Source organism: Lontra canadensis, unplaced genomic scaffold (genome assembly GCF_010015895.1).
Source record: "Lontra canadensis isolate GAN:19392208 unplaced genomic scaffold, GSC_riverotter_1.0 scaffold1, whole genome shotgun sequence".
Lineage (NCBI taxonomy): Eukaryota > Metazoa > Chordata > Mammalia > Carnivora > Mustelidae > Lontra > Lontra canadensis.
Window position 1 is genome coordinate 124,073,823 of NW_022630995.1, and position 288,168 is coordinate 124,361,990.

The 288,168-nt window shown below is 36.9% G+C and overlaps 1 protein-coding gene across 3 annotated transcripts; it reads right to left on the minus strand.

Moving 5' to 3' along the window:
- Positions 1-9,953: 9,953 nt before the first annotated feature.
- PDGFC (platelet derived growth factor C) lies at positions 9,954-206,769 on the minus strand. Of its 3 annotated transcripts, XM_032862988.1 has the most exons (7): positions 206,154-206,246; positions 106,953-107,013; positions 96,614-96,809; positions 62,396-62,576; positions 23,462-23,669; positions 18,303-18,520; positions 9,954-11,848 (listed from the first exon to the last, which is right to left on the minus strand). In XM_032862988.1, exons 3-7 carry the CDS (start codon positions 96,715-96,717, stop codon positions 11,732-11,734), a joined length of 828 nt encoding a protein of 275 aa, XP_032718879.1. In that variant the 5' UTR covers positions 96,718-96,809; positions 106,953-107,013; positions 206,154-206,246; the 3' UTR covers positions 9,954-11,731. The 3 variants fall into 3 exon arrangements, with proteins under 3 accessions (XP_032718879.1, XP_032718869.1, XP_032718888.1); XM_032862978.1 differs by lacking the exon at positions 106,953-107,013 and having other exon boundaries at positions 206,154-206,769; XM_032862997.1 differs by lacking the exons at positions 106,953-107,013; positions 206,154-206,246 and adding an exon at positions 205,681-205,718.
- Positions 206,770-288,168: the final 81,399 nt, after the last annotated feature.

Below are 288,168 nucleotides of genomic sequence, written 5' to 3' on the forward strand. Positions count from 1 at the left end.
AACGAAGCATGAGTAGACAAAAAATCAGCACGGGAGATGCAAAAATGCAATGCCCAGATCATGGACAAGAACAAAGATGTCCTGGGAAATAAGAAAAGGAAGTGTTTCAAGAAAGAGGGTGGCTGGTACCATCAATACATTCACTAGCAGCGATACAGTATAAAACACCTTTCTTTTTCAGAAGTCAGCCACATCAGCCCAGCGTTTCAGAGTCCTGGCTTGTAAAATAGCTTGTGGTTTGTAGTTGACAATGAGCTCAATGTGCACCAACACTTAGATAACTACCATGTCAGTGCTCCTCTGACATAAAGGTGGGTATGAATCCTTGTGAGGCTTGCTGAAATACACATTCTCAGTCAGGAGGTGGGTTGTAGGGCCAGAGATTAATTCTGCATCTCTAACAAGTTCCAGGCGATGCTGATCCTACCAGTCCAGGAACTCCATTTTATTGCAAAGGGCTAGACGGGCTAATGCAAGCATAGGCTGCTTTCCTAGGAGCACCACGTCCAGACCAAAGGAGCTTCTCCTCTCAGTTCTTTTCGTGATTTGTGATGCCATTTGAAGACAAGTAGTGAACACAATAATCATGCCATGTCATATGAAGTTCGGTAAGCGCACTGGTTAGCTTTACTTGCAGAAGGTGACACATAAGGGAAATCAGTAAGTTGTTTTCCAATACTTAAAGGTGATCCTTTTAGTTGCTTCACAGGTCAGAACATGGACTGATGCACGGGAGTTCTAGGGAGGCAGATTTGCTGTTTGAACTGCTTAGCAAACAAAAAGGAAATTTAGTACCTTTTTTTTTTTTTCTTGGAGGTGGGGGTTTCTGAAACATCTGAAGAGTTTACATCTACAATATTGGAGCACTGTCCATATACCTAACCATAGGTTATACATGGTTCAACAGCTGCAAATCATCTCATTGACAAAATGAAGACTTGAAAGATCTTAGAAAAGTAATTTGAATATTCACTTCTCCATCTATTTATTTGAAATTCATTGAGAAATTACTAGATATGAGTTAGGCTGGTCATTGGGGTCATCAATGGATTTATTTCTATGAGATGAGCGTGAGACGATTGATGGCTGCCTAGTGAAGTTTGAGGACTGGACTAAAAGGTTCAAGCCATCCCTTGTCAAAAGTATTTAAGTATCTTTGGACTAACAGTTGATCAGCTCTAACTACGGGGTGACAAGTTGGCATATTCGTGACTTTATGCACCCATCATCGTACCTGATGGAAGTAGCAAAAGAGTCTGGGGATCAAGGATAGAAGGCTTCGTGACTTGCTTTGATTCCAGGATTTTGCTGGGCACCTATGGTTTAGGTTTTTTGAATAGATATTGGGCAACACCTTTGATATAGTCCCAGAAGAAAAATGGAGCTTGCTTTATAGAAAGAACATTGGCTTTGTTTATTCATAGGCTAATTTTAAAAGCAGATGCATGTGCATGCAGAACAGTTTGTCTTTCTCATGAATGGAAACCAAATATGAACCTCTGGATTTTCTTCAAACATTTTTACATGTCCGTGTGTGACGCCCAGCAATTACTCAAACATGTCACATTCTCACTTCCTGACTCCATCTCCAGCTGCAAAAATTAAGATGAAAACTTTCCACAAAAGTGATCACTGCAAAGTATTTAAGTATCTTTGGGTAAAAAATAGTTTAAAAACAAATCGGTATGATTTATTGCTGAACCAGTCAAGACTACAAGACTCATGTCTTTTTAATGATTTGTACGCTTTTATTTCAAAACACTGATACAATGTATTGTCAAACTAGATAAGCCTTATGTAATACAGTAAGATTTTGACTGAGCAAGCCACTCACAATCCACTATCAAAATGTATGATGGCAATCAAAATTCTTTGATTAAATGATTGTGTCTTCCAGAAGAGTTCTAAGGACAGTCCACATAGAATTGATGTAAGCCTTTCACTTTCTACTTTTTGCTTAAAGTCAGTTCTTCTCACAGGGGCAAAGTACAGTAGCCCCTCAGGACAAGGGAACTGATAGACTGGAAGAAGAACACTCAGCTTCTTCCTTGATACTTCTGCTCAAATGCTGGCAAATCAAGTTTTCAGATCACAGCTTTAGGACTGAAAACAAAGCAAATCAAACTCTAGCCAATGAATTAGTCATGTAATTCTTACTCTTCTTATAATAGATCTCCTTCCTGATATATGTGACGGGTAGCTGTTGATCTATAAGTACTTATCTAAAATTAAGAATGCCATTCTGGAAATTTGGAAGATAGCCACTGCCATAGGTACCATCTTTAAAAAATTAGCATCTGGATTAGGAGATAGTAATGTTAGTCCCTGTTGGAGCTCAATAGGGAACAACAGGAATACATCTTATTTTCCAGATTTTGGAGAAAATTTCTCAAAATGTATCCATTGTTTATTATTGTTATTAAATATATAGACACTTTAGCTCTGTAAGAAACTAAGTTATATTGTACAAAAGAGATTTTATATGTATCTTTCTATCTGGGGATGTCGCTGGAGCTTGTTGTATATCATTAAGGAGAGCAGAAACTTAAATAACTGTATTAAAACTGATAAATTTTTTTTTTGGTAGGATCTCTTGGTTAAAAGATACTCACATAGCATTTAGTGAGCTGTCGTATACTTGATTTATATCAGAGGTGTCAATTAAGGGCTTAATACTAAGCTCTTTTAAAAGAACTAAATTTTGTACTTCTTAGTAAAAATACTTATTAATGGAGTTAAGACCATCATAAGATTTATAATAATTTGATTTTTTCCCTAAATGGGAGATTAAAAAGTACTCATCAAAACTGTTTTAAATTCAGCTTGGAAAATTATCCTACTTTTCCCCTGAGTTTTGTGGAAGAACTTAGCACATGACAAAAGAAAACAGGGTGAAATCTCAGTTTTCTCTACAATGGGCAGACTATCCTATACCACCTAGTACTGAATATCATTAATACATTTATAAATGAAATCTGAAGAAGATTTAAGTGCAAAATACAAAAGCTTTCATGGGGTCATACAATATTTAGTTATTAAGTAGAAAAATGGAAATAGCTTATTTCAGTAACAAAGAACAAAGATTTAAGGAGAAATTAAATTATTGCTGGAATTGTAACAAATTTGCCATATTGAAATACTATCTAACATCAGGATAGTAATGTTGAAAGAGACTCGAATTGCAGACCAAAGTCCAGCAAAAAGTTCATTTGCTTAACAGCATCTAGTGAGAGACATACTTCATGCTATAAACTTCAGAGGATGAGAGTTTAAAAATAAAAGAGCAGCTTTATGGTGAGGCTTAGGGTAATTCCCATTCTAATGCCTATTTCTGAAATCCCGATCTGAGCATTGTCAGCAATACGGCTAACTTTGAAGAGTAGTGGTCAGAAGAGGTAGTGTTCTCTTTTCTCTGCTGTAAGTAGAAGGGCAAGGAATTGTTTCTGGGGAGATTCAGATGAAATATGGAAACTGAAAAGTAGAGACTGATGCCCTTAGATGAAAGTATAGCCTCAAGGTCTTCACACTGAGTAATGAATAAGATCTGAAACCTATTTTGTCTGTCCCCTTGTCCCACTCCAAGAAGAATGGATACAGGCTGTTGCCAGAATGAATCTCAGCAAAAGACACTCTAGGAGAGAGCTGAGCAGAATTCTTTCTTCAAAGGTCCACATTCCGAGTGCTCACAACCTCCTTTCTCCAAAAGAAACAAAACTAAATAGAATATAACATTTAATCCTCAAACTGTGGTCCTGTTTGGGAAATGAGTTTTAGAAAAGTAAAAATGGAATCAAGAATCCACTCTATCACATCAGAGTAAACAGTAGTCTGGACACAATCTATGCATTATGTAAATGATCAGAAAAAAAGTTAAAAGCATGGAAATTATTCATATAAACTTATGTTTAAAAAGTAGAGCAAGGAGGGAAGGAAGGAAACGAGAAGAGAATATAGGGAAGGAAGAAGGAGAGGAAGGAAGGGGCAGAGAAGGAGGGGGAAAGAGAAAGAAGGAACAAATTTTGGAAAGAACAATAACCTAAAAAACGGATGAAAATTTCCCAAAGTACTTCATGATATAAAAGAGTTTATTAAAATATAAATATAAAACATTTTTATTAAATGTTTTATTAAAATATAAATATAAAACATTTTTATTAAATGTTTTATTAAATAAAAACATTTTTATTAAATGTTTTATATTAATTAAACATTTGTTAAAAATAAAGCAAATAATATAATTAACACAAATGAGTATGTTTTTTCCATTTAAAATTTAATATTTTTATTTCTTTTTTTAGATTTAACTTAATTTAATTTTTGTGTGTGTTCTAAAATTCATTGTTTATGAAGAGTTAGGATAAACTGTCAGCTTATTTCTTTCTCATAATAGTGTATTAGCAGATAATGATTGAAATAAAAACAATGCTTAGCAAATGGTCTTGTGGTTTTAGTATTTTCAATCACATTTTTCCCCCTACAGCTTTAGCAAGACTGTTTAGAAGAATTTTGTGTTGGGCACATGGGTGGTTCAGTGGTTAAGCATCTGCCTTTGGCTCAAGGCATGATCCCAGGGTCCTGGGATCAAGTCCTGCTTCAGGCGTCCTGATCAGCAGGGAGTCTGCTTCTCCTTCTTACCCTCCCCCTGACTTGAGCTCTCTTTCTCTCTCAAATAAATAAATAAAACCTTTAAAACAAGAAACATTTTATGTTGATGGAACATTTTCCAAAGTGTATATTTTTTGTTCTCTTTCCATTTTTTTGGAAAATGTCCATAGTTTCAAGTGAAGATATATATGATAGTTCTACTAAAACATAGCATGTATGACCTCTTTAAATGAAATAATATGTATCTAGTATTGCCAAATAACGTTGCATACCAAACACTCTCAAAATCACAGTGACTTATGACAAGAATCATTCATGTCTCACGCAGGCATTTGGGGGGTTGGCTGGACTCAGTAGGACTTGACTCCGTGACACCGATTGGGTTTAAATCTGTACCAGGCACCCTTGCACCAGTGAACTTTCTGGAACATAGTCTTCTTGTGGTGATGGCAGGAGTCAAAGAGAAGCAAACCCAGCCATGCCAGCACATTTGAAGCCTTAGCATGTGTCACAGGCACTTTTATCCTGTTGGTTAGAGCAAGACACATGGCAAAGACCAAATTCAAATGGGAAAATATACTCCTACCACCATTAAGCCAAAGTGAAGGTGTCAATATTGAATGAGACTGCAAGGGATGGAACTGAGTCCATGTGTATCACACCGCCATTCATTTATCTGCAAACCTATATACTTAGTTAGAAATGGCTTGCACTAGGGTGATAGAATTGTAGATAACTGTTTTTTTAAATTTTTCTGTTTGTTTGTTTGCTTTTTAATTATTCCTTGTTTGCTTTCTTTTGGGAGGTTATTTCCAAAATGCTGCAGTAAATGCATCTGAACTTTTTAAAGATTTATTTGAGAGAGGGAGAGAGAGCCTGGAAGGAGCAGAGGCAGAGGGAGAGGGAGAGAAAGAATTCTGAGCAGACTCCCCACCTGAGTGCAGAGCCTGACCTGGGGGCTTCATCTTATGACCCTGAGATCACGACCTGAGCAGAAATGAAGAGTCAACACAGAACCAACTGAGCCACCGAGGTGTCCCAGCATCTATAATTAAAATAAAACAAAACAAAACAAGCTTTATTGAGATGTAATTCAGAAGACAAAAAAAAAACAAAAAACTACTCTTCAAAATGTATAATTCAGTGATTTTTAGATAATCCCACAACTATCACCACTGTCTAATTTCAGAATCTTTTTATCACTCCAAGAAGAAACCCGGAGTCCATCTGTAGTCACTGCCAATTTATCCCCTTCTTCCAGACCCTGACAAATACAAATACACTATCCTTCTCTAAGGATTTTCTATCCTGAATGTTTCATATAAATGGAATTATATACTATGTAGCCTTTTGTGAACCGCTTCCTTTACTTACCATTGTTTTCCAGGGTTCACCCATATTATAGCAAGTGTCAGTACTTTATTCCATTTTATTGCCTAATACTATTCAATTGTATGAATATACCACACATCTTAGTTGGTGATTTCTACTTTTTGACTTTTATGAAAAATACTCTTATGTCCTTTTGTGTGCAGGATTTTCAGTTTTCTTGAGTATATGCCTAGGAGTGAAATACTGATTCCTGTGTTAATTCTATGTTTACCCCTTTAAAGACCTGTATAGCTGTTTTCCTGCATGGCCACAATTTATAAAGTTTCTAATTTTTCTACATCCTCACCAACATTATTGGTATCTTTTTCATTCTAGATGTCCTGGTAGTTGTATTTCATTGTGATTTTGATTTGCATTTCCCTAATGACTAATGACCTTGACTATCTTCTTATGTGCTTATTGGCAATTTGTATGCTTTTCTTTTCTTTCTTTCTTTTTTTTTTTTTTTTAGGAATGTGTATTCAAGTCCTTTGCTCATCTTTCCATTGAATTTTCTTTTTATTGTTGTTGTAAGAGTTTGTTTGCATGTTCTAGAGAAAGACCCTAGCCAAATATATGAATTGCAAACATTTTCTCTTAATATATAGGTAATCTTTTATTTTTATTGTGTCCTTTGAAGCACAAAAGTTTTAATTTTGATGATGTTCACTTCATTTTTTTCTTTTTTGGCTTGTGCTTTTGGTGTCATATTTGAGAAAAGACTGCCTAATCTAAAGCTATCACAATTTTTTTCTGTATATCTGAGTTTCATAGTTTTGTCTCTGACATTTAGATCTTTGATTCATTGAGCTAACTTTTTGTATATGGTGTGAGGTAAAGTCCAAATTCATTATTTTACATGTGGATCTCCAGTTCTCCTGGCACATTTGTTGAAAATACTCTTTCACCATTGCATTCTCTTGACATCCTTGTCAAAATCAATTAACCACATATGTGAAGGTTTGTTTCTCGATTCTCAATTCCATTCCATTGCTCCGTAAATCTAAACTTACTACATTTGCCACAGCATTCCTATAGCTTTGCAGTAAATTTTGAAATCAGGAAGTGTGAGTCCTCCAACTATGAGGTTGTTTTTCAAGATTTTTTCACTATTTTGAGTGCCTTGAGCTTCCAAGTGAATTTTAGGATCAGATTTCCAATTTCTGTAAAAAAGGTGGTTGGGATTGCATATGTAAATTTTTAAAAATGATAGTTATTAATCTTAAAATAAACTTCCTGCCAAAGTACTAGATCTCTTCCTTAAACTAACCTAGATGTATACTGAGTAAGACTCACTGTAAGGGACTTGGCAGTTTTGAAAGAAATTGGATTTGGGGTAGGTGGCTGTGCCAATTGCTTTCTGAGGTAGAGTACAAAAGCATGTAATTAATATTTTGACAGAGAGGAGAGGAAGTTATTGAAATAGGTAAGTGCAGGAATAGTGCTTCAAAAAGAGAACACAGCCTATGCTAGCAAATGCAGAGATATTGGCGTTTACAGGAAACTGAGTATTCGCTAGAATTGTACATGGGGTTTGATGATGCAAAATGAGTCAAAGGAGGTAAATTAGGTAGACTATGAATCATCAATTGCTGATGTCTGTATTTCACATCCTAAAGACTTTTAAATTCTGACTCACAAAAATTAATCATACTATAGGATGTCTCCAAAATATGAATAATACATAAACGAATTATTAAATGTCCTTAACTTGAATAAAAGTGATAACTGAGATACGGTTGGTAGAAAACTCATTAACTGGAAAACCAAACATATAGTTTCAAGGAAAATCATTATGTCACTTCAAGAGATAAAGGATGTTCTTGTCTGCGCGCTGTAATCATGGGGACAGGTGCCCCAACAAAACCAGTAGACTGGATTGATTACAATAAAATATACCCAACTCCTATGTACTAATTCTTTCATCTGTAAGCGATATTTAGAATCTTGAGGGTCTTGATGTCATATTCACTGATGTATCTAAAAAAAAAAAAATCATTTGTTCATTAGACCAGGAGTCTGAGAAACCAAGAGGGGGGCAGGTAATTATAGTCAATAGGATAATATGTATAATTGTAATATTCCTGGAGCATAGGGGAAATGGCTTAATTCTAGTGGGAGTCAAGGAAAAAAAGCTTCGCTGAGGAGTGGCATTTGAGCTGAGATTTGAGAAGAAGCTAATGAGATAGGCAAGTACAGGAACAATGAGAAAGCACAGTGTGAGCCAGCACTGAGATACGGGCAAGTATTGATACTGTCATGAAACTGTTAGGTGTATTCATTGACTGGAGCTGTATGTTAGGCTTGATGGTGCAAAATGAGCAGAAACAATGAGATTATAATAAACTCTGAGTGCCATGCAAAGAATTACAATTTAATCTCACAGACTTCAATTGTAAATTTCCACCCTAGTGATATAATCAGATTTGCTGGAAAGTGCCCCCCACTCCCCCCTGCCCATTCGTGGTGTGAAGGGTGGATCAGAAGGGAGTGAGACCAGGGGCCAGAAAACTGGGGAAAGCAGAGTGAGCAGCAGAATGGCACTGAGCCATGCAGCTCTAGATCAGGGCAGACGCAGCAGAAATGGAAACAGAGATGTGGAGACACAAACAAAGCAGATTTTTGGAAAGGTAAAGCCAATGGGACTTGATTGATTACGTATGAAGAATGAAGGAAAAATAAGATGTAAAGCAAGAGATTGATTATATTTTCAGGTTTTTACTTCTTATGAATGTAAAGGATAGTGATTATTTATAACTTTAAATGCATTTATAATATATAATTAAAATAGATTAAAATGTCAGAATCTTCTTGGAAATAAGGATATTTCATTATATTGAATACATGATGTTAAGTGCAACTTGTATTTTTTGCCTTTCCTTAGACGAAATCACAAGCTTAAGTAAATGCCCTGGAGAGAGGGAGGCACTGAGAATAAGAAAATCAAGCCAGGGTATTTTCCCAGTGTAAATTCTCATTACTTTGCCATTTGCACCTTTCCAAAGTGCATACTCCTACTGCTTGATGAGAAAGGGAATGAGACATAGAAAATGAAAACTGTAGACATGAAAGCCTACCTTGTGCCAATTCAGGTTTGGTCTTTATTTCAAAAACCACAGGGTGGCAAAACAGTCCATCACAAGGGACAAAGGGCACAAATCAAAGATATCACATAGAACACAGTGGTGGTCAATATGGACAATATTTTTTTGGGATTCTGAAAAACTATGGTCACCTGTGCCATTAAAACCTGGGCTGACTTTTTTTTTTTTTAAGTCAAATATACAACAAGGTCTATGTGTGAATAAGCATAAAGCTGTGAGCCCTCACGCTCTTCCTGCTCACGGGCGCCAGCATGTGGGGCTACCTTCACAGAGCAATTTGTTTTGGCTTTTAACATTTTAAGTAAGCAACAAATAAATACTCAAAAAGAAGAGGGAAAGGGGTTCCGTTCCATGGCTGGAGGCGCCGCATCACGCAGTTACACGGGTCATTTACGGCCAGATTTAGTAGAGTCTCTGCTATGCTAATGCGAGTTGTAAACCACCAAGACGGAGACACACTGCGCTGGGTTTTCAGCGGAGCTCAGTGGAGCTACGTCCAGTATGCCTCTCCAGGGCTGGGACAGGACCATGAAAAGGTGAGTCAGTAAGACGGCATGTGTATACTTATTCATTTGTTCCCTAAGTGGCTGGGCGCAGGGTAGGACGGCTGGGTGGGAAAATGCCCAGAAAGGGAACTGCCCAGACCTAGAGGAGGAGTCTGAAGGCAGCAGGGCCCTGGGCCCCAGCCTTCGGAGCCAGGCAGAAAGGCAGAGGTTAACACACAAGCCTTGAATGGAAATCTGCCCTGAAGGTGAGCAGCCACACCCTTGAAGCGGGCTGTGGAAGGTACTTTTAGTCTGTGTGCCCAATCAATTCATGCTCATCCCACTTAATGTCGACCACTGAAAATGAAGATGGGGGGAAGTTACAAGATTTTTTTTTTCGGTTTCATACTGCCGTATAATCGATCGCTAAGCATTTCATAGAATCACATGAAACTTGCAAGTCAGGTGCAATTTAATTTACCAGATACCAGTGAGAAAAAGAAAACCCGCTCCAAAACACCGGAGAAAAGAGACAGGGAAACCTGGGCGCTTTTCTACCTTCTTTTGAACTGACACAGACTCTTGCATGATGTAAATCACGGTTAACACGAAACTCGAGCTCTTTCACGGTCTTGGAGCTCAAGAGACAAATCTTGGGGGCTCATGCCTGCGCATGCGCACACATAAACACATGCTCTGTTTCTCCCCAAAATAGCCACATTTTTTTTATTTGGTGATTCAATACATTTTTAATTCCAAATAGTCACTGCATAACCTAGGCACAATATTAAGCATTGTACAAGCGAAGTATTTTACTGATTTTCATTTCAATTGCCAGAGAGTACAATAAGTGAATGGGTTAAAGGATATACTTCTGTACATAAAAATATCCATGTATTTATACAAGGGTATGGAACAGAGTTTAAAGATAATAAAACCAGACCATCACAATAAATAGGATGTGTTCCTACAGGACAGCAGGGTATGCTTTATCAGTGAGCTGTCCAGTCTCTTTTCAAGGTGCTTTTTTTCTTCTGAGCTAGGCTCACACTTCCCAAAGGAAGGGCTAGGGTTTAGTCACGACTGGATCTGAATGCCTATGTTTGTATGTTGATTTTTATTTGCATTTCCAATAACAGGGGTAGAAGATATGATCATTTATTTTCAAAAAGTCTTTGTGACTTATCGAATTCTATTGATTTCCCACTTCAGTATTTTAAAATGCAGATTAATCTAAGCTCTAGCACCGTATGAGAATGAAATACATGTATTTTTGTCAGAGCAACAATATTTTATATCATCTTTGCTCCTCTGGCTATAACAATTCTGTTTAGAAAAATTTACCAAGCTAAAAATAGTTGATCTAGGTTGTCATAAAAAAAGAATATTAAATACCTTTGGTAAAAATAGATATATTTAACAAGATTAGAAAAGCAAACAGTTATAATGTCAAAAGGAGAATATAAAAATGTACACAATAAAACAAATAAACCGACTTATAGATAAAGTGAAGATAAGGCCACTCTTCTTTAAAGGTTTGTCTCTTCCAAACCATGAATGTAGTTCTCTTCTTCTAAATGGTAGCAATTTTAGTAAGAAATATGGAAAATCCAGTCTTTCCTATCAGCATGACGCAAGTTTGATTCATAGCAACAGAGTTCTTTTTTAAGAACCAAGTTTGTAGAACATAGAACACTCTTGTTTATATATGTGGATCTAAGGAAACAATTCCAGGTTTCTGCGATTTGAGGCCCAGAACATGGAGCTTGAGAGTTAAGCAAGGCAACAGAATCAGCCACTCCCGTGTGCACAGTTCTTTCCTGTACTGACATTAGCCTAAGCCGTGGGGAGACAGCTGATAAACAACACAGCTAGCTGAGTAAGGACATGGCAACTTTGTAACTAGCTAGTGATGGACAACATTTCATTTTGTTTCTGCGACCAAAGACCTTTTCTCTTGTCTTTCGGGCCTCCTCTCAACAGAGCTGTTGCACAACTTCCAATTCCGTTTGGTGTCTCCTCTTTCGGAACACTCCATAAATCCTGAAGATGAAAGGTCCCTGAAGCAAACAACTGAGATTATGGATGGGAGATAATGCACAAGTTCTAGAACAGATGAGCCACGGAGCCGCACTGCTCTGGGAGAGGCTGCGCTGGCGGACACGGTTATCCTCCTGTGTGCCCTCTGCACACACAGTCACACTCCTCGTGGTGCTCCAGGGCCACGTCTGTGAGAGATTTATGCAATCCCCGCACACCGCTCTTTGGTCGCAACTGAAGGACCTGAAAAGGAACAACGGAGAAGTCATCCATAAAATCAGCCAATGTCTGTGACTTCGGATTTCATGGGCAAGTAACATTTCAGGAAAGCATCTTGGGGCCCAACGAAGACTTGAACAAAATTTTGACTTCTTCCTAGTGAAGGAATCACGAACACGCTCTCCTACCCCTCAGAGAAATCCTAAATGATCAGCATGCTTTCACAAAAGAAAGGCCCTTTTAATACCAGCCACTCGGAAGGACGCTGCCTCCACACAGAGAACAGTCCTTAGGTTGAAAGTCTCACTGTGTGCTCTTTAGTTTACTCCCCTGACAATACTGCAGAGAATGTCTCCTTGATTAAGTATTCGGAAACCACGACTGCCCAGTTTTTTTTCTGCTTGTTGGTTTCTTTCACTCATTCCTTTTTTCACACATGTAACAAATATTTATATTCCAAGCGATACAAATACTACCATACCGCGGAAGGAAACACGATCAGCTACAGCTGAGTTTGCTCCATTATGCCACTCATTAATTTTCTTGGCTACACTTCAAGTCCTCTATAAACTTGATGCGACGGATTAGATGTACTTCATAGACATCAGCCTCCATCCCAGCTAACTTTGGGCAGCTGGATCCTACTGCCTAGTGTAGGGAAGGCTGAGCTTTAATAATAATGATGCCTCTATTAAATGAAGTTAATGTGCAGTCTGGCTTTTTAATAAAAACATAAAGTTGACTCCGATACTAAAGATATTTCTTTTTAACACTGTGGCAGGAGGTCACAGCTACGGATTCTATAAAAGATTATATGAAGTATTTGGTAAGAACTACCTATTCAATATGTGTTTGTGCTTCTTAGAATAGAAACAATAACATTTCGGGAATTGTGTTTGTTCAGAATATGAACGAAGACCAGAGCACATAATAGTACGAGGTGGTCTAATTTCTCTGCTCTCTGGGTGGGACAAAGATAACTTCACAGAACACCTTCTAAAGGATACCCTTCTCGGAAATATTCGTTAATCCACAAGTCAAGTCTTATGATTGTTCCATTTGAAGATTTAAAAGAGAAAAGTAGAGAATGTATACAGCATTTAGAGTATGTGGTCATATCAAAGGTTAATCAGCTAACATTTTTTGAATGCTTACTGTGTGCCAGGCACTGTAATAATGTTTTTACATACTTTAACTCACAAGAATTCTATGAAGTAATTTAGAATTATTACTCCTATTTTACACATGAGTGAACAGAAGCTTTAGAGAGAATAGGGACATAACCAGTATTTGCACTTGGGCCAAAGATGAATTATTGAAGTTACAGTGATAGATAATAACTTTATAAAAACTCAGACTATATTATTAGCCATATATTCTACTTCTTTAGTAACTTTCTTCCTAGAGACCTAAACTGCAAAGTCTTGGACTAACCGTGAGAAACAGGAAACTTTTAAAGCAGATTTTCTATTACACTCACAATTCTAGAACAAAAATTACTAAGACTGTATTATCTTAGCATGAAACTATGAATCCTATCTTAGGTGTCAGTACCTGACTTACTGTTTTGAACAACTTGAGGTGGCATCAAAACTAACTAGTCTTTAGATACTGGTGCTATCCCTTATCAAACTTCTGTTAGAAATTGTTTCTGGAATGAGGCTGAGTGCAGATAAGCTGCAATATTGGCCTAGCCAACGTCTTTAATTCCTATCCCCACTTGTATACATTTTCCTAGTTAGTAGGGGAGAAAATGACTATAAAAGGTAAGGGTTAGAGAAGCTACCATATACAGTCCTAACAGGCAGCCATGCCAGGCTACGATTCTATAATCGTCCTCTCCTCTAGAAATGCTTAAGTCAGGATGCAATCACCCAATAAAAGCACCCCACCCCAGCCTTCATCCACTGATCATTGTGGAATTTACAAATAGCAGAAGAATCTCATAATGTTCTAGTGATACTAAATCTTAGATGAGACATTCTAATACATGGGAGGGGGCTTAATTAGGGCTTTCCTTCTTAATTTCTTTCCAAAAATTGTTTTAATTTGGGAAGAGAAAGACAGACTTGGAAAATGACCAACAGGTCCCAGATCATGTGAAAGTAGACAGTTTTCAGGATATAGTTTATGATTCCATAAAACAAAGAAGCCAGAAGCACATTTCACCCAACTTTGAAAGAGAGGTTCAAACTAAAATTACAAACCCATGAAAAAAATAATCCAGGGAAAAACTAAAATCAGGGATGGAAGAGATTAGATCAGGTATAGAAAGAACCATCAAGAAATAAGATCAATAAATGATCTATTATTTCTATTTCTGCCTACACTGCACAAAGTGTCATTAAATTTGGGGTGTGACAGAACTTTGGGAGATGGGCCTCACTACTAGAGAAAGGTCACTGAGATATATATTTTTTAACCAAAACAAATCCATGCAAGAAAACTAAGACCATATGGGGAAGGAAGATGAACGAGAGAACAGCTAACATGTATCAACAGCTTGAAATGTACCAGACCTGGTTCTAAGTGTTTTGTCAGCTCTCTGAACCCTCACAATAGGATATGAGGGTTAGGTGTTCACTTTAAACACAAAGGTATGGGAGGCACAGGAGATAAAGTCATTTGCCCAAAGTTAAACAGCTGGATGTCTGGCTTTGGAGTCTGTTTTCTTAAGCACTAAACCGTAATGTGATCTTTGCTTCTTAGTTCTCAATTTGGTAAAAAATAAAAATAAATAATAATTATGAAGTAACAACAATTGTCTCATGGAGAGATCTCTCAAGTTCTACACAGGCACAGAAGGTAGACTGGAAGGAAAGTAGGAAATGTTTCAAGGAAGAGGTAACACCTAAGTTCATTTATATGTAAAGTCTTGCTTTCTGAAATATCCTATTTGGGAGACAGAAAAATCATTAAGGAAATCGGGGTGGGGGGGATGGTTTTCAATAAACAGTGTCTAGTAATCAATACAAAAGCAATAAGAATCTTGTCAACAGTTAGATTATGCGATAATATCAAAACATGTAACAAGAATATCATCCTATATATTATGAACCTTTTAATTTGCTAGACTCATTTTTGGTACAGTGGTCGAACCCACTGAAAATGGTAAAGGAACCAAAACAATAACTGTAATATCTGTAGTAACACAGGGAATCCAGTTCAGCTTAATAATTAGGGAAGCTGGTATAATAGAGATAGATGAAGTAGAGAAAAATTAGAACGTCTAAACTCTGTCTTTGTTTCTGTGTTCTCCCTAAGGTAGAATAATCTTTAAAATGAAAACTGGAACAACAGTCATTGAAAAGATCGAAAAGAACTAGGGCCCCAAATAGGCTTCACTTTAAATGAGTTTAGTCTTTAGATCCACATTAATGGTACTCAGTGACTTAATGATTTTAGAACTATTTGAAATTATGTTTTTAAAAAAATTTCATTTATTTTTTAAGAGTTTATTTATTTATTTGACAGAGAGAGAGCGAGCGAGAGAAAGCCCACCAGAAAGCACAGGTTGAGCGACAGGAGAGGCAGAAGAAGAAGCACATTCCCCACTGAGGAGTAGGGAGACTGACAAGGGACTTGATCTCTGAAATCACGACCTGAACCTAAGGCAGACACTTAACTGCCTGAGCTACTCAGGTGCCCCAAAATAATTTCATTTATTTAGAAGCAGTAGTACTAAACTCAGAACTTACCTCCAAAACATCAGACTGAGAAAAATCTAGGCTTCAGAAATGATCAATTACACCAAATAGATAAAAGTCCTTTTTTTTTCATAAGGTAATTTGTTAATAAAAACCTATCACAGAAAAATTAATGATTCCTACAAAGCATTTTTTAAAAAATTAAGACATGATTGTTACCGGAGGTATTTGTGAGAAATGTGGAGTATTGTATTTCCCCACACACATGCATTAGAGATATCTGTGGGAAACTTGTCTTAGGTGGTCACACCATTAGATAACCATCCATACTTGTCTGTGTGTACGTACAGATAATGCATACATAACCGTCCCACCCAAAGACTACAGAATAAGGAATGATGTCATTCTGGAAGAGGGCCAGTGAGTTTCACAAGCACTGCCCACAGTCTTTCCTCACACAAGAGTTTTATCTGAGCCGCTAAACAGATGCCACACACTTTGTGGCAACTTTCTTAACAACCCTAAAACCAATGTTATTTGAAATGAAATCTGTAAGTAGAGGACAGATGACGATCCACTCGACTTGAGGACTGAGTGAGCTGACCAAAAACATGATGCAGGCTCAGCATCTGATAAGCTGGTTTAAAAAAGCTACTCTGACTAGTCTGGGTTTTATAGCTCGAAGATAGTGACTATAAATCAAGCATTGTTGGCTACTTCCGGGTCCCGGGATACACTGTATTTAATGGGGATATGTTTCAGAAAGTCCACAATTAGACGATTTCAGGTGAGGAAAGTTCACTCTCGTTTAATTTCTGTTCTCACCGCAGCCTTTCTAAGTCACCAATCAGTTCTAATGCCTGCATCGATTTTAAGGCATTTTACTGAGTTTGTTTGGAACTGCCATATTAGGGGTTTTTCCTTGACTCTCAGATTCCTGGTTCATAGAGTAGCAGCAAGGCGGGCTTCTGAGCACAGCCTGGCTGAAGCAACCTGAGCCACCAAGCTGATGATCATCTCCTTCCTGAAAGGGGAGCAGAGACTGTTCCCAGGACAGGATCTTTAGAAGAACGGAGCGCAGGGGCACCTGGGTGGCTCAGTGGGTTAAGCCTCTGCCTTTGGCTCAGGTCATGATCTCGGGGTCCTGGGATAGAGTCCCACATCGGACTCTGCTCGGCAGGGAGCCTGCTTCCTCCTCTCTCTCTCTCTCTCTCTCTGCTTGCCTCTCTGCCTACTTGTGATCCCTCTCTGTCAAATAAATAAAATCTTAAAAAAAAAAAAAAAAGAAGAAGAACGGAATGCAGAAATGAAAGTAGGACATGAGTACTGGTGGTAAACAGTTCTTTTTTTTTTTTTTTTTTTAAATCAGACTGCCAGTTTGGGATGTGACTTTCCAAAAATGGCAATTGACTGATTGTCAGGGAATAACACAGCTGGGAAAAACCTAAGAGGTTATCGTATCTTACATTTATTTGAACAGAGGTTAAGTATCCTGCTGATGGTTACAAGTTAATGGTAGATCTAGGATGGAAACAGGGTTCCTTGCCAATTGGGATCCAGTGCTTCTGTCCCTCTTTTATCAGCTGCCAGCGCAATACTGGTGAAAGGTGGGGGTTGAGGGGGTTCCAGCTGTGCTATGTAAAGTGCACTTTTCATTTTATAGTCAACAAAGGTTCATTATGTCGTACTGTCCATTAAAGAGGTGCCATTGTGCAGCTGCCTGGGCAGCTTTAGTTTAGCTAACAGGTAAGGGTTTTATTGATATCCTTATGCACATGAAAAATTATTTTATTAAGCAGATATTTATGTTGTATTACTCTTTGGGTTAGTGGAAAAAAATACAAAGTAATGAGATAAAGTTATACCGAAATGAAGTCAGAAGGGCCGATTTCGCTGTGGTATAATGTAAACGTTTTGTGCAAATTAAGGTTACCTCTATAATCCCAGTGTTTTGGGATCAAGACCCACATCGGGCTCCCTGCTCAGAGGGGAGTCTGCTTCCCCCCTCTCCCTCTGCCTGCTGCTCTGTCTACTTGTACTCTTTCTCTCTGTCAACTAAATAAACAAAATATTTAAAACAAACAAACAAAAAACTAAGGTTGCTTCATCAAGAATGTTTTGCTTCCTGATGTACAACGCTACACAATGTTGCTGGAGAAAGGGTGGGCATAACTGGTATATTCTAGCACTAACAAAAATTTGGAGTAAGTTCTAAGGTTCCCGAGGCTCTGAAAAACAATCATTACTAACATTTAGTATTTATATTTTCCTTAATTCCACAGAATAGAGATGAAAGGAATCCATAAAAGGCTTAACATGTTATTTGGGGCAACACGAATAATAGGAAGATTGGTATAACTGTGAATATGTCTTCTTGGGATTTGTGTTCCCGTATTGCCCCAAGTGGAAAAATAAGTATCAAAGATCTCCTTTCTCCAACAGAGACAAATCTGTCTTTTAAAATATTTTCCCTTCATATTTTGAAATGTGTAAAGCTAAAAATTTCACCCATTTTCCGCCCCCTGCAGAACACATTTACTTTTTTTGTATGACAGATGAAAACGTCACTGACCACCCGTGTCATACAATCAGAGGACAAGCCTGCTAAATCCTCAATGCCCGGGTTTTTGAGTTCAAGGTCCTGATTTAAAAAAACAAAAAACAGAAAACAAAAAAACTATTTTGCCAACTTTATTTGTTCTTTTTCCATGAAGGCTACGCCTCTCTTCTAAACAAAAATTCATTTCAGATACACGACTTTGTCATCTTTTTTTTTTTTTTTTTTTTTTTTTAAGGTGCAAAGGAACCCAAGAAGAAAAGGGTACACCTACCTCGTGATATTTTTTCGTGACTTTGCTTGGGACACATTGACACTCCTTGCAATTGTGGGGACAGCAGGCACAGTTCCCACCACAGCGTTTAACCAGGAGACAACCTGGCCAGAAAATGCTGTCCGTTCTCTTTAGCTCTTCCCTTATGGACACTGAGAAGTTACGCGGTGTGCAGCTGTAGAGTCGTACCTCCTCCTTTAGAAGGTTCAGGTCCACCACTACATGGCATAAAAGAAAGCAAAGAAAAATAACATAGTTATGCCCTGAGCCTGAATCTGCTTCATCAAGATCTTTCCATAGAGAAATCTGTTTCACCGACACTATGCCCAACAAGGCCTCTTCTTACTTTGATGAGGTTTTGGGGCTCTGCCGCTTGCAACTTGGACTTTTCATTTTATAGTCAACAAAGGTTCATTATGTTGTACTGTCCATTAAAGAGGTGCCATTGTGCAGTGTTAAGAACAGAGCCAACAGAACAGTTGAGAGCTATAAATAGGAAACTTTACACAGAGAAAGAGTGCTACACCTTTTAACCCTCATAAAAAAGTAAACAAGGAGATCATTGGAAGGGAAGAGTAGAATGTATAATGATGAATGCTTGGATTAGAAAACAAATGCAATTTTTAAAAAGGATTAGAAGCTCAGGCAATTAATGAAGAACAACTTACAGAAAATTACTGCCAGGACTTTATATAATTTTTCTGGCAATGAGACTCAGAAAATGCAAAAAGGGCATGAAGGAAATGAATTTTTGAGGACAGCTGAGTAGACCATGAATAAAAAAAATGACACACTTTAAAAGGGCTGAGGTTGCTGAAGACCCCTGCTTCCGGTGCCCTGAGTAATTCATAACATTTGAAATTCAGTTTAACTAAGCGCCTTCAGATTTCTATTCTTCTCCTTCTAAAGGATGGAAAAGATGTCTAGTTTATAATGATTGTCTCTATTTTTTTTTTAGCAAGTTGGTTAACTATGTAGTGTTTTATTCTTGAAAAGTATACCTACTTGTGAAGACCAAACAAAAATATTCTTTCATCAGATTGTTGTAGTGAATTCTTAATCATTGTTTTTAACTACAAAATGATACTTTCCTCAGTTAATTTATATCAAAATAGCATTTCATATTTAATATGAGTTTATATAAAACACGAATAGTACTTAATTACCATATCCTCTAATTTTAATTTCTGCTTTATAACTTTGCCCTTTTTTCCCTAGATATATTCACATATTAGCAATTCCAATAAAACTGAAGAGTTTTGGATAACATACAATTCATCGAAACTTTTTCTTCAAAAAAGAAATTTTATTTATTTATTTGACAGAGAGAGAGCAAAAGGAGGCAGAGAGGCAGAGCGGGGGACGGTAGGGAAGCAGGTTCCCCGCTGAGCAGAGAGCCTGGTGTGGGGCTTGATCCCAGGACCCTGAGATCACGACCCAAGCCGAAGGCAGAGGCGTAACCCACTGAGCCACCCAGGTGCCACCCCAAAAGGAAGATTTTTATTAAAATTTGAAATATTATCTAATAGAATAAATCTAGTTAAATACCTTTTCACTAATATTGGAAGCATTATAAATAAGAACTGAAAAAAAAGAAGCATTTTCTGGCTAAGGATGGCTTCAAGTAATAATAAGCACTACGTACTCCAGTTTTAAAATTCAAGTGTTAATATTTGAAAATAATTTTAAAATGAGAACGTGATTAAGAATCAAATGCTTGTTTTCTTATTGCTTGTTTTACAATTCTACATTTACTTATACGTGTGATCAAGTTTTTCTAAAATATCAAAGGAAGCCACTGAATTTTCAAGAAATGTATGGTAAATCATACATATGCAATTGTAAATTATAAGCACAAGTCAACTATAGGGTTAACTAAAACCTTGGTCAAGTGTAGGGAAATGCTAAAGAAATGCTCATTCCATGGGTTCATTTCAACAACTTATTTAGCTAAAAAATTGTTTCCCAACTCAATAGAAAATCACTGTTTTGAGTATTTAAAGATTTCCCTTTCATCTGAAAATGATCCTGTGAAAGGAAAGCTTTTAAATATTTAAGAGGAAATGAGTTCATTCTTTTGTGTGCCATAAAAGACCAACTTATCTCTAAAAAAGTAATGAGATAATTGAGTTAAATGATGTCACATATTTCACCTGATTTCATTTGGCTGAACTAATAGTATATGTACATACTGCTCTTTCATTGTTAAAGCTATTTGTGAGTTTATCTGAATCTTTTCTCTAGAAGTTACTATCTGGGCAAGAAGGGTTTAGAAAGTCAAAAACACACATACAATACAAAAAGCCAGTTGCCAAAATTTTCAATGCTTATTTAAGATTTATTCCTCTTTAGAATGTGAATGAAGCTCTCAGCTTTCAAAGGATATTCATCTACCTCAGTTTTAAACACACTATTTCATGAACTAGAAAATGAGACTGTATATGTTCACTTTAAAATGTTTACTTAACCACAATAAAAGGTTAGACAGATTTCCCCAGTGAACTGAGTTATGATACCTGCTACAATGTGAAAATTTAAACACACTTGCAACTTAGCTTCCACTCATTTATCATGTTTGACACAACAGTCAAAAGCCCTTTTTAAGTACTGTGTAAGCCTGACTTAGAAAATAAGGTCTTTTCTTTTTCTGCAGTAGCAAGGTATGAATGCAAACCCTAAGTCAGAGGAAGAAAAGGAAAGAAACAAAACAAAACAAAATAAAAACACTGAAAAACCCAAACGCAGTGCACACCGCAATTAGGGATTTTCAGTTTGGGATATCTTATTTGAAATATAAGCTTCCTACTCCTAAGGCTTCAAGCTCATCTAAGCCTCATTAAAATAAGTCATCTGACTATAATTTGATGTCACAAATTCTCCAAAAATTGTACAGAACTTCTGCATAAGAAAAATGGAAAAAAAAAAAGATAAAAAAAGAGAAAGATCATGTCCAACATATATTTTTTTCATAACCTAATTATAGTCTTATGGTGGTTTCCCTGTGTAAAATATCTGAAAATAAAAATCAGTGTTTGGGTTCTTTATTTCTTTTCTGTAACTATTTCCTAAGACAACACATGTATTAGTTTGTCTCTCTAAAGAATGAAGATTTTGAGTAAGGCACCCATTAAAGTCGGTTTCCTAATGCAGATTTTCTTGTTCAGATTCACCAATATTGCAAGTTCTACTAAAAAAGCTAATGCAGACTGAAAAAAAAAAATAATGGGTACATTTTCCTTCTTTAGTTGCTTACTCTTTTAAGATATTCAGCTCAAGGATATTCTATTACTGTAATGCAATCTGAGGGTGGTCTCTGTAAGATGAATGTCGTAACACTGTGATATGTTTATTCTGTGGAAAATCAATTTTGATGTCTAATTAGGAGCTTTTAAACGTTTTACTCCTTGTTCCTTTGTAGAAAGACTCTCGGGAGGGGAGTTGGTTTTGTCTATAGAGATGTTATCCCACACCTGCATTTTAGTTTATGTAGAGTTCCAAAAATATACACTGCTTTTCTCACACTTACTGTATGCTTAAAAAGTTAATAGTTTTGGCAAACTGCAAAGGGCTTCAATTTGGAAAGTGCTAAATGAATATTTGAAAGATCTGGTTCGGTGCTGGATGCTTTTAAATATATGCTAGCCTCTGGCCATATCGTCACTGAGCACCAGGTGGAGAGGTGCGGGGCCTAAAGGCATGGCTGGGAGGGAGATTTTTAGACTTGAATCCTGAGATCAGCTGTCAAAAACAAGATCTGAGCTTAGAACCTGGTTTACTCCCTTGGCCTCTTCCAGATCAACATGATTATCTACCTCAAATCTAACAAAGGCTCCATTCACAAGTGTTTCAGCTAGCCTTGCAGATCTTCATTTTCCTGTTCCTAAGTGGGAGGGAAGGGAAGTGTTCCTAAGTTATTCATCAAGTTATTCATCAAGATCAAATCTTATAAATATGTAACAGCCTTCAGCATCTGGACAGGATTCGGCTGCCCATGTACTTGAACACCAATTTCAAATATTGCTGAAAGGAAACCACGTCTGTTGGCATAGCAAAATACCGTGGTTGGGCAAGTCTGGACATGACCTGCTGAGATTAAAGCTCTTGATCCAGAAGGGCTGCAGCTCTAGCAGGAAAGGGCAGGAATCGGGTTTCTTTCTGACAGGATTTAGAAGAACGAGTCTGGTGCAATCTGCCCTTGTGAATTGCTCAATCTACCTAAACATTGTTCCTTCAATATAAATTCTCCAGACTATCATTCCATTCTCTAGAGTGACCCTGAGTAGACTGCAATGTTTCTGAGAGCCTGAAATGGACTTTTGGAGGGCATTATAATTAGCCAGTTATTTCTATTACTGTTTCATTTGTGCCTGATATGGATACTTTCTAAACTTAATGTTACTGGAAAAATTAGCTAACCTTAGGAAAGACTCAGTTAACGTTATTTCCAATCTCTTGATCATATGGAATTAAGTTTAATTATCAACACTTTTACTCACTTTTACTCTTGGAGGGAGATAGGCTCATAGGGTCAAGTGATCATTTCAGAGGCAAATTTATAGAGAGAACAATTATCATGGTATGGGTACCTTTTGGTCATTCTTTTCTTGTTCTGGATCCTGTCCTGGAAACTCCTAGTTATATATTATGATGAGCCACTGTTATTTTCCATATTATTTATAGAAGTCTGTAGGCTTAAGAGATGGAAATTGATATAACCCTGACCATCGGGGACATGGTAGGTGACGATTTTTATTTCTCTTCCTTTTCTAAGGCCCAAATCTGGTTAGCAGCTAAGGTAATCTCTCTTGAATCTCTAAATCAATATACCCCAAATATTAAATGTGAATAAGCAATGATTCTCACGAAACATAACAAGGGACTTCATCAAAATGGTATTTTTGAATTAAAGAAATAGCAAGAATTTTCAGCAAAAGTATTCCTTTTAATCTTCTAAACCCCCTGAATTATAATTGCTTCTTTTTGTCTGCATCCTTATTTAGTGTGTAAATATGTCCAAATGTTACAACAATGGGCTATTTACACATATCATGGAAGAATTTTAAACTCTACTCCTTCGAAGCTGTGGTAGAAGGATCCGAAACACTAAAATTGCTAAGAAAATTAATCGGGGTTGGTTCTAATCTGAAGAGAAAACTTACCTCTGGATTTTCTTCCAAAAACAAATGCCTTGCCAAGAAGTTGCCAGGTTGGCCTATATAGATCTTCCAAGTCCAACTGCCACCTGTCTGGTTCAAGATACCGAATGAGATCTTCCAAGGTACTGAAGGCAGTGACAGCATTATTAAGCAGATCCAGTGGCAAAGCTGAAGGCGGTAACACAGAAGGGCTCACAGCTTCTGTGAATTGCTGAAAGTAAAATGAATCTTATGTTAACTGTTTTAAAAATGACAGTGTATGGGGTGCCTGGGTGGCTCAGTGGGGTAAAGCCTCTGCCTTCGGCTCAGGTCATGATCCCGGGGTCCTGGGATCAAGCCCCGCATTGGGCTCTCTGCTCAGCAGAGAGCCTGCTTCCCCCTCCCTCTCTCTGCCTGCCTCTCTGCCTATTTGTGATCTCTGTCTGTCAAATAAATAAATGAAATCTTTAAAAAAAAAATGACTGTATTTCTTCTGGACTTAGGCATGAAGTAAAGTAAACTGAGGCTAAAAATGCAAAGAAACTGAAATTGTATTCAACCCAAATCAGAACTAATTTCTTTGCAAGTTCATGTAGATGAATTCCAATAGATCTTTGTGCAGTCAGTGAGAAAGACATTAACCTTCATTATCACAAACCATGGTAGATGTGGATATCTGATGCTTAAATAAAAAGGAAAATGTCTCTATGGTTCAATTAGGGACTTACAGTGGAAATTATAACACATTTACCCAATTTTTCTTTTGTTTTTCACTTTTTATTTTCCTCCATCTGGAAAATCACCAGGTAGTTATGCAGATGAGTGTCAGACAAATTAAAAATTTAATATAAAATAATTAACCCATGAAGAATTAGAACAAAATATAGGCAATAAGCCTTTCTCATTGGAGAAGAACTTGTTAGTCAAGACGGAGAACACCCAAACCATAACAAATAACTTTGATACATTTGCCCATACTTTTTTTAATAAACAGGATTAAAAGACAGACACTGGGAGAATGCCTGAGGAACGACATGACTGTCACGGGACGAGTGTCCAGCATATACAAAAACACCCAACAACTCAGTAGAGAATGGGCAAATTCCAGACAAGAGGCTTAAGTGGCCAGTCGACATATAAAAGCATGCTAAAATCCATTAGTTATCAGAGAAATGCAAAACAAAGTGAGGTCTTATTTCATATACAAAAAAGGAGATGTTACTATCTCACGTATGTGATATTGGCAAGGATTTCAAAGAAAAGGACTGCCAAGGATGTGGGTAAATTGGAATTTCTCTATTCTGCCTGCAGAAGTGAGCATAAATTGGTACAACCACTTCAGTTGATTTAATGGATGTACACAGGATATATAGATAAAAGATTTATATGACCCCTGTCTCTGCAATTCACTTTTGAGGTTCACATACTTTTATTTGTGCACATGGAAATATGTGCAATGATATTCATTACAGTGTTGTTTGAAATAGAGAGAAATTCAAAATAATCTAAATGCCAAGGTATAGAGCAAGAAATTAAAATACATAATTTTAAATGGTTAGCCACAAATGGGCAATAATTTCAATGAAAGTTCAATGGCAAACCTGCCCCCACAACCATCAACTTTTAACAAACAGACTAAAGGTAGGGAGTGGTAGATCAGAACTGAAATCAAAATAGGCAGAACAAATACATGAACAGATGCTCAACTTATTTTTTTATTACTTATTACTTTTATTTATTATTACTAGCTTTGCAGAGGAGGGGAGAGGACGAGCGTGGAATAGGAAATTTATGTCATGTTCATTACAGTAGTATTTACGATAACAGAAAGTTGGTAACAAATCTAAACTTACAATATTGGAACAGTTACTTGCACTGTACTCAAACTGAAATGGTGTACAGTCATGAAAAATGAGGTCCTTCAAGAAGTTTTATTCAACAAAAGAAATGCCTACAATGTAGAAAGTGACAAAAACATCCCCAAGCTATATAAATATGCCCCGATTCAATGTACATAAATACAAGACATACATGTCCTATTTTTAACATTTTTATAATAAATAGATTCCTTTTAGAGAGCCAATAAAAGTTATAACATTTGTTATAATAATTTAAATAACTATCATGTAAGCTCTTCCTTTCATCCTGATTACTTGGATCCTGGGCCAGATACTGGAAACAATGTACTATTTATAGCAGCAGCTAACTCTGTTGATCTGCTTTTAGTCTTTCCTTGTTCCTTTTATTCTCTGCTGCATAACACTGGGTTAATCTACCTAAAATAAGTTATCACTGATCATGTGATGAATCTGGACAAATGCCTAGAGTGATTTCTCATCTGGAGGATAAAATCCAAATTCTTTACCCTGCACTCAGGATCCTCACCATCTGACCTCTGCTCAACTTTCCCATCTAATCCTCTTCTCATCAAAGACATGCACATTTTGTTCCAATCAATCCAGTCTCTTCACTAACTACTGCACATGTCATACTCATCGCAGACCTTATTCCGCTACCCATGTTAAATACAGCTCCCTTACCCCCATATGCAAAAACCTCCCTCCTGTGATCCAGACAGTAAATCTTTGCCATTTATAACAGTCTTTCTCGAAACATGATTCATCCATGAAAATTTCATTAATAACAGGGCCATCGTTGGCCATATATCTCAATTGCGTCAATTTGAAAAAGATCTCCTTTCTGGGCTATCCCGTGGGCACATGGTTTGAAAAGCAGAAGCTGCCCTGTCAATTAGAAAGTGGGCCAAAAAAAAAAAAAAAAAAGGGACCACTATTCTGTGGGGCAGGCATAACCCCTGCTGGGCCTCATAGCTTTAGGGGTGCAGAGTCCTCTCTGCCCACAGGAAGGGAAGCATTTTTATACAACATAATGAGCAGAAATCAATGTGGCAGTCTTGGGTCAAAGCGGATTTCATTCTTAGTGTAAAGATCTAATATCAAGAGTCTGGCTAAAATATTATTAGCACTAAGATGTTTTTAATTATTCTATCCAACTTTTTAGAGTAGAAACCAAATGTAATACATTTCTATTTACTCCCAGTATTTTTTTAATTGTCCCAGAAATACAAAATTGCTTTGATAGAGAGCACTATTACAGTTGATAACTATATTATGGATATAAATAAACAATTATCTAATAAAAGCTTTCACTGTTAATTCAACCAATTTGATAATACTGATTAAATTTATAATGTGAAAAGGTTAATGCAAATGTTTTGCAAATTTTCAAAAGACAGGCCAAAATGTATGTTTATATAAAGTGAAAATGAAGGGTCGGTAATACTCAAAGAATAACTGAGTTATTACTCATGACTATGACGATATAAAACAAATCAAATGTCTCATGATCTGCACACCAAGAGTAAACGCAGAAAGCTAAAACAAAAATATATTCTTCATTAAAATGTCAGAGTGCAGATGTATATTTTAGGTATGATATTAAATTGTTATTTAAGTTATTTTCAATTAGACTATGATCCAAGTAGGGGCTGGCTTATTTTGTTTCCACATTTTTTTGAGAGTCTCTGCATAGAGCATTACTTTTGAAGCAATGAAAAGTTCCAACTGAAACCAACACTGCTGAGCTAAAAGTTCGAAGTATTTATACAAAAGAAAGCGAAACAAAATAAGCCTGTAATAGCGAACAAATAAAATACGCACACCTTGGATTCAATGAAATATTAGAATATCAATCTCCTGAAAGGACAAAGATTGGAAGAACACAATTTAGCATACATTACTGCACGCATATATTGGTCAATTTTCAACTTACTATTTTCAATTTACTATTTCAACTTACAAGTTTCTAAATATTTAAATTGAAATAGGATGTTTTTAAAAAAGGTAACAATACACACATACATGCATACACACACGCGCGCACACACACACACACACACACATACACACACAGCAGTCCCCACCCCAAAACTGGAGGGGATAATCAGCTTGCTTCCCCTGGATTCTAAGAATCAATCTTTCTAAGAGAAAGCAGTGCTTTCATTTAAGAGCTTTCTCATGACTCTTAACCACACCCACTGGTTCAAGGAACCACCAAGCTGTTAACGTTTGTAGTTCTGCTTTTCTAAGGCCTCTAAAGGGATTCTCAGAGAAAAGGGGGAGCAATGGAAAAAAGAAGTCAGAGGGGGAAAAAATGCCCTCTGATATTTTTAAGTTTTAATTTTTCCTCTAACCAAAAACTTTTAGTCGAAGTCATAGCTCTTTCTCTGAAATTGAGTGTCTAAAGAATTCCAACAATATCTTTTGTATTTAAAAATACTTAACGCTGGGCTAAGTGCCGTGGGTTGAATTGGATCTGCACATTCTCCACTTCCTCTCTCTTCTATTCACCAATGCATAACTTACTACTAAGTTATGGGTTGCCCTAAGGCTATTTGGTGGATGACAATGTTCAGTAATGGAAGGCACAGTTTCCTGGTGTTCTGTCACGTAAACTAAATCAGCACCCTTAGTGGGCTAGGAAAAAAAACTTTTCTGCCGTTACGTGCAGGGTAGCAGTGACAACCTGGTGGCTGTCTAGTTCCAGCCTAGATGTTCAGATATGTCACTTGGAGGGACAGAGGGTGAAAGGGCAGGAGGAGATCTGAAATCTCTATGCAGTGAAGTGACCTGTCAGATAATGCATTTTAAAAATATCAAGGTCGTGTACTAAGAAGGGTCCTAGACATAAATGAGGTCTTCTAAATTTCTTGGCGAAAATCATTCTGAATGACAGTATGACATGGGGGAAGAGCCCTCATCAAGGGTGAGTGTCTAGACTCTAATCCTGGAGCTGCTCAGATTTAGGGAAGAGCATTGAGGCAGATATGATAACCCCTCTGAGCCTCAGTTTCCTTCTCTGTAAAGCAACAGCTGCTAAACTCAGTTAACTTTAAGTTTCTTTCCAGGTTTCAAATTTAAGAATTCTATATAATTGTCAGATACGAGAGGGTTCATTTTCTCCACATCCTTGCCAACACTCATCCCCTGTCCTCCTGACAGCCATCTTAACAAGTGTGATATCTTATCATGGTTTTGATTTCTGTTTCCCTGATTATGAGTTATGTTGGGCATCTTTTCATGTACTGTTAGTCATTTGGATGTCTGCTTTGAAAAAAACCATGTCTATTGAGATCCTCTGCCCATTTTTAAAAAAAAATCAGTTTGTTTGTTTGGTTTTGGTTATTGAACTGTATGAGTTCTTGCTGTATTTTGGATATGAACCCTTTATCTTATATATGGTTTGCAAATGTTCTGTTCCATTACACAGGTTGCCTTTTCATTTGGTTGACTGGTTCTTTGATGTGCAAAAGCTTTTTGTTTTGATATGGCCCCACTGGAAGATTTTTGCTTTTGTCACTTGTGCTTTTGGTATTATTTCCAAAAAATCCTTAGGCACTGTTCTGGGAATGTAAATATGCTCAGCTATGATGGAAAACAAAATGGAGGTTCTGTACAAAATTAAAAAGAGTACTATCATATCATCTGCAATCCCATTTCTGGATTTATATACAAAGGAATGAAAACAGGATATAAAAAAATATTTATCCTATGTTTACTGCAGCATTATTCACAATAGCCAAGATATGGAAACAATCATCTATCACTGGATGAATGGGTAATGAAGATGTGGTGTATATTTACAATGGAATATTATTCAGTCATGAGAAAGAAGAAAATTATGACATTTGTGACAACATGGATGGAACTTGAGGGCATCGTACTATGTGAAGTAAGTCAGAGAGAGAAAGACAAGTACTGTATGATTTTACTTCCAAAATCTCAAAAAGCTGAACTTGTAGAAACAGAATAGAATGGCAGTTAGCACAGGTGGTAGGGAGGGGTGCGGTTTGGGAGAGCTGGGGAGATGTTGGTGAAAAGGTACAAACTTGCAGTTAAAAATTAATAAGTGTTGGAGAATACATAACATTGTGATTATAGTCAACAATACTGTACAATATACTTCAAAGATGTTAAGAGATCTTAAATGTTCTCACTACAAAAACAGAATCATCACGTGATGTGATAGAGGTATTAGCTAATGGTATGGTGGTAATCATGCTGCAGTATATAAATGTATGAAATTGACACACTGTACAACTTATATTCACACAACGTTATATGCCAATTATATCTTGATTTAAAAAAAGGAAGAGGAAAAAATTTAAAAAAAAAAAAAGAGTCCAATACTGCTTCAGCAAAATTTTGGAAAGCTGCAAAAACAAAACATACTCCTTAGTAAATATGTGATGGGGCGGAACTCTACTTTTTCTAAACAAATTTTCCTTGTTGTTTTAGATTATCAGTAAATTTTGGGAGATACTGCCCTATTCTATAGCTAACGTAATTTGACTTTTTTTTTTTTTTTTTTTGCTATCCTGAGAGTGCATACAAGTTTACCCTGCTTTTTAAGAATCCAAATGTCCCTATAAAGGCATATGTATCTAGCTTGTGAATGGAAGCTGTGTGGCTCTAAAAATCAGAAGGAAACAGGTTCACGTTTAGAGAACTGACATCAGCATGTTTTCAAATACATATAGATACGTGCCGTGTTGTGAGCTGAATTGTGTCCCTTTAAAATCTATATGTTGAAGTCGTAACCTTCAGTACCTCAGAACAAGACGGAGTTCAGAGGCAGGGCCTTTAAAGAGGTAATTGAGTTAAAATGAGATCATTTGAGAGGAGCCTAATCCAGTATGGCCGGTGCTTAGAAGAAGAGGAAATTGCTTATAGACACACATAGAAGGAAGACCACAGGGGGAAGGAAGATGGCTAGCTATATGCCAAAGAGAAAGACCTCAGAGGAAAGGAATCCCGTTGATACCTTGATCTGGAACTTCTAGCCTCAAGAACGGGGAGAAAATAAGTTCTGTTGTGTAAGCCACCATTCTGTGGTATTTTGTAAGAGCAGCCCTGGCGAAGGAGAGCATGGTATCATCATCGCCTTCTCACCATCTATCGGAGCTGCCAACGAAGATGAATTTTATACTATATCCATTAAATCATTTCACGTTTATTCAAAAGCTTATGAGGTGGGCACTGGAAACAAAGCAGACCAAAATGCTTTCCCTGGTGAAGTTTAACCTTTATAAGCCAAGTATTCCCTATTCTAGGAGAGCTTTTTCCCTCCTTATTCTAAGAGTGATTTTTCCCTTGACAAAGCAAAGCCACACGGAGAAGTTGCTCCTGTGAATCACATAAGTAACTCAATGGTATCACACAAATCCTGGTGAGTGTGGACCATGAAAAGTGAATTTAATGTAAAGGAGTCACTGAAAAATAAATATATTTCTACTTGGTTGTTGAAAAATAAGTGGTAGTCCCTGTGTTCAGACCAAGTAATGGCTATCTGAGAATCAGCGTTACCAGCTCAACACAGCAAGTTTGGCTGCAAGAATGAGTTCCCTCTTGACTTCTCCAGTGTTAACTTTAGAAAAAAATCAACATTTTGGTATCTTTGTATTTTATTACGGCCACTTTACATATTTTATGCATCTATTTATCATCTTTTCCTTTTTTAGAAAAAGAAAAGCTGACTTCCTGTTTCTAATAGTACCATCTGAGTTGCTTATAATTCACAACAAATAGTTACATATCTCTAAAAAACCAGAGCTTGTCTTTTTATTAGGATTTTTGTGGCAAGTGCAATTTTAAAAATACAACATTTACCATGAATCTTCCCTGGACGAATACACACATACAAATGTTTACTCTGAGTAGCGTAGCAACCACTGCAAAACTTTTAGGGCCTACAAAGATTTCTGTTGCAGCTTTTAGTCAACTGCATACAGTACATTTCAAACTGATAAGGAGCCTTTCACTTCATTCATACCTAACAGAAGGGTTAGGAAAGCTGATTAGGTTTTATGACTGCTGCAGTCATGAAAAACAAACAACAAAATAATAACCCAGGTGTTGAAAGAGAAGAAAAAAAACCTGGCTCAGTCTTGTTACATCACTTCCTCAGGGTGCGCTCGATCTCATTTATAGAATGTCAAGCTGATACAATGTATATAGATCTGACTTTTAAAGAGCTTAGGAAGCAGACAGGGCATGCAGACAAAAAAATGCCTGCCAGGAACCACTAAACGGGAGGTTCTCTAAAGACACAAGAATGCCCTGGAACAATTCACTTAAACATGCTTCTTGGTCCTTCCCCTAGTTGTTATCTGAATTCATCCAAAAAGCTATCTTCGTTATGTTTTTAAATTATTTTTAAGCCAGCAAAGAAAAGCAAATGCTTGCATTCCTCCTCGAGAACAGATGTTTTAATACTCTGTGGGTAATGCAGATTATATATTTAAGTGAGAAATCCTAGGGAAGGTGGCCAATTGTATGTCATATCAAGTCTTAATATTGAGAGGTTCTTACTGAAAGACCACAGTAATTGAATAAAACTTGACATATCTATAGAAGCAATGGTAGCGATGGGCCAATATGAAAAGCGAGAAATGTTTATCATCCAGAACTTAAAAGCAGTGATTTCAAGGCTCAAACCTGAAACTGACCTGCAAATGCCAAGGGCTTTCTGGTTGCAGGCAAACCCTGAGCAGGAGCATGGCTTGGACATGGAAAAAGAGAGGACTAGCTTTGCTGAAATTGTTGCCTTAAAGAAAGTAATGTTTATGTTCATAAGCACGGCTTCTTACTAAATAAGTGGATGAAATAATTGCTATTGGCCTGATTCCTATCAGCACGAAACTTGAGAATTACCACCATCTGACTAAATTGACGAATTATGACACCGTTACCCTCAAATCCTCCTCACCTAATGCGTTTGTGGCCCGCAGGCACCCCAATTAAAGAATTTCACCCTGATGCTAATGTCTTCGATGGGGTGGTCTCCCAGGACCCAGTCCTTTACCAGGGGGCAGGCTGATTGCCAGCTGGTGAGTCAGAGTCAACACGCAGTTCTCCACTTCCTTAGGTAAAACTGTGGATTAGAAGTAATAATCTATATTGGAAAACTAGAATCCCATGGGGCAACTAAATAACATATTCCCAAGCACATTTTTCTCAGTGGCATCTGTGGAAAGCCAAAATTATGGTGGTGGTTTTTTTTTTTTTTGTTTCTGCTAAGAGTTTAAAAATGATTCCTCTGAATCAAAAAACTGCGATGGCCCATAAGAAGCTGAAACAACATTGAGCAGCTGCAAGTGTTTGACAACGAAGCCTCATATGACTTTTTTTCTAATCTTATTACATTGGGTGCTTGTAAATTTGCCTTGTTACAATAGGCGAGAAATGATCAACAGTAAGGAACTCCAAAGGAAAGAGAACGTAAACTAAGACCCGTTAGAAGAAAAACACACCTTCGCTGAAATACTTGAATTAATGTCCACCTCAACCCCAAATCCCTAAGACTCTTTCTTACAGAAGTTTCTCTTATAGTTCAATATTCAATGTATTGTTCAACAGCCAATAAAGGAAATTTTCAGGATGCTTTGTGAAGATCTGAGAAATGATATTTTATGTTGGTAGATATTTTCAAATCTGTGTTCGGTAAGTTTAATAGTCAGATAAGACCCTTAACTTCATTTGAATTTTGTATGAGTGGGAGACCTTTCTTGAGTGAGAAACAATGGCACGGAGTTATGCATTTTAAAAATCTCTTGACAGGGGTGCCTGGGGGCCTAGTGGGTTAAGCGTCCGCCTTCAGCTCAGGTCAGGATCTCAGGGTCCTGGGATTGAGTTCCTCGTTGGGCTCCCTGCTCCCTGTGTGGCTCCCCACCTCTACCCCTCCACCTCGTGTTCTCTCTCTAATAAATAAAATCTTTAAAAAACCCAAAATCTCCTGACAAGGTAAGAAGAGTGGAGCAACTAGCTGAAACTGGAGACAGTGATTTAAAAAAAAAAAAAAAAAAAAAAAGGCTGTGGGGGGACAATTAGATAACCTAAAGGAAGTAGTTCACAGGTATGTAAAGTTGAAGGGTCATCAATGACCTCCCCCCAACCCCGCCCACTCCACACACCAGCTTGAATCCAATGGTCCATTTTCTCAGTCTTCATCCTAATTTACAAGTAGCTTTGCAAGTTTTCTTCCTACCCCAACAGATGCTTCTCCTTAGCTCTGTTTTCTGGCTCCCCTCAATCACCCAGCCTCCACATGCTGGAGTGTTCTAAGGCTCATTGCTCAGACCATTTCTATTTTGTGTATGTTCTTTCCTGCAGTGATCTCACATGATTTCAAAGCATTATGTGTGATTTACATGCTGACTACCATCAAATCCCTATTTCTAACCTGCACCACCTTTTGCTATCACAGCAAACAACAACTCCATCATCGGGAGTCATCCTTCGAGCCCCTCCTTTGCTTACACCCCACATCCCACATCAATTATCTTGGTTCTGCCTTCTGACTAAGTGTAGAATCTGACCAATTTTTGCCACCTCCACAGCTACAATTTTATAATCCAAGCTACCATCTGTAATAATTTAACTGGCCTTCCTTTTCTGCTTTGTTACCTGAATTACATAACAGAGCTTTACATGTTTGACCACAAATGGGAGACATTACATTATTATTCATTTTTCTAGAAATAAATATCTGCTTTTCAACTTCACACTTTTCAATTACGGCTTTTATTTTAAACATTCTATTGCTTATGCAACAGTAAAACCTGATGGAAGTCTGTATGGATTTTACAAACCTCTCTTAACCTGTTATGCCTTCTGAAAGTTGCCATTCATCCTGCCTTGGAGAACATTCTATCTGGTCAGCAGGCACTCAGGAATTGTCCTACAGAATGCAGATGATGCAGATTATGTTCTCTTTAGAGAAGGACAGCCAGGCCTACCAGCCAAATAAAACTGGGTGTTTCCGTAATTTACATGCTGAACATTTTAGCTATGTGCTGTGTGTCTGTAGGGAATAATGTTCAAAGCAGAGACACTATCACCTCCCTTAGAAAATTGTTTTAAGGATTAAGTAAACAGTACAATTTAAAATTTTCATAAAAATTGAGCATTATACATAGTAGGTAATACACATAGTAGGTATTCCCATACACATTTTTATTGTATAGTCCGTTAATTAACATCATATCAACTTTAGTCGAGATAAACAATTTAAAAAATTTAGTTCATAAGTTATGCTGGTTTGTGCTGTATGGAGTGACATTACCTATTTAGTCAACGTTCAGTGATATCCCCACCCAACATTCTTAAAACACTGACACGGCAAATCAGAGCTTGTCCTGCCCCAGAGGGGAAATCCTTGTTCAAACTTCTTTCTCTGTTAAAGCAGATTTATATTCAGTTGCTCTTCTCAGGGGAGAAACAGGCATTTCACAACAGCAAATTCAGGAAATACAAGTCTAGGTATGTTTAGGGCCATGAACAGCTCTACGCTGAGGAACTTAACAAAGATACATATAATAATATCCTCAGCTCACATCTCTAATTTCAGTTTTCCGAATCCTTCTTCCTTGCCTGTAAAGTCTTTAGGTGAAATTAAGCAAATAAAACCCCAACAAAAATACAGGATTTCACTAGTCAGGCCTACTGTGTGACTGTTAACGACAGTGTGTGAGACTGCATGAAAACAAACTCTTTCAAAGTGACTATTCGATAGTGAGTACTCACTTCCATGACGGAGGAAAATATGGATTCTAATTATCTCATCAAGTGCCTGGTCATTTGCTTTTACATTTTTAGTCACTCTGTGATATTCCTATCATGCCATAAAGTCTTCAATACTCATCCCCAAATCTGAACGTCTCCAAAAAAGGAAAGTGTAAATAATTTTATGTTCTTTCCTGATGTCCTTTCACATTGGTCACTACAGTTAAGATGAAATTGTGTCACGAGGTCAGAATTCTGAGCACGTGAAAAGAAATTGCCCAAGGCCAAAAAGATTGTAGAATGCACTTGTGAAGAATTGCTGCCATCATCCCCAAACACACCAGAAAAGTTAATATATTTGTTGGTATAAGCAAGACAGGACTTCAGAATCGGCGGCAGATACAAGTGAAATCATCTCACAGACTAATCTGTGCGGGCACTGAGGTGATGAAGATAAACTGCCATCGTGCTATTCTTACCCCTGATGGCTATACCGGTGTCCCTTGTATAAAGACTACCATGGGGGTCAAAGACTAAGTGCCAGGAGGGCACTTCATTCCACCTGGAAAAATTAAAGGGAGGCTACAAAGAAGAGGTTAAAGTTAAATCAGAGCTCGGAGAATAAGAAAGGACTTCTACAGATGAGAAGGAAGCACTTCTGGTATTTACAATGAGCCTGAGCTGGGAGAAAGAATGTTGCTGGGTGAAAAGGCAGAAGAAGAACAGGGCTGAAGCACTGTCCCTTGTGGGGTGAGGAGAGGATGCCGGGGTGGGAGGCTGTGGAGGCAAGCAAGGATCTATGATTGATTAGGAGGCTTTTGTGTACGGCAAGCTATGGAATGTCAATCTACTCACCAAGCAGCGGGAGAATCCGAAGCGATCTGAAGAAAGGTGGGATACAAAAAAGTTTATATTTTTGGCTTTCTACTTCTCTTCTCTGTCAAGAGTGGGGGAAAAGGGTGTGAAGACGCTACTGGAAGCCATAAGCAAGGCTCAGGAATGGGAATCTCTGCCCATGCTTTTTCCCTGTGTTAGGAATTACCTACCTCCCTTCATTTGGCTAATGGTGATGGGCCAGTAAAGATTCAACTCCTCCAGGAGGCTCTCACTAGCCGCACTTTTCTCTCCGTATCACCGCTGCTAAACTGGTTGCCTTTTTCCTCATCCTCTTTCACATCTCCCAGACACTGAGCTGAAATTACACATCTCTCTCCTGCTTGCCCAGAATGGATTTCAGAGCAGAAGATAAGTCTTACATCTCTTGGATAACTTTGATCCCTAGTAGCTTTTAAAATCTGACAGAAAAAAAAATGTGAATGAAAAAACAATTTTTAAAGGATGGCTTATAATCTGATGAGCAACACTGAGGAAAAAAAAAATGAAGGAAACGAAGTCAAAGTCTGTGACTGGTAGAATCAACAGAAACTGTTAGCTGATGACATAGGGAGTGAGGAAAAGAAGAATCCAGTTAGATATTATCTATTGCTAGCTTGAGACAGCGAGCTGAGTGGCATAATCATCCAGCATAGATAAAATAGGGAAGTGTAAAAGAAGGAAAAGGTTCAGGTCGGGTCATTTTAGGTAGAGGAGCTGTGGAGTACTGGCATGGGGACATCCAATGGACAGCAACAATTCCATGGCATTAAATACTAAGGACTGGCTAGGGATAGAGATCTACAGTCACTGACACATTTAATGTTAGTCTGAGCCACGGGATAAGAGACAAACAAAATGAGAAGAGAAGATAATCAGAGAGAAGAAACTGGGATTCTCACTATTCCGATGGTAGGCTAAGGCTCAGGGGCTGACCCCCGTGTCTGAAATAGAGCAGCCGAAGGAGCTAGGAGAGACCCTGCAGGCCCAGGAGGCATTAGCCATCCTGCAGCCAAAGGGGAGGGCAGTTTTGAGAAGTGGGGATGGATAGCAACATCAAAGTGATGGAAAGGTCAAGAAGGAAGAGGGATACAAATAAGCCAAGGTGGTTATTAAATGGGTGGTCTTCTATACCCTCAGGTAGAGAGAAGTTTTACTGAAGTAGGTAAGGAAGAAAGACAGTCGTTCAGAAAAAGGAGCCATATAAATGGAGAAAGTGAATAGAACATTAACTATTAAGCTTGGCGATGAGAAAAAAAGCAGACAGATTCAAGGGTTTAGGGGAAGGAAGATTCCAAAAAGGCTTAATATAATAAAGGGAGAAATCTGTGTACATTTGCAATCAGTAAAGAAGAGGTCTAATGAAGAGAACGAGAAAAGAAATTTGAAGACAGAGGAGGGTTAATATCCACTGCAGGTAAAGAGAGGGCGAGAACGTTGTCTTCATAAACTGCATGGGAGAGTAAAATGTCACAGCATTTCTGAAAAAGAATCTGACAATATTTTCCACAAGCCTTAAAAATGCCCTTTTCCTAAGATTTTGTAATTTTCTGTTTAGAATTTTACCCTAAGAATATAATCAGAGGTACAATCTAGGGATATTCACGGGAGCATTACTAATAGAGGAGAGTAAAAATAAAATAAAGAACTTAAATGTCCATCAAAGAAAGATGGTTAAATAAGTGATTTTCATGTATGTATGTATATACAATGGCCATTACATTGTCAATAATTTTAGTGTACATTGGAACAAGGCAGAAATGAGCCTTAACAGCTTAGTGATATAAATACCTCTGAGCTAAACCATAATGCAACATTCTGCATTTGAATTACGCAAAGAGACTAAAGAACAAGTAGCTTAACATCTAGTTCATTGTTCCCTAATTTAAGGTTAACAAACATCTAAAAATAGACTCTTCCGATGTCATTCTGATATGCAGGGCACCTACTGGCTGGCTATGTCTGAAAGGGAGCGGCCAGCATTAGGAAAGAAAGCCGGACAGCTTTGTCAGTACAAGTGAGATCGAGCTTTGATTCTAAAAACTATAACATTCCCATATTTAAAGACCGTAAAATACCAACAATCAGAATCAACTAAACGGATTGTTAAAATAACTGTTTTCTGTAGGAGGAATGTAATGTATGGATCAGACGGGCTAGAATGCAAAGCCAAGGTCAGTTTTTGGGAATCTTTCCATATTTTTTTCTTTGTTTTGCTTTTTTACCCTACCCCTGTACTCTGTCGCCCTTTGCCCTAAATTGCCTGATGCTCTGGGGTCATCCTTATTCTCCTCACCCCTAACTTGCTTTCTAAAAATCCTCATTGCTTCAGCTGGTTTACATAGGATATTAAGGGGATGAAACATGTGAAACTCTGTTACCCTATAGACACACAGGTACATCCACACTAGTAGGTTCTTAATTATCCAAGGGTCATTCACGTGATCTCTAAGTTCATTCAATTATTGGACCTACTGAGCACCTAATATGGATCAGACACTATGCCAGATGCTGAGGATATAGCAACGAACAAAATCAATAAATATATCTGCCTTTAGGAAGCAGATATTCTACTGGAGAGAAACAGACCATAAATACAATAAATGAAACAACACCGGATGGTGCGGTGTACTATAGAAAAAAAGGAAAGCTGGAAGGGAATAAGAGAGGCAGAGATGGTTCCAGTAAGAAGGTGACATTGAAGCAAAACTTACAGGAGGCTAGAGGTAAGTCACGAGGATAGAGTTTAAGTTACTAGGAAGATCATCCTAGTATATGGAGTGGCAGGGCAAATAATCGGAGGTAGGAAGCATGTCTGGTCTATTCGAGGTTCAGCAGGGAAGGGACACTGTGGCTAGATTAGAGGTCAGAGATAGCAGGGGGCCCGATAATAAAGGACCTTGTAGGTCACTGTAAGGATTTAGAATTTTCTCTGGGAAAGCTGGAGGTAGAGTTGCCAGATAAAATACAGGATGCCCAGTTACAGCTGAGTTTCAGATAAACAACAAATGGTTTTTTTGGTATAAATGTGACTCAAAAGTTACACATTCATTGTTACGCATTGAAATGAAAACTTAACTGGGCATCCTATATTTTTATTTGCTAATTTTGGTAACCCTAGAACAGACCCATGGGAGAGTTTCAGGCAAAGAAGCGACATTATCTGACTTATGTTTGTAGTGGATTGCACTGCTGTGCTTAAAAGAGACTATAGGAAGGCAAAAGTGGAAATAGCGAGGCACTCAGGAGGTAGTTTTAATAATTCAAATGGAATGGTTGAGGAGGCAGCCAGATATACAAGAGATTTTAGGTTAGATGTTGGGGCCGGCCACATAAATTTGGGAACCAGTGGCTTACAGACAGCACAAAAGCCATGACATTGGATGAGATCGCCAATGAGTGGGTGTTGATGAGGAAGATGTGAGCACCATGGTTTCTCAGTCTAAATGAAGTGGTCTTGATTCAAAAAGGGAGTGACCCTCTGGACGCTCCCATAAACCCAGATCAGAAGGAGCAGCAGGAACCAGTAAAGGGGACTGAGAAGAAGTCAGTGAGGCAGGAGGAAAATGGAGAGTGTGATGAGCTGAGAAACAGGTGAAAAAGTGTTCAGCAGAAGGAAATGAGAATCAGCTGGGTCACTCGCTGATGACAGCTCTGAGAAGAGGCGGACGGAGAACTTTCCACTGGACTTGGCAATATGCATTCCTAGGAGATGAAATGAGAGAGTGAGTAGCATGTTTGTATGCTGAGGGGAATGAACCAATAGGAAGTTAAAAAAAAAAAAAAAAAAGTGCGCATGTGCATGTGCAAGGAAAAGAAAGGGGAAGGGAGAGAGCCTGAGAAGGAGAGAGAGAGAGAGAGAGAGAGAGAGGGAGAGAGAAGCATGCAGGTGCACTTCTTAAGGAGAAGGACATGAGAAGATATGGAAGGGATGCAATTGGGCCGACACCCCAATTCCCCAAGGTTCACCCAGGTCACAGAAAGGCCAGGTGTCAAGGCAGAGATGAGATAGATGGGTAAAGAGCATGGGGAGAGCTGTTGAAAGTCCTCTTCTGATTGCCTGTGTTTTTATGAAACAGGAAGCAAAATTATCATCTGAGAGTGAGGACTGGAGAGATGGTGCTAGAGGCCTGAAGAGAGAATAAACTCTAAAATGGCAGTTGTGGAGAATGGGAGAGAGCATGGGCAGAGAAACCGTAGGATGATTGTCCATCAGCACTACTGAACATTTGAATATAAAATAAAAGTGATTTCAGTTCAAAGGACAACAGAATTTTATTCGTGGACACCGTTCACGGTGTGGGGGTATAACTTTGTGGTTCGGGGTTTCCAGAAGTTTCTTAAATCAGGTGTGCTTGTCAGAAATCTCAGGTGAGGAGACCCACAAAGAAGGAGTCACAGTAGGCAAATGCTATGGTAATGGGGGCAGAGAACAGCCCAGAGCAAACACTGAACACAAAGGAAGAAAAAGACATGGTGAGCTCAGGGAAGCATGTCCACAGACAATCGCTAGAATGTCGGATGTGTCCTGAGATTAGTGAGGACTTCCAGAATGCTATATCTGAGGACCTGTAAGAACCTGACTACGGGAGATTCAACCAAAGTCTATACTCGTCTACTTTTAGAGATTTTTAAAGACAGAGTGATATAAAAAATCTGTTATAAAAAAGGGTAAATTTAAATATCAGAAACCCACCCAGTCCCCAAATCTCTACTTGAATGAAGCACTTGGGTAATTTAGTCATCTCAGTGAATTCAATATGTTACTTCTTACTCAATGTGAAAAAAAAATGCTACAATTAAAATTCTAATTTTAATCATCTTTCTAACTAATTAGCCTAAAAGAAGACCATTTGGTTAAAAGTATTAACTGCACAAGGAACTTGCAACGTTCAGCTTAAGCCATGTAGCTTCAGACAAATCAGCTTTAATGCCACTTATTTAAGTCTGAGTATGAATATTCATGCAGCAAGTCTGATACCAGTTTTATTTTCTGTTTCTCACACATGGGTACTTTAAACTAATTCATCTTTCTAAATACCCTTTCTAGTCACTGATGTGGAAACAGTTTCTGGCTTCTGATGATTTTATGCAGAATGTATGGAAATAATTATATACTAGTACCAGTGAAACTGTAGTTTTTAGATGCTTGGATCAACTGTGGTTTCAGCCTGTGCTACTGCTGTTCACAACCTAGGAAGTGGTTAGTTTTGTTTGGGGGTTTAAAGTATAGAATTATATAATTGTTGACACCGAGCTAACTAACCTCTTCCTTTGATAGAGCATGGTATAATCCTGTACCAACTGTGTAAGGCAGCTTCTCAATGAACTTTGGAAATACGCGTGTTTTTCTGAATCCACTGCTCCAACCTGAAAGCATTTATTCCTGTGCTAGCCAAAGTGAATGAAGCTGGTAAGATGTGAGATTTTCCCTTTAACCGAACACAGAGTGCAGACAGGAAAACTTATGAATCGTTAACAGCTACCCAGAGAATCGTTTTTCTCTCTTTGTTTCTTTTTTTTTTTTTTTTAAGATTTTATTTATTTATTTGACAGAGAAAGACAGAGAGAGAGCAAGCTGGGGAGAAGGTGCGGTGAAGAGGCAGAGGGAGAAGCAGGCTCCCCTCTGAGCAGGGAGCCCAATTCAGGACTTGATCCCAGGACCTCAGGATCATGACCTGAGTCGGAGGAAGCCGCTTAACCGACTGAGCCCCCCACAGGCCCGAGAATCACTTTTCTGATTTCAGTAAACAGCCATGTACAAAATGAGGATGAGGCCCATAATTCTTGAGTTGACCACTATTCACTCCGAAGTTAAATAATGTACACATTTGGTTTTAAAAATATTTTCATAACATTTTACATAAGACAAGAGACTCAGAAAAACCAAACGTATCTACGTGGAATGGGGGAGCAATGACTGGCTATAATTGAAAAAATACTCAATGTATATAACCAGCAGAAGGCTATGAATGTTGTCCGAGCCCCACCTGGGCATCTATGTACATGTGCACGGGCACACGCCTGGTTAAGAACTACTAATGTTGTTCTTACTGAAAATTAGGCCACTTGCAGAATGGCTGACAAAGCTAAGAAACTGAAGAAACTGAGGAGTATAGTCTGAGGTAGTAAAAAAATTACGGGACATCACTTAAAACTGGAAGGGATATACTGAGACAGTACTGTATCATGGAAAAAACATGCAATTTTGAATCAGAAGATCTGGGCATGGTCCTGGATCCATTATTTATTATTTGTGGCTGTGATCACTAGCAAATCAATTATTTTCTCTCTGTTTCAGAATATTTATAAGACAAAGATAATAATAAATAAGCTACCTAATTTACCGGGTTGTTCTGAAGTTCTAATAAGATGATGTGTATAAACATATTTTTACAAGGTAATAAGTGGTCACATATTACCAGTGATGGAAAAAGTCATTAAAATCACTGCATGCAGTTTCAAAGGAAAGATTAGGACCAATAAGAGGGAGTTAAGAGTAGAAAGATTTTTGCTTAATACAAGAAAGAAATTTCTAAAAAACAATATTGGTTAAAAATGGTCTCAACAGCTGAAAGATAATGAATTCATGAGTTTTGGGCCAAAGTCACAAAGTCATTTTGTTTGGGAAGCAAAGGGATTGTGAATCAGATGGAAGATATGCAAAACTAATTTAGAAGTTTCTTCCAATCTTGAAACTCTGTGAATTTAGTAGGATAGAGTCCAAATAGTCAAATGTTAATAATACAAAGAGAATTTTTACCCTACACTGGCCACCAAGATCTGCTGCTTTGTGCTTTGCCAATCCTACCCACCCCGAATTTTCTAAATAAAAATATTAACTTCAAGAAGTAAATACAGGAATTTGCACTAATTGTTAATTGAGATTTTTAAAAATCACAATTACCTATTAAAATAAACATGTTAGTGCATATGAAAGTACTACGTAATTTGAAAGACATGATAAAAATTTAGGTATAGACATCATGATGCTACACTAAGAAATGGGTAATGCAATTAATTAACAGTGTTAATGGTGGGAACCGGGACTTTTTTTTATTACTTTATACAAGCTGAATCTTTTTTTCGTCTCACTTTTACATTTTAGTTCCCACATAAGCATCAATTTCCCATCTTGATGGTAGCAATGATTTCTCAGGCAAACCACTACGGGTTTTCCCAGGATTAACATCCATATTGGGCACGGGGCTGCTGCTCCCCAGCTTCAGGACTCTGGTTTCACCACAAAAGAATCCAGAGGCAGGCATTTTTCCAGCTAGTGCTACTTATGGCTGCGCTGTTGGCTATCACAGAAACATCTGCCACCAGAGCTCTTGTGAAAGATATTATTTATCACTCACTCATTCACTTTAAATTCACGGGAAGTTTGGAGTGCTTACTATGTGCCAGGTGCTCTGCTAAGAAGAGAGAAAACAAAAGTCAACAAAAGCCTGGCATGGCAAGTAGGGCATGAACGGCAGACATCCCTGTAAAAAAAAAGTGTAATTATTAATGTTAATGTTCAATTTGTGACAGATTTTTTTGGAACCTAAACATTTTAAAATGGTCACATTAAGTGTGACATGCCTTTAAATACATACAAGCTAAGAGGCCTCAAACATAAATTTTCTTTTTTAAGTCATCTCTCCCTCCAATGTGGGGCTCAAACTCACGAGCCCGAGATCAAGAGTTACCTGCTCCACTAACCAAGTCAGCAAGGGCCCTCTATGAATTTTCTTTTCTTTTTTTTCTTCTCTTCTTTTTTCCTTTCCTTTTTTCTTCCTTTCCTTTCCTTTTTTTTTTTCTTTCTTCCTTTCTTTCATCATTCATTCATTCCTTCATTCTACTTATTTATTTGACACAGAGAGAGAGAGAGGGAGCGAGCACAAGCACGGGGAACAGTACGCAGAGGGAGAGGAAGAAGCAGGCTCCCCATTCATCAAGGATCCAGATGCGGGGCTTGATCTCAGGACCCTGGGATCATGACCTGAGCTGAAGGCAGATGCTCAACCAACTGAGCCACCCAAGTGCCCCAAATTTTCTTTTTTTATCAAAGCGTATAATAACAACAGCCTTATGAAATCAAGAAGTAAAAGTGAGAAAATACTGTGAAAACTGTACCAACATGAATAAAAAGAGTCATTTAAAATAAGGCATGAATTCTAAAGAATTGATTGACATGTTAACTGAAGAAAAATCTGATAAACATAAAGTAGTGCAAACAAAGTTTTTATAGCAGTTGAATAAGTCCTAAAGACAAAGTTCTACTTAGCTTTATTTAGCATTATGTATATCGCAACAAAACTATTCTAAAAGTAATAAAATGTTAGTAGCGGTGACCTAATAAAAATGCGATACAAAGGCAAGTCTCAAAATAAATTAAAAACACGGACTCACCGTCTAATACATGTAGGTATGGTAGCAGCAATGTAACACCCTGTCTATGACGGGCTTAAAAACCTAATCTCCATTTGGCCATCAACTTTCAAATCTATTCTAGGAAGGCCTGGAAACTTTGATATGGCTAATGAAACCTTCCCGTTTATTATTCATAGAGATCAAAAGGGATATATGAAAAGTAATTTCACCATGGTTAACATCTGTAAATATTTTCTCTCAATCCCTAGGGTCTTTGTCTAGCGTCTTTGTCTCCGCTTAAACAAATGTTAACAACAGACTGCAATTCTAAATGTTCTCAAAAGTATAGTACTGGGGATGGGCGGGGGGTGGGGTGGGTATTGAGTAGGAAAATGATTAAACAGGTTATTAATAACTGTATGATTTACAAATGGATAAACAATTTTAAAAATGTAGATTTTATTGGAGCCACAATCTGAAGATCTGATTCAGGGTCTCCTGAATCAAATTAAGTTTGTTTATAATACGGATATATTTATAATATGAATAAAATGATATTTGTGGAATACTTGAGCCAATTAGGAATTCAATTAAAACCTCAAAGTCACACTCCATTTTGCTTCAATTATTTAGCATTACAAATACCCCTAAGAAATTGTTCTTAAAGTAGTAAAACATGTTAGTAGTGGTAATTTTACACAGATGCAACACAAAGGTAGAAATCACAGAGCAGATTTTTAAAAACAAAAGCAAACGTGTCAAGATCAGAAAGCTTAAGAAGAGCAGGGAAACAGGGGAGCATGCATGAGCAGAGAAGTGTTTCGAAACTACGTTATCTCCCAAGCAAAACGTCTCAATTTGAGTGACAGGTTATTTTTACCAAAAATGCTTTATCTTCAGGCAGAAATGCCATTCATACATAAAGAGTAAATACCACTAAAGGCCCCATTTCATGTAGTGTGCATAGTTCAGGAAGCCTACAGACCTGTCTAAACAATGAAAAACTGTGCTTTCCAAAACCTTTAATCTGTGTTTCCAATTATACCATGGAGAGCACAGAGACGAATTTCACACTCCCACATTTCATAAGTATTACCACAGGACAGCTACCCATACATAGTAGCTCCAGACTCTTCTTTGGTTTCAGTGAAAACAGAAAGATAGTAGGAGGGCATGGAGCAAGCAATCCCTTTTGTCTGTGCTCACGGTAAATGGTGTATGGTTCCTGGGGACAAGTAGACTCCAGACTGTTGGTTCAAAAAACCATGAGCTGATTCTCACACTAACGACTAAAGAGTATTTCAAAACTAAGTGTGAAAACAAATTAAACCAACAGTGTATTATTGTAAACATAGTTTTCCATTTAGTCCCAGAGAATGACAGCCGGTCTTCAATAAATAGTTCCTATCATGATTAAAGTATCAGTCCCATTCTGAAAAGTGATCATCAAGGACAAGTTCCTAAAAGGGAGTAAGTTTTGAATAGCTCAACATAGATGAGAGACCCTGAATCTCAATTTTCTAAAATTTATTTTAGGTTTTACAGGTTCTACTGGAAAATGTTTTTTGGTATCAATCTTGGGAACTGTAAGAATGAATTCTTACATGTTATAGAATATGTTATTTTTCCAAAAAGGCAAGTAAAATGCCCAAAAGGGGGGCACCTGGGTGGCTCAGTGGGTTAAAGCCTCTGCCTCTGGCTCAGGCAGGGTGCTGGGATTGAGCCCCGCATTGGGCTCTCTGCTCAGCAGAGAGCCTGCTTCCCTTCCTCTCTCTGCCTGCCTCTCTGCCTACTTGTTATCTCTGTCTGTCAAATAAATAAATAAAAAATTTTTAAAAATGCCCCAAAGGTGTATTCTTTTATTTATATATGATACATCTTTTACAACCTAGATCAGATTTTTCAAATTTAAGCTGTAATATATTCAGTGAATTGTGAAATCAATTTAGTACATGGTGACTGGGATTCTTAAAAAATAAAAAAGAGGAAAGAAAAGAAAACACTAATTTCATGTATTAAAGTTAAGGTTTTCATAATATGATTTAGGGAGATAGTGCCTTACAGTCATAATAAATGACCTTTAAAATAAAGGTAACACACATTTATTGACTACCGCATGGCAAACACTGAGCTAATAATCCTCACAAACAATGCTATATAAGGAAACTTTTGTCATTCACATTCTGTGGGTAGGAAAACTTTCCCAAGATAATGAAGGTAGATGAGTGGAAGAGTGAGAATTCGAGCCAGATCTGTGGCACTCAAGGTCACAGGGACATGACTCCTCTGCAGTGAGGCCTCAGTTAAGAATTTGGTCAAGGTCAGTAACCAAGGTTCTAAGCAATGCCCCAGAACTTAGAGGAGTAAACACTACCGCTGATATAGACGATATAATTCGCATCACAAAACATTGTTCTATCCAAGCATTCCTGTCTATGTGTTCATGATGGCTCGTAAGGAAAATAAACCAGAGCTCACTTTAAACTCTGTTTGTTCAGCTTGATCTGTTGACAGTCACGGGGAGGCTGACCTGCTGGAGAAACTGGCGGCATAGCTGCTTGGAGCTCAGATTCCACCAGCCCTTTTCCTTAGGACAAGGAGATGGTCAAAGCCACGCATACCCAACATTAGAAACACATGCCATCTATTAGAAAGTAGAACACCTGATCTGAACTGAGAAATCAATTTAACTTAGAGAAAAATTAAAAAAAAAAACAAAGATGCATCTTCCTAAGTCAACACAGGGTGGTAGAGACAAAAATCTGGAAAAATGACTTTGAAAACAACAGAAGTCACGAAGTAGATTAGGATAGTGGAGCACTTAGGCTAAAAGAAAGAGGGGAGAGAGGAAATGAAGGAAGGAAGGAAGGAAGGAGGGAGAAAAGGCAGAAAAAGAGAACCCTGCCACTCCATTACTTTGCTGATTCTCTAATATTTTCTGTAGGCCATTTTGCTTTTTCAATACGATAAAATTATCTCTTCATACGTCTTCGTCTGGATTCCATGTAAAGGATATCTCACTCCTAGAGAACACTCCTTCAAATAAGTGACTTTTCCAGGTTGCCACACTGTTCTCTACGGCTTGAAAAGTAAAGAAGCTAAATCTCCTCAGCAAGAATTACAGACGAGGATAAAAATGCATTGAGTGTCTTCACTTACTACCCATCTAGATACCCACACCAAAGCACAGTTACCCATTACCAAATAGGGCCACACATATTCTAAATTGTATTACATATACAAATACATATTATTTATATACTTAACATATTTTTTATTTACAATATTCCAGCGATATACTATCAGGCAGTAACCACAGTGAAACGGAGCAAAGGGTAACAGTCATTATCTTAACTGAGTGTCACTGACTCGACCTGGTTTAGCTAACTTTCCCATGCACGCAAAACACGTGGATCAGTGATACATATATAGGTTACGGAATGCTATCAGCCACCTTTCTGCTTCCCCCAGTTTAATTTTACACTTCTCAAGAGACAGCTGTATTTGTTCCCGGAGCCATTTATATCAGTGAACTTATCTTTGTAATTATCCCTATTTAAATATTAGGAATCCAATCAACTATGACTTGTTGCCTCATTGAAGACTTAGATGAATGCTATGGAAGGACTGCATATAAAATGAATTACTATTAAAATAAATGCTTCCGTTCAAGGAGGTATGAGGGAGACAAATATAAAATATAGGAGAAGAAAACTTCATAAAATCCTAAAGGAACTCTGCACTTAGATTGCTTTAAATGGTATCTTTGAGTTCTCATTGTTACTTACAGAAACCCAAACCAAAAGTCATGATTAAGGCATGATGGCCATGATTTGGGGAAGAAATACAACAGGACTCCAATCAGCATACTCCTACTTAAAGCGAAGGTTTTGGCCCTAAAGGAAGAGTAGTGAAGTTGAAATTAAATGCTTACAGAATATATGTGCCATTTTCATGATTCTCCCTCTGAACCATTCTAGTCACCTAACAGGCTGGCTATCAGCTCTCATGGGTCCATGAGCTGGCTTCCACTGAATTTCGAAGTTTAAAAAATATCTTGAAAATATCATACACGTTACTATCTTTTGATTTTGGAATAGTTTAACTTTTACATCTTATATAATTACATTAAATATGTAAATCCCCCCTACACACACATACCATACCTGTTGAAACCAAATTATATAAATTTTGCATGAGAGCAGATTTAGTAGCACTAAAGTCATCAATCTATTCTGGAGAAATGAAGGGCTTTTAAGCAATCAATTCTCATTCTTGACATCAGTTTAAAGCTATAGATTATATCTTGAGCTCTTAGCATCCTAAAACTTCATTAATCTCTGTCTCAGAGGCAGGAAAGCCTTATTCATGGATTTATTTATAGTCACTATTTATGTTTCACACATTCACTTTGAATCCCACATCAAGAAGAGTGATTTGTGGAATTATTTTTGATTTTGTAATCTTTAATCTATGATAGATGTTCTACCCTAAGCTGCAAAAATGGCTCTGCACCACACAGAATTTTAGATGAAGATTATGAGATTATCCAGTTTAGAATAAAAATTTCCCTCCTGACCTAAATTGGAATGCAGAAGCCATTGTGTGATACCAGAATGTAGGTTCTTAGTATTCTTGATTAAGCCATTTAAAAAAAAAACTATGTACTAATCAAATATTCCTCCAACTTTTGTTTACGAAAGTCTTTTCATATAACACTTTCATTGAACATGTCCTAGGGCGTTGTGTATTTTTATTTATTCAAAAATTTCTTTTTGAGATTGGTGGATTGTATCAGTGTCACTTTCTAGATTGTGATATTGTACTGCATATAGTTATGCAAGATGTTATTACCCTTGAGGAAAATGAGGCAAAGGTATATATGGTCTTTCTTACAAATGAACATCAATTTACAATGATCTCAAAATTAAAGTGCTAAAAAAGTTCTTACCCTACAAAAGTTGACTAGGAGATATTCTAGGCTATAGTTGAAATTCTTGATTTGACTATAATTATTTGTACAATTGTTTGTTCTGAACCAGAGGCAAGTTGCTTTCCTTCTCTGAGCATACCTCCTTTAGGTAAGATGCAAATAATTTCTCAGTTATCGTACTGAATAAATGAGATGACATATATTAAGAACCCAGCAGATGTTCAAGAAATGGCGTGCACTGTTATTATTTATTTAGGTAAGCTGCTTTTTATTTTCCAGCTTAATACAAACTTCCAGTTAAAATACAAGATTAGCTGTATTGCCAAGTCAAATGACTAAATCCTTACGTAAGCTAAATTGCATCTTGCCCCAAACTTGTAATACAAAGTTGTGAAAACCAAATGCAAAGGCACCACAGCAGGAAGTCCAGGATCTTATCAAAAGACTATATGTCCTTTTAAAGAGTCAAGATCCTTAAATTGCTCCATGACATGGAATTATGCCCTGCCTTCATGCCAAAGAAAGACTGTGGCAAACCACAGGAAACAGTGAAGCCCTTTTATGTAATCAGAAATCCTACTGGAAGAGAAAACATAAACTGTGGATAAATGAAAAGCATCATCCCCACATTTGGGAAAGTCAATTAAATATGCAGGAGGAATAAACACCTTCCCATTCAGTGTTATTATAACGACCAACTTCAGTCCAATGTGCCCCTCTCACCATGTAGTCATAAAATATTAAACCTTTTGGGAGTTCCAAAGGATGATGAAGCAGACTGTCAACATGAAATTTGGAGAGAACTCAGGACCCTGCAAAAGACCAAGTGTGAAAGGGATCCCCTGTCTTTAAAACAAAACATTGTATGCCTGGGTGGATTCGTGAGTTCCTTTTTATCGTTTTTATCAGTAATGGGACAAGAATGCCACAAAGCATCACTCATCATATTCCAAAAAGAAAGGAAAATATTTGTGTCAGAATATTGAGACAGCTTCTGAAGCATCTGACCCAAAGGATGTGTCATATATGTTAATACCACTTCTCTCAGGTAAGGGAAGTCAAGTTTTGGCATGCAGTGTCTCTTGAACAATTCACTGTCTTTCACATGTCTTTTCCTAAAACAACTAATTACAGTTAATGCTATTTCATTAACTTACACCCGGCAGGAAAGTGCCTTTTTTTTTTTTTTAAACCCTATCAGAATGTTATTTCTCTAGAAGAAAAGGTATCTCCTCTCTAGCAGTGCTATGGAATTTAAAAGCACATTTTCAGAGGAAGCATTAGACATTGCCTACGCTGACTGAGAGCTATCCACACCTATTTGCAATTCCTTTCTCAGATTTTTATTTTAGAGTCTTAGATAATTGTCACATCTTGCCTTTTCCTGTTATTCCTCCAAAGGTGGTGGTGGGGGCTGGGGGTGGGAAGGGGGTTTCACATAAACCTTGGCTTTCTGAAGTAAACCTGCTTTGGAAGTACTTAAGATAATTCATAGAGTCCTTCAAGGCAACAGATGACAGCTTTAATCCTTCTCCTGAGTAACTACTTGCCGTGGAGAAACACAAGGAAAGGTACCAGGCAGGTATTTCTACACTAGCTCTTATTCACCTAAACAAAAGCTGGTTTGATTTAACTGGACTGGAAACACCTAGGCATAGACAAGACCTCTGCCCTGGGGCACTGACACAAAGACATCCTGATTCTGGAATTTCCTCCCTCAGTTCACTGGGGCCTTCAGCAGCCTACAGGCATCACCCTGCCAACAGCTGTGACGGAGCATTCCCCTTGTATGTTAGCCCTCAAGATGTGTGTTTCCTTTTCCATTCATTTTAAGGACTATCGAATGCTTACTATATTTCAGTCACTATGCACAAACCGCCTAAATTCAAGCTCAAAATGCCAAGGGTCGTCTATACTTCACTGCACTAATGTTAAGGACATGCTTGATAGAAGACGTCCAATTAAGTCTTGTTTTCCTCATTAGGCTTTTTTTCCAATTTTACTTTCTTATTTCTCTGTGTACACTTTAGCCCTCAAAGTTTCCTTAATAACACTGAATTCTGAATTCTGAAAATTTCTTTGGAGCCAAAAAGACTGCAAGGATACTCACAAGTAATTGTGTCATTTTTCAAGAGTGATGAGCTCTGACGGAGAAGTGAAATATAATCAGCAAAATACTGACTCCATGTGCACTTTTACCTTTTTTAAAAAAATGTGTTTGCTTTGAAAATAACTTTTAAAGGAACTACATCTTGTTTGCATTTTAAAGGTAACTGTGGGCAGAAAGTAAAATAAAATCCTCAATATTCATGACTACTATCATTTATTTAAAAAAAAAAGATAAATTCTAATTTAGTTCACCAACTTCTCAAGGTGTTAAAGTATCCAAGACATCATAATCCAACAGAAATAATACTTGTGTTTTGTTTTATTTTTTCAAAATTTATTTATTTTTGAGAGAGAGAGAGTACGTGCGAGCGCACAAAAGGCGGCGCATACCAGAGCAAGTTGAGGGAGGGGCACATGGAGAGAGAGAATCTTAAGCAGGCTCCATGCCCAAAGCGAAGCCTAACACAGGGCTCAATCTCATGACACGGAGATCATGACCTGAGACAAAACTAAGAGTTGGATGCTTAACCAACTGAGCCACCCAGGTGCCCCTACTTAGGTGTTTAAATAAAAAAATAAAGATGGTGAGAGAAAATCCTACATTTGCTTTCCCTTCATCAGTGATCTTCCTACTGTATTTCCTAAATCAGTCCAGCGGCAGCCTGGCTTTACACAGAATTGGGAAAGCCCTACTTAATATCCTCACTTCTACATATGTGATAGTCTCTGAGTTTTAATCTTAAAATGGTGATAACATTGCATTATGGGGATTAGAGGGTATAAAAGCGCCCATCAAGCCTAGTACTTCTTTCAATATATGTTCATCATTCTCTTCTGCTTAATTCAACTATTTCCAAGTTGGTATCGAAGTACTCCCTTTCCAAAAAAATGTTTACAATACACTTCAGTTTCAAAAATTAACCTCTTCAAAACTATACTCATTTATATTTCAGTTTTGTCCTAAGAGGATGTAAAAATCGATGCTTATATTGTATATAAAATCAGGTTCCTGTGATTTCAAAGTAATCTTAAATAAATAACAATTATGTCATCTTAAAGAGAGGAGCAAAATTTTTAAAGTTCCAGTTTTAATGTTCAAAGCATTCAAATACATTAATAGCATTACTCAAATGGATAAATATATGAAGCCTATTTACGAGGATAGCATTTTCTTAAAGGTAAGAATCATATGATTGGTTTCTTTATAACTAACATGTAAAATGTATGAACCAGGACTGGTATGTTAGTGCATACTCTTGGACATAATATTAATATTAAAACAGAGTTCAGGATATGTTAAATAGCTAATCAATATCAAGGCTTATCTAGGCCTCCCTAACATTAAAAAAGGAAATGTGGACATCTAGGCGCTTTCTATAGTTTGGCTATTGTGAACATTGTTGTTATACACATTCAGGGGCACGTGCCCCTTTGGATCACTACATTTGCTGGAGGGGAGGGGAGTGGTAAGGACGGGGTGGCTGGGTGATGGATACTGGGGAGGGTATGTGCTATGGTGAGTGCTGTGAATTGTGTAAGACATGAATCACAGACCCCTGAAACAGATAATACAGTATATGTTAATAAAAAAAATTTTTAAAGGAAATATGATAGCATAATCATGTAAAGCAACTGCTACGAGAGTATATTTTATCTGGCATGGAAAAATAATGGTGTTGTTCCTTCAAGTCAATGACAGAGCATGGCACGTGGCATATACTATGCCTACAATATATTGTAAAGAGTTTCCGAGTGTTTTGTTGATCAAATATAAACTTAGTGTTTGATAAGAACACTGCTATACGAACAGAGGGAAAAAAAGGTGGTGATTTTAGCTCTGTTCTCTCCTAAAATGATTGATTCTGAAGGTATTTCTTTAAATGCATAATTCTTTCAAGTCAAAGAAAATCAGAAAAGAGTCAACAGTGATAAAATTTAAGAAACTGAAAGGTAGGTAGAGGTGCAGTCATTGAATCAGTGGGCCAAAATTTACCGGGGGAGAGAATCAGGAAATGACCTGACTTTCATGAAAGAGCAACAAAAAAGCTCTGGGATCTGGTGGCAACAGGTACGTGTGGAAGTGGGAAGGACGGTGGAACTAAAAACAGGAACACCGGTTGAAAATGATGACACTGTTTGACACTCCAAATCTGTTTCCCTGTAGTGGCAGAAGATGGATTTATTCCCTGCTCAAATTTGTTGCCTGAACAGAATAAAATTGAGGATTTATGGACTGGGGAACCGAATCAGAGTTGGGAACAGTGATATTATTCTGAATACGGGAGTATGGAGGGGGTTGAGGAAATGTCTGAGACTCTCAGTCTTAATCCACTGAGCTCTCATTTCAGAGAACTGGCAGCCAGGATTAGACCCTTAGAAAAGAGATTTGGGGAATCAGGAGGCTTTCAAGGAACTGACCCTGCCGTCTCAAAATACAGCGAAGACTGTAGTCAACAAACTCATCCACAGGCACAGAATGTCCAGTTAGTTTTTAAGTGGCCACCTAGAATTCTAGTCTTAGCCAAGTATTCATCTAGGGTTGAGGGTTAAATAAAGGAATTTTCAGTTATTTGAGCCCACAAAATTTTATATCTGATGCTCCTTTTTCTCGGGAAATTCATGGGGGTTTTGCATTCTTCCCAAACAGGAAGTGAACAAGAGAGAAGACAAGAGATACTGAAAACAAGGGATCTAATCCTAGAAAATGGCAAAGGGAATACTCAGGATAATGATGGGGTGGGGATGGGCATGGGGGAGACCCCCCACCCAGGATGACAGCTGTGTGGCAGGTCTAAATGGTAATCAGTCTAAATTGAAGTAGACCAGATTGTTTGAGCAGAGATTTCTTTTGGTTGATAAAATTATAAGAAAACACAAATGGCTGTATCTGAGGGAGATTTACACAATTAGAGGCACAGTTTGGGGTTGAATGAGTGATAAATACATAGAAAGCTAAGCAAACCAAGAAATAACACAACTCTAGGGAAAACGAAGTAGAATAAGGCAGGAAAGGAAACACAGTCCTATTATATTTCATGGCTCAGTTGTGAACCATGATCCCATGCACAATGGATTTGGATCTTGATAGAATCAGGATATACTAGAGGAGGCAGTGATGGGATGTGTCTGCACATGTGGTAAAAGCAGGAGGGTGGAAGAAAGTGAACACCTCACCCTCCAGAGAATGAAGTCAATGACGATCATAGATCATTCTTAAAGCCAAAAATTCAAGAAGCGGCAACAAAAGCATGTTACAGGAAGGTAGAAAGCTCAATTCTAAAGGAATTGGTTAAAAGAACTGGAAGCACTTGCCTCCAAGGTACAGGAAAATAGTTTGCAGAGGAAAGTGGGGGCAACTGCTATTTTTGTAACAAGCCTCAGAGAAATATTTGTGTCTTAAAACTATGTGTAGCTGTAACTCAGACAAAAATTAAAATGACATGTGAAAAATGTATATGAGGAGATTGAAAGATTTCTTGATGATTGGGACAATCTTATTTTACTAATAATAGTGCCTTACACTGCAGAACAAATGAAGATCTAGTCTAGAACTGTGTCTCAGTGCTGGAGCTATGCCATATGTGAATTATCAGACAAGCCTGGTGTTGAACTAGAAAACAAGGCAGAGTGTCATTTGTTCTGGTTGCATGAGTAAGAGATACTGGCAGTTGACAGAACAGATAAGCTTCAATACATAGCTTAGAAAACTCAGTACAATAAATGCAAGTATTACCAAATTGAAATCTAGCCATCTAATTCTATGAGAAAGGCCCACTTTTTTTTTTGCAATCCTGTTAAAAAAAAACAACAAAAACAAACAAACAAACAAACAAACAAAAACAAAAACAAACAAAAAAACCACCAAAAAACCCCCAGAGAACACATGGGTATATTAGCAAGAAAATATTCATGCAGAATTTCCAATCTGCTCCCTCCAAATATTCATGTTTGTTTGAAAATGAAAAGTACCTCCTCAACACCTTGTAATAAAACCTTTGCATCTGCTTAGTTTATAGTCTACAGCAATTTCTCACCACAAATTCAATGTGAGAACATCTTGTATCAGAATCTCCAAGCATGTTTGATGAAAATGCAGATAACAGGGCACTATTCCAGATAAGGAGAATCATAATCTCTGACATCTGATAATATTGTTTTTAATAAACTCTTCAGGGATTTTTAATAATATATTTGATATCAAACCTATACTAAGCCTCTCCCAGGGTTTTTGTTTGTTTGACCGTTTGTTTTTTCTTTTAATCTGAGAGTTATAATATCTCTCTGCTTCCACCAATTGCCTCTTTCTTCAAATCATTCCAAACCACTTATATTACACTTACTCATGTAGTGTATTTATATAGGTATATAGGTGTGTGTGTGTGTGTGTGTGTGTGTTACATTTTTCCCCCTCAAAACAAGGTAAGTTCTCAGAGACCTAGGGCAATGCCATATACATTTTTTAATTTTCTCACAACAAAATATCTCCTCAAATAATTCTTCAATGCCTTTGAAAGACTTAACAGGAAAATAAAAGAGGATACTGAGGACAAAGCATTTATTCTATCATTTTCAGTTGCAACAAACTTCTAGAGAATAATTCCACAGGTTTGGGGCTATATTAACTCTAAGCTTTTAAGTCTTTGTGGCTTTAGATATAAAACATGAGTCAATCAAACTTCAAGCTTTCCTAAATTCTTATTTATAACCCTTTGTATTTCAACTCAGTCGTCTGTCGTCTACCATTCCTGCAGGAGCACCAACTGCCTTTTTCTTTCTAACTACAAATCATACCATCTGTGAAATTCTTTCTAAGGTAGCTAGGAATTAACTGGAACAAAAAGAGTCAGTAGAAATGGAAGAGAGACCATGATCTTCACATGAAAGAGAGCACTGTGTCAATGGGGTAGAAATTGTTAGAAAAATACATTAAACAGCTCTTAGCCAAGGAAAAGCTTAGTCTCTGTAGCAATTGTGTAATTTCTTTGATGTAATAAAATACTGTCATCTCTAGACTCCTTGCATAAATATACAGTTACATTGTATATTTTAATAAAAACCTAATCACTCAAAAAGTGTTTCAGACGTCGGTATAGACATGAAGTACTTGAAATAACTTCTTTCATTCTCTAAATACTACAAAAAATTCAAAGAACAATTTTTTTCCTCTTAATTCTCTGTTAAGGTAAATAAAAATTTATTTTAAAGGTTTACAACCTAAATTTTTCACTCATTAAAACTGGTTTAATACAATATAGGAATGCAGTGTAATTTGTTATGAAGATCTGCAATTTTTAAAAAATCTTGACATTCTAACACTGAATTTGTTTCCTACGGAGCTATGGAGTTGGGGTTACGATACTGCTCTAAGGATTTTTATTCCAGGTATGCTGCTTTATTTTTCCTCTAAGAAAATGAATTTGATACCTTGTTTGAGAGTTACTTAGAATTTTTCTTAACCTGAACATAAAAGCAAATTAGGCCTTCAGTTAAGACTTTTCCTTACATGATATTAACAGTGAAATAACCTATTGGCACATGCCAGAATGGACTGAAAAAATAGCCCCCTCCTCCTTTCTCCCTCCAACTTCAATATTCACTGAGCTGCTTTGTTCTCTGTATCCCGCATAATTAATAACTACTTTGGCAATCAGTCATGCATTCCTTAATGGCACCTCAGGCATCAAGTGTCCTTCTAAGCCTTCCCCACAGAAACCATACACCCTTCTATAGTGCATACTGACCAGGCACTGACTTAACTCTGGACAAGTCATTTACAAAATCACTATTAAGGAAAACCCATAGTTGGGATTATAAAGTGGCTACAATACTTGCATGCCATTCTCTAGCATTATTTAATCTCTGGGTATAAGTTTACAAAAAGGAATTTAAAAAAATGTGAGTCAAACAACTGTTGCTAACCAGTGAAAAAAAGAAAAAAGCAAAGAACAGGAAAAATTGAGAAGCAACCTAAAAGATGAGTTTCACGGGTTGCTGTGAGTTAAAAGAGCCTTCAGTTCATTCATCACCCCACACTCTCCTCTTTTCAGACAATAAAGGCAAGAAGATAAAAATATATGGAGTCAATTAGTATGGTAGCTTTAACATGTACTTCTCTTAATCTAAACCGATCCATTTATTAAAAGAAAAATGCGAATAAATGAATTGCTGAAAATATCATGTTATTACTTCTGGTCCAAAGCTTAGATTAAAACTCCTGAAAAAACATTATATTCAACAACAGTGTTTTAAAAGAATTCAATGGTGTTTTAATCATTCTTCAAAATTTTAACCAGATTGGAGAGAGAGAAAAAAATCCCCAAATCTCATAACCATTTTAAAACATATATATTACAAACAATATATACTCAAGAGGAAATAGTTCTATATGCAAAGAATAAAACCACTAAAAATATTCAGATTTGGATTTGTATCTTTTATTTAAAAATAAGCAATTTTTGAAGTAATTTTTGAAGTAATTGATTTAAATATGCAATATTTTTATATTAAGGTTTATTATTATTATTTTTTTAAATAAATAAACTTTTAATAAGGTATTTTGATGCTAGGAGAAAAGATGCTATTTTTCAACTCTGTAGATTTTTTAACATTTTAAAATAATGGTGCTTACACTATAGTACACAGAGTAAAACATACATAATCTATTATAAATTACTCTAAAATTAAACAAGAAATTTTCTTTGTAAGAGATCTGCAATGTGTGCTGGGCTCTCAATGTGTGTGGCCTCCAAACAGAAACAAGCTTGCACTGTTTTATTTCAGTTTTGCTTCATTTCTTCCCAAACAATCTCTCACTGCTAATCTACCAGCCCCCCCTTTTTTTAAGCATGAAGGAAAAAAGAATCAAAGACATTATTAACCCCTTATGAACAATCACGAAAGCTGCATATATATTGTTTGACATCAATTTGCATGGACTTATTTTTCTTTCTTTATTAATGGGGCATAATTGGGGAGTCTACTATTTCCATAAATGATTCTTGAAAATAACATTGAAATGCTACATTTTAAATTTATACAGTGAATCCAGTATTTTTTTTTTAAGCTATAAACAACTAGCTACTATTTCAGGTAAACATCTCATGTTAAAGATTTTTCTAAAGTAAAACTCAGCCTATAATATCAACTTAAAATAGTAAAGTGCAAAAATAAATTTTATTTATGTTTTACTCTAAGGTATCTAGGAATCAAGAAAATGACACTGAAATCTTAATACAAAAAAACAGTGTAACTACATCTAAAAGAATACATAAAATCTTTATTAAATCAACATCGCTTTATTCAAAGTAATAAATAATCTCTTGTTTTACCTATATGTGCTCTCATTCATTCGTCTGGGGAAAAGAGTGAGTAAATCATCTGACAATGGTGAACTTGGTTTTTAATGACAACATGTGTATGGCAACACCGTTTCTGAAAAATTTAAAACTACTACTGCTAAGATACATACTGTCTAAGATTGGTATAGAATCAACCAACCTTAAAGGTTGACTAGAATCAGACATATCCATCATGTTTCCAAAGAAGGCTGCCCAGTGATCTCCCTTACTTGTAAACTATAAAAAATATTAAAATAGAATTTCTCCATAATTGTCCCAGAAAAAAAATGGATTAAACTCAAAGTTTCTGTTGGTTTTTGAATAGCTGCAAACAATAAAGTTAATTATAAAAAGCAGGTAAGTATGATTATACACAGTAATGGTTATAATGTCGCTAAGTATGCACCAACGTCTTGACTCCAAATGTTCCGCTCCCCACCACAAAGCGAGAGAGACAGAGAGATAGAGAGGGAGAGACCAGTTTTACCATATCATGACTGGGAGAATACCTGGTGTCATTACTGCAGTTCACCAGTGCTCTAGTTTATGAATCCGCAACGTTACACAACAGTAACAAGGGTAACAGAGTACATGAAAGTCAGTGCAGCTCCACATTTAGACAACTCTGAGGGGAACTGGCTGAACGTCCATAAGGCACTAGTGAGCAGCTGCAATGTGTCTGGCATTGTGCTAGGCACTCAGCAGCAAACCTCAATTCGGTAAGTTAATAGTCCATTAAGGACTTGGGATTCGCATCATTGCATCATTTGTATCATGACAAAATTAAGAAACCAATGTGGCCAGTGGTCCCTAAAGGTCCTATTTTGCTGTGGCGGGTTGCATTCAATTAGACCAATGCCTCTGGGAAGCTGGGTGTGCTAATTATGAAGTTAATCCTGGGGTGGGGGGAATCAGAGATGATCCAGGGGTTGGAGAGCACGTGCCCTTAAGCAAATGCCAAAAGAACTTTTAAGTCTCTTCTTGAAAAGGCAAACTTTCTTCCCTTAGGCTTTCATTCATTGATACACAGATAAGGTTGATGGATTGTTGCCCTGTTAGTAATAATGTTGTGGGGAGGAGAGGCATGGAGAGAGGGATGTCATTTAGCAATACACAATAATAATTCAAAACATTCTGGAAGGCTTAACAGCAAAACCACTTGTCAAATTTTCAGTAACCAAATCTCAGTTTTCTACAGGAATGGTGGACAGCAGGAGGGTGGCTGTGTGGGAGAGAGGGAAACATGGAACCCAGACAAAGAGTAGGTGAAGAAAAGGCAGATAAATTGCCAAAATAAATTTAACAGAACCGAAGCTCGTGAGATTACAAAAATCATGTTATCAATAATCACCCCAGAGAACATTCTGACAAAATTAAGATCACCAAATCACACCTTATTAGGCAATGCAGGACTATGCTGTCACATTATCTTGTTTCTTGCAGTCCAATGGCTGCTGTTTTTTCCTAAGCATGAAGCATATTAAAAAAAATATTTCCTATGTCGTATTTCTACATATCTCCATTTTCTGCAGCCCATCACGGGTCAACTTGGGTACCACGCAAAACGTGGCTCCGTAGATGCCGGGAGAATGTCAATTCGCAGACTACCAAAACCCACATTTGCAATTTTATCAAAGGATTACAGCAACTATTGAAAAATGCACTGAATTAAATCTTAATGATGTAAACGGCGATACAGCTTTCTTCTAAAGTCTCTTAGAAGCAGTTTCTGATCTTAATCACAATAAATCTCCAGAAGCAGGTCAAACCACGTGGCAGAGCCCTTTTGAATCAAGAGGATGGGTAATACTTACTGCAGATCCTTATGATGCTTTATCTCATTTCAAGGCTCAGGAACCTGCTTCACGCTCAGCGATAAAAATACAGGTGTCAGTGAATCATCTGTTAGTTAAGCTGGAGTGAGTGAGCGGTGTATTCAACTCAGCATTCAAGTACTTATTAAGAGCCTGTAATGTACCCAGAACTGAGTACAACACTATAAAATTTCCTTTACATTTATCTTTACATAAGATATGGATTTATTTAATCCACATAACTCCTGGGTTATCCAACTAACTAACCCACCCAGTCATAAAATTAGGAAAAGACAACCCTTGGTGTTGACATATGTACATATATTTTAGCTTAATATATGTATTAATCTGTAGCATGAGAGCGAATTGCTAGCTATAAACATCTAAATTAATACAATATGAAAAGAACAGCTTAACATATAAATATCTTCTCAGCTTCAAATTTATTTTTGTCACACGTTTGGGATAAATACCCTTTATTTTATGTGTTATTTTAAACATTTGTATCTATTTATTGCATCATACCCAGAATATTGAAAACCCATTTACTATTTTTCTCAAATTGCTTACAGTAATTCTGAAGTATTCATACAAATACAAAGATGCCACCTAGTATGCTTTTTAAATATGACTAATAATATCACCACTTAAAATAACATAGAAAATAAGATCTTCAATGATTTTTACAGAAGGTTTAGCAAACCAGCAGGCACACTGGCAACACAACAGGGTGTGGGGTACATGCATTAAAACCTGTGCTTTTTCTGGGTATAAGAACAATGTACACAGCAAGCTAGCAATTCGTGAAGCCAATTAGGAAATATGGAATCAATATTAAAATTTGTATATTATATTCATATTGTAATGTTAAGGTGAAGTTTCCTTTTTTGGTTGCTCAGTATGCCCTGGGCATGAAATAAAGGGTACAAGCAATCAGGATATAACTAAAATTATAGTAGTAATTATAATTAGGCAAAGTAGATTTCTTAAATTCCCGTGAGAATTTCAAAACATCTTTTTTGAAACAAAAGAGCCAGAAATATTATTTAAGCAGGGTAAGTAGGAAAATGGAGATAACTACTTTTTAAGATGTATTTTACTATAACATTGATAACATTAAAAATAATAGTATATTTATCTTTCTCAATAAAAAGAAAAAGGTTATTCATGTATTCATAAACAACACATTTAAAAAATACTTTTCAGAAGGTTCAGGTAAGGAATGATGCCACCTTAACTGGAGGGGAACAGTAAGACAGCAAATTAAGAACATGAACTTCTAGCGCAATTACAGACATGAATCTAGCTAAAATGGCATTAATGTCAAATCGTGCTGGCTTTCTAGTTCTCCAATGTATTTATTCCAAATATACAGGTGAATTTGAAAATTAGAACCATTACAATCCCTTGTTAAGCTTCAAAGTTTCCATCTTTAAAGTGAGAGTAACAGGTAGCAAAATGCAAAGGGGTATCATATAAGAAAGGTCTCCAGAAAAGCTAGAAAACTAAAATCGTATTTTATCATTTAATATGATTCAAACTTGAAATTCAGGAAGACATTATACGGTCCAAATTTTGATGGTGATCCAAATGCTATGAGTAATAAATACACAGATTTTCCTTTTTTTTTTTTTTCCAGGAGAAAATGTTACCCACATATGTGATTTCCCATAAATACTGAAATATCAGTGAGTTGCGGGGGAATGGATATGATGCAATCTCCTAAATGTTGTAAAAAACAAGTTATCTCATTGCACTGAAAAAGGTATTTCACCGGGCTAATGATCTATAGTAAGGAATTCAAGTTATTTGTGATACCACAGTGATGTTTATGGATAAGAAAAAATCAAGCAAAGGAAAGGTCTTTGTTTTTTGTTTTTCCTGATCCTTTTTAAAATAAGTACACAGGACAGTAACTCAATTAAATAAGGAAATCTCTAAGTGATACTTACTGGCACGACAATGTTGTAGTGGATGCAGAACCCGGGTTCAGAAGGAAAATATTCATCAGATACAAATCTTATCCTGATTTGATTTCCTTTAGAAATCTGTTTTCCTGGCACAGTTCCAGAACCACACCAGCGCCCTAATATAGTTCCATCACTGGGTTCTTCAACTTCTACAAAGTCATACCTACAAGACACAAAGACAAAAGAGACATAAAGTCCTATGATCTGCTATTGTAGCAATTCAAAGTCCACGATCATGGATCCAATGAATCTATCTATGGACCAGAGCCAGGAGTCCATTCCAAATTTAACTGGGTAAATATAATAAAATAGTCCAAAGAAGAGATACAACTGAAAATGCATTCTCTGTTAAAGGAAAATGAGTCTTCTACTCTAGGCCTTCCATAAAACTGTTAATGAACTTCAAATTCACTGAACAGCCATCTAAACACTTAAATATTTTGTATGCAGCAACCATAGCTGCCAGTTTGTGAATTATTCCATTTAATTTCCATATGGACATGACAGTTGTACTCTAATCTTAATTGTTATTATCACTGCCCATTACTTTCTGACAGTAACACTTTCACCCTAGGCAGACTCCCTGGCTCCCTTTCCTGATCCAATGCAAGCTTTTCTAGAGCCACATCCTTACACATACATCCTTCAAATCTTGCTTTGTACCAGTCTGCTTCTGTGAGACCTTTCTGGTATTCTCAGCTCACCGCCATCTTTCTGTTTGTGATAAACACTTATTTTCAATATTCACTATATATGAAAGTGATCCATTTTCTATTCTTTTTTTTTAAAGATTTTATTTATTTGAGAGAAAGAAGGAGAGTGAGCAAGAGAGAAAGAAAGGGAGCAAGAGAGAGCACATTAGAGTGGGAGGAGAGGCAAAGGGAAAGGAAGAAATAGATGCTCCACTGAGCAGAGAGTGGGACATGGGACTAGATCTCAGGACCATGAGACTACGACCTGAGCCGAAAGCAGACACTTAACCAACTGAGCAGCTCAGGCACCCCCAACACGTGATCCATTTTCTTAGTCTCTTAAATCCTTGAAGAAAGGAATTGATTTTTATATTCTTTGAGTTCACACTGCACTATACACAGTATCTTAAACATAAGGAATAAATATTTTGCCAACAAATGTTAATTTTGGTTCGGAAGGCTTCAATCAGTGGTACTCATGAAGAGCAGTATTGTCTCTTAAGAAAACGTTTCAGAAGTGACCTGTAGAGGCATTCTCGGCTATACTGAGGTTAGGAGTGAAGTGGGCACTATGACATGTAATAGGCAAGGTCCAGGGATTTCAACGATGGGAAGTCCAACAACAATGGGAAGTCCAAGAAGTCTGTCTCTGCCCCATGTTCTCTGAGCCTTCCAAATAGTTCACTAGACATTCATTTGGCAAAATTTCTGATATAGCTCATTGAGTTTGGAAACTAGTAATTACCTCACATACAAACACAAATGTGTTTTGCAGTTTTAGTTAAAACCAAATTTTCCAGAAATTAAGCTACTGAGTAAGTCGAAGAAAGTTTCCATGTTTTGGAACTTTGCCAAGAATTACTATTTGGAAAAACATATCATGAACAGGAACACTGCTTATACTACCTGTACAATTAAAACAATTAAACATACACATATTCATTTGTACCTATAACGGTCATATTCACAATGAGTCTACTTAAAAGATGCAAGCATCTGACCACTTTTATTTTCCTAGTGTAACTGTGCATGTGTCCTTATGTATTTAAATCCACTATTTTCATAGAACTTACTTTGCTATTTCTGTAGCACACATGCCATTGTATTTATATTTTAAACAACTGTGCACATAAATAGATGATTGCTTCCATAAACTCATTTCAGAATACTAAAGAGGATACTGTAAAACTTTTCTTAAAAGGTAGGTAGGTCTGACATGGTTGAAAATCGCCGGTGGATTCTTCCAAAAATCTAAATTTAGCAGATGTTATACAACTAAAAATAATGTATTTTATGCAGTATTGAATTTACAGAAAAAAATTGGTGAAAATTATATACAAAGTATCTAAAACAGGCCAATTCTACTTATTCATCTTCATCCTGAAGAAGTATCCAGAACTGTCATATGACATGTAACTTAACCTGTTTCAGCCTCATTTTCCTTGGTCTTACATTGACGACAACACTACTTAGCTCACAGGGATGTCTTAAGACAGCACACCTGTGTAGTACCTAAAACAGGGCTGGCACACAGCTGCTGTTGAATAAAACTGTCCTTCATCTCCACCCGTCATCCCTTGTCCCCACCTTCACATGAACTTTTAATATAACCTTTGGAGTTTGAAAACAATAAATAAAACTCAAATACAAAGGACAGACTATCTGCTCTACCACATGATGAGTCTGGGGTCATCAATGACTAATGTGTAAGTCAATCAGTATCACCATATTAGGAGTTTGGTGTATGGGTGTGGTGGGACCGAAAAGGGGCGTGCTCAGAGGTCAGAAGAGTTGGGTAGAACAGACCTAAGTAGTTATTTCAGATATACTTGGTACAGAAGTGGACAGCTACCACGTGATATGAAAGGATAATTTTTACATCAAGACTGTTTATATGTAAAACAAAGCTTTTATTCAGAGAGTATCTCTTTGTGCTTGGGGTTTTTTTGCCTAAACCTCTATAATGTAGGTTACCACCATTGTGAGCTCGAAGAAAGCCAGATTTCAGACCTGCTCAATCATTCTGTAAGCATTTATGAAGCGCTGACTTGGTGCAAAGCTAGATTCTTAGGATACAAAGATGAAACTATAGCTTCTTTGGGCTCAGGGCCCATAAAACACTTTGGTAAGTGCTTCAATGAGAGTGCGTAGGAAATACTGTGGAATACTGGCAGAGTAGGAGTAATTCTATACAGTGAGATTAGGGTCAGCTTACAAAGGAACATTTGGGCTGTCAGTGGGTACTGAATGACCAGGGGTGAAAAGAGGGGAAATGGAAATGCACTGTAGTGAGAAGTATAATACGTAAGATGCAGAAAGAGGGGGCCAGGCATGGTGGGCGGTGAGTGGAGGGCAGGAAACAAAGAAGCAGATGAAGATCAAGCCGGAAAAATAGGTGTAGGTGGAAAGGCCTGGGTACTTCAGAGTCAGATGTTGGAGTATTTTGTAGGCCAATGTTGTAAACAGGTCAGCACAGTTTTAATAAACTCTATGTTTCTTTCCAAAATTTATATCAACATTCCAAAAAGTGGAATTTCACAGGAAAGTCTGAATTTGTTTTTTTTTTTAATTAAATTTAAAGATCTGGTACTACTAAATATCATTAGCCCTGGTATGACTCCTCAGATCTCCTGAATTGGTGTCACCTCCAGGAGAGGTGGTATCTTCCATTTCCTGCCTTAACCCTAACATCTATGTGCCAGAAACACAGTAAGAGCAGTATTGCTATCTTGCGAACGAAGGAATGAACACTGAACCTTCATTCCTTCACAGCAGCTGAGGCTGGGAACAGGCGGAAATAGCTTTGGATGGGACATGTTCTAAGTTTTTAAAGACGTCTGTTTACGTTCTATGCTGCCTCTACTGCTGCTGCTGCTGCTGCTGTTTTAATGCCCAGATCATCACCTACTTGCAGTACGCGCCCACGGAGGCATCTGAGTGTGCCTCCCTTAGAGAGGATGGCTGTGGAGGTTTCAGTGAGGGAGTAACACGGGCAGAGAACAGAATCTTCGTGTATCTGAAGGATGCCAGGAAACAAGGACGTTACAAACGTGGGTAGAAAGAAGAGAGCCTGTAACAAAAACATCCTGAAAAGGAGCAGCTGGGGGGATGTGAGGAAAGCCACTGTGACTGACGCCGCAGAACAGAGTGAAGAGGGAAGGGAAATGTCCACCAGAAGCAGAAGTGGCGGACGGCGCCCTGAGTGCCGGATACCAAAGAAAGCTCAAAGACGACGGAAACCGAAAGCCACCCCCCTCCAGTTCGGCAGTTCAGTCATTTCAGCAAACTGGTTGGACGGAACTCAAAGCGTCAAAAATTTACTTCAGTCCATTTGCAAAGTGACTATTATCTTTTTAATAGAAGCATCTTAAGAGAAAAAGACCATATGCAAGAGAACTACACGAATTCACATTAAGTATTTTTACTATTATATACTTTTTATTCATTAAAAAATAAACATTGTTATGTATGTATCTGATTGGAAGCTCTTTAGACGTGTTTAAAGGGATTATATACACAAAACAGCTGGATTATAAATGTTAAGTTCTTAAGGAACAAGTAAGTCCTAACTTTGGCCCTATTTACATCCTGCTACAAAAATCACTGCCCTGCAAATAACAGTTAGAAGCACATTACTACTTTTTTCATGAAGATTTTCTACCTAACTTGATGCCATTAAAAAAAAAAATCCACTAATCTTTATACCAATTTCTGGATTTGCAGTTAGACAGTTGGCAATTAATTTTTACACCTCATACAAGCCTGATGCACACATTTACCACAGTGCTTTAAAAAAATCTTTTTTTTTAACATTCCATGAAGGTTAAATGAAATGGACATCTAAAAAAGTACTGTGTTCTTGCCTATAAAACAGCAGAATCTAACATGTGCTACTAATTCTTTCACAGTGAACTTGTAATATTTTTTCAGAAGTGGGGTCCTATAACAATATAATTCTAAATTTCGCTCATTTATTCCACCATCAATTTCAATGGTCATACTCAACAATGGTTTAGATGTCTGTGGAACTGAAAAGTATCAGTAACATCATTATTTACTGAAGCTTAGTTTTCCCTCTTCATCAAAACAGTAAATCCCCTTGCTAAAGGATATGGTTACAAAAATTGCATTTTTTAAAAACTTAAATTATATTTAAGGTCATGTAAAATAGACCCAGTGAAGATCTACCTGTACAGTGTTCCCAAGCTTCATTGTTGCTACCTAATCAGCAAAATAGAAAAACAAAAACCAAAAATCACTGACACTTAATTCTGTATTTCCTTTAAATTGTTTGAGGATATATAGAATGTGGTTGGAAAAAAGCTCATGCATTAAATCTAGTTGCCTTCCCTAATAATTTGAAGTTTCTCTTTTTTTCTGATAAAATGTTTGCAGGTGGAATTCACCGTGAAAGTTGGTTGGTTTATATACCATAGCACTGCTCAAAACATCAAGAAGAGAGAAAACAATGATGAAAGATGTCTGCAGGACTCAGTCAAACGAAAGGGAGATGCTAAAACCAAGCCAGCATTTGACACATAAAAGTGAAATCATAAAACATAATCTTCCTTACACACAAAAATCTATGCATGCCCAGGTGACTGTTCTGGAGACTTGGTAATCCCTATAATACACTCTCAGGTATTAATTTCCAACATGCACAACTGCTCACATCAGTGTTTAAAGGATTTACTAAACCTATTTTATGAGCCAATCAAACATCACTTTCTCACGGCAACATGATACAGAGCACACAGCGCTAAGTGGTTTATAATGATCACTCCCTTTCTCTAGCAAACCCCTGGGGACCCATGGAGGATTTATGTTCTTTTATGTTGAACAAACAAGTCTGGTATTGTAGACAAAATTTTCATTCTCATGTGGGAATTTAAAAACTGTGAGGGTATGAGGACTGCTTTCTTACTCCCCAGAACTGTAAGGAGTATACCAGAGAAATAAATTCCCTGGTAAACATAATTGTCAGACAGCCAGCTTCCTTCAACAAAAATAAACCAGTCCGGCAAAATAGGTTGTTTCTAGTTCAAACTAACAAAAACTAAAGAAAACCGAACCTGACGGTAGTGTAAAACCCTGCCAACAAATAAACGTGGATCTTAAAAGACCCAGCTCTGCAGTGTTGCCCGGAGCCCAAGTTTGTTGGGAAAGGTAATAAAATTAGTAAGATGCCAATTATTCTGCAGTGTTTATTGAATTATACTTCGGTTTAGCAGAATACCACTCGTACACAGAATAGAAGTTTTAGATTCCTATTTTTAGATTATATTTTATTAGAATCTATTCTATTAGATTTCCTATAAACAGCAAAATGTTCATATAAACTTTCAATATACACATATTGATATTAATAATAATTACATTTATCGGTTGCTTTTTATACTTTAACTCATTTAATCCTTAAAAAATCACAAAATGTTGATACTGTAACTGTGCCCATTTTTCAGGTTATAAAATACAGAAAAACTAAGTTCTTGGCCAAGGTCACATAGCAACTAACTATAGAGCCAAGGCTTCCACATTGGCAGCTCAACTCTAGAACACAAGCTAACTTCAGAACCCTTAAGTTCTAAGCTTCACTGTGTAATATATTTTAAATAGATAGCTATGTTTGCTTTATTTTGAGACCTAACTGTAGAGAATTTGTGTCTTTGTTCAAACTGGCTAAATGGCTTTATTCAATGGCTAAAGAAACAGTAAGGGCCATTCAAATAAACTGATCAGTCAACTTGGTAATTTGGGAATATCCATTTTACTGATATTTGTTTAAATTAATTTGGTAATACAGTAGTCCCCCTTATCTGCAAGGGGTATGTTCCAAGATCACCACTGGATGCCTGAAACTTCAAACAGTACCAAACTCCATATATACTGTTTTTTCATACACATATGTACCTGTGACAAAGTTTAATTTATAAATTAGACACAGTAAGACATTAACAACTATAATAATAAAATAGAACAATCGTGGTAATATACTAAAATAAAAGCTACGTGACTATGGCCTTTCCCTCTCTCTCAAAATATCTCATTGTACTGTACTCGCCAGTCTTGTGATAATGTGAGATGATAAAAAACCTATGAGATGAGATGAAGTGAGGTGAATGACATAGGTACTGTGAAGTAGTGTTATTACTTGTACTATTGACCTTCTGATGATACAACAGAAGGAGGATCATCTGTTTCCAGACCTCAGATTACCCCGGGTAACCAAAACACTGGGTAGGGGGGTACTAGTGTATTTATTTTTAGTTACTCTAAATTCTTTATTGATAGTTTTAAATCTACATAGAAAATGTGTAAATCAAACCACTAAGCATGCTTCAGAGGCTGACAACACACCGATGGAGTAATTTTCATGAAAATATGATAGTTCTGCCTATGAGAAACAGTTATTTGTACATGGTAGAATTATATATGGTAGGAAATTAATAGATTAAATTTCTCTTGTTATGAAATAAAAGGTAGAAAAACCAAGCAAAACAAAGCATAAGGGGAAAACTAATGAAGACAGAAACTATAAGAGATATATTCAAAACCAAAATTAGAATTTAGAATTAAAACCAAAAGCTGGTTCTCAAAAACGAGAGACACAGACAGGGGGAGTAAGGAGAAGGGCGGGGATGGGGGAGGAGACAGAGAGAATATAATCAAGAATTCACAGAATTAGTAGTGAGAAAGAAGATATAATCACAGATGAAAAACGTATTCAAAATTTGTAAGTATGTTTTATGTAACTTTATGCTAATGAAACCTGAAAAGCTAAATGAAATGGATTACTTACGAGGAAAATGTAAGTTATCAAAATTCACTGATGTAGAAAAAGTGAACTAATAGCTCTAGAAGAAACTGAAAAGATTATCAAACACTTGTCAATGAAAGATGAAAAGGTATGGGACTTATAGGAGAGTTCTATTTGACTATAAAGAAACACACAATTTCAAGGTTATATATATATAAGCACTTGTAAAAAATATATAAGCACTTGTAAATAAATGAAAATGGCAGATATTTACCTAAATTACTAATAAAATAAACTCACCTAAATTTTGTGGATACAGTTTATAATGCTATATTATATACTTTAAGGTTGCTAAGGGATTAGATCTTAAATGTTCTCATCACACAAAAGAAACGGAATTATGTGTCCTGATGAAGATGTTAGCTAACTCTGTGTGGCAATCACATTGCAATATACAGGTGTAGCAAATCAACACATTGTACACCCTAAACTTACACAATATTATATTCCAGTTACATCTCAATCAAGCTGGAAAGTTAAATGAAACTTAAAATCTCTATTAAATGAAAAACTCGGTATTCATATTCTTTCAACTGGCAAAATCAAACATTAAAAATCATGACAATTTTACTTAAAAACTGAGGGATACACAAAAATACCAAATAAAAGCTCATCATATATCATCCAATAGTCAATTAAAAGATGGCATACTTCGTGACAAAATGTGGACTTAGTTTGTGAACATGAAGATGAAGGCAAAATTGACCTTTTAGAAGATTAAAGGAGAAAAACTGCAGGATCATATTAATAAATGCTGAAACAATGTGATAAAATCAACTAGTTAGATTAAAAACATGAGTAAAATGTGACTAGCAGGAAACTTTCAAATCATGGTGCAAGTTATTTAACAGAAACTAACTGAAAGTCTTACATTAAATAAAATTGAAATCACTCTATTTAAAGCTAGAATAAAGACATTGTTGGCCATTCTCACCACTATTTTCAGGTGCTTGTTTGTTTGTTTGTTTGTTGAGGGGAGGGTGTAGCTATTTAGCTATGAGAGAAAAGAAAACAAATGTTATAAAGAGAAGAGAAAAATGATCCTTAGTTTGATACTAGATTCCCTTGAGGATAGACTACAGTAAGGTAAAGCACTGACACTGGAAAAGCTTGGAAATAACCATGTATGGGATGGAGTGGCTTAGAGTATGGTAGGGGAGGGAGAGCTGAAGAATGGTTATATGCTCTCTATATTTTGAAGGTAAATTTGATATGAGTTGGTGTGGGGTATGGCTTTTAAAAACCATTCAGAACAGAAGAGACTTCAGTAAAGTGACTAAAAATAGGATCCATATACAAATATCACTAATTTTTCCTTATAACAGCAAATACTAGAAACTGCATAGGGGGAAATGTCTCTCACAGAATTATAACAACACATAGTAATAAACTCAATAATAAATTATAAACACTATATGAGGAAATGTACATAATATACCAAATGACAAAAAGGCACAACTTTACTATAATGTTTAAGAAATAACACTTCTACAATATTTGTATAAAACAAAATCACCACCATACAGCAAACTTTATGTAGTACATGCTATGTACCAGATACTTTATAAATACTAACTCATTCAATCTTCCAACTCAACCCTCTCCATAGCTACCCATATTATACCCACATTATAAATGGGGAAACTCAGGTACAGAGAGATAATGCAACAGGGCAAAAGCTATTACAGCTAAGAGTAATGAATTGGAACAGGAACTTTGCTCCAGGCTTCAGAGCCTGTGTTTTTAACCGTTATGCCTTACTGTCTCTACCCAGTTAAACAACACAACAGAAACTTACCATTGGCTCAGGGTCAGTGCTCCTAATTCACTATTAAGAACTCTGATTTTAAGCTCTTCAGATCCTCTTCCTTAAAATGTGGAAACTATTCATTAACTCTCGAGACTGTTGTGAGTTTCAAATGAAAGAAAGTATATAAAGTGTTTACAAAAGTTACTAACAAATAAGCTGCTCAATAAATGGTCTGTGTGTGTGTTCAGTAATTACTATCTTTGCAGTCATACGTGCAAGCAATGGAAGACTCTACCGTGTGGAAGAACAGGCCCCACAGCTCCTCATACAGTGCTAAGTCGCAAGGATCCCTACTTTCAATCATGGCAGACGCCAGAACCAGCTCTCTTTGGCATTCTTCCCTGTGGAAGTAACATTCCTGACTCTAATCTGCCGAAATAATATAAGCTATTATTACTAACAGTTGCTCCTTTCATTGTAGTAGAAGAGACAGATGCATCTGTAGACTGGAAACACTGAACACTGATTTTTTTTTTGTGTCAGCATTTTATGCTCCATAAAATAAGCACAATAAGAGTATCAATATTATGACTATTGGGAGGATCAAGTGCCATAACATATCAAAAGCACTCACCTGTTTGCTCAGAATCTTCTTCAAGACTGATCAGCCATTGAAATATATGGTTACTTATCCTCAATTATTACTCACAGGTAGTTATGCATTTTTACAGGAACGTCACTTCCTATCCATGTACTACTACTGAAATAATGCCAAGATTTAGGTGGCTAATCCATAATTCAGAGACTGCCCCCGAAGCAAAGTAAAATATTCATGTTCTTCTCTACCCAGAAGACTAATTCTAGTACTCTTTATTACACTCCTATAATTAGTTTAAAAAAAAAAAAGAAATCTCATTAACATTCAGGACTGCCTAGTATGCTGTTCTAATGTGTGTGAGGCTGTTTATTAAACACACATTGAGTGAATCACTACTAAATGAGTAGTAATTCAGGAAGAGTTCATACGAATGATCAATAATATACTTTTATTCCATGTGTCAACAACTGAACCACTTAGTATTGAAAGAAATTTGAGAAACTGAATTTAAGAAATAAAATTAATATTCTATCTGGACTAAAGCAAAATTTTTCTTTGATGGACTATCATCTTGTCATTTTCCTTTCTACTTTCAATAAATAGGGTAAGAATAAAAGGAGAGAGGGCTGGTAGAGGTAGGTAGAAATAGGAAAAAAAAAAAGTAGGACCTCCTCCAAAGCATCCCAAGTGAGCTTAGAATATTTAGGAATATTGAAATAGGAATGTACACTTAGAGTATGACTTTAAGGGCATCAAAATTTAAGATAAGAAGGAAGGAAGGGCTATGAATATCCTCTCATCTACCTAACACCTCGAGAGTTCAGGCACTGTTCCCACAAGTAACCACTACCAAAAGGCACCTATAGGCTGCCCCTTCTGCATGTTCTTTGAATAGATGAATTTCATTGCCTAAATGTATTTATAAAAGGCCATGACATCATTAATCAAGACATCTTTAAAGGATTTTGCTGTAGGCTTGGTTCTTTCAGTTTTTATCTGTACTGTATCGTTGCTACATTTGCAAATACCGAGGTATTCTAGATATGGATTGATCTAAGGCTAAGAGAAATATTTAAGTAGCGTGATAGCAAAATTTGGACAGGATTCATGTTATGCTTATCAAAGCATTATTATGACTTCAGGTCTGATTTTAAAAGAAAATATTTAAATGGCTGATCAACAGCACAAGGCATTTAGGATTGTAGGTTTAGAGGTGGAAATTTACTTTTACTTTTTACTTTTACTTTTTGGTGATGATGTCTGTGAAAATGATAAAATGAGTTTGTTCTAGAATATATCATAGTGAGATGAAAATATGTCATTTTAGAGTATCATAGAATTTCTGGTACAATGTCTGAATATGAATGTTTAAAAAAAACCTAAGTATTTACTTTGAGCATCTTTACTTATTGAACATTCATTTGTTATTTACTTATTTTTTAAAAGATTTTATTTATATTTATTTGACAGAGGGAGAGACAGACAAAGAAAGGGTACCATAGGGAGAAGGAAGCTCCCCAACAAGCAGGGAACCCAATGTGGGCTCGATCTTAGGATGCCAGGATCCTGACTGGAGTGGAAGGCAGACGCCCAATTGACTGAGCCACTCAGGTGCCCTATTTATTTTTAATTAGATGACTTATCATCAAAGAATGTGAAAAAAGTGGTCTTAGAATTTAAAAGAAATTTTAGGCATTCCAGCAAAATTCATTATTCAACTTTTGACATCTAAGAACAGATTCATAGACTTATACTTTAATAAACACAAAGAGAAGAGCAGAGAATGTCAATCCAGATTGATGTACTGATGATTTTAAGGATATAGGTGTTCAATATAAAATGGCTCTAGGCTTCATGTTCCTTTTCAGCAAAATAAAGAAATAAACAAACCACGTAGTAGAGGAGGTCATTTAAAAAAAAAATCTTGGCTTTTTTTCCACATTAAGAACCTAATCATGTTTCCTTTCGGGTTTGTAGTATTTCAAAAAGTATGTAATTATACATGGAACACGTTATTAGAACGTTACCCACTACAACATTTTCTGGAAAATCTTATTTTTTTCCAAGGTCTATACAGAACTGTTATCACCAAATATCATAACTGTCTACAGGGAATATCCATGGAAACCAATTTATAAATACCAATGTATTATGAAACAAGAAAAAAAATTACTAATAGAAGTGTTGAGAAGTATGTACTACCCAGTGGAATCCTGTGTTGGGCAAGGTCTGCCCTCTGACTGTGGGAAGCTGTAATCCCATCAAGGAAAGCGAGTGTCTCCAATGGAAATGTTATAATACCTTTTCCTAATTCTGTCACTTTTATAAAACTCTTCCAAAGTGCTCATTGGTAAATGAGGGAGGACTGCTGTCCCACAGGGCAAATCCTTTTTCTTATTTACTGCACAGCACAAATCACACCTCAAAAGGTCAGCATTTAGAACATAAAAGTACATTTCATAATTTATTTGACAGAGGCTCCATCTGAAATATATCCCTTATCCCTTACCAGATAGAATACCAATTGGAGTGGTGCCAAGATTATGCACAATAGAATTGAGTCCAGCATAAAGAAAATTATTATTTTTTTATTTTTTTAAAAGACTTTATTTATTTATTTGACAGAGAGAGAGAGATCGATCACAAGTAGGCAGAGAGACAGACAGAGAGAGAGGGGGAAGCAGGCTCCCCGTTGAGCAGAGAGCCTGATGCAGGCCTTGATCCCAAGAACCCAAGATCATGACCCGAGCTGAAGGCAGAGACCCCACCCCCTGAGCCACCCAGGCACCCCCATAAAGAAAATTCTTAATAAATGGAATACATTTTCATTATCTAATATCAATTCTATTAAGATTTCTAAACTTTCTAGTTTTTTTATGCACCTCAGCTAATTTAAGTTACATCAATGTTTCAAACAGCTAACAGAATGTTTACTATTTTGTTTGCTTTTTCAACCTTTTCCCACTATATAGACTACATGTATATCTGTCTGTGTATGTATTTACACATATGGGGATTATGCACACACATACATATGCACACAGACATATGTGTGTTTCTAAGGTATAAAGATTTACAGTAAGGTTAGAAAAAATAAAATTCTACTTATATTACTTTAATTTTTATATTATCCCCAAGTAAGTATATATTTTTTTATCAATGTTTATTATCAATACATGCAATTAATCTCTTGAAATACTTTATTAACATACAATGTATTATTTGTTTCAGGTCTGTGATTTATCAGTCTTACACAATTCACAGCACTCACCATAGTACATACCCTCCCCAAATCCATAACCTAACCACCCCATTCCTCCTACCCCCTCCCTCTCCAGCAACCCTCAGTTTGTTTCCTGAGATTAAGAGTCTTTTATGGTTTGTCTCTTTCTCTAGTTTTCTGTTGTTTCATTTTTCCCTCCCTTCCCCTATGATTCTCTGTCTTATTTCTCAAATTCCTCATATCAGTGAGATCATATGATAACTGTCTTTATCTGATTGACTTATTTCACTTAGCATAATACCTTTTAGTTCCATCCAGTCCTTGCAAATGGCAAGATTTCATTTTTTGATGACTTCATAATATTCCATTGTATTGATATATATCTCATATCTTCTTTATTCATTCATCTGTTAATGGACATCTAGGCTCTCTCTTGAAATACTTTTAAAACATGAAAATATATGTAGACTCCAAAGACATAATTAGGTAAAGCTGGTATAGATTTTTTTGTAAAAAATTCACTTAGCAGTTTTGAAACAATCGATCTTCACTAGAGAACAAGATTATGTGGGACCTAAAATAAACTATTTAATGAAAATTTAGTGATGTGTAGACATTAAATACATTTTCTGAGGCTTCAAGTCTTGACAGAAGAAAAATAATTTAACCTCTTTTGTGGGGAATTTAGAATTTCAGAATTAGAGAAGCAAGTCAAGCTAGTCATACTACATATTAAAAGTATTAAAACTTTTTGACTTTCATGTTTTTTCTAGGGTCATCACTTCCATTTCCAATGACAAATGACTTATGGATATATGGAATTATATTTTCCACAGAACCTGATTCTAGATTGAGGCAAAATACATACAAACAAACTGGGGAAAAAAAGAAAAGAAAAGACTGTCCTTACTCAAGAAACAAAACAAAACAAGACCTTCATATGAAAGGAAACATTTCAGATTGTTCGGTGATTTGATCACTGTAATAAGTCCTGCTAAGGCGATTACTTCATATTTTGCGGCATGAAAAGGGAAATAAGAAATACTAGGCTTAGTGCCCACTTGGCTAAATCCACCTTCCTGGGCAATATCCTTAGGCAGGGTTTTTTGGAATTAGATTTTTTTTTTTTTATTTTCCTCTTCTCATTTTTAAAATTTTTCCTTGTGCTCTGTATTTCTTTCTTTCCTTATCCTGCCAAAATTACCACTTCAAGGTACTTAAATATCCAGGATTCCTACTATAGCTTTTAATATGTTCTCTTGCTACCTGAAAATTCAGCAGTTTTTAACAGTTTCAAGTGTATCACTCACTTCATTTCCTCTTTTGCTCCAGATGTTTTCTCTTAGAGTTCTCACCGATAGAAGAGGTAAGCTAGTTTTGTTTTCTTTCTTTTTTTTTTTTTCTTTTCTTTTTTCCTTTCTCTTTTTGGTATTACCTCATCACTTCTATTCACGTGTTCAGACATTTTTATCTACCTGTTCATTCCACCATGCTTCCATTTCCCTCCCTGAAAATGCCAAGAATCAATCACGTATTTCACTTCTTAATTTTATTAATTTTATAGACAAACAAGTAGTAAAGATAAAGTTCAAGTGCCGAGTCATTTGGCAGAGTGAGAAAGCTCCCATTAATATCGCTTCAGTAATTTAATAAAACCAAAGAGAAAATAACCTTTAGTTGAGAAACGTACCTGAAAAGCTGTGTTACTTATCACACATACAGGCCAAAATGAGGTTCAACAAGTAGCCACTTACAGCAATTTATGTACTCCAGCTTCACATTACAGAGCTGTTCATATTTTCACTTAAATGTGAAAATACATAATTAAATGTCTTTAAAATACTGTATAGCACAGGACAATTCTAAAGATAAACTTAAAATATAAGCCCTTTGAAGACAGGGACCTCATTTTTCCTTCCTTCCTTCCTTTCAACCCTCCTTCCTTCCCTCCTCCCTTCCCTCCTTTCTTTCTTTTTAAGTCATCGTTTCCCCAGAGTCTACCTACTGCATGACACTATGACACGAACCCTGACCCATCGAATTTGGTTGACACGAGAACTGAAGTACTTCAAACTAGAAAGAAAAATAAAAGAGAAAGCAGTCATGCTTCTTCAAACTAACCCCACCCCAAGCTTCAGGGATCTGATGAAACACAGACAACTTTCCATTCTACTTGTAGGCCTTTGGGCAACTGAGTAATTGTGGGCTACTCAGGGCTTTAGTCATTTGTGAACCTCAACCTGGGCGAGACAGCTATTTCACCAGATGGCAAATGTGACCACATTTCTTAGTACAGCAACTCCAGCAATAATATTCCTGTCATAGGTCAAGAACGTACTTTATATCACCAAGTTATGACTAATGGGTTCCAAGCACATACGGCAGGACATTTCATTGAATATACTTAGAAATTGCCTAATGGCAATTTTTCAAATATTGAGCATGGGATCCTGTGTTTTAAAATGCTCAATATTTTGAAAGCTGATTGATTACGCCTCTTACTACCAATAACACTACCTCCACCACTTCAGCTGTCAAATTCTCACTAATCCTTCAGATTTCAGCAGTGTATGACCTCCTCAGAGAAGGTTTCTTTGAGTCCTGCAATGTTTTCACACAGCATGGTCCACATCACCACACCCATTACTATTTTGAATTATATTTTTGCACGCTGGCCCCCTTCTTTGTCAATGTTTTCTGAAAGCCAGGAACCCATTTAATAATCACTCTAGTCTCAATATTTGGCACAATATTTGAATCTTGAAGGATGGATGGATGGATGGATGGATGGAGAAATGGATGGGTGGAGTTTGCAGATACATAATTTGCTAACATACATATTTATACAAATGTATGCAGACAGAGTAGGCTAGCAAATAGTCATGATTACACATGTGGTACTGAAATATCCCTATGTAACTAATATTTATACTCTTGAAAATTTTTGTTTCCTTTTTTCTCTAATTCTGGCTATTCACAAATCAGCATGACTAGTTTTCTCAAAAATAACTGCAAGCGGTTTTTTAAAAAACAAGGACACTAGACTTTATTTAGGGTAGTAAAATAGACATTACTTTTTAGAAATCCATTATAATATTAATTGGCCTTCATTTTCTCACATGTTAACCATTACATGGTGAACACCTTGATTTACTATGTACACCTGGCACACTTGCTTAATACTGGTTATGCAACATGCTGTGTTTTAACTCTATGGTTTAAGTATCTTACTGTTCCTTCTTTTGGTAAGATTTATTTATTTCTTTGAGAGAGACAGAGAGAGTGCAGATGCGTGGAGGTAGGGGAAGAGGCAGAGGAGAGAGAATCCCAAGCCGACTTTGCAGACTCCCCACTGAGCATGGAGCCCGGATGCATGACTGGATCCCAAGACCCAGGACCCTGAGATCATGACCTGAGCCAAAATCCAGCATCGGCCGCTTAACGGACTTAGTCACCCTGGTACCCCTTAATTGTTCCCTTTTTCAAATCTGTCCCCAATTAGGGACATTTTCAGATCCCATGGGAAGATCAGCTAACTGAGGACATATATACCTCATCCTCAGGGATGGTTACCCTACTGAACAAACGACTAGAAAAGTAGTATTATTACATATTCTCAAGTAAACTCAACCTCATTTTTATTACCAATCATTCTCTCTAACTTAACAGTTCACCTTTTTCAAGGAAGTATCAGGCAAGACTGTAGATGGGTTTTACCCTCTCACTCTCCCCAGCCTGATTAATGAATTATGACATAATCTATAACCCCTCTCCTTTCTCACACACAGCCCATCCTGCAAATCATTAGTTCAAATATCTTTGCCTATTTCCAAATACTTTTTGTCTAGTTCTTCTCTTCGTACCGCAATCTCATGATTTTAAGCCTCCATTAACAAACCCCAGTAGTTCCAGTAGCCTTCCCGAAAGCCTCTCCAACCCCTCCCCTTCCTGCTCCTTCTGCACACCATTCCCCAGCCGCTGTGAGGCTGCCCTACCTTAAAAGGACCTAACTTCTCATGCCACTTTCATAAAACATACACTGGCGTGCAAGCTGCATACACCCCATCCAAAACCATCCGTAGCTATTTGTTCTCCTCTCTGTCAAATCAGAACCTTGAGCATTATATTTTTCATTTAAATATACTACATTTAACTGTGCATTATAGACTGGCATTGTGAGAGTGTGGTTCATTTAAGACTGTCATTGAAAAATGGATCTCTGTTCCACATAACTCAATATTCAGATCAGGTTCTTGTCATCTCGGCTACCGGCCACATTCTAGTGATGAGTTCACGGAGGTCAGGTTCAGTTTTTGGTGGCCCCTGGGTGGCCCCCTTGCTGACCTTCTACCAGACTGTCCATTTTCGTTTGGGCTTCCACACTTAGCAGATGTACTGTATTCTTCACAATTCAGCGTTTGGTCTCCTCTTACCTTCTTTCTTTTGAGCATAGGTATCTCTGGCTAGCTTAGATGTTCCCTGAAGGTAAGGATTATGTCACTGCTCTGTCACTTGGGTCCCCTTACACTTGGTAGGGATTCAATAAACAAGTATTAAATCTCCGATTACAGGACAGTAAACTCACATCACCTAACCACAGCCAGGGCAACCGGAACATAATTAAACTTGAACTTTGCACCAATTGTAAAAGACCAGTGACCGTAAATTCCTATTACCAGCAAACAGTTCTGGAACGGCATTATGTGTTGTAAACCAGTAACTACTTTATTATCAAAATCATCAAACAGGAAGTAAATTGTTCATGTGATCATGACTGCATTACCTAACGATTTGTACTTTTTTACAAGGTGTTATTTTTATTTAGTTTTATGATGAACAGGAAAGACAGACAGTGATGTTCCTCTTGTCTAGCAAATAATACAACAGCTAATAGAGACACTGATAATTCTATTTTTATAAAATAGTGTGAATTGGAGCAAAGATGTGAATACCATCTCTACTACTTACTAGCTCTGCATATTTGGACAATTTTTGTATCTTCTCTCAGCCTGCACTTTTCCTTTTTTTTTTTTTCCTTTTTTTAAGATTTGATGTATTTGAGGAAGCAAGTGAACATGAGTGAGGGGAGGAGCAGAGGGCGAGGGAAAGAATCCCAGACAGACGTGGCCTGAGCACTGATCATGGATCCCGATGCCCACATCGATGGGGCATTGATCTCAATGCAGGGCTCGATCTCAGGATCCTGATATCAGACCTGAGCCAAAACAAAGAGTTGGAAACTTAACTGACTGAGCCACCCAGGCGCCCTATTTTTTTCTTTGTAAAACAGGGATGATACCTTCTGCAAACAGGAGTGTTGAAAGATCAGAATTCACACGAGTAACTAACGTAGTTCAGGGCTTGGCAAACAGTAGGTGCTTGATCAATGGTAGCATTTACCCCATGGCACCTATCTGCCGGTCTTCTCTACCTGCCTTGGAAATTGAAAGCATAAGAAAAGGAACACAGTCTTCACGCAACCTGCAGCTTTCTGGTCATCTTCCTCATTCCCTTCTTTCTTTTTTCCTTCTCTTTTTCCTTCCTCTCTTTTCTTTCTTCCCTCCTTCTCCTCTCTTTCCCTTCTTTGCATGCTACATGGAAAACCCTGGGTAGATCTCTGAACCTTCCCTTTTCTCTTCTAAGAAATCCCTCCTATTAAAGTTCTTGAGACATATAAATAAGTCTGTGAATTCTGCTAAGCTCAAAAGAGGAGTGTCATCATTTGCAGCACGATGTCCAACTATTATCAACACTTATTTGGAAGTTCTTAATCTAGACAAATAGTAAGTAAACTGTGATTAGAGAGATTTCTTCTCAAAATACCCTAGGAAAACATTCGGTGCAGGCCTCATTTCCACTGAGATTAACCTCAATGCCTCAGCAAAAACAGTGCCTACCACAATCCCATGAAATAATTTTAGAAGCAATAAATTATGACTGGTTCCATTTACACAAATATTTTGATATCATGAACTAGCTTGCTTATTCAAACTGACGGACTGAGATGGAGAGCTACAGATAGAAAGGTCAAGAAGTAGATGATGTTTTTGAAGTTAGTGCATGGGGTTTCTGGTGAGAAAGGAGTAGGGGGGTTAAATCAGCTGCCATATGGCAAAACGATCTGTGCATCTCAGCAGACAGGGAGCAAAGCATACTTGAGATTTGAAAATTTTTTCAAACATTTTTCAAGGACTTGAAAAAGCTATGGGGAATAACTTTTTTGGAGAAAGAAAAATCTTTGGGGAATGAAGTTTTAAATGTATTGCATATAATGGTTAAGTTCTTTACTACGTTGTAACTAGCAGCAGCATAGTGAATCAAAAACTTGATTCCGTTACTTTTAGGAATTCTTCATGGTCTTGAGTTATTCAGTTAAGTTTAAAAATGACAAAAGAAGGAACTGTGTGCCTAATAGACTTCTAAGTGGTGAAATTTCTTCTCAAATTTAATTTAAAGGAAGGAGATTCTTAAAGCTCAAAATGGGAAGGAATGGGGCTGAGTAATACATTACTGTGACATTACCAATTCGAAAAGGTGTGGGGTGACAAGAGAATGTTCAGGATCATGTTAAAGTAGTGGCATTTCCCGCTAATTGTTTTTACTAAAGTGATTACAATATGGAGTTCATCAGAACTTTAAGAATTTCCCATAAAACAAGTGTCAAATTAAAAACTGAATTTTAATTCAAAGGATCATGTACATATGAACAGTCTAAAAAATCTGAAGTTATTTTTTTCATAGAAACAGAAAAGTTACAATATTATACTAAACTTTAAATTTTCTAAGAACTTTTATAGAACCATTACCTGTTTGGATAAAGGTAAAACAAATGTTAGTATCCCATATACTTTTGAATATTCTAGGGAAATAAATCTTTCAGTGTGGAAATGACGTGAATCTTCATCTGGAACCCAACCTCCCATTTTGATTATGATTTATGAATGTAATTATTAAAAAGGCTAAGTAAGTTACCAAGGCCATATGGCCAATGGCAAATGTCAGAGCTGAATCTGAAACATGTCAGGTGTTCCAAGGTAGCGCTCTTCCTAGTAGATTAAACTCTCACATATGTAAGTTGCCAATTCATCCTACCAAAAAACTAAGGGATTAGTACACTACATGGAGCACAGCACAACTCGGAATTTCTCATTTCCCAAACTAGCAGTCCTAACGTTGTGTTTACTGAAAAAATGCATTCAGGGTATTAACTTGATGTGTTGAGGGCAAATCTCCTTTCTTCGTGGTCTCCTCTTGGATATTAATAATGGAATAAAAACATACACCTCTATATATACCAGTAACCTCAACATAGCTATTGATAGAAGTTAAAGAGGTTTATCTTATTCTGGGCAAGAGCGTATTTCCATATCTACATAAAAATAAGCATTTCAGCACATCACCTCCTATCTCCTCTGAATGGATGTTCACAAAGGCAAAGTTCACTTGATGGGGGCAGGAATCTTAGTCTCCTCCTTCCTCTTTGCCCACCTTTGAGTGAATATCTGTGACTACACAGAGGTCTTGCCAATTGTTAGGCCAGAAGCCAAGCATCCGTTATGACCAATACTGCATCAGTCTACTGGGACTCAAGATTATGCTGTATTATCTGCAGTAAAGACAGAACAGGAGATTATAGTCGTATCATTCCTTCTCCTGAAAACAGAAGTATACGTATGACCAACATTGCCAAAGAAACTGGGAAGGTGGTCTTTAACTTTTGTCCCGTACCTTCACATATGAATCAGATGCAATGAAATCTTTTTTTGGAAAGATTTTCTTAAATATGTTAATCTAATCTTTGTTAATTACATAGCAAAACAACAATCCTTTTGTAAGTGTTAGACATTTTGGAGTCACTCCGGAAAAAACTTCAGAGAGGAAGTCAAATAATAATTAGAAACAATTTCATCGAATAATTAAAAATAAATGCTAAGTTAGCACCTCCCTGCATTATAAAATGCAGAGGAGACAGCCTATTTAAAGATTGGCCTCTTTAGAAGGTAGGCTGTTTCACAAAGAAAGCTGGGATCTGAACACATTCTAGGTCTCCAAGAGAGAGGGCCAGATGAATTGAAGGACATGTGTTATTTGAAAGTTCACACAGAAAAATAATGTTAATAACTTAATATTGGAGATACATCTGCACAAAACATGGAATAGCTGAGCAAAGAAAGGCAAGCGCAAAATTATACAGTATATTTAAGATTTGCACATGTAGAAATCCTTTATTGATGACTGGTGCTCTGTTGTTCTTGCTTAGTTTATCTCCTGGGTAACATTGTATAGATAGGTAACTAGCTAGCTGGCTAGAGATGTGGGTATTTCATTGGTCCTAGAAGTTGTCCTTATTTAAGGCACTGTGCCAGATGGACGACTTACACGAGAGCTCTCACCGTCACCCCAACGGCAGCAACATTGCAATGGAAAGTAAAGCTGGCACAAAGAATGGCATTCCAATATTCCCAGATCTCCAGAGTGTAAACTGTAAAACTCTTTCTAAATCAACGCAAGAAACTGATATCTGGGCAACGATTGAGCAGAGAAGGTGGAAAAGGAAGATGAAAAAGAGAGGGAGGTTTGGAGAGCAGGAGAGGAGAGGATAAGATGCAAGAAAAAAAAAAAAAAAGGTTAAAGGGCTAGTGAGAGACAAGACACTGGGTAAGCCAGACATGAGTTTGGGAGTTACAGGATACATTCTTTCTCTACTTGAAATGTTGATTTTGAACATTTCAAAACATAAAACCAAAACATCTCATTAGCCAAGGGCAGAGTCCCTTGATCTCAGACTTGGTCACGTCCCCACCCTTCATTTTAAGCCCTCTTGGGAATGACTTTTTTTTTTTTTAAGTTATAAAAGTAATTGCTACAGAGGTCAAAGGATAACAAAACTATAAATTATGGCATTGAGCTAACTGTACTCAAAGGAGTTGCTGGAAAGGGCAGTGGCAAAATGTTCACTCTGAAGAGAATTTGATTCTGTGGCCAGAAATGCAGGTAGGAAAACCAGTAAGTGTAAATCTGAAAACTGCACTTCAACTCCTAGTGGTTCTTCACCCGGAGAGTGGAGATGGTGATTTTTCTACCACAAGTACCCGTTCCTCTTTCTGGTGGAAAAAAATTAAACAGTTTTGCTTTCAGGGACCATTTCTCCACCAATCCCGGACGATCACTTGGCTTTGGGATGGGCACATAACCCAAATCTTGCCAAGAACAGTAATACGTGTTCTCTAACGCACGCCCTCTATATTAATTGCCCCAGGGATAGACACTTGGTTTAAACCAGGCCGATCAGAACTCCTCTGACAGCTTTTATAAGAAAAGTTCTTGTATCCTTCAAAGATGGCCAGTGCTAAAATCATGGCACTTCTGTGGCTCTCTCTCCATTTTATGAAGACAGACTGAAAATAGAGTCAGTTACAGGCAGCAAGCCTTTAGAGGCAGAGAAAAAGAGGCAGAGTTGATGGCATCATTCAGAACCTGGATAAAGCCTACCCCTGAAATGTTCAGTAACATAATCCAAGTATTTCCTTTTTAAGTTGGTTACTTATTTGTGGTTACTTGAAATTAAAAGAGTCTTAAACTTACACTTCCATGTATGAACCCTACCCTCTTTTGCCTTACACCACCACCTATAGGGAAACTTAAGTTTTACTATGACACACCTGTCACAGAATTGTTAGTATTGTTCCCGGACATGGTGCAATATTCTGTATCATCTGTTCTTCTCAGAGGCCATGTAAACTTGGCCTAATCCTTGGAGAAAAGAGGAAAGCCACCAGTCTCTTCTCTATAATAAAATGACCATTTAACATTTTAAGTTTTTCCTTGGTTGCATTTAATATGAATATTTCCAATGTCAGCAGTGTTGAAATTGGTCATTTTGTTTCTCCCAAAACTTGTGCCCTACAGCAAATAAGAAGGTATCTTTGAACTAAGAAGCACTGGGGTAGCTATAGATTTTCTTTGCCCATGTGTGCCTGGGCAGGCACCCTCACACCCTCCTCAACCACACAGAACTACTCCAGCAGTGAAGTTAGTTAGAGGAAGGTAAGAGAGGAACATTCGCTTTCTGTCATTGGGCCAATGAGAAAATAATTAGGCAAAATGTAGGTCTGAGAGACTATGTAAACTGTAAATTTTTGTGGATGAGAAATAACAAAATTCCTCCTAATGATTCCAGTTGCCCTCAGATTCTCCTCCCATCAGTATTCTTGTCCTAAAACATAGACCAGTGTATGACCTAGATCTGCAAAATACCCCTTAGCTTCTGATACCATAAGGAAGAACAGAAGCGCAAATCCATCAGCTTAGTATTCAAAATTCCCCCAAGTCTGAGCCTACCCACCATACAGCCTCTCCTGACCACACCTCCACCTTCTCTCAAGCTCCAGAGAAACTCATGGCTTATAAATGATTCCAGGCTTCTCCACTCTGACTCTATGTAGAGTGCTCATCTCTCTTTACCACACTGATTATTTTATTCTAACTGGCTTTTACTGAGTACTTTTAGGGGTGTGCCAGCCACTGAAGCCTTACCCACACTTCAAGGCTGCATACACACTATATTTCCACACTTTCTGGATTATAACTAGTCTTTCTATGCTTGAGTGTTCACCTCCACAGCTCCCCCCAATGCTCTCTGCCCTTGCTCCTTGAAAAGAAGTGATTTACTGAGGTAACCAACCTGCATGTGCTTTGGCATAGATGGGCCCCTAGCGTAGATCCTGGGGATGAATAACAAATGCTCTAAGTCAACTGACCCCCCTTCCCCTTGACAGCAGCTGTGGTAGGCATCCTGCAAAGTGGCCAAACCAACATCTCTATCACCAGGTAAATCTTACCAGCTCTTGTAGTAAGATTCCCACAGTGTACCTGATTTTTGGTTGAACCTCTCTTTTTCTCGCCATCATGAATAGGACTGAAGTTCTACGTTACAGTTCAATACCCAGTTACTTATTTTAGCGCCCAGTTCTGCACACTCAGGCTGGGAATTATGGAGGTAAGGAGCTTCATGTGACTCTAAGCACTGAAACTTAAGATTGCTTATGGCACTAGTAACTACTGGTGCCTTTGTGTTTTCTCAGTCATCTTAAGGGCTTCATGAAAACATTTTGCTTGGAAAATAAAATTCTTATGATACACTTATGGGTCTCTAAAGTCATCATCAGCTGAATCAATCATATTGCCCTCCTTTAACTTCAGCTATATGGAGATGGAACTAACAAATATTTTTATATGGTTTTCATAGAGCGATTGGTGCCTTAAAATGTTATCATTCACAGCTCGTGCCGGCATTGTGAAATTGACATAAAGAATCTATACCATCCTGGAAAGTTAGATCTACTAGAGTGAAACACACAAAAAAAATGAGTATTTGAGTTTTTGAAGTCTGCAGGGCAGGGTAACTCCTGCATCCCAATTTCTCCATGATAAAATTAATAACATTTATTTATAGACTGTTGCTGGTAAGATACACAGTTAGGGTAGGAACTAGAACATGGTCAACACAGCAATCCAAATATAACCAGTTACAGTAATGACGATACTCTGTGTTTATCATTCTGGAGTCGGTGGCATTTTATTTTAATTGCCTATTTACCTTGTCTGTCTCTTTACCCAGACTGCGAGCTCCTTGGGGGCATGAGCCACCTCCTAATCACTGAGTCCCCTATAACTTCCCACAGCGCTCAAGAAGTGCTCCTTCAATGGAAGAGTACATAAATGAGCAAATAATGTCACATTAATTCTATCATAAATAGCAGGAAGGGAGGAAAATGCCCAAAAGATTTTTTTAATTTAAAAAAAACTAACAATTTGGAGGCTCCTGGGTGGCGTCTGACTCTTGATTTCAGCTCAGATCACAATGTCAGGGTCCTGGAATGGAGCCAGGCTTCTGGCTCTGTGCTCAGCCAGGAATCTGCTAGAGATTTTCTCTCTCCCTCTTCCTCTTCCCCTCCCCCCACATGTGTGTGCACACTTGCTCTCTCTCTCTCTAATAAATACATCTTTTCAAAAAAACTAACAATTTTTATCATCTTAAATTCTAAATAATTAAAAAAAAAACTGGTTTATTTCATTTAGCCTATTTACCATTTCTGATATTAAAATTTTTCCAAATTGGATGGGTTATGACATTTTCTCCAGAAGGAACCCAGTCGTTTTGGTGAAGAAGAGGCACTATTTTAAATTGGGCAGACTGATTAACCAATTTTTTTTCAAATGTTGTCTATCATGGTCCATCTCTTCGTAAAATTTTATATGTAATGAGTAGTTTGTTTGCTTTAGAAGAGCAAACAAAAAGAACTAAAAGAAAGAAGTTTTCCATTAGAAATTAGTCCTCCTAGGTACACCATTCGTCATTAACATAAGAGCCACACACATAGATAGCACTGAAAGACAAGACATATTTAGGCATCCTTTACAACAAATCTCTCTCTCTCTCTCTCTCTCTCTCTGTCACAGACTCACAGACACACACATGCACACACACACATACACACACATGCACACTCTTCATCTCCCCCTTCGTTATTCTACCTGATACCCTCCATCATACTGTCTGCATATCCTGTCAGTTTGTTAAAGCAATAAAATCTAATTTGCACCTGAGTTGTTTTCCTCCTTGTAATAATATCAATCTTAACTAGCACAAAAACACAGCTCACTCTTATCACTTTCTTTATAAAAGAAAATCTGCAATGCCCGTAGTGCTATGGGGAAAAAAGTCAACCATCTCACCTGAGTCTGTCCCTTCTAAAGATACACATAAAACAGTGATTCAGATTTTCTGACTCTTCTGTGTTTCACACTTGAGAAAATTTAAAATGGGGCAGTTTAAATTCTTAAAATGTCCTTGGTTGGGGACACAATTTGTATTAATTCTACCATACTGTAATGGAGAAAAGCCAATGCTGCCATTAAAAAAAAAAAAAAAAAATTAAACTTGAACTTGAGTGTACCAAGCCTTGTTAAGGAAAAACCTTATTCTGTTTGCAATAGTCTACATTTCAGTCATATGGTGGATAAAATTAAGCAGAGAAACTCCTCTTGGTACATTTAAACTAAAATTGCTGAACAAATGACTGAAAAAAAAAGACAACTGTTTTTAATGTCATTTTGAGCTGTCAAGAAAATAAGAGAATTCTTTGGAAGATAAATAAATAGAAGAAACCAAGATTTTGGCGAGGTAAATATGCTCTGGAATCCTGTGAGGATTGGCTGGGTCCTGGTGTGTAAGAGCAGGGGTTTAGGGCTTAGTAAGCCACAAGTGGTAAAGGACAAGAAGCCTGGGGCTGGATCCTAACCCCATCCCTTCCCTCTCACCCCTGCTATGCACATGTCTCCCTCTTTAAAATGTACCACTCGAGGGAAGACCATAAGGCTATGTCCACAATCTGATGACTGACTTCTCAAGAGCCACAAGATGGTGGAATGGTATCTTCAAGCTATTGAGAAAAAAATAAACATACAACTTCAAATCCTGTATCCAGTCTGACTAACTTCTAAGAATGAAAGTGAAATAAAGAGATTTTCGAGTACAGAAGAACTGAGTATTTACTGCCAACAGGCTTTCACTTTTAAAGACTGTACTTAAGGAAGAAGTAAAATAATTCTACAAAAAAAAAAAAGTTCTGAAAATGCAAGAAGAAATGGCTAGCACCAAAAGTAGACACATGGGTATAGTCAAAGCAACAGTGCTTATATAAAATAACAAAACAATGTCTTACTTGGGAAGTTATAAAATACAAAACTACAGTCCTCAGTAACTACGCCACATAGCAATCAAGAGTGGGAGGCAGCTATAGAGAGAACCAAACAGGCTTGGACAATAAGAATGAAATAATCTACCCCACCCAGTTAACTATTTACAGTAACATGATTATTACTATTTTATTGTCTTCATTATTGCTCGGGCAATATGGTTTACTGTTCATTACAGGAACTGCTCTAAAGAGCCATTAAGTCCTTCACCTAAAAACAGCAAGAGTTCACTACCCAGAACCACTGAACTCACCACCTGCAAATCCTTGCCTTATGTCAACAGATTCTAAACTATTATATCGTAAGCCTTTCCCAAACCTAATCAGATCACCACACTCAAAGATCCACTTGAAACCAAGTTCAAATTCTCAACAAAATCTGGTTTTGCTTTTCCTCCCCAGACACTATTACGTCTGTGGAGGTGGCCTTCTCTGTCATTATGGTAAGCAATAAACAGCTCTGCCTTATCAACCAAGTGTGGTGATATCTGGGGAGTGAGCATTCCACAGCAGTTAACATGTTCTAGGGGAATTTTATATTTGGGGGATGGAGGTAAACACTCACTAGCTTTAGATATTAAGTTAAGTAGGCATCTCAAAGGTAGCCATTTCTAAAATGACAATTGATGTATACTTTCTAAAACCACAGAAAAGAAAAATGGAAGGAGAAGACAAACTAAATGAATGCAAGAAAGGAAACTGAAGACAGAGAAAAATAAGGACAGATGACAGGTACAAAATAAATGGTAACACTGAATCCAAAATTATATACATAGTAAGATTCAATATACTAGATTAAATTCCTAAGTAAAATATTAAGTTTTTTTACTGAATTTTTTAGTGCTACTCATGTTCCCTTCATAAAAGAAAACCAAAATACACACAGACAAACATGCACAAAGAAGGGCATAGGAAAGTTGAAAGTAAAAGAATGGAAAGAATGCTGGGCCAATAGTAATCACAATTACCTGATGCAGCTTTATTAATATGAGGCATGACATACTTTTTAAAGAAGATTTATGTATTTATTTTAGTGGGAGGAAGGGCAGAGGAAAAGAGAATCCCAAGTGGACTCCCCACTGAATATGGAGCCCGACGCAGGGCTGGATGTCATGACCCTGCGGTCAGGACCTGAGCTGAAACCAAGAGTCCGTCACTTAACCAACTGCACTACCCAGGTGCCCCAAGGCATAACATACCTTCAAGCAAAAACAAAACATTACTAAAGATTAAATGAGGTCAGATCTCTGAACTTGTGTGCACCAATTAATATAATTTAAAAACATATAAAGAAGGGCGCCTGGGTGGCTCAGTGGCTTAAGTATCTGACTTTGGCTGAGGTCATATCTCAGGGTCCTGGGATTGAGCCTCTCATTGGGCTCCCTGCTTAGCAGAGTCTGCTTCTCCTCCTCCCTCTGCCACGCCCCCTGCTAGGGCATATGCGCGTGCCTGCGCGCGCGCTCTCTCTTTCTCTCCTTCTCTCTCTCTCTCTCAAATAAAATCTTGAAAAGAAAGCAAAAAATGATACGCCTACAAGGTGAAACTGACGAGTGTATTTATTCTCTATTGGAAGAATTTAACACCTCTACGTAATTGATACATCAAAAAAAAAAATCAGGAAAAAAAATCAGGAAAGATCCTGAGGTTGTGATCAGCACAACTGTACAAATTGATAATAATGGACATACATAGACTTGCACCCCACAAGTGAAGAATATACCCTCTTTTCAAGTACTTTTGAAAAACATAAAAATGTGAAGCAAAAGAGTGAAGACTTTAATTTTAAACAATCACAAACGGGCCATTTTTTTTTTTTTTTACCTAAAATATAGTGAATTCAGAAATCTACAATAAAAAATGCATTTAAAAACCTTATACATCTATATGGAAAAGGACAATACTCTCCTGTATAACTATGGCTTAAAAGAAGCAAACAATGAATATTATAAACATCTTCAAATGGACAAAAATAAAAATAGCACATTATCTAAACTCGTAAGAGGAATGTGAAACAGGATTGAGAAATCAAATGCACAGCACTGATGACACAATAACCTGATATTACAAGCAATCAGAAGTGCCCATCACCTAGAGAACATTCTGGCCAAAATATTTAAGCAGGACCTAATTATGAAGACATATTCAGATACATGGACACTGGGAGGATCTACAGAGCAAATAGCCTGGACTGTTCAAAAATAACAACATCATAAAAGCCAGGAAAGGGCAAGGCAAGAGTTATAATAACCAAATACAATATATAATCAATGATTTGTCACTGAATAAAACATAGTAAGTAGAAAGAAAATAAGGAAGTGTTAACATTTTGGGATGGGGGAAACAATGAAAAGTCAATTAATTAATACTAAATTTAATTAATTAATTAATTTTAATACTAAATTTTTGGATTAATACTAAATTTCTTGCATGTGAAATTATATTAATTAATTAATTACTTAAAGAAATTAATATTAATTTCTTGCATGTGAAAGAGGTATTGAAATTACATAGGGAATACCCTTGTTCTTAGGTGATTTATTGTGAAGTATAAACTGTCATTGTGTCTATAACTTCTTTTTAAATGCAGAAATTAAAGGAATAAAAAATTTTTCCCAAAGGGGAAAAATGCCTCTTAGCAAAGTAAAAAAGGAAGTACTTGAAATAATAAAGAAAAAAAAAAACACTCCATTAATCATCATACTCAATATTGGTATATTAACAGCAAACCCTTTATTCTCACAGGCCAAATATGGAACAGTTCCAACTACAAATTAAATAATGATTAGCACTAGTTTACAACACAAAGAATAAAATAAATATCCATGAGTCTATACTGATATAATGATGGAAGCAAGGAGGAAGGAAGGAAGGAAGGAAAGTGAAGGCACAAATTTTCTTTACTAAAAAATTCCAAATTTTATATATATATATATGTATATATATATATATATAAAATTTGGAATAAATATTCCAATATTTATTCCAATTTTTTGGAATAAATTCCAATATTTGGAATATTTGGAATAAAATATTTGGAATAAAAATGTATATATATATATATATAAAATCTCCCCCATCCAGAAGGTGGAACTTTTTTAAAAAATATTTTATTTATTTATTTGAGGGAAAGAGAGAGGGAGATAAAGAGAGCAAGCCAGTGCATGAGCAGGGAAAGGGGCAGAAGGAGAGGGAGAAGAAGGTTTCCCACTGAGCCGGGAGCCTGACACAAGGCTTGATCCAAGGACCCTGAGACCGTGACCCAAGTGGAAGGCAGACACTTCAACCAACTGAGCCACCCAGGTGTCCCAGACGGGTGGAACTGAATCACTCTCCCCTTCAGTGTGGGCTGGACTTAGTTACAGGCCTCCAGTTAGTAGCTAGTGAAAGGGTATTTTCTTACCAGAGGAGCAGCGCACCCTCCGTGATCAAGGTTATCACCATCAGTGATCGGAGAGGTGGCTCGGATGTACCCTCCAATATGATCTGAGGAGAAGGGCCTATCATCGGTTTGGAATCCTTCCCTAAAATTCGTAACCTCAATGTAATCATGAGAAAAGATCTGAAAAACCTAAATTAAGAGCCGTTCTACAAAGTACCTGACAAATACTCTTCAACACTGTCAAGGTCATGAAACACAAGGAAAGAGAGAGCCTGTCACGGATTGGAGGAGCCTGAGCCCTAACTGCAATATGCTTCTCCTAAAACAAAGGACATAAAGTGGGAAAACTGCGGACGTCTGAATCAAGTCTGCAGTTTGGTTAATAGTATTGCATGCAGGTCAAGTAATGTTTAGTTACGCAAATGTAACACAGTTATGTAAGACCTCAACACTGGAGGAAACTTGGTTAAGAGTAGATGGAAACTCTCTGCACTATCTTTCCAACATTCTGCAAATCTAAAGTTATTCCAAATTTCAAAGTTTATTTTTTTTTTTGAAAAGCAAACTCTAAAATCAGAAAGAAGACAGGGATACCTACGAATACAATCAACTGCTTAAAAAGAGATGGGAAAGAAAGAGTAAAGGAACTGAAAAGAAGAAAGAAATCTTTTCCTAAATCATACGATTTTTTGCATAAATCCAAAATAATTCCCAGAACAATTATGAAAATAAACAAAAGAGCTGATAGCAAGTTTGCCAGATAGGAGATCAAAAAAATCGATTACATTTCTATATGCCAGCAATATACAATTAGAAATGTACTTTTCAAGAAAGAATTTTAGCAAATCTATAAAACATATAGAAATAAATCTAAATAATTATGCATAACATCTCTGAAAAGGATATCTGAAAAATGTATAGCCAATAAAGAAGACCCTAGTAAATGGAGAAACATAAAATTCTCCAGATGAAACTTACTTCTATTAAGATGTCAGTTCTCTTCAAAATGATCGATATATATATATGTGTGTGTATATATATATATATATATATATATACACACACATATATATCTATATCTCCAGTGCTATCACAATAAAAACCACAGCAGGAGTTTTCAAGGAACTTGACAACCTATTTCTAAAAAATAAAAATAGCAAGGATGCTCCAAAAGGAGAAGAAAATGAGGTGAGACCGCCCTATCCCATAGCTTCTACATAGATGCTATGTAATTAAGACAGTGTCATTTTGGTTTTATAGGTAAGGAACACAATCAGAGAAGTAGAGTAGTGGCCCTAGAGCTCATTCATATTTTATACCTAAACAAAGGCTACAACCCATTTTTCCTAACACCCACGTAGACAGTTTTTCACCAGACTATTCTGCACCTCCTGTATTATTTTCATATGCAACATTCCATTGTCTTGTTAAAACTTATGAAGGCTTTAAGATTTTGCCCTCCTTTCAAAGTAGCATATTAGCTACCAGAGTTTCGTGCTGTTGACTGGAGACAGGAGCCTCCCGGGTCAGAGACATCAACCCTTCTTGTGCCTCTTGCCCTAGTTCCTGCTTCTGCAGGTCAATGCCAAGAGGGCCACTAAACATCTGCCCATCTAGTGGGTTGTGCTACACGAGAGGCATTATATGCATGTGTGTATGCATACACAGTTATGTGTATATGTGTGTAATGTGTACTAGTAGTTAAATAAGAAAAATTAAAAGATCACCCAGCATGCCTCACCTAACTTATGACCGAGCTTCATTCAGCGTTAGACTCAACCTAAGAAAGGTGACACTTGCCATATTTCTGAACTCCCTCCCCTTTGTTCCTCCCCGACTACATCTTCTTCTTGCCCTTGCGAATTGTTGTCCTGAGTTTTCTTAGTTTCATCTCCTGTTTTACCACATGCACATTTCCCTATAAACAGTAAATTGTTGTTTTTTTTTTCCTGTTTTGAAATCTAGATCAGTGGGATAATACTGTATGTGAACTGAACGATATAATGTTTTAAAGTCAGTTCATGTCAGTGCAGATAGCTTAGATCATTTGTTTTCCGTGATGCATACATAGTATTCCATTGTATAGAGAGTCAACTTTTTTTTTGGTATGTTCTACTCGATCAATGTTTGGCTTATTCTCCTTGTCCAAAGGTACAAGAAAAAAAAAATTTGAGTCTATATCTAAGAATCATATTGCTATCTTAACACATTTTTCTTTTCAACTTTATTAGGTAGAGTTCAATTGATTTTAAATGTGACCAATTTACACTTCTATCAACAATATGCAAAAATTTCTGTTGTACCACATTGCAGCAACCTTTTGGTTGTCATTCTTTTAATTTCTGGTGGTATGGTTAGTGTAAAATTGTACCTCAATATTAATTTTTTAAAGATTTTATTCATTTATTTGACAGAGATCACAAGGTAGGCAGAGAGGCAAGAAGAGAGGCAGAGGGGGAAGCAGGCTCTCCACTGAGCAGGGACTCTGATGTGGGGCTCCATCCCAGGACCCTCAGATCATGACCTGAGCCAAAGGCAGAGACTTTAACCCACTAAGCCACCAAGGCGCCCCATTGATATTAACTTTTATTTGTGTATCCTGATTACTAATGAAATTTTCATATTATCACTGGCATCTCATATTTCCTCTTCTGTGAAATGTCTCCTCATGTCTTTTTCCCAGTTTTTATTTAGACTGTTTGGCTATTAAATTTTGCTTTTCATATTTAAGTCTTTGATTCATCTGTAATTATTTTTTTGTTTATGGTGTGAGGTTTTTCATTAGGATTTTCCCAGCATCATGTATTGAATCATGTACACTTTCCCCTAGTGATGTGCAAAGCCAGCTAACTTGTAATCAGACTTCTGCATATGATATGGTCTGTTCTAGGGCTGTCTTCTGTTCCTTTGCTCAGTTGTGTCCATCTGTGTTATAAAATGAAGGGTTGAGTAACAGAGTCTCTAAAGACAGCTAGGATAGCTTCCAGTTTTCAAAGTCAAAGATTACAAATGTAAGGGGGAAAAAAATGAAATGCATAGTCACAGAAAGAAGAAATGTGAAAAAAAAGTCATTATACAAATGTTAAAGATACAAACTGTGATGACAGCAAGTACAAAGTTTGTTTCATTTGTATTGAAATATTTATCTGTAATATACCATAAAGTGAAAATTCTCTTTTAACTTGTATATCAAAGAGAAAACAACCCCACAAAGAAGCTCAACTAAAATATTTTCATGATATACAAATGCCATTGAAGTGAAAAGTCTTCAATAAGACCACCCAACCTTGACAAGTGTATTCACATAGGATTTAAAGAGTAATATTTGTATGACATATAGTAGGTGGTCTTTTGCATGGGTGAAATACTCCAGCTGACTTTGGTTCATGAATGCTTCTGGAAGAATTATGATGGATTTCTACCTGGCACACCATAATGTTAGCCTAAACTAATTCTGCTTTCAGAATTGCATTTCTTCTTTGTGATGAAGTACCCAAATTCCTTTAATCCTATGTGTGTGTGTGAGCATCCATATGTGTGTCTAGGTAGTATGTACCATGAATACTACTTTTTCTTTTAAATATTTATTGTTTATTTTATTGACTTGGCTGTCAGGAAGCTTAAATGTAAAATTTTTAGCGCTAATCATAACTTAGGTTTTCTGGCACAACTACATTCCTTTATTTGGCTTTTCTTTCTCTATCCCTTATTTCAAATCATTTTATTCTCTATGTACTCTGTGCTATAAATTACCTTGAATTATTTTCAGAAGTAGATAAAACTGATGAATGCATACATACAGTACGTGTCTTCTGATTTTAAAAGAAACATAGCTTAAATAAGGTTGCAAATTTCTTGGATCATCAGAAAAACATAACAGAACAAAAGATGCCATTTAAAATCACATCATTAAAAAGAAGCAACTTGAAAGACTTTATACAACAGTTACACTCTGTTTGAATTTCAAGTATGATAACTTACTTGCATATGTCATCTTCTGGGTCTTCAAGCCCAAATCTTTCATCAAATGTAAGTTGTATCCATACATTTTCCTCTGCTGCTACCAGTTTCCATACCAAGACCATATTTCTTGGGTAAGTATGAGGAAATCTTGGGCTGTGAATACTTCCATTAGTAGACACAGTAATGATTCTCTCATGCTGGGGATCTTGTACTCCTAAAGCAAAAATATAGGAAGAGACATACATTTAGCACAGATATCTAAAAAAATGACAGGCTTCAAAATAAATGTTTTTTTTTTAATCATCCATATTTTAACTCAAACAAGTGTTGGGTATGCCTCATATGATATAAACCAAGTGCCACTCTCTTCAGAACTCACGCAGAAAAAAAGGATATTTTAACATGATTGAGTAAAAACCTGTGTGCATTTATACTCAAAAGAGCATAACCCATTAGTCTTCTTAATTACTGGAATGCCCAACTACCACCCATGGATTCCCCAAATCACAATAAAGCTGACTTAACATACAAATCTCCAAGAACGAATAAAAGATAAGTCATATTAAAATAAAAGGAAACTCCCATATAACTCTATTTTTAAAAATACAAGTAATGAATTTTCCCCCATTCTTTAGCAGCAATTACAGCAACTGCAGCAACTTTTCACTGAGTGTTTGTTACTCACATCACATTATTCCACATAATACAATGTAATTTAAGCATATTGTTCCAGGGGCGCTGGGTGGCTAAATCAGGCTGAACCTCCAACTCTTGATTCTGGCATGAGCTCGAGCCCCTGTGGGGCCCCACGTGCAATGGGGGTCTGCTCATCTCTCTCTGGCTGATCCTCTCCCTGATAGTGCTTCCTTTCCCTCTCTCTCTTTTTCTCTCAAATAAATAAAATCTTAAAAAAAAATAAATGTTGCTCTAAGAAACTTCTAGAACTTAAAAGACTGAATATCAAGGGTCATGTATTAGTTAGAAGGTTATTTAGGTTAAAGAATAACCTGTTTAACTGTTAAAAAATAACTTTAATGAGTTGCAGTTATGAGTCTTAAAGCAGCTTTTTCATTCACTTTGACTATTTCAACAATCTGGTAAGTATTATTTTATATGATCTAACTTATAATTAAGAAGAGAGAGTAAAGACAAATGTAAGTTCCTTTGAATATACACAGTTCACATTAAGAGATATATCATCACATTAGTAAATGTGTTCATGTCTATAGAATTTTTAAAATTAAGTAACTTAATGTTGCCATTTTTCTCAATGCCTGAATTTGTCCTCAGCCACAAGTAACGTATTCAGAAACATGTTCTCTCTCAGTGGATGCCAATATTTAATACTGCTATTGGTTATATTAACTTATATGAAATAATCTACTTCTTTTATGCACATAATTTAGCACAAACTACTAGGTCTCCAAATAACAAAGAAGGATCTATCAAGTTAGATGAATTCTCGTCTGTACTGACAAATTTTCTTTTAAAAATGATGAAAATTTACTGTTATATTAAGTTAATTACCTGTTTTCAGAGATTTCCTTTGAAACTGAAATATTCCGCACCCTCTAAATTTCCTTCCAATAACCTTGACATTTCAAAGGTGTTTATAGCAGCAGTTTGTATCAAAAGTCCTTCTCATTTTTTTTTAAAGATTTTATTTATTTAATTGACCAAGAGAGACAGTGAGAGACAGAACACAAGCGGGGAGAGTGGGAGAGGGAGAAGCAGGCTTCTCGCTGAGCAGAGAGCCCGATGCGGGATTCCATCCCAGGACCCTGGAATCATGACCTGAGCCAAAGGCAGACACTTAACGACTGAGCCACCTAGGCACCCAAAAGTCCTTCTCATTTTGATAACTAATACTTTTTAATGAATCAGTTTTCCCAATAAGATTTATTAAAATTTATTATTTGCCCCATTTTGTCTAAAAAATACCTTATATAATCCAATGCACTCTACAAATATAGCACTGCTTACTTTTTCATACAACCTAGAAAACTACATAGCTACTAAAAGATTTGAATTCTATTTTTACAACCAGCCAAAAAAGCTCATTGTTAAAATGTATATTCTTAAATTTTGTTTACATCTTTTTTTTCCCTTTATAATCCACAATTCCATACAACTGTAATTAAACATAATTTAAAGACTGATCATTTAGGCGTTCTTTGTGGTAAAGGAATTGTAAATTTCCTTTTAAGTTAAATTACTGCCCCCAAATTTTGTCTTTAAATGCAGTGAGGTGTGTCACCAAATACATATGATTTACACACGATTGTCAAAGTTTTATGTAAATCTCAAACTACTAGGCCTATAATCAGAAAAAAAAGAAGCAACAAACATTAAGTTCTACCAAATTAAGAGTCTACATTTATAGTTTTGTCGTTTTAAAAACAATAGTTTTAAAAATACAACTTTACTGATATTTTGAGGAAGAGACAAGTATATATTTTGTAACTATTTTATTGAATATTTACTTTTCTTATGTCTGGTGGACAGTATACTCAAAGAAAAATAGAAAGGAAATAAAACAAATGTTTGTAGTAAAATCACAAAAATATTACAACATGCTCCTAGCTATGTACTCTACAGAAGAATAAATCTTGGTTCATCTTAGACGGTGAATTTAGCATGAGAGATGAAAATATATATAAACAGGGACTTAAAAAAATTATATGTCTTTATCTTGCCCAGACCCTTTTAAGAAAGAAGTACTGAAAACTAAAATGAACCAGAAATAGAAAAAAAAAAAAAAGGAAAGGGAGATTAATAATGTAGATACTAACAAAAACATTAACTTGGAAAGATAGCTGTACCCTTCCTGTCCACAGGAGCATTATTTACAACAGCCAAGACATGGAAACAACCTAAGTGTCCACCAATGGGTGAAGGGACAAAGGAAATGTATTTTATATGTATAATGGAATATTACTCAGCCATAAAAAAGAAAAATGCCATTTGCAACAACATGGATGAACCTTGAGGGCATTATACTAAAATAAGTCATACAGAGAAAGACATATACTGTATGACCTCACATGTGGAATCCTTAAAAAAAAATCAGCTCATAGATTCAGAGAACAGATTGGTGATTTCCAGAGTGGGGGAGTAGAGGGTGGGTGAAATTGGTGAAGGGGGTCAAAAGGCACAAATTTCCAGTTACAAAATAAACCACGAGGATGTAATGTAATATACAACATGATGACTACAATTAATAATACTGTATTGCATATTTGAAATTTGCTAAAATAGTAGTAGATCTAATAAGTTTCTGTTGCACACATACAAAAATTTCAACTATGTATGATAATAGATGTTAACTGGACTTATTGTGGTGATCATTTTGCAATGTATATAGGTATCAAATCATAATGTTGTATACCTGGAACTAATATGATGTTATAGATCAATTATACTTTAGTAAAAAGAATGATGTAAATACTATAAGATTATTGACTACACATGTATACATACAATGCAATTATATTGAATCATATCTATGTTATTTGATTAGTTTAGCATTAAGTCAAAGCAATTTCACAATATTTGCTACGTATATCATAGTATCAATCCCTTTAAAGATACATTTACTATGACTTTAAAGATACATTTACTATGAAAGAGGGTAGGAATAAGAGAAATAACAAGCAATAAAAATTATAGTACTTGAGGGGCTCCTGGCTGACTCAGTCGGCAGAGCATACAACTCTTGATCTTGGGGTTATAGGTTCAAGGTACCCATTGGGTGTAGAGACTACTTAAAAATAAAAATAAAAAAAATAAAAATTATAATGCTTAAAAATGTATTATTAATAAAGAGAACGCTATAAAAGAGGTTTCTAGATAGTATGTCACTCATAAAAAAAGACAAATCCATTATCCTTTCTCCATACTAATGTTTTAGGTTGACTGTTGCAGAAAAGAGCTATAGGATTAAGAATTATATACAACATTTTAAATGAAAATCATTCTATTTTCTAGGTCTTCTTCTTTTTAAATTGGGCTCTATACCCAGCATAGAGACCAATGTGAAGCTTGAACAGTGACCCTGAGATCAAGACCTGAGCTGAGATCAAGATTTAGATGCTTAACTGACTCACCCACCCAGGCACCCCTGGAATAAGAATTAGATAAAAAAGAAATGTCTCCAAAATTGGTTAGTTTTAGAGTTTTAAAGAACTCTGGTTCCTGTTTCACATGGGCAAGACTGCAGCAACATGTCTCCTGTAAACTGGTAGACTTCGCAGATATCCTGTGCAATTTCTGATGTGTTTACTTCCAAATATGCATTATTTTGAAATTATGTTTTTGAAAAAATTATTTTCCAAATTCTTACTTGATAAATACTTACATTCATTGGTCTCATTCTTTCTTCTTTCTGCCTATAATAATCCTTGTTTATATCATTTTTGTTAGTCTGTTAATACAGTTATCTTTGCTTTTGCTCTTATTAACTCTCAAATTAACAACTTTCAATTTTAACGATGGTCAAAATCATATGATACTCCCCCCCACGCACACATGCCTACAGTTTTATTGACTCCATGAACTGGCACCTTTTTGCCTAGAAAATGCAGAATAATCTCACCCTAATCCTACTTGATGATGTAGAAAGAAGATGGACTTGAGCTGTATAGCACAAACCAATCTCTCTCCATAAATTCCAATCTATATAAGAAGTACCCCATGTTCATGTTTAATATTTAAAATTCTGACTATTCATCCCAAAGTACAATACTATATACTACATTGTACTACAATACAATAATATCCTAGATAGGCTCAATCTTCTCTTTCCCATACATTTCAGACAATAGCAAATTAAAGACAATAGCATTGTCTACCTCAAACTGTTTACACATTATAAAACATTTTCACTAAGGAAAAGAAAATAAAGGATTGTTAATATTAGGTGAACATAAAGCAAATATAATTATTTAAGATATGCTCAACTGAGTTTCTTGAATTTATCCCAGAAGATGATCACTTTATTCCTCAAGGTAATGAATAGTCAAAACTTATATATTGGAAACCTATTATGTTTCCTGCTCCGTTCCAGGTGCTTGGGGTAACACAAACAAAACAAAGCCTTTTCCTCTTAATGTGACAACTTCCAAGACTATTCGTTAATATCATTCATTCCTAAACTAGGTATATAGTAACTAATGTTCAGCTGCCAAAACCTCCTTCAGATGTCTCTTCTTTTAGAATTCCGTATCTGACAAAAACAGAGAAGGAGACAAACCACAAGAGACTTAACTCTAGGAAACAAACTGAGGGTTGCTGGAGAGGTGGTGGGGGGGATGGTAACTGGGTGATCAGTATCAAGGAGGGCACTTGATGGGATAAGCACTGGGCATTATATGCAACTGACACATCACCAAATTCTACCTCTGAAACTAATATCACACTATATGTTAATTAAATTGAATTTAAATAAATAAATAAAAGAATTCCATCTTTGATTCCCATTGTACGTTCCCTTGGGCTGGCATGTTTTAATGATAATGTATGGGTTTACCTTCCTTACCTTTACCACATTATTCATTCCTAAACTGTAAAGGCATTTTACTTAAGTCCAGAAGCTAACCACTGGTCTAGCTCTGTGCCTTGCCCATGGCACTAATTCATACACATTGATAGTGCATATTAAAAAAAAACAAAACAAAACATATCCCATGGGAAGAACATGTCGGAAGGCAAATTTACATATTATGTCAATGTTTCATTCTCCATTCCTAACATCCTAGTGACTGCACATGATAAAGATAAGATTTTACAATTTATACACCTTCTAATTAAGGCCCCTTAATTCATTTCTGATATCTTACTCAAAGTCCATCTATTATAACCTACACATATATTTCAGCTGAAGGTGATAGGTCACAAAGTACCCATTATTGAGATTTGCCATTTCCTTATTTTGCTTGCTTATTTTAAGAAAGTAAACCATGTCCTATAATTTTACCACACTCCACGAATTCCATAATTATAGTCATTATTTTATCTTAACTCTGAAAAATGAATAAGCTGATGATAAAAGCTGTTATTTTAGGCAAGACACTTGATATCAGACTTTGCTTTTTATAAACTAAAGATAATCACAAGCTGTTTTAAAGTTTATATGAAGTGATAACTATATAATCACCTTGATAACTAAATCAGTATGTATGTGAAGCAGAAACTTTGTCCAAAATATGCTAATTAAAATACAATGAGAGAAAATTTATTATCAGATATCAAGTTTTCCTGATGTCAGTGAATAGGAGATTGCTATATAAGATAATGCAAAATTGGTCATGTGTACAAAGATTCTAATTTTGCAATGATCAAATTAACTGAGCAACAAAGAGCGATGTTTAGGCAGGGATTTCAAATTTCTGATTCCATTCTACAGGCTCATTAGGAGGTTTGTAGAAATTTTGCCATTTCCTTGACCTGACATTATCTTCAAAAAAAGGTTTAAATTATATTGCATTTACTCAGAAGCACAAGAATTTACCCTTTAGCCGTGATAATAACTACAGGTGATAGTAAGAAATGGGGGTCTTTGTTCAGGAAGTTCATAGCATATCTTCCACATGCAATGAGAAAAAGTTAATATGGTGAGTATATCCCTAACATCCCCATCATTACTATGAAGCAGCCACTGGAAAAGAAGGGCTGGGTTGACCCTACCCAGAAGCATGCCCGGAAAACCAATATAAGCCCATTTCCCTCACACATGTATGATTTTAATGGGCCAATCAGAGCGAATCCAATGCCTTTTCTTCAACAGTTGAGAATAAGATCATCTCGGGTGAAGAAGTGAGATCCAGAACTACTGTAGCCATTAAGCTTGTAACAAAATCCAGTCGGATGAAAAAGTCAATGCACAGAAGTAAGCAGATAAATGACAGTGCAGAAAAATGGAGCTAGATCCCAGATCCAACTACACAATAAGTTCATTCCATGTCTGGGCTTCTCAGGTCCATGACTAAATAAATCACTTTTATTACTTAAGCCAGTAAGATATATATATATATATACACATATATATATATACATATATATACATGTATAATTTGCAACCAAAGTCATTATATAGTGAACATGTCTGAGATTGCCTGCGATGGCCTTCATTTAGTCCTGTGATCCTGGTGTGATTATTATCAGTGTTCCCTTTTCATGCTCTAAAATACCTGATTTAACATCATAAAGAACACAGCCAATAAGGTCTATAAAATTCTTCTGGTATTGAGGTAAGAGATATAGAATGGTAAAGATTTGACAGCATGGTATTTTAGCCTTAAGGTGAGGGTAAAAGTAACTTATTTTGATTTTACACAATGGGATACAATATTTTCAAATGAAGGCTCAATTATGAAAGATAAACTGGCAATTATCTTCTTACCTATTATATCACGGGACAAACAGCCAAGTATATATAAACACAGAGTCTCAGTAAAGCTTTTATTGCATACCAATTAATAATGAATACAACTGTATACACACCCCACTGTAGTGAGCCATGTTTAGGCAATGGCATAAAGTTTATCCTGTGTTAAACTGTGCACTATTTTAGATATCCCAAAAAGGCCAATCAGAATGTAGAATAGAAATAAGTTAGGAGTAATTCACATTACAAAATAAGCATTCCCTTTAAAGATTCAGTATTTATTTCATTTTTCAATACTTAATCAACTCTCTCATTGAAATAAAACTATTATTCAATGTAGAAAGTTTATATAAAATATGAGAAATTCTGAAACATTTTAAGCTGAATACATTTATATGAAATGATATCATGACAAAAATTGGCTAGTGTGATTTAAGCACAAATTCATAATACATGACAAATAAACAAGCTTACTTAAGAGAAAATACATTCACTAAAAAACCTCATCTGTTTTGAAGACTCAACATCTGTCTGTTTTCTGTCTGCACTGGGCATATAACTTGCAACATTCAGACTGGAGTTTACCAGCAATTTCAAATATGGACGTAGCTACCTATTTCCTTGTGAACAAACAATGGTTAGATACTACTGACATTCTGATGGAAAGGTGTTTAAAATTCATCAGTGAAAAAAATAATGAAAAGGTAATCGATACAAAGTTACTCTTTCACAGAAAACACGCAAGTAAGGCCATTAGTTTATGCCTTTATTGAATATTTAAAATATCTTTAGAATTCTCTTTTAGGTTAAGCTTTCAATTAAGCAAGACAAATGATTCCTAAGAAACTATTAATAAAGTAGGAATAAATTTATTTCAGTCTTCATATATCCAGCAATCATTTATGCTGAAAAATGAGGCTACCATTTCCCACTTACATTAGTGTTTCATGTTCACAGGTGAATGCATATAATGTATAGCAATAAGCCTCTGATTCTCTTATGAATAATACAAAAGACAGAAAAATAATGAATTCAATCACTTCTTTACAAATCATGTCCTCCTATCTTATGTTTTAAATGTTATTAACTGCTGCTGATAAGTGACATTGTTTGCATTTCCATAAACAATATTTGGGATTTATAAATTATTTTTATAGCAAGATCGTTGGTTTTGGCAGTAATTCCACATAATAACATCAAGAATAAATGGAGCATTTATACTGGGACATGACTGCCCCTTCAAAGGCTAATTAACCAAACTGTGTTCATGAATGTTCTAATCTTACTGCCCTGCTGGAAAACACCACTGCCTCACACCATACTACCTCAACAACTCTTGTCAATCTTGAAGTCATGTTAAAATATAAATAAGATATAAACATGAGATTTTAAAAGAAATGAAAGCCATAGTTAATATTAAAACACATCATTTTGGTGGGAAAATAGGTGGCCTAAATTTTACTTCTCAAAGCAAAGATATTTTTAATTGGCTTGAATATGTCCATTAACAGTACTCTTTAGCAACAGCTAGCTTTATGACAGTAGTTTCAAAATTAAACCGAAGATCTGAGGGAAAAGTTCTAAGAAGAGAAGCTGAACCTAGATTAGAACAGATTCAAGATACACACTTTTATTCAAAATAGAAACTGAACTGGACTTTAAGGAATCTAGCAGAAGTTTCATTTGTGAGGAATGGTTATTTTTCAACACATCATTATCTCTAGTTTCTTCAACCATATTCAAAAATACCCACTTGCCTATCTTCTGATCTCAATGAAGACTTTGAGGATATTTCTGTCAGATTGGACACTGTCAGATGCCACAGAAGACTTGAGAGTTCTTCTTTATGGTATTTGCACTATTTATATGAGTGTAATCCCACAGCAGCAAATGGACTGGCTGCATTCATGACCTCCCAACAAGTAAACAGACCTGTTTGAACACAGCATTTCCTTGAAAATTCTTGTTCATGAAACCCAATTTTGATGTTGAAAATTCTCCCCCTCCCCCATATTCCCCATAAATGAGAAATGGTACACTGTCCCCCAAAATGGAACAAAGATATGGAAATAAATGCCCAGGGGTCGAGGAGAGCAGGAGAAAAGGAACAGAAAAAAAATTAATTTAACCACAACAGGTTTAACAGAACTCATTATCTTAACAAATGGCACTCAATCTTATTCTCAAGTTGAGAGAGGCTTTTTAAGAAAGATATGCATGACACAAATCTTAAAAACAACTAAACTAATCCTTTAAATACATGATTTAAATTTATACACATCTATTTCTGCACAATTACACAAACTAGCAACTATTTCAGAGCAGTTATCATACTTGAAAATTCAATTGCAATGTTATATTCTTGTTGAAAGTCAACAAAAAAAAAGTAAGTCAACCAAAACAAAAGATTTCTGATGAAGAAGCCATATAGCAACAAAACATAAGAGAAACCTGATATAAATATATATTAAAACTTTTATTCATTAATAAGACATTTTTCATTAAGTACTTTCTGCCAGAAGGTACTTAATAAAGGATGGGGGAAATGTCTAAGAAACACCAGAATCATCCATTACACTTTGAGAGATACACTTCTACTCTGTATCACAACAGTGAAAATAAAATGCCAGGGACATCATCCTTTAACATTTCAGAGAATACAGAAAGGAGAAGAATAGAGACATTTCAGTAAGCACACTACAGTCTAAAGATCATTAGGAATACAGTAACAACACAGGAGCATTGGGACGACCAGGTAAAATTTACAAGTACAAAGACAGAAAAACTCCCAGTATGAAAGAAAGGAATTAAAATCTGTACTAGTTCATGTTATAAAATCAGATAAGAATATTACACCACCTAAACAAATCCTCCTCTTTAATATGGTTCACTACATCAACCTTAATTACGTCAGAGTGCGCAATAAGAAAAGCTTAAAAATTCAGAGTAAATAAAAATATATGTTTTGCTTACCTTTTAAATGTTCTTTCTCCTCTTTTCTATGCCAGTCCAGATGCTTGGGTATAGTTCCTCCCTGCCAGTAGATGGAGATAGTAAAATTGAGTCTTTTGGTGACCTCACATCCTAATCTAGGTGGTTCAGAATCTTCAATTTCAGATTTTGGAAGTAAAAAAATTTGAATGATTGAAAAGACACATAAAACTTGTAAAAATTATTATGTGAGTCAGTCAAATGAACTTTTATTCATGGTCATTTGTACCAATCTTTAAGGCACAGGGTCTTGGCTGGCATAGAAAAAAATAAAAGAAAGAGCATTATTTTGTAGGATAAATTCCCTCGACTCTTCATTCTTCCCAGAGCTTGCTCATTTACTCAACAATTATCTATTGACTACAACTCAACAGTAGCTTGCAAGTTCCTAGCCAGATGCTTTCATGCACATTATCTACTTAATGTTTTTAACAACCCTGTGAAGAAGTCATGATTGGCCCCAAAAATCTTGTCCCAGAAACTGTATTTTTTAGTTCCATATGGTGAGCTGACTGTTGGCTTGCCAAGTTCCTGTAGTCCTCCCGATGTTCAGTTAATGGCTTCTCAGATTTAGGGAGAATGAGTTTCTTCCTCCTACTGATAAAGGAGACCTTGAAGTTGTTGAAAACTCACTTGGTATTTATAAAAACTATTTGTGTGTTATTTTGTTTCAAATTAGTACAAGACATCTAACAGCTTCTCAGGCAGAAAATCAAAGGCAAAGTTATAGCCATTTTACGGAGAAATAAAATGGGGTTCGGGAGAAGGGTTTCACAAAATATTTTTTTCTTTAAGAAATTGTGCACTTAATATCGAATTCAAAGGGATAAACACTAAAATTTGTGATTACTAGTAATGTCTTATAAAAACAGTAAAACTAAAAACATTTTCCAAAGATACTAGAGGACACATAGGCACATCCTGAGGATGATAAAGAAACAGAATGGAAGAACATTCAAAACTGAATTTAATATTAGTGATATCACAAAATAATTGGTTTCATTTTTTTCACCTACTTTAGTAAACCCAATGAAATTTTAATTAAATAGAATATTTACCTAATTCTTATCACAAGTAAAGTCTAGGTTTCAATACTCCTGGTAGTCAAGATTCATGATTTTACTTCAACATGACGCACTTGGGGAAAATAGGGTATCACACAACTACTCCAACAAAAGTAACACCATATTTTTTTTGGCTGTCACACGACCTTAAAAACCAAATATATTATGCAAACTTTATTACCGTGAGAATAGTGTTAGTTGGCACAGTAAGTTGACCATATAATTTCTTGACCAAACCAAATATTTTTAAGAATAAAAGATGATGGTATTCATTGTGTTGGGACAACAGACAGAAACTGTGATGTTCCCCAGAAAACATGAACATATGCCTACCTAATGAAAAATGACAACATTAACTTTCAATCCAGAGCTTTTGAGCCTAAATCTTAATCTCTTTCCATTCTACCACAAGACTCCAGAAAATCTTTTAACCTGGATATTTATGTGATTAATTCTTAAGTATATGTTTTCCTATTAGCATCCCCATTCAACTTAACCCACTGAACAGAACTTCTTCTTTGTTTTCATAAATTTGGTAATATTATTACACTTATAGTACTTTATTTCAAGGTAGGTTAAAACAAAAACAGCAATCCTAAAACCTTTTCTGTTGAACTGCTTTTTTAATGGTTTGAGATGCATTGCTAATATTACCAATGAAGCAGGAGACATTTTGATCAATTATTACTGATTTGCTGGATTCTGGTTCCATTCCTTGGGTCAGAACAATAGGGTGACATTAATTCTACTCCCAATTATAAACTTTCTTCCAGAATTTGGTGCTCCTTTAAAATGATAAATTCCACATTAACTCACAAAAGATAAGAGATCATTTAAAATATGTTTAGGGACACCTAAATGGCTCAGTTGGTTAAGCACCTGCCTTTGGTCAGGTCATGATCCCAGAGTTCTGGGATCCAGTCCTACATTGGGCTCCCCACTTAGTGGGGAGTCTGCTTCTCCTTCTGCCTGCCACTCCCTCTGCTTGTGCTCTCTCTCTGACAAATAAATTTAAAATCTTAAAAAAGTAAAATATGTTTAATAATTAGTGTTTAAAATTATGGAAAATGAAAATGTACTAAAAAATAAAAACTGCTTATCCTTCACAATGAATGCAAGTCTTGCATATATATTCACTACCTTGATTAGTTTTCAAAGTTTCTGTGTGTAATTTAATTGAACTCTAAAAGACCATGGATTTTGCTGACATTTCTGTTTTGTTTGGTTTCCATTGTTTTTTACTGGACTATTGCATCCCTCAAAGTATAATACGGTGACTTACACATAAGAGATAATTAATATTTGTTGACTGGGTGAACTGCCTTGGAATCAAGCCCATGGTTCACCTACAAATGTATTTAGAAAGAAAATTTCAGGGATAAAAAGGATGCAATAGGGCTTGATTACCAGCCTATCATTATTTTCCGAAGATCGTTGGCTTAAGAAGAATTGACTAAACTCCTTCACATTTCTGAACAGACACCAGCAGCTGTTGCCAGGTCATCAGACAGGTTTCCATGGAATAAAGTTATGTTAAATTCGTATTTGGAATTGTTTTTCCATGATCTCTAAAATAAAACTTCCAACAACCATGAGATTTCTCCTAAAGAGCATCATATTCAAGGAAAAAAATGATTACTCCTTTCTGAAATCAAAAGTTATGTATCTGTTTAAAAAATAACATCCCCATTCTCCTGGCCAGACTTGGAAATACACATATATGCTAAGCAACAAAAAATGTGATATTTTTTCTTTTCACGACTCCCTTCCTTACCACAATTCCAGGATCAAAATTTGTTTTAGTTAGCCTTATGCTTTAATTTTTCTGGGCCAGATGACAGGTATCAAGGGTAATAATATTTAGAATTGAATGTAAGTATTATGGTATGGTGGAAGAAAACAGTAGCCCCATTATGGTAAAAAGCATGCCAGTAGGATGATCTGAACAGAAGAATATAATAATGTAGGAAGTTTTTGAAACAAAAACAAACCTTGACATGATTTGCTAAATAATGTCTATAATTCTCTGTTCCTTTATAATTGCTCCAATTATAAAACTAGGCTTCAGAATTCCTCAAGTATGTTAAACTTCTGTACCAAGTATTTAAAAACAAGAACTATTTTTTTTCTATCCTTTTAAACCAATGACTTGAGAAAGTTTTGAGAATCTGATGAAAGATATGGGTGCTCAAACCAGAAAATTATATACCTAAAGACTTATTCTCATAGTTTTCACACGATAGCATACAATTTCAGAGTATTTGTCCAGCCCCTAAAAACTATGTCTGAACCCTTTTGTCTATGAAATCAAGGCTAAGAACACTTTCTCCAAAAATAACTTGTCCATTATAAAGCAAAACAAACAATGAGTTCTTCATTCCAGAATCAGGCAGGCTAACAATGCCATTTTGGTAAAATAGTATCAGTGTAAAAGAATAACTGATTTAGCAATCAAGCATTGAAAAAGAAATGCATTCTGAGGGACTAATTTGAGTTTTGGAGTAATCTGGAAAAAAAATGTAGATATAGGTATACAGTGTAGGTACTGTATGTTTTTTACATAAAAATAATGACAGTATTTCACAGATTTCCAATGCAACTGTATAAAAATATTTAAAATATTTTCTGGAAAAAAGTATCTAAAATATGTAATTTAAAGACAAAGGAAGAATTCTTTACATTCACTAAAAAATGTATTATCTGTCCTAAGGAAATTTTAGAGATCTGTTATCGAGAAACGTATACATAAAAGAATACAGCAGATAATTTCCTTGTACTTCTACATTTCAACAAGAAGAATTTATTTACTATAACAGTTTTTAAGTGCAAATGATAAGAACAGTTGCTAATTTTTGAGCACTAATAGTGGGTTAGAAACTGTTAGGCACTCTCATGAACTATCTCAAAGCGATGCTGTGTGAGAGTCTTGATCATTACCACTCTACCAGAGAGAAAACCTCTAACTGGACCAAGATACAATGAACATTAACAAAAGACACCAACAACAAAATAACAAATGTGGGCCCCACTGGAGAAGATGTTCTAATGACAAAACTGTTTTCTTCTTTTTTTTTTTTTTTTTTTAAGGATATTATTTACTTACTTGACAGAGAAGAGAGAGAGAGAGAGAGAGAGCACACACTCAGGGGTCAGGCAGAGGGAGAAACAGGCTCCCTGCTGACCAAGGAGCCCAATGTGGGACTCGATCTCAGGACCCTGGGATCATGACCTGCCAAAAGCAGACACTTAACCGACTGAGCCATCCAGGCACCCAAAGCTGTTTTCTTTCAATGCTATCTCAGCAGTACCCCTGATGAGTAGTAGCAGGAGTTCATACGTTTTTCAATAGGTGGTGGTTTTTCTGAGCCATGTAGGTGGGTCAGGCAACATAACATTTATCATTTGGTCCAAGTTCTTTCATGACTGGGCTAGTAGTGATTCATTTTCAGAAGATACTTAAGAAAACATTAGAAATTTCCCTCTACCTTTTTTTTTTTTTTTAAACAGCAAAAATGCCAGGTTGAAAAGCAGTAACACAAGAGATACCTTTTAAATAGTCATTGGATTGAGGGTCATGTAATACACAGGAATCATCATCACGTCTCTATTTGCTTTTGAAGGGTGTGAGTGGGAGAGAAAAGACAGTCATTAACTGTGATCTCCTTATTTTTTAATGTACCCTCTCTCTAGAAAAAAAATGTAGTATAACAGTAGAGTACAGTATAATAAGCCCAATATCATAAAAGTCCTAGAGAATAAATTTATAAAATTAAATAATTTTATAAATTTATAAAAATTTATAAAATTTATAAATTTTATAAAATTTATGAATTTTACAAAATTTATAAAAATAATTTTATAAATTTATAAAATAAATTTATAAAATTATTCACTTAAAGTTTACTCATTAGTCAAGAATAAAATATTTTAGTATGTGTGTTTAAGCTACAGCTTTTAGGAGCTCCTTAGCTTCTGTGACAGTAGAATTTTAATTATCTGCACAAAGATCTTCCACATCTTTCTTTTTTTTTTTTTTTAAGATGAATTAAAAGGTAGAGATTTCCTAGTTGCAAATAGGATTTTTTTTTCATTATATTCCCATAGGCTCTTCATCACATCACTTTATGTTTCTCCTTGGTACTTAAAACTCTCTGAAATTATCTTACCTAACATGTGTTTGCTTTATTGTCCTTCTCTCCCTTCCAGAAGATAAGTTTCTTGGACCCAAAAGTCTTATATGTATAGTTTGTTTCATTCCCAACAACTCGCATAGTGTATTGCCAAAAGGATGTATGCGATTTATATTTATCTAATTAATACATTCATTATTGATCTAATGCTATGTCTTAAGTGTACAACAGTCAGACTCTTTGTCTTAACTGTTGTATGATTTTATAATCCTGTTATCTGTTAGGAGGTCAGCAAAGGACTACAATCCTAGCCAGGAGCCTGTAATAAATTAGGAGAGTCTACTGAAAAAACTGATTGACTTACTTCCCCATTTCATGCATCTTCCTATTTCTTTTTTCCTTCACCTCTTTCTACACATTAATGAGACATTAATAAGTATTTTTTCTCTTCTTTTACCATAATAAGATTTTCTCTTTCCTTCCCTTCCTCCTATCCATTTATCTCACCCAAGGGAATCTCATTAGAACTAAAGTTTGAAGTATTTCAAGACAGACAATATTTCATAGTGTTATAAAACCATAAGGCTGAAGTGAACTTAAGAAAATGTTTTTGTCTTAAATCCTGAATGAAAAGATGAGCCCATATTATTGTCCTCAACTTCTAAGAAAGTTTCATTTTGAGTATGCCATTTCTGTGAAATTAACTCTTTTCTATAATCTTCCTAAAGTTGTTATCCTTGTCGCATTTAAATGTCTTTTATCCTCTTCATCTATAAATAAACTGATATTGCAAAGTTGTTTCCACAAGGCTTATTAATCCAAACTTATTTTCTAAATGATATATGAAATGTGTGCTTCAAAAGAATGCTCAGTCCCCATGCAGTTGATACATAAACGTCACGCAGATTAAGAAATCCTTTCAATACAGAGCCATTTCCTAAAGGTAACTAAGTAACTCCTCATCGGTACACGTTTGCAGAGTATTCCGAAGTTTAACCTAATTATACTGCGATTTATCTGTATATTATACCTTGCTATCATTATATGACATAAAAGCTGTGCTTTGTAAAACTGCTGGAAGATTTCATTAGAGAAACCGTACAAAGGAAAAAGTAATGGCGAAAAGATACCGAGAACACTGACTGCTGAGTGATTGAAAGCGCTAAAAGTAAATGTGGAGGGAAAATCCTATAGGTAAACAGAATGATTGTTCCAAAGCAGGCGTATTTTTTTAGTGTATAATGTATGCTGCAAAGAACACCAATGTGGGAAGAAAAAGGCCACCATCCTTCCTATTAACTGCTCAGTTTGTAGGCAGCTGCAACTTCTCTTAAGTAGATGCCGGCTTAGGGGTTTTTAATCAGCTTATGGTGGGAAGAGGCGTCAAATATTCCTTGCAAATATTAGCACTAAGAAAAAGGAGACAAATGGAAGGAACTGGAACAAATCCAGGTAATTTATAAGTGAACATGTTTAAAAAGGATTCGATTTTAAACTATTTTCTTGGCAAAGACAGGAAATCAACACAAGAAACAAGCAATCACAGGGACCCAGTGAGTATAACCAAAAAGTTAATATGTCATTCTGAGTTTTTGATTTACAAATTTGACCAAGCAAAGAAACGATGCAAGTGTAATAAAAAAGAAAAAAATAAAATGAATGAAGATATTTACTTTTTCAATGGGCCATGGATAAGAGAACTCAGCCTTCAGCTATTTTAAATAGACCTTCAGCTATTTTTAAAGCTTTCAATCATCTTTGCTCAGTATGGACATATTAATGTTTTTGCTTATGGACTAATAAATCTGTGTTTATAATACTAAATTCAAATGAAAATGAATTAAGACAGCCTCCAGGAAAATCATTTTAAGGAAATATACTGCTTAGAATATACTGCCTATGTATTTTAGACAGGAGCTTAAATAAAAACCACTTTAAGCATATTATTTCAAATTAAGTGGATTCTCTAGATGATTTATGAAACTGCTAGCCTATAATACTTCAGGATGATTGTAAATGAACACTGAAATCCTGATCATATGTTGTACATAGAAAGATAAAGTTGACACCAAAGGATCTATTGATTTTACACTTATAATTTTATACTACTGTGTATTAGGTAACTCTGAAGGTTATTTCTCTAATAATTTTTCTAGTAGTTCCACATCTTTTTAGTTCTCAATAATTCAGTGGCACTTTTAAAAAGAAAAAAAGCTAATAAGTTAAGGGATAAATAACAAAGTAAACTAACCTGAGATTACAAAAATAAACCACTTAAGAAAACCACTCATAAACTAAGATGACTTAAACTTCTAATTTATCATTGCAGATTAAATGTAATAGTTTTGTCCACTCTGGTTGTAACTGGATCACTTTAACACAATAGTCACATTTACCATGCTTATATTAAATATAATAATATACTGAAATTTATTTGTACATACACAGACACATAAAGAGACACACATCAATAAATCCATATGTAAAACATTATGCCACAGGTGTGATTTTCTGGGTAACCAGAGCAATGAGTCTACAGCATGGAAGAAATGCAAACAAGACTAGATCTTCAAATCCAAAAAAGCTGATTAAGGATTTGTTTTTTCTAGCACATACATTACCAAACATTTTTGGTGGTATCGCTTTGATGCACTCCAATTGGAATACCCTGTTGACTCAAGGCTTCAAAGGGCTGGCCAGAGTCTGACTTCATGCACAAAGCCCCTAGACCTATAGCACACAATGATCTCATCCCATCTCAACTCCTGAGGCACATCTGTCAGACTTACTCATTTTGCAGTTTAAGCTTTAAGACTTGAAGGATGTGTTTAAGTTTTATCTCTTAATGAGACTGAAAATCAGTTAAGGCCACAAAATAAATCTTATCATGGTTTCCTTTCAACATCCCATGTTAATGCCACTGAATATAAAATTTCAAGTGATTTGATCTTTGATTAAAAAAGTGCTTCTGCACATAATACGCATTTAAGTACACATGCATTTTAGGACTGCTATGAATTACAAAGTTCATCTGTACTATTAGTCCTCCGTAAAAAACTCTTACACTGAAGGTATATGTCTAATGTTAAATGCATGACAAAATGTACAAAATACAGAAAACATTTACTATTTATTATGAATGCTGCCCTTCCAAGGCTAGTTTTTTCCAACAACTTTTTACCCATCAATAGTGACTTCCTAGGGACAGGATGAGGATGAACAGTTTGACCAAAGTACTTGTTTCCTCGCCTCAGCCCCAACTCCCAAAGCGAGGATGACTGCCAGCTCCTTCCAGGCTGCCCAGTTCAGAATCCTTGCTTTGGTCATGTTCCCAAAAGTGTAGTAAATAGTGGTTCTTTTTTTTCCCTTTTTTAAGATTTTGTATTTATTTGAGAGAAAGAAAAAGAAAGAGAGAAAGAGAATACAAGTGTGTGGGGGGTGGGGGACAAAAGGAGAGGGAGAGAGAGAATCCCAAGCAGGCTCCACGATGAGTGTGGAGACTGATGCAGGGCTCTATCTCAAGGACCCTGAGGATCATGACCCAAGGCAAAATCAAGAGTCAGAGGCTCAAATGACTGAGCCAACCCGGGGCCCCAATAACTAGTGGTTCTTAATATGATTTTGGTTAGTACATAAAAAGAGCATGTTCTTTATCTTAATAATTGATAATACACTTCAATAAATATTACATATATAAATATTATATTTTGTTTCCATGGACATTTCCTAGAGCTTCTTTTAAAACTTTATTTAAGAAAAAAGTTCCTCAATGTAAGAAAAAATACTTACTGAATAGTGGCACAGGTAAATATGATTGTGTAAAAGTTTGTGAAAGTGTGGTCAAGTCTGAGGTAAAAGCTATCAGGTCACGAAGTTGGAACCAAGCCTGATGTGTTCATCATTTTACACCACGGGCTTCAAACATTCTTTGGACTTAGGCTCTTAACATACATCTGCAGAAAGCATATAATGGATAGCTTTTGTCCATTGATTAAAAAAAAAATGAAAGACATCAGCTTTGAGCAAAATACAGTCTTCTATGTCAAGGAGTAATTCGAAGACACCGAAGTCCCAGTGTTCCAAAGATCTTTTGTTACTTACTAAATTGTCTGCAACGAGTCACTCCTGGTCAAAACCCTGAAGACCCAGGGTCATCCATGAATTACAACTCTATAACAAATTTGGTGTTTACTATTACATATGCTTATATCATCATTTGCAGTAGTGGCTCTCCAGAGATTTATGGGACTGACCAGGGTGTGGCATGGCCAAATACTAGACATGAAGTACCCTCCATGTTAAAACCAACAGCATAACAGTCCTTTGAATGGTTAGTCGTGATATGAGACATTAGATTATGAGATGTTCACAAAATGTGACAACAAAGTATCCCTGTGTATTATATAGTTAATAAATTGTCTTAACCATAATAAAAAGGAAGGTAAATTCATATATAAACAAATGGCCATCTTCAAAGGATTTTAAAAGCAAAATATTACAGACCATAAGCTATATATCAATATTTATCTGAATATTTTAAATATTTATTGAATATCCAGCTTTGAAGACTCAAACCTAACAGTGACTTTAAAATGGTAAGTCAAACCCTGGAAAATGATACAAACTGAAATACAACTGAAAATGGAGCCTCACAAAACAGATCTTACACTATCTGGGGAGAATTGCCACAAAGGATAAAGTCAAAGTAGGTGAAATGAGAAGGAAATCAGCAGCTTACCTATGATTTGGCTTAAGGAAGTAAAAAAAACCTCAATCCATCTGAAAAAAAAAGGTACTGAAGGTATTGGAAAAAAAAAATACTGCACCTTCCCCTTCACCTGACTCTTAGTCAAGAACACTGAATTTATGCTGGACTAAATAAACATTCCTCTATTTGAGGATTTATTTTTAAAACGGGCAGAGCCATTTTATGTGTCTTCCTAGCCTTTCATATGCATGGCCAGTCAGATATTGCAAGTACCTAAAGCAATGCAAAAATACTTGATGAGTGCACACAGGAAGGAGAAACGGCAGGCACTAGAATTGCAGGCGAGAAGGTAGACTGCTGTGAGCAGCGTGCATTCGGGAACACCCCCCATTAACTGCACATGGCGGGATTTCTAGACATCTGTCATGTCCTCCTTTGGATTAGAATAATGGAATCTGAGACAATAAAGATTAAAGAAAACCTCACCTCACTGGAAAGTGCTAGGTCTGAGCATATCAACCTTCCCTCTAGTTTCAGAACTGAAGAGAGAGTATGACCCTCCTTCAAGAGGATGATGACTTCCTTTGCAAGGAAGTCCACGCACTCTATCTGCCAGTGAAAACTAGGTCTTGCCAGATGCGTCTTCATTCAAACGAGGTAAGTGGAAAAATAAATATATGGAGACTATAAAAAAAATACTGTGATACAAGCAAAGGTAGTATTATCCTGACAAATCAGAGAGAAAATGTATCTCAAAAGTGATTTACTTAGCACAGAAAACTTTAAGAAAGAATGTGAAAACTGTTTTATATTACAAATGAAATGTTGAGGGACCATTAACCCTGAGATGTGGGAAAAGTTAGCAGAGACTACAAAGAATGGAAATTCAACCTAAGAAATGACAGATGCTTCTGAGGAAGGAAATATAGAAGCTGGAACAAAAACAGAATCAGGGATTCCTGGGTGGCTCAGTCGTTAAGCATCTGTCTTTGGCTCAGGTTAGGATCCCAGGGTCCTGGGATGGAGCCCGGCATGGGGCTCACTGCTCAGCGGGAAGCCTGCTTCTCCCTCTCCCACTCGCCCCGCTTGTGTTCCCTCTCTTACTGTGTCTCTCTCTGTCAAATAAATAAATAAAATCTTAAAAAAAAAAAAAAAGAAACAGAATCAAACACAAATATTTTATCGTGCTGGAAAAAAACACAAACAAAACAAAATGACCTGAGTAAGTAAATAAAAAGTTTCCCTGTGTCCTTCACAAACTTAATGAAAGAAAATCTATTCCTAATCATTTCCTCACAAAATTTTAAATTATAAAAATGTGGGGAAAAATTCTGAAGTAAAGTTATTACTTACTAATAATTATTAATTAATTAATAATTACTTATTCTTTCTAGTCTCCCTAGCAAAGTTTTGAAAGAGGGACCATTTAACCACCCATCATACAGATGAGAAAACTGAATCACAGAGAATTTACGTGACTGTGAAGGTGCACCGTGCACATTGCTAAGAATCTTCATTGCCAAGATTTCTTGTTTCTTTGCTTAACTCTTCTTTAAATATGAGATTATAACACCAGTCCTTTCTTCATAATATAGAATTTCTAGCCAGAATTTTGTAGTAGTGAATGCCTCAAATATAAAAATAAGGTTATTTTTCATATTATCTGTTAAGAGTATCTTTATTAGGGGCTCCTGGTGGCTCAGTGGGTTAAAGCCTTTGCCTTCGCCTCAAGTCATGATCCTAGGGTCCTGGGATCGAGCCCCGCATCCAGCTCTCTGCTCATCAGGGAGCCTTCTTCCCTTCCTCTCTCTCTGCCTGCCTCTCTGCCTACCTGTGATCTCTCTCTATCAAATAAATAAATAAAATATTTTTTAAAAAAAAGAGTATCTTTATTAAAGCTATGAAACTTTGAAGTGTTTCTCATTGTTAATAGCTTATTTTCATTTGTTGAAACACCCTCAAAACAAAAAATGGCAGCACAATTCCTAAGCACAGTATCTTGTCCTCTCATAAGATACAAGCTAAGAAACAGATGTTCAATTAACAAATCAAATATATCTATAGTCTTTCAACCATCAAAAATAGTATGAAATCTAAAAAAGTGACCCACTTATCTAAACATCTCAAGTTAATAATTTCAGTATCACCTAATAATGATATAGCTTTCTAGGTATATAAGACATGATTTCATTTTCAACACTACTCCTTTTTAGTCTAAAAATTATTGATAACAAATTTGAAGGGGCACCTTCAAGTGACCATAACTAAATCATTCTAGGTAAATTATGAAATTATAATGGCATGAGCAATGCATGTATAGGTTATTTTAATAAAATTCTTTCTTCCTTCTTGATTCCATACCACATTTTGCAAAAACTACTAACACATCAGATCAGCTGAACAAATACTGTATATAAAGCAATGTTCAAGGCACTGTGGTTGTTTAAATACACATTCCAATATAATCTGGGAAGTAATATGGCAAAGGGTAATACACTACTTTGTATTTTTATTTAATAAAATCTAAATGTCTGGTAGGAACACTAAAGTGTTAAAGAATTCAGAAGAAGTGAAAGTGGAATAAAATGGAATATGCCGTTTCCTTTTCTAAAATCATCCTCTTTGGGTAGCCCCAACCAACCCCAATGCCATAATCCATATCCTGTTTTTTTGCTTCGGTTTGGTTTGGTCTGGTTTGGTTTTTTGGCTTGATTAATTCTATGCACCCCTTTATATCTCAGTACAAACGTCATTTGCTCATGGTGACTTTCTCTCATATGTTAGGACAGGATCCCCTGTAATGTGCTCTCCCAGCATCCTATACTTGTCATTCATAGCATATATATTATATATATATCTATATAGATATATATAATATATATATATAAATTCATAGCATATATAATAAATGCAACTAGACTAATTAGTTGTTCCCTTTTTGTCTGCCCAATTAGAAGCTAAATTCCCTAGGTACGTGACTCAGCTTGTCTTATTCACCACCAAACTCCAAGACTCACCTCAGGACCTTGCATGTGGAAAGCACTTAATAAATACTTGTGAAATTAGCAAATGAATGGATGGATATGAATGGATGGATAGGACAGTAAAATGACTCTCTGTGAAAGAAGAGGAGGCAAAACTAAGATTCTATAGGAACAGTGTGAGCAAGGGGCTGTCAAGTCCAGTCGAATCCACTCATTTTTTGCTTAGGGGTCATGATATAATGGAGGAAAGTGAGATTCCACTGCAATATGGCAGACTGAATTTTACTACCCATAAAATGCCATATGTCAATGATTTTTAAAATTGTAAGTGGCAAATCAGTTTAAATAATGTAATTCCTTTGCTCAAAACCATTTATGACTTCCCAGTGCAGAAAGAAATACCACAAAATCACTGGTCTAGCATCCACAAACTTTCCAGCTTCCATTCTCCCTAACTGGGATAGAATCTTTACACAGTCTATGCGTCCCATGTCCAGCACTATTCTGTAGAAAACGAACAGAGCTAGAACTGTAGAATTAAAGAACAGCGACTTTACCACTAGAAGGGATTCCTACAAAGCACTCCTATGTCTAATTAATCTTTGCATTTCTAAAGATAACATGGAACTTGACACCTTATAGGTCCTAAATAATTGAAATGTGTCTGATTTTGAACCCTCCCAACCATTTGCTAACTATGTGATCATGACTGATTTATTTCTCTGTGCCCCAGATAATTCATCTGTAAATACAAATAATACCAGCTTCCTTATAGGGGTGTTCTATGCATACTATATCCTTAAAAGTTAGTTCCTGCTTTCCCCATTCTTCCTTTTGGAGACTTCCTTATTGCTCTACATTGAAAAGTCTTGATGAGTCCTGAAAGTTTACTTTGAAAAACACAACAAAATTTAATCTTTAAATCTTCTCTCTTTGGATATCACAATAAGGAAAGGTCTGTCCCTGCTGGTTGATGAGAGTTAATTTATTAAATTTTGTTATCTCCACAAGATATTTTGAAAGACTTACTTTTACATTTATAAATAACAAAATGATCTACCAAGATATAAAATCTATCATCTAATCCTTTCCAGCAAAGGCAGAGCAGATTGAGAAAGCAAAGTGTTTTAGATTCCAATTCCTTGTTGCCTCTGTTCAGTTACTTACTTTCTTGAATCCCTGTGTTTAGTAAAAACCCTAACAGTGACAAAGATAGCAAAAAGGAATACTCCAAAAGGACAAAAAAATACAAAAAATAGGGTGTCACTAGCAAACACAGTATATTAATAAAAAAGAATGAAAAGCTGCTGATCAGATTTCTGTTTAAGCTTTTATACAAACAATAGGGCATTTTACTCAAAATTCCAGTATTCTAAAACATGATTTATGGACATTTTCTAGCTATAAACAGAACATGCAGATTTTCACTGTTTTGACTTTCAACAATAACACTGTTTTTCCTTTCCTGAAATAAACATAGTCCCTTCAAAGCTTCCAGTAATCTGCAAAGTAAAAATTCTGTGCTACTTCTAAACTGGCCTTCACCCCGTGCTCTGAGTATCTGACCTGCATCCAAGCACACCCACAAGATAAGGGTTGCCTTGAGCAAACAGTACCCAATCAATCTTGAGGGGGAAGTTAGGGATCTCCATCTTTATAGGCCATTTAGAATTAATCCACCCTGACTTTCAGCAGAAGAATTAAAGGCATGCGTTCTTCTGAGGGTCCCTAAAGGTCCCTTCCCCTCTTTATGGTCATATCTTACCTGGAGATGCCTCCAAGAAGGAAAACTAAACAAGATCAAGAGGGCACCTATGGGAAGGTAAACACAACAAGGTAGCTTTCATTCCTGAAAGGCACTTCCTATCTTCTCATCTGACTTCCTTCTCTCTCATCTATAATGACAATCTGTAAAGAGTAGTTCATGGCTGATCCCAAGGTAAAAGAGACAAGAAACAGACCCCATATCCAGACACTAGGCTAGGCTTGTGGGAAAGACTTTTCTCTTGTTTCTAAGTCATCACTCAGAAACTCAGGGGCTGGTAGTAAAGAATGTGCCTTTTTCCTGAAGTGTCCTGCTGTTAACGGATCACGTAGAACCTAGCCTGGGAGGCAGTCAGATTTTACCAGCCTAAAGGAAAATCTAACACACACATGAATTTCTGGCCATTTCTCTTTCTAGCACATAATACTTTAAATTGTCAATAGTAAAACTAATTAGAACCAGCAAAAGGAGTCTCTGTATTAAAAGAAGTAAAATAACCACTAGATACTGCCTCTTCAACACCTCCTACATAAAAGAGAAATCAAAGTAATACGAAATTTCAATTTGTTTCTATTTTTATTTGTCCACCTAAATATCTTCTTAATGTTTTAATCTAAATATTTGTTAACTGACTTGCTAATTATTTACAACCACGAAGAGAGAAATTTTAATATTTAATAAAAAACACATTGTGGAATTCAATTTGTTAATATCAAAAGCACCCATACCATATACACATTAGGAAACTAGGTCAATGAAAGGTATTTTACTGAATAAACAGATTGATGAATCTGTGAGTCGATGCCATGATGGATCAAGTTTTCCACCCTCTTTTACAAATAATTTTAAACAATGATAAACATTGTAACATGGTATCCAATCTATTTTTCACTTTTATTTCCATAAGATAAAGTAAATGATACAGTCAGTCATTATGCTGGTAAAGTTCTCACTTTTACCCTTTAATTTCTTTTTCTAATTTTATACAATAACTTATGTGATAGTTATTGCTTACATAGGTAGTTGTTTAATTTTTGTGGGTTTTTTTTTTTTTTTTCATTTTTAGTCCCATTCTTTTGACTTTTAAGTTCTTGGTTAAAGTCAATATTCAGTCTTAGCATGCATAAAGGAAGACATAAAAACTTTTTATCTCTATAAACAACTGCAAATGAATTAGTTTCAGAGTTTAGTGAATAATCCCTAGATCTCATGGCTTTTTTTTTTAACATTGAAATATAGATCTACCACAATGTCATATTTACTTGCTTTAGATTAGATTAAGTAAGATAAAATAATGTGTATTTAACATTTGTGAAGTTTAGAGAGCTCTTCATTTTTTTTTTCTCCCTTTTCCATGTAATAAGAATAGGTCATGGAATCAAAGACTCTAATACTTACTTGAAATGCATATACAGTTAAAAATACATAAATGCATATGCTGTTATTTTTACTGGGCCTAAATATTTGTTTTTGCAGCTATTTGAGATATATACATATATCTTTACGATATAATTTTAAATATCACAGGTCTGTCATCTAGAGAAAGTAAGTTTGTGTTTGTATTTTGAAAACAACTATGACAGATGGCTTTGTTCTAAGGGACATAATAATGTCCACCTCGGATTAATTTAAAAGTTCCAATTCTCTCAAAAATTGAGAGAGAACCCACAGATTTAACTCTGAAAAAATCATGCTGAGTTTGACAAGCACTTTCATGTTAGAGGCTAAAGAGATGCTTATCTGATCCAAACCTTAAATACAGGCATGCCAAGGCTTAGCAAACAGGGAACCCAAATTCTCTGCAACAAATACTTCATGTGAAAGTGATTTTACATATGTACTTGTACAAAATTATTACCTTGGTGTCATAATACACACTAAATCACCTAATGGGTTATACAAACGTAGAATCTTATCAATGTCTTCTTAGAAAAGAATGACAGGATCTGTAGGCCTCAACTTGTTGGGAGTTCAGGCTTGGCTTGAGCAAACCTCTCATAAAAAAAGAATCTTTCCAGTGTAGCTATACCTATTGCAAACTTTTAGATGAAAGATATTTTCATAATATTTCTAACACTGTTGCTTCTGGTGTTGTATACTTGGGTAGACCATAATAACAATATTTCTTGAGTTAAACATTTCTAAATGAGCACCCTAACCTTAGCAGTAATAGAATACAAGCAAAAAAATAGACTCATACATGAATATGTGCTTATTTGATCTTGTCTCTTACATTTTAATAGCATCCAATGAAATTTTGCATTACATGTATGTCCTAAAACAAATGACTGAGATTAAGTTTAATAAACAAACCAATAAAAATGTAGTTTCAACATTTTCCAGACTGTAACAATTACTTGAAATTTATTTAATGAGGTTTAGAATGTTTGTGAACACTTCAAAAGCAGTACGTGTCTTTATTATTTTAAAATTCTAGTAATTTAAATATGAATATCAAATAAAAGTATAAATTTCATCTTTTAATGCCAAACTGCTATCATTTCATTTTGTATAATAAGATGTAGGCCTCTAAATTCTTTATTTTTAGGTTCCAATGTAACAAAATAACTTTGGAAATTTCTATTAGGTAACCAACCTAACACACTTGGACTAATATATTGAACCTTGCATTACAATTCACAACTATTGGGTTGATAAGTATCCCCTAGAAAGCTTGTTAAATTATTAAAATTTTGTACTGCAAAAGCCAAGCTATGGCAGGTTTAGCAGGACATCAGACTTGGGGGTGGGTGGGTGGAGATGGTACAGGCACTCAGATGGGGATAAGAAGCAGAAAGAGATTACATAAGATAAATCAAGGGTACCTTACAGCAAAGTCACTACAAAAAACTGTACACAAACCATTAATAAGATAACACTCTTATAACTATTGATGTAAGAATATTTGAGGGGGTACAGTTTTTTAGAAACTTCATTTGTCTGTCATGAAATGCCAAACTATCTTACAATGAGTATTCACAGAAGACCAAAAGATGAACTGCTATGTCCTCCTTAATGATGGTTCCTACAAGACTTACAGTTCAATTGAGAATTTTTTTTAACTCTGTGTTAAAAAATAGTTTTTCTTATTTATCAGATTATAGAAAATCTTGTGAATTGATATTTAGCAGACACAACTCTGTTAATAACCCAGTGGCCATCTTACACTCACTATGACTCTGTTAACAGAATCTAGATTTTATTCTTCTTCCTCAAAGTGACCACATCCTTCAAGGGAGGCTGAATACCTCCTCAGCCCAGCAGTGACTCACAAATGAACTAATACAATTAACAGTGGTCTCGCTGCCCCTTGGCTAGTGGCTGTTCTAGACAGAGTAATGAAACCCAGTTCTGGCCAATGAAGGGGAAGCTGCACTTTGACATAGTCATGGAAGACCTTCCCTTTTCTATGTCTGGACTCAGCTCTGTGAGGAGGTGATGCTGGGACAAGCCTAAGGTTTAACTAAAGTCCACCAACTAAGGAGGACAGACAAAAAAGGATTAAAAAAAAACAAAAACAAAAACAGTGATGATGTCACTGAGCCCTTGAATTAAGTAAGCCTGAAAATGCCCTAACTCTAGACTTCTTGTTAGAGGAAGCAACAAATATAATAAATATATATATATATAATATACATATATTATATATATGATATAATAAATATAAATATTTAAGCCATTAGTTGAGTATTCTAGTATTTACAACTGGAGGTATGCCAAGTGATGACAATATATTAGATTTTTTGTAGGTTTATACACAATAATATGTATAATATGTATGTTAAAATGAAGCCATATGACCTACTCTTAAAAAACTTACATCTGTATTCAAACATTCATTAGATCACATAGTAATTAAATATGAAGGAGAAGATTACCATAAACAATTAGTAGCATCATAGTTTAGTGTAGGTATGAAGATCTGATTTAGGAATGCATATATACCAATTATTTATCTAAAAGTCCAACTGTTAACTCCTTAGCAAGACTTCCTCTAGCACTGCTATTTAGTAACAAATAAGGCAGAGAGGGGCGCCTGGGTGGCCCAGTGGGTTAAGCCTCTGCCTTCGGCTCAGGTCATGATCTCAGGGTTCTGGGATTGAGCCCTGCATCAGGCTCTCTGCTCAGCAGGGAGCCTGCTTCCCCCTCTCTCTCTGCCTACTTGTGATCTTTCTCTCTGTCAAATAAATAAATAAAATCTTAAAAAAAAAAAAATAAGGCAGAGAACATAATGAGCTACTCATTTAAATACTACACTGTCATTCTCCATTTGTAATCTTCTTTCTTTTTCAGGAATAAGAACAGGTGATGTATGTCATCATTAAACATGAGCATTAATATTCTATCTGCAGTCACATATTTTAACTCTTTCTTAAAATGGATTAACTGACAGTGTCATAAAAGTAATAACATTCTTCAAAAAACAAACAAATAAAAAAAGAATATGTCAATTGTTAAAGAAAATGTAGGAGTTCATGCTGATAACAGAGAATAGACAAATGAGTGTCAAGATTAAGCTAGCAGAGGAAAAGCAGAAAACTGACAACCCACTCCTGTAATAGCTCAAGAAGCTTCCTGACAGGAATCTCTCTTCTAAATATTACCTTTTTTTAAAATCTCTTTTTGGTAAATATCAACAGGAAATTCAAACATGGTATAATGTATACGTGTACTACAGATCTAACAGCCTTAAGAGCTTATGATAGTTTAAATACATGTTCAACCAAGGAGGGCCCATGGAGAGGCCCCCAGCTGTTCCTCAGCAGAACTTGTTTTCATCACTGAAGGTTAAGTAATGAAAATGCAGCCCTGCTCTACTACCTACCCCAGCTGTATATTGTCTCTTTCATTATAACTTTAACAGAAACACGGGATTCATCATGGTGTTTGGAGAATAATATAACAACAACAACAACAACATTGTGGTAAGTCATTTAAGTTTGCAATTAACCAACTGGCTACTACACATTGTTTCTAAAATTCAACATCTAGGGGCGCCTGGCTGTCTCAGTCGGTAAAGTATGCGACTCTTGATATCAGGGTTGTGAGTTCAAGCCCCCATCTTGGGCATGGGACTACTTTAAAAAAAAAAAAAAAGAAGAAGAAGGACCAAAACATGTTCTTAAAATAAACAGAATTCAGCTTTGTGTACATGTTTATACCATCTAAATAGTTATAATTTAATTTAGTTCAAGAGAACCTTTAAGGAAAGAAAATCTTTTCTGATTATAAGTTCATCTTTTCTAATTGTAAGACACAGAATTAGGTTTGAAATGAAAATATTCCCTAAAGAGTATCCCCCATCACATGATGTTTTTTCTTCTTGGTCCACCCAGAGATCTTTCCTCAGAAGTCCCTTTCCTGCAGATTCTGCCTAACTTTCTTACCGATTTCCTTAACCTGTGCTTTCATTTCCTCTCACAAACTGCAATCTTGTTTCATCTTTGCCTTTCATTTTGTTTCCTATTCACAACATTCTTTCCTTGTATTCCACTCACTTTCTTCCAAGGCTTCAGTAGTCTCCTACATAAAGTATTCACAGTATGTTGGGAGCAAAAGGGTACATACAACTTGGATAATTAGAGAGGACAACTGTTCATCCAAGAACAACATGCTTGAGAAAATAAGTTTCTTCAAAGTCAATCTGCTAAATGTTTCATGTTATTCGCTCACTTGGGGGTAGTCCAATGTTGAACTACACGATATGTAATGACTCCTTTGTGAGCTGCCCTCAGAACTTGGAGAGAACAAACAACATTGTGTGTCTACTACTGTGTAAGGAAGGATTCAGACACTCATTACTGTGGATGATGGAAAACCTCTTATTTTTCATTCAAAGCTATTATCTTCAGAAATCTAGTTTGCTTGCCCAGACAGAGGCCTATCCTCTCCTCAGCCATGATTTCTTAACTGTGTTCATGGTTATTATTTTTTTTTTCCCTCATCTTTTCATCTACTGAAATAGCCAGCTGTGACTACAAAATCTCTAGTAATTTCCCTAAACATCATATTTTCATAGTATACAACCAGTATACAACCAGTCTATATTACATTTTATATTTTCTAAGACACACATATATATAAGATGTCATCTCTTCCTCACAGTGTCCCAGGGTTATTGAGAAAGAACAGGAATTATTGCCATTGAATATTCAACAATACTGAGGCTTAGCAGAATTAAGTAACTTACCCAAGTGCTAAAACTGGGAGACTAACTTGTCTAACTCTCAAGGTCAATGCTCTTCTTAATGGCCATTCTGCCTTTAGTACTCATCATCACCTGTCCAGAAGGCTAATGTGCCAGTGTTGTACCTTGGAGTTCACATGTAAAACTCGAACCTTTAGTTCACTGGCATAAACTCTTAGGCCAACAGAGCTCCAGGCCACACAACTACACAGAACATAAATGGACCAGCTTAGCATGGTGGACCTCAAAAGTAAAAGGAGATCCAATGCACACAGATATTGTTATGTTTTTCTTTACTCTTGGAGTGTGCCCAATTTTCAGCAACAGCTAACTTGCCTTTCTCTGAATAGAAGCTAGTTCATATCTGTATCTAAGGAGTAGCCTTGCAAGCTTAACTTACAAAGGTCAAATAAAGCTGTATACATATAACTATTTTTAAAGCATTGAGTGGTTCAAGTATTGTTTCATCAGGGGGAAAAAATTATGGTGCCTGAAAGTAGGTGTGTGGGTTTTCTAGTTATTTGATTGATTCATTGATTATCATTTTTATTTATTTACTTATTTTTCCCTAAACAGGAAGTCTGAGTTAATAAATGCTGAGTGCTCTCAGTTTGGTGAGTGCCTGGAAGGACCTGGGCCCTGGTCTGGAAGATACATGTGTCAAGTGCAGTGCCTGAAGCACATGGGCGGTGGGGGGGGGGGGGTGTCAAGTCAGTTACAACAGTGACCCATGGAGTAGCACAAAGAGAAGCAGCCAGGAACCTGATCACAAAGGAAAAGGAGCCTGGATGCTCACCTAGAGTGTGGGGAGGCCAGGAAAGCAGAGGGTCTGACCACTGCAAAGAACAGCAAGTTCTTCCTCGGGGTCTGAGGTTCTGCTAGTCTGAAAGTGATGATCCACTTCCTGTACCCGCTCCATTCCAATCGAGCCCAATTACTGTGTACCTCCTCATCTCAGACAGTATTGCTTTAGCATCTGGCACAATGTGGTTGCCTCTGCCTAACAACTCCTCTTAACCTTCCAGGGCTGGGTCTCGGCTTTCCTGAAAAGTCTTCCTTAAGCAATCCCCTGGCCCCCTCTACTGCATTATTCTCAACTTAACTGAGGGTTGAGGCTCATTCCTTCTCATCCTAGGAGAGCCCAGGAACCCACTTTGTTGGCTTATTTCCCTATCTTTGTCATTCAACTGAGAGCTCCTTGAAGCAGGAGCAAGATCGCTCAGCCCTCGTGACTCACAGAGTCAACAGATGCTCACTAAATGTATTGACTAAAAGGCTAATGTACAAAAAAAAAGAAAAAAAATCTTAATAAACTATACAATGCTACATGTAAATATTGGCAATGCAACCCAATATAACCCAATGGTAGCTATAAATATAATACAAATTCCTTTTATAAATCTATTAGCTAAATACATTATTTCAACATTTAAATTCTTCTGTATCCCCATAACTATTCATTTAGTAGTACCTATGCATATCCATTACATTCTCACTGAGGATTGGCAAGGCTGCAGACATTACTCTCAGAGTCTTATGGCATTAACCCTCAGAGTCACTATTCCTTTAGGAATACTGATTTCCACCTGGCCAGTAGCCAAAGACAAATTGAAATGACCTCAGATTAACCTTTCAGCAAACTTTTATAGTGTTCAGTTAAACATAAGTGCAGATTCAGGCTAACAATATAAACCTTTCCCCGCTCTTTGGCATGTGTCCTGAGACTTCGTGTTGACTAAAGGGGTCTAGCTTTCTGGCTGAACAATTCACTGTTGATTTATACAAAAGGGAAAGCTCTAATTAAAGTTTGATCATTTCCCACTAAAAATGAGTTTTCCACCGGCATCAATGAACATTAAAGATTTTTATAATTGAAAAATTTGAACACAAACACAAACTAGTATTCTTACTCTAAATGCCACTATCATGATGAATAGAATGTTCTATTTCAGCTAGACATGAAGCACTCGCTGGTTGCCTGTCAAACCGGCAATTACTTAGCATTATGTGTGGTTTGAGAAGTCTTCCACAGGCTCTGAACACAGTCAGGACTAGACTCAAATGTGACAAGCTCTACCAGGCAAATAACCTTGAACATTTAAAGACCTTACTCTTGTAGTTCTTTGTCTATCAAATGGGGGAAAATAATACCAGCCTAACAAGACGAGTGAAAAAACATATGTAAAGCACCAATAAAACCACGAAAAACCACTGACGTATCAACAGTGGCAGATACTGTGACAATAACAATAGACACACTCTATAAGTGGATTATACTCCAGTTGAGGCACAATTAACAAAAGTGACATGTTCCTCAACTTAGCTTTGAAGTCTTGCTAAACTAAAACAACACGATTTATGCAGAATTAACGGTTTTCCCACAAACAATTCTTAGATTGGGTTTATTTCTAATTTTTGCTGTGGTGGTTTTTTGAAGACTTAAATTTTCTTTGATGGCACCATCATTTCTCTCATCACAACTCTCAAGCAAAAATGAAGCACAATCATAATAGAATAAATGTCCTAATCCTTGATGAATGGTAAACTTGAAGTCCAGAGAAGGAAATAAAAATCTCAAGGGACTACTATGGGTGGGGTAAGTTGGACCGAAACCATAAATGAATTCCATGAATGAACTATTCTACTGAATTCGTAATTTTGCACCAGATAATGCCATATAAATTAAACTACACAGGCACGGGGACAACAGTCTTGTTAGCCAAGCTGTTTACTTATGGTGTCAGTCCCCTAGCACAGGGCTCTGGGATCTCACAGTTATATACTTGCTGGGGTGTTCAGAGGACTTGCCCTTCCCCCTGAATGCCTCGGAGTGACTCTCCAGATACCTGGCACATGCCTGAACACGTCCTCACTGCCCCCTCTACCACACAGATTCTTCAGTTAACAGCAACACAGAAGTCTTAAAAGGACCTTGTAACATCTTTTCTCAGTATTTTGTATTGCAATATTGTCCATTCGAAAATAGAATCAGTCTCTGTCATAATCCTTTTGAAATATTTTGCAAGTCTACAAAAGAATTTTAGTGGGGGGAGAAAAGGTTAAGATATGAAGAGGGCCTAGTTCTCTTCACGTTAACAGAGCTGTTCTGTTCATTACACATAGCAGTAGCAATAAAGGTTTTAAACCTCAGTCCTATGATTTAATGGTGAGAGGGCTCCTTGGAATACAACAAATAAAAGGAACTCTATTAGATCTACTTATGAAATCATTCATTACCATAAAAAAAAAATTCTTGATGAAGCAACAGTGGGGACAATTACCGCTCTCAATGGTCTGTTGGTTTCTACACTTGGTTAACCAGCAGTGAGGTACACTAAGAAAATCAAGGGATAAGCAAAATAAATATAATTTAAAAACTCAAAGTGTTTTGACATTTTAGAGAGACAATATAAATAAAAATATATAAATAATATGTTTCAAAGTCATCCATATAAAGCATACCAATGGTTACCTTTTTTCTCTTTAGTAATTTTTTTCTCTCATAAAATTTCTCTCATAAAACTTTCTCTCATAAAAAAAACAAACTTTCTCTCATACTTTGAAGCCTCCCCAGAGATTGTGAATTCTTGAAGTTCACAGTGTTCTATCATTCGTTATTCCTAACATCTTATAACGTGCCTGATATATAACAGGGGCTCAAAAAGTAAATGGTGAACTAACTAATCATTTATTCACATCCATTATTCCACACCTAATAAGGCATTCATGCCCAAATTTATTACTTTATCACTCAAAGTACATAAGCAACAATTTTTTGGTGTATTAATGCCTCCTTTACAATTCTGATTAACTATAGTTTACTTTAATAATCTTCACTTTTTAATTGGAGACCATTTTTTTTAAAGATTTTATTTATTTATTTGACAGACAGAGATCACAAGAAGGCAGAGAGAGAGGAGGAAGTAGGCTCCCTGCTGAGCAGAGAGCCTGATGTGGGGCTTGATCCCAGGACCCTGGGATCATGACCTGAGCCGAAGGCAGAGGCCTTAACCCCCTGAGCCAACTAGGCACCCCAATTGGAGACCATTTTTAAAATCTTCAGAGGAAGAAGTAGCCTAATTATAGTCTGAATATATCACATAAAATCTCACAACTTAGATCGCCACTCTAACTTCTTAAATGCTCAATTATCTAGTTCTCCCCCAAATTCATGCTGAAGCTTAAGAGTTAGGTGTCTGCATAACCATGTCACAGACAATCCCAACAGTATGTATAGTTCTGCCCATTATTAACAATCTGCTGCAGCAAGGTGAACCCATCATCACTATTAACAATGTGTACAACAGGTGTTTAAACATACATCTTAAAAATTAGAAACTAATCAATTAATCTGAGCAAATCTATAGTGATAATGCAATCTCCAAAATCTTGTATTCAAAACTGATTCATTCTCTAGTTCAGAGGCAGACTGTAAATGGGATATATGTTAAACAGAAGATAAAATGGACAGAACGAGGTTGCAGAGTAATTGGGATTCCACCAAACGGGAAATTGAAAGGACCCCATAGTTAATAACCCAGAAGACAGGGATCAGGAAAGTTAACAGAAAAGTTAACTGAAAAATGAACAAAAACCAAGCAATAGGCTTTTCACTCATTTTAGACAAAAGACCAAACAAGCTTGTTCTCAAAATCTTTTTCTTAAAAAAAAACAAAAAACAACCCCCCCAAAAATGAAAAAAATTGTTAGTACAAAAGTATTATAAAATATATAAACATTAAAATGCATTTATGTCTAACTTGGGATAACAAATCACAAGAAAAAAGCACAGGTGTCATGAAAGTTCTACCTGTACTCCTCAAAGAGATGTAAAATCTATACATATGTCTACATGCTCGTGTATATATAGTATGGTATATATGCAAAATGTCTATACGGTTTTACACAAAATTGTGAGACTAAAACAAGTCACACAGAAAGACAAGACAGAAAGTAACCAGGGAAGAATAAAATCTTGAAACAGAAAAGTGAGTAAAGTAACAGAAGAGCTGATACTATTAGTTAACTAGGAAAACAAACAGGACTAATATATTAAATATTAATGTTGCTATAATAATAATTAATCCGCAGTCATTGAGTGAGTTAAAAGAAGATCACTCAGCCAAATCTCCACAAAAATTAGGTAAGATTAGAAATGATTACAGCATTAGATCACAAAGAAAATGCATAATAATGAAAGTTCAATATCAGGATTACAAAATTCTGGTTAAATATTAATCAAAACAATACATCAAATATACTGTACCTTTTAATCAAATACATACAGGACATAATTTAATCTTTATTGGCATAATTAAAAAACACTTAATAACCTTATAGTGTCTGAAGATTAGATTTAAAAATCATCATTGTCTTAAGTTTTTGAGGATCAAAAACTCTCAGCCAACATTTATGAGTATCTCATCTATGACTGGAAGAGTGTTAGATATTTTCATATATCCTCATTTCCCCAAGACAACTCTGAGAGGTGATTTCTTTATCTTACAAACTAGAAACCCAAGGATCAAGGAGTTTCCCATGCTCCTGATCACATAGGAGATAGGCTGGACTATAAGGGGAAATGCTAGTGACATGGACCCCTCTGGCCCTCTATCAGAGCGGCTACTTATAACAGAGCCAGACAAACTAGTATCACATTTTGAAACTGGCAAATTTTAATTAACAGAGTGACAGGACATTGAATATGAACAAATAAAAATTTCAGTTATAAATTTAGAAAACTCACACATATAATACATCAAGTGTGCATTAAGAGGTGAAAATAAAGAGAAAGTCATGCAGATTCCACTGTGCTATCTGAACAGCAAGTTACTATAGCAACCAAAGCAGGCAGAAAGTAGAAATTATTCAATCATTCAGGTATATGAAGCTCAGGAAAACAAGAATGGCCACAGAAAGATACTTCATGAGACAACTGTGTAAGCTTTAAGTACCACCAAGCACCATATCTGGAAATAGATTTTTATTTTTTTTTTGGAAGACAGATATTCCATTAAGATTTGAAATTGAGCTGAGAAGATACTAACAGCATGCTTATCAACCGCCTGCTAAAATGATGGCATCACTTTTGGCAGAAATGATCTCATTCACTTTATGAGAAGTATAATCTAATATCTACAATAAGAAAGCCAGTCAATAACTCTTGGGAGTAATAAAAAAAAACTTTCAATGTACAGACCTCTATGGAAAGTAGGAAGTAGGAGAGAAACTTATTTGGAGATTTAGAGGCAATGAGATTAATTTTTTTTTAGGTTTTATCTAGGCAAACAGAAAGGCATTTGACCCAAAAATAAAGTGAGTCTCACTTAGTGAATAAGTCCTTCAAAAGTATAAGCTTTGTACCATAAAGCAGTTACTCTGTCTGAGATGAAATGAAGCTTTGTGGTATCTTAATAAACAAGCAGAATCCACCATTGACAGGTATTCAAAACTAGCACAGAGGATAAGATAAATGAGTTTGGTACACACGGACCTTGCCGTTCCTATACTCCCTGCTCTCTCTTTCCTTCTCATGCCAGAGGAAGAGGCATTTGTTTCTCTGCTTTAGTTTAAGTTCCCTTGTTTATGCTCAGGATATAATCTGCCTTCCCATTCCTCTTCATATCAATGATATCCAATCCTTCCCAGTTCTCAAGGAACGTTTCTTTTTCTAGGAATTCCTTCTCTTTGGCATTTACACTTGCTTAAGTTACACCTCTCCTATTTAAAACCCAAGAAAACCAAACCAGTGTACTACAGTATTATTTCCTGTATTATCTGCCTTACCATCCTATGGCCCTTGTTTAAAGTTTCTTGAACATGTCATTGATTCTCATTTTTAATGTATCTTTATTAGCCATTCACATACTAACCCAATAGCTTCCACTCCCACTGCCCCGTTAACATTGCTTTACCTATGGTGCCTACTGACCTAAGTGTAAAATCCAAAAGTTAAGTTTCAATCCTCAGTTCCCTCAACTTTTCTGCAGCATTTCACACAGCTGACAGCTTCTTCTCTCCATAACACCTCTACTGTTCTGCTGCTTCTACTATCTGGTGACTCCCTCTCTGAAGTCCTTATTCTCAGTGAGTGTCTCTTTCAGTACTGGTATTCTCTGTAAATTACATCTTATCTTTTGTATTCCTTCCTCTAAACAATAATCTAATCCCACTTCCTCAACTATCCCAACTTGGCTGCTATCTTCCAAATAGTTCATTTCTAGACTTAGGATTATGGCCTTGTATCCCTAAATAAATACTGATCATCCTTATTAAAGAAATAAACAGAATACCTGAACCAAATACGTGTAAAACTTACAGCCTTGTCCTCCCTATCCACTTGGCTACTGGTCTCCGATGTCAGTCATCTCTACTTTCATCTAATGTTCTTCTTCAATCTTGATCTTCCAAACTGATCTATTTACTTTAATAAATCCTTACTACAATTCATCCCCAGTTTTCATCTCTTTTTCATGTAACTCTTGAGTGACCTACCTAAAATGCAGGCTCAAATTTCATAATTGGCATCCTGTCAATGAAAGAACAATGCCATTTATTCAACAATCTTTGTTAAAGGCCCATCTTGTGCCAAATACCCTGCTATATGTTATGTAAACTAGAATTTCCTAGCCTCAGAACCATCATTATTTACAGGAAGGGACGAGTTGTGAAACTAGGGTAGGTAGATTGATAGAGATAAACATGAGGCATCGGGGGAGCATAACAGGTAAAATTTTGAGGTGAGAAGCTACTGTATTTTGTCTTCAAAAACTAAGCAAGAACGAACTAACCAAAGAGGCCAGGGAGGTGAGTGGAGAGGGCAGAGAATGAAAACAGATGAGACTGACGAGTGAAGAATGAGCTTTCTGTATCTAGTTAAAAAGCTTGTATTTTTCCTAATAGACTGATGATTCTCGAGTTGTATTATGTACATAAGTCACCTGGGATGTATCTTATAAATATTTACCTGGGACACATTCCTAGAGATTCTGATTTATGAGATCAGAGTCTCTGCCAGGGAATTTGCATTTTTAGCAAGGAACACAGGTGGCTTTGATATTGGGAGATCGTTGGAACGTATAAAATGTTCTTAGGGATAGTAGGAAGTCATGAAAGGGTTCTCAGCATGCACACATAATGGTCATATTTGTTTTTGGTGGGTCTCTCCAGAAAGTACATGAAGGACTTACATTAAGAAAGTAAACCTGGGGCGTCTGTGTGGCTCTGTCAGTTAAACATCCAACTCTGGATTTTGGTTCAGCACTGGGCTTGGAGCCTGGTTGGGATTCTCTCTCTCCCTCTCTCGTTGCCCCTCCCCCACCTCTGTCCTTAAAAAAATTTAAAAGAAAAAGAGAGGCCCAGTAAACCCAAGAGAGGGAGGCCAGCAAGGACAACTCAGCAAGAGGGGAAAGAGGAACTGAGGGCCCAGACTTAGTTAATGGTGGCAAAGGTAGAAAGCGATCCCATGGTCTAAATTTATGAAAGGAAGAAATAGGTAGGAATAAGTGCACTTAACAATTATATATTGGTGGTGAGGGAGAGACAAGAGTAACAGCCAGGTATCTGGAATAAAACAAAAGATGTCTAATTTTGGACATGCTATATTCACAGTGATACCAGGACATGGGCAATAGGATATAGAAATCTGACATGCACCAGAATAGGCTGAGTTGGGTCGCACTCAATGATTTTGGAGTCGTCAACAAAAGAGTGAGTGATGAAGACCATGATAATACATACACTTGTACAGGCAGTCCAAAAATTCAGCATGCCATGTAAGACACTTTATAATCTAACTCCTCACTACTTCTTCAACTTCTTGTTTTTTAACTGTCTACTACCATATCTTGTCATAAAATATATTTGTGATTTTTGTGTTAAAATATCTCAAACAAAAATAAAAGTTCATAAAATACCATAATGAAAAGTTAGTATCTACTAGTCAGCTTTAACAACTCTTAATATTCTGCCAAATTTGCTTCAGAATTTTTTTTTAATTTGTAACAGAGAAAGAGTGCACGAGATGGGGGAACAGTAAAGGGAGAGGGAGAAGCACACTCCTTGTTGAGCAGAGAGCCCAATGCGAGTCTCGATTCCAGGACCCTGAGATCACGACCTGAGCCAAAGGCAGACGCTTAACCAACTGAGCCACCCAGGCACCCAGGGCAGTTACTTAGAGAAATCTTAAGTTTTTAGAGAGATGAGATATTAAACCTACAAAATAATAGGGGGAATATGACTATGAAATAATTTGTGGAAAAAATTAAACATCAACTTTCTATAATAAAATGATGCATTAATGAGCCATGTCGCACGCATGGTATGATACACATTTAAGTCCTAATGGCTGAGTACTTTACCAATGAAAAGAATTAGAAGACTACATCAAACTAAGCAAAGGTGATAGAAGAGCTTTTCACAAGAATCTATGTTCCCATAAACTGAAGTACATCTTCTACAATCTACACTTTTTACAAATAATACACACTAGCAAGTAAACATGACAGTTTTCACCTATGAATGACAGAAAAAAAATATCCAAAATTTAAATTTTTTTAAAAAAGCAAGTTCAGAAACAGATATTAAGAATGCAAGTGACTCAAAAATACAAGAATAGTTTGACTGATAAAACTAATTAAATAGATATGGTAATTCAAGACAGTACACTTGTCAAATTATAGAATTAGAAATAAAGCCAAGTGTACAAATAGTGTCCTTGCCAAATACCAGCAAACAGACTAGATAATACGCTTTTGTAAGACAAATAATTCAGTGGAATCTCTTGACATGATTTCAAGATTAATTTAAAAATATAGCAAAGTCTAGGTAGAGAAAATAAACAGTTACACAGGTTTGGCAGGAAGAAGAAGGAAAGCAAGACTCCAGAAGCAAAGTTGATCCAAGTTTTTTTCTTTGTTAAGTCAATTTTAATCCCACTAGTGTGATCTAATGTTCAAAGTGATAGCAACCTTTGAGAACCCTAACTCACTCTTGTCTTGCTACTAATCCAAAAACAAGGTAACCTAAAAACTTAAAACAACTACAGAAAGTGTAGTAAGTGAATTGGTAAATGAAAATGAGCTTCATTGGTCATACTGTTGCAATGAAATGACAACATTTAATTTATAGGTAAAACTGGATTAAATTGGGATTAAAATGGAATGGTGGAGCTAGGAGATGATCATCCATCTTTAAACAAAGAACTGAGTTCCTTATCAACTGATTTAGATTTTCATCCCTGTGGTGCTCCTAATTAATCATGTGTAATGGGTGAAAGCTCATGGAAAGGAAAGAGATCATGCCTGAAATCCTTTTTCCATCAGTCATTAATAGTGACTTTAGGCAAATTACTTAAATGTAGTGAGCTTCCATCACCTCTAAAACAGGGTTAATTATACCTTCTTAAACCATTTTGAACATTAAATGAAATAGCACATTGGAAGTGTCCTGTATTTTATGGTTCCCTTGCATATTAAACACTCGTCCTTTCCTTTGGAAAAAGAGCCACTATTTATCCATCTCTCAAAACACTAACTCCATCATTTATAAGATCCAATAAGAATTAAGTATCTCTTAAGATTTTTATGTGGCATAAACTTTGGAGGATATGAACAAGCTTTAAGAAAATTTCATCTGTGTTCATGTGCTTTATAGCTCTTCCAACTAATAACTCCAACCAGAAGTTCAAATATAACTCCTCCAGGAGGCTCTCCCTGACTACTAAACAGCACCTGCCAACCAGCATACCTGTCTCTCTAAGCTGTTCCTCTCACTTTATTTTTCCTCTTAGAATGCTTCACCATTTGACATGTCTACACTGATAAGTCTATCAGTTGCCTATCCCCACTGGAATGTAAGCTCCAGGAAGGCAGAGACCTCTTCTGGGTCATTTGCTGTGGAATCACTGGCATAAGAGGTACCCAATAAGTATTTGCTGAATAAAAGCATTAATTAAGAAGAATATTACCTAGAGACATCTCTTAAAAAGAAAATTCTCTTCAGAGTAAATGGAAATTGGGAGAGGAAAATCAACCTTGCTTAGCCTCCCCTACCTTCGCAACACTGGTATCCTGCAACCATGGTGCTGTGAGAACCAGATTCTAGGCCTTTTTTGTACATATGTGAAACAGAAAAGGGTCAAGATGCTGGAGCTGGTAAAATCTTGGAAGAGGCTTAGTGGAAATAAACAAATGAATTTCAAATGATTTCAAATAAAATGATTTCAAATGAAACCCTCAGACTTTACTAAATGATTTAATCATAAATTTTTAGTGACTAAAAGTATGGCAATTTGAGAGCACCTGCTGAATAATGATGATCTTATATTGAGTGTCTAGTACATACCAGACATTGTTATAGATTTTTTATATTTATGATTTCATTGAATCCTCACTAAAACCCGAATGGCTTCAGTATCACCCTCGAATTCTGATCATGTGCAAAACACACCTTGCTATGGCATTTCACTTAATCACATGTTTGTTTCTCATAGACGAGATAGTTGCCCATAATTTACAGATGTGTAAACTGAAACTGTGACTCAAGAGATTAGTAAAATTTACCCAAATAACACGGACACTTAGGTACCAGAGTCAGGATTCATACCCCAGGCTAAACTTCAAAGCTTCTTAATCCATCTAAAATACTAAACGTCCGCTACAAATTTTTATAAAGTCAATCTTCTAAACTATCAAGTGGTTCAATTTAGAGTAGAAAATATCTCTCTAGCTCTCCTCTCTCCACCAACCTTTTAGAAATAATTGCATTCAATCTCGGATTCATTCCCAGTGAAATACTATTTGCTCAGATACCAAAGTAAATCAATTTAGAGTTTACAGAGCTCAGCTTTATACTAATTACATTAAAAAAAGGTTTCTGTATTACCCAGGGAGCATGCAAAGTACACATTCTATCTCTGAGAAGGACTAAAGAAACGTAAGTGCCATACACTGACTCACATTTTCTACTGCATTACACCACCTCAGACTTGTGTCTTAGCTCTGCTTGCAGGTCCCCCATGCAGATGTGTTCATGACCAAAGATAATACATGAAACCCAGTATTACAGGGAGAAAAATGCTCCTTCGTCTGCTTGTGTTGTGTGTGTGTATGTGTGTAAGTATACAGAAAGACATACATTTATAACCCACAAATATGCGTTCATGTTTATGTCTACATGTGTACACGTAAGATATATATGTGTGTATGTGTGTATACACATATTACATATGTGTATGTATACACATGCATATACATATATGTGTGTATATATACACATACATATATATAATGTGTATACACATTTTATATGTGTATACACACATATATACACACACACATATATACAAACACACACACACAAACATATATATATTTATACACACACACACACACATATTCCACACATACACTCTTCATGCTGGCACTTCTGTAGCTATTAAGATCAGAAATTTAAAAAACAAAATATTTCATATGCTCATTTTACCCAAACACTATAAATCACTTAAAAAGATTACTTGCTGAGATTTCTTAATGTCCTAAATTTTGAAAATGGTAAATTTAAACTTTTTCTGCTCTTTCATCAAAATTATATCTTTTGTTAAAGATGGTAATGAAATTCAATTTCTATTTCTTTGCTTAAAATTCTGCAATGTTTATGGCTCCTGGTGAGGGGTGGTTTGGCCTATTCTTACGTAATGTAAAGTGGGATCACTTTCTCCTTTTGATTTACTGTATTTTTTACAATCACTTGTAGAACATGTATACAAAGGAATGTAAAACTATAACCTTAAGAGTAGACAGATGAATAATGAGAGTTCACTTCCTGGATTTTCACTGTGTTGTTAATTACGAATTCTTGGAAGGTAGCTCAGGGGGACAGTTTGAAAAAAAAGATTTATGATGTATTTTTAAAAGAGTCTGAGCATGGACAAAAGTTTATCTTTGAAGTTTGGGGATATAATTAAAGTGGAAATAGACTTCTGATTCATAATGCTCTTATAATTTCCTCTTTGCAGACATGGCTGTCTGACTATCCTCTGCATTGTTTGGAGAGAGTCTTAAGGGAAGAAGAGACAGAGTAGGCTTCACTTGTAGCTCAATTAAATTTGGCAACTGGGATTTTTGCCCTTAATTACATGTAATTTTGAAATAAATTTTCTTATTTTAGAAAAGTTTTAGATTAATAGAAAAAGTGTGAAGACAGTACAGACTACCCATAAACCCTAAACCTTGTTTCCCTATGTTTAACATCTTAACAGTCCTATACACTTAAAAGTCCTATACACTTGCTATAATGATGCATTAGAGTTCTTACAAGAAGTAGGATGATAGAGCTCTTTCCTACTGGGCCATGCGAGGGCACAGTGAGAAGGCAGCTGTCTGCACACCAGAAAGAGGGTTCTCACCAGAGAACCAAATCTATTGCAACCTTGATCTTGGAATTCCCAACCTCCAGAACTGTGAGAAATAAATTCCTGGTGTTTAAGCCACCCAGTCTATGGTATTTTGCTATGGCAACTCAAGGAAATGAAGACACCTGGGATATGACTTCTGCTCCCACCCACCAAACTCTGCATCAAAAACCTGATGTGGATGTAGCCGAACATGTGTCCTGATAGAAATTAAGTCTTTACAGAAGGAAAAAAATATATATACTTTTGTCCGATAAACAAAAAGCAATAGTTTTGTTTACTCACTATTTATACTGCTCAGAGCATACGCATGTTTGGAACCCACCATCCTACACTCAAAGAATTTACTACTACAAGGATTTAAAAATAAGCATGGACCAAAAAGAGAGTAACAATACATTTTTAAAGAGATTTTAAAGAAATTAAAAAGATGCATGATTTCTTAAGTAACACATCTTTAATATTTTCATCTGTGAAAAAAAAACTATTTCATCTTATTACACATTTTTTCATCACATTTTTCTTAAGATTTTATTTATTTGAGAGAGACAAAGTGAGTATGAATCAGATGGAGGGGCAGAGGGAGAAGGAGACTCCTGCTGAGCAAGGAACTCCATGTGGGGCTTGATCCCAGGACTCTGAGATCATGACCTGAGCCGAAAGGCAGCTGCTTGACCAGCTGAGCCACCAAGGTAACCCCACCAGATTTTCTTAAACTAGCATCTTAATTCTAATCATAAAGTACATATTTGCTGAGGTGCCTGAGTGGCACAGTTGGCTGAGTATCTGACTTGATTTCAGCTCGGGTCATGCTCTTAGGGTCGTGAGATCAAGCCCCATGTAGAGCAGAGTATCTGCTTGAGATTCTCTCTCTCTCTACCTCTGGCCCTCCCCCCTGGTGCTTTAAAATAAACAAATAAAATCCTAAAAAAAATACTGTACATTTGCTTCTGAGAGAAATTATATAACAATAAATGCAAGCCTAAAATGCAAACAAAGATGTCTAAACTTACTTTAGGAATCTGTACCCAGAGAAATGGAACAGAAAGGTTTAGGGGTTTTGAACACTAACACAGATGAAATGAAAACATTTTCTTCTCACTTTGCAGCTTTTAATCAATCTCAACATTTGACTATGTCATTCCTTTATATCTCATTTCACAAAAAGAAAGCTTAGCTTTAAGCCAGAATAAAATATGAACAGTTAATGATAAAATATTAAAAGATGTACAGTGCATTTATACTGTTTTCATCATATTATTCTAATCACCTAGAACAGCTGGTGAATATATACTATCTCACTAAAGGCAATTCACTAAACAATTTTGTTAATTCTCTTCATTCATGTAATATAGTGATTTTATTTCAAATTAGAAATTCTAATTTAGAATTAAAATATTTATATAACTGTTGCCAGATGCTAAACAACACAATAGAAAAACCTTTAATTAGAAGCACAAAATTATAGCATTTTTCCTTATTTTAAGTGATAAAAAGCACAAAAACTGAGACCCTGCCACCACAAGAACATTAAACAAAATAACAAATTTTAGTTATACTGTGATGATATCTTACTTCTGTTCCGGCAAACCGCAGTCTTTGAATGAACTCTTTCCCATCCAGTAACTTTGTGTGGATTTCTGGCTACCTAATCCTACCATATATTTAATTCCCCCCACCAATGCCAGTTATCTTGCAAAGGGACCTGCACTTGAAATTATAGTTTCAATAGTCTTAGGTAACAATCAGACAAATACAGGAGCATTATTCATAATAACCAAAAGTTGGCAACAACCCAGCTGTCCCTGAATGGTTAAACACAATATGGTATATCTATGTAATGAAATGTTATTTGGCCATAAAAATGATGAAGTACGGAAACATGCTACCAAAAGGATGAACCTTGAAAAAAAACAACTATATGTATATATAAATAAATATAAATATATATAAACTACATATAAATATATAAATATGTATACATATATAATTCATTTTTAAATTATACATATATGTATATATAGGATTCAATTGATATAAAGTGTCCAGAATAGGCAAATCTCTAGAGACACAAAATACATCGGTATTTGCTTAGGGATGGGGGATGAGGAGACAAGAATACAATAGCTAAAGTGTACCAATTTCTTCTTGAGGTTGAAATATTCTAGAGTTCTTCATGGTGATGGTTGCACAACTCTGTGAATATAATAAAAACCACTGAATTTTACACTTTAAATATTAGGTGAATTACAGCCCAATAAAGCTGTTATTAAAACAAAAATTCCTAAAAAAAAAAAAATCCTAAAACGAGGAGAAAATTCCTGTTATATACAAACAGCATTGTCACAAGTTCATCTACTAAATATATCCAAAGTTGAAATACAACTCTCTTAGCCTTGCAAATAGTATGATCATAAAGAAAACTGAAAGGAAAAAAATCAGACAAGTGAGCCAGCAGTTCAAACATATTTGGCACAGTGTAATTCACAATTATTTGTATACTGATAATTACATGTCAGTCAATGAATGACTATTGATGTGGGAAAATGTTCATTACAGAGCTAAATAAGAAAGATATAAAACATTGGCTATAATATGATTTCATTTATATGCACGTGGGTATATCTCCATAAATATACATATGCAAATATTACAATATTAAAACAGTCTTACTGGATAACAAAATTATGAGTGGTTTTCTTTTTCTTTGTTCTTGCTTGTAGCGGATTAAATAGTGCTCCCACAAAGAGATAACTCCAAAGTCCCGGTATCTGTGAATGGGATCTTACATGGAAACAATGCCATTGTAGATTCTTTGGTGAAGAAATCTCAGTGAGATCATCCTGTATTTAAATTGGGCCCTACGTCCAATGAGCAGTGTCCTCACAGGAGAAAAAAGATTTGACAAGTAGAGACACAGGGGAAAGCCACAGGGAGACAGAGGTAGGCTGGAGTGATGAATCTACAAGGAAAAAACGCGAAAGAATAGCCAGAGCCACCAGAATCTAGGCGAGAGGTATGTCAGAGCCTTCAGAAGGAACTAACACTGCCAACATCTTGATTTCAGATTTCTGGCCTTCTGAACTGTGAGACAATAAGCTGTAATTTTAAACCTTTCACTTTGTGGTACTTTGCTACCACAGCCCTAGGAAACTAATAGTTATATTTCGTATTTTTTACCTTTTAAATATTTTGAAAGGATTACAGACTCATATAATTGAAAAATAGTACCTACTGTCCTTTCAAATCCTCACTCACTCTCCTTCCCTCAATGGTGACATCTTACTTCAATAAGATGTACAGTAAAATCCCAAATCCAGGGAACTACATGGGAACAACACTGCTTACTGGATTAAAGACTTTATTCAGTTCTCCACATGTACTTGTATGTGTGTGTGTGTGTGTGTGTGTGTGTGTGTGTGGTGTGTGTGTGTTAAATCATATAATTTGATTCCATGTATTGATTTAACCACCACCACAGTCACGTTTTCCAAGCCACCAAGGAATTCCCTCACATCACTCTGCTATGTCCCATCCTCCATCCTCAGCCTGTCCTTTGACAACCACAAATCAGTTTCTATCTCTATAGTTTGGTCATTTAGAAGATATTATATAAATGGAATTGTATATCATATATCCTTTTAAAACTGGCTTTTTCATTAAGCATAATACCCTGAGGATCCATCCAAGTTATCAATAAGGCTATGAAAATTCATCTACAGATTTTTTTTGTGAGAACATAGCTTTCATTTATCTGGAATAAGTGCCCAAGAGAGCAATCTCTGGGTCATATGGTAAGTACATGTTTAGTTTTATAAGAAGCTGCCAAATGGTTTCCCAGAGTGAATGTAGTATTTTACATCCCCTCCAGTACTCCCGCACCTCCTGATACCATCATATGGTGAGTTAGGACTTGAACATATGAACTGGGGGCACACAAACATTCCATCCATAACAACTACAAAGTGACAGAGATAAGAAATGAATCCAATTTTGTCTGACTTCAGAATTAATTTCTTAAGCACCACACGTATGGAATTACCCTAAAAGGACATCTAAATAGTGATCTGCTAAGACACGGACTAATTGAAAAAATGTCCACCTAGTTAATGCACCATGCATTGGTAAGTAAAAGTTCTATTTCCTACCAGTAGATATGTTTATGGATTATATATGATAGTATGATGACTGGAATATTAACTAACTTGCTAATTACTACTAATAAGCAACAAATACCTATATTCTTTGGCAGACATTAAATGATTCCAGATCAAAGTTTTAATATTAAAAAAGAAGTCTGGATTTGAGAGAATAAGGAGAGTTTTGTAAGGATTTAGGCAAATAAATAAACAAATAAGGAGACAGAATTTAATATAACTTGGAAACTGATTTTTTTTCCCTAGAGGTCAGGAAAAGAGATTCTAGTATGAAAACCAGGTACCCAATTCTGAGCAAGATAGATGAAAAAATCAAATTGAACAAGGGAAATCCTAAGGATCTCATTAAAATTGAAAATAACTGATTCTTCATATATTTCATCTGGCTAAATTTGTCATCTGAGAAATAAACTGGTAAACTTCTTCAAGTCCAGGCATCCTGTGTTTTCCTGTGTTTAACTGAGAACTCAGTCTCTTCTACAGAGCAGATGCTCAAATGTTCAGATGTTTGTTAATATAAGCCTTTTATTGTTTGGAAGTGTTTACTGCACTTAAGGCACATGTCCTTAGAAAATGCCCCTCTGCCCTACTTAATGTGCCTCCCTCACTCCCTCCCTCCTTCCTTTCTTTCTAGTAGGTCAGGAAATTATATGGAAACGTGTGTATAAGGTGAAGTTACAAAAGTATCCCTAAATTCTGATAATGAACAGAATTCTAACAGCCTAACATGAATTAAGGGGGCATCATTTGTCCACTCCAATGAGATGACACAGGGAAAGGAATTTTATTTTATTTTGTTGTAAAGATTTTTATTTATTTGAGAGAGAGAGAATGAGAGAGAGAGAGAGCACATGAGAGTGAGGGAGGGTCAGAGGAAGAAAAAGACTCCCCGCTGAGCAGGAAGCCTGATGCAGGACCCGATCCTTTGACTCCAGAATCATGACCTGAGCCAAAAGCAGCCGCGCAATGTACTGAGCCACCCAGGCACCCAGGAAAATGAATTTTAATAAAAGAAATCAATCATAATCTTAAGGAGAAAGTAGGCAAACTCAAGAAGTATATGACTATCAATATCATAGGTTTAAATTTTTCTCTACATTAGGGGTATTCAGATTTTTGGTATCCTACACAGTAGGACGCCACATAGTCTACACGTAATTTTTTTTTTTTTAATTATAGACTAAGATAAAAAGAATGCTACTAAAAGAGCTGGGAGATCAAAGAAAAAAAAAACTTTAAGAGGTATTTTCCCTTCATTTTTATGATTATAGTCTTTTGAGACATAACCCACATCCATGCTTACATTTTAGATGGAGGCTTACAGCTGGGAAGTTCCCTCCCAAGATCCACTAACAAAAAAGCCCAAAGGTAAACTTTAGGTTAAAAAAATCTGCATCCTAAAAGCTAATCTCTTTTATACCCCTCTTCTTGAAAGAGTAAAGGAGGTCCTGAAAGATTGTGCATATACCTTGGGCAACTAGAAGCATTTACATATCAAACATATCCCCAGTCTGGTTCCTACTTCTACCCTCCAGCTAAGCCGCAGGCCATCTAGAGCTCAAGAGTCAATAATTTATTTTTTGGAACAGCTTTATTAAAATAGAACTTGCAACCATCCAATTCACCAACATGAAGTGTGTATAATTCAATAGTTTTTGTATATTCATAATTGTGCAACTCAATACATTTTAACTAATTCATTTGGCATTTCTGTGGGGTTGCCATCATTTTAGCTTACTTTTCAAAAGTTACCAATTATTCTTATCATTTCATAAAATACTGGATCAACAAGCTCTGAAAATACTGCCCTTCTGCAAAAAAAGTATCTAATTAGCCAATTAGCCAATGTGTATTTCAGCACATAGGAAACTACCTCCTTCTAATTTTTTAAATTTTAGTTTGAACATCTGAGCTTCATCAAACTTGAGACTCAGTGGGCTGAAATTGGCAAAGCTCAAGAAGGCCTGCCCTCAGGTCTCTCCCCTGTGCTACTATAACACCCAGGCACACCAAAAGCCTTTATACAATGGAATATTACTCAGCCATCAGAAAGGATGAATACCTACCATTTGCATCAACAAGGATGGAAGTGGAGGCAATTATGCTAAGTGAAGTAAGTCGGGCAGAGAAGGACAATTATCATTTGGTTTCACTAATATGTGTGACATTAAGAATAGCATGGAGGAACACAGGAGAAGGGAGGGAAAACTGAAGGGGGTAAATCAGAGGGGGAGATGAACCATGAGAGATATGGACTCTGGGAAAAGAACTGAAGGTTTCAGAAGGGAGGGGAGTGGGGGGGGTAGCCCTGTGATAGGTATTAAGGAGGGCATGCGTTGTAATAAGCATTGCATGTTATACGCAAATAACGAATCATTGAACACAACATCAAAAGCTAATGATGTACTCTATGATGACTAATATAATATAATAAAAAATATGCAGGGAAAAAAAAGCCTCACGCTTACTACACAATAAAATAATTACAGACACACAAAAAAGTTGTCCAATTCTCTCCCCACACCTAGTCTGAAACATCAGCACTGTAGGAGAAGTTCCAGTAAACGGAATTTGAAAACCACGTTTAAATCATCTTAATGCCATCACACTTGTGTAACAACACTGCTAAAACTTAAACATGAGGTAAGAAGTTCTACTTCAAGCCATGAGTCTGATCTCTCACTTACATATTAAAAAAAAAAATAGATTAAAAAAACATCTCCTAAGTGGGGTTGTAAACTAGGTCCTTCAAAATATTTATTTGGGAAAATCTTTTTTTTTTGTTTTTTTAAGATTTTATTTACTTATTTGAGAGCGAGAGCATGAGAGGAGAGAGGTCATGGGGAGAAGCAGACTCCCCGCCGAGCAGGGAGCCCAATGTGGGACTCGATCCCAGGACTCCTGGATCATGACCCGAGCCAAAGACAGTCATTCAACCAACTGAGCCACCCAGGCTCCCCTTATTTGGGAAAATCTTGAACAAATTAAGTTATTCCACATTTAACTCACCTAATTGTCATGAGTTATAGTCAATGGAACATTTTGCTTGTATATGGAGTTTTTAGCTTTTCAAAATTTCAGAATGTTAAAAAAAATTCTGCATGTACTATAAATAATACTTTTTTGTTTTCATTAGATCCTTAAATAGATCTACCCTTCAAGACACTTGTCTGTTCCAACATTTGGAAGAGTTTTAATTTGTTTCCCATCCAGTTAAAGCCCATTAATGAGGGGGCGAAGGAAGTTTCTTACATTTTAGATGCCTGTTTAAGGGCTTTTACTTTTTTCAATACTGATCTAGTTTACAAAGTTGACATTGCTAAATAAATCAAACACTTCCCCACATTATCTTGCTTCATAATTTAATACATTTTATTATTTTTGTCTTAGAGACATTTTTTAAATATGGTTATGCTTAAAGTTATGTTTCTCCTTAGAAATAACTATTCTATTGGAATTTACTCCTAGAAATTATAATCATGGGGTGCCTGGGTGGCTCAGTCAGTTAAGTGTCTGTCTGCCTTCAGCTCAGGTCATGATCCCACATTCCTGGGATCAAGCTGCCAGTGGGGCTCCCTGCTCAACAAGGAGTCTGCTTCTCCCTCTGCCTCTCCCTGCTACTTGTGCTCTCTCTCTCTCTCTCTCACATAACTAAAATCTTTAAGAAGAAACTATAATCATTTTAATACTAAAGATATGCAATAAATAGGGAGTTAAAGAGCATACAAGTCCATTTAGGAAAAATAAAAAGAAGAAAATAGGAATTAGAAAGGTTGTATCTATAGATCATGTCTCTTAGATAATTATTGAGTATTTCTAAATTAATTTGTTATGTTGAACATCCTTGAAAAGTAAAATTCATGAAGTTATCTAAAAAGACCTTACCAAACTTCTAAAAAGAAAATTCCTTTGAATGTCCATTTTAAAGTGTTCTTTGATATTGGACCATTTAAGTTGTATGATAAATAAAGGTATGCCCAAAAAAGAAATTGATTTTACAGTGATTTAACAAGTACGAACATGTTTCCAATGATATTTATTAAGTACCTTCTTTCAGACATATAAAAATGCTCACTTGTTTCCAAATACACAACCCATCTGATACAGATAATGTAAGTTTTTGAATGAGTAGACAATTTAAACATTTTTTATGTCCGAACATCTGAAAAAAGTAAAGCAAAGCATTATTCTTTTAAAGCAGTTCTGCTTTACAAATCATGTTTTCTCACTTAGCTCATTACGGATTTAAAAAGAAAAGCTAACAATTCAATAGAGAAAAGTACACGTGCTTCTTTCTACCCAGGGGTAATCACTCACTTTCTTAGATGACACCCACACATTTTATTATTTTAATGTGAATAGAGAAATTGCTGGTATGGAAAATGGAACAATCCAAAGAGTTTATGTCAAAGTTTTCTGAAACCCAACTGAAGAGGGAAAGCCATTCCAGAGAAGGAAAAGTCCCAGGGATTGTCTCATTACATTTCCTCACAAGCTGCCCATTCTGTTTCTCTTTGTCTTCTCCTTGCCTGGGATCCTGCTTAACCAACCGCAAATTACTCTCAAGAAGCTGCCTCCCTGGCTTCTGTCCTTAGCAGGAAGCCCAAAGGATGAGGGAAAAAGCTGGGGACCAGAGAGAAGGCTCCCCGGGAGGTATCATCAGCCCCTCGGTGGATAATATACACAGAGAAGCCATGTCCATCTGAAACCAATTACTGTCCCCTGCAACTTTCTGTAGCCATTTGAGGAGTGACCAGGCAGTATGAATTTGGACATGGTTACCTGTATGAAACTTCACTGGAATTTCAAATTATCTTAGCTCTTTGAAAACATTAACTGTTCTTACTAATATGTAAGCCTATGATCAACTTCTGTTTTAAAATGTCAATGTAGCTAAGCAGTATTTTATATGGGAAAGTAGGCCTCTGCCTAAATATCGTCTCATTCAGTCCCCATAACAATTGTGTGAGATGGATAGCATTATCACTGTTTCTACAGATGGAAACACTGAGGCTACAGAGCAAATAACTGAAAATGGTAGATAGGAGTTTGAATACACAAGAGTCTGGCTCCAAATTTTACATGCTCTCCAAACATCATCATTATTTCAAAAAAAAAAAAAAAAGTCTTTAAGTTCAAACTAATTGTTAAAGTAGCTAAAATCAGCAGACTTCCCCAGTAAAAAAAAAAATTAAATGATCTGAGAAAGTATTTGTATTTTAGTAGTATAAGTAAATTCTGCTTTAGGAAAAATTAAAAAAGGAAGGGAAAACTCACACACACACACACACACACACACACACACACCTCTACAGTTGGTCCTGTGACTGAAGAACAGTTCTGCCTAAGAATTTGCTCCGGCCCAACTTAAATGAAACTGTAACTGCCAACCTTCTCCTACATTTTTCTGTTTCTAAAAGTGTATGGTCTCATAGATTGTTCCTTCATTTGGGAAAATATAACTAACAGTTGTACATGCCAAGGTAGGTTGCAGTCCAGTGGTTAGAGAATGAGAGTTAAATTTCTCTGCATAACAAAATAACAAACATTTGTACGCTGTGGAGACAGAAGTGAGATAGAAGATGCATGAAAATAGAGCTGGAAGCTGGGCCTACACAACAAGACAACCAATAAGATAATCACCATGTGGGGGTGCCTGGTGGCTCAGTGGGTTAAAGCCTCTGCCTTCAGCTCAGGTCATGATCCCAGGTTGAGCCCCACATCTGGCTCTCTGCTCAGCAGGGAGCCTGCTTCCCCCTCTCTCTCTGCCTGCCTCTCTGTCTACTTGTGATCTCTGTCAAATAATAAAAAAAGAAAAATCCTTAAAAAAAAAAAAAAAGATAATCACCATGTGAAGAGCAGAAATTTTAAAATTCCTAAACCATTTTAAGTTGTTTTCTTTTCTTACCGTGCTGAGTCTGCCTTCTTTACTTATCCCCAAGGCTGCAATTAAAGTCTGTAATACATAACAACTTTGTACTAGTAAAGAAGAGAGAAGGGCGACTGGGTGGCTCAGTCAGTGTCTGCCTTCAGCTCAGGTCATGATCCTGGGTCCTGGGATCGAATCCTGCATTGGGCTCCCTGCTCCACAGGGAGCCTGCTTCTCCCTTTGCCTTTGCCTCTCTCTCGCTCTCTCTCTGTCAGTCATGAATAAATAAACAAAATTGCTAAAAAAGAAGAAGAAGAAGAAGCAGCAGCAGCAGCAAGAGAGGAACTGCCCCAGAAGGGCAACAAAGCTACAGAAGGCGTGATGGCAAAGAAGAGTGGTGCTCAGGAATGCAATTCAGCTATAAGCAAGTATTCAGAACAATAGATATTCAGAGAATACATCCTCAGACCGTAACCTCAAAAATACTGAGAATGATGCTGAGTTGCCCACAATAAATGGGAGAGGGGTATGTTTGGGTGTTAAGGGAATGTAATCCTTGAAGTCTGGAGAATTTGGCAGGTAAGTAAGAATTCTGAAAAAGAAGAGGAGGGAGGGAGAAGCAGGAGGAAACGAAGGAAGGAAAAAGAAACGGAGGAAGGAGGAAATAAAAGGAAGGAAAGGAGTCAGAAGGATAAAGAAAAAGAAAAAGAGAGGAAGGAAGGAAGAAAGGAAGGAGAAGGAAAGAAGAGAAGGGAAGGAAAAGGAAAGGAAGAGGAAGAGGAGAAGGAAAAGGAAAGGAAAGGAAATGGAAGGGAAGGAAAGGAAAGGGAAGAAAAGAGGATGGAAAGAAAAGAAAGGAGAAAGGAAAGAAAAAGAAATGAAAGGAAAAGAGACAAATACTGGACTAGAAGGCTTGATTGCCAAGGGACAGAAAGATGTGTCCAGTGTAATGCCTAAATTTTTAAACTTAAAATGGCAATGTAAACTAATCTGGGCCAATGGAAACATCTGGGAATGAGGGGAGCACTGGGAAGTTGGGTCAAGAAAGAAGAACAAAGAAGAATGTATGAGAGCATGAGATGGGCACAACACAATCATTCTGGAAGTGAGAAAAATGCCAAGCAATTCCACCCACCCTTACCAATGACTTTGTACAGGTGTTGCCTTCTCCTGCCTGAATTACTCTGTGGTTTCCTACCTGCCCACTCCACTCTTTGCTTTTGCTCCTGACCACACATTGTCTATTCTTCACCCAGAAGCCAGATGACTTTTTCAAAATTAAATCAGATCATTAAATTTCCCAGTAAAACCCTCGAAAATTCTCTTATCCCTGTTAGCTTACAATCCAAACTCCTGACCGCAGCCACAAAGCTGCACTACAGGTTGTGGCCCTTTGCCAACCTTCCAAACTGGTTTGTCCCTCACTGGATCCCCTGCAGCCACACAGGCCTAATTTCTAACCCTTTAACAGGCTAGGCTAGGCCTATTCAGTGTCTTTATACCTCCAGTTCTCTCTGCCTAGAAACTCTTGCCTTCCCACCATCCATGTCTCCAGCCAGATGCGACACTCTCCCCTGCCCATCACATCTAAACCCATCCTCCCACCCCTTCTCATTCCCTAATGTACTTCCCTCCTCTCTTTCATCTTGCTTTATTTTACTCAAAGCAGCTATTATTATCTAAAGACATATTTTGTTTTTTTTCTTGTATGTGTGTGTGCACGTGTACATGTGCATGTGTGTGTGCATGGGGTGTCTTTCTGTTTATTATCTTTCTCCTGGACTACAATGCAAACTCTAGAAAGGATTCAACCTTTGTCATTTACTTTTCCATTCCTAGGGCCAAGAACAATGCCTAGCACTCTCAGAAAAAAATATTTAAAAATTAAAGGCATTAAAGAGTGAGAGGACCTAAGGAAAGGATAAGCCCAGAGGGCAACTAAATGAGAAGGCAGGTAGAAACACTGGCTGAAATAGTGACCTACGCACTGAATTCTAAATAAGAGACAAATATGAGATAACACAGGAGTGAGAGTTCAAAGGACAAGTGGAGTATTAGAATACTGAGGAAAAAAATGTTAATAGCTTCAGATCGAAATTGAAGCCCACGAGGAACCGAGTACAGTACTGATACTCCCAAGAAATGAGGAGGAGACTTTCATTACACAGGAAAGCAAGGACAGTAAAATCAGACTCAGCAATGTAGGAATTATATGCTGAGTAGCTGAGCACAGCATGTTCTTCTTGCCTTAGGGTGCCCAGCATACAAAAGAAGTGTAATCAATTGCTATTAAATGGGCTAACAAACCAGAGTGTCACTATTGCCAGAGCTGTGGGTCAACTATGGAATCATCCAATATCAACATTACAGGAGTCTTCATAAGTCACCTAATTCTTTCCTTCCTTCCCTTTCACTGTCAAGCATCTGTTGGGCACCTACTATGAGCACAACTTTGAAGACACAGTTAATTCCACATTAATACTTTATTCTCCAGAAACCTGCTACAGAAGGCTACCTCCTCCTTCCAATCCTAGAATAAATATTACAAGCAGCCTTCTGGACACAAGGTCCTCTGGTTTCTAATATAGTGACAGGTCTTAATTTTAGGGATTTCATGCCACTTCTGGAAGAAAAGGCTATTACAGCAAACCCACAGAAAAGAGATGCAGGGCAAGTAGGGCTTCCAGGCCTCTCTAGCCATGCTTCTAAGCAAATACAACTTTCTGAAGTTAAGCATATAGGACAGTGAAAATGCCTCTTAAGAAAAGCAATCTCCTGTAAATGAAGAATCTTTTCTAATGACCTCTTAAGGTGTTAAAAAGATTTTGCTACAAAGCTAAAATGAATAAACAAAGAGAAATTTCCCAGGATATGGAGAGAGATTCATTCACATTGCCTTTTTTTTTTTTTTTTTAAAGTAAACTCTACCCACAGTGTGGAGCTCGAACTCATGACTCTGAGATCAAGAGTCACATACATGCTCTACTGACTGAGCCAGGCACCCCCATTCACTTTAGGTCTTAATAAAAACTCATTTCTCTTAGATGGCTTCTAAGCTTCTAAGATGATGACCTACAGGTATCATCCCACTGTAGATTTCTCTTCAATTAGCGAGCATTATCCAAAAGAAATTTCTGGGATATAGCAATAACTGCACTCTCTATAGGCACTAGCCGTTTGTGATAATAGACCTGAAAGTGACTACAGCAATGGAGGAAATAACTTTTTAATTTAATTTAAATTTTATTTAATTTCAATCCATTTAAATTTGCATAACCACATAAGCATAGTGACAATTGAGTTGAACAACACAATTAGACCATAGCTCTAGTCTTAGCACTCACTGATAGAAGCTGGTATAAAAGAAATGATACTATTTCCTGCTGTCCCACTAACCTAGAAGTATAGTTAGAATAACATATTATTTCTAAAGGATTAGATAATAAACATTATTACTGAAGACCCCTTATTTCACTCAGAAATGTATTAGCTGTTTGACCTTCAATATTTCTTTTAATTTCGCTGGACCTCAGCTACCTTAATAGTAAAATAAATAATTGCACATTAGTGAAACATTTGATACCTTAAGGTCTTTTCCATCTCAAATATATATGATTTAAATCATTATGTGTCACACTTTAAAAGCGTTACTCTTCATAGATAATTATTACACCTAAGATGTCACTGACTTTGAGACACATCACAGCTTTGAAGAAAAAAGCAGACATTAAATGTATTCAAATTATAAGGTATATTACAACTTCAGCAAATGGAAAATTATAAAAATTGAGCCTCTAAGAATCAAGGAAATATAAATGTTCACTAATGGTATAATAAATTACAATACCATCAATCAGTTTTGTTGTTATATTTGTTGGTATTAAGTTAAATCAGATGGTACTCATAAGAAAATAAGTACAGAAAGATCATATTAACCCATGCTAGTTATGATCAACAAAAGTAACAAATAATGTACACAATAAATGTATAAAAGTATAATTGAAAATGTCTCCAATAGCAAGGCCTACCCATTGTATTTTTCTTAATAATGGTTTATGTTAAAGTTAGTCCTGAAGAATGGCATTTGCCAATGATGAAATACCAAATGGAGCTCTAAATTTCCTAGGTTTTTACATAAAAAAGCACCTAAGAATGGATTACAGATTGTAGTAATGAAAATTCCAATCATAAAATTCCAGAGACTACAGCTATCTTTTTGGCTTTGTAAAATCTTTGTTTAAAATGTCCCAACATTGGGGCGCATGGGTGACTCAGTCAGTTAAGCACCCAACTCTTGATTTTGCCTCAGGTCATGATCTCAAGGTCATGATCTCAGGGTCCTGAGATCAAGCCCTCCCCACCCACTGTCAGACATTGCACTCAGTGAATCATCTGCTTTGAACTCTCTCCCTCTGTCTCTATCCCTCCCCAACCACCCGCTGGCTTGTGCCTAGGCTTTCTCTCTCTCTATCAAAATGAGTAAATGAATAAAATGTCGCAAAATACGTGCATTTTGTTGTTTTTAGAAATAAGTCATGAGACTGAAAGAATTACTGAGTAATTGATTTCTTCCTTACAGAAAGTGTAAGTTTATGGGGAAAACTAACATATACTCATAAAAAGATGTAATTATACATTATACCTATCTGTAGCTCACATTCTCCCGCAATTACAGTGTCCCATTAAAAAAGGCTAGAAATAGTTATATACCAGCTAGAACTCGATGAGGACTATTTTAAATTTATGAATCAAACTCAATGCTCTGTGAGCCTTAAAAAACAAAAACGAAAACAAACAGAAACAAAAACAGCTAAGAAAATTAGCTCAAAAACAATAAAAAGAAAATAACCACACTATCCAATTTTACCCAGTGAAGAGACTTTGAAACACAGGACTGGATGTGGTTACTAATTATTTTTAAATACTTTTAATTACCAGCACTAAAGAGAAATGCTACAGAAAGCCATTAATTTGTAAGTAAACAAAGAAGTAGTTTCAAAGAAAACTCAAAAGCCATTTTCTTCAAGCCATCTTTTTAAATGAAGGCAAAGATCTTTTTCGGAATGCCATTCAATGTCATTAGAAAGACCAACAATCGCTACTAATTCTTTTAAAATAACTTATATTAGTTCTTGAAAAAGGACAATGTGACACAAACCCACACTCCAACAGACATAACATCTAATCAGTCAGCAAATATTTATTCCTCATTTATGCAAGAAACAGAGGACAAAGAGCTGAGAAAAAAGATCATTTCTTGCGATTCTGCACTGCACGGTCTGGAGAAAGATTCAGGACAGAAAAGCAGGAAAGCTGGATGTGGGGGGTGGGGCTGGAGAGACCGATGGGGCACACTGACAGCTGGGCAGTGGGGCAGGGAAAATGAAAGAAAAGATGTGCGGTGGGGAAATGCTGATGCCTATTCCTAAAGAGAAATGTTGCAACCCCCACGCCTAGTTACAGCACTCGAAATATTATTCTTTCAAGGATCCGTTAATACTCCACCCCAGGCAAGCAGCCTAGCCTTACATGCCTTGAACAGCTACTGAATAAACGTTGGCCAAATGAATAGTCATTTTTTCTTTCCTCTCTGCAAAGCTGGTCCTAATAAAAGGTCGAAACTTCATTAGCGTGCAGTCAAGTGTCTATTCACAACTCGCTAAACAGCCTGAACCCACAGTTTGCACTCCTGAATTCGGGACCCTTCTTTCGGTGTAAAATCAGTACCCACGTCTTCACCAGTCATTTACTGAGACCTGCGGTATAGCAGCATTTTCTTACTAGCGAGGTACACCGAGGTGGGTATACAACTAGTTCTGATCACTCTCTGATGCCCAACTCTTTTTTTTTTTTTTTTAAGTTTTATTTATTTATGAATAAATGAGAGAGAGAGAGAGTAGGGCAGAGGGAAAGGGAGAGAAATCCTAAAGCAGACTCCCCGATGAGCACGGAGCCTGACGCTTGGCTCGACCCTGGGATCCTGCGATCCTGACCTGAGCAGAAACCAAGTGTTGACACGTACATAACCAGTTGAGCTACCCAGACGCCCCCGATTCCAAACGTCCATACTTATCTACAGATGTCTGACAGACACCTTCATTTTAACATAACTAAACAAACTCTTTATTTTTTCCACCAATCTACTTCTCCCCTGATCTTCTTTCTCTTAGTAAAAGGGACCACTGTCCCTATCATACACACAGTTGTATAAAGCAATAACAACAACAACAACAACAAAACTGCAAGTTCTTAAACTCCAGCAGGAAGGAAACAATTGTAAATAAACCTTATCTAAAGTAACAAGAAAAATACTACCAAATAGTGATATGGTGATATTAGCTATGAAAAGTATTAAAATGGTGGCACGTGACAGAGACACGGTGAGTCTGTGGTGATCACAGAAGTGTCTGAGTTCTGATTCCCCCAGAAGTAGACCTTGGGAAAGGATTTCGGTGCAAAAAGTTCAGTTGGGAGGACTGGAGAAACATCAGTAGGAAGGGGGGACTGAGACAAGGAGATAAAGTAGCCATTATAGGGCTCCTTACCAGGACAGCTACACTGTGAGCAACTTCGGTTAATCCCACTGGGTCAACTTTGGGACCCAGTGAACATAAGCCCAGTGGCAGATGCGGGCGGCATAGATGCTGGAATCTAAATGGAGAGAAGCATCTGGGGTAAAAGGCTTTGTCAGAAGAAATTCCTAGAACAAGATTAAGCTCAGTGTACTTAGGGAAATTCAGCTGGATAGAATGTATGGAACAAAGAGGGAGACAGGGAAAACCAGGTCACAAAAGCAGATAAAGGCCAGATTACTAAGGGCTCTGAAGCCACAATAAAATTCCTGAACTTAATCACGCTGGGAAGACAAAGGTGGGAAGAACGGGTTTGGCAGGCTCTTACCTACGTTTATAAAAGATGACTCTGGGACAAATGAAGAGTGGGATCGGGAGGGGACAAGAGGAATGCAGGACACCCCCGCAGCACCAGGAGATGTGAAGAAAGTTCACCTACTGACCCGCTGGGTGTGCAAAAACAAGTGGGGCAGAGGCGGGAGAGGGTCAAGAATCCTTGGGGTGCCTGGGTGGCTCAGTCAGTTAAGAGTCTGCCTTCGGCTCAGGTCATGATCCAGATCTTGAGATCGAGCCCCGGTCAGGCTCCCAGCTCAGCGGAGAGTCAGCTTCTCCCTCTGCCTCTCACCCTGCTCGTGCTCCCTCACCCTCTCTCTCAAATAAATAAAATCTCAAAAAAACAAAACAAAACAAAAAAAAAACTTCTTACTTTCTTCATTAGCAAGTGTGTGTATATGGTAGGGGCAGTGGTCCTTCTTACCAACGAGGAAGACGACTAGGTAAGAAGTATATTTGTGAGAAAAAGAAGTTTCCTTTAGTTAGATTAATGTTAAGAAGCCTAGCAGATATCTGCAGATAGATGAATACACAAGCTTGGAATCAGAGACACATCAGAACCAGAGATAGATATAAGGAAATCATATATATATATATATATATATATACACACACACACAGAGCACTGGAAGGCAAGAGATTAGCTTAGGGGCAGTAATATACATAAAGAAGAATTGGGCCCAAAAGATGGGCTTTTACACTGCAAATAACATATCTGTCAATAACCTTTTATTGTATCACAGTAAAATATACCTCAGTAGTTACAACCAAATCATTCTTTCATTCATTCATTCAATATTTACTGAATTTAAAATACAATTAGGGCCTCACACTGAGAACTGCAAGAATTTAAAAATATACCATATATTAATCCTCATTTTTAGGGACTCAGGGTCTACAAATACTTATAGATTAAAGAGTAACTGTGGTAATTGATCTAAGAGAGATACAGAGAAAGAACCATGGAAACTTAGGAGAAAGATTATTTCCACCTGGCAAAATCATAAAAGGTTTTGAAAGGAAAATGAAATTTAAGCAGAGGCTTAAGGCCTTTTCAGATTTGTAGGACTTGCTCTGCAAACACTTTAGAAATGGATGCATTTCAAGAGTAAGAGATTTAAAGAACAAAACCACAGATATGAAACATTGGAGGGAGGATAATTCTGGAGTTTGTTAAATAGTTCAATTTGCTAGATGGTAAAATACATGAATGGGATAAGTGGTAAGTATTTCTAGAATACCAAATTTATGAAATACTTCACTTAAGTAGTCCATGTAAGAAAATAATTCACTTTCCATGATACCAAACATATTAGGTTGGGTTTAAGAAAAAAAAATTGTTAAAGTCATAACTTCATTTCACTTCAATTTCATAGAATGCTGTTTTCCATTGTACTATGAATAATCATTTTGCACTTAGAAATTCACTTCTCACTTCTACTGTCCATTTTGGTTATCTTTTTCCTTATTTAATCATTTCATAGCACCCGTTCCATCTACCCAGCTTTACTTTTAAAAGCTGAAAACTCATACATTATAAACTAGTCAGTATAAAGGAAAAGAAAAAGACCAGGGCTCAATAAGGAGGAGATGAAACACAGGCTCGTAAGAGTAAACAGGGATGCTGGGACAGGGGAGGTGGGGTATGGAGATGGTGCTGGGTTATAGACATTGGGGAGGTTATGTGATATAGTGAGTGCCGTGAAGTGTGTAAGCCTGACGATTCACAGACCTGTGCCCCAGGGCAAATAATACATTATATGTTAATAAAAATAATTAATTAAACAAAAAGAAGAGTAAACAGAACCAGGGAACATGCTGGTGGGAAGGACAACTGAGCCACAAATGGCCAGTGGAAGTGATGGGCAAAGTCACAGGCTGCAAAGAGATATTTCACCCAGTTCCATGCTCTAAACTCATTCCTTCAGATAGCATTCATGTTTTTTTTAAAGATTTTATTTATTTATTTGACAGACAGAGATCACAAGTAGGCAGAGAGGCAGGCAGAAAAAGAGGGAAAGCAGGCTCCCTGCTGGGCAGAGAGCCCGATGCGGGGCTCGATTCCAGGACCCTGGGATCATGACCTGAGCTGAAGGCAGAGGCTTAACCCAATGAGCCACCCAGGTGTCCCGAATTCATTTTTTTTAAACTAATTTCTATGCCCAACATGGGGCTTGAATCCACAATCCCAAGAACAAGAATCACATTAGACAGCCTTCATTTTAAACCCATCAGTTTGTTCTTTCTCATCATCCCTTAAATAGACTATGAGAAACATCCTTTTATGGTGGCCTTTAAAGACTTTTTCATACCCAGCTCCTAAAAAACATAATTTAACCATAAAGGACTTTCTGAAAAACACTACTAACAAGGCATTCCACTTTTTCAAAATCATTTGCTTGTCATAAGAATAAACTTTATAACTACTGATGGGCCAAGTGTTTATCTCTATGGAGGTTCTCGAGAGGACTGTCATGCTAACAATACATGATTACGTGTACAAGAGAGCTAAACAAAATAAGACGAAAACGCAACAAGGCAAAGAAACGATAAATGCAAAAACGTGCAGGAACTCTATCCAAAATACAGAACGAGTAGAAGCAATTGCAATAAGCGAATCCATGAGGAGAAATTTAGGAGTATCAGCTAGAAACAATACATAAAAAAGCAGTGACTCTCCTGTACAGACAGCATTATAGACTCTCAAAATCTGGAAAATCTTAGTTCAAAAAAAATGTGCAAAATGGCAACCAAAAGGAGCTAAAACATGTAAGTCAGTCAAGCCTCTGTAAAGTGACTGAATAAAAATAAAAATACCATATAAATAATACCCTAATCTAAGATGTAAATATCTGTGTCCTACCAAAGAAAATTTATCATTGTTCAAAACTTAGAAAGTATGAAAATATTATACATTCTATGTCTCAAGCCATCTAGGTAAGATCCCAGTTGAGGGAGGAGAAAGAAGAAAAAGTAAATAAAGGGGGAAAAGTTTATAAAAATAATTTTATAGTAAATAAAATCAATTTTTCATTGCAAAAAAGATCAGTATAGAGCTACTCTCCAGTTAAAAAAAATAAAACTGATTTTGCCTCATGACATTTGCACATATAATTCTGATTCTTCCAGCCTTCTGTAAAGCTTTAAAATACAAAAGAATTATCCAAAGGGACACACTCTTTCCTCTTCCCCCTCCTCCCCTCCTACAATGAATGATTTACTGTTCAATAAAGGTTAACTTAGGTCAGCTTAAAAAAAAAAAAAAGAAAAAAAAGAAAAAAAGAAAGAAAAAAAGGGGGAGGGGGAGCTAGTGCTCATCCTTTATGCAAAGCAGAATAGAAAATATCCCTTGGTTATTTATCCTGCAGTGACTTATAGATACTAGGAATGGTTGGTAACATTTTTAAGAACTTGATTTCACATCAAGCGACCGCTCCTGCTTTCCAAGGACTCTTTCAAGCTATCTGTGTTGACAGGCCTGAACTTGCAGTGTCCTGAGAAGTGCACAGCCCTGTTCAGAAGGCCCACACAAGTAGAAATGTTGAAAAAAACTCTGGGTTCACAGATGGTAACATGCCAGATGCTAGAACACCAATGGGTTGTCATTTGATTTTAGGTTGAAACTAAATGAACTTAGTTACTAACTGAATTCATTTGTCATTAGATTCATGTTTCCAACCTCCCAAAAGCACACTAGAATTTTTCACCTCAGCAGTATGTGCCTCTGTGTGAATCCTGGCCAACTTTAACATATACTGGATGTACATATGTCTTAAAAGAGGACTTGAAGAAAAATTTCATTTTAAGAAAGAATCTGGTGCAAAAGCATTTTTAACTAAAAATATTCCATATAGCTTACCCCTACAGCTGTATGATATTTTTTGGCAGACAAAGGGAAAAAGAATTTCAGGCACTGCGAAGAAAGAGCATGTACGAAATTGTGGCAGAATAATCAAACTGGGGGAACTGACAGGATTTCTGAAGAGCTGAACTTAAGATATCTAAAGTGGATGAATGAAGTGGCTCTATGACATTTGAGCTCGATTAATGAAGGATTTGTAGAATAGGAAATCCTATTATTAGATGGGGTGAGGCGAGGGGGAAAACAATGTACCAAAAAAATTGCTTACATCTACCTTAAAAGAAACTTTATGTAAATAAGACATTACCACAATAGCCATAGAACTGTAAACAAAAGCGAAATCTCATTATAAAGCTGAGACTCCTTGTAACAAAGACTACAGTTAAGAATCTGGGTTGATATTTTTATTACACATGAAATTCAGCCTCACTTCTTTCCACTCATTGCCTTATTACTGCTTCTAATTTCCCTGCCCAATAGTCCCTTAACTGTATTTCTTTCTCTTTTTCTTAACTGTATTTCTTTCTCTGCTACCTATGGGGAAGGGGGTGCTAAGTGTGGAATGCAACAAAGTTGTTCCGAATAGACAAAATTCACAAGAATTGTGAAAACAAAGGAAGTGACTGCCTCAGAATTCTGACCTTTAGAACATGAAACGAGATGTATGACTCGGGTCCCCAGTACGCATGAACTCTTTTGTATTCTGGATAAGCCGGCAAATATTTCCTGTTGTTAAAACATTTTTGGATTATCTTCCCAAGACAAATGTAGGGTTTCTGAAAAGATAACCTCACAATGACCATAAGAAGAGTGTTAAGGGTGCTTCTAAGCTACAGCATAAGGAGTATTAGATTTCCAGTGAGAGGAACCCTTAAGTTTCAGGCAGAGATTCATGAAGGCTGAAGTTGCCTCCGATCACATCAACCTCTTCGGTTAGTGCATATGCCTTAGGACACCTGACAATCGCAGGGGCAGCCTGGCTGTGGCGGGGGAGGGTCAGTAGCGATTCTCTTTCATTGCTATCCAGGAAAAATGTCCCAAGATAATCTTGAAGCACATCATACCTTCACTGCTTACTGGCCCTTACTCCCTAGACTGTTCCACTCCCATGAAATCTTGGACCACCCAGACATTCACTATGCTAACTATCCCCTTAAACTAAAGTGGAGAAGTTTATTCAGAATTATGGTTTATACTTAGCAGTGAAACATATCTTCATAGTTTTTTAAATATTACATTTATAGGATTTTTTTTTTTTTTTTTTTACTATATCTGTTGAACACAAAACTCTCCGGTAATACAGTTGTGTTTTGATTTGTTTTGATTTTTTTTTAAACCTTCTTTCCTCTGAAAATTGGTCCATATATTCTTCATAGAAAGTATATTACAGCAACATTTAAAAAGCACTTGCAACACCTGGTCATGAAAAATACAGTATATAATTTGGTTTAAAAATAGCTCAAGGTTTTAGAAAATGTATAAATAAGAGAAGTGAGAGGGGTATATTTACTTAATAATATAATGCTAATTTAATCTATTATTAGGAGCTTTTAATATGCCAAAGAGTCTGTTTTGAGCAGGAGTCAAACTGTGTTAAATTGGACTTCACATTTTCCTACAATTTACATTTCGAAGGGCAACATTTAAAAAAAAAATTATAAATGAATGCACTTAGGTTTAGCTTTCAGGTATCCAGGCAAGCATAATATTTACTTTATCTCGTTAAAGGAAGCGAACCCAGAAATGGCACACTGTATTTGGACTCAAAGGGTGAAGAAGAAAGTGTGGGACGAGTTAATATTTGATCATAATCATCACTTGGTAGACTCAGTCAGGCCTGCCACTTCACACCCTACGGTACGACCCTGGGAAAGTTCCATAACTTCTCTTGAGTCCAACCTGCCTCACCTGTGCAAGAAGGTTTGCTAACTCATAAGTTTGCTTGAAGACCTAAATGACAGAAGCAAATGAACTACTGGCCCATGGTCTGTATCACTAGATATTAGTCCCGTAGCCTTCTCATACAACAGCAGTATTCATGTATTTAACAAAAGATTAAAACCCACTGTAGTAGATTCTCATTTTGCATGGATTCCATATTTGCTAGTTTGCCTAGTGGCTAAAAGTCATTTGTAACCCCAAATCAATAAGCAGCACTTTTGTGGTCATTCGTGGACAAGGGCACGTGCAGAGCTGTAAAAACTTGGAGTCGTCCAAGGCACAAATGGCCAGCTTACATTGAACAAGAGAACGCTCTGCCTAATTGTTTCAGCTCTCGCCACTGTAAAAAGGTGTCCTTTCCGCAGTGCACGTAGTGCCAGGTTTTTCGCATTTTTGTCTCTTCTGTTGGTGATTTCACTGTTTAAAAGGCCCCAAACATACCCTGAAGTGCTGTCTAATGTTCGCAAGCACAAAAAGAATATAATGTGCCTTGTTAGATAAGCTCCATTCAGGCATGAGTTATAGCGCTTTTGGTGGTGAATTTGGCGTTAATGATTCAACAATATACATTAAATAGGGTGTCTCTAAACAGAAACACACACAAGTTAATCTATTTATCAGTTGATAAAAATGTGATTAACAGTTCAAAGAAACCTGGTCCTCCTGTATTTGCCCTAGTAGCAATGGCGCAGTATTTACTAATTCACTAATCCCATGTTTGTAATGACTTCATAGAAGGTAACTATCATGAGTAGTAAGACTGCGTATGTTGGATTTATGTTAAACAACGGCAACACACAATTAAAAAACACAAGCCTCTGCTCTTAAAGAAATTCACATGCCAGGCAGTCACTTGGTAAAACTTTAAAATGCAAACTCACAATCACTAGAATAGAAATATGATCAGTAAGGTGTAATTACAAATCAGTGCCTTTTCTTTTCCTGTTATGTAAAAAACATAAACATGGGGTCACTGGAGATTAATATTAAAATATAGCTTAACCACTCTTTTTTTTTTGGCTGGAGTTAACTAATGCCAAAAATGCCCAGCTTTTCTGTTAGCTATATGACTTCCTATCACAGTCTGATACATCCATAAATGCCTACCTATCATCTCCAAAGTCTGAGTTTCAGAAGTATCAGTCTTTAGCTTGTCCAGGAAGTGAACTGTTTCCCTTGAGTATTTGAACTTCAAGCCTTGACTGCATCTCAAGAATAAGACACAGCTTGGAGAAAGGCGAACCTGTGGAAGGCAATTTCCACCACACTTCAGGTCTCTCTCTTCCCACAACCTCCATCCCCCGACCCTGAGTCACCACTTACCAAGAGAGGGGAAGTAACTAATAATACTCTGTTTTGTTGTGGGTTTTTTTGTGTTTTCATTTTAATCACCACATGCTCATAGGAGCTAATACTCTTAACTGGTCTAACAAATGACTAACTGTGCTTGCTGTGTCCAAAACAACAACAACAAAACCAGCTTCCACCTTTTCTCCTTGATCTACCAGTGCCAGCTCTCAGCCTTCTGTTCTTTATTCCATCCTTTGGTATAATAAACAAAGAAAGGCAGAGAATGTGTCCATTGTTCCCTTCATCATTCTGCACACTTCTCTGACTCCTTCTATGCCTCCTTCTGTGACCTCAGGTCACTGACCTTGACAGTCTACCAGATCAGGCTCTCTTGCCCTCCAGCATCTAGCTGGGTTTGGTCAACAGGAAGCTCTGGCTGAAGTTCAAAGGACAAAAGGAGAGAAAGGTTGAGTCCTTTATTTCCTCTACTCCCTGTCTCACTCAAGTCCTGGAGTGCATTTACTCTCTAGTCCTCTTCCAAACACCTGTTCTTAATGACACTCCCAGTATGATTCAGGGACCCCTTGGTGGTCCCAAGGCCCTACCAACAGGTCCATGAGATGGCAACAGACTGAATGCAGAAGCAGAAATAAAAATCCAGCAGGACACCTGGGTGGCTCAGCTGGTTAAGTGTCTGACTCTTGGTTTCAGCTCAGGTCATGATCTCAGGGTACAGAGATCGAGCCCCACATCAGGCTCTGTGCTCAGTGCGGAGTCTGCTTGTCCCTCCCCCACTGCTCTTCCCACCCCACCCCCTCAAATAAAGAAAGGAATAAAATCTTAAGAAAGAAAGAAAGAAAGAAAGAAATGAACATTCAGCTGTCTTCCATTATATGAGACACTAAGGAAATTTGCAAAAGTATAAAACAGGGGTGCCTGGGTGGCTTAGTCGGTTTTGTAACTGACTCTTGATTTCAGCTCAGGTCATGGTCTCATTCTCTGTCTCTCTAAAATAACTAAAAAAATAAATAAATGTAAAACAATTCCACCATTATCAATAAAGTTTTTTGAAAAACATGTTTGTTTGTTTTTTTAAATAAAATCATGTTATTTAGGTTAACATGTATGGGTATATTGTTACTTTTAAAGTTTCTTCATCATTAAATTTCAATCTGTTTTCTCCTTCCAAACCTCTTTGAAAGGCCCACCATTCCGACTTGATGGCTAAAACAGGTTAGGCCTTAGAGACCCAGTTATGGAAATGATAACTCCATTATGGTATCAGGTTCAAGGCCTGTCCTCCAAAATAATTGTCTGTGGCTCTGCATTTGACAATTATTGCATGATGGCCCAAACTTTAGCAAAGCTATTACTCTGGTTAGCGCTGGGATTTCAGTTCTTTTTTTTATATGCCTTATCAGTCAAGGAAGACAAGAGAGGTAAAAGGATATTTTTGATCCAAAAGCAGGTTTAGAAAGTTGCAGTCTGAAGAGGGTATATGATGAATTCAGTGACCTTGCTGAACTTCATTTAGCACTTCAACAAATGAGTCTGAGCTCAGTGATGATGGTTTATATATTATCGTAATAATTTTAATTACGAAATTTTTGTTAACAAAAATAAAACTATCAAATGAAAAGAAGCTCTGTTTGGGACACCTGGGTGGCTCAGTCAGTTGAGTGTCCACCTTCGGCTTGGGTCATGATTCCAGAATCCTGGGCTCCAACGTGGGACTCCTTGCTCAGCAGGGAGCTTGCCTCTCCCTCCCCCTGCTCGTGCTCTCTTTCTCTCTCGCTCTTTCACAAATAGATGAATAAAATCTTAAAAAAAAAGAGGGGCACCTGGGTGCTCAGTGGGTTAAGGCCTCTGCCTTTGGCTCAGGTCATGATCCCAGGGTCCTGGATTGAGCCCCACATCGGGCTCTCCGCTCAGCGGGGAGTCTGCTTCCTCCCTCTCTCTCTCTCTGCCTGCCTCTCTGCCTACTTGTGATCTCTGTCTGTCACATAAATAAATAAAATCTTAAAAAAAAAAAAAAAGAACCTCTGCTCTTGTCTTCAGGAGCAATCAAGGAAAGAAGGAATTGAAGAATAGGAATTAAAAAGAATAGGAGCATCGCAGGAAGAAAATAATGCTCTTGACTTGTATTTAATATCCACGGTATTTTATTACTTAGAGAAACAATCATATTATAAAGGGCATGTGCCATATTATTCCATTTTTGTGAAAATAGAAATGTAAATACATATAATAAAAAAGATGAACGGTTACACACCAAAATTTAGCCTGAGTGAACATGCACCCAAGATTCATGAAAGGAAGGAGAAGCACATAACACAGCCTAAAAGATCTCGGGAAGGCTTCATGGACAGGGCAACGCAGAACCAGGGGCCAGAATTAAAGCCATCACAATGACAAAGGGTATACCAGGAAGACAGCACAGCACATGCAGAGCTGTAAGAAGGCATGATGTTCCAAGTCTGCAGTTTGTTTCACGTGGAAAGAGCATGAGGTAAAAGGAGGGGTTGAAGGTGGAAGACTCTGAAAGACTAGATTAAAAGCTCTGAAAGCCATGCTAAGAAACTTGGATTTTATCAAAAAACAAAGGGGAGGTGTTGGAAGTGATAGAATAATTAGATATAAGCAGGGAATGGGACTTTCTGACCATTAAAAAGATAAAAATCAAGAAACTGCCAACCACCCCTAGAACACAAATGGCTGGAAAAAACCCCGGGGAGCATGCATGGGCCCTTCCCTATAACTGCTGCTCTACAGTAACCTATAGTTACATTAGAATACATTTACACTGAGGTTTACACACACACACATACACACATGGGGGATGGCTGCCATGACAGTTCTGACAAGCACCATAAAGGGCCAAAAACTTCCCCTTCCGCTGATTGGAGGAATCCCTTAGATGACTGGAGACAACCTCAGCAGAAGACTGAGGAACATTCCCTGCCCTAGCTATGACCATAACTTATGCAAACATAAAAACAAAAGACATCTCTAATCCTAGGGCAGTTGCCAAGGCCAGCTGGGCATGCCCACTCCCCCATCTTGAAAGTGTACTTTCCCTTTAACTGCTAGTAAGCTCTTGCTTACTTGAGAGTTTTGTTCTGAATTATTTCTTGGCCAAACTCAAAAAACCAAGGTCGGCACAGAGGAAAGGAAGGGACGCCCCCCCCCACCCACTCTCACCCACCCCCACCCCTACCCCCACCCCTGCCCAATGACAGAGGAATTTTAAGAGACGGACGTTTCTGACAGCAGGGTAGAAGCAGCACAGCACATGAATAGAAGGAGAATGGCAAATTAGAGACCAATGAGACTGTTATGTCTAAAATGCAAGTTGCAGCAGAGGTGATGGAAAGAAATACTTAAGACATAGCTAGGAAGAAGAAAGGAGATCTTGGAAAGCATTTAAAAATAAGGATAGAGATGGCAATGAGGAATTCAGATTTCCAATTTAAACAATCTGGTGAAAAGTGTTGTTATTCCCTTTGTTACGGACTGAATGCTCATTTTCCCCCAAAATTCATATACTGAAAGCTAACCTCCAATGTGATTTTATCAGGAGGTGGGCCCTAAGGCACGAGGGTGGAGCCCTTATAGACAGACAGTATTCATGCCCTATGAGAGTTCCCGTGCCCTTCTGGTGTGTGAGGTTTTGGTGGGAAGACGCAGACCCTCACCAGATACAGAACTTTGCAGGCGCTTGATCTTGCACTTCACAACCTCCAGAACTGGAAGAAATGAATGTCCGTGTAAGCTACCTGGGCTGTGGTGCTTGTTACAGAAGCACAGATGGACTAAGACACTTCTATACGACGTAACTTTTAAGAAGAATTAAGTATGGGAGTTAAGAGCACTTTTGAATACACTGAAATTAAGGTATTAAGGAAATATCCAAGGAGCTATGACCAGCAGTCATTTGGATATTTGGGTCTGAAGACAAAAGCAAGGTGTACGCAGGAAATACAGATCTGAAAACTAGCAATAAATACACGGTTATTGAAGCCACGATCATGGAAGGATATTTCCCAAGAAAAGGTTACAGTAAAAGAGGAGGCTCGAAGATGCAATTCTTAGAGACATCATCGCTTAAAGCTTTTGATTCTTGTTTATCAAGAACTAGTGTGCCTAAGATTCTGTATGGAGCTGAACAAAGAGCTACAGTCTTACTGTCGCAAACCCAATATGAGCTATTTCTTCCGCCTATCACTACAATAAAACCTAAAGAGAAGAATCCAAGAAATCACCTACATAGTTTCAAATAAAAAGGCACAATCACCTATTGAAAGGTGGTGGGCAAAATTCCGTTTAACTATACGAAATCTCTGAATAATTTTCTGAATTTTCTGTAACCCCACAATCTCTAATATTTTTGGAAAGTCAAATTTCTTTCTGTAGCAATTTTATTCCTGTTGGGAAAAAAAAGTCGCTTAAGGCAAAATTCTAGAGAATAATGAAGGAATGTAAGAGCCATAAAACTGCTAGAGTAGGCAGTTATGTGGACATGAGCAGGAGAAAAAGGAGGATGGCAGATGGGAAACTGCCAGAGACCACCCAGTCTCTTCCCAGAGACCACCCGAACCCCTTAGACCACTCCCTTTTGTGGTTTAGCACAACTGGGTAAGCAAAAGATACAGGTAGCAAGGACATGCTCAACTTTGGAGCATGTGCACCTCAGGGAAACCCTGTTGGCTAGTAACCCCAAGGCTGTTATAACAACATAACATCATCTGCATTGTGGTTTTGCCCTTCCCCCCTCCCACCCTGGGTATCCCCCAGGCACTCATGGGAAGGTGGCAAACAGGAACCTGTATAAAAGTTTGGAGGGGAGGAAACCAGGGCACCTCCAAAGGGTGATTTAATAAAGACTAAATGGGAAGAAGGAGACAAAGCAGGTCCCCATTAGAATAAAAAAAAAAACCAATGCCGAACTCAGCGAGATGATACCCACCCCAGGGCCAGCCTCCTCCTACTTCTCTGGAGTGTAACCTCGCTTTGCTAAATACAACATTTTTCTGCTTTAACTCTCTACCGACTCTCTCAAATGAATTCCTTCTTTTGAGAAGACTAGAACGAAGCAATTTTATAATTCACTACGTGGTAACAAAACCAGGACCTGAAAATGCTTCTAAACTTTAATTCTGTAATTAATATTAACATACTATGTTTATTAATTATAAATTAATATATTACATTTGCATATCAGGTTAGCAAATATTAAAGGCATTATACCAAAGTAAAATGGCACTCTTACATAATTCTTATGAAAAGACATTTTTATAACTCTTTCAAAGCAATAGGGTAATAAATACGAACATATTGAGAAAAGCAAAATTTTGATTCAGTAATTCAACTTTCTAGGAAGTCATTTGAATGAAATAAATAGAAAAACTGTCTAGCTAAAGACTAACCAAAGTATTCATTGTATAGTAGTATATAAAAGTCAAATTTAAAAAAAAAGTCAAGTTTAAAATAATCTTAAAGTCCAGCAATATGGCACCTCTTAAACCAGATTTCACTGGTAGGAAACCTATGAAGTAGTTAAGAATGGTATGATCACTGTTTCTTAATCAGAGATTTATGATCTTGAGACCCCTACAACTTTATATAAAAATTTCTTGTACATGCATTCCTATGGGGGAAAGAAAGATGTTCCACAGATTTCTGTAGAATATTAATGTTATAACACAAAAGATTTTAAGAATCACTGATAATGACAAGCAAGTATTTATACAAAGGACATATTATGTAGAGTGAAAAAAGCAGGTTAAAAAATAACATATCCTTTCATCTGTTAATGGACATGTGGATGGTAGATATGGATATGCTTCCCTATCTTGGCTATTGTAAATAATGTTGCAATAAACATAAGGGTGTTAATTAATATTTTATAATATATTATTAAATTAGTGTTTTCATTTCTTTGGGTAAACAGCCAGTAGTGGATTTACCGGGTCAAATGGTATTTCTATTCTTAATTTTTTGAGATATCTCCATACTGCTTTTCACAGTGGCTGTACATTCCCACCAACAGAGCACAAGAGTTCCTTTTTCTCCATATCCTTGCCAATTCCTTGCCTTTTTGATTCCAGTCATTCTGACAGGTGTAAGGTGGTATTTCACTGTGGTTCTGATTTGCATTTCCCTAATGATTACTGAGGTTGAGCCTCTTTTCATGTGTCTGTTGGCCATCTCTATGTCTTCTTTGGAAAAATGTCCATTCAGGTCCTCTGCCCATATTTAACCGGATTATATATATTTTTTTTTGCTGTAAAGTTATACAAGTTCTTTATGTATTTTGGATATTGTCAGAAGTGTCCATTGACAGATAAAGAAAGAAGATGTGGTATATGTATATGTAAGCACATATACATACCATGGAATATGACTCAGCCATAAAAAAAGATGAGGTCTTGCCATTTGTGACAAGATAGGTGTACCTAGAGGGTATTGTGCTAAGTGAAATAAGTCAGACAGAGAAAGACAAATATCATATGATTTCACATAAATGTGGAATCTAAAAAATAAATAAATAAACAAAAAGCAGAAACAGACCCATAAATATAGAGAACAAACCTATGGTGACTAGGGGGAAGGGAGATAGGGGGAGACTGGCAATATGGGTAAAGGGCAGTGGGAGATAGATTTCCACTTACAGAACGAGTAAGTTACAGGAATCAAAAGGTAGAGGGAATATAGTCAAGGGTATTATAATAGTGTTGTATAGTGACAGATGGTAGCTACACTTGCGGCAAGCACAGCATAACCTATAAACTTGCCAAATCACTATGTTGTATGCTTGAAACACATGTAACATGGTGTGTCGACTATACTTCAATTAGAAAAATAACATACATGTGAGATCACATTTTCATAAAAAATAATTTGGAATGCATAAATAGTAATAGGTAGAAAAGTTATAAAAGCTATGTAACAAAGTATTAAAAGCAGTTATTGCAAATAAATTTTAGACATTTTTATTCCAAAGAAAAAAATCTGGAAATTATAGATGACATAAGTAAACTATTAACATAACTATAGTTTATTTGATGATACTTTTTGCTGCTTAGAAAAATATTCTAGACACTAGAATAGATATAATGGGTTTTAAATGTTGAAATCAAATTTGATTTGAGGTAATGACTGCATTACTATCAAATATTGGATTTTCTTTCTTTTTTCTTTTAATATTTATTTATTTGACAGAGAGTGAGAGAGCTCACAAGCATGGGGAGCAGCAGGCAAAGTGAGAGGGAGAAGCAGGCTTTCTGCTGAACAGGGAGCCAGATGCGGGGCTCAGTCCCAGGACTCCAGGACCATGACCGAAGCCGAAGTCAGACACTTAAGTAACTGAGCCACCTGGATGCTCCCAAATATTATATTTTCTTTTAAGTAAATATCAAAACAAATACAAAATATGCCCTCAGGATCTGGGATTTGTTATTAGGTACTGCCCACAAATTTGTCCAAAGCCTCCCTTTCAGGCTTTGGATGAATAAAGTCTAGGCCTACATAATTAATTAGTTAAAGATCATTTGATATTTAATTTATATATCATTATTTAGCCTCAAAGATACACCAAGTCACACACACTACTCAACCTCCACTGTGGTTACTACATCACCACTTAAAGTTACATTTGTTTTCTGGTTCCAAATATTGTCTTAACTTCCATTACACAATAAACAACATGTGCATAAACTTGTAACATCATGACATCATGAACAATGTGAATTCACTAGAAAAGTAACTCAATGAGTCATATATAGAAACAAGAAATAACAAGCAAGCTCAACCCTACATGAAAGAAAAATCCTCTAATCAGCAAGGTCTTATTCTCACTTACTGGATCTTCTTTCATAAACCCAAAAAACAAAATTAGGCTCATAAAAGAAGGCTTGAAAAGATGAGTCTGTATGAACCTCATATATAAGAAAAGATATATTTCATTTACATGGCAACGAGGAGTTCACTTCAGAGTTGTCTTATGAGCCAAATGAAATATAGGAAGAATATGTGTTATCATTGTATATTTAAATTGTAGCCTTTTAAAATAAAATACCTTTCAAAAATATGTTGAACATCAATGTATCTTCTGAAGAAATGGAACTAATACATCCTTCTAAGAAACACTAATTCTAGGCACTTATTATGTAATAATTTTGATTGCTAACTCTGACCTTTCCACTAGAAACTTCACGTCTTAGCTATTACCCGTATGATATAGCACTGTTAACACTGATCCCAGTTTCATGTTGACAGAAAACAGAATAAAGATGGAACTGCTGCTGAGGTTTACAACGTATAAAGCTGCTAGTGACTTACTGGAAAGAAAGCAGCTGACTGGAAACTGGTAGACAACTGCAGTTGCTCTGCAAGAGTACTTTCGAGAAGCACTGTTCCCTACTTATAATCACATGCATGCGTTTTCTCATTTCCTCGTTATAACTAGAACAATTAACAATTCAGAGAGTTACTTCACAGAGGAAACGCGAGCAACGTAAAGAACTAAAAATACACATTTAAAGAGTCAACTTACTGATTTGCAGTCACTGAACTACAATAGAAACCATGTCATTATTGCATCAAATCAATTATTTTCAAGTGTGAAGATAGCCTTTCCATCCTAAGTAAGTACTTCAGTATATATTCCCAGGAACCCTGAACAAGTTCAAAAAGTACGCATTTAATCCAGGGAGACTTAAGCTGGTCTTCCTTAAGATTTTGGAATCACATCATGTCTATGCTAGCAAAATGAATGCTCTAAATGTAGGATTAAAAAACACATTCAACATTATGAACAGCTGATTTTATCCATTCAACAAATATTTAACACTGTAAACAAGAAAAATAAGCCACTGAGTAAGAAACAGAAACAAAGAATCTCTGCCTTTTGGAGACCTCACTGCATTAAAAGAGCTATAAGTTCTAATTAAGACGGAAAAGTGCTCAGTACTATGAGAATAAACTCCAGGCCCACGAAAGCCAGAACTGGTATCTCTTTGTACCCTGGTCTACACCCCAGACAGGAGGTTCTCAAAGTGCGCTCTAGAAACCTCTGGGAGTGTGTCCACAAGACCTTTATGGGGGTCTGTGAGATCAAAGCTATTTTCCCATAAGTATGCTGTTAAGTTTTACTGAGATTACTTAATATGTGATATCACAGTAAAGTAAGCACAGAAGCAGATATGAGAATTCATCTCTCTTCCAACAAGCCAGACACCAAAGAGATTTTCAAAACAATGTGAAACAATGCCATTCTTCTTACTAGTTGTTTTTACTCTGAAAAACATAATTATTTTCTTCATAAATCATGTTAATGTTAATATGTTTATCACTGCTACTCCTAAATGAATTTATTTCTAAATGAATAAATAAATAAGTTTATACTTCCTCAGTTTTAATTTCTAGTAGAAGTATTAATAAATATAACCACATAAACAAAAGCTCTTTGGCATCTTCAATTGTCTTCACAAGTATAAAAGGATCTTGAGACCAAGAAGACTGAGGACGAAGGGCCTAACACATGGTTGGTTCGCAAGGAATACTGAATAGTGAATTAACAAGGAGGGCTATACTAATGTAAGGATTAATGAGCCAGGATCTGAAGGGATGGACAGAGGTCTTTGACATGAGTGAAAGACGAGTGTATAAATAGTGCTGCTCAAAAGTTTTTCTAAGTAGTTAAACAACTTCTAGAAAATGACTAAAAATGAAGTTGTTCTCTTACGAATAAGAAAATGGATGAGGGCCAAAAGCCATGAAAAATCAATGCCTCTCAACAGACTCTACTCTGTAGTTCTAGAGAAAATCTTGGACTGAAAGCTGGACAACCAATCTTTCACAGGAATACTGTGCTAAGGAAAAGAGGATGGCTTGTCATGAGCTCTACCATTTTCTAGAATTAATCATTTTAAAAATGTAATTATACTCCATGTTAATTTTATTTGCTCTTAAAAAATAATGTCAAATCAAAACAAAATGGGGAATCTGGTTGCTTCAGTCAGAGGGGTGTTCAACTCTTAATGTTCAGGTCCTGAGCTTGAGCTCCATGTTGGGTGTGGAGATTACTTAAAAATAAAATCTTTAAAAACAAAATATGATGTCAAATATGTGTTTGCTCAACGATGTTTTTTTAATTTACTTTTTTTTAAAGTTTTTTTGTGTTTTGTTTTTGTTTTCATTTTTTAAATTCTTTTTGAGAGAGTGTGTGCACCCGCAGGAACAGAGCAGAGGAGAGGCAGAGGGAGAGAATCATAAGCTCCATGCTCAGTGCAAAGACCCACATGGGGCTCGATCTCACGACTCTGAGATCATGACCTCAGCCAAGGTCAAGCATCAGATGCTTAGCTGACTGAGCCACCCAGGTGCCCCTCAATGATATTTTCTAAAACTACTCACCCATTACCCTTCTTTCAGCTTTCAGATTGGTTAATAATTTTTTGGATATGTGAAGGCATGAGACTCTTCATCAAAGACCAATTTTGAAGCTGCTTAAGTGATAAAAGAAGATACCATATATTCCTTAAAGAAAACTAAAAATTGAACAGAAACGGAGGTTAACTTAAAAAAAAAAAAACTTGTACTTTTTATATAAAACCCTTCATACATTCCTGGATGACTTATTAATGAATAAAGGCAAGTATAACAAAATCATTTCTAACACTGTATGAAAGGGAGCCAGCTGTGAAATCATTCTTCTGTATGATATCAAAAATATACGCTTGAGCACCTAGCCCTGTGGTCCGCCTAAAGGCCAGAGGGGAAACCCCTTGTTGACCATAAAAGGGCTGCCTGCATGTTCTCAGTGGAAAGTATACAGGATCTTATTTACACAAGTATAAATACATGCCATTCCTTTGTGCTCACAGGCACTCCTGAAGGCTGGCCAGAATAGGAGGGTCCACCGGCTCAATGCAAACAGGATTCAAAAAGTCTGTGACACTTCCCAACATAGAATGCACTTTATTTTCCTAGCTTATCTTCTTTCATGATAAAAATATCTACAAAGCATAAGATCACTATCATTTAACAGGTGGCATCTCTAGAAATACTTTAAAATAAGCCCTTAAGTTTCAGCAGGAGCAGAGAAAACACATTTCCATAAGTAGGCACTTTTTTTTCCTAGTAACATTACAGCTGTTTGAAAGCTGAGGAATAGAGAAGAATGCACTTATAGTCGATAACAATGCCCTATGTGTTTACACTTCTTAGTAACTTGGAAAACAAAAGTCTGAAAACTTTTGGGAAACAGTAAGTGCACAAATGACCGTGACCATTTCAGGTCCAAAAAAAATGCTGGTAAAAATAAATTAAAGGAACAGGAGAATGCAGGTACACAACACCTGGTATGCATGTGTGTGTGAATAATTACAATGTAATGATTACAGAACCAACAAGTGAACATGACTGAATACAGTGAACGGTTTCCTTTCACGTCTCAGGAAATTCCGATATTTCCACTTAGTAGCATGGGTTAGATCTCAGACTATCCCTCTAAGCGTCTGACATAAAAACTCATCACAAGGCTAAAGTGCACATTAGCAGTCATTGAATCTGATGATCTTTTCAGTGAGTGAATTTCCCCTAAAACATCTGTGCTAAGTGGTCTCACAGTCCAGAGAAACTCGATCACTTCCCCAAGGAACCTTTCTAACCAACGTGTAAATGCTCTACCCAGTGCTATTTAAGGTTAATTGGCACCAATGGGTAAGAAAAAAAGCCAGTCTGTCTCAACCTCGGGACAACTGGATGTATCCATAGCACAGATCAGCAGTGACCGAAACACCCCTTAGGACACAGCTCACTTCATCCTTGAGAAGCGCAGGAAAACTCTCTCACTGATGTCGAATGTTAGTCACCTCAGCTTCCCAACGTGCGTCGTAAATCTGTTTTGAGGAATCTTGCTGGACCACGTGTGATCAACAGACTAGCAGCATCAGCATCATGTGAGCGTGTCAGAAACACACACTCTCGGGCCCCACCCCAAACCGATGGAAGAATCTGTATTTCCACGAGATCCCGGAAGATTCAAACAAACATTCAAGTCTGACAAGCGCTGATCTAAGTCCATGCACGTGGATTATTTCTTTATCGCTCTCTTGTGGAGCCGCATCGTATTATTTTGCTAGCCTCCCTACACTTAAGCCTATTTCTTTTTTTAGTCCTATCCGATTTTATTTTTAGAAACCCCTATGTGCATTTTCAGCCCAACTGGTGGGACACATAGGTGAAGAAAGTAAAATTTATTAAGTAGATCAAACATTTTGCTAGGAGTTTCATTATTGTTACTCTGTGAGGTCACTCTTTGTTTCAAAATTCTACAAACTGGAGACTTCGGTGCTCATAAACGTTGAGTGACTAAGTGAAGATATGGTAACTAACAACTACGTAAACCAGGATTTAAACTCAGTTCCAAAATTCGGTAAGTCATATTTTCACACTCTGCCTTTTCTTCCTCTATGGATTCTTTTTAGCCCAAACACCCAGACTTTCCCTTAAAATAAATATGGCGCTGGCAAGACAAAAACTCCAGGGTCTTTAGAGCCCTCAGTGACTTCTCTGCATTTAAGAAGGGACTATAAACTCAGCAAGCCTGCTCAGCATCTAACCAAATTAGAGTTGTAGTTCTAACAAATTAAAGCAGCTATTGGAAGCAGTATAATGTAATGATTAAGGGCATGCATCCTGGAACCAGACAGCCTTTGTTGGAGCCCCTGATCAGCCACTTGACCTTGGCCAAATGGCTTACATTCTCCTTAGGCTGGGAATAATACCAGTAATTACCCTTATAGGCTTTTTGTGAGGATTAAAGGAATTAATGTATGTAAAGCATGCATTAATGCATGTCTGGTGTAGAGTAAGCATTTAATAAGTGTTAACAATATTTACCATTAAGTGGAATTTCTTCTTGTAGTATAACCTGCCTTTGTTTATTAAAAAAAAAAAAAAGTCAGTCATTCTTCCACTTAACTAAGCAGTTGATAATATTGTTCCAAATCAATACAACATTTGCTTCCTTCTCTTTTATTGATCTTAAACTCACATACATCCCTGTCACAATCAATGCATACGTCTACTGGTACCTCCTTAGTACAGTTAACAGTAGCCTGAAGACTTTTAAGACACAAATACCAGGTCTAAGACCAAAATGCCTGTCCGGACCTACAGGTGAGAGTTTGGTGCTTGCCCCTTACTATCCATTCACGATTCATGATTTCCAGCCAACCAGCAATTCTAACAGCTCTAACTGCAGAATATATCCAGAATCTGACCACTTACCTACTTCATGCTGGTCTAAGCCACCACGATGGCTTTTCTCTCCAGAGACCAACCCCAAGCAAGCAGAAATAATCATCCCTGTAAAACACATCACTCCTCTGCTCATCTCACTCCAGCTACCCAGTTGTTGCCAATCTTTCCGGGCACACACTTTCTCTGAGGGCCTTGCCGCTCCTACTGGCTCAGCCTAGAAGGCTGTCTCCCCCATCTGCTCAGCTCTATGGCTTTTTCTAACTCGGGGTGCCGCAGTGAGAAGAGCTGCTGCCCCATCCACCCACCTGCAATGGATGGTCCTGCGTAACTGCTCCAGCTTCCAGATCAAGAGGAACAAGAAGGCATACAGCACCAAGGCCCATGACCAGAGGGCTTGAAACTCCTTTGGCTACCATGGCCTGATTCACCACAAGACTGTGGTCATGGCGCCAGAGGCCCATGGCTGACGTGCAGTGCTGTCAGGAAGCTCGCCCGCGGACCTTCCCGTGCCCCCTTCCTCGTGCGGACCGCCATCAACAAGAATGCCCTCACCACCCCCAGCAGCATCAGGCACGTGATCCGCAAGCGCAAGGACGGCCCAGATTTGCGCCATCCAGAGCAGCCAGAGGTCTAGATGGTGAAGAGGTAATGGGCCTACCGCACTAAGAGCTCGCGAGCACCCATCCCCCACCTCCAAAGCAATAAAGATACGAACCACCTCAAATTAATTAATTAATTAATTCGCCTCAGTGGACCCCACCCGGGAGTTACATTAAACTACAACAATATTCTCTAACCTCACACACTCCCGATCTCCTTGTACACAGCACTGATCACGGTCTACCATACCAGCACTTTATGTATGCTGTTTGTCATCTTTTCCTCAATAGAACAGAAACTCAACAAGGACAGAGGTTTTGTACGTTCTGTTCACTGATGTATCCTCTGTGTCTAGTATTCTGTTGCATACCTAATGAATGCTCAGTAAATATTTGTTGAAAGAATAAATGAGGGGCGCCTGGGTGGCTCAGTCGGTTAAGTGTCTGCCTTTGGCTCAGGTCATGATCCAGGGATCCTGGGATCAGCCCTGTGTTGGGCTCCCTGCTGGTTGGGGGGGTGGGGCGGTTGTCTGCCTTTCCCTCCGCCTCTCCCGTGCTGCTTCTGTGTGTGTGTGTGTGCGTGTGTGCGCGTCATAAATAAATACATAAATAAATAAATAAATAAAATCTTCAAAGAAAATAAAGAATAACGGAATAGGGGACATCCCATTTACCCCCAGACAATTAAACAAACAGTCTAGACATTTCCTAGTATTTCAAGACATATATGTGTGTTTATACATACATATATAATCTCCATAGGGAAAAACATAAGACAGCAATATGATTTCTCCATAAAAACCTAAATCAAAAACCAGTGATTTAAAAGAGGAAAGGAAAAAAAGAAAAATTTATAGAAACCAAACAATTGCTATATCTTTTCCTCAAGGCAGGGGCGGGGGGGAAACCTGATAAATTTATGAGTTTGTTAATTAAAGAGATTGCCCCATCTCCCTCAAGAGGCCATTCTCCCTTAATGTGACAGTACAGTTCAAGGAGTGGATGCAGTGACCTTGTACAAGTGAAATTGCAGGGGCCAAATGACAGCGCAATTACTCATTTGGCCAGGAGGATGCCAAACAACTCATAATCTTGCAAAAAGCACCTTGGGAATTTTAACGACCATACAGACTCAGCAGTTTAGTTTCAATTCTAACCTGAAAAATCCAATACCGTCCCAGTCTCTGTGTTATGATAACCACTCATGAGTTCAAATATGACTCTTGAAACCCCTCAGCTCTTATCAGAAGGACTTCAGCCCTCTTCTAGCCCACAAGCAGCCACATCTCACCCAAATCAACTGCTGAACACTAAGAAATCAGAATTCATATTCATATTCTGCCTTCTCATCTTGTTGCATGCTTCAATATTTCTTCTTGTAAACTATGGAGCATTTATTATATTTATGAGAAAGTGGATCAAGTAGGTTATGTCCTATCTATTAAAACAGCCTAGAGAATGTGCAAAAAGGAGTACTGTGTGTACTGCAGAAAGTACTACTTAGAATTATTCACCTCTGACCAAGAAGATACGAGAGAAAATATCATTTTCTTCAAAAATCAAGAAATTCCACGTGAAATGCTGAAATGTCTCCTTATCTACCACCTAGAATACTGGGTACATTCTCAGATTGAAGCAAAAATAATAGCTCTGGTTTCACAGCGTATGGTAGATAAACCACCCAGAAATACCAATACAAACGGTATGAATCAGAAAGACGGACCAACCCATTTTAAAGTATACTCTACAATATTTCACCCAAGATGATTTCATATGCTTATCAATGAAAATTATAAACGGAGTATGCCAGAGCAAAGTTTTTACCTGTTTTGACAAATGACCGTGGTATTATTTCTTCATTTAGTGAGCATGGTATTTCTTTAAAGCCACAAATCCCTTTTCTGAGCAACAAGTGAGCTCAAAACTTGCCTAGGCACTGAAGGAAGAGCTCCTGCCTTTTCTCACAGAGTTCACCCATTTATCATCAAGACAACCTGCACTGCAAGGCACGTCAGAAAGAGACCAGCGGAGCCCAGACTGAGGGCTATGCTTGGGTTCTAGCCCTGCTGCCAAGACCTCCGTGACTAAGAAAAGGACTTCACCTCTGAGAAAACAAGGCAAGGAGGGCTCCACGAGACCATACTTAAATTGCTCCCAGGGCATGTTCCCCATATTTTTAAAGACTCCTTGAGCTCTGAAAATATCCAGAACAAAAGTATTAAAAAGACTTCTTCGGGTTTATTTCAGAATGCTTGAAACAATGCTTAAAATGACTTCCGTGAAGAGGGTAGAGGGTCAGAATAATGTCAGTTCCAAAGCTGAGAAGGCTGGAGGCAAAAACTTGCATGTGCACAGCTGGCTCAGACTCCCCAGTAGCACAGTGGTAGTGAGTCATCGTCAGGAATCTTAAACTGTGTAGGGAAAGGAGGTCAGCAGAATGGACAAAAGGAATCGCCCTCAGTCTCTCAGGATCCCTGCCACTAGGAAGTAAACAGGACAGAAGACCAATGGGAAAAAACAGCAGAAAGGCACACAAGCCCCTGACTAGCGATCTCCTATTATGGATCTCTATAGACACAGCTGTGCTGCCCCCCAACCTTCCACCATGGATGTACCCCCTACCCTCCACAGTTAATACAGAGCATTGCTGCGACACTTCCTTCACAGCTCTGAATATACTTCCCTACTCAAAACTCCCTTTTAATTCAGAGTTCTCCCTTGAGATGGCCCTAGTCTCAGAGGTCAATGCACTTTGAGGGGTTCCAGATTCGGCAGACACCAAGTTTTCACTTGTGACATGGAACCATGATAATTAAACATCAAAGTGAAGGCTTTGCGATGAAGGATAACAGCAGTATAAAAAAAGAGAGAGAGAGAGAGATTCAGGAAACAGAACATTTATGCTATTTTGTTACATTGTGTTTTTATTTGGTTCTTTTATTTGTTACTTATTTCATTACTTATATCTGAGATCAAATGATGAGGATGATATCCCAAAATGAGAGCCTCAGTCCAGGTATAATTCCAATCACAGGCATAAAAAAAAAAAAATCACAGGCAGAAAAAACTATGCGTCTTTTTTTCCCCATTCCCTTAACTGAAAGTTTAGTGTCAGAAATAGAACTACAGTATTTTTTCCAAAAACAAAATAGTATCCCTTAGAAGAGAATTTCCTACCTGCTCTATACCTGGAGTTTCAGGTGACTTTTTTCCTAAGATTTATTTATTTATTTGAGAGGGAGAGAGAGAGAGAGAGCATGAGAGCACATGTTGAGGGTGGGGGGGGGGGACAGGCGCAGGTGGAGCAGAGGGAGAGGGTGAAGGAGAGACAAAATCTCAAGCAGACTCTCCCTGAGTGTGGGACCCAACTCGGGGCTCCATCTCACCACTCCGAGATCATGACCCAAGCTGAAATCAAGAGTTGGATGCTCAGCTGACTGAGGCACCCAGGCGCCCCTAAAATAATTTTTGTTCTTGATTTGTTAAAAGGCAGTCACAGAACAGATGTGCTTGCATATTGCACAGCATACAAGCACATGGTCCCAGGGTGACTGCGGTATTGGCAGAAGCTGCCTGATTTCAATAAGGGACCGGGTGCTGGTATGTCTGAAGGATACACTGTAGTTAGAAAGGCAAGTCGTGTGTGGTTTCTCAATCCACCAGGCTCAATAAACGTGATTAGCAGAAGTCTGTAAGGTCAATACAGACCTTGGATCACAGTGTGCTCTAGAATGCAGCTGCAAAGGAAGGCAGGGTTTGCTTTTGGGTTTTTTTTTTTTTTTCATGTTTTATATCACACACTTGTCTGTAAACAAAGCCTGTGATGCGCAACCTAATGGCATGTTCCAGATGTTTCCAACAAGTGTACAAAAAAAATAATAATATTTTCTTGATCTTTAAGGCTGAAGAGCAGGATGTACAGACTACACACTAAGCTTTAAGAAAAAAAAAAAAAAAGGGAAAGAAAAAAAATAAGAAAACCCCATCTGGTGCCAAATGTTGGCAGCTATCTTCTTTCTTCCCAGACAAAACTCTTAGGTCTTGTGAAAACAACATTTCTTGCAAAGTGCCAAAAACAACATAGATAATTGTCGAGATGGCTCTCCTCTCTGACGGCCACACGGTCTTATTGCTTTGACTCTACCCACAGCTAGCCTCTGGGATAAAACGAAGAGCCAACTTTAAATCTCAGCCCCACAGGGCCACCTTTCAGAATGCCATCTCCTAGGCTTCTAAAAAGAAGCCTTGCATTTTAGGTGCTTTCCTTTAGAAGAAAAACCTACTGTTTGTATTTGCCCCCCTTCTTCACTGTTCAAATTAGGCTTCAAACCAGCACAGCTTTGTTTCTAGGATAACAGTAATAGAAGATTATTACAGAAAATTTAGCAAAGCCTAAATGTATTTTAGGAAGGAAAGTATCAACACCCCTACAGACGCTGGAGATAAAATATCAGTAACATCTTAGCATACTTTATTCTAGTCTTTCTACATACACAGAAACATTTCTGTGGAGATACATAAAATATTTAAAATGCTATCCTGATTTTTCACTTCACGGTATAGGGTGAGCATTTTCCCAGGAGGAGACAGCATTTTGATCACCACTCTATCTCCCATGAGTAACGACAACTTTGTTTAATTCACAGCATTTCTCATGGAAGGTTGATTGGTCGACTGGCCACCACAGACGCAGCATTAAATTCACTGATGGTATGTGTAGCTGAAATATGAGAAAGGTGAGAACAGATTACAGTGGAGAAGATTGGAAGCCCAAATGCCCATCTCCGAACACACTCAAGCTCTTTGGTGAATTCTTGTTCTTGTTAAGAACGAGAAGGAGACAAATTTATTCTCTAGTATCCTAATATTAAGCCTTTGAAAGATTCATGATTATTCCGTTAAATACTCAAGCCATTTAAATGTGTGTACAATATAGAAAATGAGCCATTTAATTTGAATAATGAAGAGAAGTTAAAAAGCATTCATTACCTTCTGCCTAAGGGTGTGATCTCCTTGATTAATATGCACACTAATGGGAAAGAATCTAATGCTCACTTGTTTCTTCCTTCAGAGCATTAATACCATTTGAGTTGGTCATTAAGGAGTAATCGCACACACACATATACACATGCACATGCGCACACGTGCACATACTCACACACTGTCTGCGCTGCAATGTTTCTTTATAACAAACCAGCCTCAGGAAATTATTATTGAGGGGTTAGGAGGTTACACAGCAGTTAAACCCAGAAGAATGTGCAAAGAGAGAACTATCTATTCAGAATTGTTGGGGAGGACTGGCAGTCTGAAAAGGAATTCCTAGCCAAGAAATTTTCTATACTTTGCAAAGCCAAAATAAAATGAGTCATAACACTTCACATTTCCTAACGGGGTATTACTAGAATGACCTCTGATTTTCTACGGAAATCAAGAATGCCACAAATGAGGATGTAGAACTGCTTCTCCCTGCCCCTCCTCCCTACCATGTTTGAGGAAATATCTGAGATGGTATAGATCCAGTCCTGGCAGAAGATACATTGTTTGTAACTTTCAGCTTTACCTCCAGGAAAAGAAGGAGTGGATCAGAAAATAGAAGCAACTTTTGGAGCCAATCAGAAAATAAAAGTAACTCTGCTCAGAGGCACAGGAGCACCAGCATCCCCACCCACCTCTAGCACCCAATATGTCCCTTTTCCCAGGCCATACGTGCCGCTAGAAAAAGTCAAGTGTTATATCCCACAGTTACAAAGGGATACAGAATATGCCACCCCAAAATATGCTGCTTTGGCAGGAAGATTATTTTGAGCCCAAGGCAACTGAGAATCAACAAATGTAGGAAAATTTCTCTGCCCTCCCCTTAACTGCCTAAATGCAGAGCATAAATTTGCTTTTATAAAGGTGGCATAAACTACCCCCCAACACCTTTCCAATACCAGGGTGAGGAGAGGTACCCTTATCATGGGAGACAGAGAGATGAGTCTGCATAAACAGATCTGACTAAAAGAACCTTATCTCCTATTAGTTTCCCCCACAAATTTCTTTTTTTTTTTTTAAGATTTTATTTTTAAGTGATCTCCACACTCAATTGGCAAGCCTGAATTTATAACCCCAAGGTCAAGAGTCAAATGCTCCACCGACTAAGCCAGCCAGGTGTACCCTCCCCCATATAGTTCCCAGCCAATAAATTTTCCCATAATTTAAAGCCCTTTGCTAAAATGGTATACAAGCCCCAAGTCTAACTGTTACTTTGGGTTTTTCACTCCTTTCTGTAGAGCCCTTGTGCACATAATATTTAAAATATTAATAAAATCTGTATGCCTTTTTTCCTATTAATCTGTCTTTTGTCAGTTTAATTCACACATAGCAGAACCTAAAAGGGTAGAAGAAAAGTTTTGTTTGGTTTTTTGTTTTGTTTTGTTTTTGCCTTTTTCCCCTTCACCTACAATTCAATAAGACATTCGAAAAGCAATGCTGAGTTGGAAAAATCCTACTTACATTCACAAATACATAGATCTTGGAAATGTTTCTAATTGTTGAATTGCTAAATGACTTTACAATTTCATGAAATGCAAAATTTAGAAATCGATAAAAACTGGCAAAAAAATAAATAGAAATGTCAACTGATATGTCATTATAACAAATGGGCCTAAGTTAATTGGGACTGCTGAGTGGTTTTCATGTTGCATATCATGATACTAACCTGTCAACTACAATTCAAATGGTAGATGATAATGAAAAGAAGGCAACCCCTACCTCTATACCACAGCCAACCTTAGTTTTGTGTAATCCAGCCAGAGAAAGGTCTTTCTCAATTTACCCAAAATCTGAGCCTGGAGATCCACACTGCATCTGATTGCAAAGATTAAAATCTTTGCTTTCTACTGCAGACTCACTGCACCAAGGAGCAAAGCAAATCATTCCTAAATCCACAAATGTACTCAGGCCCTTAAAATGCTCCACATTTAAAATCTCTGGGCCATTTCAAGTATAAACTTTAGGGGCAAAGAGGCTGCCAGTGAAATGTTTAAATTGGTAGAAAAAAACAAAAACAACAACAAATCTTTCCCCCAGGAATATTCTTCTGCTTCAGACTTGCTTCCCAAAAAATAGCAAAATGACCATGATTGGCTACATTAGCTTTTGTGCTGTGTACCCTGCTTAATACGTACACTGAAACAAAATTAAAAAATGTCCTTTTTAAAACATAAGACATACATATTTAGGCAAATGGATGGATCCTCTGGATTTGAAAATACTGGGCGCTTCAAATAATTAAAACCTTTCCTAGAGCTTTTACTCAATAGCTTATTTTGTGAACATCCTCTTTTCACTTAAATAAACAGGGTATTTTCCATAAAATGGAAAAGGAATCATGAAACAGTCAGAAACCAAGAATCTCGAGTCACAATATAATGATGGAGTTAGCCTAAATTACAGATTAGTTATTATACCCAGATATACGATGACAATGCCAAGTTTCTTAGAGAAATGTAATATTTATTGTCAGTTAACCCTGAGGTTAATATCAATATTCATTACCATGTAGAGAATCAAATAGAAATCTTCCAGAACATTTGAATGAATGTGTATTTTTTTTTGTTATTCACCCAAATTACTGAGAGTACTGAAACAATCCAATCATGTTTTAAGATAGAAACTATTCTTTAACCTGGCATCTATTGCAGTACAAAGCCCTAAGTCACACACAAAATGGAAAAATCAATTTTGGCAGCAAGACGGGAATGTCAACAACATAGGCCAGTTCTCCCCAGTGCTTAAGGTACTGTCTGATAAATGAGATACCTACCACTAAACATTCAATAAATTGACCCACTAATGAACTGCAAAAGCCAGTAATCTTCCTCAACTTTCTAATACTCAACCAAAGACATTTCCTTGGTATTTTTTATTAATCTCATTAAATCCCAGATTTAAACACACAAAGATTTTAAACATTTTTTTTTCTAGCACCAAAACAACACATGAAAAGATCAGTGAAAAATCTGTGACCATTTAAAAATTTGCGGGCATAAAAACAACTGAATAATTAGTCTGAAAAAATAGTAATGTTTGTTTTCTGTTTTGTGTATGTTTAAGACAATCACAAAGAAAACATGCTGAATTTTGTCTTTTTAAGAAAACACCAAAGGAAATCTTAATAATAAATGTTTGGAGTACCAAAAAAGAGCCTAAGCACAATGTTTAAATTACTGAACTCAAAAAATAAAATAACTTCTTAAATATCTTGGATTCTATCCCATCGTAAAAGAAAGATTTATATAGTCAAGCTTCATTTGCTCACATGACAGTTACTCATAAAAAAAATTATTTTATCCTGTAAATAAGAAAGCCTTCCAACTTGCACAAAAGATTGCCACTTGCAATCACCAGTCGTGAAAAACTTCCACTTGATGACTTGACTGTTATATGACTATTTCCCAAAAAGCCAAACAGCCAACCTATTAAAGACATCCCAGCAACTGGGTTTCTGTCCAGACTGTTTCCTAGCCTAGAGTCTCAACTAAAGTAGAATTGGAAGGAATGTGGGAAGAATCTAGGACTTTTAAAAGGGTCATTAAGAATACATTCACAGGGGCGCCTGGGTGGCTCAGTGGGTTAAAGCCTCTGCCTTCAGCTCAGGTCATGATCTCAGGGTCCTGGGATCGAGCCCTGCATTGGGCTCTCTGCTCAGCGGGGAGCCTGCTTCCCCCTCTCTCTCTGCCTGCCTCTCTGTCTACTTGTGATCTCTCTCTCTCTATCAGATAAATAATCTTAAAAAAAAAAAAAAGATAAAAAAGAATGCATTCACACTCTGTGACACCTGGATGGCTCAGTCAGTTAAGCCTCTGCTTAGTTCATGGTGCCAGGGTCCTAGGATTGAGTCCTCTGTTGAGTCTCTTGTTGGGCTCCTTGTCGGTGGGGAGCTTGCTTGTCCCTCTGCCTCTCACTCCCCACTGCTTGGGCTCTCTCTCTCTCTGTCTCCCTCTCTCTCTCACGAATAAATAAATGAAATCTTAAAAAAAAACAATGCACTCGCTCTCAAATGTCACTCTACCAGCAAATATGATTCACTACTTCCTACCAAACCTGCTCCTCTCTGTAGCTTTTGTATTATCTTCATCCCTCACATCGCTGTGTGAGTATATCATGTGTCGTAATTTAAATTTCTAGGTATCTTTGTCTTGTAGAAGTAGAGAAATGAGATGTATATTCAACAATGCTTCTGAAACTTTACTGTTCTTAAAAATCTTGCCAGGTGGTATTACTTTAAAAATTGCCATAAAAAGGCATCTTCTCACCAAAAGTATGTGTATCTGTTCTTTTTTTTTTTTTTCCAAATGGGTGAAACCCCAGTTGTCTAACAGCATGAATAAGACACTAGAAATGAAAGATTGAGAATTACCCATCTACCTAGGAAGCAATCAGTGTTCACTGTCAGTAACCGACACATCTCACTCCCCTAGCACAGGAACTAAGACCAGGAGGCAACGGCTTGAATTCACTGCATGTGGAAGCACAAAGCCAGTCCTCACCCCAGCTAATTCTGGATGACTGCAAAATGAATATAAGTGAAGACAATTCACTCTCCCTCACAGAGACAAATAAAATGAATGTGAAAATAAATAGTCTGGTCTCCAAGAGTCCCGAACAATTCTCTTGCCTTAAGTCCACTGAGAAACGTGGGCACAGCCCTATGCAGTCTGGGTACCGTCCTTATGTAAATAGCAGAGGGTATGGTTTTAATTTGGTTGTGACACCATAAATATTGGCATACTGAACATGTGCTTACTGCCATGAATTTTGAACTCTCTCTCTCCAGGGGCTGCTTCTGTTTTGTCCACATGCCAGAACTAAGGACTACTTGCCCATAATCTCATATGATCAGAGCTGAGAAACTCGACTTTATTTCCAAGGGAAAAAAAAGTACATTCTTTGAGCGATTTTTGGAAGTAATGATTTTTTCAAGATTTTTGCCTTCCAGGGGATAAATCACATTTGTCAATCTCAAAACCCCAAAGCAAAAAAAAAAAAAAAAAAGGAAAACCAAACTGAAAATAAGAAAGCACATGAGGATAAATCTCACATTCACTACAAAGAACAGAAGGAGGAAATAATTCAAAACAAAAATTAGTTAAAGCTATTGAAAATGGACTTTTGATAGTCATGCTTTTCTTAAACTGATTGCAATAAACGTTAATCACAAAGTTCCCTGTTTAAAAATAATTTTCCTGGAAATGATACATTTCTTTTTCTTGTTGAGGAAATAACATTCTAAGCAGTCATCACTATAATTTTGCTAATAAGGTTCTTTGCACATTCATTTTACTCTGTCTAAGCAGAAAGATGAAGAAGCCTTTCAGTGTATCCCCTTTTAGTTCCTCAAAATGAAGCCAGACATCAGTTACATCCCTCGGTTGTGAAATAAAGCATATGACTTCTTTAGGGCCTATCAATGATGACCTATGAGACCAGATGTCAACACTACAACAGAACTGGCTGTGCTGGGTCTAAGTGGGCTGTTTTCACTTCACCTAAACTCTTACCACCTAATGGGACACTGAGCTAAAGATTAGTCAACATTTTACTTTCTGACACTTGAAGACCATGAGAGAAAAGACACATACAGAACTAGAACTTAAGGTAGAGAGCAAAAAATTCTGTAATATTCTGGGAGTTTAGACCAAGTAAACATGTCAGACTGAGAGATACTGAAAGCTTTATGGAGGAGGCACCAGGCGGGCTGACCTTAAATACATGTAGGCTTTGAACACACAGACTGAGGTAAGGTAATGGTTACCCTTCCAATCTCCCCACATGCAGTAACTGGCCCATGTACTCATCATTGGAGAGCTAACTATTGCCAATACTCTTACCTCTAGCTTCTCTGTATTTTACAATCATCCTGATGTACCTTTTCTTTTTTTGAAAGCAAAAAAGCAAAAAAAAAAAAAAAAAACAGAAAACCCCAAGTCAGATCATTCAATGGATAGTTACATAAGAGCATGAAAATGGAGGAAAAGACAAACTACTACCATTAAGGAGCTAGTGCAGATAGCATGGAGCTTTCTCCCTACGACCTGTCATGTAACATCTAAACACTCTCTGTCATGTGTCAGAGTCCTTCACAATCACTGAATAATTTTTTCAGTCTTATTTCCCAACAAATAGAGCTGATTTTTCAATAGACTTCTCGTTTTCTAAGAAGTCTATGCCTTCTGCTAGAACCCTCTTCCTTTCTAGGGAATTCTCCTTATCCTACAAGACCCAACTCAAGTGATGGTCTCATGAGAAGCCTTTCATGAGAAAGGGAACATCTCTGGGTTCCTTTAGAGTTCTAAGCATATCTCTAGTGATGAAGAACCACATTGACTGTCGACATTTTGTTTATCTGTTTTCAGGATGTGCCATGGTAACTGGAACACAAGGCACTTGATGTTTACTGAATTGAATTGACTTCTTGGTTAAAAGAGTTGCAAGGGCAGAGGCGTGGAGTCATCTCTGTGGTGAGGAGAGATCAGCTTTGTGCAATCTTTTTACTGGAAAAATTGAGGTGAGATCATAGCGGACTTGAGAACACCCAAGCAGGCCCATGTTACTCCAAGTCTGGTCTTCAGCCCAGCAACAGCAACAGCAGCATCTGGAGCTTGCTAAGATGCAAATTATCTGGCCCCACCAACAGCCACAAAAGCAGATCTAGGTTTTAATAAGGTCCCCGGGTGAAGTTTGAGAAGCACTGATTAAACACAAGGAGAGTTCTACTATAAGACGACTACTCTGCATCAACCTCAAATGTCTGATCCATCAGGGGTGGGCAGGTATGGGAAAAGCCTTTTAAGGAAAAATAAGAACATGTTTGTCACAGTCTAGGTCATCCACACCTGACCTGGGGTGATGACAATGAGAATGCAAAAATTACAAACATAAAGATAATTACTTCATTCAAAAATAGAAATGTTGGGGCACCTGGGTGGCTCAGTGGGTTAAGTCTCTGCCTTCAGCTCAGGTCATGATCTCGGGGTCCTGGGATCGAGCCCCGCATCGGGCTCTCTGCTCTGCAGGGAGACCGTCCCCCACCCCCCCACCGCCACTGCCTGCCTCTCTGCCTACTTGTGATCTCTTTCTGACAAATAAATAAATAAAATCTTTAAAGAAAACATAGAAATGTTTTCATTCATTAGCTTGATGATAATTCTGGGCTTGTTTCATGTTCTGTATTACACATTTTAAATGCTTGTGAAGGCATGAGATTTAAGCAGAACAAAGACTACGCATCTGAAGTTGCACTCTCAGACTTGGAGCTCTGAGAGCAAGCCCAGCTATGAGACACACGGAGTTCTCAAAACAGATGGGTCACTGGATGCTAGAATGACACCGAGGGCCGCAACACTAAAGAGACAGGAAGATTTTCAAATGAAATGGCCTGCTGCTCCATGAATGCCGAATCCCTCAGACACGTCAAGGCTCCTGCTCCCTCTACCCCAACTCCTTTCCCAGACAAACTCCACTCAGCAGCCTGGGTAGGCAGTGAAGAAGTCCAAAGCTGTCACATTTGGAGTTTTAATTACCAAAGGACGGGACCATCTTATTTCTAAATCATAGGCTGCTTCCATTGGAAACCACTCTAGAACTCAGTATCTCTTAGGGGTGAGCTGAAAAACCATGTCTTGCAGAAATACTCATCCTGGGATAGGGGAAGATTTCCTCTGCTCAATAAAATTCAGGAGAAACAAAAATGAAATATTTTGATCAAAGTTCCATAGTCATGGTTATTCAACAAACCAAATCTAAGTACCCATTGCCAGTGATTACTGGAACATAAAAGATTCCCCGTGATAGAAGCACACACAATCTTTACCCTGCAAATGTGTTCAGAACACAGCCTCTTTGGGGAGAGGAGAATACACATATGGAGTTATAATCTTCTCTTGAGCAAACAATTGCCATCACTTGAACCCACCTCCAACAGTTTTCTAGGTGTCTTTAATAGCTGTTAAAAACGAAACAAAATGGGGTGCCTGGATGGCTCAGTTGTTAAGCATCAGACTTCGGATCAGGTCATGACCCTGGGGTCCTGGGATTGAGCCCCGCATCAGGCTCCCTGCTCACGGGGAGTCTGCTTCTCCCATTCCTCCCTTTTTCATGCTCTCTCTCACTCTCTCTTTCTCCCTCTAATAAATAAATAAAATATTTAAAAACAAAACAAAACAAAACCCCGTGTAGTGCTTGCAACAGATGCTAGAGCTTCCACAGTAGAGATCCCAGAGACGTGCAGAGGTTTCCCCTGACTTTTTATGATTTTTAAGGGCACACCTGAGGGGCATCAGGCCGAGAAAGGTAACGTAAGGGGCATTAAAGTGATCGTTTAACTTGAATGTCCCTGATTGTTTTTGACATCTCTGCAGCTCTGTGACTGGTTAAAAGTCCCTACTAACTCTGGTTTAGGTGTGTCTTTTTAACACACATTCTTCCATAGGTCACTCCCTTCCCCATCCACTCCTGTTTGTTAGCACACATAAATCTCTGCCCTCCGACCCCACTCTTCCTCCATCACCATACCCCAAAACTTACCATCCCATCATCCTCCAGGTGGACTGACCCAGCAAAAACATCTTTTGTTATTTTGCCTCTTGTGTTCTCAATATTTCTACTTGAGACATTAGGCAGCACTAGAATATACTGATTGGGACTTCTCTGACCCCGCTGGCAGGGAGCCATGGCTGCCATTTTTCCTGAATCTCTTGGCACTTTCCCACTTGGTCAAAATATGTTTCAAGGCTCACTTCCTCCAAAATTTAACTCCTACTTCTCTGCCAGGGACACTCCCGCTCTTTAGGCAATAATTGGACATACCGCCTAATGCTCTACCTCCTTTTCTCCTGGGTTCCATCAGCAACTGAAGGACATTTCCAGCCCAGAAGTCTTCTCTCTTGTTACACACTGAACCTTGTCAGCTCCTCTGGATCTTTCTTGAACCCAAACAAACAAGTAAACAAACCTGCTTCTTTCCTCTTTGTTCCTCTCCATTCTGAAGTCTCTTCATTACCCGCTTCTCTCATAACTAAGTTGCCCAAAAGCCTTAAAAACTTTACATCTCACTTCTTCACTGAAGTCCATCACCATTCTTCCTCCCATGTCCCATACCCCACATTAGAAAGAAGGGGTTTGTTGTTCTTATTCTTGTTTTTGGTCAACACTGAAAAAAATCAGAAGCTGTTTACTCATCGATGCCCGTTGTCTTGAAACTGTGCTGTCTTTTATCCTGTAGGCCAATTTCTTTGACTTTTCTCTCTCCTTCCTTGGTACCATCCTCCATCTGCCTTAAGGTTCTTCTCCCTCCCCACCCCCCACTGTTTTCTGTCATTTCTCTCTCTTGTTTCTCCCTCCCTTTACACCTGCCTCCTTTTCATGGCTCTGGGCCAAATATGTGGGATTTCCTTTTCCTTCAAACTGAATTATTCACTTTTCAGCAACCTTCACTCTGTCTCTACCTGCTTTACTCCATGAAGACTCAGATTTCATCTATAATGTGGGTGCCCGCATCTCCGGGTGGGAGGGCCGACAATGGCGTCTACACTGAATTGGGCAGAATAGCTCTCCTAGTTAGTCAAGCCTAAGTGGTACATCAGTGACCCTCCTTTCGTGTCACTTACTTCTAGTCACCTGCCCACTGAATCTATTTCTAAAGTCTTAGTCAGAACAAATCACATTGGACTGACTGCATGGGTTTCCCAGACTCCCTTCCTCGTCCCTACTTACAGCAGGCTCCCTCCTCCTCCAGTCCACTCCACCGGACCCTCCATTCTGCAGGCAACACAGGACACTCATCTTTCCAGGCACTTTTTGCTCAAAGCGGAAGTCTACCCTGACAATTTTCCTGAGTGTTTTCTAATGTCTCTGCTGTAAATGATTTTGCTTTTCCCTCGATTCCCACCAAGCACTGTATTTCATTCTGTATTGCAGGCCGCTCCATGTCTTCTCTCCCCACTTCACTGTAAACTACTTAAAGGCAGTGACGGAGTCCATTTCAGCGTCACATCCTCTGCCATGCCTCACGGTGCCAGCCAGGTACTCGTGTCACTCTGTGGTAAACACCTCCGTGCGATGAGTTTTTATTTAGGTAGCATATAACCACCCAGAACTGTGTGCTAGATAGAAGGGGTGAATGGGTAACTAAGGCAAAAAGATGTGAATTACTGTTTTTAAGGTTTCACAGAATCCAACTGAAAGATAGAGTTTAGGTTTTTCGTAGACTTAAGGCCATCTAGCCCTAAGCTACTCATTAAAAAAAAAAAAAAAAAAAGGAATAGCAAGTCACAAATTACAAAGAAACTATAATATCCACCATTGTCCCTTGTTTTTTAAGGCTCGTGAAGCCGGAGCAGTTATTTCCGCTACCAAACTTCCAGCAGTAAGGCTGCAAAGTTGCCAGGGTGCTACGATGCCATCGGTTTTCAAAACTGAGAAAGGCTCATTGAGTTTTACTGAGGTTTCTTACACAATCTACTTCCTTTAAGGCAAAGTGAGCCAACCCTGATGAGAGAAGTTACAGAATGCATAAATATTACGGAGTCAACATAGAAATTATTCCATTTCCTTTCCTCACTTCAACTGCCACTGCCACTGGTCACCACCACAATGCAGGGCACCACGCATGCTTCCACTCCCACCCACGCCCTCCCTTCGTGGGACTGTTCTGGCGCAACCCTCATACCCATTTCAGAGAAGGTGAATTAATATCCTAATGTAATAAAGTGGCTCTCTGAAGCGAGACAACTTGGGAGAGGACTTTTTTTTTTTTTTTTAACCAACGACTCAAGACAAATGAATGTCACAGTAGGTTGGTTATAATAGCGGTTTTATTACAAGATTGGCAGAGTTACAGTCACTGTAAATCATAACTGTTGTTGAATTTCTACTTTACATAGTCGTAGTTATGAGTCTACTCTTGTAAGCCAGAACAATTATTTTACAATTAGTTTAGACATGTCTGAGCCCAGAAGGAAAATTTCAATTTCAATCTTCTTATTTTCCTTGAACGGAACCCAGTGCTACCAAAAAATCAGGTCAATTCGACTTTTCACTCATGGGTCTCTAATCATTTTCCAAACTTGAACAAACTTTATAAACACAAGTGCTCAAATTCTTATGTTTTCAAAGTACAGTATAAAATGGCAATAATGGGTTTCCATGCACTAAATTAAAACAAACAAATAAACAAACAAAAGATAAGCATGCATTTCCATTTTTAGAGTAGAATATGGTCACAGTCCTATAAAACCTAATACACACCCCTGAACGGGGATTGCAAATCTATCACTTAAAACATCTAGTAAATGACCCAATTTGTTTACATGGCTCTGTACCTTTTTATGGCCTTTCCATAAAGAAGTTATTACATCCATTCCCTTTATTTTGTTTAAGAGTGTTTGAGTGAGCCCCAGAACCACAAGCCAGTTAAACAAGCTCTCCTTAGATGGACATGGTCTCATATAATTCACCACTACCGGGGAAATTTTCAAAACAATGTTTGTAGTGTGGAAACACCACACATTCCTATATACCAAAAGTATTTCCTGTGCTTTCTGCAGTTTTAAAGGCTTGGCAGATATATTAAATAAGTCTTTTTTTTTTTTTCCATTTTTCCAAGTAAAACTGTGGCATTTGCACTTCTTCCAGAAGATTTGCACCTCTGAGTGTTTTGCTATGGTAGGTCGGTCATTCAGAAATGCTTGTAAAGGAAGACTGCAAGGGAAATGTGAAATCCATACACTCCAATTGATTTCCTAGGATGCAAACGTTAGTTCTAAAGGGAAACCATTTTAAAGCAGTTAGTTTAATGGGGTACCCAACTGATGCCTATTAAAAGTTATCAGCATAGATTAAAGATAAATTTTATACCACGAAGAAAGTTTTTCTAAAAAATAAACATAGAGATCATTTGATTGCTAATTTCACATTCTTCTTGCTTACAAATCTCAAGCCTGCTAACATTCACAGGAAAACTAGATTAAAACTACTATTTCAAGGTTTAGCATTTACCAGTTAGGTAGCTAGACTCTGTCAATCTCTGAATAGATGAGCCAGGTTTTGACCTGGGAAACACCTGCTATCGTTAGTCTGTTGATTTTTCCAGAAACAGTTTTGACTGCAGTTAGTAACACAAAGTAAAGATACAGTTGAGCCTTTATATATAACTCCAATACACATAAAACTGCATCTGAAACTTTAAGAACACTCTGAGTGTTGGTCTCTCCTTTCGTAGAGGCGATTCATTTTCATGTAGACTCCAGAAATAGAGTGTACTTTTGTTTATAAATAAAAGTGAAGTCAGGAACAAAATGCATACTTACAGAGACATTGCAACTTCTTTAACAGGAAGCCAGTACCTTTTATTACCTAAAACATAAACATAGTTCCAGTAGAGGAGAACTGCATCCGGCCCACCCTATCTCTACCTCTGGGTGTGCAGATCAATGCATTTCATACTTACATTGTCTGATTATTTTTTTCTTGTTTTCATAGTGTTTACATACCCAAGAATCACTACAAGGAATACAGCTGAATTTGATCTGTCTTTTGGGTAATTCGATGGTACATCACACTCTGGTAAGAAGTAGACTTTAGTATATATTTCCATAGAGTAATTTGAAAACGTCAGAAGCTACCGTGTTTTCCTGTGTTCTTAAACTGTGTGCACCCTACTTGTTCTGTCTCCGATTTAAAGGAGGATAAATCAAAAAGGAATACTGCAGGTTCCTCTTATTCCCAAACCCAGTTAGAAATTTCCAGTAAGAAACTGAATATTTCTTTCTTCTCATCTGCTCACATCTTAATCACATTTTAAGCAAATGTTCCTTCTTAGTACATTGATGTTAAATGTCGCCTGATGCCACAGGAAAAGAAATTATAATGTTTTAATGACTCTTAATCTGCATTTCTAATCACCTCAGACTATGAATGTGTGTGGCAGTATGGAAAACAAGCTGCGATATATTCCTTCGTGGAAAAAAAAAAAAGGTAAGTAATAGGACTCTTTAAAAGACAGATGTCCTTATAAATACCCAGCAAAAATAACTTCCAGAAACAACATGAGATAAGTACCACATAAGTCCAGCTTCTGTTGTTAATGGTTTCTGATCTCTGTAGTGACTCAAAAGGCAGGTGCAATGGCCAGCTGGACATATTAAAACACGGAAGCCTATCTCCATCTTGCAAATGTTGAAAAGCCTAAAATAGTGTCCCCTCACAAACAAGGCTTTCCTAGAATGCAAAAAGCATAGCTTCAAAAAAGTGGCATGGCATCCAGAAAGCACATCCACCAAGAAAACTCATTCTTTTCAGGTCCTTATAAAAACCACAAAATATTTGTAGCGCTGTCTACCAGGGGCCCCCAGAATGAGCCTCACTAGAGAAATGATGCAGTTACTCAATGTAGAGGAACCTCATAGGAATTCATTTTCCACAAGACTTGAAAGCCTTTCCCTTCAAAGTGTGAAGGCTGTTTTCTTTGCCTCCTGCAACGGAATAGCTTCATTACACTAATTCAGTGTGCTGGAAGCTGCTTTCCTTTTACCACAATCTCCTGATCCCTCACCCAGCTTCATTCCGCAGGCCATCCATTTTGTGAATGAAGTGTGAAAACAGCTCTTTGTTTACATAAAGGAGGCAATAGAGAGTAGTGTGGACACAGGCTTAGCTTATGTGAGTGTAACTGAGGCTGTACAGGCTGCCCTTCTCGCCAATTCAGAGTGGCCAAACACGCCTAATGACTGGGACAAAACTGTAACAATAAGCAGTCAGCTACACACCCCAAAGCAGAACTGCTACCACATGTCTGCTTCGAAAATAACTGAAAATGAAGGGTTTTCACCAGCTCTGAAACAGAGAAACAACCTTCTCTTTTATCCTGTGTGTTAAGTGCAAACTGCACAAAGCACACTGCGAACGGCATCAGGGTCTTTGCACATACACAACCAGAACACCTTTCCACTATTTTCTTCCCTCTACTCACATTCAGCACCAGACTCTTTTTTGTCTCCCATGGGATATGCCTTTCCCTGCCTGTATTCTTTTGTGCAGGCTGTTTCCTTGGCCTAGAATGGTCTCTTTTCCTCTCCCAGACCCACTTCAAATATGTCACCTGCCCTGTGGGAACTTTCCTACTTGCACTTCACTTCCAGGCGGAATCTACCACTTAGCGAATCAACAGAGAATTTTTGAGGTGAAATAAAGCATCCCATGATCCCATAGCACTTTGAGCACGGCATTACTAGACTGCGAGAAAAAGAAGGATCTGTTCTCGTTCTTGGACAGAGCTTCTCAAGGGCAGAACTGTAACTTATTCTGTGTGTACCCAGCACCTAGTGCAGAGCTCAGCTAAGAGCAGATGCTTATAAATATTTGCTGAATAAAAGCAATGTTCTAATAAAACATTAGACCATTTAACTCACAAAGGAAGAAGCATGTGACTCTGAGTCCTGGCTTGGAGTCAGACCCAGGTCCAAACATTTACCAGCTATGAGACCTTGGCTAAGCTACTTAGCTAGTGAAGCCTTGGTGTTTTTCCTCATAACTTATGGGGAGGTTATAAAGATAAGCTACATATTGTCTGCAAACACTGAGCACACGTGTGCCAACTAATACGTGCTCACAGGGTGTCATTATTAAGCCTTACAAAACCAGAGATTCATGGAGAGATCCATAGACCCAACTACCCACCCATAAAGAATGCACCCAAATACTGCTCTTCCTGTGTCTCTCCTGAGAGCTCTAACTGCTGTCTTATCAGGACACTCAGCAGCACTGCAAATCTGTATCTTCGCACTCACCACCGATGTACCTCATGCTGTTTGGTGATGTTGGTTTCCCTCAGAAAGACAGACCCTCCATCCTCCACTCCCTGCAACAGCCCTAAACACATCTCATTTGACTGAAAAATGGCTCAACTACTAGCCAATAAGGTAAAAGCGAAGTAAAAAAAAAAAAAAAAAATCATAGTTTGACAAGAAGGCAAAATTAGTGAGGTCAGCCTGGCAGAGATGGTTTGCCCTAGACAAAGGTCAAATGTCCAGGAAAGATGCTGCTCAGTCACCAGGGGACTGGAAATAACTGCTTGAAGATGGCCTATGACATCTAATCTGAAGTCAGGTGACAGAACTCATTAAGCTCAATGTAGCATGTATTTTCATGAAGTAAAAGGCAAAATGAGCTGATGCTACCGAAAAAATATCATTCTTAATAACCTGACTTTAATGATAAGCCTACTTAGTATAACTCTGCTTTAAAATTTTTAGCTCCTTTTGTTCTCAGATTTAGAAACTTCACAAATAAAATTTGGGTCATCTAATCCTATTTTAGGCAAGCCATTCAAGTTCACCGCTATTAATTTACTTCCTGATGTTCTTGAATTTTGAGAGAAATATGAACTTCTGAAAAGAATGTTGTATATATTAAAATGTAAATAAAAATTAAAATCACTCATTAAATCCATTCAAAGAATAACAGGTTGTGCTTTGAAAGCCCACTAAGCCATGCTCATTTATTCATTCCTATGGTACTTTTACCAGTAAGACATCCTGCTAAATGAAATGTTTAAAATTATTGTTTTTAAAAAAACCTGCCTTGTGGAACCAAGCATCCCAACGTCAACCATCCTCTTCATCACTATTAATTGATAAACCAAATTACTGGAATGAACATCATCCATCTATGGACCTAGTACATCTGCTTAAAATTAAGTCTGGATATGTAGTAGTAACAATTCTGAAGGTAGTGTCTCAAGTTATTTCCCAAATTATCAGATTTCTACTCCAAAAGAAACAATATACGTTAGCCAGATTATCTCCTGTATTTAATGAATGTGATTATTTTGAGATTAAAGTTTTCCTTAATATTCTTGAAAGCTGTGTTTCAGGATTGAGGGTGTCCCGTCTTCCTTTACAACCCACAAAGCATGCAACCCTCTAAAATAATAAAGAATGGTTTTTATACAAAGCATCAGAATGTTAAAACTAGAATTCCATTTGCCCAGTTGATTCTTTATGTAAGGAAAAATACATCACCACACTACCAGTTTAATACTGTTGCACTCAACAGTGGCCTAGACAAAGTCACTTAGCTCTTCGGGTCTCCCTTCACACATCTGTGAGGACAGGCTCTCAGGAGCTGTCCAGTCCTAACATTCTGTGCACCATATTTATTGCTCAGGTCTAGCCTGTGCATCTGTGAGCCACAAGCAGAAGATGGAAAGCACACTTCTTTCAGAGGCCTCTCAGCCATGCCAAATTCACCATTCTTCAGATCCTTTGTCCACATCACACAGCACCCCATCTTTGGGAAATATAGAGGTATGCACAGAAATGGCACTTTTAAGAAAGTAACTAGCACCAGTTCTAGGAAACCTACCCACATGCTCACCTGGTAACGTGGTATATTAACCAAGATGGTAAGGTAGTACTTCGACTGCATCACAACCAATAAATAAACAAGTTTATCTTCTTGTGAAAAATGTAAAATAATGTGGAATTTCCAAGATCAAAAAGACACCTGCATAGATGGCCTACTATTAGAGTCAACACCAGAGACTTACTCTAATCCAGAACCATCCAACAAAAAATTATGGAGCACATACATGTAATCCCGTTCCAGGTGCTAAAGCTCCCACAAAGAGGAACTCAGTCAAGGTCCATACTCTCAGGGAGCTTACATACTCTGGGGGTGGTGGGGGGGTGGGTTTACAAGTACTCCATTGATCAATACCAAGAAGAATATCAAAAAGTGATAATAAGTACTATGCATTTAATTAACACCTTGATGTGATAGAGAGGGCTGGCTAATTCAGATTAAGTGGGCAGAACAAGACTCCATGAGAAGATGATCCATTTAATTTAGAAGACAGGAAGAGGCTACTCAGGTGCAAGCAGCTGATCAGGGTTGTCAACGGAAACCACCACCACCAAGTGAGGTTACAATCCCATACCATGTGTGTCATGTCCCCCCGCTTCATCTCACTCCCCACGCCCCAACCCTTGATGAGGCAGAACACAAGAAGCTGCAAAAAGGACGTTTTTAAAAAAGGCCATATCCTTTCCTTACTCCAGGTCCTTCAAGCCTCAGCTTGGCCTCAGCTTGGCCTCAGCTGCCCAGCAGGGAAGAGAAGAGAGAAGAGTTGGATCTCCAATATGACTGAAATGGTCAGTACCTAAGAGTGTGAAGATGGCTAACAATCAATATGGCAGGCACAATGATCAATCAGGAAGGAGGCCAGCAGGGTTCCAGTGGTATTCTAAAGGTTCTAAGCTATGTCAAATATTAACCTCGTAGTTCTGATTCATAGACGGTTAATTTGTCCTAAAAGGATAGCACAGGTTCCCAACCCATTAGAAATATTTCAGTATTTTAACAATCTGTGGTAGTACTGGAACATATCAACTAAAAATCAACCACTAGAGGTGTCATTAGGAAATAAGAGACATTCAAAACACAAAAACAAAAACAAAACAAACAAACAAACAAACAAAAAACGCAGTTGGAGACAGGGGTAGTGAAAAATAACACAGGAAACTGTTCTTTAATAAATGAGTAATATAGAAATTATACAGCATTGTATAGAGATATTCTGGCTACATATGGTATTTACAAATAAAACAATCAGAAACACCAAAATTAGATGAAGTAAATAAAGGGATTTTTATGACCATTTTGGTTAACACAAATAGAAATCTATAGAGAACATTTTAGCAATTTTGGAAACATTTTGGGGGGGTAGTATGAACATTATGAATGCATTGATTCAATTTTTATTTACTTAACACACATCGCATTATGATTAGAATTCTGTTTCTATAAAAAGTGTGCAGGTTGTAGATAAGACGGAATTTTAGCACTATAAAGACTGAAAAAAACATGAAGTAGAAGAGAATATAAAGAAGATCTCTAAAAAAATAAGTGCCAGGAAAGATGAAATAAGAATAGACAAAGTTAAGATTTTGGTGTCCAAAAAGGAGCTCTGCAAAACACCACCACTGGGGAACTTTTAGTGTCAGACTGTGGCCTCTATTTCAAACTATTTAACAAATAATATACAAGTCCCTAAAGCTTCTGACAGACCCAAACACCTTTTGGAGGTAAATGTAAAATACATCAGATAAACTGCAAAAGACAACTGGTAGAAAGGGAATGTTACCAAAATATAGAATGGGGCATTTTTGTCACCAATTGTGAAAAACAATATTCATCATTACATAATGGCACTTTACTTCTTCAACTTCCTCAATAGTCTCAAACAGAGCAGAGAACAAGGAGGAAGTTCTTAAAAAAAAAAAAAAAAGCCTCTAAACAACAAAAATAAATGTCACAAAGGTCATGCACTACAACTTACAGACTAACACGCAGGAAGTCCCTTCAGCACTGGGTCAGAGCCTATTTACTCTTGGACACCATTCTAAGGATTGTGATTATCCATTTTCAGTGAAATAGAGCTTTGAAGCTATCCCCCTAGAAAGGGTAGGGGGAGTAGACACAGCTTTGTTAGATACAGGCACAGGGCAAGGGGAGGAGAAACAAGCAGGCATGAAAAGAAAAAAAAGAGAAAGAGAAAGAGAGAGAGAGAGAGAAGTTACAAACACAAGATACATATATTCAGAAAGTCATTCCTAGAGGACCATGGGCCACGAAAGTTCTTGAGGAAAAGAGCACATACAATAAATGATGTTCATAAGCATAACCCTAATAACCCTAACCAATCTCAAAATGGTTAAAGAAAATGAGAACCAGAAGCACATTTCGGCTCCATGGGTAAATTATAATCACTCACCAATGACACCAAGTGGATGAGGCCTTCCTCCAAAAACTTTGTGATTGGGTGTCTATTTGGGCTATATTTAATTGATAAGGGAAGCTTTGTTTCTCTTTGTTTTTTGATGCATAAGATTCCTTCCCCTACAACATAGAAGAACCATCTCAGAACTTACTGGTTCCATACCCAGCATTCTCCCCTAAGTGAGTGCACACAGGTATCAGTCATTTTTCCAATGGTCATACAGGAAGTATAGGCCAGAAACCCTATTTAAGTCAACATTCTTATCTTTTTATCTCCTTTAAGATACATCAGGAGACCCTTGCTTTACATGTGAGACTTCAGAGTTAGAAGTCAGGGTAAGAATTAAGGACACAAAGGTAACTTATAACACTGGAGGACAAAGCTATTCTCACAGCAAAGTGGCAAGAACTGCAATATACTGTTAGGTCAAAAACCAGGTAACAAATGACAGCAGGGTAAATGACATGAATTCTCCAAAATGAATTCTGAAGCACCTCCACATGATCCAATCCAAATCTAAATATCTAGCATTGGCTATAGTAATCAACTTCCATTTATTTATAACACCTCTTGGGGCACCAAGTTAATATTGAGATAAGGCAGTCCTCAGGATCTGACTGCATCAACACCTGAGAATTTAGAATTCCAGGGAAAAGACAGTTTTACCGGGGAGAGGTCTCTGAAAGCACAAATGAGTTCCTATAGTCACAATAAATAGATCAATTTGGACATTTGGAACTCAGAAGACCTTTCATAAAATGATGCAATGCACACACTGGGCCAATGACATTTCTATGTGGCATCTCCAGGAGGGTTTGTACTTCCAGAATTGGGCAATCATCAAAATTGAGAATAGGAAGAGGGCAATCAAAAATCCATCAAAGCTCACTATGAGGGCAAAAAAAAAAAAAAAAAAAACCCACCTAAGGGAATGAAAATTTGAACCCTCCCCCCAAAGAAGACGAAGAAAAGGAAGTTCCAGCAAATTTGTTCACATTCCAGGGGGATCTTCTTTGGCCTGTTCTTCTTCTACCTGTTATCCTCAAAGCTTGGAACCCTGAAGCATAAAATCAACCTGAGCATGTGTGGGGAAAATAGCTCTATATTGCCCCCTAGTGCTGGAAAGTCCCACTTCTCCTGAGGCTAAAAACTACAAGGTGAGTAGTTCTCTACCTCTAGTTACTTCCTGCTGCCAACCCTCCCAAGAGCTAAACATAGCTCAATCCTCTACCCACAGATTAGGAAACAGCCGGGCTATTTTTAGCATCATGCAACTTAGGAATGGAAATGGCCCAACCTCTGATGGTAACAGAATGTGTGTGGCCTGGCTTAATGAACTCACCTCTCCAGAGGTTGTGAACCTGCTCAGTAAAGTGGCCAATGACCACATGAGAGCTCTGGGGCCCATTACAAAGTGATGACCGGTAGGTGGGTCACAAGGAAGAATGACAATCAGAGGCACAAGTAGCGAAGGGATTCAGAAGGTGACGGATGCCAGGACAGGTTTGATAAAACAGCACAGAGGGAGAAATGATAATGGCACAGGAATTATAAAATATAGAAGACAGAAGCCAGGAATATTGTGCATTGTCATCCTGGAGAAGCTTGTCTAGTAAGAAGCAATATTTTGAACTGGACATTTACTTTACATGAAAAAGAACAAAGGTTGGTCTGATCTGTTTCCTGCCAGGGTACAGCTGGTGCTGGAGCTCCTTTGATCACTTTCCCCCAGTCCTCTGCAACTCCTGTGATTAGAGATAGATCCCTAGGCTGCCCTTTGATCAGCAGCTCAAGCGTCTTGCAGGTGCCATATGCCATCACATTAGCAAATTGTAAGAAGTAACTACATTAATATTGGCTGATAAATGTGATAATGTGCATTTGCTGCACATACAACACACATACAAATAATGTCTACAAGTGTCCCAGGAATCCTCAATCTATCTTTATTCTTTAAAACTTTCTGTGCTTTCTTAAGGATGAACACTTCAGAGAGCTTAAATTCAAAGTCAAAGCTTGTAAACACCCCAATACATAAAGAAAAAGTTTGCTGTGACTTAAAAACAGCACACACCATTCTGATTTTCTAGGTATGCTGCTTTGGTTCATTTCCCCCAGTTCATAAAGTGACAGCATTCCTGTACTCTAAATAGATGGCCTACAAAGCAGTAAAAACATGTACATTTCTTTTCAAATAACGTTAAGAGCCACCACTTGTAAACAGGGTATTTAATATTCTAATTTTAGACAGCCTACATTAACATTGTGGTTTCATGTGCAGTATAAAATTTCTATTTACAAAGTATTCTCGAAAATGACTTCATAATGGTAGATCAAGAGAAAAAGAGTTTAGAAATTGAATGATGTAAATCATATGGGGTTCAGAGGCTAAGCAAATTACACACCCTGAAGCTGCCCTGGCTTTATGAAAGGAGCCTTTCTCCAGCTCTGTGCAATCCCAGCCCAAGGGAACTTGCATCTGAGAGTTTTCTAAACATTTCAGGTACACTTGAAAGCTGAAAGTAATTCTCATTTCCTATGCAGGATTAAGTCGTTTCCAGCACACACAAAATAGCAGTCATTCACCAACACATATAAAAACACACACCAGAAAGGTAAGGGCTTCAGAGTACAAAGGCACATTTAAAAAATAATAATAATAATAAAGCCCAAGAGAAATACATTTTTTTAACTCCCCCTAAAAACGTCCACACGGCCTCTTGACCTCTCTATTTCCTATCTACTTACTGATTAATTGATGCCTTTCCACTCTGAGTGCTTCAATTAATGTGACTGGTACATTTCCTCAAACACCCCCCCCCCCGCCGCCCCGAAAAAGAAAATCGGAGTAAAGTCAAACGTGCCAAGACTCATTCATTCTGGATTCATTTTTCGAGGCAGTTCCTGAACTTATAACTCTGGCAAGGAAAAGTTCTGCAATGTGCGTTTGAACTGACGTTCACAATCGCTCCCAGAATGTCCTCTCTAACTGAGCCAGCAGTGGCACTCACGTTGCCCTGTTAGAGCTTTGTGGCAGCTCCCGAGGTTGCAAACTGCGCGTAACCTCCTAAAGTCCATGCCAATGAACTCAGCGCGCATTTGCATGGATAGAGAGACGATCATACCCTCGCAGGGTGGTGTACATCACACACCAACGCACAATGCCAAGTTAACACACACAGCGAGAAACAAGAAGGAGGAGAATGGGGCAAAAGACTCACCGTTCTGTTCCTTGTTGCTGGAGTACTGGAATTTACTACTCAGGTTGGACTCAGCCTGAGTCCCGTGTCTCTGGCCGGCCAGGGCAGATGTCAGCAGGAGAAGCCCGAAGAGGAGCATTTGGCTGACTGGGGCGAGAACTCACTCACGGCGGGCACTTTGGAAGCAGCGACTCCTGAGTCTCTTTCACCACCGCCAGGGGAAGGCTGCACTGGGGTGGAAGCGCCGAGCCTGCTCTGGCAGCAGAGAATCGCAGGGTAGTTTCCACATAATCCCATCCAAAACTTTTTCCTAGAGCCCTCTTCTGTCTCCAGTTTTTGAAAAGGATCAAAGCAAAACCTGGACCTGAACCAGTTTCCCAAGGTTTAAACAAATCCTGAGCTGTGCCGAAGTGGTGGGGGTGGGGGTGAAGACGAGGGAGGAAAGAGGGGGTGGGGACGCGGGGGAGCCGGGGGAGCGGCGAGAAGTCACCAGCAAGTTGCTGGGAGCACCTGTCAGTTCGGGGGACAGGACAGAGGCGAACACTCAAGGGTCGCGCGAAGCCAGCCTCGAAGCCAAGTTGGCGGCGAGCAGTTTCTGATCAATAACAAAGCTGCCAATAGATGCGCTCTCCGGGCGCCCCTCTCCCCCGCCCCACCCCCACCCCCGAAGGGGGAGGGGGAAGAAACAAGGCTAGGGCGCCGCGGCTGGTCCCGGGGGCCGCGGAGCCGGAGCGAGGCCGGGGGGCTCCGGGCCGAGGCCGCCCCGGGCGCCGGCGGAGGGAGGCCGCGGGGCTCCCGCTCCCCAGCCCCGCGCGCAGCCTGCGCCTGGTCCCGACCGCCGCGGTGCGGATCCCGGCACCTGGCTGGAGTTTTCCGCGACCAAAGTTCACCTTGTTTGAGTGCGTCCCCTGCTCCTCGAAGCCAAGGGAAACTCGGCAGCTCGGGGTCACCGCGGGGCTCCGGTAGTTCCCCGTCCCCTCCCCCCACGCCTCGGGCTCGGGGCAAACCTCGGGGCTCCGCGCGGCGTCTCGGCACCGGGTGGAAAGGGAAGGCCGGCGGCCCAAGGCTTCGGCTTGTCCCCTCCCCTCGTCTACCTTCCCCCAGCCGGCGGCGGTCGGGAGGAGGGGGCCGTGGGCAGAGCCCTGGCGGAGCGCGCCGGGGGCGAGCGGGGGAGGCTGAGCCGCTCTGCCGCGGGCGGCCGCAGGGGCAGGCGAGGGTCGGCGCCTCTGGGAGGGGCAGCCCCGGGCCGCGTCTGCTCGCGCCGACTCCGGCCGCCAACTGGCGGTCCAACAGGTGCTGGCACAGACAGGGGGTGCTGCGGGGCTCGCCCGCAGACGGGACCCAAAAGGCCAGGCTAGGAATGCAGCCAGAGCTACCCCTGGTTTCCTCCCTAACCCCCCCACCCCAAGCCCCAGGATGCCCCTAGTCCCAAATAAAGAGCAAGATGGGTCGCGAAGGGGACTGCAAACGCAAAACTGAGTGGAGAACTTCCTGCAACTCTCCCTCTTCCCCCGCCTTCCGTGGACGTGACTCATTAATTTCTGAGGGGATCCCCATTCCCAAAGGCTTGGCCAGAGTTTCTGGACCGAAGGAACAAGGGAAGTTGGATTTCAAAGATTTCCCTTCAGTTTCCAGCTCTCTGAAGCGGGATGGATAAAACAAACAGCCAGCATATTAACAGCAACATCCATTGATTTAGCAAACACTATTTGTTGAATGCCTACTGTGTCGGGCACTGTTCTAGGAGTTAGGGCCCTAGCAGTGAAAACACAAAAGGCTCTGTTCCCGCGAAACTTGCGTACAAGTTGGACTGCACTAAATTAATATCAACCAAGTCCCCTGGCCAGCAAATCAGAAATAGCACCCGACCTCCTGTTAAATAAGACAATGCAAACAATTCGACCCTTTAAGGTGTTCCACCAGGGGTTGGAAGAAAGGATATAGCCTTAAGGTATATCCTGGAACACGGGTGACATCTCAGATGCCTCTTTTTCAGGAGCTGCCCTTCATGCCCTTGCAAGAGTGTCCACTGAGTCAGCTGCCCTGAAAAAGAATCCAGGAATGCTTGGGGAAGGGGCATACACCACTGAACCAAACCAGGAACTGACCTTTTCTCAGTCATGCTGAAAATGCCAAGCCCTCTTCCTGTATATGGACCCCCACTGAGACGAACCAACTTGACCTCTCTGTAATATCCTGGTCCTCTTCCTTTTGCCTCTTAAAATTCTAATAAGTTCAATTCATCTTTACTCATTATCGCATTCATTCATTCTTATTTCTTTACCACTTCCGTCTTCCCATGCAAGATACCAAGGCAATTAAACAAGGCCCAGTCTTTGACTTTAAAGAATTTACAGGTTAGCTGACAAGGGCTGGTTATTTTATGTACTTATAGCACATCCTCGACACCAGTGTGAATCTGAATTTGCATAATAAATATGTTCCAAAAGTGTTTTGTGGATTTGTGAGGGAGAGGGGCAGTGTTCCCAATGTCAATAACATAATGAGACTTGTTATACAAAAGACATGCTTTATGAGTGTGTTTTAATCTATCTGTAATAAAACTAATCACTCCCCAGTTTTTCTAACTTTGTAAGTTTAATTTTCTAATCAGGGTTTTTCTAAATGAGGCTGTTAAATGTCCCTATAATTAACATTTCTTGACCACCCACATAGAGGGTGTGTGTGTGTGTGTGTGTGTCTGCAGATTTAATCCATTTGCTCTCATGAGATTATAAGGGTGATGACTACTCTTTATTTTGTATCATTTCATATTGGCTAGAACAGTGCCTGGCACAGGGGGATAATAAATAAACACTCTTGACTGACTGACAGGTTTCTTTATTGGAGTCTCTTACATTCTCCCTGGAATTTCAGCATGAAGGTTGTATTTGAAAAGTTACAGATGATCTAGAATAATATTCTACCTCTGCGTTTCACCTCACCCATATTCTACAGATTGATTTGACAATCACCTTATAAATAAAGCCAGCCAGGTGCTCCTGCATGACCCCTAGACAAAATCACAATCACATTGCCTTGTTTCCTTTCAATGTACTTGCATTGTTGTTTCTTGAACTGCACTTGCCCTTGGCATAGTTGATTCTTTTAACACTTTACCCTCTGCCTGTCTTCCTGCTCCATTTTGCTTATAAACCTTTCCTAGAAAAGTGGGACCCTTGCACCGAAAGTAAATTTTATGTAATCCAGAGTCTGCACAATTACTAAACAATATATTCTGAATGAATATGGCTTTGTTTTGGCCTAAGGCATTTTCCTTGAGGAAAGGCATCTGTTCCGCCAACCAAGAGAAAATAATTGCAAACATTCTTTGTGGTTTTCATGTTTTCTTAAACCTTAGGAAGGAGTGCCCATTCAGGCTGAATGCATGAACAGTGTTACCTACAAATTCCTGTTGAAGAACATGGTAGAATGTACTTGGTTATTAACAATGATAATTGGGGGGAAGGAGGGTGGGGTCACTACTAATTTTAAGTGGAATAAGATTTAAAACAAATCGCCCATTTAGCTGGTCATGTAACGCCCAGGAGGCAAGAACCATGAGGACGTAGTTTTGCCTCAGAAAATCATATACTACAAGTTTTTTTGCTCTCTCTTCTTCTCATTCAATGCTAACACACACACACACACACAGGTATGTACAAAATTACAAATTTTCTCAGAACTTTAACTTTAAAGCATTTTAGTGGCAGATAATTGAGCATGAGTTTCTGAAGTTCAGAAATCTCTGATCTACCTAAATGTTCCCTGGGCTTCAAGAATGGCTAACAAACAATACTTACCTATACATTTAAATGAGACAGGGGCTGGAGGTATTATCAGTAAGGAAGTAAAAGCCCACAGATCACTGCAGAAATAAAGATAGTTCTAGAAAAAAAAAATAAAGTATCTCTCTTAGGGTCACCCTTTTCTTTCTCCACTCTCTCCAACTACCTCATCTTAGGAAACGTATGATCTTGCTATCTCTAGAGATCCAGGATACCTAATACTCTGTTTTTCCAACCTAAAAATTATAAAACACAGTTTTTATTGAATTCTTCTCTTTTACAACTGTCACCTTTTACTTCCCAGTGTATCAACTGTTAATCTGAGAAAGACTTGCTTGCTGTGGCAAATGACAGAGAGTTGTGCTCAGGCCCTGTTCTTTTTAATTTTTACTTTTCTGGGAAAGGGAGCTGGGAGATGGGAAGTTAGAGGTGTGTGGTCAAGGGAAACAGGTGACAAGAACTGGCCCTAGGTGACCCTCTGTGGCTTTTCCTATTGAAGAAAAGCTGCTGTTTCCATTTTGAAATCACAGTTCAGTATGCAAAGATTTTGTTCAAAATCTCAGAAGTGCTTTTCTGACTCAGAATTCAGAGGAAGTAAGCAGCCAGAAATAGCCCCCAAAGAAAGAGAAGCCCTGGTAATCTTTGAACCACCACAACAAAAGATCATTTCACTGAAAGATGGGACACCAGGGACTTAGTCTGGCTTTGCCATGACCAAACAGTACAACCTTGATCTAGAAATCTTCTCTGTCCCTTCTCTTTGCATGAGAAATTTACACTGGATTCTGTCTCAATCCTTTTACCATTTTAGGACTCTTTCTTTGGTTTTTTGAGCTATTAGAATTAGTGATGGCAAAACGTTTTCAACTTAATTGTGCTTCTGTGATAATGCCTGACTTAAAAAACAGTTTCTTAGCCTCAGCTTAAAGGTGTCTTGATGGCTGGCTAGAGATAATGAAAAGAGTTCTTCTCCTTAAACTTGCCCGATCAAGGTAGTCCTCTATAATCATTATTATAGTTCGACAAGACAAGTTCTACCGATAAACAAACAGAGGCAGAAGAAAGAATTTGGAAATGATCGAAAGCATCGGGGGTTTTATTAAATTCAAGAAAACTAAGTAATTTTGTGTAGACATCCACATTTTAATTTTTAATATTTGGTATGATGATAGCAACGTCGAAAGATGCAAAGTGTGGTTCCAAGGTAAAGAAAGTTAGTGATCAGACACAAGTGAGTTATAAATAATAAGGAAATAATATTGGTGTTAGCCAAGAGCAGATGGCCAATGTCCTACTGTTCTGTAGAGTCACACTGGTGGGATGTGAAACAGTCCTGAGAGCAAAGGGCAGCCCCTAAAAATGTGGGCAGCAACCAAACACAAGGTTTGGTCATGTCCGCCACACAATAAGATGTCATTTTTTCCCTCCCTTGAAATCATGCATAGGATATGAAGACTGTCGTCCCCATTGTGACAAATCATAGTAAAGAGGTCATGGCCCAGTTACAGATCCTCCTTTCTCAGATAGTGACCTTCTTATTTCAAAGGTCATGGGAGAAGGACCCTTTTACTCTGTGATCATTGTTTCAAATGCAGACTTTTCCTTGGCCACCAGCCTTTGCAAAGAGGTGGAGAGCTTCAGGACTCTACTTAATCAACCTTTTAAAAGTTTCGGTTGTTAGCAAAAAAGAGAATGTGGCTTAACTAATCTAATACTAAAAGTATCCTGAACGGCTTTTAAAGCTCACAGTAGTTCAGGAGATTTTCTTACTCTTTTCTGTTACGTTGATTACTATTTGCTTCTTATGATATTTACAGTTAGAAAAGCACTTGCCCTCTTCTATCCTAAAACCTTGCAACATTTTAAGGCATCGTTTTATAGTCCCCAATTTTACTTTTATCAACGCAATTTGCTTTGACGTTTTCCTCATCCTCCTGTACCATCTTTTCTCCTTTCTCATCCTCTGAATTTTCTTTCACTCATCCTCTGTGAAGAGCAAAATCGTATTTACCTCTGACATGCAGCTTGAAAGGATGAATAGTTCAACAAAAGCCAACCAAAGAAAATAAAATCGGGGAGAGAATTATTCAGGTTCAAATTTTCTTTTTGAAGCACCTATCATGTCCCAGGAACTCTTTGACACCTTAAGGTCTATTTTGTCATTTAATCTTCCTACCAATCCTTTGAGGAAAGTCAGAGTTTCCCCATTTGAATGCAAAGAAACTGAAGCTCCAAGAGGATAATTAGTTTTCCCAGAGTAGCACTAACATTGACAGGTACACTTACCATTTGATCAGGTCTTCCTGTTCTACTCTTGCATTGTTGACACATTGAGGCCCTGGATTTGGGGCAAAACATTTTTATTTGAAGCTTTCTTATGTTCCTTCTCAAGGTTTTCTCCACAATGACTATCTTCCCCCTATGTTGTGTGTGTGTGTGTGTGTGTGTGTGTGTGTGTGTGTGTGTGTGTGTATGTGTGTGTTTTCAGATTTTATTTATTTATTCGAAAGACAAAGACTGAGCAGGAGCTGGGGGGTGGAGAGGAGCAGAGAAAGAAAAGCAGACCCCCCACCAGGCAGGGAGCCCAGCATAGGGCTGGATCCCAGGACCCTGGGATCATGACCTGAGCCAAAGACTCAACTGACTGAGCCACCCAGGCTCCCCTGTCTGCCCCAATGTTTAATTTGAGGTATACTATGATACATGTAGATGAATTTCCCCATGTGTTTGAGAACACTAATCCAACACTAGACAGCCCTTTCTAGAACAGGCCAAGTGAAATATTTGAGCCAGAGGGAATACTGGTTACTTGAAGGAATGGTGGTGACTAAGGCATCAGAAAGCTGGCCTTGGGGAGAAGCCCACCCAGAGCATGGGCTAGCATTAAGTGTCTTGTTTATCATGGCCAAAGTTAGTCATCCTGTTAATCCCTTAGCCTAGACCATCTGTGGGCAGTCACTTCAGAGAATCCATCTCCTGGTCTTTGAGGACAAAGGGAATGAACTCTGATTCCTGCTCTCCTACCCATGATTGCTACTGAATTAAAGCATGAGGGCTGGGAAGAAAGACACTTTTCCCAGGTGTTCCCTTTAAAGAATCAATTTCTGATTAACTATAGATGTCAGACTCTAGGCCTCTTATTTATAAAATTCCTATATGTATCCCTCCATGTGTTTTTAATTTAAAATGCCTGGTCTGTGAGTTTTTTAAGCCATAAAGTGAGGCAAATTTGCATTTTCATTCATAATTTTACAAAGGTATTTCTGGATTAGTTGGAGTTATTCAAAACAGAAAGATTGCTACAAGAACTAACTAGTGACTTGTTAAGCCCTCAGGCAAGCAAAAGTCTTCACTTGAAATTCTAATTCCTTAGATAAATTCCATTTGTATCTGAAAAGCTATGCCTGGTGGAAAGACCCTCTTGGTGATCATTTTTACCCCACTGGATAGCCAGTGGGGGAAAAAATTATTTCCTTTCTTTTACAGATGGCTTTTTAAACACACATAAAAATAGAATAAAGTAAGAATCAGCTAATTATTAGAGCTACTATTATTCATATTTATTGAGGCAAATTATAATACTATAAATTTGTAAAAAATCATATTTTAGGAATTCAAAGCATTTCCTAATATCTTTTTCTTTCTGCATCTAAATTTCTGTTTGAAGATGGTTATCGGGGTCGGTATACCTCCCTTTTCAACATTCTCAGCCCAGTCGGGGGAAAGAAATTTCACATTCCAGAGAGTCTCTCTGTTCCAGCATAGGAATCAAATCACGTGTTCTGTGAACTGTAGTGGCCTGCCTACTTTTGTTTTACGTCCCGTGGAGCTGATGTCACATTATTAACTCTTTTTATTGAAATACTCACAGCGAAGTTCTCTACCATGGGATCCTCTATTACTTACTAAACAACTGATAAAGTAATGAACTACAACAACTCTGTGAGTAAACGTTAATAGAACCCATTTTAAAGATGAGAAACTGAACCTCAGAAAGGTTTTGTAACTTGTCCAAGGTCTCACCATTCATAAGTATTGAAGCCAAAATGTCAATGGGGTAGCTGATTCCAGAGGTGATACCTGTAACAATTATGTTCCCAAGCCCCCATCTCACCTAGCACAACACTAGTTTGCAATGTCTCCAAAAATGCATTTCAAACTTATTAAGTATCATTTATATTAAGCATTTGGTATTTATTTTATAACTCCACACAATCCCAGTCATAAATACGTAACTTAAAATTCTATTGCCAACAACAAACAGTAAATCCTTCTGAGTTTGTCTGACATCAAAAGGACATTGCTTCAAGCATACAGGACTAAGCATTTAGTCAATGAAAATGTCACTGTGTCTTATACTGAATGCCCTTTTCAGTGGCCATAGAAATGAGAAATGCATCTTCTGAAACCATATGAAGGAGAAAGGATCTGTTGCCCTTATTTTTAGCAATAAAACTTTGCCATAAAATCATCATTAACGTGTTGCTGTTGCTGACAACCCATGATGAAGGGAGCATGCAATGTGTTTTCAAATCAGTTTTTGAAGGACAAGAGTCAGAAAAGCATACTTAGCGAGGTGGCTTACTATTTTCTTGGTGAAGGTGAAAATTGTAAATAAGAGACAATGTTTCTGTTACCACTAACCTGAAGATTATCATTGACTTTACAAAACAGCAACAATAATGCATGCTGTCCACCCAAGAAGTTACAAAGTAAGTGAAAATACGTTATTGTTGCACTCAAGGAGTTCCCCCTTATTTTGTGTATCCCAGTAATCTTCATTTGCATTGGTTTCCACCTCAGATGCAAACAATGTCTTATGGAATCATCTACTCCCTATGGAAAGGCCTTCCCACCCTGCCTCCTTGACTCAGGTTCCTTCAAGTTGTCCTTGGATGGATTCCTTGCTTGATCTAGTTAACTCACAAATCTGACTACCATCCTGTGCTCTACTCTAAAAGTTTTACAGACAACCTGTCCCCCCACCCCTGTCCTTTGCTTACAGGGTAAAACCTCTATTTCTCTAGGCAGAATCTGCCTTCCCTCCATGCTCAGGTCTCGGACTCTCTGACCTTCCTTTGGTTCCTGACACCACAACTGACACACTGGTATTGACTGTCTTTGCTTCTTTCCTTATTTTTCCCTCCACAATGATACACAACCCAATGTAGCACTTATTCTATCCTATTTTACTTTTCTTTATTTTTTAAATTTTTTAAAAATATTTTATTTATTTATTTGACAGAGATCACAAGTAGGCAGAGAGGCAGGCAGAGAGAGAGGGGGAAGCAGGCTCCCCGCCAAGCAGATAGCCCCATGTGGGGCTCGATCTCAGGACCCTGGGATTATGACCCGAGCCAAAGGCAGAGGCTTTAACCCACTGAGCCACCCAGGCACCCCTTTACTTTTCTTTTTATCCCCTTTAGCACACTTAACATACCGCACTTATCCCTTAACAATAGCTAACTCCTACTTTGTGCCAGGTATTATTTTAAAAATTTCATGTGCATTCATTCTTTTGTCCTCACAATGAACATATGAGATAAGTACATTTTTTAAAATTTTATTTTATTTATTTATTTTTGTAAGAGAAAAACAGTGAGAGAGAGCACAAGAGTAGGGTGAAGGACAGAGGGAGAAATTGACACCCTGCTGAGCAGGGACCCCCCCCCCCGCCCTCCCACATGGGGCTCAATCCCAAGAGCAGAGATCATGATCTGAACCGAAAGCAGATGCTTAACCAACTGAACCGCCCAGGCACCCCAGAGATGAGTACATTTAAACAGATTTTATAGAGGAACAAACTAAGATGCTTAAAGGCTAAGCAATTTGCCTAGCCTGTATGTGGGGCAACTAGTAGAGCTACACTTTAAATGTGAATAGTCAAAAGTCCATATACTTGACCATCACTTTGTGTTCAAACAATATCTGGGGGCAGTATAGACTCTCACTCATTATCTAAGCACTGAAATCAGAGATACAAGCTAACATCATAGCTATTACATTTAAGGAAATGTATGCCAGACATGATATTCACTATTATCACCTAATATTACCTGATAGATCACTAATATTATAAACAGATAATAATAGAATCTACCTCAGAAATATATAGGAAGTAAATGAGACAAAGTGTGTAAAGCCTTTGGTACAATGCCCTGCATGTTTTAAACCTGTAGTTTATGTCCTCGATTATATAATCGAGTTTCTGAATTAACTTGCTTTCTAATTAACTTGATTTCTATTTAACATTTCCTTTTCTTATTCTTTTTAAGAAGTTATTTATTTTATTTTAGAGAAAGAGAGAGCACAATGTGGGGGTGGGGAGCAAAGGGAGAGGGAGAGAGAAACTCAAGCTGACTCTGTGCTGAGCGTGGAACCTGACGCCAGCCTCGATTTCACGACCCTGAGATCACAACCTGAGCTAAAGCCAGAGGAACGCTTTAACCGATTGCACCACTCAGGAGCCCCTCTATTTAAATTTCTGACATGTCTTATAGTTAGTGTCAGAAGAAACTTAGAAACTATCTTTTTTTTCTCTCCAAAAGGTTGTCATTATTTCTATGTGAAATTTTATACTCAATGGTGTATTAAAAATGAAAATAACACTAAATAATTTGACTAAATAAAAAAGAATTTCCCTGTCTTCTCTCCCTTTTTTGTCATCACTAGCTACAACATAGGAATACATCTCTCATCCTTCTAAACACTTTCCAAGACAAATCCTAAAACTCACTGTCCAACATTAAGGTCACATTCTCTAGTTTTATTGCTATACCTTCCTTGCAATTTATTATAAACTCTTTGTTGGCAGGAATTTTGCATTCTCCTTTGGAAAAACAAAAACAAACAAACAAACAAACAAACAAAAGCCTGCTAACCATCTAACCATCCCGGCTCTGCTTCCTCACTGAAGTTTCTAACATTATCTGTGTGGATTTCCATGTTTGACACATCTTACATGAGCTGGTGAGTGAAATCAATAAAAATGTGAAGTACCCAAATGCAGATATACCCAAATACAGATAATCTTTATAAAAGAAAAATAGGGGAAGAATAGCTACTTCAGATATAATTAGGGTGACTGGAGCCATATGGAGTTCATTTTCTTGCTTGGCTGTCAGTCAAAGTTGGGGATCTTGTAAAAGGAAGCACTAAATTATGAAAAACAGGAGTCAAGCTGTACTCATCTCTAAGCTCACACCAAAGTGAAAATAATTCATATAACTTTTTTTGTTTGATGAGCTGGATAGAAGACCAGGCAGACATTTTCTAGAATGGAAGAAATGCAGAATCTGCTTTTTCACAAATATTGTGATAACATTCATTCCAACATTACAAGGTTATTTCCAAGGCCTGGCAAACAGCCCATATTTGTATTGACTGACTGGTGCAAATAGAGTTAATTCTTTCTGATAGAGAAATTTTATGTAACAGATGTTTCACAAACCTGTGTTGATTTAATAGCCAATCTGTTATATCCAAGATGTCATCATTTTGAAAAATAATTTCTATGGAAGTATCTTCTTCGTAATTTAAAAATATGATGTCAAATGAAAATTTTTTTTCTTTTTAGATTTTAAAGTTTGTATGTTACAATTTAAAATATGTATATCTGTGAAAGCATGTGGTTTTGAACTACTGATCACTGCTGCCTGGATAAAGGAAACTTTAAGAGCCACCAAGCTAAAGTGGAACACGAAGTATTGCCATTTTATGAATATTCCTACATAAATTAAGTTAATGAAATGACAGTTCATATTTTATCTCATGTGTTTTGGGCAATTACTTTTGCTATGAAATCTAAGACATCAGCTTTCAGTTAATATCTTAAAAAAATAAAGAAATTGCCATGGACTGAATCAAGCATGCCACTTTGTGTTTTTTCCCTCCTATCTGGCACCAATATATTACTTTAAAAACAGATACATTCTGAGATTTTATCTCATGAAATAAATTACTTAATTCATATTACAGTAATACTAAACTTCCTTAATGAGCTCAAATAAAATATAACTACTTTGATGATTCTTCACGCTCATAAAAATGGTTTCTATTTGTTGTGATATAAAAATGCTGTTTATGATGACATCTCCTTTATTCCTTGGAAGATACCCTCTGATACATTTCATATGCTTAAATGCATTTATAGCTGACATGGTATAGAGTTTTCAACCTCTGCTCCATTTAAAGGTCCCTCGTGAGATTGATCAGGCACAAGGTTTCATAGAAGAAAGACAGTGTATATATTTGATATATATATATATGTGTGTGTATATATACACATACACACACATATATATATATCTGAAACTGAAAGTGGATCATCATTAATCATTTAACTTTGAAATTCTTAGAAGTATTTCAAAATACAGCAATTGTGGCCCACGATGCAAATTTATTGTACGACACCATGGTACAAAGATAAGAGCTCACAACCAGAAATTCTAAGTTCCACAATTAAATATGTGACTTTAATAGTTAATTTTTCAGGTCCTCAGCTTCCATAACTGGAAAAATGAAAGTTTATTGACTGATTTCAAGATTCTTTCCATTTTGAACATTTCCTGATTCATATCTGGCTCTTTTACTTCTACTAGAAAAAAATATATCTTTATATTTGTTCTTGTAGGGAGGGAATTGCTTCTTAAAGAACCTTTTTTCTTTGGAGAAAAACAGCTTTAGTCCGTAGAACTTCCACTTAGCTGGCTATCCCATTAAAGCAGTTATTGCTTCTTACAGACATTTCTGTCTGAGCCTTAAAGACATTTCTGGCCAGAGACAGGGTATAGATGAAGGTAAAAAGATTTTAAAACCTTGAAAACAAAGATACAAACAAAAACTTGCTCAGGAGGAAGGAAAAGAAAAAAAGGAAAGAAACCCTCAAGGGAGGAAGACAAAGTTCTCATAATTAAAATTTCCATTTGTTTAGAAAAATCTATTTTCCAAGTTATTCCTCAAGTGTTTAACAATGTAGGAGTTTAACATTCTCTTTGGTCATCATCTTTTTGTATCAATTTGAGCTGCCAAATGACAGTGGCCAGTTCCTGTTCCAGCCTGCTCTGGTGGTTCTACAATAGCAACACTGTTGTTTGCTGCCACAGAGCCCTGTAAAAGGATATTGATTGATGGCTCTGTCTATTCTTCTATACAGATGCAAATTATGTTTGCATTAATATGAATATTTTCTAAATACAAAGGGAAATATTTCCTTTATAATTATGTAATATTATAATGATGAATATTAATATTTTCTAAGTTTAAACATACATTAAAACACTACAATTAAAACTTATCTCATGATGTTCTGCTATGGGCTTATTCTTTGCCTTTCTATGCATCTTACATTGTGTTGTTATTCACATTGATAACACCAAGAGGCACATAGAGGAGAGTCTGCTTCTGTTACTATGGTAACTATTAGACATATTTTAAAGGAGAGCAACCATCATGTATGCATAAACTTAAAATATTTACCATCCACCTTTTTTACAATTGTTGTAGAGAAATACATATGACCATTCAAAGTCGTATGCTTCCTAATTTTCTTCTCAAGGAACGTGTAGTTAGTCATGACGATATGAATAGCTGAATTTTTTAAGGATGATAGACCACAACTTCTGTTTTTCTCTAAAAATATTTAAATCATTATTAAGTACATAGGCTCTAGAGACAGCTTGATCAGACTCAGGTCATAGCTCTGCCACTTATTTTATGTTCTTTGTCATTTATAACATAATAAAAATCATAAGAAGAAACTGGAATATGTAATGGATATATTTTATTTGAATGTGCTGACCAAAATCATTTTTAGAATGAGGAGACAAATAAATTTATCTTGTAGCATTTACTTGTTTAAAGTGCCATTATTAACATCTTAGGAAGGTACTCCTTTCCACATCATGAATTATAGGACTATATTAATACAGATGCTTTCTCCTTCAGCTTGTATTTTCAGTATTTTATTTACCCCCTTTATCAACAAATTTTAACTGTTTGTTTCAGGCATTCTGCTAGGTTCTGGAAGACAACTACGAATCTATTGAGAAAAGAAAAGGATCCAAGGTGAAGCCCTGAGTCTCTCTATTATGTAGACTTTGGGTAAAGAAGAAGAATTGACAAAAGAGGGCTAAGAAGGGCCAATTCTTTGAAATGTAATAGAAACAGGAGATGTCATGAAAGATGAGTAAAAATAATTCACTTAGTGGCCAGGGTAAGGAATGTAACTAATGCATAAAATATAGTAAAAATAGAAAATGAATATAGTGTATTTGGAAACATGGAAGTTATTGCATTTGGAAATATGGAGGGCCACCTGGGTGTCTCAGTGGGTTAAGCCTCTGCCTTCAGCTCAGGTCATGATCTTAGGGTTCTGGGATAGAGCCCCACATCAGGCTCTCTGCTCAGTGGAGAGCCTGCTTCCTCCTCTCTCTTTCTATCTGCCTCTCTGCCTACTTGTGATCTCTGTCTGTCAAGTGAATAAATTAAATATTAAAAAAAAAAGAAAGAAACATGGAAATTCACTGACCTTGACAAAAGCAGTTTTGATGATAAAATAATGACAGAAGCTAGAATAGAATGGGCTGGAGTTTATTGCAGATTGTTTTTTAATTAAAAAAAAATCATCAGTGGGGGCACCTGGGTGGCTCAGTCATTAAGTGTCTGCCTTCAGCTCAGGTCATGATCCTAGGGTCCTGGGATCAAGCCCCGCATCAGGCTTTTGTTGGTTGGGAAGCCTGTTTCTCCCTCTCCTACTCCCCCTGCTTGTGTTCTTTCTCTCACTGTGTCTCTCTCTATCAAATAAATAAAAATCTTTTAAAAAAATCATTGATGTATAATTTATACACAATTAGTGCATGCGTTCTAAGCATACAATTTGATGAGTCTTGTCAGATGTATACATTGATGATATGAAATATTTCCTTTACTTTTTACCCCAATTCCCAGGCAACAGTTGACCTGCATTGTGTCCCTATGGATTAGTTTGCATTCTTTAATCTTTTATGTAAATGGAATCATACAGTATGTACTCTTTTGTTTATGGATTCATGAACACTGCCTGATGGTTTTCTAAAATTCATCTACTTTCTTTAAGTAGTGGTTTATTATTTATTATTGGTGATGGTATTCTATTGTATCATTATACTTATTTTATTTATTTTTCATTTATTTATTTACCTATTGATGGACACTTCAAAAATTCTAGTTGGATTTTTTTTTTTTTTGGTGTTTTGTTTGGTTTTGTTTTGTTTTTGCTATAATAAAGAAAGCTACTATGGAACATTTCCATAAAACTCTCTGTGAAGGCATATATTTCCATTTCTATTGGATTAATACTTTTGAGCAGAATTGCTAGATTCATGATAAATCTATATTTGTTTAAGAAATTGCCAGTTTTTCAAAGCAGTTGCACCATTTTATAAAAACATCATCAGTGTGTGAGAGTTGCAGTTGCTCTATAATTGGTATTGTCAATACTTTTAATTTTAGACATTTTAGTGATTATATGGAGATAGCTTACTATAGCCTTAATTTGCATTTCTCTAATAATTGATGATGTTGATCAGTTTTCATCTTCTCATAGACTGTTTATAACTTTTTTGGTGAAGTGTCTGCACAAGTGTTATGGCCTGAATTATGTCCCCAACCCCAAATTCATGTGTTGAAATTCTAACCTCTGGTACCTCATAATATAACTGTATTTGGAGATAAGATCATTAAGGAGTGATTAAGTTAAAATGAGGTCTTTAGGGTGGGCTCTGGTCCAATCTGACTGTTGTCCTTACAAGAAGAGGAAATTTGGACACACTGAAAGATGCCAGACAGATACACAGGGAAACAACCATATGAAGACACAATGAGAAGGTGGCGATTTGCAAGCCAAAGAGAGAGAGAGAAACCTCAAAAGAAGCCAAACCTGCCCATATCTTGATACAGGCATTCTAATCTCCAGAACAGTGAGAAAATAAATCTCTATTGTTAAATTAACAAGTCTATAGTATTTTTAGATATTTGCTATGGATATGAAAACCCTAGAAAACTAATCCAACAAATCTATGTTCCCTCATCCTCTTGGGCTCTTTGTCTATTTATTAAACTGCAAGAGTTCTCTATAAATTCTATATGTATACATCTTTTGTCAGAGATTTTGAGAGTATTTCCCTCCATTCTGTGGTTAGCCTTTTTAGTTGCTTAACAATATCTTTCAAAAAGAAAATGTTTTAAATTTTGATTTAGTCTGATGAATCATTTTTATTTCAAGGTTTTTATTAGAGTTTTTAGAGTTTTTTATGTTTTTATCTAAGAAATCTTTATCTCTCAGGCTTACAAGATTTTCCCACATATTTTCTTCTGGAACTTTTATAGTTTAAGTTTAAATATTTAGGTCTATGATTCACATCAAGTTAACATTTGGGCATAGACAAAGATAAAAAAAAAAAGAAGAAGAAGAAGAGGAAAATCAAAAATTTCCCCCAGCATGAGTATCTAATTGTTCCAAAACCATTTGTTGACAAGATTTTACTTTCTTCATTGGATCGCCTTGGCACATTTGTTGATAACCAACTGAACATATATATGTGGGTCTAGTTCTAAAATCCTCGTTTAGTTCCCTGAATCTCTCTTTTTATCCTTCTGCCAATACCATACTCTTCTTAACTATTATAACATTATAGCAAACCTTGAAATCTAGTATGTAAACCCTCCAGGTTTGGTCTTTTTCTTTTTAAATTGCTTTGACTATTCTAGATCAATTGGCCAAATTCTATGCAAAATCCTGCTGGAATTTGGATTAAAATAGATTTAAATCCATAGCCAAATTTGAGTAGAATTGACATGTTAATAACATTGAGTCTTTCAATCCATGAGCATGTTATCTATTATTTATTCATGTCTTTAGTTACTCTCAGCAATGTTTGGTAGTTTTTAGTTTACAGATTTGGTACTTATTTTATGAAATTTTCCCTTAAGTATTTCCTGTTTTTTTGAATACTATTATAAGTTGAATTATATCTTTTTATTTTTTTTTCCAATTGATTTCCTAGTAAATAAAAACAAAATTAATTTTGGATTACTGATTTTATTGACCTAGGTAAATTCACTTACTAATTCTATTTTTAAAAGATTTTATTTATTTATTTGACCAGAGAGAGAGAGCACAGTTAAAGCAACAGGCAGAGGTAGAGGGAGATGTAGGCTTCCTGCTGAGCGGAGAGCCTGATGTGGGTCTCCATCCCAGGACCCTGGGATCATAACCTGAGCAGAAAGCCAAAGTTTAACCAACTGAACCACCCAGGCACCCCCCACTTACTAATTCTAATAGCACTTTTGTAAATTTCTTATGATTTTCTGTGTACACATCATATCATTTCTTCATGGGTTGAATGTGTTCCCTGAAAGACACATTGGAGTTCAAACCCCTAGTACTGTAAATGTGACCTTATATGGAAATAGGATCTTTGCAGACTCAATTAAGTTAAGATGCGATCTTTAGTGTAAGCCTTAACCCAATCTAATTGTTTGTTATAAGAAAATGGCCATGTCAAGACATAGACACACTGAGAGAACACCATGTGAAGATGGAAGCAGATACTGGAGTTGAAAGGAAATAAATGCTGGGGACTAACTGTCACCACCAGAAGCTAGGAACAGACTAGAAAGGATCTTCATTCTAGAAGTTTCAGAGGACCATGAACCTTGATTTTGGACTTCTAGCCTCCAGAATATTTTTTGCTGTTTTTAGCCACCTAGTTTGTGGTACTTTGGTGTGGCAATCCTAGGAAAAAAATATTCTTCTATAAATAAAGTCAGTTTTACTTCTTTCCAATCTCTATGCCTTTTATTTTTTTTTTAAGATTTTATTTATTTATTTGACAGACAGAGATCACAAGTAGGCAGAGAGGCAGGCAGAGAGAGAGAGGAGGAAGCAGGCTCCCCGCTGAGCAGAGAGCCCAAAGCGGGGCTCGATCCCAGCACCCTGGGATCATGACCCGAGCCGAAGGCAGAGGCTTTAACCCACTGAGCCACCCAGGCGCCCCTATGCCTTTTATTTCTTTTTCTTGTTTTATTACAGTGACTAAGGAACCCAGTAAAATGTAGAATAGGAGTGAGGAGATGGTACATTCTTGCCTTGATCCTAATCTGAGAGAATATGTATTCAGACTTTTTACCATTACATACGGTGTTATCTGTGAGTTTTTGTCAGGTTAAGGAAGTTCTCTTCTATTCTTAGTTTGCTGAGAATCTGTTCAACTGTACCAAATACATCTATTTAGAGAATCATAAAGTTTTTCTCTTATGTTTCTTTAAGATGGTGATAAATTCTCAAATGTTAAACCAAAGTTTTCATTACAAGAGGAAATCCTACTTTGTCAAGAGTATCTTTCTCTTTAAATGTCATCATATTCAGTTGGATAATAATTAATTTATAGGGAATTTATTTAAAAATGTTGTGTCTGTGTTCTGCAGTTTTTTTAATTGGAATGTTTTTTCTAGATGTGGTGTTAATATAACGCTGGCCTCCTAAAACGGTCTGTCTAGGTGAATGTTCAGACCTGAGAAGTACATGTATTGCAGCTATTAGTTTAGGTGATTGATAGTGTCATTTAGATCTTCTGCAGATCCTTGCTGACTTTCCTGTAGCTCTAGTAAGGGCTTACAGTGTCTCGTTAGCTAACATTCTACAAAACATCACCTTCATCCAAGGGATCCCTTTTGAGGTAAATGAGGTGAGACAATGGACATATGATATTGAAATTCACTGATTTTGCCACATATTGAAAATCTGGAAGCTCTTGGTCTGATAAAATATGGGAAAAGCTTCATAAAGTTGTGGCTAAATGTTAGAAGTAGATATCCTATAGAAATGAAGTTACATCTACAACTTTTTGACTGAGTGTTTTCTCAGTGGTCAGAACTGCTCGAAAACCAGAAGTACTGGGGAATTAACCCACTTTAGGAGCAATTCCCAGCCAATGACAGTGGAGCTGGTGTATGAACCATCTGGTTCCTTTGCCTCTAGAGTGGACCAACCCCGAGGCTTGAGTTCAAGCCTTATTGCTTGCTAGAGTTTCATGGAATTAAGCAGCTTACACAATGGTAATTTGCTTATAAAATATCCTTATTAGGTCCAACATCTCTATTGCCTTATTGGTGTTTCTTGGGATCACTTCCAAATAAATTTGTTGCACTTTAACCCTTGTCTCAGGGCTTGCTTCTAGGGGAACTGAAACTATGACAATATATCCAGGGCCATGGAAAGAACACTGTGGCTTGACTCAGATCACTGGATCCCTAAAGTTTCACCAACGTGCCAGGTCCCTGGATCTCTTTAAGCTTTATGGGCTGGCACACATGTTTTTCACTAGGGCATCCAGAGTATTTGCCAATACTTGTTCACTGAATCTGATTAATCAGTAGTATCATCCTACATAACAAAGCATTCTTTATTATATATGTCTAATATAAAATTAATATGTGCCATGAGCCCTATATCAGAAGGGTCTATTCAAAATATTTAACAACTTGTACAGCACCTAAGTTGGCCGTAGGGCTGGATTCATGGAGGTCCCATGCTGGACCCGGGGCAAATCTTTATTACTAGATCTTGGAGAAGCCCTGGGGCTCCTGGAGAAGCTATGAGTTGGTCAATGCCCTTGAGGGGGTGGCTCAAAATGGGCCAGAAGGAAGGACAAAGTGTCCCAGCCATAATGACGTATCATCTGAAGTTTTGTGCCTGAAGCAAACACTACTCCTAAAATTTTTAGTCTCATCTTTCTAAAGCCAGTTTGAAATGGATTGTCTATTACTTGTAAAATTAATTATTATAGCTGGTTCATGACCAAGTTGGAGTCTAAGAAATCATCCTCAGTGCCTCGTCTCTCCCTCATAGCTCAGATACTTCCAACTTGGTCTTCTAAGTATTTCTCCAATTTATCCTCCCCTTTCTGGTCCTGTTTTAAGGCCTTCGTGATCTTTTCCTGAGCTACTTCAGCTGCTTCTTAAGTGCTCTTGCTGTTTCTGGTCTTGTCTTTCTCAAATTCACACTTTTTTCCCCAAATTTAACTGTGTCATTTCCCTTCTTAAAATCAGTCACCGGCTCTTCATCGCTGCAAAATGGCGGCACGATCTTCACCGTCAGATTGTCAGCCTGTTTTTCTTCATCTAGAAGCACTGCTGCGTTGGCTTCAGGTTCCAGCGACGTCAAGCTACATGCATTTTCTCTCACGCATCGTGTTCTCTCTCACTTTCCTGCTTTTAGTTACAAGTTCTCGTGCCCCTTTTTCCTCGCTGGCTCGTGTTCATTTACATATTAAGTCACAGCTCAGACAGGATCTCCCTCTAGAAACTTTTTCCCAAACCCTGGTGTTGAGTGAGGTGACTCTCTTCCATGATCCCAACGGAGTTTGGGAACATGTCCATCTCCTCATTTACCATATTGTGCTATAATCATCTGTTTATATATTTTTACCACCCACTTGAATCCCCAAATTTTTGAGACAGAGGTCGTGTCACAAAACAAGGCAGATGTCAGATGTTCATTAAATGTTTGCTAAGTAAATAAATGCATATACATGTAAACTAATATACAAATATGATGTTTTAAAAAGTATGTTTTGAGTAACGTCAGCCCTATTGTTATAGGTGATTGATATCCCAAAAGCTCTTTTGAGTATAACAGAGCCCTTTTAGGTAGGTGATTATTAAAGGCTAAATTAACCATATTAATTTATGGTTGTAGTTGTATTAGAAGCATAAATTAAAAGGTAAATTGCTATTATATCATTAAACTATTAGACAACTCTTTCTTGAAAGTATGTGTAACAAGTACGAAAATTGGAGTTTTATTACTTCCTTGATCCCAAGGTAGCCAATGGAAAAATTGCCAAGAGTGGTTTTTGATCAAATGACAATTGGTGGGTTTCACTCACACAAATAGGGGAAGATTAAAAATATGTGCATTGAATCAAATGTTAATAGGCCAAATCTTATGAATGCATCCAAAATCTAATAGATTCCAAATAGGATGTGTATATCATTGAGCTACCATGTTCCCTGTTACCAGATCCATGGTTATGTAGGAAAAACTATTTATTTAATTTTTGATGATAAATATTTTTTCTTTCAAAATGTCTACTCACATACCTGGAAATGTTTACAAACATTTTTTCACTGTTAAAAAAACTATTATTGTTCAATAGGCATTTATTAAGAGAATATTAATCAGTAAATATTATAAGCAAATATTAGAATGCAGTGAATTCATATTTTTAAAATGCTGATAAGTTCTTTCCACATCTTTCCCTTCTCACCAATAAAAAGGTATACGGAAGTCAAGGCAATTCTAATATCATATAATAAGATAGATGAACCAAAATTTAATTCTCATTTTATATATTGTGCTTAGTTGGTTCATAACTTAAAAGTTCATTAAAATGAAAATATGTACTGAAGTAGGCTAGCCACTAGAGGGATCACTTCTCTGAAATTATTATTTTATGTAAGAGATTCCATTAAACATTAACAAGCACTTGTTGAGGGCTTATAATGTGGGTCACCCAGTACTAAAATGAAAACATGTTGTTTCTTATGTATTGAGAGACTCATGGGGGAATACATTCATAATTACATTTTTTATAATAAAATGTTGATGTTCTGAAGAAGAGAAGTATGAACAATTGCTGGAACACAGTTCCTGGTAGTTGACGGTCCTTATAACTGCTCAAAAAAATATCAAGAATATTGATATCAAACTCAATATCAATCAAACGAATATTGAGATCAAATTCTAGAATTGTAGAAGAAGGGTTGGAAAACTAACACTGGTTCTGTCTCAGAAGACAAGAAGCCGTAATTCTGAATTTTAGTTTCAACAGTTGAAGGTGTCTCGTACTAAACTTTGAAATTCTACCTATTCACAGACACTCTACGGACTGTCTAATAAGAGCCTGAGCACAGTTGGAACACACAAGCATGTTGTGTGCACAAGCCCCTTTAGCATAGTGTACCAAATTCTGAAAGGAAAAGGAGCTGACATCCACAGAATATAGAAAGGAAATTTAACATAGATGGGTGGGGGCAGGGTGGCTTTCCCAGAGAGAGGTAGTTCTAAGCAGAAGTCATCAAGACCTCACAGGAGATACTCAGGTAAATACAGGGTGGGAGAGAATTCTAATCAGAAAAAATATATCGTATGTGATGACCTGGAAGCCACGGGGAATGCGCTCACGACTCACAGAGGGAATTAAAACAAAGATATGCAGAATGACTTGCTCTTGAGGATTAAGGAAGGGGTGGGCTCATTAGGAAAGGCGGAGCTCTGAGCAGAGTTTGCCTGCCTTTTCTAGAGTTTGGATTTTGTCCTAGGGCCAAGAAGGAGTAGAACAAATGATCCCATTCAAATGATACTTTAGAAAGATATAGTAGTCCCCCTCCCTTATCCTGAATTTCACGTTTGGGGGTTTCAGCTATCCTCAGACTCCCAGGTCTGGAAGCAGATGACCAAATCATCAGAAGGTCCATGGCGTCCCAACGCTCTGTCACAACATCTATGTCATTCACGTCACTTCATCTTGTTGGGTAGGCATTTTTTCATCTCATATCATCACAAGAAGGGTGGATATAGTACAATAAGATATTTTGTGAGAAAGGACACATTCACATAACTTCTGTTACAGCATGTGGTTATAATTTTCTACCTATTAGTGACTGTTATACATCTCTTACATGCATAATTGATAAATTGAACTTCCTATGCATAGGATACAACATAGCACATATAGGGTTTGGAAATAACCATGGTTTTGGGCTTCTACTAGGATTCTTGGATAAGAGGAGATGCTGTAGTCCAACTGCAGTGTATAGACTGAATTAGAGATGGGTTGAGAAAGACAGCAAGTAGATCTTTTGGCCTATACAGAATCCAAAAACATCCACAGATCTTTGAGCTCTCCAGTTTCTTTCTACATTTTTCCCAGCTCAGTTTCTAGGCCTGGGGGTTCTAGAGAGGTAACTTAGAGCAAGTCCTTCCCCAAGTCTCCCTTTCGATCTGTTTTCCCATATGTTCAGTTTCTCTGGATCCCTTTATATGAGACTCTTCTGGCCTTTGACTGTCCCTTCCCCTCTCCTTCCTTCATCTTCCCAGGGTGGAGGAGGAATAGGAGGAGACAGAACTGAGAATTTCACAGTCATCTAGCTTTTAAATGGACTATTTAAGAGAAAATCAGATATTGAAAGTAAACTTTAATCTCTGTCTAGAACACCTTTAACAATGTGCTGTCCGGTATTATGCTAAACAAATGTTGCCCTTTCCTCCATCTTCAAATTATTGTTTACAATATCCCTTTTCTGATATTAATATTTCCTTCCCATCCCCTTATTTGTGTCCCAGGCTGGTGATGGATAGAGTATTGGTGTTGATGGTGAAGGATCTGGTCAATGGGGAAAAAAGGGTCCTCTAGCCATATAACAACACATGAGCTAAGCTAATGTTCTCAAATAACTAATATCCAAAATTTATTACATTTTCTATTTTAAAAGAAAAAAAAACAGAGAGAGGGAAAACTTGTGTATTCTACCAGGTCATGAAAGGGATATCTCCAACAATTTAAATTTGTGAACTCTGTTAACTATCTTATGTGAAATTCAAATCACAGAATGATGCGTTTTATTACCAGATCTACCTATACCTGCAAAGAGTGACCAAGAAAGGGTAGCTTATGTTTGGACAGAAAACTTTGCTGTGATATCTGAAGTAGGTTCATAAAATTAGTTGTATTTGATGGGGTGCAAGCAGAAACAACTTTGTTCTTCGAGCTTAGCTCCATGGACCTGCCTTTTAGGCTTGTCTCCCTTGTTTCTGCACCATAGATAGGGCAGAGACCCCAGGCTTCCAGTGCCTTTTGGCTGTTAGTACCTTCTCAGTTTTCGTTATCGAAATGTTTATCCAATCTAATAATGCCATAATTTTAATCTCTCAAAGCTCCTTCCTGTCCCAGCTCAGACCATCCCAGGAATTCTGCAGCTTAGCATGGGGGATGGCAGTTTGCTTCCCATTTACCCACTACCCCTTCTCCTCTCCCATGTCTGCTGATGGCTCCCTGGGATGAGGAGAAAAGGAGGAAGGAAAGCAAGAGGACACGTTCCTTAGGAACTGTTGCTTTTGCAATCTGGAATGTGGGCCTTCTGTCATGGAAAATGCCCAAATTATGCTTCTCTCCCACCGGACCTGAAAACTCCCCCAGTCCCATCCTCACCCCCCCTTCTCCAACACTGTACTGTTTCCTAACACAAGCTGTGAATGGCCACACTCGACTCTTGCCCCAACAGTATTCACAGAGGAGCAGTCACTGATGTAATGTTCTTTCCCTATGACTCATACCTGGCTCTCTTCCAGGCTATTGCTTCTGGCTTTGGGAAATATTACACTTCTCTTGCCCACCAAATTCTTTACAGACTGGCCACTCCCCTGGCAGCCACAGTCTTTGCTTTCCAATCCTAGACTTTGACTCTCCCAGAGAAGAGTCAGTCACCATTGTCTCAACCAACCACTCACCTCCAAGCTCCAGGGATCACACACTTCCAAGGACTTTGCCACTGTGTTTGGAAAGAAGGCTTGAGTTTCTGCAGCTTCATGAGCACCCACCTGGATAGAGAGATAAATTTCTATGTTTCTGGCAAGCTGACAAATACTCCATTCTTCACAGATGAATATCTTAATCAACCGCATCAAGGTTTCTTATTCTTTGTCCTCAGCTTTAGGGCGTAAACCCAAACTCCCAGACAATAGAAAAAGCTTTACCTTCACTTAACACCCTCCTACAAAAAGATGACTGATAGTAACTTAAGGAAAGCATATGTAGGATGGTGATAATGTTCCAGAAGCTTCAATCCACATACACAACCAGGATCAAATTGAATAAAAAAATTAATAACTCTGGGTTGAAATTCTCTACAGGACATCTGGTCCAATTCTATTGCCAATAATTTAATTAATAATAGAAGAATCCATTTAAGATTTTGTTAGAAATCTGCTTGAATACCCCCTGGAGACAAAGAAATACCTTTGTCTTAAAGATGACTCAACTATTTCTTTGTAGTTTTAATTATTGGCAAGCATGGATTGACATAAGTCAAACCTGATCTCTGTGTAGATTTCACTCCATATTTCAGATTTATTCTCTGAAAACTCATAAAACCTGACCAGTCATTTTTCTATATGGTAGCCATTTAGGGTTTGGGGAAGTAATAATCATTTCCCTCTTAGATTACTCTTCTCCCACCTAAATTTCCTCAAATATTTCAAGTTTACTGTATGGCAGATTTTGAAATTTCCTTATTATTTTGGTATCCCTTCTCTTGTTACTTCTCATTTATTCACTATCCTGCTTATACACCAGAATTTATGACAACACCAGGAAGAATGAAACAGGGACTTATTTCCCTTAAAAGTTAATTTCAAACAAGAGAAAAATCATGACTCTCATGCAGATATAAAGATGAATACATGTTAAAGATTTAAGTAAACTCGTACTCAATGAGGAAACCAGGCAGATATAACTGGTTCCAAAAAAAAAAAAAAAATCCGAAGCTGGACACATTTATAAATCAAGAGTGTTGAAAAAATTGTGCAAATGAAAGTAAATATTTTTTCCCGTAATGGTGGAGTATTGATAATTGTACTTCTGGGCAGGACAGAATTTGAGTGAATATAAACAAGAATTATTCTGCATTACTAACAGTTATCTATAGATTATAGAGTTGTAAAATAACTTTCATAGTTTCCTTACAATTGGAATCAGATAATCCAGAGGTTGTCCTCTAGAATCTCAACAATGCAGAATTTTCCACTGAAGCACAGATTTTTGCCTACAATTCTCATACTCTAGATACCATTTTCCTTTGAATTAAGGAAAATAATGGTAAATATGGAACTCAGCACTTATCTCATCAGAAAACTACCACACAGCTTTTTAAGAAAGTTTTTTTTTTTTCATGTTTACAAGGATTAATAGGATCTCTCTATAAGAGTGAAGTTAGCCTTAGCTTAAGAAGGAAAAAATGTTTGCCCTTCTATGGGAGATCTTAAATGAGGTTGATGTTGGTAGTTTTTCCCCACCCCCTCAAGTTTTCAACCTTACATAGTCTCTGGATTTATAAACTCCAAAGTCATTAACAAATTCAAGTTAATTCAACAAATGCCAACTTAATTTATAAGCCGGTAACAAGCATGACAAATAAGAGTCAAAGAAGTATAGATTTGTTTGAGGAGAAATTATATTCTAGTTGGACAGGGTAAGGGGAAGACATGTATGAATACATTTACAAGACAAAATATAACTCATTTAAGGCAAAAAATAAACTATTTGGAATGTTTCCAATGAGCTAATATTTTAGGTCAGAAGAATAAAGAACAACTCAATAGGAAGACTGCATTTTCCAAAATGGTGACAGTGTATAGAATACTCATGGAAAAGGAACCAAAAAGAACCAATTCTAGATTAGAGTGGTCAGAAATATTGCTACGTCATTCAAAAGTCTTGAACATCAAGCTGAAGAATTTTTATTTAACTCATAAGCAAAGGAGAATAATGGGAAGTTTTTGAAATTTTTATTTACATGATAAGAACAATATTGTGATTTATTCTGGCAGAGCAGAATAAATCAGAAGATTTATTTGCCTTTTATAGCAGAAGACTATAAAAGGCAAAGACTAAAGAGACGATGTCACCAGGAAGTAAAATTTATAGAACTTGGCAGCAGTTTTTTGCCACGGAAGCAAACAGGGGTGGGAATGGACAAGGGAGAGAAAAAAAAAGAAAAGATAATTTCAAGATTTCTAATTTAGGTAAGAATCTGTGTTAGATTCCTAGGGCTGCCTTAAGAAATTTCCACAAACTTGGTGAGCTAAAAAGAAATTCTCTTACTATTCTGGGGGTCAGAAGTCCCAAATCAAAGTGTCAGCAGAGCAATGCTCCCTCAAAAGACCAGGTGGACTCTTTACCAGCCTTTTCCTAGCTTCTGGTGGCTCTTGGCAATCCTTGGCTAACGGGTGCATCACTCCAATCTCTGCCTCTGTCTTCATATCACCTTCTTCTTTGTTTTCCTTCTGTGTCTCTCTGTGCCTTCTTCTCTTTTTATAATGACATTGGACCTGAGTGTCTACCCTAGTCCATTCTTATGCTCCTCAACTATTTGCAAAAAACTTACTTCCACATAGGGTGACATTCTGTGAGGTTCCACGTAGATATACATTTTTGGGAGACACTATTCAACCCACCACAGATAACTTGGAGAAAATGGGATCATAAATGTAAATAAATGTTCTGCCCTCTCCTCTTGGAAAAGCAGTTTTCTGAGAAGGTAGATTTGAGTTCCAGTTCTGTTAAGGTTTAAGTAGACTGACTCGTGGCTACAAAATGTAGAGCCAAAGATGATGCTGATGATGTTGATGATGATGATGATGATGATGATGATGATGATAGATAGATAGAGTGTGCAGCAAAATTAAAATTATGAAAAATAAAACATTTTAAAATAAATATTCAGTCTACATTAGTGAAACAAAGAAAAGAAACCAGATAAGAAATAGCTTCCTGGCTCCCCAAATATTGCCAAAATGAACTGTTGAGTTCATTACTTCCTGTGTAAGAAGGAGCACCACCCCCAAAGAGCTTTGGTAGTGTCTCAAAGGGAGGGGAGGTAAGGTTAGAGTTTATTGACAATGGGAAATTTGGATTAAGGTGGGTCTTTCAACACAAAGACTTGATTAGAACTGATTAGGGATCGCCTGTGACAGATTGCCAGAAATAGCAAGGTCAGGATTTTGAGGAGAGGAATTCAAAGAATCTTAGAGTTCAAACTTTTGATGCTTTCCACTGAAAAGATGCTAGGTCTTTCAGAAAATTTTTGGAATGAAAAGGCTATCATTTATCTGGGTATGAGTCTACAGAGAAAGTGAAATGCTAATGAAGACATAGAAAGAAATAGCACCTTGTTAATAATCTAGACAGTGAGCTATGGTTTCTACTCTCAGTGACCTTTCTGAATGTGAGAATAGACAGCTTCACAGCACCCAGAGACAGCAAGTCACAGTGAGCAGGTTTAGGATAGGAGTCAGAAAGGGAATCTAGATGACTTCCTTCACAAGCAGACCATGGAGGCCAAGGCAACTAGGTGTTCTTTTTTTTTTCTTTTTTCTTTTTTAAAGATGCATTCAACTTTTTCAAGGGTTAAAAAGGAGTGTGGGGTGCCTAGGTGGTTTAGTCAGTTAAGTAGCCAACTCCTCATCTCAACTTGGGTCTTGATCTCAGGGTTGTTCAAGGTTCATGAGTTCAAGTCCCTTAGAGCCTACTAAATAAATAAATAAATAAATATATGGGAGTTCTGAATTTCAATGGGAGTTGAAACAGAAATAATAAATGTAGGAAGAAAATTACAATAAAATTTAAAAATATAAGGCATTAGGAAAGCATAGTTATATTTAATGACAAACAATGAAGTTTCAATAATATGGTATGGTAGACATTACTAAAGCATCTCATAGCCAATGATCATCTTTCTGCATTTGTAGAAAACTATACTTCCTAGTCTTCTTGCAAATAGGCAAAACTATGTGACTAATTATGATAAATGTACTGTGAGAAGAAATAACTTCAATAACTTCTATGTGTAACTTCTGGGCGGAGACAATGAAAATCTGTTACATGATCCTCCAGCTCACTCTTTCCAATCATTGTGATTGTGGGGACTGTACACTGAGATTCTGGAGCCACTAGATAGAACCAGTCAGATCCCTGACTCATTTGAAGGAGGTTGCTCTGGAGAGCCACTAAACTTGAGTAGACTTTCTACAGGCAAGAAATACAGTGTGTGTGTGTGTGTGTGTGTGTGTGTGTGTGTGTGTGAATCCATTATAGTTTTGGAATTTATTTATTCTTGTAGCAAAATTTATCTTACTCTGGCTAATATTTGTGGTAAAACTATACTCCAAATTATTTTATTTATTTTTTATTCATTCATTCCTTCATCCATTCCTTCATTCATTCTTTTGATAAGTTCCACCCCAATGTGGGGCTTGAACTCAAGAATCCAAGAACAAGAGTTGCATATTCTACCAACTGAACCAGCCAGGTGCTCTATTATATGCCAAATTGTTAAGAATGTAAAAAATAAACAAATGATCACACAGCAGCTGAAAAAATATAAAATTTCATTTGAAGAGTGTTGATGATGAAGCAAAGGAGGAAAAGAGTTTTCAATGTTCTAAATAATGTATACTTTGATATTCTGTTTAATTTTCTAAAATTTGGATCATAGAGCAACATTAAGAAACTCCAAGTTTTTAGATTTTTTTATCATAAAAGTAAACCCCTTTTTGCAGATAATGCCACTTGTTATCTTCTGTTCCCCATGTTTCATTGGAAATTCATATCAGAATTCACACATTTGGTGATTTGCCAAGAATTTGACCTCACTGCCAGGAATTTGATCTTATTGAAACCAAGCACCTATATTAAGTCACCTTATTCTTTCCAAAAATATTTTCTGACACTCTATCTTCTAGATTATCGAAGTATATTTAGATAACATTTGATATAAGAAATACTTTAAGTTGTTCTTAATTTATTGCACACTATTTTCTTGGGCAATTGTTTTTATATTTCTTCCACCAATTGCCAGTTAAGTACAATGTGTTCTCATAATTCCAAGAAGTAGTGTCAGCTGTCAAAAATGATGTGTTGCATAATCCGTAACGGTAAGTAGGCTAATTCTTTGAAGCTATTCCTGCTGGAAGGTGTATAAGAATATCCACTGGAAAGTGCCAAAGTATACCTGCCAACAACTGGAACTTAGGAGTTTAAAGACTTAAGGAGATAAATAAGGAATTGTGCTATAACTGTCTTGAAATATTGCAATATTAGACCAGGAAGCTTTGTGAAAGTACACAGTGATCCCTTGTTTTAAGTGGCAAAGTGTCTCTTGTAGGGAAAAAGTTATCTATTACTAACCCACTTTTGCTGCTGGATCCCGAGAGTGTGTTTTCTAAAAACATTTCAGTATGAAGGAAAAAGAACCCTCTGCTATGCAATGCCCAGCACATGGGAGGTACTCGATAAATTTTTGATGATAAGGGAATGAAACTGGTGTGAAGAGTGAAAACCTATCCCTGTGAAAAGTTTAGAAAAAGCTTAAACAACTAGTCTCTAGTTAACAGTTTAAGAGCTTAGACTATTAGTGGATAATCTTTCCTCCTGGAAAGGAAGGGAGTCAGTGTTTAGGTTTAGGCTTAGAATAACCGATTGAGTTAGGGTTGGAGGACTAGATCTCTTGACTATAGGCCTAAGTGGCTGAGCCAAGCTGGGGCTGTGATTTGAGAGGCAGTCTTGGGAAAAAGCCTAATCAGAATAAGGCAGATGTTTAAAAGAATCACCAGAAATTCTCTTGTGAAACAGAAAAAATCAGGTTAGGTAATGGGGTGGGAACCAGGAAGAACCTGGGGGACTGGGGTCTGAACAAATTCTTGGAAATAAAGAACAGTAATGGCAATAGCTTCTTAGAGGATAAGGTAAAGGGACTATTGTGGAGATCCCTAGTACTATCCCAATGCCTATTCCACTCTTACTGTTTTAGCAATAACAACCTAATGTTCAGTGGGTACATTGCAGCTTAGGAAAAAGTAAGGACATTCTCCCTTCCTTGAAGCTAGTTATGGTCAAGGGACTACATTCTGTTCAATGAACTATAGCAAAATCCTAATATGAATCAGTGGCAATGATTATTAGCATCAAGCAAAATAAGACATTGTTGCATTGAAAAAGACAACAATTTAGGAATGAAATTTCCTTTTTATGGATCATGTAAGTTAGTACTACATATTAGTCTCCTTTACTTTAATATATTTCCAAGAAGTCTAGCAAAATCCTGGAATAAAAACAAAATATAAACCTAAATTCATATAACACATCGATTAACAGACATTCATTGAAAGACTTTGTAAAATCGTGCAAAAACAAGGAAGATTTCAATGCAAATTTAGATACTCTGTTGATGAATGAAAAATCTTTTGATCTCAAAGAAATCAGCTTATAATTATAATTTACTACCAACTCAAGAAAAAATGAGCAAGGCCTGTTGATAACAATTTAAAAAATAAAATGTGCTTAAGCTCTTCATTTGGTTGCATGAATTATGATGAGAAATCATTCCTTTTTGAGTGTGAAGGAGTAAGCTATTCATGTGAGAAAATTCTGTCTTCGTCTCTCAAGGTTTCAAGTGCCTTACAAGCAGAAGCACCGACGGCTTTTGTTTTACGTTATCTTTCCACAGATATTTGTATAGCAAAGAGCCTTGGAATATAGAGATACTGTCTCCCTCTGGGACAGAGGGCTGGTTTGTTTATTGTCTACTATAACAATAAAGATAATGTCTCTCTCCTGAGCAAAGGTTGTGTAGATTTGTTTGTAATCTTATACAAGATTAGAGTGTGCTAAGCCAGAGAATCCTTTTCTGTAACGTGACCCACTGTGCATACGGGCATCAGGCAGGCCTGTGGTAACTGGGGCCTGTGGAAATGGTGCAAGGGAACGGTGATACTTGGGTATTGCTATTATTGTGGGTAGTAAAATTCCTTTTACTCTGATACAGGAGTATTGTGTCTTCTGGATATCTGTGAAACAATGGCGGCCTAACCTATCTGGAAAGCAAGGTATGATATTTCAAACCCTTCACAGATCTTAGCAGCTACTACAAATTGTTTGAAGACCTAGACACTGGCAACCATATAGAAGTGAAACCCTTCTATACAACCCAAATCACCAGGAGCAAATAAATGGGGTAAATTTTTAGGCGGGAAAAAACTCATGACAGTCTGAGGAGTTAGAAGACATCATTTTCCTATTGGTTTAGAATAGGTCAATACACTTAGAATGTTTTTAGCAGCGACTACAAGAAAATTCACAATGGCTGAAAACAGTTTTCGGATGTAAAACTTCCTATGATGCGGTCTAGAAAGGAAAGGTGAGCTGGCTTTCTCTGAGGCTGTTGAATGGGAACGAGAATCTGACAACAGTAGCTTCCACCTGACATGACAATGAGAGGTGCTAGTAGGATCTAGTCAGAGCTTCTGAGGAAGAAGAATGTGAGTAAATAGGTAGAGAGAGAGCTACTTTATGAAGTTGAAAAGTTGGTAAGAGGAAAAGTATAAATGAGAGCACAAGAGAGAGGCAATGAAGCTGCGTGGCCTGAGAGAGAGGGAGAGACAGAGCCCAGCTCATCCTCAGAGCTGCCTGGACTCCTGACTGCTCTCCATTCAGTTTATGCTCCTGTCCATGTTTGTTTCCACAGTGAAATTCAAGTCCCTGTATGTTGTTTCCATGAGCTTATGTTCCTTGCAACAACAACGAAACTCTAAAAAGAATGTATCTTAGACCAATGACACTAAAGTATCCCCTTTGTTTCCAAGTTAATTCTGAACCCTTAATAGGAGGAAAAAAACACCCAAGTAGTTAATAGAAGATCACATATAATAAAAATCACACACACAAGTGAGAGCTGATTACTCTTAAATATGAATCATTACATTTCTATGTATTTTTATCAGATAATTATCTTGAACTCATTGAAAATCAGTGTTTAAAAAGCATCTTTTATTTATTTTAAAATGTCATGAAACATTTCCTCCACAAAAAGTTTCCAGAAGTCTCTTTTTGCCCTGATGACATAAAAAATGGCATAAAAATCTATGATTAAAATGTTGTTTGATTGCTTGCTTATTTATTCACTTGATCCTTCAAAAAAAAATTTCTTAAGGTGCCTTTTATACATCTGGGCATGAAAGAAGAGACTACTCCAAGGAGAGTAAGATATAGGTGTCGCTTTCTGAAAATACACAATCCAGTGGGGTCCCCAGAGAGCAAAACATCACAACACAATTATGTTTGTACAAACAAAAGAGAGTCAGATTTATAGCAGGGCTGCTGTGGTAAATCATTTCAGGAGGCACCATTGACTCAGACCTTGTGTATTCTTTCTGCATATTCTTTGTATTCAACACCTTGTATGAAAATGGTACCCTGAGGAATTGAGCAATGGTATGGCCCTGACTTAAAGCCAGGTATCTCATCACCCAGAAGGAAATACTAGAGTTGGATGCTGGAGTGGGTATTGTGGTCGGCAAAGAAAAGGGGTGGAATGCAATCCAGGCATTGGATACTGTTCATTCTGGATTGGACTCAGCATTCTTTCCTACTTCCTTCTGTGTGCATTCCTGAACTACAAGCAGAGAGAGCTAAAACCTGTTTCCTAGACCTCCGGGTGGACTGGGTCTGAAGGAAATTAGATTATGCTAATTAGAGGCATTCATATGAAATTAAGTTATGCTAATTAGATTCATTCATGGGAAATTTGGAATGTGGCTCTTGTAGTAGAAGTCATTTTCTTGCAGCTATTTTAACCAGCAAATAATGTCAGGGAGATGTTAGAGTTTAAAGATGAAGGGGCCCCTGGGTGGCTCAGTCAGTTGAGCAAGGGACTTTTGATTTTGGCTCAGGTCATGAGCTCAGGGTCATGAAGTCCCGCCAGCATAGGGCTCTGTACTCAGCAGGGAGTCTGCTTGAGATCCTCTTTCTCTCCCTCCATCTGCCCCTCCCTAGCCCCCTTCCTCTACTCTCTCTCAAATAAATAAGTAAACCTTAAAAAAAAAAAAGATAGTTGTAGCAGCTAGACTTAATATCCCAGCATCTGGGGATCTAAAGGCAGTTAGAGAAAGAATCGCAGGAGCCAGAATCAACATACCTGTGTCTAGTTACCAGCATCGTGTGCCTTTGAACTCATCACTCCAGGAGCGGACCCGTGATTCCCCTTCTGCCAGCCCTTCTAATCATTTTGTAAGCACTTAATTTCCTGCATTAAATCCTTTTCTGCTTGAAATATCTATTTACTACACTAAACTCTGGCTGATACAGTATGTTCAAAGGCGAGGAGATATGAGGGAAAAATTCTGTGGTCAAGGAATGACTAGCTGCTAGGTATGTTGGAGCCATAGATGGATAGCACTAGAAAATACAGATGAAAAAATGCACTTTGCAAAGATTGTAAAGAGTTTTAAAGTGTTGCTTCTCCCAAATACTTGGCTTCTAGTAGATTTTCATAAAATGTTTGTTGTATGAAATAGTATTTAGAAATCTGTAGAGTTTGGCCTTTGTCTTATAGGTAGTAGAGCCAGGGGAGCAAATATCTATTAAAGGTACCTTCTTGTATCCCTTCTTGAGGGAATAACATGATGAGATTTCTGTTTCTCAGTTATAATTCTCAGGGATAACATGGGGAAAGAGTTGGAAGGGGCTAAGGATAGAAAAGCTATCACAGATCGGTCTGTAACTTCTAAGGCTACTGAAAAAAAAGCAAACACAGTTCATCAATGGGGTCACATTTTATGCGAGGTTTATCAGGCAATTTTAAAGAGTTAAAATATTAATAAAGTCACACTTTGAATTACTGAAAATATGAAAAAAATTAAATATTCATCAAGATCACATACTTCAAAATCTATCCGGTAGAAGCAATTATAAATTTGTTATTTATTTTGCCACATGATGACATCAATTCGGCTGGTAAAAAAATGGTTTTCACACATATTTAGGCAGTATTATATGAATTTATTTATGGGCCTCAGACTGTCTAGGGGTGATTGGGGGAAAGGGGCTATATTTTATCATATAATATTATTTTGTGAGGTGTTTTTATATTCTTTAACAGTGTCATCTGGAGGTTATTTATAATGGTGCTTCCTACATTTGTTAAGAAATGTGCCCCCACACTTTGAATGAAATTTGGATGTGGGGAAATGTGGAGAAGACTAAATACTGCACGACCTCTCTTGCTAATTCATTTAAGAGAGGAAACTTTAAAATATTGGACATTGGTTGAGAAAATACAGAGGAACTTTCACACAAAAAAGGTGCTAAAACTGTTGGAGAGTTATAGTATTTAAGAAGACAATTCCTCTTAACTTAAATTTTTTATGGGAAAATTAGCTGAATTATGTGAGTTTTAATTTATAGTCTTCAGAAACTCCCTTTTGAATAAAATATGACTGCACATATCTCTGTTATATCACTTACCACAACATATTATAAATATTTTCATGTATATCTCTGTGACAGAAAGAACACTACATTCTTTATCTGCCCATTTCATTTCTTCCTGGCCAAGTAAATTCTATTTCCCATCCTTCTTTATAGTTAGGTTGGGACCATATGATATATATAACTACTAGGCTTGCTTACAAAACCTCCCACATAGTCTTCTACATTTTATCTTCCTTTCCTCTTTTATGGCAATTTTTAAGATCACACATTGAAGTTAATGGAACCACTAAGTAGAAAGAGCCTGAATTTCTGTGTCACTGCACAGAGCCCCCTCAATTTCCCTTCCCCGCCACAACAATTTCCCTTCCCCACCATATGCATATTGATCCATATCAGGGTGTGATAGAAACTGGAAATTAACCTTCATTATGCTAAGCTGCTGAGATTTTGAAATTGTTTATTATAGAATCAAACCCACTTTGTCCCATTAGATTGTGTATACTCCCTGAGCTCGGAGGTCTTATTGTCTTTATCTCTATGTCTGGGATATTTATTATAATATCTGGAACAATGCCTAACATAGAGTAAGTAGTCAATATTTGTTGAACAAATGAGAGAGTATTCTAGACAAGAAATAAGAGGTACCTTTAACTGAGGCATTGACAGAAGGTTGTCTAAGAATAACTATTTAAAGAGATCTTCCTGGATGAAGGGGAGTGGGAAGTATAGGCTTCAGGTTATAGAATGAATAAGTCACAGGGATGACAGGCACAGCATAGGGAGTACAGTCAATGGTATTGCAATAGCATTCATTATATGGTGAAAGATGGGAGCTACGCTTGTGGTGAATATACCATAACACATAGACTTGCCAAATCACTGCTGTACACCTAAAATTCATGTAACATTGTGTGTCAACTATACTTCAGTTAAAAAAATATATAAGATGTCTTCAGTTTCAAAATTATTTTTAAAAAGAACATTTACTTTTTAAAATAGATGGTACTTTAGAGAACAAACTATATTTTAAAAAATATATATAGCTTTGAAACACATAACAAATACTGTATCCGTATCTATATCTCTTTTCAATGATTTTTCTGTATCTATCTGGGGTTGTTATACATGAAAAATTAGTTTCATGTATAAGTTTTGGAATCAGTTTGATTAATTTTATTTCATGATGCCATATGTTATAACCTAATTAACATTTTAATTTATTGTGTGATTTAATTTTTTAAAAGGTTTTAATTAATTAATTATTTATTTATTTATCTGTCAGAGAGAGAGAGAGAGCGAGCACAAGCAGGAGGAGTGGCAGGTAGAGGGAAAAGGAGGCTCCCTGCTGAGCAAGGGGCTCAATGAGGGACTGGATCCCAGGACCCCGGGATCATGAGCTGAACCAAAGGCAGTTGATTACTGACTGAGACACCCAGGCATCCCTATGTGATTTAATTTTTTGAGCAGTTTTCTGTTTATAGGAAATTGAGTAGAAAATCCAGAAAGCTTGCATATAATTCTTTCTTCCCCAGTTTTTCCTATTAACAACTCACTTTAGTGTGCAAGACATTATATTGTGCAAGGTGTATATAATCATAACTGATGAGTCAATCTTGATATATTATTAGTAAGTAAACTCCATAGTTTATATTAAGGTTTATTTTGGGTTGTTCATTGTGACATGTAGTAAATGGTCAATGGCATGCAACCACCATTACAATATTATATAGAATATGTTAACTCCATATTGCATATTACTCCAAATCCCACCACTCTACTTAGTCATCTCTTCTTTCCTCCTTCCTGCTGAAGCCTGGGCAACCACTGATCTTTTCACTGTTTCCGTAGTTTTGCCTTTTCCAGGCTCTCATATGGTTGGAATCATGCAGTATGTAGTCTTTTCAGATGGTTTCTTCCACTTAACAATATGCCTTTTTCTTCATGTCTTTTCATTGCTTGACAGATCATTTCTTTTTATTGACAAATGATATTCCATTGTATGGATGTATCACAGTTTATCTATCCATTTGCCCATTAAGGGACATCTTGATTTATTCTATATTTTGGTAATTATGAATAAATCCACCTTATATATTCGTATGCAGATTTTGCTTGGACACAATTTATCAACTTGTTTATGTATACAAAGGAGCGAAATTGCTGGATCATATGTTAGAATGTTTAGTTTTGTAAGAAACTGCCAAATTGTCCTCCGAAGTGGTTGTACTATTTTGCATTCCCATCAGCAACAAATGACAGTTCCTCCTGGTCCTCAGTTGGTGAGGTCAGTTCCTCATTCAGTGAGGTCTGCGCTTTGGATTTTAGCCATTCTAAGAGGTAAGTAGTGGTTCTTCTTAAATTTTTATTTCATGGTGCTTAATTCTGTCATTTGTTTTTAGACAAAAGTCCTTGTTATTGCATATGAAAAGTGGAGGGAAAAAGTAGGGAAGTGAGGTTTATACCTAAAAGTCCAGGCTTCATTTATTTGGGTCTTGGATCCCGTTTGGGTCTTAGACTGAACTTTATTTTATGAACAAGAGGAGACTTCAGGTGGAGAACATGTCTCTGAGAGTTAGAATTCTATGCAATTTACTTTATCCTTCACTAACTCCAGGATTTTCTGGCTCACTTCCAAGTGTAGGTCAAACTTCTGTGATGACAGTCTCAACTCTGGATCTAATGGCCCCACTCGTTGCCTTGAAAGTAGTTATACATTGTTCTTCTTATAAATTTGAGCTTGTTTTAAGTTAAATAGGTGAGAAATGGACATCTGCAGCTGGTATAAAATTCCTTTAGGTTCACTGAATCTTTTACTTCTATCCCTACAGTTGGGAGAACTTACACATGGATACATAATGGTCATTGAATGGCTAAATATTAGGACAGGTGTACAAAGCCAAGGACATTGATACAGTTGCTTATTGCACAGCACTGGAGATCTGTTAATATTCTGCATTGACTATCAGGTGCTGAGTGAGATTTTTAAAGGTGCTGAGAATGGATAAGCTAAATTCCTCACCAGAAAAGCACATTCTGCCATAGTTCACACTTCCCTTTTGGCATAGGCTTCAGGATGACTGTTCTAAGTTTGACCCTCATATGTAAATATTATTTATAAGATAAAGGTCAAAAATTCACATACTTCTAAAAAATTCCAACCTCCTACCCTCTACTGATGCTGAGAAGAGAAGGTAGAGAATGGGTAATAGACATTTTATTTTATGCCTGGTCCTGTTACAGAAAAACTTATTTTTCTTATTTTTCAAATGGAAAACCAGGGTAAGCCTGACTGACAGGCCAACTGACCATGTTATGATAGTACTAGAAGCCAAATTATTTGCTAAATATACTTCAGGGCAGCCCTCTAGTAACTTAATGATATTGAAATGTATTCAAAAGGGTCACAAATTCACTTTTATATGTTTTGACATTATACAGAAGGAGATTACTGACACTCTTCACTGATAATTTAATTTTAAGTCACACATAGCTTGTGCCGTACTACATCTAAACATCATTAGTGATCGCTCATTTACTGCAGGATATGTACAGTAGAAGAGGCAAGAAGGAGCTATGTTTCAGCTAGATTTCAAAATAAGAACCAGTGCATTAAAGCTACTTTGTAAATGCCAGAAACATAGAGGGTATTTTGGCATCTAATCATTAGTTATACTGTGTGATTGCTTAGACATCATAGTAAGGCCAATAAACGTTTAGTAACTATGGTGAATTATATTATTATTCAACAAATATTCAGCCTTTTCTCTTGCCACCGAGAGAAATGTACTTCTCCACCCCATGAATTTTGGGCCCCAGGAAATGTAACTTGCTTTAGCTAATGGGATAATGGCAGAAGTGCCATTTTGACAACTCTGGACTTTAAAAGACATAAGTTTCCATCAACTTGTGGAGCACACCTAAATCCAATTCACAGTCTGAAGCATACATCAACCCACAATCCACAGCCAACAAGAAGCAATGTGAGTATGATCTGAGTATTTGTAATGTAAGTCATGAAAATTTTGAAAATTTTTTTTCTTTTTTTATAATGGGGCATAATATTCTTGATGATATTCTGGAAAATGACAAATGGAGGTATTGATACTTAGAAGTGAGGCACTTTCCACAATTACAACAAATAAATAAAAAGTTCTAGTATTGGCTGGGGTGTGGTTGGTGTGTGGCAAGGAAATTCATGAGTCCAAAAAAATGGTCACCCATGTTATGCTATAAGGTAAGATTTAGCTAAACTTCTGAATGAAAATACCTAGGAGACTGACAATGTACTTAGGATATCTAATGTTTGGAGCTGGTTGTCATTTGATATGCTTGTAAAACTAATATAAGAAGGGATAAGCTGAGAAAGGATTTATGTGGTTTGCAAAGAAACATCAAAAGTCAAAGGGAACAAAGAGGATGAGAAAATGAAATGGTTTCTCATTTCTAGATAGTCAAGATGAAAATGAGAACTCCCTTGAGCCGAAATGTTAACTGATACTCATGACAGAGCCTGAGGGCAGAAACAAATCAAGGTTGTGACAATCACAGATTTCTTTAAAACTTGTGATTGGATTCTTGTACCTTCCAATAATTCCTTTCACTTGAATAAGGCTGAGGAAAGTGACAAAGGACTTGGTCCCAGGGAGGGCTAATAAACATAAAGTCCTTGTAACTAAGTCTAGTGAGGGAGACACGGCTTAAAAGGAATTTTGACATGGTTATAACTCTGGAATAAAAATGTAAGTCAGCAAAAGTTCTGAAAGAGTTGTATTATTAATGGTACTGCCAGCCTGAATATAAAAGGTATATGACTATAATAAACAGAAACTGACACTTGGCCTGCCAATTCTGCCGGCTGGGAGCTGGCTGAGAGAGTAGCTTAGCCCCCAAATCTCATAAACCCCAATAGCCTCTTAAGACAGGAGCAAGGAAATAATGAGAGAAAAGGTCTTCCCAAATGGTGGTTCCAATACCCATGGAGGAAATGGATCGGGGAGCTATTCTCAGGGAGCCAAACTGGGCCTAATCAAGAAACATCCTATACCCCCAAGAACAGGGAGATCTTGCAACATTTGGCCAGCTGGGTTTCTGAATTGCTATGGACCAGTGATTGCTTTGTGTCCCAATTCTGCCTTTTCAGATGGTGATGTTGGTTGTGGTTAACTTGCTTTGTCCTACAACTGTGCACTGTGTGTGTGTGTGTGTGTGTGTGTGTACAGATAAGTTATCTTTTTATTTCATAGATCTCAAAATCAAGAAGAGCCACACTTAGACCTTTGTTTAATTTATTTTTTAATTTTTTATTATGTTCAGTTAGCCAACATATAATACATCATTGGTTTTTGAGGTAGTGTTCAGTGATTCATTAGTTGTGTATAACACCCAGTGCTCATCACAACGTGTGCCCTCCCTAATACCCATCACCCAGCTACACCATCCCCCTACTCCTCTCCCTTCTCCAACCCTATTTGTTTCCTTGAGTTCATAGTCTCTCATGGTTCTTGTCCCTCTCTGATTTCTCCCCCTTTGGCTTCCCTCCCTTCCCCTATGATCCTCCGTGTTATTGTTTATGTTCCACATATGAGTGAAATCATATGATAATCATCTTTCTCTGCTTGTCTTATTTCACTTGGCATATATCCCTTCAGTTCCATTCATGTCAATGCCACAGCAACTTCTTTCAAGACACGTCTCCAAAGGCAAGGGAAACAAAGCAAAAATGAACTTTTGGGACTTCATCAAGGCACATTTAGACCTTATATAGGTACTACCATGACATGTTGGATTTGGACCCTGGTGCCATGGTTAGAGGCCACTTTTGGATATCTCCCCTTCCTGCAATGGAGGTGGGTACATTTGGTGTGCAAAGAAACAAGTGGACGTGACCAAGAGGACAGACTGAGGTAGATTATATTACTGGTCATCAAATATTCACTCTCCACTTGAGAAGAGTGTATTTCCCCATCCTGTTGACCATGGGACTTCCTTTGGTTAACAGAATGTGGAAGTCACATAGCAACAGATCTGAGATGAAATTTGAATTCTCAGCAGCTCTCTTATGCCATTGCCTTTCACCACATGAGCATCCCAGCCAGGTGGGGGTGTTCCATAGCTGGGCCCTAGGATAATAAAAGATGCAAGAAGCATATGTGGACCTGATTCACAGTCCTGGAGCAGATCCACCTGCATGTAATGTGGAGAAGTAAATATTTGTTGTTAAAAACTACCGGGATTTTGAGGAAGTTTTTTATTCAGGTAATCCTGGTGAAATCTAATACCATGATTTCCAAATCATTGTTTCCTAGTGCCAGAGCCAGAAGAGAACCTAACTGTCTAATGTTTGGACCAATACTTTAGGCAAACCACATGTTTCGTAGCCCTAAAGGGTAAATAAAATATATTTGCAAAACCAAGTATTAGAAACTATTGACTAGAGGGCCTAGAAGAAAATCTTAATAAATAAAGAAAATCTTAATAAATAAAACTTCCTCATACATATTAAGACAGATTGTATTATTGTTTAGTCATATTCACTCTTCCCTCCAACAATTGGCTAAGAGGAGACGAACTGGAAAAGAGATACTTGAGCATGATGCCCAGCTTCCATCTTTTAGACCAGAGGATTTTTATGATCAGTGGAATCATTTTCACAGAGAAAAGGAACTGAACCTATATTTTTCTCCAATTTTATATACGTGCTTTTTTTTCTGAGTGACGGCGACATTTATCACATTAAAAGGGGGGGGTCTTTTTCAATTATTATTGAAACCTGTATCAATTAATTAGGGACAGTCTTTAGAGTTTCCTTGTAAAAATTATATCTCTTGGACATTCTAACGATCTGCCTTGAAGCTGGAGTCGCTGAAGCAGAGGTGACTGAGTATGTGATTAATGTACTCAGAAGTAGCCAAAATACATGACTTAATTAGTCCTTATTTATTATTCCGTCTTTTTCGTCATAGAAAAATGAAACCCATACTGTTAGATTGAAGAAGGGAAAGAACATCTGTTGGGCAGCAGAGGATGCTTTGATGCCTGTGAAACCTCAGTCTGGCCTGGGGTGTTATTCATATTTGCTGTTATTGAGTTCATGAAACAGGGCTAAGTGGCAGAGGTAACCATTTGGGATGCTTCAGTCTGGCACTCTCATTTCATTTGGGCTTGATGTAAGACTAGCAGGGTGACAGATCCAAAAACTTTTCGGATCAATGATCTTCCTAACATGATGCTTGCAGCTGTCATACCAACTTCTTGAATAGTTTTGATTAGTTTCTATTATTTGTCCTTAAGAGCTGCATGAGATTCTCCTTAGGAGCTTGGGATCAAGGTAAATAGTTTTGTCATCTGATAGTTGAATAGTAAGCAAAGTTTAAAGAGAGATATAGTCATGGTAAAGGCTAAAAGATTTAACCCTGGGACAAATGTATCAGGTAGACTATATTAACATAACTGAAGAAAAGATGGGTCCAGTCAAAGAAGAATTAGTCCTATAAGAAAATATAAATGGTCAGAAGCAAGTGATGACTGTGCCTGTCTAAACATGGTCCAGGGCCCCCCATGTTCACACTGGAGCTCTGTGTTCTACCACAAAGGCTCAAGGGGAGCAGAGCAATAGTCAACATCCATCTGTTGATGCTACACAGATACTAGGTACTTCATAGTTGGAATATTAGAGAGTACTACATTCCATTCAGTGAGATCATATCCTTGAAAAGATGGGTGTTCAGCAGCTTCTGTGATTAGAAGCAAGTACCACATGAAAATCAACATGGAATAGGAAATAATGGTGTTGTCCAATCTGATTTCAAGGTTTGAAAAGTTTTGTAGTGTCCAACAGGGCCATACATATCAATAATTGTGGTTATTTAAGAATTAAATATAAATATGTATTTTTTCAACTTATTTGACTATTTTTAATAAGTGGTTCTATGTTCTTAACAAATGAGTACTTATTAAAATGATTGGTCTTGGCTACTTTATAAAAGGAATTGTTTGGTATTTCCTTTGTCCCACAGGCACTGTGGAAAACATTGCGAGGCACTAAGGGTTCTGTGAACTGAGAAAATTTGGAACCCTTTGGTTTGGACTGAATGGAGAGTGGTGGTTCCCTTTGAATATAGAATATACCTGACAGATAGAAGTCTTATTGTGTAGATAAGACCATTCTTATTTGTTTGTTTGTTTGTTTATTTATTTATTATTTTTAGGTAAGTTCTGTCCCCAGAATGGGGCTTGAATTCATGACTCTGAGATCAAGAGTCACATGCTCTACCGACTGAGCCAGTCAGGTTCTCCCATTCTATTCTCTTTAATGTTGGCACACAACAGATTCATATAACTAACTTCAAGTTCCAGTTCCTTAGCACCAAGCACCTTTCAGGTTCACTTATCCATTTCCTTTGGAGGAATATTGCTCAGGCTACTTAGTAACTGTACCATTGATTATAAATTAATAAACAAGTACCTTTGCTATAGTTATATTTCCTTCACAGATTTTCTAAACAAAGAGAATTAACTTTTTGGGGATATAAGCACCATACAAATTCTCACTATAAATTTGTACATTCTGATTATACATCAGTCTCAATTTACTCCTGAAAGTCCATGGCTGCTCGGATGATAGATATTTCTGAGCTTAGAAGGCTAAGAATCAGATTCTGGTCCATAGAATTTCAGTATGGTAATGATGCAGTTCTCTTAGGCTTTTTGGAATGTAAGAGACTGGCTTACTTCAGCTACCTTCCTTGGATTATTATTATTTTTTCCATTTTAACAAAATCTGGAGGCAATCTTCCTGGATTCAAATCTTTTCTCTGCCACCACCAAGTTGCGTGACCTGGGGCCAATTACTTAATCTCTGTGTATTTCAGTTTTCTCATTTATAAAATGAGGATAATAATAATTACTTTATAATGCAGTTGAGGATTAAATAAAATAATACATCTTAAGTTCTTAGAACACGCCTGGCATATTCTAAGCCCTAACTAATATTTCTTCTTATTTTTGTTGTTGTTCTTCTGAGTATTATTATTGCTATTTTGGTCATGTTTGCCTTTTTCTTTCATTTTTCAAGCTTCTACATTTTTGTGAAATTTTTCTATGTCCACACCTAACATTCAAATGTAAGTTGGATGTCCCATGAAAGTCCTGACGACAGTCCAAGTCTGTGACTGTGGAAAGTCAGTAATACCAAACATAACTTCATTTGTTCATCTTTAGTTACATGGTCCTCTCAATTAGGGAAAGCAATGTGGCCAGTTTTTGTCAATAACATGTGAGTGAGAGTGAAAAGGGCTTTTTAAAGTGATTTTCCAGTTTTCTCCCTACTTCAGCAATAAGAAAGAACTTGTGTCTTAGAAAATGCAGAAGTGAGATAGTGGTGCCTCCATTAACCCAGATCCCTTCATAACTCAGTGGAGTAGTATCACCAGGCTACATACTATCATCAGGAAATAAACATTTTATGTGTTAAGCCACTGAGATTTTCCAGGTTAGCTGTTCTACATCATATCTAAATTCATACAGTGGGTGTAAATGACTTCATAATAATCTACTTCATAATAGTAAGCTAACATCCGGGGAATGTGTTATATTTACAAATACTTGCTGAAAAACCTGTAAGTATAGTATATAGTTCTTTTGACTTGGAGTCTCTAGAACAATCACTGACAGTTTCCAGCTGGGGCTCTGCTCACCTGTACAGCCTACTGATCTGGATGTCCAAGATGGCTCATTCACAAGGCTGGTAGTTGATTATGGCTTTCACTTGGGATCTGATTTGGGGCTTTTGACCAGAGCACCAATACTTGGTCTCTCTGTGTGGCCTCAGCCTCTCACTTTATGTCTGCTGGGTTCTCAGACAGACTAAGCTCCCAAGAATGAGCATTTTAAGAGAACCAGGGATGAAAGCACAGTCAGTGTATGATCTAGACTTGGGTGTCCCAGAATGTTCCTTCCAGTACATTCTATTAATCAGACAAATAAATCACTGAGGGTAGTCCCCATTCAGTTAGAATCTACTTCTCAAAGAGAAGAGTGAAAAAGAATTAGCGTTTGCAGTCATCTTTAATCCATCATACCCCCTCCTCTAAAATGCATATTTCCACTCACCCACATTAAATTAACACCACATTAAAATTCACTCACATATTAAAATTCTTGCAAGCAGAGCAGTCATGCTTTATCATAATTGAATATCTGTACTAGCGCTTTACTGCTGAGATTTTGCCCATTTTTTTTTGTTCAGTAGTAATATAACTGCTGAGTAAATTCACTAATGGCACAGAAAATCTTTGAATTTTTCCCAAAGTCTTCAACAGTGCCTAGATTTTAGATATTTAATAAATCCATTTTGAATAAATGAAGGAGACATATGTATTCTGTATAGAATATATATATAAAAGCTTATCAAATTAACATGTAAAATGTAAATGCATAGAGAATTTTTCTTCCTATGTGGGTGAAGACTTTTTATTAAGACAGGAAAACAAACAGTTGGAAGCTTCAGAGGTTATTTTCAGTTTTCATATAAAGAGTGATAAATATACTGTGAGTTTGGCCAAAATACATACTGACTTGAGTGAATAGTGTTTCTGACAAAAGGTAGGAAGAACCAAACATTTCAACGTTTAAGAAAAATGACCTAGGGGCCCCTGCGTGGCTCAGTGGGTTAAGCCTCTGCCTGCGGATCAGGTCATGATCTCAGGGTCCGGGGATGGAGCCCCGCATCGTGCTCTCTGCTCAGCAGGGATCCTGCTTCCCCCCCTCTCTGTCTGCCTCTCTGCCTACTTGTGATCTCTCTGTCAAATAAATTAAAAAAAAAAAAGAAAAGAAAAGAAAAGAAAAATGCCCTAAAGTAAAGGTCATCTACTAATATATATATATATATATTTTTTTTTTTTTCCATAGTGCAGCCAGAAGAAAAGAAAAAGAAGATCTCTTAAGAATTCTTAAGAAAAGCACTACAATTAGTGTTATTGAGAGTTTAGGACATTTTCCCCCATGTTTACTTGGTTTATGAGTATATGGCTTATTCTGAGTTTGCATCAGTTTCAAACTCAGAGGATGCGAAGTAGAATTGCCAATATTATGTCTACAAATTCATGGAAACCAAATGAAGCTTGAGTCATATAATTTGTAACAGGACTAAAGGAGAATTGAACTTGCTTTTCCACCATTTCTGCCACCATGACAGAAGTAGCCCGAGAATGAGCAGAAAGAATGTGTACCTTCTAAACTGAAGTCTTCAGCCATTTAGAAATTCTTTCCCTTTGTATTAATTGCATATTTTAGTTTGATGTTACGTTCTAAGTATAGTCTCCTACATGAACCCAAAGACACTCCAAAATAGACTTTATAATTCTCTCCAAAAGAGAAAAAATCTGTTAAGAATGAGCATATATAACGAAACATAGAAAAAATTGTTTTAAATTTAAAATGGGGAAAAAATTAATTCTGTTTGTAAGACCAGAGGCTTACAGTGTATCTTTTCAACACCTATGTCAATATCCTTTCCATTGTTATTTGTGAATATTATTATAAAATTCCCTGGCTTCATACTGCACTAGTTTTACTAGTTTTTTTCCTAGACCTGTGTGAAAAATTAAGTATTTCTCTATTATTTTACTGATTGTTATTTATTATTAGAGTTTTCTCCCCTTTTGTGCATTTGTTGAAATAATTCTACTTAAATTTAAATTATAATTATATAAATCAAAATCTACTCAGTGTACAAGAAAATTAACAGTTTACTTATAGTTAAGCTACACTTTTTAGAATTCAAAGGAGCTTAACATTTTTTTGAACTACTCAGTGAAAATAGACTTTCAAAATTCAAGAGCAATATTAATTGAAATTCTTATTTTAATAGAAAGAGGGAGAATTTTTAGTACAAATTAAGACTTTTCTGCAGCAGTTTAAATAATTAATGAATTAATGATATTTTCCTCTGGAAACTAGTCAAGTGCAAAACTACATCTAACTTTATAAAGTATCAGTTTATTTCTAAAACTGTAAATATAAATCATATTTTAATGTATCACAAAAGGCCTGATTGGAAAGCTGGCAATTTTCTTCAAAAGTTGTTAATTTGAAAAACAGAAAATTACATTTATCAACTAATTAATATATAATGAAAATAACAACACAAGTTTTTATCACCATGCCTAGAAATGGCAATGACAAGGAGGCACAAGGAGGGTGGGTTACATAAGACCACAGAAGACACTCTTTGTGCCCTGTGGTACACAGGTATATGTGAGTGGAAGAACCTGGTGATGGGAGGGAGGTAGACAGGAATAATTCTCTGCTAGTTTTCTGAAGCCCTGTAGGCAGTCTTCTGGTGTCTAATGCATTTGTATTTTTTAAGTGTTTATTGCAGATGACACTCTTGTATATGTCTGAAATAAACCTTGTAGAGTGGTCAATGCAATGATTTAGGAAAGATTACCATAATGACTCTCTGTTTCTAAAATTCTAAAAGGAAAGTAGCATGAAGACAATTACATGATATCCAAAATAGTAAATAGATAAAATGTTGTATGTTCTTTAGGCTTATCTTCTTTAAAGTTTTAGGAAATTTATATTGATAATTGGATCTTAAAAGCAAGATCTAAGAATTGATCATTGATAAGGAAATTGCCCAATTACCAGTTTCTATCTTTTTTTTTTTTTTTCCCCAAGGAAAAAAAAAATCTGGAGTTTGGATATAGTTAGCTGAATTTGAATAATAGAAAACAAATGAATAAGACCATCTAGACAAAAGATTAACTACATACAAAATCCAGGCATTTTTAATTATTAGAGTGTTCTTCTCCCTCTACACTGCCTTCTTAAAGCCTCTAGTTCCATATCCACGGCGCCATCTTTAGAAACTGAATCTTGTAATATTATAATATCAGCCCTTTAAAAAACCATACTCATGAAAGAACTTTAATGGTGACTATTATTACTGATCTATAGAGATCTGTTGTATAGTGAATATTTGCCATACTTTGTGGCACCCAGCATTTGCTGATGGTCTTCCTTTATTTGGAAATGCAATTTCATGATAGAGTTTGAGAACTCTTCCTAGTTGCATTGCCTTCAGGCATGATTTTCTATGTATTTGGTTGTTTTAACCAAGATTACTCATGTTTTTTTCAACTCTACCACACACACACACACACACACTTCCTGACAAGGAGGAGAGAATGCCTTATTATCAGATGTTGATTTATTAAAGTACATCATCTTTATATATTTTTCTAGTATTTTCCAAAGGACACAAGAAAAAAACATCTTGACTAGAAAAGCATTATAAATGAAAAATATCACAACATTCATCAAACTTTCTTTTTTTACATGGGCTGGGCATTGGACCTTGATAATGAAGATAAAAAGAGTACTACCAATGGTGAGGCTAAGAAGCAAACTTCTTTCTCATAGGATCTATATACTTATCAAAATTAAAGCAGGTTAATTATATACCCAATGTGATTTCTTTTACGCATACAGACGTTAAAGAATAATTCCTGCTATCACGGAGAGCAGCAGGTGTGCTGAAAATGAGTTGCATGCATTCTACAACTAGGCTGGTCAATGTGCAGTATTTGCAGAGTGGTCTGTGTATCATTTACAACTGAACCACCCAGGCACATCTCAAATCTATAAGTCAAAATCTTCAGGAAGTGGAGCCAGGAATTTTCATTTTTAATATTCATTCTCTTGGGGATGCCTGCATGGCTCCGTCAGTTAAGTGTCTACCTTCGGCTCAGGTCGTGATCCCAGGGTCTTGGGATCAAGTCCCGCATCGAGTCCCACATCGGGCTCCGCATCAGGAGCCTGCTTCTCCCTGTGCCCTCTGCCTGCTACTGCCCCTGCTTGTGCTCTCTCTCTCACTCACTGACAAACAGATAAATAAAATCTTCAAAAAAAAAAAAAAAGATTAAAAAACATTCATGCTCTGGACGGATGTAAGACACCATAGGGAAATTTTGAATATAAAGTGTAAATTTCTTCTCCAGCAAAACTTAACTCTTAAAATGAAACTAGAGAATTAATAATACCTTCAATGTTTTGCAGCATACTTAACACATTCAAAATGTCAGGTTGTAATTTTTACCTTTTTTAAATGCATCATTTCAAAGACTAAACTTAGGATGACAACATTCTCCTCATCCAACAGAAAACTGTGGGAAATATATATTATTTCCAATTCTTTCAAATAGAAAAAGCTCTAAGATTAGGAGTAGAATACAATGGTCTTAAAATTCTCATTGTGTACAGCATTGAATTCCTTGCTATTTTGATTCCTTAAGCTTCTTTTATCCTGCAACACCATTATGTCAAGCTTTCACAGTAAGACACAGAATTGGGGCAAGTATTAATAGACCTATTTAGGTCATAACCCCAAGTGTCTCAACAATCTATTTAATTTGACTATGACAACTAACCCAGCTATAGTGTTTCAACAAATTTGAAGAGTCACCAGAACACATTTTAGAGTATCTTGACTCTGGTGTAGGCTGGACTAAATACTCAAAAATGCACTTGGTTATGGCTGCTTTGGTAGATCATGCATATATTATGTGTCACTCAGAACTTTCTAATAGGACTGTATTTATTGCACTATCTGTCCTGGCTAGGGATCCAGGTTTTCTAGTGTTGAGTGCTATTGTCACTAGAACCTTGAGAAATACCCGAGTCTTCAACCCACTACCTCACTACAGATCATAATCAGTATTAAAGTTACAGTCCAAGCAGGTAGACTAATATAGAATTATATCAAACATTTTTTTTAGCTAGTGCTAGTTAGAGCTGTTGTATCCTTTGCATGCAGAATTACAATGGCTAGTATAAATGAATTAGCTAAATGGGCATTAGAACACTGTGAAGATTCAATGGAATGACTTTGGGTTTAAAGTCTAAGAGATTAGGGAAAATTTTTCACTCTGCCTTGGTGATCTATTCACTGGGATCATGTCCAAATCTATCCTTGGAAGAGGTGATTGTAGTACCAGTTCTTTACCTGTGTTTTGTTTATTCAAAAGGTAGATAGGGGACATCCTTTAGAATAGTCATGCCATGCACTAGTATCATTGAGCACATTCATTCTTTTGCTTATTTTTTCCAATGACAGTCTTTGATGTTGATCATTTTTGTTGGCTCATTAATTCAATTTTCCTTTGTTCAATAAAATCTCCAAATGCTGATGTTGAATTGCCAGGAATAAAGATACTGATGATAGAAATGGCACCAGAGAAATCATTGCTATTCTTGGCCACAGACATTTCCAGTCTGAACAATAGCTGTTTTCTTCATAGCTTTCACCAATGCCATATTTTAGGCAGGGATTTTGTGAGCTCAACAAATGAATGGAAAAGCCTGCAAAATACATTGCAGAAATATCTCACAGGTAAGCAGGAAATTTGGAATAGATTATCAGAACAGAAAAGTTATAAAGAGATGTTGAGGGCAAAAGACAAAGCAAAATTGCTGAAGTGTGCTTTAAAATGTGGTGTTACTTGGTCAGCAGCTTAACCACTGTTTTCCAAGCTAATTTTGAATCAATTGTTATATGGAGAATAAAAGGAGGGAGGTCAGAAGATGAGACTATTTGAAGATTTAAAAGCTATTAAGAATGTAGGTTTCATAAGAATAGAAAGATCTTAAGGTATTTCAAACTCAGTGTAATTAAGTTCATATCCTTTTTTAATGATAATCACCTAAATCAAAATTTTCAGATTGCAAATATCCAAAGAGAGTGTCACACCTAGAATTGATGGATATAACGATAATTAGGGAGGATAGAGATACCATGTTTATATTATCGATTTTTTGCTTTCCTGGCTTTTCCATCAAAGCATGAATGAGAGGTAACATATATAAAGAAACCTGTATCTAATTGCAAAAAAAAAATGCAGAATAATAAGGAGTTTACTAACAATTACCTAAGACCAAGGGAAATTTCCTAAGTTTATTCAAATCCTTACCTTTTACCTCTCCAGAGACTCTCAAGAGTGATGGCTTCCCCTTCCACAGTCTCTTCCAATCTTTAAAACCTTCCTTTTGTGATACTGTTTCCTCTTCACTCCTTAGTCATCTCTATATAATTTGAATCAAGATAATCCTTCCTAGGCTCTTTCCTTTGGATCACCATTACTATTCCTAACAATCAGAAGTACAATTAAAAATAGTCATTATTGGATAATAATAGTGGTGGTTGGGTGGTTGGTGTGGGGGAAGTAGAAAGACAGACTGTACTTTCTTTTTTGTTTTAATATATAAACAAAAACTTCCTGACCTAACATCTCTAGTTCTCAAGGCTCTTAAAAAATAGACCAGATTGAAATATGTCCCTTGTTTTCTCACCTGCCTGAGGGACAAAATAATTAGTGTTCCTCCTCTTCATTTTATTATAACACATTTCCTTACACATGGTAAACATTAAACAAATATGCACTGAAATGAATTTCACACTGAGACAAAAATACTAAGGCTGGATATAAAATTTGTGTTTAAAATTCATCTGAATGAAATATCAATGGCATATATGGTATGGTATTCACTGATATGATATATCAGTGAATTATACACTTTTGAAATTATAAAATGTGATCTAAAACTCATGTGTTATTATGATTTTATACCTTTTTTCTTTGTGTTATGCAAACCAAATCTTCTACTTTGACTGTAACTACTAATAGATTTGATGATAGAGGACAGTTGGCGTCACTTTACCAAAAACTTTTTGAGAACCAAAGAAACAGAGAATGTAAATATGCTAAGATACATGATACATGAAGTAACTGCGTATTTTTATACTGCTGGAATAAATAAAATGTTTTTAGTATAAAATATAAAAACCAATTTAATAAATGTATTGATCGGTGAAGCCTCTTCTCTGAATCTTATGTACAGCCTTTTCCTTGGGGAAAACAAAGTCACATAGACCCTACAGATCCTGCAGCATAAATCTGTCCTCAACGCATTGCCTCCTTGTCGTAGGCAGTCATGTGCTGGAGCCCCCCTCTGCCCCTTGCCAAATGTTAAATAGCGTTAGATACTCTGTGAGCCAGTTGTTAAACATAGACATGAGCAAATATTAATTTATATAAGCTTACTGTTAAATAAATTACATTATAATTTTAAAGGCAATAAGTAATTGAAAGTCATCACTTTTTAATTATATTACCACTCATCACAATTACTCTTTCACTCTTCTTTCGAGGTGATTTATGTCTGCTCTGTCTGGTGGAAATACCATAGAATTTGGTGATATTGTACATCTCTTTCCAACTGCATAATTAAGGATGTAATCACATCAGACGCAGAGTGGGAATATTTTATGGGACTCAGCTAATGTTATAAATCAGGGATTGTTTCTTCCCTTACAGAGCTGGTTGTTAAACATTTACTAGCACACCACTCACTCCAGGGCACCATTTCTGTCAGGTGTGTATAAGAACATGACAAAAGTGATCTGTGTAGAAAAAATGGCATCCTCCCCAACCCAGAAATTATTCCTTAAGGCCACAGTTAGGAAAATATTATCATTCAACAGGCTATCTAATTACAATGAAAGAACGGAAATTTCAATGTCCCCTATTGATGATGGCTGGGAGATTTTGCTCCTTGCCACAGTACGGCACTGACTTCAAATTCTAGTTCATTGTTATTTCACGTTGAGGTTTCTGCCACATGAGAATCTTCTCACTGAGAAAGCTTGATCTTCTACTGGCAGAGCACATGAACTTCCTAACAGAAATATACCAAGCCCAAGTCTAGGACAAGTCTCTTGAATATTTAGTACTGATCTTAAATCTTCTCAAATATATCTAAGTGTCAATATCTTAGAACTGACTTTCAATTTGATCGTTAACAGATCTTGTCATTTTTTTTTAATGTCCCCATTAATTGTATACCTTTCCTGTCCCTCTCATCTTTTTGTTTCCTAGAAGGCAAAGTGAGAAATTCTCTGCATATTTTATTAAAGAAATCAAGTCCCACTTAGAGAAAGTAGTACCCTACAAGCATCACATTTATGATACTTTCTAACAGAGAGTGAAATTATATCATTTAGTGAGTGATCTGGGGGCCTGTTAAATTAATTGATTCAAATTCAGGTACGGATTATAATGATATGTATTTTAGAAGTGTTTCCTAATCTTTTCTACATACCGTCTCTCCAAAGAGAAAAATAAATAAATGTAAGTTCTTCCTAAGAAAAGAAATGAAATACTAAGAAATAAGATTTGTCAGGGAAATTTGAACTTTGGGGGCCACTAACCATTGCCATACATAAATGCTATCTTTGCACCCCCATCCTCCCACCCCAGAACCAATTTTCATCCTGTTGGGGGCAATCCTCACCAGGGAGTGAGAATGCCCATGTACTTCATTCTGAGAGTGTACTTCAGAATGTCCATTTGTTTCCAAGTTTAGAATATCTACCTTTTATTAGAGAAGCTAATTATACAGAAACATCATGTATGTGTTTGTCAAATTGGCTTCTTTCAGTTTTCAGACACCAAGTTAGACATCCAGGGATACTGTATGAACTCTAAGGCAATCTAGAGCAGTAGTGTTCACTGAGAAAGTCATGGATATATGGGGCAACTTAGAGTTAAATTAGCTAAAATAAAAAATTCAGTTTTACTTGTCACATTCTGGGTGCTTACTTGCCTGTTATGTCTTGTGTCTTATATAACGGCAAGCACAGATGATAGAATACTTTCTTCATTGCAGAAAGTTGTATTGGTAACTCTCTTCTAGAGTTTCCTTCTCAAAGTGTGTTGCACGCACCGGGCACAACTGTCTGGTTTATTAGAAATGCAGATTCTTGGGCTCCATCCCAGACCTACTGAATCACAATTTGCCCTTTTCACAAGATACCCAGAGTTTCACATGAGGACACACCAATGCCTCCAAGAGGTCAGGTTTTTTGGTCTGCTTTTAAATTTTAAACTTCCTTGCAAATACATCATATTAAAATGTGCTTAATTTTTGAGATGTACACTATTTTTTTTTAAAAATTCAACACCCAAACAACCATTGTCATTATAAATTTATTTTATAGATAAAGATAATTATGACATGTTTATAATTTTCCAAGTTGTCTTGTTTAATTAAAGTTAATCATTCGTGATAGTTGTTTGAATTCAGATATCTTTTAAATTCAGAAACCTTCTTTATTTTATTGAGAACTTCTTTTTTTTTTAAGATTTTATTTATTTATTTGACAGAGAAAGACACAGCGAGAGGGGAAACACAAGCAGGGGGAGTGGAGAGGGAGAAGCAGGCTCCCCGCCAAGCAAGGAGCCTGATGCAGAGCTTGATCCCAGGACCCTGAGATCATGACCAGAGGCCAAGGCAGATGCTTAATGATTGAACCACCCAGGCACCCCTATTGGGACTTTCTGGAAAAAAAAAAAGGAATGCAACAAAAGAAAATCACAGGCAAAGTGCTGTTCATCATGATGTGTCTCTTTTTCGAATCATGAAAATACTTTGGTCAACATAAGAAGACAAAACCTTAATAAAGGCAGCTCTCCAGGAGTGGAACTAGATATCCACGCATTGTAACTGCAGATTGTGATGGGGTTAATCCAACTTTAAAAATAAAGATAAAAATTAATCTAGCCATTACTGTATATGCCAACCCAAAGATATTTAATATTATTATAAAATTAAAAAATAGTTTAGTTCTCAAGGTTTCAGAACCACTCACTGTGGCCTCCTATGAAACTGAGAAAAATCTCACTTCATACATATTGTGTATTTCATCACCTTTTACATTAATAGTAAATTGTTTTATGACAGTGAAATGTATTAACATGTCAAATGCAAGAATTATCACTGTGAGTCTTAGGTAGATCATTTGAATATAATTATGTTCTACATATTTGTTCTTGAAGATGAGTATTCATTTCTTTACAAAATGCCAAGATTCTAAGATAAACAGTTCTTGTAAAGATGTATAGGGCTTGGTTCAGGCTCTGAAGATAATTAGAAAGTTTCACAAATGGGCTGGTCCTGAATTCCAACTCTTGACATAAACCAGGGATCCAAATAAAATAAGCTAATCTGGCTCAAGTCTTATAAAATCATGCCAAAATTCCATCTTTAACTGGTTAAAAATACAATATACTTTGTGGTGGCCAAATAAAAAATAATCACATTATTTTGTGATGAAGACTACGGTCCATGTCTTTCTTTGAAGTGAGATTAAATTTATTTTTCTTCTGGCTCAGCTTCCTCAGTTCCAAGATTGCAATTTGTATACCTGAATTATTAAAGAAATCACTTAAAGTGAAATAAAAAATTTTAAACTTTTAAGCTTGTAGACCTTCAAGGAGCCCTTTCCTCTCACTCACTTACTCTCACAGAGATCTTTTCCCTCTTGCTATATTTGATACTACTTTCTAAAGCTGAAAGACAGGATATTAAAAAGCATATGTATATATGATAAAACTAAATCATCCCCTCCCCACACTGGTTCCCAGTTGGCAAGCTGCATTAACTAAAATTTCACCATTAGAAACCTATGACTTTATCCTAAATCATATAGTTTCCAAACATCAGTTTTTGTGTTGCAAAGTCCTGGGGTAGTTTTCATTTACATTCTACCCTATGAATTCGTTTATCAGATGGCTTACCTCCAGCTGTGACAGGTTACTTGAGTTTTAAGGGCTGTGACTGGGAATATATGGGACAGAAGGATCATACTAGAGCCTAGAGCACTACCTATGAATGACAGGCTTGGCCAGGGTACTAAGGGGACAATCTGAACTGCCTGGTACTCTGGGATGACTTGGATGAAGAGCAATGTATTAGAAAGAGAAGGTGAAGAAACAGGTTCAAATTTTATTTATGTCCCATTTTACCCAGAACTATATATGAAGAGACTATTAGCTGAACTAGAGCTTCCTAATTCAGTCAGGAACCCTGCATCTAAAGTATGTTGCTTGGGGAGCCTAGGTAGCTCAGTCAGTTACGCATACAAACCTTAGTTTCATCTCAGGTCATGATCTCAGGGTTTTAAGATCAAGCCTGCTGGGATCCCACCTCAGCACAGAATCTGCTTGATATTCTCTGCCTCTCCCTCTCTCTCTGTCCCTCTCCCAACTCATGTGCATATGCATGCTCTCTCTTTCGTAAATAAATAAAGAAAGAAGAAAAAAAGAAAGAAAAATCTTTAATAAAGAATAAATGAAGTCTGAAGTTTGGTGAATTTTAAAGACTAAGCTTATTAATTAAGCAGATGGAGTTTCAATTCAAAGATTATGCCAAGCAAAGTATACAAAGCAGCAAAGTCTTTTCAAATACCAATAGAGATGATTCAAATAAACACTCTTTTTAAAAAAAATTTTGGATATTTATGAGAAAATATTTTTTGTCTGAACAATGTGCTGGTAATTCTCTCAAATATCCACTTCACTGTCACACAGCTCATGGTCCAAGACAGTAGCTGTATTATAATTCACATACTTCTGGAATATAATAGAATAGTCAATGCTGTCTTACCAGTGAAAGTATCTTAGTAAAATACTTTAATAAAAAAAAATAAATAAAAGAGAAGAATACAGTTTAGTAATTGAAAATTATAAATTTATACTGTTGTAATTTTCCAGCTTGTTTTGTACAATTAAGCAAGTTAGCCATTTGCCGTAATTGTTTATGCTGTTAGGGAAAATAGTTTTTCTAAAATTGCATGAAATAAAATGCATAAATAAATGCATAGAGAATAACATAATCAAATAAATGTATGGAGAGCAGAATTGACAGTGATATAAATTCTAAGAGAACATAAAATTGCCTATAAAATTATCAACAAAACTACATTTCCAGGAATCACAAAAATTCACCTGGATAAAAATGAACTATATTACAAAAACTAATCATTATACTTAAGATTATATAAAAAGATTCCTACCTGTAAAAACTTGCATTTAAAAAATCTAACACTCTTTGTATATCTTTATGATACTATGCATCAATGCGATGAGAACCACCTGTAGCAAAAAGTTAAAAACAACAGTTTTGAAAAAACGAAGATTTTTATAAGTATTTCCAGAGTAATATTATATTCTGTTTATAAATTAACAAAAAATTATAAAGATGTATTTTATTCATTCTAGTCACTAAGGCTTCCTAGGAATTCTTAAAAAATACATGTGCTGCAGGAGGTATATTAAATCATTTTTAATTAGCAGAAGTACTTCTATGCTTATATAAGCATTTTTAAATAGTCATATTTATAGACAACTAAAACTTAGCTAGCTAACTTACACTTCTTGAATTCCAAAACTATATGCTAGGAAACATAACAACATTTTAATTTTACATCCCCTCACAATTCCACAAATATCTGACTTAGTTGCACTGCTTTAACATAAACTATAAATATTCAACAGTAAATTTTTAAAAACAAAAGTAGTCATTTATATTTTCCATTGAGTACTTATAAAAATATACTGTGCATTTTATACACACTTTGTATAAATATTTTAAAGGTAGTACTTTACACAGAGCTACATGTGATATACTCATGAACCATTAAGGGATTTTAAAGGATAATCTGATTGAACCATAGTTCTGTTTTGCACATTAGCTTTAAAGTCTAATTCTGGCATAAGATCTGTTATTTTCTGTTATTAGTTATTTAGGTGACGTTTATTTCTTCCAAGGAAGGTAGACATTTAGACATTAAGTCTTCCAATTTTCTCTGTCTCTTTCTAACCCTGATAAAATGATAGAGAATTCTGAATTTAAAAGTACAAAATTCCCAATAATGCTGATAAACAGATGTCAAGTCTTCTTGATGTGGATAACCTTATGTGTCAGGCGTCAGAAGTTTTCAAACAGGAGGATTTAATACAGAGATTTTGCCACTCACATGTAGTGGGCTATTTAGGAGCAAAGGGAACCAACAAGGAGTTAGAGCAGAAAGCAGCTACCACCTTGGGGTTTGGGGTGTAAAAGGAAGAGCAGCGAAAGTGGAAGCTGGAGGCAGACCCTTGGGCAACACGTGCTCCCTGACTGCCACTGAGCCTTCGAAGCCTGAAGAGGGAAGCAGAAGAGGCTAAATGTTAAAACCACCTACCACTTGCTGGCGTGATGGTGACAGGCACTGAAAACAGTAATGAAGAAATCCCTCCTCTCTTCTCCCATCTTCCAACCTCCCTCTAGTTCTTCCTTTTTGGCAAAAACAAATGGAAAGTTGCTGGTGAAGAAGTCTATGAAGTGTAACCTGCAGAGTTCCAGCTACAGCTTTAGAGCCCCTTATAGAAGATGAATTTGGAACTGAGATACAAAGGATCAAAAACCCACAACTATGAAAGCAATGATCAGCAATGTTTAGTTATTACATTCTTTGGATATCCTATCAAAATACACTTAGTTCTAAATACAAATAATGTTTACATCAAATTAACCAATACTGATAAAGTCTTTTTTCTGCTACAAAGCTACAACTTTTATACTCTTTGATACTTAAGTTTTTCCTGTATTCATAGACTTACAACGTCTACATATTAGTCATATTTAACTCTACATTTCATTAAAAGTTATTGAAATGGCAAGTTCAGAATATTGTGGTATGGAGAAGAAAGAACCTTAGATTTTACATCAGAAAAGCTGGTTTTTAATCCAATTTCAATCATTAATTAATTTTGGACAAATCTCTTAAATTGCCCGAATCTCATATTCCTCATTGTGGGGTTTATTTAATGATATTGAATGTTATTTCAAGATTCATGGATTAGAAAGTATTTGATTCAATGAATTATAGAAGATCAATGCAATAAATTTTGTTGTTTTCAGAACTGTGTGGTGATATGCTATAGAAGTGACTTCACATAAATTAATGGGGTTATAAAACTATGAAGAAATTATTTGATCCACTTATTTGCTTTCAAATACATAGATGTCTTGGCATATAAAATGAAAAGAAAATATTCTCTTTTGTTATAGCACTTTGTTGAAAGAAGTATAATAGAAATGGGTCTTTGTTTTGTATAAAATTGTTGCATCATTGTTAAAGTTGGAGAAAATACAATCAGATATGCCCAAATCAGAAAGACATTGTTAGTTATTGTCTAAATTTTGCTTTTCTTCATAAATGTTATGATACTTGGAGGAGTACAAAGTAGTTACTTTAAAAGTCAATAAATAGAAATTCCTAAATAATCAATCTAGCATACATAAAGGAGCTGAGATGTGGAATAACTTAGCATTTAGAAATCTTGCCATTTTGCTGAAATGTCAAAATAAGAATCAAAGTGACATTAGCAAAAATATTGGTTTCTAAAGCACAATAAAATTCAGTAGAAATTAAAAAAAAAATGGGAAGGACCGACCAAACAAAAATATAAAAGAAAAACCTGGAGTCTTGATGCTGAATCCAAGCTATTATGATTCTGGAATTTATTAAAAGGAATAATTCATGGGACATTTGGAAGTAATCTTTCTGCTATATTATGCATTCATGAGGTCTTTATTAGGATATTGTGGCTACTTTTTGGTGACTGCACTTTTTAAAAGACATGGACAAACTGGAACAGATCAGTGAAGAATGAGGAAAATGAATAAAGGGATAGAAAATAGTAACCTGAGGAAAGGTTTAAAGAATTGTGTCGCTTATAATAGAGAAGAAAATCCCACAGGGCAGTCTGATTATTGTAATTAGATACATGAGGTATTTTCACAAGATTATAACTAATTATTTTTTCTTCATGTGAATGTTAGCTAGAACAAAAGAAAGGTATGTAATCAAAGAGCATTTTATTGTATACATAAATCCCACAATTAAACTTATATTTGTTTGTTTTTCCATTCCTTTGATCTAGTGAGAGAAGTACAAGAAAGTTCCCTCAGTAATCTTTAAGAAGACAAATTTCCTTTGAGATCTGAAAATAGATCCCTCTTTCTTTCTAAGCAAACAGAGTAGCCTCCTTTATCTAGGAAATGGGCTACCTAGGCATCTTGTGTTTTAGGTGGTGTTGGCCCAGGACATTTAGTCTAACAATTCTTAAGAAAGCAGGTAGATAAACTGAGAAGAAAAGATATCTGGGGTCCTTTGAGTTTTGAGAAGTTTAAAGGCAAGGCTCTGGGGATGTTCAAAACTGCAGAAAAATTTCCTGAAAAATTTTTGAAACAGCACTCCCACAGTCTGGGTAATGGCTGAGTATGGCTGAGAAAGATAAACACAAGTGCCTTGACTATATCAATCAAAACCGTGTAGATCCTTGTTCCATAAAATTCTCAGAGAGTAGAGTAGAATGCTTTGGAGATTTATGGACTTCATCACCTGGCTGATTGTGGAGGACCAGCTGTCAACGGAGACACCATGTGGCAGGGAGAAGCAACGGCAGTAAGAGAATAATGAGAAACTCAACTTTCCCACTAAAGTGGGAGGCATTGAAGCTCAATGAAGAGAACTGGATTTTCCTTCTAATATGGTTATTTCAGACTGTAATAGAAATATGGTTTTGTTTACAGCCCGTCCTGGAGAAGGAGCTATGTAGAAAAGCAGCTGTGTTAAGAGAATATTTTTAAAGAAAAAAGAAATAAATAAAAGATAGAAAGATAAGTTGAAAATTATTTCAAATATTGTTTCCTCAAGAAAATCTTTTTTAATCTGCCTGGATGAGATTTCCCGTTACCAACTCTCGTGGCACCATGAACCTCTACTCAGAAGTCATTAAAATTGAAATCCTGTATTTATTACTGTATTATAGACAAAAGTCGATCTCCCTCTTTAGAATGTATATATTCTACAAGAGCATATCTCACCTTAGTATCTTCAGCACAGGCTCCCTTTAGGCTCACAGGATCCCCACTATATTGTCAACCTCTGTCACAATGGTGCATAACATTCTATACATAATTTGACAGATAACATACATTCAGTAAACAGGGACTGAGTATCATTCTTTAAAAGTCTAGAAATTAAAATTAAATACATTATTAAAAGAAAAATTCTCCTCACAGTAGAAACCCCAGACCCAGAAAATTTCACTGGTATACCCTTCCAAACATTTATAGAAGTAATGAAAATAATAATTAATACCAGTCAGACATAAATTCTTCTAGGAAGTGGAAAAAAAAAAGACAGAAGAAGAGGGGAGGAATAATTCCTTATACAAATAGCATCCAACCTTTGATTCAAAACCCTGGCAAAGAAATTACAAGAAAGGAGCATTACAGATCAATTGTAAACGTGAGTGCAAAAATCTTTAACAAGGGGCACCTGGGTGGCTCAATGGGCTGAGCCTCTGCCTTCAGCTCTGGTCATGATTTCTGGGTCCTGGGATCGAGCCCCGCATCGGGTTCTCTGCTCAGCAGGGACCCTGCTCACCAGCCACCCGCCCCGCCTGCCTCTCTGCCCACTTGTGATCTCTCTCTGTCAAATAAATAAATAAAATTCTTAAAAAAAATCTTTAACAAAATGTTAGCAATTAGAATTTAGTACAGTTGACCGTTGAACAACACAGGTTTGAGCAACACAGATTCACTTATATGCAGATTTTTTTTCAATTACTACAGTATAGTTTACTTTATTGTAAGAGTAGAATATATAATACATATACAAAATATGTGTTAATCAACTATTTATGTTATCTATAAAGCTCCCCATCAACAGTAGGCTATTAGGAATTAAGTTTTGAGGGAGTCAAAAGTTATATGTAGATTTCTGACTGCCAAGACAGGAGATAGGGGGGTTGGGGGGTTGGGTTGGGTGGTGGTGGTGCTGTTTTGCAAACCACTACATTATTCATGGTCAACTGCATATCTATATCTATATCTATATCTATATCTATATCTATCTATATATCCCCCAATACCAAGTGGGTTTTGTCTATTTATAAATTTAGTTTAACATTTGATCAATCTTCTTAATTTACCACACTAAAAAAAAAAATAAGTAGACAGGGAAAGGGAGAAAAAGCACATAATTATTTTGATGGAGTTATAAAAATCATTTGACAGAATTTAACACTCATAATAGAAATTCTGAGAATACTAGGAATAGTAGGGAAATCTGTAAGTAATTTATAAGTAATAATCTGTAAGTAATCTATAAGAATAAGTGTAAACATCTGGGGCGCCTGGGTGGCTCAGTGGGTTAAAGCCTCTGCTTTCGGCTCAGGTCATGATCCCAGGGTCCTGGGATCGAGCCCCACATCGGGCTCTCTGCTCAGCGGGGAGCCTGCTTCCCCCCTCTCTCTCTGCCTGCCTGTCTACTTGTGAGCTCTCTCTGTCAAATAAATAAATAAAATCTTTAAAAAAAAAAAAAAGAATAAGGGTTGGGGCGCCTGGGTGGCTCAGTGGGTTAAGCCTCTACCTTCAGCTCAGGTCATGATCTCAGAGTCCTGGGATCGAGCCCCGCATCGGGCTCTCTGCTCAGCAGGGAGCCTGCTTCCTCCGCGCTCTCTCCGCCTGCCTCTCTGCCTACTTGTGATCTCTGTCTGTCAAATAAATAAATGAAATCTTAAAAAAAAAAAAAAAAAGAATAAGCGCAAACATCTTATACAGTGCTGAAATATTGAAAAGATTTCCCTTGAAATTAGGAGTGAGACAAGGATGTTCACTATCACTATTTCACTCACTGTTGCACTGGAAGTTTAGTCAGTAAATAGGGACAAGAAAAAAGGGATATAATAACCTGAAAAGATGAAATGAAATGATCACTATCCATAGACCTAATAATTGTGTACCTAGGAAATATAAAAAGCTTACATTTAGAATTAATGACTGAATTGAGCAAGGGTATCGGATATATGTCCAATCTATAAAAATTGTGTGGATTCTAGCTACAAGACTACAAGAAAATGAAACAGAAAAAAATGTGTCATTATAATAGCATCCACAAGCATCCAATGTCTAGGAATAAATGTATCAAAAGATATTCAAAGCCTCTACACTAGAAACTAAAACTCTTGGGATGAAGAAGGAGGAGGGGTAGTTTGTTTATTGGAATTCACAGCATTGTAAAGATATCAATTTTCCCCCAAGTATGTATAGATTCTATGCGATCACAACCAAAATCCCAGCAGTTTTTTTTTTAAATCAAAAGTGATAAGCTTATTTTAAAATGTATATGAAAAAAACTAACAATATCAATATCAAAGGAAAAAAAAGATGCTGGGCGCTACCAACTACCAAGACCTATTTTAAAACTACTGTAATTATTAAAACATGACATTTGTGCAAGGACGGAAAAGTTGAATAAAGGAATTGAATAGAAAGCATGGGAACAGTCCCTATATACTGTCCTCTTATGGTGGTAGGTACTCTGATGTGCAGCTGATATTTTCTTTAATAAATGAAGGAATTCTTATTTCAGTAGCTGATAAGGTTGCTGAAAGATTGTTCAGCCCTTTATGGGGATTGTCTTGGCTAAAGGAAACTGTCTCATTGGAGGTTGCATTTATGTCAAGGGTTAGCCAGCTTCCAGTGACTGACCAGCACAGAGACACAAAGGTCCAACACCCTTTTCCTATATCAAGACAACTCTGAGGAGACCATTCTAGCTCCAGGACTTTCCGTGGAATCCAGAGGCTCTTGTTGGGACGGCATTATGGAACAACTTCTCTCTTTGTCCAGTCTTCTCTCCTTTCTATTTCATTTACATTTCTGGGTTCCCAAGAGCACTCCTTAATACATGTCTGGCAAGCTAATCTTTATATCAGAGACTGTTTAACAGAGGAACCAAATTGCAGCACTTAGTGCCAGGAATGTTCAAAAAAGCAGATGCTGATATGTGATTTCAGAGCTGGATCATCTGTTGCCTGACTGGAGGGTGACTGGACTGCCACAGAGTCAACCAGGTAAGAGCCCAAATTGTAGCTGCTGAGCCAGATGTGGTTGTCTCTCTAGAGGGGAATAAGAGGAGCATGGTATATCGCCATTGACTTAATGAATGTGTTCTTCTCCATTCTTACCAGAAAAGAGGATTATAAACAGTATTTACTTGGAATAGAAGAGACAATTATAGACATTTGGAGTTTTGTACCAGGGGTATGTTAACTCTCTTACACTGTACCATGATATAGTCCAAGGGGATCTGTACCTATGAACATCCCACAGAACATCATTGGTCTACTGTATCGATGCCATTATGCTGATTGGACAGAATGAGCCACAAGTGGCTAGTGGATTGAAGGCCTCAAGAAGACCCATGTGGGAAAAATGAAGAAAGACAAAACCATAGAGGGAGACAAACCATAAGAGACTTTTAATCACAGGAAACAAACTGAAAGTTGCTGGAGGGGAGGGGGATGGGGAATGGGGGGATGGAGTGGCTAGGTGATAGACATTGGGGAGGGTATGTGTTATGGTGAGTAGTGTGTATTGTGTAAGACTGACGAATCACAGACCTGTATCCCTGAAACAAATAATACATTATATGTTAATAATAAAAATTATACATATATATATATATCTGTGTGTGTATATATATATGTATATATATCCATGTGTGTGTGTGTATATTTGTGTGTGTGTATGTGTGTGTGTGTGTATTCACACACACACGTATCCATATGTTCCAAAGGGTGGGAAATAAAACCTGCAAAGATTCAGGGACCCATTGCATCAGTAAAAATTTCAGGGGTCCAGTGATCTTTTACTCTCCAAAGTAAAGGTAGATTACTGTGTTTTGTATCACTAAATAAAAAGGACTGTGGTATGCAGGCTCATTTGTGTTATGGAGGCATCATGTGGCATATCTAGGAATTTTCTCTGATTTCTGTATCAAGTAACACAAGAGTTGGTCACCTTTGAGTAGGGCACTGAGCAGAAAAGGGCTTCAGAGTCTGGTGTCTAGATAAGCTCTAGAGTATTAAACTGACAGACCCTACAGTATTTAATGTATCAGTAGCAAAAGATGCCATGAGAAATTTTAGGAAAGTCTCAATGAAAAAATTATTACAGATCCTTAGGGTTTCTAGCAAGACCATGTTATTTTCAGTGGATAATTACATTCTTTTTGAAAAGAAGCCTCTTGGTTGAAATCACTGAATTAAAGTTAAAAAGATTAATGAAACAGCATAGAGAGTCCAGAAACCGTTTCATAGATCCAAATTAGCATGGAAGAGATGGACTAAACTTTGAATAATCAACTAAATGTTCAGGTAAAAAATAAAATTAAGTAAGACTACTTTTTTCACACAAGCACCAAAGTTAACTCCATATGGATTAAGACCTAACTGTTAAGATAATAACCTTTGGGCCTCCAAACTTCTTGAGGATTTCATTGACTTTACAGATTAATTTGGAAAGTGTCATCATCTTTATAGTATCGAATAATTCCCATTTAGGAGTATGGTCTGATACTTCATTTATGTTGGTCTTTCTTTACATTATTCAGTAGGGTTTTAAAGTTTTCTTGATGTACATGTTACTTATTTGTTTTTGGGGGTTTTATTCCTAAGTTTTTTGTTTTTCTTATTACTCTTATAAATCAAATCTTTTTAAAATTACATTTTTCCTATTTCTTTTTAAAGATTTTACTTATTTATTTGACAGAGAGAGAGAGAGAGAGAGATCACAAGTAGGCAGAGAGGCAGGCAGAGAGAGGGGGAGAAGCAGGGTCCCCGCTGAGCCGAGAACCCAATGCAGGGCTCGATCCCAGGACGCTGAGATCATGACCTGAGCTGAAGGCAGAGGCTTAACCCACTGAGCCACCCAGGCACCCCTACATTTTTCTCATTTCATATGTACTGAAAATGTTCTGTCTTTTAGAATATTTTTGTATGTTGTATTTACAAACATACAGGTTTAAAAAAAACCTTGTTGGTATCTTGAGGTTCTCTTTCCAAATGTCACCATTCCTCTTTCCTCAGGTTCTACATAAATAAATAAACTAAAGAGATGGGAAATGGAGGCCAAAATGAAAATGCTAAGCTAAAAATCTCTAAGCTAGAGAATGTAACTTGATGGGAGAGCCAAACGGGCTTACTGACTAAATCCTACAATTTGGCCAATGTAACCCACCTAGTTACAAGCTCTGACAAACTGTCTGCAATTGATTCTGAACAATAATGGCTTACTCCTACCCTTCCCCTGTTTATAGCACATGTGAGTTTCTGTTGTTTGCTGTTTCTGTTGTTTGTGGACTCTAACCCATGCGAGAAGTAAATTTTGGAAAATATAATCCAGGCTACTCCTCTGAAATATAGAGAGACCTGAAGAAAGAGTAGCAATGATTTGAGTTGACATTAGACAGGGGACCTAGGGGCTATTCCATCCTGCCACATGCTTTTTTCAAACACAGCCACTCACAGGAATTTTCTATAACTACTTTCATGCTGCAATGGCAGAGATGAGTATTTGCAACAGAGAGTCTTGCTGGCAAAGTCTCAAACATTAATTATCTGGCCCTGTGGAGGAAAAAATTGGTCAACCTTTGCAATAGAAAATCCAGTATGCTTTTCAGTATATTCTGTGTGTATCGGTCTTTGTGTTTTCTATGTCTTCTTGAGTCAATTTTCGTTACATATCTCCTTGAATACCAGCTATGGCATCTACATTTATCCTGTATCTTTTAAATTTCTCATAGTAATATGTAATATGTTTCTAATATCTTTTGTTTTGGGACAAAATAAGACTTTGCCAGAAGTTATTTCACTTAGTTGATATAATCTGTTATTTATTTTAATGAATTTTGCTTTTGTTTTTATATTTTCTTTTATATTTAAAGGAAATAAGCTTGTTCTTTTTATATAACTTTTTGGATTGAATGTCTAACTCATTTTTACAAGTGTTCTTGTGTTCTAATAAATACACTTACAGATTTTTGTCTTGGTACTGCTTTGGTCTAAATCCATTACTTCTGAAATACAGAGATTCATGATTAATTTTGAAAGATTATATTTTTAGTTTTGATTTTCTCTTTTATTCAAGTTGTGTACTGAAATGTGTTTTTAATTTTGGAAATTAAGGGCTTTATGTATGTGTGTATGTTTCTAGTCATTTATAGTTAATTTCTAGTTTATGGCATTGTAGCTTGAAAATGAAGGCTGTGTAGATGTTTTTTCCCTCTGAAATTAGTTGAGTTACTTACTATGGCATTATAAAGAGTCATTATCTACTATTGCAGATGCAAAGAATTTGGGTTTGCATAAGATTAGATGTAAATTTTAAAAATGTAACTTTTTTCTTTTATTAGTTATAAAATTCTCTCTGTATTAAGTCAGTCCTGTTAATTGTGCCATTCAAATTTTATCTTCACATCATGTGGTCCTAAACCAGACAGAGATGGGAAAGGGGAAGGGGAGGGAAAATTGACAGCAGGAAGACAAAATTTAGGGTGGTTTCAGTTACTCTATATTTCAGTCACCACAGACCAATTCAGGTGCAAATAGGATCATGTATCGTATAAATAAAAGAAACAGAAACAAAAAAACTGAACAAACTAACTCTATATCTTTCAGGCTTTTTTGTCTATATGATCTGACAATTTTTGAAAGAGATATGTCAAAAATCTTCCACCATGATTGTAGAATTGTGTATTTCTCCTTTTATTAGAAAATTTATTATTATTACTATTATAAAGTGTTTATTTGTGGTCTTAGAATTGCAATTTGAGATCACAGATTCAGGAAACAACCCAAATTGTGTTCTAGTAGGAAATAAAATTTAGGGTTTTTTTTTGTTTTGTTTTGTTTTTTTTTTTTTTAAAGATTTTATTTATTTATTTATTTGACAGAGAGAGAGAGAGCACAAGTAGACAGAGAGGCAGGCAGAGAGAGGGGGAAGCAGGCTCACTGCCGAGCAGAGAACCCGATGCGGGGCTCGATCCCAGGACCCTGAGATCATGACCTGAGCCGAAGGCAGAGGCTTAACCCACTGAGCCACCCAGGTGCCCCAAAATTTAGGGGTTTTTAAAGACAAAAGGGAATGCCGCATATGTTGTTTACAAATAATTGTGATTGATGTTGGTGGCAGAAATCTATTCTTGGCTAAACAGAATTGGTTGCTAAGGCTGTCACTGAGTAAAAGTCCATTACCGCAGCAAGTTGCAAGTGCTCCTGCAGAGCCCCGGGAATATTTGTGGTTTGGCCTTGTTCAGAAGGTTATGGTCCACCTTAAAGACTTAACCAAAAAACTACTAGAGCTGATAAATGAATTCAGAAAGGGCTCAGGATATAAAATCAATATACAGAAATCTATTGCATTTCTATACACTAATAATGAACCAGCAGAAAGAAAAAATAAGAAAAACAGTTCCATTTATAATTGCATCAAAGATAATAAAATACATAGGAATAAACAAAGAAGTGAAAGACCTGTACTCTGAAAGCTATAAGATGCTGATGAAAGGAATTCAAAACAATGCAAAAAAAATGAAAAAAAGGTATTTCCATGTTTATGGGTTGGAAGAACAAATAGTGTTGAAATGTGTATACTACCCGAAGCAATTTACAGATTTAATGCAATCTCTATTAAAATGCAAGCAGTATTTTTCACAGAACTAGAACAAAGAATCCAATGACCTCAAATTGCTAAAGCAATCTTGACAAAGAAAAACGAACCTGGAGGCATCACAATTCCAGGCTTCAAGCTCTATTACAAAGCTGTAGTGACCAAAACAGTATGGTACTGGCACAAAAATAGACACAGAGTTCAGTGGAACAGAGCAGAAACCCGACAAATAAACCTGCAATTATATGGTTAATTAGTCTTCTCTCTCTCTTTTTTTTTTATTAGCAGAAATTTTTGTTATAAATGTCTTAACTATTGAATGTGGTGAAGGAAGGTTTATGATTGTTCTCATTCTTTAGGTAAGTTGTGTCTAGCGTTCTAATGAGGTCATCAGAAGTGTTCCTCATTTCTGATATTCTTATCTTTTTTTACTTTGTTTCAATTTTTTTCTTTTTTATTATAGTGTAGTTAATACACAATGTTACATTGGTTTTCGGGAAACAACATAATAATTTGAGAAGTCGGCTTCTTATGCTATACTCACCACACGAGTGGCTACCATCTGTCACTATACAATGCTATTGCAATACCATTGACTGTATTGACTACATTGTACCTTTCACTCCTGTGACTTATTCCCTGACTGGAAGCCTGTACTGCCCGCTCTCCTTCACCCATTTTGCCCATCCCCTCAGAGAGAATTTTCGTCTGTCTGCCTGCATTACACCTCTATTCTTGCACGTTGCTGCTTTTCCCATGAGAGCCCTTACCATATCCATCATAGCTATTTTAAATTCCCTGTTGGATAATTCCAACACCTGTATCCTATCTGAGTCTGGTTTCTGATGCTTACTTCATCTCTTTTGATTGTTTTGTTCTTGTTTTATATTGTGCTTTGTGGTTTTTTCATGAAGGTTGTACACGTTTTATTGGGTAATAGCAACTGAGGTAAATGGTCTTTAGTGTGAAGTTTTATGTTAATCTGGTTAACAGTTGGACTTTACTTACTGTTGACTTAGTTATAGATGCCAAAAACTTCCAAAATTTTTCCTGTGTTCCTATTGTTGTCTCCTTTTCTGACCTTGGGTTTTTAAAAGTACTTTTCAGGGAAGTCTGTTTCTGTCAGCTTTAACACACCATTATTATCCAGGAGACCTTAAAGCGTGACAGGAATGGATGAGGGAGGGTATTTTATAATCTCCCAATTAAATCTCAGTCTTTCACTGGGGCCTGTGTATCTGGCCCATGACCTTCACAGGTGTTTCTTCTTGTACAGCTTCCCGCATAGGTGGACAGGAAGGCTGCAGGGAGCAGAACAGCTTCTCCCACTGCTCTAGAACAAGGCTCTGATCAAGCCTTTGTCCCTGGAGAGTAGATCTTTGTTACCGAGAAGGCTCTGGGTGTCCATCACTAGCGTTACTCCTCCTTCCCCACTCTCTCCAGTCTTCACTGTGACAACCTGTGGGGACTCTTCAAGGTAAAATCCATGAAATGTGGAACTCTCTAGGATATCCGCTCCCAGGAGTATCTCACTCTCATGTTAGTCCACACTCAGCCTCCAGTAATTTCTCAAAATTACCATTAAAGCTTTCTACCAGCATATGTCTCCAGGAGTTTCTGTTCCACGGGAGCAGATTTCCTGTGAGAATCTGGATTTTCCTGTCTCTCCAAACTGCGGGGTGGAGGTTAGCAGTACAAATTTAGTTCTCTAAAAGGCCTAAGAAAAATCATTGATTTCCAGTGTATCCAGTTTCCTCTTGTAAGGATAGGATTGGCAACTTCCAAGTTCTTTACATCTGAAATTGGAAACCCTTAATTTAGTCTTTATCATTATAAATATGCTTGTTTGGGGCCTCATTTAATGCTTTTAGCTTTATATCTTACTCTATCTGATTTTTAAAAGTATCATTTGTTTAGGACATTCTTAGTCATGTCATTAATGTTAGCCTTTCTATGTAATTTTATTTTGTGTCTCATAAAAAGCACATAGTTGGATTCATTCCTTAATCTAACCTGACATTTATCTATTAATAGGGTAATTCAACCCATTACTCTTGTACTGTCATTGCTTTGTGCTGTGAGGATTCTGACATTTGATTTTCCAAACTGATGATTTGTTTTTAGCAGTCTATTTTTAAATTTCCTTTATTAACCTTTTTTATACAAAAAATCAAGTTATTGTTTTTAACATTGTAAAGCCTCTTTTTTCTTCTCTTCTAATTTCTTTGAAATGTTTTCTTATATTATCTTAAGGATTCATTTTTATTTCCTTATGCTTTTCTGGGGAATGTCTTAGCCAGGTGCTAAGAATTTAAAAATGAATTCAATCACAAGTTGGCTAAGAATCCAGGGACTGGCAAGCTGTCCCACCCAGGTTGAGAGCTCTGTTTGGAAGCCTCTAGGTTGCTAAGCTCTTATGGAGTGAGAAGTAAGGATGCATTTTTCTCCTGGCTTCCCATTTCCCTGGTACAGTCCTTTCTTTTAGTGGGATACAATAGGCAAGTGCATTACACTTTTCCCTGTGCAGTTATCACCATGCAGAGAAGAACAGTTCCTCTGTGAAAGCCAGGGCATGGGATGGTGTCACTCCAATTTCCTCATGCAGGTTATCCTTTCAGACTACATGGTCTTGCATGATAGAAATTGCTCCTTACAGAGTCTCCTTATAAAAGAAAACTGTTTTGAGATTGATTCCCATGTTGGGGCACCTGGGTGGCTCAGTCGGTTATGCCTCTGCCTTCAGTTCAAGTCATGATCCTTGGATCCTGGGTAGAGTTCTACGTGGGGGTCCCTGCTCAGTGGGGAGCCTGCTTCTCCCTATGCCCTCCCCACTCCACCTGTACTTGCTCTCTCTCTCTCTCATACTTCCCCCCCCAAATAAATAAAGTCTTTAAAAAAGATACTGATCCCCATGTGAGGTGGATGGGGAGAGGGTGTAACTGAGTGATGGACATTAAAGAGGGCACTTGATATCTTATACAGCACTGGGTGTTGTATGCAACTGATGAATCACTAAATTCTATCCCTGAAACTAATAATACACTATATGTTAACTAAATTGAATTTAAGTTAAAAAAAAAAAAAAGAGAGAGAGAGAGATTGATCTCTATGCTTCTCCTTAAGGTATATCCCTTGGCCCAATCCCCCAACACAATTTCTCAAGACACACACACACTCACACACTATTACCAAAGAGGTAATTTTTAAAAGAAATTATTTATTAGTACCCTAAGAAGCCCTATTTATATGATCTCATTAGTCATTATTAACTATTTCCATCTTCTTGAATAATAATATTAGATAAAGTACCTTTCATATTGGAGTCTGTTTAAATACAACAATGTATGGCTGAGAAAGACTGAAGAGTTTTTATATTTTGTTCTTTGTAAGGAAAAGAGAGCCTTACATGTGAACTAGCCAGAGTAAAGAAATATATCTGTATCTATGTAGTTAGAAAAATGCTTCAATTTTTATATGTATCTAGCCAAGTTAAAACCCTTACATCAGTCATGCCCTACTTATCCTCAAAATACTACCCTGATAAATAGTGAAAATGAAGAGACCTATTTCTTGAAATGTATTTATGTCTACTTGTCAATGTGGAGATAATAAAGTACATCACTTCAAAAACAATGGAAAAATATTAAATTTACCAAGCTTTATTCACATGTTAACATTCCAGTTTCTTTTGACCTTCTTAAATTTTGGCATACTTCTTCCTTCTCTGCTTTTCTCATCTTCTTCCAGGTCAATTCCATTTGGAGCTACAAATTTGTTAAAAGCAACATTTAAGTGTTCATAATGAGATCAGTGAAACTGCACTAAATGCCATCTATTGTAAATTTTAAAATATATTCTTTCACTAACCTAATAAAATCTCTATTGCTTTTAGCTATTTCATCAGTAACACTGAACCTGATTTGGCATCTGTTTGAGATAACTTCTGTCTTGGTTTTCAAAAGGAAGGAATTAACTCAGTCAATTGTTCATAGTTTCCCTAGGAATTACACTAACTAAAATAGAATGGCAATATATGAAGAATTATTTTATGTATTCCTATATTTCTTCTGATAACACACTAAAACACAGACAAGAACAACAACAAAATCCCCAAAATTTTCTAAGAGGCACAGACACAGGTCTCAATTATCATATTTACCTCTTTTATATTTGTTTTCTTAAATATGTCTCAGTTTGTTCTATATTAGATAAAATTTGATAAATATTTTATCCTTAGGAAAGTCAATTTTGTGATTCATCTGGGAATTTTCCATGATCCATGGACAGAGATTTATGTTAAATAACTAAGAATTCTGAACTTATTTTTTTATAGATTTCTTAAAAAATTAGGCAGATGAAATCTTGGCCTCAAATCTAATGGAAACGATTTCCTAGGGATGCTCCAAATCCCAAGTCTCAGAATGAATGACTCTCTTCCTCTTCTTTACATATTCCCTGTAAAAGTCTGTCTATTGCATGCAAATATGTAACCTTCCTTTTGTGCATCTGCCTTTTGTTTTGGCCTCAGTTTTTAGTGGTTCAGAGATTCCACAGGTTACTGGCAAAGCAGTCAAGGTGGACGTTCTTTGAATAACACTGATCTCTGTTAGAGCGGCCGTTCTTGTCAATAAAATTTTTATTTTCAATTTTAAGATACGAAATTGTTTTGTAAATGGCATTGGGATAGAGCCAGTTATCAATGAAGAATACAGGTTGACTGATTGACACCGAAGTTTTGTACATAATTCACTAGTGGAGACATTTACATTCTTAAAAAATTCCATAAATAACCCCGTAAATCAGTTTTCCAGCTATTTAACAAAAATTCCAAAAAGGAATTAATAGGTCACAAAATTGAAACAACAATGATATGCTATTTTGAAATCACAATGTTACATCAAAAGCGGTTTTCTTTCAGTGCAAATTCACCACATCATTTTCTTAAACTATTTTATTGAAACCCTTTAATATTTAGAAACAATTCAAAATCAACATATTCTTTTTTTGAATCATACTTCTTCAATGTAAATCTGCTCATATTTCATCTCCTGCTTAAGATTTTACCTCGTTAGCATGGTGCTCAATGTTCTTCATTTCCTGATCTGACTTACCTCTCTAGTTTTTATCTCCTTCCACTTTCCTATCTGTTTCAGCCATCCTGTAGTTCTGAGTACCTGTTGGGCTCACACTCAGTTCAAATGTCCATATACATCCTGCTCTGTATGTTTAGAAAAAATCTTTTCACCAGAAGGTCTTTCATCCAGCAAACTTCTAATTATTTTACAAGGTTCATTGCAATCATCTCTTTTGGGAAACCTTCAGGATTCCTCCCATATGAGCTAAGTGTTGCCAGTAAGCTCTGCATTTACCTGTGTGACAACTCTTAACCACACTGTTTGACAAATGTCTGTTTCCTCACTTTCGATCACTTACAGGTATCTATCGTTTCTTACCAGTTTTTATACTTAAGTTGCCTATAGATGTTTGGCATATGGTAAATATCCCAAACATGTTTTTATTCAAATAAAAATGAATTAAAATGAGCTATATAATATTCCTTCAGCGATTATTAGTAATTTTCTTACTTAGAAAGTACTGTTTAGAGTGCCTGGGTGAGTCAGTCAGTTAAGTATCTGCTTTAGGCTGAGGTCATGCTTTCAGGGTGGGTTTGAGCCTGCGTCAGGCTCCCTACTCAGCAGGGAGTCTGCTTTTCCCTTTCCTTTTACCCCTCCCCCCTGCTCATGCTTTCTCTCTCTCACACTCCGTCTCTCAAATAAAAATCTTAAAAAAAAATACTGTCTGGTGATGTCGTTCTAGCCCTCCAGCATTTCTATCTTTATAAACTTTTAATGATCAGGTCACTCCTAGGTTTGATTAATTTACAAAGAAAGTGTAGGAAACGGAGTTGAAGTAAATGGAATTAATAAATAAAAGAAATTGAACACAAGAATAAGAAATAAAAATCAAAAGTGCATTAACTATTTTGTCTTGGAATAAAAAGTTTTTACTTTGAATATCAATTTTGACTAATGACAAAGTCCATAAAAGCTTATGGAATTCTCTTCCTATTGGCACTTAATGACACAAATATGATGTTGAAAAATGTCAGACTTTGCACTCTGTTTATATTTTTGGAGACTATCTCTCTATCCACTTATCTGTTTTTACCAATTCTATTTTCCCTTTGGCTTTCCATATATTGTCTTTAAAGTTCTATATAGATAACTTATTATAACTCATTTATGCAAAGCAGAATATGAAAATGAAAAAATCTAGATTTCAGTTCTGGCTCTAGTACATAGAAAAAAATGAGAAAAGATATCTACCCCCAGAGTTAGAAATACTGTACAAAAAGCTTCTGGTGTAGGGTAAATGATTTATGCTTGTTTTGGGTTTTTTATCTCATTCCCACATCTTTTTCCAATTAACATCATTTCAGTTATTGAAGATGACAGACTAATGGCAACCTTTTGCTATGTTAATCATTGCTTTCTTTTTCAAAATCTCTCCTCTCTGAACTTACGTTAATTTTATTTCCTTATCTATTTTAATAATTTTTCCATCTTTCCTTTAAGTGGAAGACTCTCTATCAATATAGCCAGTCTCCTTCCTCTTCATTTTCCCTCAGTGTATCAGTTGGTATTGTGCCTTATATTACATTGTCATCCTTGGCTTTCTCCTAAGCATAGGTTTTCCATTTCTTACAGCCTGCCAGACATCACTATTTGGTGCCTCAATCTCAGTGCATATGAAATAGAACATTTCATCTTTCTTTCCACAATTGCATTTCTTCTTCTGTTCCATATTTCTAAAATATCCCATGAACTACCTACTTGTTCAAGTTCAAAAACTATGAGCTCTACCTGAGTGTTTTTCACTACTCTTCACATGGAATCTCATTATAAATAACATGGATCATTCTTTTGAAATCTCTCTCACATATATTCTCTTCTCTATTTCAGCTCCTTTTTCAAAGTCCTATCACACATCCATCTCTAGGTATTATGTCCAAAGTCCAAAACGGTATGTCTGAAACTTTTCCCTCTACCTTAACAATAAGAAAATACATTAATATATTAATAATTAATAACTAATAATGATAATTATTATTAATATAACTAATAGTAATAATAAATAATTAATAACAATATCTAAGTAGTCAACAAAGTTGTGAGAGTCTTCACTGTGCTCCTGTTTTATATCTGTGCATAGTGTCATGGGCTAAATTATGCTCCTTCCCAAATGCCTTCATTGAAGTCCCAACCCCTCATACCTGAGAATGTAACAATATTTGGAGGTAAGATCTTTAAAGAGGTGATTAAATTAAAAGGAGATGGTTAGGAAGAAGCCGTAATCCAATAAGACTAGTGTTCTTAGAGGAAGGCGGGGGGGAAGGGCAGGGGGGGGGGGGGAGGTTGCCCGGCAGATCAGTTGGTAAAGCATGTGACTCTTGGTCTCTGGGCTGTGGGTTTGAGCCTCATGTTCAGTATAGAGATTACTTAAAAATCAAAATCTAAGAAGAAGAAGGAGGAGGAGGAGGAAGAGAAGGGACACCAGGGACATGTGTGCATACATTGGGATGACCATATGACCATATGAATATGCAACAAGTGGGCCAAAAAAAGAGACTTTAAAGGAAACCAACTCTGCTGGCACCTTGATCTTGGACTTCCAGCTCCCAGAACTCTTAGAAAATTAATTTCTGTTGTTATTTTGTTACGATGGTCCTAGAAAAGTAATATGATTTTGAACTTGGGTCAAATACTTTCCAGTCAGTAGGGATTCTAATGTTCTTCCTCTACATAGTAAAGTAGATCATGGAAAGGGAGAGAAAGAAAGTTCTAGCCAAAGAAGAAAGCAAAACTCTAGATGCAGAGCTTCAGAGTCAGAATGCTTTTTACCCACTGCTTTATTTTTACTTGATATTAAAGTTTATTGTGGATTACTTAGCCTTTCTAAAGAAGGTTTCTGTTTTTAAATATCTGAAGGCCTTGGTATGTTTAACGATTGAGTTAGTAGAGAAAGGGAATGTGAAAGTAAAGAGAGAGGAAAATGGATGTGTTATACTTCCTTCATATCACACAGGTGATAAAATTCAAAGAACAGGTAAGGGAATTGATCTTGGAGAGGACAAGAAGCATAGAAGAAGAAATGTTTTATCTAACTGAACGGAAGGGAAAAGAAAATTTCTTATCATGAGCAGGTTTGTTGAATAAACCTTGAAGAATATCCATTCTCATGGCTTCCAATTTCTCATGAGTTGAGAATAGGGAGGAAGTGGGATGCATTGAGGTTTGAGGAGAATGGAGAATGTATGAAATAACTATGGAAAACAAGAGCAAACATAGTAATATTGTTGTGCTTTTAAAGGGCCAATCTAGTATAAATGTCATTTAAGCTATTGTTAAGTAATTAATCTGTTCACTTAGTTTTGGAGAATGCAGGTTGTTGGGTTTACCCAGGATTGGAATTTTATCAAAGGGATAAAGCAGAAGAAAAAAGAAGCAGTGTAGCTCAGGATATTAATTAAAACGTTTTTCCTTAAAACTGCCTAACCATAATTTATATTCCTGTTTCGGCCACTGAACTGAAATAAAACAAACAAAATACACAAAATAACTACACCATTATTCTTAAGCTTTTGGTCAACCACATGCTTGGTTCTGCCATCTTCAAACTGTCATTTTCCATTATGCATTCCTCAACATCTAATCATCACCTATCCTGGGAATTTTGCTTCATAAGTATCTCTTATAATTTCTGGCTTCTTTTATTTTCCAAGATTTTCCTTATGTTTGGACCCATATTATCTTGTATACTTTTACAACCTCCTCAGTGGTCTTCTTGTTCCTTGTTTTGTCTCTTATCATTGTCTCTAAATGGCTTCAAGTAATCATTTTACAAGACAAATCTGATCCTGTAATTCCCTTTTCCTTTGACACTTTGCTGCTAATTAAGGAGGGCACATGATGTGATGAGCACTGGGTGTTACATGCAACTGATAAATTATTGAGCACTACATCTGAAACTAATGATGTACTACATGTTGGCTAATTGAATTTAAATAATAAAAACAGGGGCGCCTGGATGGCTCAGTGGGTTAAAGCCTCTGCCTTAGGCTCAGGTCATGATCCCAGGGTGCCGGGATCGAGTCCCACATTAGGCTCTCCCCTCAGCAGGAAGCCTGCTTCCTCCTTTCTCTCTGCTTGCCTCTCTGCCTACTTGTGATCTCTGTCAAATAAATAAATAAAATCTTTAAAAAATAATAAAAATAAGGGACGCCTGGGTGGCTCAGTTGGTTGGACGACTGCCTTCGGCTCAGGTCATGATCCCGGAGTCCCGGGATCGAGTCCCGCATCGGGCTCCCAGCTCCACGGGGAGTCCGCTTCTCCCTCTGACCTTCTCCTCGCTCATGCTCTCTCTCACTGCCTCTCTCTCAGATAAATAAATAAAATCTTTAAAAAAAAATAATAAAAATAAATGTAAATATAGCCTAGGAAATGAGTATTGTCGTATATTTGGCCTTCCATAATCTGGCCCATCCTAATTTCTCTAGCTTTGTTTTCTGTCCCTCTCTCTTTTACTCATGTCATTAACTCTTCATATCCCAGCAAAATAAAACTATAGAAATATGGATATATCATGTAATCTACATCTATGTCCCACACATGTTTTTCTACTTGTTTTGAATTACCTTTTCCCTTTGGTCAGTCCCGCATATTGATTTTATAAAACCAAACGCAGGCGTCATTTTCATGAAAAACAGCAATCTTTCTTCCCTCACAGCCTTGAGCCAGTTAATAACTCACTCTCAGGAGGCCATGAAGGCCTGGTACATGAGGTTTTTTTTATTGTAATGATAATAATCTTAAGTTACACTCTTAAGAAGTGGTGCATTTAAAGGAGGGGGTAGTATTGTGTTTGACTCATTTTACTATTGATTGATGGACATGATATTCTTTGGTGTGACCATTGTGGACCTGCACCCCATCTTGTTCATTTTTAGTGAAAACTCTTAACTTTCCTTTTCTAAGTCTAAAGTCTTGGAATCATTGTGGAATTTTTCTTCCCTTCTATCTGTTACTAAGTTCTCATTTTTCTCTTTGCTAGCAGTGCTGCCCTCTATTCTTGCTCTTGGCAAAGACCCTACACCTGACTGAAGATTTTTTGCTAATTATTATTGACTATCCACTTCATTTACTATTAGCACCCTCAAGATTTAATGCTAGATGTTGAACTCTATCATGTTGCTTGTAGTTTTTCAAATCTATGTTTGCTATGGCTCTCACAGAGGGTTAGTCCATTAAGGAAATTACTATGTTTTATACTTTCTAGAACTATTTATATAAACTATTTCATAAACTTTCTGAATTAAGAGTTCTCCATTGTCTTTCCAGAATATCTACAAGATTTCATCATTTCTGTTTACTTTCATGGACTTCATTTCATCTAGTCCTTCACCTGAGGCCATGATTACTCTAAAATCCTTTTAGACAGGCATTGTGCCACTAGTCTCTTATTTTAGCTAATATTCTATTCTTATATAAACACAAAAAACATTATTTTCAACATCCCTCTTCTCTATCAGGAGCCTTGTTTTGTATTATTATCATTATTGCTTGTTTTGTATTATTCGTTTTTGTTTTTTATGGAGCAGCCTTTTCTGAATACTATTTCTTGGAATGCTAGGTCTATAGAAATTTAAACTTGTGGCATTAAAAAAAAAGAAAAAAATCTTGACAAACATGTTACAGAGATATTGGGTTACATGACCTTAATATGTTTCTTTATGACATAGCAAAACATGGAATATGTTAAAAGAATATAAATCTGAGTAGGTACAATAGACAAAAATTTCCAGGTTTGTTTATTCATTGACTATTTCTATTTTCTCATGAAGCATACTGAAGCCTAATGTTGCACAGAATATACTTTAGGAAATGCCAATTGAGAGATTTTATCCATTTTATTATTATTATTTTTTTAATATTTTATTTATTATTTATTTGACAGACAGAGATCACAAGTAGGCAGAGAGAGAGGAAGGGAAGCAGGCTCCCTGCGGAGCAGAGAGCCCGATGTGGGGCTCGATTCCAGGGGTCTGGGATCATGACCTGAACCCAAGGCAGAGGCTTTAACCCACTGAGCCATGCAGGTGCCCCATATCCATTTTATTCTGATCCCATTTTCCCTAAGTCAACCCAATGCTTTATTGACTATCCTTTTGGCTTCTCTCTCCCAATCAAGCCAGTCTCAGAACTGGGTCTTTATCTGTCACCCCTCACCCCTTCTGTTGCTGCTGCTGCCTTAAAACAAATGTTTTTCTCCTACACCAGTGCTATATATAAATTCTATTGATAAAATAAGTTTTAAAACTTGGGTTAGAGAGACATACACCTTACAATCCACAGCAAACTTAAGTAGTGAATAATGACGTGAACTTAATATCCTTGGTGAGCCTGATTTTAATATTTTACTTTAAACCATAATAATTTGATAATTACCATGGTTTTCTTTATATAAATTACCTTTAGTATTCATAAGATCATTATGCATTTACTTGCTTATTCTTAAAAGAAACCTGCTAAAATAGAATGTTTGTTCTTATTCATCATCTCTTATTCCATATACATAAATTATAAATGGGGTTTACTGGTGTGGTAAATATGAAACATTTGCCACAAAGGCATAGATTTAGAATCTATGATTTGCATGCTTTGAACTTTCAGTTGCTGTAGCTTGATATTAGAAAACCTAGAGGAATAAATTTTTAATATTGATCATACACAGTACTTCAATATTAATTGTTCAACTATGTCTTTAAAAAAAGAGAGACAATAATGTCAAACCTGACGTTGTTTCAGGTTTGAAAAAAAGAGATTCTTGGATTGCTTTTTAAACTGATGTGACATATTTGCTTTGGATACTGGAGAAGAGGGTAAGTTGTCATAAACATTTAAGAGTTGAATTCCTGGCTGCTGGAGGAAAGCGTGACCTCTCAGATCTGCAGCAGTTCTGATAGGCAGATTCAAAGCTTGTCAAAAGAGGCAACTCTAACTTTTCTCAGACTTGGTTAAAACTGCAAGTACTTTTGAAAGAGATCCCATCTGACTGGAAGATCTGTGGGTCTCTTAGTAGTCACATTCTTCTGCCGTAATAATTGTTACTATTGCTCCAGAAGAAGGTATGACTTTGAGTAGTCCTGAATGAGCCAACCTATCACGTGCTAACTATAAAATAACTTTGGATGACAGTTGTTCTGTAATATTTACCTGGATGCAAAGAGCTTTGGCTAAAATTAATAATTTTGATATAATTGTTATTGGACTAGCCTTGATGACACTAAATAATAGACTTATTTGTTTTTTCCTAAAGCACATTCTTGAAGTACAGTAACAGTATAATGTTATTTCCATAGAGGTCAGTAATTTTTTGCCTTTTTTTCCCCTAAGAACAGGGATCATATATCTGATTTATCTAAAAACTATATCATATCATGTAGACATTTTTGCAGTAAATATTCTGACAGAACATTAAAATCTTGATCTATTTTTAGTCCCTGCACATCCATCCGCAGATTGTTTTTCTCCATGCGAGTAAGGGCTGATGATGGATTGATAGATGGTACAGGGGACCTTTAATTGTTCAGAACTGTTCCTCAATTAGATGAAACGGTACAGTGCTCAAATTCATAAACAGGAAGATCTTACTCATAGTTCTTATTTTATCTTCTCAAAATTACATTACAATTAATGTGGTGTTTTGGTTGCATATAAATGTTATTCTAGGTGTCATGGGATATGATTGAATATATAATTTGCAATCACACACCCACACAAATATTTTAAGGGCCAGTTTCCAGAATTAGACATACTTAATCGTATAGTTCTTGCAATCATTTATTAGCAAAGATATTAGCAAAATCTGTAAGAGCTGTATGATGCCCCTGAATCTCCATCTATAAATTGTAATAAAAATAGTACTGCCCACATAAAGTTGTTGAGGAAATAATGACGGTAACATGCTTTGTGTATATCTGAGAAATAGCACACCTCAATCAATAATGATAATTAGTATTATTGCCATTATGTCAAACAAACAAAAAAAAAAAAGGGAAAAGTGATTCTCACATTAGTTCATATTTAGGCCTAACCTGGACTTGGAAGTAAGAGCCTGAATGTATACTACAACAGTCTCTTTGACTCCAGCTTCCTAGTCTATAGTCAGAGTTCTGTATAAGCCATGTCTATGTCTAAAAACCAAGCTGTTTTAAATCACCTCTATGTAACCAGAATCAGAGTCTTTTAGTTTGCTTGTTTTTTTGGTTTGTTTGTTTTTGTTTTTGTTTTGAAGATTTTATTTATTTATTTGACAGAGAGAGTCAGAGAGAGAGGGAACACAAGCAGGGGGAGTGGGAAAGGGAGAAGGAGGCTTCCTGCAGAGCAGGGAGCCCGATGCTGGGCTGGATAGGAGAACCCTGGGATCATGACCTGAGCCAAAGACAGAAGCTTAAAGACTGAGCCACCCAGGTGCCCCTCAGAATCAGAGTCTTAATGTTTTACAGGATGTTAAAGATGGAACAATCCCATCTCTTCACCTTCCAACTCTATTATACTATATGAGTGGATTTATCTTTGAAGCCGTTGGTTTCTCATCAAAAATACAAGTATGAGAATAACTTGCCAAGATATCTTGAAGTTTTTAAAGCATAATTCAATGACATTTCTTGCAATTAATCAATAAAAAGTGGCTACC

Excerpts from the sequence above, each read along its gene's own strand:
- PDGFC (XM_032862978.1), bottom strand. The coding sequence starts at position 206,271 with ATGCTCCTCTTCGGGCTTCTCCTGCTGACATCTGCCCTGGCCGGCCAG. Across the intron at positions 96,810-206,153 it reads CAGCAACAAGGAACAGAACG|GAGTACAAGATCCCCAGCAT; the intron begins GTGAGTCTTTTG and ends TTTTTGCTTTAG. Across the intron at positions 23,670-62,395 it reads ACTACAACATTGTCGTGCCA|CAATTCACAGAAGCTGTGAG; the intron begins GTAAGTATCACT and ends TTTTACTTTCAG.